Raw genomic sequence first — 288,358 nt, forward strand, 5'->3', positions numbered from 1 at the left:
ATAGTAAGCAGTTTCTCAGAAAGCTTCTTTCCAGTTTTCATCTGAGGATATTTCCTTTTTCACCATAGCCCTCAAAGGCCTTCCAAATATCACTTTGCAAATTCCACAAGAACATTCCTAGCGAACGAGTCTTCTGGGGAAAGCTGTAACTCTGTGGGGTGAATTAACAGAACACTGAGCAGTTTCTAAGAAAGCTTCCTTCCAGTTTTCACCTGAGGATATTTCCTTTTTCACCATAACCCTTCATCGGCTTCCAAATATCGCTTGGCAAATTCCACAAGAACAGTCTTAGCGAAAGGCTTCTTGAAGGAAAAGCTGTAACTCTGTGAGAGGATTTCACAGAACACAAAGGAGTTTCTAAGAAAGCTTCTTTCTCTTTGTTATCGGAGGATATTTCCTTTGGCCCTATAGTCTTCAAAGGGATTCGAAATATCAGTTCTCAGAATCCACAGAAAAAGGCTAGCAAACAGATGCACGAAATACAGCTGTAACTATGTGAGTTTAAGTCACACATCACAAAGCAGTTTCTCAGAAAGCTTCTTTCCAGTTTTTCTCTGAGGATGCTTTCTTATTCACCATAGCTTTCTAGGGGCTTTCAAATATCACTTTGAAAATTCCACAAGAACTGACTTAGCGAACGACCTCTTGAGGGGAAAGCTGTAAGTCTTTGAGATGAATTAACAGAGCACTAAGCAGTTTCTCCGAAAGCTTCCTTCCAGTTTTCATCTCAGGATAGTTCCGCTTTCACCATAGCCCTCCATGGGCTTCCAAATATCACTTTGCAAATTCCACAAGAATAGTCTTAGCGAAAGGCTTCTTGAGGGGAAAGCTGTAACTCTGTGAGATGATTTCACAGAACACAAAGGAGTTTCTCAGAAAGCTTCTTTCTCTTTGTTATCGTAGGATATTTCCTTTGGCCCTATAGTCTTCAAAGGGATCCGAAATATCCGTTCTCAGAGTCCACAGAAATCAGGATACCAAACATATCCACGAAATACAGTTTTAACTCTTTTAGTGGAAGTCACACTTCACAAAGCAATTTCTCAGACAGCTTCTTTCCAGTTTTTCTCTGAGGATATTTTCTTTTTCACCATACCCCTTCATGGGCTTCGAAATATCACTTCACAAATTCCACAAGAACAGGCTTAGCGAATGGCTTCTTGAGGGAAAAGCTGTAACTCTGTGAGATGAATTAAGAGAACACTAAGCAGTTTCTCAGAAAGCTTCTTTCCAGTTTTCATCTGTGGATATTTCCTTTTTCACCATTGCCCTCCATGGGTTTCCAAATATCACCTTGCAAATTCCACAAGAACAGTCTTAGCGAAAGGCTTCTTGAGGGGAAAGCTGTAACTCTGTGAGATGATATCACAGAACACAAAAGAGTTTCTCAGAAAGCTTCTTTCTCTTTGTTATCAGAGGATAATTCCTTTGGCCCTATAGTCTTCAAAGGGATCCGAAATATCCGTTCTTAGATTCCACAGAAATAAGGCTAGGAAACAGATCCACGAAATACAGCTGTAACTCTGTGAGTGGAAATGACACATCACCGAGCAGTTTCTCAGAAAGCTTCTTTCCAGTTTTTCTCTGAGGATATTTTCTTTTTCACTATAGCCCTCTATGGGCTTCCAAATATCACTTTGCAAATTCCACAAGAACACGCTTAGCGAACGGCTTCTTGAGGTGAAAGCTGTATCTCTGTGAGATGAATTAACAGAACACTAAGCAGTTTCTCAGAAAGCTTCTTTCCAGTTTTCATCTGAGTATATTTACTTTCTCACCATAGAAATCCATGGGTTTCCAAATATCACTTAGCAAATTCCAAAAGAACAGTCTTAGTGAAAGGCTTCTTGAGGGGAAAGCTGTAACTCTGTGTGATGATTTCCCAGAACACAAAGAGGATTGTCAGAAAGCTTCTTTCTCTTTGTTATCGGAGGATATTTCCTTTGGCCCTATAGTCTTCATAGGGATCTGAAATATCATTTCTCACATTCCACAGAAATAAGGCTAGCAAACAGCTCCACGAAATAGAGCGGTAACTCTGTGAGTAGAAGTCACACATCAAAAAGCTGTATCTCAGAAAGCTTCTTTCCATTTTTTCTATGAAGATATTTTCTTTTTCACCGTAGCCCTCTATGGGCTTCCAAATATCACTTTGCAAATACCACAAGAAGAGGTTTAGCGAACGGCTTCTTGAGGGGAAAGCTGTAACTCTGTGAGATGATTTAAGAGAACCCTAAGCAATTTCTCAGAAAGCTTCTTTCCAGTTTTCATCTGAGGATATTTCCTTTTTCACCATAGCCCTCCATGGGCTTTCAAATATCACTTTGCAAATTCCACAAGAACAGTCTTAGCGAAAGGCTTCTTGAGGAGAAACCTGTAACTCTGTGAAATGATTTGACAGAACACAAAGAAATTTCTCAGAAAGCTTCTTTCTCTTTGTTATCAGAGCATATTTCCTTTGGCCCTATAGTCTTCAAAGGGATCCGAAATATCAGTTCTCAGATTCCACAGAAATAGGCCTGGCAAACAGCTCTACGAAATACAGCTGTAACTCTGTGAGTGGAAGTCACACATCATAAAGCAGTTTCTCAGAAATCTTCTTACCAGTTTTTCTCTGAGGTATTCTTTTTCACCATAGCCCTCTATGGGCTTCCAAATATCACTTTGCAAATTCCACATGAACTGTCTTAGCGAAAGGCTTCTTGAGGGGAAAGCTGTAACTCAGTGAGATGAATTAGCAAAACACAAAGCAGTTTCTCAGAAAGCTTCTTTCCAGTTTTCATCTGAGGAGATTTCCTTTTTCACCATAGCCCTCCATGGTCTTCGAAATATCACAATACAAATTCCACATAACAGTCTTAGCGAAAGGCTTCTTGAGGGAAAAGCTGTAACTCTGTGAGGTGATTTCACAGAACACAAACGAGTTTATCAGAAAGCTTCTTTCCCTTTGTTATCGGAGGATATTTCCTTTGGCCCTATACTGTTCAAAGGGATCCGAAATATCCGTTCTCAGATTCCACAGAAATAAGGCTAGGAAACAAATCCACGAAATACAGCTGTAACTCTGTGAGTGGAAGTCACATATCACAAAGTAGTTTCTCAGAAAGCTTCTTTCCAGTTTTTCTCTGAGGATATTTTCTTTTTCACCATAGCCCTCTAAGAGCTTCCAAATATAACTTTGCAAATTCCACAAGAAAAGGCTTAGCGAACGGCTACTTGAGGGGAAAGCTGTAACTCTGTGAGATGATTTCACAGACCACAAAGGAGTTTTTCAGAAAGCTTTTTTCTCTTTGTTATCGGAGGATATTTCCTTTGGCCCTATACTCTTCAAAGGGATCCGAAATATCCGTTCTCAGATTCCACAGAAATAAGGCTAGCAAACAGATCGACGAAATACAGCTGTAACTCTGTGACTGGTGTCACACATCACCAATCAGTTTCTCAGAAGGCTTTTTTCCAGTTTTTCTCTGAGGATATTTTCTTTTTCACCATAGCCCTCTAAGACCTTCCAAATATCACTTTGCAAATTCCACAAGAACAGGCTTAGCGAACGGTTTCTTGAGGGGAAAGCTGAAACTCTGTGAGATGAATTAACAGAACACTAAGCAGTGTCTCAGAAATCTTCTTTGAAGTTTTCATCTGAGGATATTTCCTTTTTCACCATAGCCCTACATGGGCTTCCAAATATCACTTTGCAAATTCCACAAGAACAGTCTTAGCGAAAGTCTTCTTGAGGGGAAAGCTGTAACTCTGTGAGATGATTTCAAAGAACACAAAGGAGTGTCTCAGAAAGCTTCTTTCCCTTTGTTATCAGAGAATATTTCCTTTGGCCTTATAGTGCTCAAAGAGATCCTAAATATCCGTACTCAGATTCCACAGAAATAAGGCTAGCAAACAGCTCCACGAAATACAGCTGTAAATCTGTGAGTGGAAGTCACACATCACAAAGCAGTTTCTCAGAAAGCTTCTTTCCAGTTTTTCCCTGAGGATATTTTCTTTGTCACCATAGCCCTCTATTGGCTTCCAAATATCACTTTGCAAATTCCACAAGAATGGGCTTAGCGAACGGCTTCTTGAGGGGAAAGCTGTAACTCTGTGAGAGGAATTAACTGAACACTAAGCAGTTTCTCAGAAAGCTTCTTTCCAGTTTTCATCTGAGGATATTTCCTTTTTCACCATAGCCCTCCTGGCGCTTCCAAATATCACTTTGCAGATTCCACAAGAACTGTCTTAGCGAAAGGCTTCTTGAGGGGAAAGCTCTAACACTGTGAGATGATTTCACAGAATACAAAGAAGTTTCTCAGGAAGCTTCTTTCTCTTTGTTATCGGAGGATATTTCCTTTGGCCCTATAGTCTTCAAAGGGATCCGAAATATCCGTTCTCAGATTCCACAGAAATAAGGCTAGCAAACAGACCCACCAAATACAGCTGTAACTCTGTGAGTGGAAGTCACACATCACAAAGCAGTTTCTCAGAAAGCTTCTTTCTAGTTTTTCTCTGAAGATATTTTCTTTTTCACCATAGCCCTCTAAGTGCTTCCAAATATCACTTTGCCAATTCCTCAACAACAGTCTTAGCTAACGGCTTCTTGAGGGGAAAGCTGTAACTCTGTGAGATGAATTAACGGAACAAAGTAGTTTCTCAGAAAACTTCTTTCTGGTTTTCATCTGAGGATATTTCCTTTTTAACCATAGACCTCTATGGGCTTCCAAAAATCACTTTGCAAATTCCACAACAACAGGCTTAGCGAACGGCTTTTTGAGGGGAATGCTGTAACTCGGTGAGATGATTTCACAGAACACAAAGAAGTTTCTCAGAAAGCTTCTTTCTCTTTGTTATCGGAGGATATTTCCTTTGGCCCTAAAGTCTTCAAAGGTTTCCGAAATATCCGTTCTTAGATTCCACAGATATAAGGCTAACAAACAGATGCACGAAATACAACTGTAACTCTGTGAGTGGAAGTGACACATCACAAAGCAGTTTCTGAGAAAGCTTCTTTCCAGTTTTTCTATGAGGATATTTTCTCTTTCACCATAGCCCACTAGGGGTTCCAAATATCTCTTTGCAAATTCCACAAGAACAGGCTTAGCGAACGGCTTCTTGAGGATATAGCTATAACTCTGTGAGATGAATTAACTGAACACTAAGTAGTTTCTCAGAAAGCATCTTTCAAGTTTTCATCTGAGGATATTTCCTTTTTCACCATAGCCCTCCTTGGGCTTCCAAATACCACTTTGCAAATTTAACAAGAACAGTCTTAGCAAAAGGCTTCTGGAGGGGAAAGCTGTAACTCTGTGAGATGAGTACACTAAACACAAAGAAGTTTCTCAGAAAGCTTCTTTCTCTTTTTTATCAGAGGAGATTTCCTTTGGCCCTATAGTCTTCCAAAGGGATCCGAAATATCCGTTCTCAGATTCCAAAGAAATAAGGTGAGCAAACAGATCCACGAAATACAGCTGTAACTCTGTGAGTGGAAGTCACACATCACAAAGCAGTTTCTCTGAAATCTTCTTTTCAGTTTTTCTCTGAGGATATTTTCTTTATCACTATAGCCCTCTAGGGGTTCCAAATATCACTCTGCAAATACCAGAAGAACAGGCTTAGCGAACGGCTTCTTGAGGGGAAAGCTGTAACTCAGTGAGATGAATTAACAGAATACTAAGCAGTTTCTCAGAGAGCTTTCTTCCAGTTTTCATCTGAGGATATTTTCTTTTTCACCGTAGCCCTCCAGTGGCTTCCAAATATCACTTTATAAATTCCACAAGAACAGTCTTAGCGAAAGGCTTATTGAGATGAAAACTGAAACCCTGTGAGATGAATTAACGGAACACTAAGCAGTTTCTCAGAAAGCTTCTTTCCAGATTTCATCTGAGGATATTTCCTTTTTCACCATAGCCCTCCATGGGCTTCCAAATATCACTTTGCAAATTCCACAAGAACAGTCTTAGCGAAAGGCTTCTTGAGGGGAAAGCTGTAACACTGTGAGATGATTTCACAGAACACAAATTAGTATCTCAGAAAGCTTCCTTCTCTTTTTTAACGGAGGATATTACCTTTACCCTATAGTCTTCAAAGGCATCCGAAATATCCGTTCTCAGATTCCACAGAAATAAGGCTAGCAAACAGATCCACGAAATACAGATGTAACTGTGTGCGTGGAAGTCACACATCACAAAGCACTTTCTCAGAAAGCTTCTTTCCAGTTTTACTCTGAGTATATTTTCTTTTTCACCATAGCCCTCTACGGGCTTCCAAATATGACTTTGCAAATTCCAGAAGAACAGGCTTAGCGAACGGCTTCTTGAGGGGTAAGCTGTAACTCTATGAGATGAATTAACAGAACACTAAGCAGTTTCTCAGAAAGCTTCTTTCCAGATTTCATCTGAGGATATTTCCTTTTTCACCGTAGCCCACTATGGGCATCGAAATATCACTTTGCGAATTACACAAGAACAGGCTTAGGGAAAGGCTTCTTGAGGGGAAAGCTGTAACTCTGTGAGATGATTTCACAGAACACAGAGAAGTTTCTCAGAAAGCTTCTTTCTCTTTGTTATCAGAGAATATTTCCTTTGGCCCTGTAGTCTTCAAAGGGATCCGAAATATCAGTTCTCAGATTCCACAGAAATACGGCTAGCAAGCAGATCCACGAAATACAGATGTAACTCTGTGATTGGAAGTCACACATCACAAAGCGGTTTCTCAGAAAGCTTCTTTCCAGTTTTTCTCTGGTGATATTTTCTTTTTCACCATAGCCCTCTAAGGGCTTCCAAATATCACTTTGCAAATTCCACAAGAACAGGCTTAGCGATCAGCTTCTTGAGGGGAAAGCTGTAAGTCTGTGAGATGAATTAACAGAACACTAAGCAGTTTCTCTGAAAGCTTCTTTCCAGTTTTCTTCTGATAATATTTCCTTTTTGACCATAGCCCTCCATGGGCTTCCAAATATCACTTTGCCAATTCCACAAGAACAGTCTTAGCGAAAGGCTTCTTGAGGGGAAAGCTGCAACTCTGTGAGATGATTTCACAGAACACAAAGGAGTTTCTCAGAAGGCTTCTTTCTCTTTGTTATGGCAGGATATTTCCTTTGGCCCTATAGTCTTCAAAGGGATCCGAAATATCCGTTCTCAGATTCCACAGAAATAAGGCTAGCAAACAGATCCACGAAATACAATTGTAACTCTGCGAGTGGAAGTCACACATCACAAAGCAGTTTCTCAGAAAGCTTCTTTCCATTTTTTCTCTGAGGATATTTTCTTTTTCACTACAGCCCTCTATGGACTTTCAAATATCACTTTGCAAATTCTAGAAGAACAGGCTTAGAGAACGGCTTCTTGAGGGGAAAGCTGTAACTCTGTGAGATGAATTAACACAACACTAAGCAGTTTCTCAGAAAGCTTCTTTCCAGTTTTCACCTGAGGATATTTCCTTTTTCACTGTAGCCTTCCATGGGCTTCCTAATATCACTTTACAAATTTCACAACAACAGTCTTAGCGAAAGGCTTCTTGAGGGGAAAGCTGTAACTCTGTGAGATGATTTCACAGAACCCAAAGGAGTTTCTCAGAAAGCTTCTTTCTCTTTGTTATCGGAGGATATTTCCTTTGGCCCTATAGTCTTCAAAGGGATCCGAAATGTCCGTTCTCAGATTCCGCAGAAATCAGGCTAGCAAACAGATCCACGAAATACAGCTCTATCTCTGTGAGTGGAAGTTCCACATAGCAAAGCAGTTTCTCAGAAAGCTTCTTTCCAGTTTTTCTCTGAGGACATTTTCTTTTTCACCATAGCCCTCTATGGGCTTCCAAATATCACTTTGCAAATTCCACAAGGACAGTCTTAGTTGATGGCTTCTTGTCGGGAAAGGTGTAACTCTGTGGGATGATTTCACAGAACACAAAGAAGTTGTGTAGGACCGTAGTCCTAAATGGTCTTACAAACATCACTTTAGAAATTCCACAAGAACAGTCTTAGTTGAAGGCTTCTTGAGGGGAAAGGTGTAACTCTGTGAGATGATTTCACAGAACACAAAGAAGTTGCTCAGAAAGTTTCTTTCTCATTTTTAATGGAGGATATTTCCTTTGGCCCTATAGTCTTCAAAGGGATCCGAAATATCAGTTCTTAGATTCCACAGAAATAAGGCCAGCAAACAGCTCCATGATACACAGCTGTAACTCTGTGAGTGGAAGTCACACATCACAAAGCAGTTTCTCAGAAAGCTTCTTTCCAGGTTTTCTCTGAGGATATTTTATTTTTCACCGTAGCCCTCTAGGGGTTCCAAATATCACTTTGTAAATTCCACAAGAACAGGCTTAGCGAACGGCTTCTGGAGTGGAAAGAAGTAACTCTGTGAGATGAATTAACAGAACACTAAGCAGTTTCTCAGAAAGCTTCTTTCCAGTTTTCATCTGAGGATATTTCGTTTTTCACCATAGCCCTCCATGGGCTTCCAAATATCACTTTGCAAATTCCACAAGAACAGTCTTAGCGAAAGGCTTCTTGTGGGGAAACATGTAACTCTGTGAGGTGATTACACAGAACACAAAGAAGCTTCTCGGAAAGATTCTTTCTCTTTGTTATCGCAGGTAATTTCCTTTGGCCCTATAGTCTTCAAGGGGATCCGAAATATCAGTTCTCAGATTCCACAGAAATAAAGCTAACACACAGCTCCAGGAAATACAGCTGTACCCCTGTGAGTGAAAGTCACACATCACAAAGCAGTTTCTCAGTAAGATTCTTTCTAGTTTTTCTGTGAGGGTATTTTCATTTTCACCATTGCCCTCTATGGGCTTCCAAATATCACTTTGCAAATTCCATAGGAACAGGCTTAGCGAATGGCTTATTAAGGGGAAAGCTGCAATTCTGTGAGACGATTTAACAGGACACTAAGCAGTTTCTCAGAAAGCTTCTTTCCAGTTTTCATCTGAGGATATTTCCTTTTTCACCATAGCCCTCCATGGGATTCCAAATATCACTTTGCAAATTCCACAAGAACAGGCTTAGGGAACGACTTCAGGAGGAGAAAGCTGTAACTCTGTGAGATGAATTAACAGAGCACTAAGGAGTTTCTCAGAAAGCTTCTTTCCAATTTTCATCTGAGGATATTTCCTTTTTCACCATATCCCTCCAATGTCTTCCAAATATCACTTTGCAAATTCCACAAGAACAGTCTTAGTGAAAGGCTTTTTGAGGGGAAAGCTGTAACTCTGTGAGCTGATTTCACAGAACACGAAGAAGTTGCTCAGAAAGCTTCTTTCTCTTTTTTATCCTAGAATATTTCCTTTGGCCCTATAGTATTCAAAGAGATCCGAAATATCAGTTCTCAGATTCCACAGAAATAAGGCTGGGAAACAGCTCCACGAAATACAGCTGTAACTCTGTGAGTGGAAGTAATACATCACAAAGCAGTTTCTCAGAAATCTTCTTTCCATTTTTTCTCTGAGGATATTTTCTTTTTCACCATAGCCCTCTATGTTCTTCCAAATATCACTTTGCAAATTCCACAAGAACAGGCTTAGCGAACAGCTTCTTGACGAGAAAGCTGTAACTCTGTGAGGTGAATTAACAGAACACTAAGCAGTTTCTCAGAAAGCTTCTTTCCAGTTTTTCTCTGAGGATATTTTCTTTTTCACCATAGCCCTCCATGGGCTTCCAAATATCACTTTGCAAATTCCACAAGAACAGGCTGAGCGAACGGCTTTTTGAGGTGAAAACTGTAACTCTATGAGACGAATTAACAGAACACTAAGAAGTTTCTCAGAAAGCTTCTCTCCAGGTTTCATCTGAGGATATTTCCTTTTCCACCATAGCCCTCCTTGGGCTTTCAAATATCACTTTGCAAATTCCACAAGAACAGTCTTAGCGAAGGCTTCTTGAGGAGAAAGCTGTAAGTCTGTGAGATGATTTCACAGAACACAAAGAAGTTGCTCAGAAAGCTTCTTTCTCTTTGTTATCGGAGGATATTTCCTTTGGCCCTGTAGCCTTCAAAGGGATCCGAAATATCAGTTCTCAGATTCCACAAAAATAAGGCTAGCAGACACCTCCACGAAATACAGCTGTGACTCTGTGAGTGGAAGTAACACTTCACAAAGCAGTTTCTTAGAAAGCTTCTTTCCAGTTTTCATCTGTGGATATTTTCTTTTTCACCATAGCCCTCCATGGGCTTCCAAATATCACTTTGCAAATTCCACAAGAACAGTCTTTACGAAAGACTTCTTGAGGGGATAGCTGTAAGTCTGTGAGATGATTTCACAGAACACAAAGAAGTTTCTCAGAAAGCTTCTTTCTCTTTGTTATCCGAGGATATTTCCTTTGGCCCTATAGTCTTCTTAGGTATCCGAAATATCAGTTCTCAGATTCCACAGAAATAAGGCTAGCAAACAGCTCCATGAAATACAGCTGTAACTCTGTGAGTGGAAGTCACACATCACAAAGCAGTTTCTCAGACAGCTTCTTTCCGCTTTTTCTCTCAGGATATTTTCTTTTTCACCGTAGCCCTCTATGGGTTTCCAAATATCACTTTGCAAATTCCACAAGAACAGGCTTAGCGAACGACTTCTGGATGGGAAAGCTGTAACTCTGTGAGATGAATTAACAGAACACTAAGCAGCTTCTCACAAAACTTCTTTCCAGTTTTCATCTCTGGATATTTCCTTTTTCACCATAGTCCTCCATGGGCTTCCTTGCAAATTCCACAAGAACAATCTTGGCGAAAGGCTTGTGCTCCTATGAGAATCTAATGCCTTCATTCTTCTGACAGGAGGTGAAGTTCAGGCAATAATGCTCTCCTGTTTCTCACCCCCTCCGTGTGGCCCAGTTCCTAGCATGCCATGGACCAGACCGGTAGAGGTCTGCAGCCCCGGAGGATTGGGGACCCCTGCCCTAGAAAATGCTCAAGACAATCCATCTTGGTGGATCAAAATAAATAATATAACTTTTAATTATGTTTATTTATCACACCTTTTATAATCTTTTGTTTATTGTGTATGCTTTACAATATACACAATATAGTATTACAGTAGCAAATGCGTACAAATATATAAATACACATGTATTGCTTCTGCTGAGTAATCTTCCTTGATCTCTGCCTTTTTTTCTCAGCCTCATTCCTGAATCTTCTAACTTGAGTTTGGCACCAGCTCATCGCCTCTAGTGCTAGATATCTACCCAGGAAAGCTGATTTGCATGGGCTACATTAATGAGCTCTCATGTCTTCTGGCTTTTGGTTGATTATAAATGAAGATGTGTAAGCTAAAAGGTCTGAAGACTACTGTTCTGTGCTCTTTCAAGACGCAATAGAGTGTAGTTATTAGGAACATAGATTCTGGAACCAGGCTTCCTGCGTTCAACTCTCAGCCCCCGCCATGCTTTCGCTGAGAGACCATGGGCAACTTAACCTCTCTCTGCATGCCAGTTTTCTCTTCCGTAATATGGGAATTTAAAGAGTTCATACATAGAGTGCTTAGAGCAACATCTGGCATGTAATAAGAGATATTAATCTAAGCCATTATCATTATAGTACATGGTCCTTCAAAGTAGTCATTCAGGACATTATCTCTTCATACAACTACTGTCACAGATACCTCAAAATTCTTCTTTTGAAACTCTATCCTGGCCGGGCGTGGTGGCTCAAGCCTGTAATCCCAGCACTTTGGGAGGCCGAGACGGGAGGATCACGAGGTCAGGAGATCGAGACCATCCTGGCTAACACGGTGAAAACCCGTCTCTACTAAAAATACAAAAAAAATTAGCCGGGCGAGGTGGCGGGTGCCTGTAGTCCCAGCTACTCGGGAGGCTGAGGCAGGAGAATGGCGTGATCCCAGGAGGCGGAGCTTGCAGCGAGCTGAGAGATCCGGCCACTGCACTCCAGCCTGGGCAATAGAGCGAGACTCCATCTCAAAAAAAAAAAAAAGAGAAACTCTATCCTGAGGAAGGAAAGTGCAAAATTTCTTCTCTGGCGTAATGAAATGTGCAGTAGACTGTACCTGCCATCTGTTTCTTGTTCATGAATAAAACTCCCTGGCTTTGGACCTGTGAGTCCTCAAATCATACATCCTAGAACTGCACTAAAAAAGTTTAGAAATCAAAGAGGTAATTAGAATCTGTTTTGTAAATATATATGTTTATGGGATTTCCCAGTGGAGTTTGTAGAGACACACCTGTTTATCTGATTCCACATAGAGAAATAAACAGCGACGGCAGCTGCACTGTAATGCAACTCAAAATTGCAAGCTTTGGACGTTTTGTTGAATGCTGTTGAGAAAGAAACAAATACAGCTAGGAAGCATAATCCATCAAACGTCTTCCTTGTTCATATAAGCCTCTATTCCTAGTTGACATACAATGCTCCAGAAATGAATAACAACTTGAATTAATAGAGGAAACTGCCAACACTTGGGCATGTTGTCAGACGTGTCATGGCTTCTGTGTATCAACATGATTTCCTAAGGAGCAGAGGAATTTTTGGCCGTGTATGAAGGGGACATCAAAAGCGTGCATGACCGTTAAGATATGTAAAATTATACCTGCCTTCTCCAACACGAGGGAGGTGGCTCCACAGGCTGAAACCATCTGACTGCGGGGATTGTGGCAGAGGTGTTTACTACTTACTGAATGTCCACGTTTCCCAGCCTCTCTGCAGTGCACAGAGGCACGTGACACTAAATCCAGCCAATGGGTTGTGAGAAGGAGAAACATGTTACTTGTGGCCTGAAACATTTTTCAGTTTATTTCTCAGTTTATTTCAGTTTATTTCTCTTTTTTTTTTTTTTTTTTTTTTTTTTTTGAGACAGTTTTCTTCTTGTTGCCCAGGCTGGAGTGCAGTGGCGCCATCTCGGCTCACTGCAACCTCCGCCTCCCGAGTTCAAGTGATTCTCCTGCCTCAGCCTCCCGAGTAGCTGGGATTACAGGCACCCGCCACCACGCCCAGCTAATTTTTTGTACTTTTAGTAGAGACAGGGTTTCACCATGTTGGCCAGGCTGGTCTTGAACTCCTGACCTCAGGCGATCCACCCACCTCAGCCTCCCAAAGTTCTGGGACTACAGGCATGAGCCACCGTGCACAGCCTTAAACATTTCATTTCTAACTTCCTCTCTCTCTTGCCCTGCTACAGCAACCAAAGAGGTCATGAGTTGTATATGGTGTTGCTACAAGGTAGTTGAACTTCCATATGTAGCCTGAGCCCCTGCTTGAGCAGCTAGAGCAGATCCTCCAATTGACTCACATTGGAAATGTAGCATTAGTGAGAAAGAAACTTCTTTGTGTCAAGCCACTGAGATTTGGGTGTTGTTTGAGCTGCAGCATAGCATGGGTTATGCTGACGAATACAGTGAGCTGCCTTTGCCTTATTAATAGCTAACACTGTTGAGTGCTCCATCATTCCAGGCACCAAGCTACAAGTTTTGCATGCATTACCTAATATTTCACAACCACCTTCTGAGATAGACGATAGCATTATGTTATATTTTATATATATAATATATGTGTGTATATATATATATATATATAAAATCTAGGGCTACAGCATAGCTATATATATATCATATATATATATATATATATATATCAGTAGTCCACAACCTTTTTGACACCAGAGACCAGTTTTGTGGAAGACAAGTTTTCCACTGACCGGGGATGGGGGGTGAGGGGAGGGGTGGGGATGGTTTTGGGATGATTAAAGCACATTACATTCATTGTGCACTTTATTTCTATTATTATTACATTGTAATATATAATGAAATATACAAATGTATGTTGGCATACATTATGTTATATACAAATATACAACATAGTGTAGAATCAGTGGGAGCCCTGAGCTTGTTTTCCTGCAACTAGAGGGTTCCCATCTAGGGGTGATAAGAAACAATGACAGATCATCAGGCGTTAGATTCTCATAAGGAGCACACAACCTAGATCCCTCCCATGTGCAGTTCACAATAGGGTTCACACTGCTATGAGAAACTAATGCCACCACTGATCTGACAAGGGGGTGGAGCTTGGGTGGTGGGGAGTGGCTGTATATACAGATGAAGTTTCACTTGCTCTGCAGCCCTGTTCCTAACAGGCCATGAACCAGTGCCAATTCATGGCCTGGGGTTGCAATATATATTATATAGCTCTGGATCATATATATCAATAGTATAGATGGCCAGGCACAGTGGCTCACGCCTGTAATCCCAGCAGTTTGGAAGGCTGAGGTGGGCAGATTGCTTGAGCTCAGAAGTTTAAGACCAGCCTGGGCAATGTGGCAAAACCCCATGGTGGGGGCAAGCGCTAGTGCAGGGGCTCAAGAGTCCCTTTACAGAGTTTTCTGGGGTTTTATTACCCTCTAGAGGTTTCCCATTGGTTACTTGGTGCCATTCCCAAGTAACCATTGGTACATTTCCCATTGGTTACTATGTAAATGAAGTAGTGGCCTTGCAACCAATCAGAGGCTGAAGTGTAGTTACAAAGGTTACACCCTATTCAAGCATCTGATTGGTTGTGGAAAGCAACCAATCAGAGGCTAAAGTGAAGTTACAGCGTTATACTCCTATGCAAATGTCTGATTGGTTGCAAAAAGCAACTAATCAGAGATACTTTCAACTTTCCGTCTACCACGCAGAAAAAGGGGGTCGTGGTTGAAAAGGGAGTAGCCTCTGGTTCTTTTGTTACTTAGGTGTGGAAAGTTGGGGTTTTCCTTTTGATTTAGTTTTAGGAAGTCAGCATGAATTGGCCTTAGGTTTCCTGACTCCCAACGCTATTCTACTGCCTCAATTCTACAGTCACTTTCCAGTGTTGCAAGTATCTCAAGCCTGCTTTCACTATATAGACCCAGTCATTCCTCGAATATGTGCTTTCTTCTGGGACTTCTGCTCACCAATTACCTGCTCAGCACCTCCCATTTAATGTTTTAGTGTGCTCAAGGATGAACTCATTATGCTCTTCTTGCCCCATTTACCTAACTCCAATGTCACCAGCTCTTTCTTCAGTGTTCCCCATCTCAGTAAATGGTGCCCCCCTCCTGCTATTTGCTTATGTTGGAAACCTTGGAGTAGGGCTGCATCAATATCTTCTGGGATGCTTAGCACCAAAATGTGCCTTACTGTATTTTGAAATAAAAAAAAAAGACTGCGTATCATAAAGTAAATCTTTAAAAATTCCAATTTTCCCATAGTAACAATTATGATGCTCTAAAAATGAATATCAAATCCTTTTCAAAATAATTTAGGGTCCCATCTTTGCTGTTGTTCTAGAACTGTTTGGTAGTCCAGCACTGTCTAGGAGTCAATAGTCAGAAACCATTTCCTGTTGACTCTACAACCTAAAATATTTTCAAATCTTTCTACTCCTCTCTGGCACCAATGAACTGTACTCCCAGTCATCCTGACCACATATCTGAAATTCTGCAATAGCCTCTGAACCCTTCTCACTGCTCTAGTTTATTCTCTACATAGCATCCAGACCAGGCAGAATGATTTCAGGGACACACATAACTGATCCTGTTCTGTTGTTCTACTGCCTAAAACTTCTCAGTGGCTTCACAGTGCCTTTAATATAAAATCTCAGATCTTTAATAGGCCCAAGACCTTGCCACCTTGCTAGGAACCAGCCTCGCCTCTTGGTGTTCCTTTAAAGAGTGAAGCTCCTTACAAACCTCTATACACAATTTACTCTCTGCCAAGAGCTCTCTCCCCCTCCTGGCTTCTCTTTCCCCAGTTCTTAGATTTAATGTTCTTTCTTCAGATAAGCCTTTCTTAACCTTCTACACCAGGTCAATGCTTCTTGTTAAACACCTCCTTCGTAACCTCCAGATTGCTTTGTAAGTAAAGGATTATTTGTGTAACTAATAGTTTAATGTCCCCTCTTCATGTTAATGCAAACTTTCTGAGAAAGAGTTGGTAACACACACGAGTAATTCAGGGATCTCTGAATCCAGTTGTGTCTGATTCTAGAGCTCATGTCCACAACTACCAAGTGTACATAAATCTGCTCATCCTGGAAGATGGCTTTTTGCTTCTTTATTTCATGATAGCCAAATGTTGATGCACGGGAAGCCCTGCATCATATAACATCGCTAAGCAAATTCTACAGCAATGATATTGTGCTGCTGGTGAACCCCTTTGTGCATGTTCTGTGAGTAGTGGACCACATACACCTCAGCTTTTACTTTCTGTTGACTACAGGCTGGACTAGCTGCGCTAGACTCCAGATCTCTTATTGTATAATCTCCACATGCTTAAACAGGGGTGACATTAACCACTTTACAGGGTTGTAATAGTACTCATTTGGTCAATAAATACGTAATGAGCATTCAATATAGGCCAGACCTTGGTTTAGATGCTGGGGATGCCTTTAGCAGAGTGCTTATCTCCTTTAATGTTTCAGCTGGTCACTATTACTAGTAGTGTCATAATTATGTGTCGATGTTTGCTTATGTCACGGGGTATGAGATTTGTGACGTTTGCCACTCATGGCAGGGTCCCTGCGGCGCCTGGACCTCCAGCGGCACGAGGGCGTTGACTCCAGGGCATCACTGCGCGGCGTGGCCGCCTCTCTGCTCCAGGCCGCCAGAGGGCGCGTAGTCTCTACCGCCCCTCCGCTGTGCCTGAGTCTACCCGTTACTAGCCACCCGGCCTCCGTTCCCTTCCCCAGCGGCGCCTGCCCCGCCTTGCATTCCCAAGCTCCGCCCCCGTTGCCCCTAGCGGCTGTTTGTTGACTTCCGGGAGCGCGGTTGTAGTTGATCCACGGAGTTTCGCCATGCGGAACTGGGGGGCTTTTGCGGCCCGCGTCGGGGCGGAGTAGCTGCCTTAGCCCCGACCAAACCGTCCTCTACAGCCTCCTGGCCCAGGCGCAGGCTGCCCGTACCGCCCTTAGCATGAAGGAGCCCGAAGAGCTGTTGCCCGGTGAGTCGCGCCCGCGCCGGTGGCGGAAGGCCGGGAGGGAGGGTCCGCGGGCGGGCGGGCCCCGCCTCCGGATCGGCCCTGTGAGGGGACAGGCCCGAGGCTTGGCGGCCGGACTGGGGCGGGATCGCTGGTTGCGCTCCCACTAATGACTGAGGGCAGAGGACCGCACGGGAAGAACAGGATGGAGGAGAACGGGAAAGAGGGTGCCTGACTTTCTTATGTTTTTAAAATAAGCTTTTGATGAGATTCTTGAAGGCGGGACACCTTTTTTTTTTTTTTTTTTTTTTTTTGAGACGGAGTTTCCCTCTTGTTGCCAGGCTGGAGTGCAATGGCGCTATCTCGGCTCACCGCAACCTCCACCTCCCGGGTTCAAGCGATTCTTCTGCCTCAGCCTCCGAGTAGCTGGGATTACAGGCATACGCCACCACGCCTGGCTAATTTTGTATTTTTAGTAGAGACGGGGTTTCTGTATGTTGGTCAGGCTGGTCTCGAACTCCTGACCTCAGGTGATCAGCCCGCCTCAGCCTTCCAAAGTGCTGGGATTACAGGTGTGAGCCACCGCGCCCGGCCAGGCAGGGACACTTTTTACCTATCTGTAAACTCCCCAAAGTGCAGACTCCAGACTTGTGCACTTTGGAGGTCCTGAGCTCCCGGTTATGTATTGAATGCGGTAAAGAGTGAGTGATCAGGGTTGTGGGGTAAAAGGGGATACAGGAAATAAATTGGAAAAGAGGAAGAAGAGGGACCCTTTAGCGAGTGTTTTTTAGCCTTTTTTTCTGAGCTCTATAGTTAGAAATACTTTTGACATTGTGACCCAATACCCCATACATACCGTGTAACAGAAATAGATGTCTCGTGATGCAGTCCTTGTTCTAACCACTTAGATTCCGCACACAGCTTTTTGATAATGCATTCTTTTAAAATGCTGATCGTGATCCACTGAATTGATTTTCTGACCCACTAATAGGTCACGACCATGTTGAAAAAACACTGGGTTTGAGCAGAATTATACCCTCACTGAAATATGTATGTTTTCTTCCATGCTCCTGGCCGGAACTTAGATTCCTGTCCTGCAGTTCACAATTTAGTGAGACATACAGGAAGGTGAACAAAATGACCATACAAATTGACAGTAGATGTTACAGGGCCAGAGCAGAGCCACCAAACCTTGGCTTGGGATGAGGGTATCAGGGAAGCCAGGGGAGCCAGGACAAAACAGTTAAAATGTTAAAATAATTCATTCTGGGGAAACTCAGAGTCTGTTCTAGATCCTAGTCGAACTGAGATGCCTCACAATGGTTCTCAAAAAGTTGTCCACAGTGGCTAGTCTCTTGCATATTAATATTTATTATTAATACTTATATTCGCCATGTTTTCCTTTCTGGTACAAATTAGTTTATGTGTGATCACCCCCCTTGGGATTTCCCCAGAAGCTGGACCTGGCCTACTATTTGGTATATGTGTGTGTTTAAATGGTTTTTGGGAACTGCTAATTAGTCTCTCTTCAAAATGATCCTGTGCCACAACAGTTTGTGAATACTACTCAAATCAGGTAATGACTTGATGTAAGAATGTTAAATCTCAACATCCCCGTGTACTCCTCTCCCAATCTCCTAGGACCGTGGCATTTTGTGATGTTGTTTTGGGGGGAAAGATAAACCATCCTTTCCCATGTACTGTTTCTGGAAAGAGAAAAAGACATCTCTATGACTGACTGTAGTGCATGAGTAAGATGAGAATTAGAAACTTCCTGAGTAGCTGTGTTGAGAGGATCTTTTCATTTTATACTGGATCCCTAAACATTCTGAATTCTCAGAAATCAGGAAAAGCTGAAGTGCTCCTTTGCTGACGACTTGGGTAACCTGTCTTTTATATTAACAATGTCGAAAGTTATATTTGACTACCTACTCACCATTATGATGAATTCCTAAACAAAACATTGAACAGTTACGAATATACATGTGTGTAAGGGGGACCCTTTCTGTGTGAAAAGTAGAACACACAATGGCTACTTTGTGCTAGGCAGTATGGGTAGTGCAGACAGTTTATACCCTCTGTAACCTTAGAAAATAGTTGGAAAAAAACAACATTTGGGGTAACAAATGGTGAACTCTGTGTTTCAACACAGAAAAGCAGTGACTTTTTTTTTTTTTTTTTTTTTTTTTGGAGACGGAGTCTCACTCTATCGCCCAGGCTGGACTGCAATGACGCTATCTTGGCTCACTGCAACCTCCACCCCTGGGGTTCGTGCAATTGTCCTGCCTCAGCCCCCGAAGTAGCTGGGATTACAGCTGGGATTACAGGTGCCCACCACCATACCCAGCTAATTTTTGCATTTTTAGTCAAGACGGGGTTTCACCACGTTGGCCAGGCTGGTCTCAAACTGCTGACCTCGAGTGATCCACCCGCCTAGGCCTCCCAAAGTGCTGGGATTACAGGCGTGAGCCACTACACCTGGCCAACATTTTTAAAGTATAGCTTTTTATTGCTTTGTGAGGACCTCATCTTACATATTATGCTACCTACCAAGCTCTCTAATCAAACTGTTACACAAATCTTGCTGAGATTTGTAATTTTGCTGATTTGTGTAACAGTTTAATTAGAGAGATTGCTAGGTAGCACAATTATTTGCCATATAAATTCTACAAATCACATAGTTCAGAGAAGCCAGTGATCATTTCCAACTCTTATGGTGGAGGAAGAGTTTACAGAGGCAGCTATGAGCTACCACTTTGAGGATGCTGGGCCCTGAGCTAAGTTCTTTATTCATGTCATCTCATTTAATCCTTACAACAACCTTTGAATACCTAGTTGCCTTTAAAGCCTGTTTTTTTTTTTTTTTTTTTTTTCCTAGCTGCTTTCCCTTGGTTCAAATGAAAGAGATAGTGGTGGAGTAATTTGTTTCTCTCTGTGCTGTCTCTGGTTTTATGGGTATTCATTGGGATTACCAACAGAGAAAGTAAGAGTTCACCATTTTGTCCAGTTGTCGTGGTTCACGCCTGTAATCCCAGCACTTTGGGAGGCCGAGGCAGGAACCCAGGAGTTTGAGACCTGAGCCTAAGCCCAGGAGTTTGAGACCAGCCTGGGCAACATGCTAAAACCCCGTCTGTGCAAAAATTACAAAATTTAGCTGGACATGGTGGCACACGCCTATAGTCCTAGCTACTCTGGAGGCTGAGGTGGGAGGATTGCTTGGGCCCAGGAGGTCGAGGCGGCAGTTAGCCGTGATTGGGCCACTGCGCTTCAACCTGGGTGACAGAGTGAGACCCTGTCTCAACAAAAATAAAAAGATTTCACCATTTGGGCTAACGTCGTTTCCCTTGCATAAGAACGCTGGAGGTTCCTTGGAAAAACTGGACCAGAGAAAATCCAAATTGACTGATAGAGACTCTCCCCATAGATATCCTGATGAAGTTAATGAGGAAGCTAAGTACTGTCCTTTTTTTGTGTTTCGAGAAAAGCTCTCAGTCAGAGGCCAGACCATGAGCTGTTAACCAGAGCAAGACTAGCACAAATTGTACCATTTCATTCCAGGGAATAGACATCTACTTGGTGACAGCAGAACTATTAGTAATAGATGACTGCCTTCCTTGTGATAGTGTATTTCTTACTTTGTGCCAGTATATGAGTAATACATGTTCAATCTAGTAGATTTCAGAGGTAAAACTATAATGGAGTCTGAGGAATAAGAAAGACTGAATTAAGGTGGAAGAAGGAAGGCTTAAACATTGCCAGAGTGGGGGCAAAGCTGTCATGAAACAAGAGGTTTGTATGGATAAATTACTGAAAAGGTATTTAAATAACAGGCAACATAGTAAAAGTTATAAAATAGAGACCATCTTATATTTGCAGATTCGGGTGCTGTGTTTACATTTGGGAAAAGTAAATTTGCTGAAAATAATCCCAGTAAATTCTGGTTTAAAAATGATGTCCCTGTACATCTTTCATGTGGAGATGAACATACTGCTATTGTTACCAGTTAGTATTACAATCCTGAATGAGGACAGTAATACTTAGAAAATTCTAAATATAATGTTATAGATACGCTGCTGTGTTTTAAACATGTTGAAAATATATCATAAGTGTTGTTTTTTACTTTGCCAGAGAATTCTTCACAAAATAAGTCATCAGGAGTGTCTTTTAAATTTTAAGTTTCTTTAGTATATTTAAGTATGATTTTCTATACACACAACTTTCTTGAAAGGAATCTATTTCAATATAATTAAAAAACGGTTACTGTATAATTTTAGAAACTCTTTCCCACCTAATAGAATCTGGTTATACATAGATGAACAAGGTAACTTGTTTCAACACAGAAAAGCAGTGACATTTAAAAAGTACAGCTTTTTATTGCTTTGTGATGACTCATTTTACATTGTGTGAAAAATGCTTCAGTTGATTATTTCTTTTTCCATCCCACCAGGAAATAATAAACTTTACGTGTTTGGTAGTAACAACTGGGGTCAGTTAGGATTAGGATCAAAGTCAGCCATCAGCAAGCCAACATGTGTCAAATGTTTGAGATCTTTTTACCTTTTCACAAACTGTATAAAGTGTTTTTATGTTGACTGTGTAGTTCTTTAATGTCATAAATAATAAAGCCTTTAGTTGTTTATTTTCTGACATTTGCTTGAATATTATTAGCATTTAACTTATCTTTTATATGATATTCAAAACTGCTTTTGTATGTTAGGGTCTAAAAATCAGATTGATTTTAAGTCCAGGCACCACAAAGGAAGTAATGATTTTACAGTATTGCATTTGAACATCCCCCCCTCCTTTTTTTTTTTTTTTTTTTTGCTTGTTTGTAAAACTACTTACATATTACTGTTATTGTATATACAGAGAACAAACGTATGTTAGAATTTTGAGCTTTTCTCATTTAATAGAGTTGTGGACATTATGCTTCTATTTAGTTGCTGGTTTTATAAAACATACTTATCCGCTTTATATAGTCACTAGGTGAAGTAAACAAAACATCGAGACTAGGGATTGATTAGTACTAGTGTAAAAGAACAACAGGACAAAATATTTGAAATCAGGAGTGTTCCAGAAAATGTTAGATATATAATACCCTTACAAAGCTTTCTGGATGTTATATGCAAAACCTCTGTTTGGGTATAACCTGTGAACATCAGCTAAACTTGAAAGGATGATGGAGATTCCTTGAGATGTAGTAAGAGCAGTATTTTTTATCTTCCTGGCTAAATTTTAATTTTAGCTCAAAATATCAGTGTAGCTTGTCATATTCATGCTGTTTATGGGAATTGTTATGGAACTTTTAAAGTATTCCATGTGTTCAAAAAGTATTTATTGAGTACAGTCTAAGCACTTGGGGATATTCACAGTGACCATAACCCTTACTCTCAAATATCTTATCTAATAGAGAAGCTAACAGAATTGTTTAGACTATGGGATCCTTGAGACCAGGAATTCTATCTTAGTCATCTTTTTGCAGCCCCTATGCCAAGCACTTAGGAGATGTTCTTTAAATGTTTTTTGAATATGTAGATAAATGAATGAACAACTTTGATTCATAGGTGTATACCTATCAATATTGGTCTTTCAGTTTTTCATTGAATGTGGTAGAAGGTGAGCTTGATAACGGTGATGGCAGGTTAGGTTAGGGATCAGATTGGTGAGGAGGAAGCATAATAGAATACAGTGAGTCTCAGCACATATTAACTACCTGTGAAGTTGTTTTTTTTTTTTTTTTTTTTTTTTTTTTTTTTTTTGAGACAGGGTCTCGCTCTGTTGCCCAAGCTGGAGGGCAGTGGCGTGATCTCTGATTACTGCAGCCTCAACCTCCTGGGCTCCAGCCATCCTCCCACCTCAGCACCCCCTCTCCGAATAGCTGAAACTACAGGCATGCACCACCACACCCAGCTAATTTTTGTGTTTTTTTTGTAGAGATGGGGTTTCACAGTGTTGCTCAGGCTGGTCTGGAACTCCTGAGCTCAAGCCATCCGCCCGTCTCAGCTTCCCAAAGTGCTGGGATAATAGGTGTGAGCCCCCGCACCTGGCCTACCTGTGGAGTTTAAAAATATACATATATAGATGTCTAGCCCCTACTTTAGACCCACTGACTCAGATTCCCTAGGGATGGGGCTAAGATATCTATATTGTATTTAAGCTCCACTGGTTATGATGGTACACAACCAGTTCTGAAAACCTCTGGTTTGCTATTTAAGAACATTGACTTTGGAATCAGACAAGCCTGCTATTAAATCTCGGTTCTATCACTTTGTTACCATTTGTCCTGGACTACTGTTCATTTTCATTGCTGTAAAATAATTGTCCCATTTTTAAATATTTTTAGCTCTAAAACCTGAAAAGGTGAAATTAGCTGCCTGTGGAAGGAACCACACCCTGGTGTCAACAGGTATAGTGCTCAACCTGTATGATTTCCTGCCTGACTTTGAGAACTGAGGTCTCATTCCAGTAACGTGGTTTTGTAAAATTAATAGAGATTATGCTTTGGCAACAGTAAAATTAGGGTTTTTGAAAATGTCAATGGCTAGTACACATTTGCCTTTGCAAATATACACATAAATGTCAAATGGCTGAAGAAAAAGCTTCTTTTCTTGGATTATATCATGGGACAGCATCTCCTAACCTGTGTGTCCACCTTAGGGGCTGGTTATTCCTGTTCTTGCTCTTCTAGAACTCTTCCTTACTAAGGTTGAGTGGAAGGCACCCGGAAGGCTGTTGATGTGAGCGAGCACAATTCCCATCAAAACCCATACCAGCTTTTGTGTGTGTATGTGTGTTTGTAGAAATTAACAAAGTGCTTCTAAAATTTATATGGAAAACAATTGACATAGAAGAGCCAAAACAATTTTGAAAAATAACAAAATTAGAGGACTGGCACTACCTGATTTCAAGACTCACTGTAAAGCTGCCGTAATCAAGACGGTGTGGTATTGGCAAAAAGATAGACAAAGATTAATGGAACAGAATAGAGTCTGCAAGTAGACCCGTATATATATGCCCACTTGATTTTTGGCAGAGATGCGAAATTCAATAGAGAAAGAGTAGTATCTTCAGCAAATGCTGCGGTAACAACTAGACCTCCAGGACCTGACCACTGAGCAGTTCTTCCTACCACCTTCCCTCTGCCCCTGCCCCGTGCCCCCAACCACTTATTCTGTCTTCAGGATGTTTTCACTGTGTCAGCTGCTCTCCACCTCTCCATACCTTTCCCTTTCTGAAGTGTCTTTTCTCTTTCTCTTAGGCTTTTCGGATTATCTTTTGAGATCCCATTAAGTGTTAGTTCGTCCATGGAACATTTTGTAACTGTTCAACTTTGTGTTCATTTATTTGTTTGAATTATTTCAATCTCACCAACTCTGGTTTGCTCCATGTGTGTTAAATTGTGCACTCCAATTTCTTGTGACCTTGTATGTATTTTCCATTTGAAAGCTAATCTTGTTTCCCCAATTAGGTTTCCTCTTTTCTTAAAAACAAAAAATAAAAATAACAATAACTTTAAAATTTTTACTAACTCAGGCTGATTCTGCCCTCATTTCACCCTATAATTTAGCAAGGCTTTAACTTCGTGTATATGTTTATGACGTAGCTAACTAATTATGTGTTAAAAATCTTCATTAATTTACAGCTTACTGGAAATGTGTATAATCTAGGCATGATGTACTTTTTATTTAATTAACAGAGTAATTAACAAACATTTTTACGTACTTTAAATGAGCCAAATGCTGTTCTAAGAATTTTACAAATCTCAGCTAATTCAGTCTTCATAACAACTCTTATGAAGTAGGTACTATTATTATTCCCATTTTATAGATGACGAAAATGAGGCACACAGAGGTTATGGCTTGCCCAAGGTCCCACAGCTTTGGTAAGTGGTAAGCCAGAATTTGCACCCAAGCAGTCTGGCTCTGGAGTCTTTCCTCCTAAACAGAGTGCTATAGTGACTTCTTATTTAGCTAGGAAGTTAAAATGAATACAACATAGAATTATCATGTTTCTAATTAGATTCTTCTTGGATTTGCCTCGTTTTACTTATTTATACTATATCTTAGCTTTAATGGGTACAGAAGTTAAAATTAATGGACACATCCCTTTTAAAATAGATTTGCATTTTAAACTAGTTTGGAAGTTACTTTCCTTGTTTTTACTCTGAATTAATAAAGTACTATATTAGCAAGAAATACGTTCCATTCATTCTGTTCATTTCAGTTGCTAGTTACATTCTAGATTGATTTCTAACATCTCACAAAAATATGTGACCTTGCTTGTTTTGCTGTATTTTGACGATGAAATGAAGTTGTCTCCCAAATAATAGGATAATGATAGCTTTCAACTTTCTTCACTGTTAAAAGAGGAAATCGCTGCTATGCACTGACCTGTCTCATAAAAAGGGGGACTTTATAGTCTGTTGATGTTTTCTTTTCCATGTGCAGAAGGAGGCAATGTATATGCAACTGGTGGAAATGATGAAGGACAGTTGGGGCTGGGTGACACTGAAGAAAGAAACACTTTTCGTGTAATTAGCTTTTTTACATCCGAGCATAAGATTAAACAGCTCTCTGCTGGATCTAATACTTCAGCTGCCCTAACTGGTGAGGCTTCTTTTTCAGTCTGGGACACATTCCTTTCCTGTAGATCAATATATGCCAACTCAGTAAACTGAAGGGAGCATTGCTGTTTAGTTTTCTTTCATTGACTATCTATGTGTTTTCAGAAAACATTTAAAATATAACTTTAAATCTTGACATACTGCAATTTTATGCTTATTTATGCTTATTTTATGCTTATTTGTGCTTATTTAAATATACATTTAAAAAGTAATTGGCAAATAAGCTCTAAGCTATGCTCTCCATCTACTCCTTTAGATATTCTTAAATATTATTTTCATTGTGTGCTCTTACAGTTCTACTTACAGTTTTAGCTGAAGTTGCTATCAGAAACATCCACGGAAATCTATTGCAGCATATGGTGTTAAAATGTGATTTGTAACAGTCATTGTACCTCTCTGCCCTCCCTACCAAAAGCCCATATGAGACATTTCTTTAAAATTTGGAGCCAAGATCAGCTTGATCTCACTGAAGTTGCTGGTTAGCTGCTTTGTTTCAAGCAGGAGACTATGTAGCATCCGGTGTTACTCTATCAGGAAAGTCAGAGTTGTATCTGAAGCTCTATCCTTTGGATTTTGTCAGCCCTTAAGTTAGCATTTTGACATCCTTTCAGTTGTTATTTTCATTTATTTGTTTTGCATTACTAAACCACTTCAAAATTTAAATTATTTAAAATATATAAATAAATCTTGAGAATTCCTTTCTAAAATATTTTTCCTAGATTTTTTCTGACATCAAAACCCTTATCAGAAATTATATAAGTTACCTATTTTTGAGATGTTTTACATGATATTATATCTTCATCCTCTAAGGCTAGCTTCTGTGTTTTCAGGTTTAAATTGTAAGGAAAAAAATATGTAGTGGAATACATTTCTTCTCTTCTTTTTTCCAAAACATCATTTCCACAGCGCTCTCAAGAGCAAGGTCTTCCAGGCTTTTTTGACCTGCAGGTGTCTAATGTGACCTGTGCTGTCTTTCAGTTCAGTTGCAGGTAGACTGCTTGGAAGGAGGAGAACATTTCTGTTTAGAGACATTAGAATGGGAAAGGGTGATTGTAGGAAAGGGCATTCTGTCTTTGCTATTGAGATAAAAATATGGCCAGGACTAAAGTGATTTACAATCAGGCTGTTCTGTGTTCTTTATCATTATAGAAGTATTTCACAATATAAATTGAACTCTTAAGTAGCTAACTGGTGTAAATGTCTTAGTAGTACTTTATTGTTAAGATACATAATTTTTATGAACTATAAAATAAATGGTCTTTTGGAAGTAGAATAGCTTCAGAGCCTGACTACCTTTTAAAACCTTTTCTCACCCTTGTATTTTTCTTTGTAGAGGATGGAAGACTTTTTATGTGGGGTGACAATTCCGAAGGGCAAATTGGTTTAAAAAATGTAACTAATGTCTGTGTCCCTCATCAAGTGACCATTGGAAAACCTGTCTCCTGGATCTCTTGTGGATATTACCATTCAGCTTTTGTAACAAGTAAGACACATTTTGAAGTCATCATGTTATCTCCCACTTCTGTGTTATTATTAAATTAATAATGAAATGATGTAACATATTCTCTGGTTCTATAGAAATAATGCCATGGTTGTTCATGTAATGAAATTGTTTTGGTCTGTTTTAGGTCACAGTATTTCCCCATTTATATAATAAGAGTTCATAATTTCAAACTGTGTCTGACATGATCACTTTTTAGGTGAATATAGAGAGCTCAGCGTGGGATATGGTTTCCTTTGGGAGGACTTTCTCAGCATTCCCAACTTCTCCCTTTCCTGGACCTACTGGCAACCTTTTCTATCTTAGTTAAAATATTTGAAGTGTTGGGCTCTAGCTGTTATAGTCTATATCTACCCTAGTAATAACAGAGGAAGTGTGATTATGACTTTGCATCTAATTGATGGGATTTTTTAATAGTAAAAATACCTAGAGGAAATAGTTTATGGACCCTCTTAGACAAATCTTTAAAGATTTATTTTATGCATTTACTCTTTATTTCATGTACCACAGACTCGGGGTTAGAAAGTGGTAATTCACCCATCTCAGTGCCCCCCAAAGTTACCAATGAATTGGCAGCAGCATGATACCAAGAGAGAGTAAACCTGACTTTGTCAGTATTTTTCACCACTGCATCCCTGGTGTCTTGAACAAACTGATAATCAATAAATATTATTGAATGAAGGAGAAAGTGAATGAATGATGAATTGATTGCATTCCTTGGGGCAACACTACCTACCAACTTATTGGCAACTTTTGGCTCCTGGGGTTGGTATAGTCTGTACTTGCTTTGTTCATGAAACAAAAAACAGGAAACAAAAACACAAATGGGAAAAAAAGGCAGCCAAATGATAAAAATACCAAGCAAAAGCATTGTTTTGTATTTGGACTTTAAGAAAAGTGCCAGAATGAATTGTGTGAATGAACTCTGCATTAGCCATTAGGTGAACAAGTGGAATAGTTCATCTTAACCAACAGGCATTATATTGAGCTTTTTTTTTTTTTTTTTTTTTTTTGGTGTGTTTTTATGCTTTTTTAAAAAATTAAAACCCAGCTTTATTGAGATATAATTCACATACCCTACAATTCACCCATTTAAGGTAGATGATGGAATGTTTTTTAGCATATTCACAAGTTTGTACATAAAATGAACTTTTATACCGAGCATTTTGCTGAGATTCATTTACATCAGCTGATATGAACTGTCAGTAATTTTCACACTAGCCATTATTTTATGACTTTAATCACTTAAAGCAACTTTTTACAAATTTTGGAAATAACTCATGTATAAGGGGTTTTACTTAATATGTATTTCATGATAGATGAAAGTGTTACATAGAAAAGCATTTTTTTTTCTCTTTGTTGAATTTGTAGATCAGAAAAAGCAGATTCTTTATTTTTAATTTTTAGTATTAGTGGGTACATTATATATATATATGTAGTGGGTACATTTTATGTATATATATATGGAATACCTGAGATTTTTTATACAGGCATGTGATGGGTAATAATCACGTCGTGGAGAATGGGGTATCCATCCCCTCAAGCATTTACCCTTTGTGTTACAAACAATCCAATGATACTCTCTTAGTTATTTTAAGATGTACAATTATTTTGATTGTAATCATCCTGTTGTGCTGTCAAATACTAGATATTATTATTTCTAATTTTTGGACCCATTAACCTACCCTCCTACACACACCCCACTCCCCTTTCTAGCCTTTGGTAACAATCCTTCTACTCTTTATTTCCATGAGTTTGTTTTGATTTTTACATCCCACAAATAAGTGAGAACATGCAGTATATGTCTTTCTGTGCCTGTTTTATTTCATTTAACATAATGACTTCCAGTTCCATCCATGTCATTGCAAATGACTGGATCTCATTCTTTTTCATGGCTGAATAGTACTCTATGGGGATAAGTACCACATTTTTTCTTTTTTTTGAGACAGAGTCTTGCTCTTTTGCCCAGGTTGGAGTACAGTAGCACAATCTCAGCTCACTGTATCCTCCGCCTCCCGGGTTCAAGTGATTCTCCTGCCTCAGCCTCCTAAGTAGCTCGTATTACAGGCGCCAACCATCATGCCCAGCTAATTTTTTTGTATTTTTAGTAGCAACAGGGTTTCACCATGTTGGTCAGTCTGGTCTTGAACTCCTGACCTCAGATGATCCGCCCACCTTGGCCTCCCAAAGTGCTGGGATTACAGGTCTGAGCCACCGCGTCCAGCTCCACGTTTTCTTTATTCAGTCATCTGTTGATGAACACTTAGGTTGCTTCCAAATCTTGGCTATTGTGAACAGTGCTGCAACAAACATGGGAGTGCAGATATCTCTTTGATATACCAGTTTCTGTTCTTTGGGTATATACCCAGCAGTGGGATTGCTGGATCATATGGTAGCTCTGTTTTTAGTTTTTTGAGGAACCTCCAAACAGAATAGTTTATTTCCTAATAAAAATGCAGAACATATTACTAAGATAGTTATGTTTAAGACTTCCTACAGATTTTTCACCTACTAGTATGTTTAAATGCTCATGTTCGTATTTTAAATTCATGTTCTCAATTCAAGTTCATATTATAAATTATATAAAATATTCAATTTTTAGATGTTATAGGTAAAATCTATGGAGTTTTCAGGTATTATCCCTGATTTCTGTGTCTTTTCATCTGATATGTTAATGGTTGGGTCTGAGCATTTCAACCAATGATTCACTGATTTAGGTGTAGTACAATAGGGGATATAAGCAAATGAGTTGGGGTCATGGGAACTGGGGGCAGGAATTTGTGGAGCAATCTTCAGAGACTGGAGAATAGAGACTTGGCAGTGTGCTTAAGATCAGAATCCTGGGGAAGGTAGCTATCAGAGCCAGGTAGGTAGTTTGAAGAATCCAGATTTTATAAAAATTAATAGACCTAAGTGAAGTAGATATAATTGATATGAAATGACCTATTTGTTCTTCATGATAAATGTTATTTTATTTTTTATATATAAATAAGGAAAAGACCTTGAAATTAAATAAAACATTTTATATGGATTAAAAGCACTCACCTTCCCCTTTAAGGAAGGTCCTACTGATAAGCTACAGGAAAATATCTTCTTACCCTTTATAGCAAGCTCGTCCAACCCGCAGCCCAGGATGGCTTTGAATGTGGCCCAACACAAATCGTAACCCTTCTTAAAACATGAGATTTATGCACAGACCTTTTCTTTTTTTAGCTCATCAGCTATCGTTAGTGTTAGTGTATTTAATGTGTGGCCGAAGACAATTCTTCCAGTGTGGTCCAGGGAAGCCAAAAGATTGGACACCCCTGCTTTATAGGTAAAACATTTTACTTTAAAAAGTTGACACTGTGAGAAACCTCAGCAACTTACTATGTAAAAGTCATTTTAAATGCTATTTCTTACAATACCAAGTTGATTAAAATGTAGTACCTGCCCTTCTGGAGTTTACAGTCAAACCATAGGATGTATAGTTTTCCATGTACAAAGCATTTTCAAGTACAAATAGATTTCATTTAATCTCCCAACCACTCTGAGAGAGAGGTGGTGGTATCTCTGATTCCGTATATGCAGGCAGGATTCAAACACAGTTTTATTCAAGGTGATGCTGCAATTGAGTTGCAGAATCAGAATTTGAACTCCAGTCTTCCAGCTCTAAAAGCCAGAACAACTTCTACTGACATGCAGTTTCTCTCCATGTACAAGAGGAAGAGGAGGATGTGGTAGCAGCTACTAATGACCAGGCACTGATTGTGTTCTAAGTGCCTTTGAATGCATTAATTCAGTTATTCCTATGAAACAACCCTATCACATAGGCACTTTTATCCCCATGTTACAGGCCTAGCGATTGAACAACTTGCTCAGTATGATTGAGTAAGTGGCAGAATCCAGATGCAAACAAGGCAGTCTGACTCGGTAGCACATACTTTTCACTACTGTGCTAGACCAATAACTGCAATATACAGCAGACCATGATTGGTAACATAAGACATTTGATAGCAGAGTCTTACATGAGATCAAGAAAGAAAAAATATTATTTCTTGTTAAGGACATCAGGACATATTTCAGAGAAAGGGTGGTATTTGAGATTAACCATGAAAGATGGAAGCAACTCTGAGAGAGACAGAGATGAGGGAAGAACAATCCAGGCAGAGACAAAAACATGTGCAGAGATAAAGAGACAGAAAAGTAAATCATGTATTTGGAGATTATTGCATAGTTGAGTTTGTTTAGAGGTTAGGGATCATGGATCCTAATGTGAACCCCTAAAATGATATGCTAAAATTGGTAGGTGCATTTTTTTTTTTTTTTTTTGAGCCAGGTCTCAGTCTGTTGCCCAGGCTGGAGTGCAGTGGCATAATCACGGCTCACTGTAGCCTAGACCTTCTGGGCTCGAGTGATCCTCCCACCTCATTCCCCTGAGTAGCTGGGACAAAGATGGATGACACCACACCCGGCTAATTTTTGTATTCTTTGTAGAGACATGGGTTTCACCATGTTGCCCAGGCTGGTCTCAAACTCTTAGACTCAAGCCATCTGCCAGCCTCGGCCTCCCAAAGTGCTGGGATTACAGGTGTGAGCCATCACACCCCGCTGGGATGTGTACTTTTTTTTATAGAGCTGTCATCAAATTCTCAAGGGAGGATGTGACTCAAAAGAGAGTCACCAGCTTGGGAGTAGATAGAAATATGACTGGTTAGTAGTCCGGGGACCTAATATGGAAGGTCTCTTGTAACAGTCTGCAGTTTATACTTGATACATGTATTTTTTTTTTTATTTGGAAGTGTCACAATTAGAGCCTTGTTTTTGGAAGATATATCTGATATTGTGTGGATATGTTAGACTAGAGGTAGGAAAGACATTTGAGAAACTTGATCCAGGTGAAAATTCATGTTAAGGTGTAAAGGGAATCAGGAATCTATAGACAGAAATGGAGAGAGACTCATCAGGACTTAGGAACCAGTTTCTATGGGAGGCAACAAGCATGGGAGAATGGAAGGGTGCTAACTTACTGGGCACCACTTTTGTGTCAGTGTTCGCTAAATACTTCATAGAAAACTGTGGTCCATAAAACTTCATTTTCTGTGCAGATCAATTCAGAAAATCAATATAGCTGTGTTTACAGTATTTGAGCAAGTTTCAAGTGGTGCATATCTTGTGCATTGGCTGTCCCACACCTTCCCGAAGTTCCGTGATTTTCTAGAAGGACTCACAGTTTTCAATAGCAGATTATACTTATGAATAAGATTTATTACAGCAAAGGATACAAAGCAAAAAGAAAAAGTGGGGAAAAGATAAGCATCTACAGTGGAGTCCAGAGAAGTCGTGCTTGGACTTCCTAGTACTTTCTCTTAGGAAACCACACAGGGCATGTTTTCTTTTTAGCAGTGAACTACAGGGACATGTGTGGAATGTCTCTGCCCAGGGAAACCCATTCTGGTGCTTCCAGGGGATTTAGCAGGCTGGTCATATAGGCACCACCTGCTAGCAACTGGCCACAGCAGCTGAAACTCAGGACCCTCAATAATGAAGCCAGGTGCGCATCATCAATGTTAATGTTTGTGCAAGCAGCCCTGAGAAACCTAATCTGGCATAGTTCATTGCTCTGGTATATATAACAAAGTCATTAATCATTCATATAAAGAACACTCCAGGGGCCACCTTCTCAGGGGTTGGGCAAGGATCAATCATGGTTCTCTCAGAGACTTACAAAGAAAAAGCAAGCAGATCTGCTCTGTTGTCTCTTTGCTGATACCAATGGTGATGTGTTCTATGTCATTCTTGAGATTGGACCATATACTTACACAAGATTTTTAAATTCTACTTTATAGAACTCAGTTAATTGCATAGAAATGAATAAGAAAGTTCTTGCTTTCAAGAAGTTCACAGTCATAATACAGTGTGATAAATGTAACAAAGAAGCAAATTAATAGTGTTAGTATGGACAGGGCAGTGATTAAGTGTCAGGAACTCTTTGGTAAGCGTCTTTGGAGGAAATGCCATCTAAATGGGTAAAATCTGCTATGTTAGGATTTACTTAACATATTTACTACACACATAAGTGAGTTTTCTAAACCAGTTTCATATAAAGCAATTATTTATTCATTTATTCCACAAATATTAAGTGCTTGTTCTAGACACTGCTAGGTTTTGGGGATACCGTAGGGAGCAAGACAAAATTCGTGTTTTTATGGGAGCTCTAAGTAAGTAGAAGACACAAGATATTCTTCACTTTTGTGAAAGCACTAAAATGATTTCTAGTTGTTTATTAGTAGTGGTAGTCATGAATTTTTCATGAAAATTACTGGATTAAAATAACAAGGGGAAAAGAAAATCTAGCTTTATTTCCTTATCATACAGTGAAAATATCTCAAGAAAGGTCAAATGTATTAAGTTATCCTTGTCAAAACATTTTTTTGAAGGTAAGATCAGCTTTTTGTTCATATGTATGTCATCACTAATCACTGTACTTTTCCTTCAATAGCAGATGGTGAGCTATATATGTTTGGAGAACCTGAGAATGGGAAGTTAGGTCTTCCTAATCAGCTCCTGAGCAATCACAGAACACCCCAGCTGGTGTCTGAAATTCCTGAGAAGGTGATCCAAGTAGCTTGTGGCGGAGAGCACACTGTGGTTCTCACAGGTATGGATGGAGTCCACTGTTCTGTTCCCTGCTTTCTGTGGAGACTAATGAAATTTTTTTAGTGTTCATTTTTTTTTATTGTGGTAAGAATACTTGCTATAAGAACTACCTTCTTAATAGATTTTTAAGTGTATAATACAGTATTTTTATATGTAGGCACCACTATTGTACAGCAGATGTCTGAAACTTATCTTGAATAACTGAAACTTCATGCCCACTTTACAGTAACTCGTCTTTCCCGCCTCCCCTCAGCTCCTGGCAACCACCATTCTGTTCTTAGCCTCTATGAGTTTGACTCTTAGACACCTCGTGTCAGGTGGCTTTGCATCTCTTTCCATTAAGATTCTCACTTTTGGGGCCTGGTGCAATGGCTGACACCTGTAATCCTAGCATCTTGGGAGGCCAAGGCAAGCAGATCTCTTCAGCCCAGGAGTTTGAGACCAGCCTGAGCAACATGGTGAAACCCCAACTTTACTAAAATTAGCCAGGTGTGGTCTCAGCTAGACCTTGTCTCCAAAAAAAAAAAAAAAAAAAAACCCAAAAAGATTCTCACCCTTTATTTCTACACTTAATATATATTTCTGGTCTATGAAATAATTTTTTTAAGTAGAAAAAAATGAATTCTGCTAATGTAATTTATATTTTCATGACCTTAACTTTTTTTTTTTTTTTTGAGACGGATTTCACTCTTGTCATCTAGGCTGAAGTGCAACGGCCCGATCTCAGCTCACTGCAGCCTCTGCTTCCTGAGTTCAAGCAATTCTCCCGCCTCAGCCTCCTGAGTAGCTGGGATTACAGGCGCCCACTACCATGCCCGGCTAATTTTTGTATTTTTAGTAGAGAGGGGGTTTTGCCATGTTGGCAAGACTGCCTCGAACTCCTAACCTCAGGTGATTCACCCGCCTCGGCCTCCCAAAGTGTTGGGATTACAGGCGTGAGCCACCACATCTGGCCTGACCTTAACATTTTTAATGGCAACATATTCCATTATTTTTAGCTCATTTTCAGGGACAAACAATTTTTCTTATATATATGTTTTCTATATTTATCTAAAATCGACATTTTTCCTGAAATGCCTTCTTTTGGAGAAGCTTTTTGTTCAAGCTATTTTCTACATGACATTGATAATTCTTTTTTTGTGATATTTACAGTGTATAACTTGGGAATTTCTTTGTAGTTGTATGTTCTGTTATAGTAATTTATTAAAAATAAATTTTTATTTATTTTTATTATGGTAAGGTTTTAAATTACAGATAATAAAATAAAGTTAGGACCTTAATAGTGATGTTACTTTTGGAATCTGAATTTCATATTTGTTATGACATGTCATTTCTCACAATTCTAATCACTGTATTGAAATATACTCACTACTTGCTAATATGTTTACTAAATTGATGCTTCCAAATTTTTTTTGACATTAGATTTATTTTAGATGAGTAATGTACATAATACAATTAGGTAGTGAATTATTATATTTTTTGCACAAAAATTAATAGTTTGTGAAGTCACCACTTAATCTTTAGTAACCCAAAGTTAGAAATGTTGCAGATAAATTTTGAATAATATCCAATTCTAAGATGATATGCCTAATGTTGCCGGGTAAGTGAAGAATATTTTATCTTTATATTTTTCTCTCTGATGTTACTTTTCCTCAACTTCCTGTTCCAGCCCCAGTCATGGTTATTAAGCTTTAGTTACTAGATGGAATCTTTTCTAAGTTAGAAAAAATTTTTTTTCAAAACTTATACTCTAAATTTGGAAATAATTCTGAGGTTTAAGATTTTTTTGGAATTCCTGTTGAAAAAGTGAATTTTTATATAATTTCAAAAATGTCCTAAAAATTAAACTTTGAAATTAATTTGTAAACATTATCTGAAAATTCATTCTATAGACAGAAATGCAACTTGATGTGTTACATATTTTCTCTAGTTTATGCAAAGATTATAGAAAGAATGAATAGGTCATTCAGGGTTATTTTAACAGATACAGATGCTGATTGTATAATAATAGTGTCTTCAGCCATTCATTATAAAATATTTTTCTATAAAGTGAGCAACAAGATAATCTATGATACTTTTAATGAAAGCTTAATTCTTACTTTTATATTCTTAATTTAAAATAAACACACTTAAGGATGATGTTTTCTTGTGGTTTTAAAGACATTTAGCTTTCTGTGGTCTTTGTTCTGAGCCTAAGTATAATCTTTCCAGAAACTGATTTCTCTCTCCAGATTTTTGCAAGCTTTGGGATCTCATACACCAGGAAAGTTTTTTAAATTATGAGATGCATCTATTTGACAGACCTGGAATAGTTACTGTTTGCCACTAAGATTTCCACTGCAGATGCAAGAAAGAAGTGTCCTTGCGTTTCCTGTCTGATTGTGGCAGCCAACATTGAATGGGGGAATACAGGAGAAAAACTTGGCAATACAGGGAAAAAAACATGAAGAGAGAATTTTTACAGTTCATAAAATAATTTTGTAAACAGTGAAGAGCTTGTGTTACAAACCAGAGAATAACCTAAAATTTGAGTTTAAAAAATTATGAGAACCAATAGATGGTTGTCAGCTTCTGATTCACATTTGCCTAAATATGGGCATTAAAAAAAATGACTGTTTGCACTATCATATCATAAAATAAGGAATATTTTCAAAATAGAAAGCTCTTAATTGTATAATAAAGGACACCTCCTTCAACTGTATAAATGTATCTGTAGGGAAATTTCACTACTTTGCCTGTTTTTCACATTTCTCCATGGACCTGTGCAAGCTTTATTATGAGCCAGCCCTGGTGAGGAACCTGATTCTGGAACACAGTATAGGCAGAATATTAAAAATATTTAGTCCTAGGTGATGAAGAAATGGACCTGAAGAGTATATTGATCATCAGTGTGACTAAATACTAAACTGGATTGCTAAGAGAGTTATGGAACATTTTGTAAGACCTTAAGGAAAGAATAGCTAATCACCTGTTCCAATTTCTTTCACCAAAGAAAAGCACTTGGATTAGATTATTCTATGAAGGGCCTTCCCAGCCTTGTTTTTCTATATGTCTATAACTCTTACCTTAAAATCTATTAGAGGATCATTCATTAAACTATTTTTAAAACAATTTAGTTCATATCTGATGAATTTATTTCAAATATAATATTTGCACATGACCACGATAGTTTAGAAAATAAAACTGGTTGTAGTGATAGGGTGATTATAGTTTCGCCTTGGGATCAGGGAAACCATGGACCACTGTGGAAAAAGTCTGAGGCTGGAACTTGGTACAGACTAAGTGAGGCAGAGTGATATTTGTAATTTTGTAAGTCATCCACAGCAGTTACCAACAGATAAGAAAGGCCAGTTGTAAGATGGGGTTCACAATGAAGTCTGGGTCCTGAGGCAAATGAGAATTTATCTTAACTTCTAAGATTATGTTTGGATAAACTTAAGTGTTCTACAGGTTAACAAATTATTCGTTCTGAAATCAAATATATTCTGTGAAATTACAGTAATATTGATCTGAAGCTAACTGATCAAATCTGTTTTCCTAATGTAATATTACTTATTAACATTAAATTATGTTGTTAAGTGTCACAAAGGTGATATGGCCAAAAATTCTATTGGTTGTTAAATAAAATGTCCTTAAATAAGAGCACCTTAGATCATTTTTATAAAATAGAAACTACTGTCATCACTAATATCCAAGCACCTGAATGGGAACCTACCAGGATACGGAACAAAACTTTTGTAACATGATTCAGACTGCCTAAACAGCCTCATTTCACAGGCTAATTGAAGTCAAACAGCCTAAGAAATGTAGAGTAATTGTTGGTTAGCTAGAGATAGATAGTTGTTTTAATTTACCCAGTATTCTACTGTTAAGCTGAACATTTAGAACTGGAAATATGCCATGTGATTATTAATTAAACTAAGATGGTTTTTTAATATTAAAATAAAGATCTGTTTTGCCATTGCCTCAATATGGCTTCATATCCTTAATACAGCATATTTTCTTTAAGGAGTAATATCTATTTGTCTTATTTATGAAGCAAACATTTTTATTAGAAAAAATTGTAAAACCACATGGCCATAGACAATTAGGTTTTCATTTGTAACCCCTATTGACAGAATGAGTTGATTAGATACTTTTTAGAAAAATGTTCTTTACAACAGAACGTCATATTATGTTTTCAAATCTGCCTGAATGTTTTCTCTTTTAATCCTGTCAGCAACTCTATTAGATAGGGATTATAACATCAGAGAATCTAAGTAACTCACCTGCTTGCCACAGCTAGTAATAATGAAGGTTTGGGTTCTGGCATGAATACCAAGCGCTTACCCTTCCTCCTGTAATAGGAGAAACTCAATGTACTAAACTCAGTGTACTAAGGAGAATTGACTAATGTAATCGACACTGCACGTCCTAATGCAGCAGCGAGGAGCATGTCTCTAAAAGGACCCTTTCATCACCACTCTTGTATCCTGTTTTTGTACTTTTTCATTTCTAGAAAACATATGACATAATATTTAATGAGTTACTGAAAGTCCTTTGGAATCACTTCAAAATATCAATATAGAGAAAAGCTTTTCCCCTCCTATTAGAGTTGCATTTCCTAGTAAAGAAGCTTTACGGCCGGGCGCGGTGGCTCAAGCCTGTAATCCCAGCACTTTGGGAGGCCGAGACGGGCGGATCACTAGGTCAGGAGATCGAGACCATCCTGGCGAACACGGTGAAACCCCGTCTCTACTAAAAAATACAAAAAACTAGCCGGGCGAGGCGGCGGGCGCCTGTAGTCCCAGCTACTCGGGAGGCTGAGGCAGGAGAATGGCGTAAACCCGGGGGGCGGAGCTTGCAGTGAGCTGAGATCCGGCCACTGCACTCCAGCCCGGGCGACAGAGCCAGACTCCGTCTCAAAAAAAAAAAAAAAAAAAAAAAAAGAAGCTTTACTTGTGAATAAATGTAGCATATGTACTATCAGTTTTAATTCTCAAGACAATTCTCTGAAATTGGGTTTTATAAAATAGATTATTAAACTACTTGAATTTTGTTTTATTTTATTTTTGAGATGGAGTCTTGCTCTGTTGCCCAGGCTGGAGTGCAGTGGCGTGATCTCGGGTCACTGCAACCTCCACCTCCAGGGTTCAAGCGATTCTCCTGCCTCAGCCTCCCTAGTAGCTGGGATTACAGGTGTACACCACCACGCCCGGCTAATTTTTGTATTTTTAGTAGAGACGGTTTCACCACATTGGCCAGACTCTTCTCCAACTCCTGACCTTAGGTGATGCGTAAACTACTTTTAAAAGGAAGAAGTTTTTCTGTAGGAGACACTCTTCACTTTTTATTTGACATAGTGAATTAGCTTAATGACAGTTGGTACTTTCTTTTTTATTTTTTGAGGTGGAATGTCACTCTATCACCCAGGCTGGAGTGCAGTGGTGCAATCTTGGCCCACTGCAACCTCTGCCTCCTGGGTTCAAGCGATTCTTCTGCCTCAGCCTCCCGATGTAGCTGGAATTACAGATGCGTGCCATCATGCCCAACTAATTTTTGTAATTTTAGTAGAGATGGGGTTTCACCATGATGGCCAGGCCAGTCTCAAGCCTGGCCTCAAGCAATCCACCCGCCTTGGCCTCCCAAGGTGCTGGGATTATAAGCGTGAGCCACTGCACCTACCTGGGTTGTTTATTTTTTATTCTTGAGTTTTAAGTGTTTTTTTATTTTTTGCATATTTGGATACCAGTCTCTTATCAGTTATGTGTTTTGCAATTATTTTCTCCCATTCTGTGCCTTTTCTTTTTATTCTTTTATCAGTGTCTTTTGCAGTACAGAAACATTTTTCTGTACTGACATATATGGCCAATCCACACTCAAGGGGAAGAGAATTATAATCCATCTCATATTGAGAGAAATATAAAGGAGTTTGTGGCTCTATTTTAACGTTTTGATTGATGTATAATTTCCATACAATAAACTGCACCTGTTTATAGTGTAAAAGTTGGCTAAGTTTTGACACATGTATACCCACGAAACCCTCACCATTATCATGATAACAAACATATTCATCAACCCCTAAAAAATACAAAACATTAAGTTTAAAGAAGCTCAGTGAGATGCAAGGGAAATCTGAAAACCAATAAAAGAAAGTCAGAAAATCAATTTAAGGTACAAATGAGAAAGGAAATAGCTATCTTAGAAAAGAAAATAAAAACCAGAAATTCTGAAGGAAAAAAAATTATTGGAGGAAACACAAAACACATTTAAAACGTTAAAAAATAGGCTATACCAAGGAAAAGAAAAAAAATTCTATGACTTGAAGATAGGTCTTTTAAAATAATCAAGACAAAATTTTGCAAAATGAATTTTTAAAATAAGTGAAACTCTGAGACATTTGGGACTACATAGGGCAAACCAATTTATGAATTGTATTATCAAGGTAAGGAGAATTCAAAAGGCCTAGAGAACCTAATTAATGAAATAATAGATAAAATCTTTCCACATTTAGCAAGATATTTAGACATTCAGATATGGAAGGCTCAGTGATCCCTAACAAATGCAGTGCAAAAAGGACTTCACCACAGCACATTAAAATCTGACTGTCTCAAATCGGTGTAAATGCAAAGATTCTAAAATCAGAAAGAAAAGTGCATCTATTCACCTATGAAGGAGACCCCATCGGACTAACAGTGGGTTTCTCAGGAGAAACCATAAAGGCCAGAAAACAGTGGGATGGCATTTTCAAAATGCTGAAAGGAAAAATAAAGTCAGCTAAGAATTCTACATTCAGCAAGGCTGAACTTCATAAATAAAGTATAAATCAATCTTTTCCAGACAAGCAAATCCTGAAGAAATTTGTCACCACTAGACTGGTCCTACAAAAAATGCTCAACTGATTCCTAAACATGGAAGTAAAAAGACAATATTTACAACCAGGAAAACACACGAAAGTATAAAACTCACTGATAAAGCAATCACACGAAGGAGGAAGAGAAACAAATCATAGGACTCTACTACAGAACTCCACCAAAAAACGACAGTCAAAGAAAATGAAAAATTCAAATAATTTATAAATTAACTAGAAAACAACAACATAACAGGAACAAAACCACAGATATCAATGTAAACCTTGATTGTAAATGGATTAAATATTCATTTAAAAATATATAGACTGGCTGAATACATTTAGAAACATTTTTGAGCTATATGCTGCTTCCAAGAAAGTCATGTTACCAGTAAAGGCGTGGAAAAAGATATTCCATGCAAATGAAAACTAAAAGCAAAAACGAGAAGCTACACTTATATCAGATAAATCATACCTTAAGTCAAAAACAGTTAAGAAAATGCAAAAGGATTATTATATATTAATAAAGGGGTCAATTCATTAAGAACATGTATATTACAAGTTTATATTTACAAAATGCTGGCTCACCCACATTTATAAAACCAATATTTAGTCATAAACAGAGAGATAGGGAGCAATACAATAATACTTGGGAAATTCAACACACCATTCAGAGCATTAGACAAATTATCTAGACAGAAAAGAAACAAACATTGGACTAAAATTGGACTTTAGACCAAATGACTTAACAGATATTTACAGAACATTCTACTCAACAACTGCAGAATATACATTCTTCTCATCAGTACATGGATTATTGTCCAAAATAGACCATATTTTAGGCCACAAAATAAGTCTCAACAAATTTTAAAATACCAAAATCAGATTAAGTATCTTCTCTGACCACAGTGGAGCAAAACTAGAAACCAATACCAAGAGAAATTCTGGAAACGATACAAATAAATGAAATTTAAACAACATGAATGACCATGAAGTCAACAAAGAAATTAAGATGAAAGTTATTTACAAAATGAATTCTAAACTTGGAAGCAAAAGGATAACCTTCATGAAAACACATAAAAGTAAAAAACCCATTGGTAAAGCAAATACACAAAAAAGGAAAAACAAGAACTCATGGTACCACTATAAAAAAACTAACAAAGAGCAATGACAAAGTCAGATAAATAGTAAGGAACAAAGAATATATAAAACAGTTAAGACAATAACAGAAACACTACCTTAGATATCAAAGACAACCTTGAATGTAAATGCATTGTATTATTCACTTAAGATAATAGACTGTGTGAATGAACTTAGAAAACATGGTCTGACTACAGGCTGCCTACAAGAAATGCACCTTACCTATTAAGACAAATATAGATGAGAAAATAAAAGCATGAAAAAACATATTTCATGCAACAAGAAACCAAAAGTAAGCAGAAGTGTCTATACTTATACCACACAAACCAGAATTTAAGTTAGAATATAAAAATTCTGAGTATATATATTCACCAAACACTGGAGTACCCAGATTCATAAAGCAAATATTTCTACATCTAAAGAGAGGAATACACTGCAATACAATAACTGTGGGAAACTTTAACACCCCACCTCAGAATGAAAAAGATTATTAAAACAGTAGATAAAAAAACAAACATTGGATTTAAACTGGAATTTAGGCCAAATGATTTTAATAGATATTTACAAAACATTTTATCCAACAAAGGTAGAATAAACATTCTTTTTATTAGCATATTCTCCATAACAGACTACAAATGTCAACATCTGAAAAACAATAGGCTGGCCCAGCACGGTGGCTCAAGCCTGAAATCCTAGCACTTTGGGAGGCTGAGGTGGGCAGATCATGAGGTCAGGAGATCGAGACTATCCTGGCTAACACGGTGAAACCACATCTCTACTAAAAGTACAAAAAATTAGCTGGGTGTGGTGGCCGGCACCTGTAGTCTCAGCTACTCAGGAGGATGAGGCAGGAGAACTGGTATGAACCCAGGTGGCGGAGCTTGCAGTGAGTTGAGATCACGCCACTGCACTCCAGCCTGGGCGACAGTGCAAGACTCTGTCTCAAAAAAATAAATAAATAAATAAATAAATAAATAAAAATAAAACACAATAGGCTATACATGACAACAAATTTAAAAAATATATATTGCAAATAACTCAAACCACCATAAAATACAAGTAAAAATCTACACCAAGAGGATCTTTGGAAATTATATCAATACATGAAAAATAAATAACATAATCCCAAATGACCACTAGATGAATTAATAGTTAAGATGGACATTTTTTTGAACTTTCAAAATGTATTTTAATCTCATTCCAAAAGGAAATAAAATTTCTAGATACAAATCATCTCATTCAAATCACTTTTTAACATACATTCTGCAACTTAAAATATTATAAGGAATCAATATTCCCATCTTTTATAATCTCAATATATTATATATTTAATATATAATAAATGTACAATACATACAGGTAGTCAGCAGGTTTACAAAGTAATTTAAGTCTGATCAGTATTGATAAATACTTTTAGACTATTAAAAGGAACTATTTAGGATCATAGAATAAAATAAAATATGGCAGGTCCAAGCCTAATGGCAAGATTACAAATGTTCATATGGCCAATCATTTTAAAAGAATTCTCTAGTTGGGTAGAATATGTTTTAAAACAATACTCTTCCTATTCTCAAACAGAAGTAGTTGTAGATATTAACCATATTCACCTCCATTAAATTTAAAATAACTGCAGTTTTCTTTACTGTAATATACAGTAGCTATCTCTTCCTTTCTGTTGGATTTTATCGTTTCAAGAGTAACTAATGCATTACCAACAGAAGAGACTTTAGCCTCTTTCCCTCCCCTAAAGCATGGCTCAGTTTGAAGATTGTTCTATAGACAGCCACTAAGACTACCAACAGTACCATAATACCGTTAAAAGTAATCAATAACTAGAGTCATTTGAGATGTTTCAAAGACTGCTAGAGGTTTCTGTCAACCAAGGTAATCAGAAATATTACCATTGTAGATAGCCCTCTCATACCAGTAAATACAGAGAGTTAAAATTCCAATGCCACACTGTAACAGTTAACAATCTATTTTGTAATTTTAAATATTATAACATTAATTCACCCTGAGAATACAAAGGAAACATTTAATACAAGATATTCTGATTTTTTTCCCATTGTACTTACTTTCTTCTGGTTTTCATCAGCCCTTTAAGGACACAAATATTTGAATTTAAAGTGTGATTTTGATATGTTTTTTTGTTAACTGAGACTCATGCCACAGTCAGATATTGGTGATAAAAAAGCCCAAAAAGGCTTGTAGAAAAGAGGCAAGCAGCAATCCACCAGGTCAGAAAAGACAGAAGTCCTCAAAAAAGAAGAACAGTAAAAATATTTTTAAGCTGCTCAGTGTCACTGTTATTTGTGTAACAGTAACCTTCATCTTCCCTTCAGCTGACGGTAATTCAGAGTAAACAAAATTGTAGAGCAGACTATTATCCACTGGTAAGGTAGAGATAGATTCTGGATAAATACCCCAGGAATGATTGCCTAGTGTTTCCAAAAGCAGAGTTATGTGAAATAGCATTACCAGAGGCACCACATACTGCAGTGCAATGGCACAAAGATGATAAAAGACTCAAGCCACCATTTTCTGTAGCTCAACTGTACTTATTCACCCTGCTTCTTTCTTCATCTGATCCACACATTTTTGGGCTAAATTTAAATAAGCTTGCAGGTGACTACACATCATGGCCAACCACAAAGCACACAGCAGGATTATTAACCAGAGTCGCAGAGTATCGAATGTGGCTTCTGGCATTAAAGGGATACTTTCTTCACCCAAGGTTGGGTTCATAATGTAGTCTTTGGTGACTGGTTTTACCCAGAGCAAAACCATAAATAAATGTGCCAAGAAGTTGATATGAAGTAATGTTTGTGTAATTTTTTCTGTTGTCAAATTCAGGGCATCCAGAAGCATTTGAGTCAGTCGTAATCCAGGAAATGTCCAGAAAGCCCCAATGAGTGAACAGAAAATAGCCAGGAAAAATTTGAAAGTAAGTTTTGAAACAGGACTCTGAGATTCTAAACCTTGCTTTTCAAGAAACTGCATCACACTATCTGAAAAATTTGTAAATCCTGTTTCAAGTCCAAATTCCAGATAATTTTCTCTTACAATCAACACTACCATTGCTTTGTCAAAGAAAAAAAATCCAAAGGTGACACAAATAGATTTTTCACCACCATATTCTACTTTAATATAGTGTGTAGTTAATGAAAATAGAACTTTGATTGCAAAAGACAAAACCAGCAGGCACCAGACTAAGCTGATATTCATTTCCTGTGTAGTCTTCATAAACTTGTAATAGACTTCAGTTACTAGATACACAACTGTAGCAGCCACTGTGAAATCCACCAGTCACTGCTATTCTGGAAAATAATGCAATGCTAAAGTATCCACTTCTGTATCTGACTTTGTTTCTAGATGAAGGTCAATATCCTGTGGATATTGTTAATGACTTACTTTCAATGTGACCATTATATTACCTACCTTTTCTGCTTTTCCCTTTTTGCTGATTCCCTGCAAGAATTCCATTGAGCAAGAGAATAGCGAGGTATAATCTTCTACATGACACTGGCCATCACCATGGTAACAACAACTGTATATCTATCACACACTATGAGTGAGAACATGCAGTGTTTGGTTTTCAAGATGGACATGTTTTTAACTATTGAAAGAAGTGAAAATGAAAACACGACATATCAAAATCTATACTATACAGCAAACACATTAAGAACAGGTAGGCAATAGCAATAAACATCTACACCAGAAAGCAGAAAGATTTCATATAAACAATCTAACAATGCACCTCAAGGAAGTGAAGAAGCAAGGACACAGCAAACCCAAAATTTGCAGGATGAAAGAAATAATAAAGATCGGAGAAAAACTAAAGAGAGACTAAGGAAAGAAATACAAAGGTCAATGAAGTGATATGTTATTCAAAAATATAACCAATATTGATAAACTGCTAGCTTGACTAACCAAGAAAAGAGATAAGAAACAAATCAGCAAAATAAAAGAACAGACATTACAATTGATATCACAGAAATACCAAAGATAATCAGAGAATATTATAAATGCTAACAAACAGGAAAACATAGAGGAAATGATTGAATTTCTATAAACACATAACCTATCCAGACTGAATCAGAAGTAGAAAAACTGAACTGATCAATGAATAATGAGACTGAGTCAGTAAAAAAAAAGTCTCCCAACAAAAAAAGAGACAAAATCAGGTGGAATAACTGCTGAATTCTTCCAAATGTATAAAAAAAGAATGAACACCAATCCTCCTCAAACTATTTCAAAAACACATAAGAGAAAGGAATGCTTCCAAACTTATTTTGTGAGGACACAATACCAAACAAGACAAGGATCCACCACCAACAACACAAAACTATGGGCCAATATCTGTAATAAACATAGATGCCACAATCTTTAATAAAATGTTAGCAAACCAAATGCTACAGCACATCAAAAGGTAATGCACCATGATCAAGCGAAATTTATACCAAAATTCAAGGATGCTTGCATACACATATCAATACACTGAATACATTGCCTCAGTAGAATGAAGGACAAAACCCATATAACTAGGTCAATAGATGTAGAAAAAGTAATTGATAAAATTTAACATGTGTTCATATTAAAAACTCTCAACAAACTAGACATAGAAAGATCATTCTGTAAAATAGTAAAGGTCATATGTGACAAACCCAAAGCTAACAATATACTAAACAGACAAAAGCTGAAAGCTTTTTCTCTAAGACACCGAACAAAACAAGAATGTTCACTTTCACAAATCTTATTGAACATGAAAGTCCTAATCAGTAATCTGGCAAGAGAAAACAAAAACAAAAACAGACATCCAAATTGACTTGCAAAAGGAAGTTAAATTGTCCACTTTGCAGATGACATAATTTTTTATATAGAAAAACCTAAAAAAGACTCCAATAAAAGACTGTAAGAACTCATAAACAAGGCCAGGTGCTGTGGTTCATGCCTGAATTCCTAGCACTTTGGGAGGCCAAGGCAGGTGACTCTCCTGAGGCCAGGAGTTCGAGAACAGCCTGGCCAACATGGTGAGACCCTGTATCTACTAAAAGTGAAAAAACTAGCCCGTGGTGGCATGCGCCCGTAGTCCCAGCTAGTCTGGAGACAGAGGCAGGAGAATCGCTTGAACCCAGAAGGCAGAGGTTGCAGTGAGCTGAGATCACGCCATTGCACTTCAGCCTGAGCGAAAGAGCAAGACTCCATCTAAAAAAAATAATTAACACACAAAAATCAGTAGTGTTTCAACACATTGACAATAAAATAGTCAAAAAATGAAGCTGGAAGGCAATCCTGTTTACAATAGCTATATAAATTACCAACGAGTAAATTTAACCAAGACATGAAAAATGTTTGCGAAGATAACTACAGAACACTAATGAAAGAAATTGAAGAGGACACAAACAAATTTAAAGAAATCTCATGCTCATGGATAGAAAAAATTACTATCATAAAATGATTACATTATCCAAAGAAATCTAGAGTCAATGCAATTGCTACCAAAATAACATCATTTTTATAGAAATAAAAAACCCAGAAATCTATCATTTGTATGAAACCTAGAAAGAACTACAATAGCCAAATTAATCCTGAGCAAAACCAATGGAAGAAAATGGAGAACCCAGCAATACACTTCTGTTTGTATAACCAATTGATTTTCAACAAAGGCAGCTAGAATGTACACTGGGGAAAGAATACCTTCTTCAATAAATGGTGTTGGGAAAATTGAATATCCATATGCAAAAGATTGAAACTGTATCTCTCACAATACACAAAAGTCAACCCAAGATGGATTAATGACTTAAACATAAGACCTAATAGTATAAAACTACAAGAAGAAAACATTATAAAAATCAGAACATTGGTCCGGGCAAAGATTTTTTGGTTAAGAACTCAAAACCACAGTCAACTAAAAGCAAAATAAAAAAAAATGAAACTATAATAAACGAAAAAGCTTCTGCACTGCAAAAGAAATAATCAAAACACCAAAGAGACAAACTGTTGCATAGAATATACTGAAAAGTGTTCAACTGACAACCAATATTTAGAATATATAAGAAACTCAAGCAACTCAAGAATAATAATAAAAGACTCATTTAAAAAGTGGTCAAAGGACATGAATGGATATATCTCAAGTGATGACACATTGATGAAAAATAGGTCCATGGATAAGGTCAACTGGGCGGAGCAAGATGGCCGAATAGGAGCAGCTCCAGTCTCCAACTCCCAGCGCCAGCGACACAGAAGACCGGTGATTTCTGCATTTTCAACTGAGGTACTGGGTTCATCTCACTGGGGAGTGCCGGACGATCGGAGCTGGTCAGCTGCTGCAGCCCGACCAGCAAGAGCTGAAGCAGGGCGAGGCATTGCCTCACCTGGGAAGCGCAAGGGGGAAGGGAGTCCCTTTTCCTAGCCAGGGGAACTGAGACACACAACACCTGGAAAATCGGGTAACTCCCACCCCAATACTGCGCTTTAGGAAACAGGCACACCAGGAGGTCATATCCCACACCTGGCCGGGAGGGTCCCACACCCACGGAGCCTCCCTCGTTGCTAGCGCAGCAGTCTGTGATCTACCGGCAAGGCAGCAGCGAGGCTGGGGGAGGGGCGCCCGCCATTGCTGAGGCTTAAGTAGGTAAACAAAGCTGCTGGGAAGCTCGAACTGGGTGGAGCTCACAGCAGCTCAAGGAAACCTGCCTGTCTCTGTAGACTCCACCTCTGGGGACAGGGCACAGTAAACTAAGACACACAGACACCTCTGCACAGACGCAAACGACTCTGTCTGACAGCTTTGAAGAGAGCAGTGGATCTCCCAACACGGAGGTTGAGATCTGAGAAGGGACAGACTCCCTGCTCAAGCGGGTCCCTGACCCCTGAGTAGCCTAACTGGGAGACATCCCCCACTAGGGGCAGTCTGACACCCCACACCTCACAGGGAGGAGTACACCCCTGAGAGGAAGCTTCCAAAGCAAGAATCAGACAGGTACGCTCACTGTTCAGAAATATTCTATCTTCTGCAGCCTCTGCTGCTGATACCCAGGCAAACAGGGTCTGGAGTGGACCTCAAGCAATCTCCAACAGACCTACAGCTGAGGGTCCTGACTGTTAGAAGGAAAACTATCAAACAGGAAGGACACCTACACCAAAACCCCATCAGTACATCACCATCATCAAAGACCAGAGGCAGATAAAACCACAAAGATGGGGAAAAAGCAGGGCAGAAAAGCTGGAAATTCAAAAAATAAGAGCGCATCTCCCCCGGCAAAGGAGCGCAGCTCATCGCCAGCAACGGATCAAAGCTGGACGGAGAATGACTTTGACGAGATGAGAGAAGAAGGCTTCAGTCCATCAAATTTCTCAGAGCTAAAGGAGGAGTTACGTACCCAGCGCAAAGAAACTAAAAATCTTGAAAAAAAAGTGGAAGAATTGATGGCTAGAGTAATTAATGCAGAGAAGGTCCTAAACGAAATGAAAGAGATGAAAACCATGACTCGAGAAATACGTGACAAATGCACAAGCTTCAGTAACCGACTCGATCAACTGGAAGAAAGAGTATCAGCGATTGAGGATCAAATGAATGAAATGAAGCGAGAAGAGAAACCAAAAGAAAAAAGAAGAAAAAGAAACGAACAAAGCCTGCAAGAAGTATGGGATTATGTAAAAAGACCAAATCTACGTCTGATTGGGGTGCCTGAAAGTGAGGGGGAAAATGGAACCAAGTTGGAAAACACTCTTCAGGATATCATCCAGGAGAACTTCCCCAACCTAGTAGGGCAGGCCAACATTCAAATCCAGGAAATACAGAGAACGCCACAAAGATACTCCTCGAGAAGAGCAACTCCAAGACACATAATTGCCAGATTCACCAAAGTTGAAATGAAGGAAAAAATCTTAAGGGCAGCCAGAGAGAAAGGTCGGGTTACCCACAAAGGGAAGCCCATCAGACTAACAGCAGATCTCTCAGCAGAAACTCTACAAGCCAGAAGAGAGTGGGGGCCAATATTCAACATTCTTAAAGAAAAGAATTTTAAACCCAGAATTTCATATCCAGCCAAACTAAGTTTCATAAGTGAAGGAGAAATAAAATCCTTTACAGATAAGCAAATGCTTAGAGATTTTGTCACCACTAGGCCTGCCTTACAAGAGATCCTGAAGGAAGCACTAAACATGGAAAGGAACAACCGGTACCAGCCATTGCAAAAACATGCCAAAATTTAAAGACCATTGAGGCTAGGAAGAAACTGCATCAACTAATGAGCAAAATAACCAGTTAATATCATAATGGCAGGACCAAGTTCACACATAACAATATTAACCTTAAATGTAAATGGACTAAATGCTCCAATTAAAAGACACAGACTGGCAAACTGGATAAAGAGTCAAGACCCATCAGTCTGCTGTATTCAGGAGACCCATCTCACACGCAGAGACATACATAGGCTCAAAATAAAGGGATGGAGGAAGATTTACCAAGCAAATGGAGAACAAAAAAAAGCAGGGGTTGCAATACTAGTCTCTGATAAAACAGACTTTAAACCATCAAAGATCAAAAGAGACAAAGAAGGCCATTACATAATGGTAAAGGGATCAATTCAACAGGAAGAGCTAACTATCCTAAATATATATGCACCCAATACAGGAGCACCCAGATTCATAAAGCAAGTCCTTAGAGACTTACAAAGAGACTTAGACTCCCATACAATAATAATGGGAGACTTCAACACTCCACTGTCAACATTAGACAGATCAACGAGACAGAAAGTTAACAAGGATATCCAGGAATTGAACTCATCTCTGCAGCAAGCAGACCTAATAGACATCTATAGAACTCTCCACCCCAAATCAACAGAATATACATTCTTCTCAGCACCACATCATACTTACTCCAAAATTGACCACGTAATTGGAAGTAAAGCACTCCTCAGCAAATGTACAAGAACAGAAATTATAACAAACTGTCTCTCAGACCACAGTGCAATCAAACTAGAACTCAGGACTAAGAAACTCAATCAAAACCGCTCAACTACATGGAAACTGAACAACCTGCTCCTGAATGACTACTGGGTACATAACGAAATGAAGGCAGAAATAAAGATGTTCTTTGAAACCAATGAGAACAAAGATACAACATACCAGAATCTCTGGGACACATTTAAAGCAGTGTGTAGAGGGAAATTTATAGCACTAAATGCCCACAAGAGAAAGCAGGAAAGATGTAAAATTGACACTCTAACATCGCAATTAAAAGAACTAGAGAAGCAAGAGCAAACACATTCGAAAGCTAGCAGAAGGCAAGAAATAACTAAGATCAGAGCAGAACTGAAGGAGATAGAGACACAAAAAACCCTCCAAAAAATCAATGAATCCAGGAGTTGGTTTTTTGAAAAGATCAACAAAATTGACAGACCACTAGCCAGACTAATAAAGAAGAAAAGAGAGAAGAATCAAATCGACGCAATTAAAAATGATCAAGGGGATATCACCACCGACCCCACAGAAATACAAACTACCATCAGAGAATACTATAAACACCTCTACGCAAATAAACTGGAAAATCTAGAAGAAATGGATAATTTCCTGGACACTTACACTCTTCCAAGACTAAACCAGGAAGAAGTTGAATCCCTGAATAGACCAATAGCAGGCTCTGAAATTGAGGCAACAATTAATAGCCTACCAACCAAAAAAAGTCCAGGACCAGATGGATTCACAGCTGAATTCTACCAGAGGTACAAAGAGGAGTTGGTACCATTCCTTCTGAAACTATTCCAATCAATAGAAAAAGAGGGAATCCTCCCTAACTCATTTTATGAGGCCAACATCATCCTGATACCAAAGCCTGGCAGAGACACAACAAAAAAAGAGAATTTTAGACCAATATCCCTGATGAACATCGATGCAAAAATCCTCAATAAAATACTGGCAAACCGGATTCAGCAACACATCAAAAAGCTTATCCACCATGATCAAGTGGGCTTCATCCCTGGGATGCAAGGCTGGTTCAACATTCGCAAATCAATAAACATAATCCAGCATATAAACAGAACCAAAGACAAGAACCACATGATTATCTCAATTGATGCAGAAAAGGCTTTTGACAAAATTCAACAGCCCTTCATGCTAAAAACGCTCAATAAATTCGGTATTGATGGAACGTACCTCAAAATAATAAGAGCTATTTATGACAAACCCACAGCCAATATCATACTGAACGGGCAAAAACTGGAAAAATTCCCTTTGAAAACTGGCACAAGACAGGGATGCCCTCTCTCACCACTCCTATTCAACATAGTGTTGGAAGTTCTGGCTAGGGCAATCAGGCAAGAGAAAGAAATCAAGGGTATTCAGTTAGGAAAAGAAGAAGTCAAATTGTCCCTGTTTGCAGATGACATGATTGTATATTTAGAAAACCCCATTGTCTCAGCCCAAAATCTCCTTAAGCTGATAAGCAACTTCAGCAAAGTCTCAGGATACAAAATTAATGTGCAAAAATCACAAGCATTCTTATACACCAGTAACAGACAAACAGAGAGCCAAATCAGGAATGAACTTCCATTCACAATTGCTTCAAAGAGAATCAAATACCTAGGAATCCAACTTACAAGGGATGTAAAGGACCTCTTCAAGGAGAACTACAAACCACTGCTCAGTGAAATCAAAGAGGACACAAACAAATGGAAGAACATACCATGCTCATGGATAGGAAGAATCAATATTGTGAAAATGGCCATACTGCCCAAGGTAATTTATAGATTCAATGCCATCCCCATCAAGCTACCAATGAGTTTCTTCACAGAATTGGAAAAAACTGCTTTAAAGTTCATATGGAACCAAAAAAGAGCCCGCATCTCCAAGACAATCCTAAGCCAAAAGAACAAAGCTGGAGGCATCACGCTACCTGACTTCAAACTATACTACAAGGCTACAGTAACCAAAACAGCATGGTACTGGTACCAAAACAGAGATATAGACCAATGGAACAGAACAGAGTCCTCAGAAATAATACCACACATCTACAGCCATTTGATCTTTGACAAACCTGAGAGAAACAAGAAATGGGGAAAGGATTCCCTATTTAATAAATGGTGCTGGGAAAATTGGCTAGCCATAAGTAGAAAGCTGAAACTGGATCCTTTCCTTACTCCTTATACGAAAATTAATTCAAGATGGATTAGAGACTTAAATGTTAGACCTAATACCATAAAAATCCTAGAGGAAAACCTAGGTAGTACCATTCAGGACATAGGCATGGGCAAAGATTTCATGTCTAAAACACCAAAAGCAACAGCAGCAAAAGCCAAAATTGACAAATGGGATCTCATTAAACTAAAGAGCTTCTGCACAGCAAAAGACACTACCATCAGAGTGAACAGGCAACCTACAGAATGGGAGAAAATTTTTGCAATCTACTCATCTGACAAAGGGCTAATATCCAGAACCTACAAAGAACTCAAACAAATTTACAAGAAAAAAACAAACAACCCCATCAAAAAGTGGGCAAAGGACATGAACAGACATTTCTCAAAAGAAGACATTCATACAGCCAACAGACACATGAAAAAATGCTCATCATCACTGGCCATCAGAGAAATGCAAATCAAAACCACCATGAGATACCATCTCACACCAGTTAGAATGGCAATCATTAAAAAGTCAGGAAACAACAGGTGCTGGAGAGGATGTGGAGAAATAGGAACACTTTTACACTGTTGGTGGGATTGTAAACTAGTTCAACCATTATGGAAAACAGTATGGCGATTCCTCAAGGATCTAGAACTAGATGTACCATATGACCCAGCCATCCCATTACTGGGTATATACCCAAAGGATTACAAATTATGCTGCTATAAAGACACATGCACACGTATGTTTATTGCAGCACTATTCACAATAGCAAAGACTTGGAATCAACCCAAATGTCCATCAGTGACAGATTGGATTAAGAAAATGTGGCACATATACACCATGGAATACTATGCAGCCATAAAAAAGGATGAGTTTGAGTCCTTTGTAGGGAATTGGATGCAGCTGGAATCCATCATTCTTAGCAAACTATCACAAGAACAGAAAACCAAACACCGCATGTTCTCACTCATAGGTGGGAACTGAACAATGAGATCACTCGGACTCAGGAAGGGGAACATCACACACCGGGGCCTATCATGGGGAGGGGGGAGGGGGGAGGGATTGCATTGGGAGTTATACCTGATGTAAATGACGAGTTGATGGGTGCAGCACAGCAACATGGCACAAGTATACATATGTAACAAACCTGCACGTTATGCACATGTACCCTACAACTTAAAGTATAATAATAATAAATAAATTAAAAAAAAAAAAAAAAAAAAAAACATAAGGTCAACTATTAAAGCCATCACAGATTCCAAAAAAAAAAAAAAAAAAAAAGAAAAATAGGTCCATGAAAAAATGCTGAACATTCTCTGGGAAATGCAAATCAGAAGCACAATGAGGCATCATCTTACCTCAGTTAGAATGGCTATGATTAAAAAGACAAAAAATAATAGACACTGTTGAGAATATGATAAAAATTAATGTTTATATGCTGTTGGTGAGAATGTAAATTAGTACAACCAGTATAGAAAACAGTATAGATATTTCTCCAAAAAGTAAAAATAGAAGTTCCAGATGATTCAGGACCCCACTATTGGGTATTTACTCAAAGGAAACTAAATCAGTATATCAAAGGGATCCATGCACTCACATGTGTATCACAGCATTATTCACAATCGAAAAGACACAAAATCAACCAATGTTTCTTCAATGAGCCAATGGATACAGAAGATGTAGTACTCACTCACACACACAATGGAATATCAGCTATAACAAAGAATACAATTAAGTCATTTGCAACTGGAGGTGACTACATTGAGTGAAATAAGCAAGGCACAGGATTCAAATACCACATGTCCTCAACTCATACATAAGAGCTAAAAACTTGGTCCCACGGAGATAGAGAATAGACTGATAGATACCAGAGGCTGGGAAGTGTGGAAGGCTGGGAGAGGAAAATAAACAGACTAGCAAATGGGAAAAACACACTGACATAGAAAAAAGTAAGTTTTAATGTCCAGTGGAAGGCTAGTGTGACTTGTGTTAACAATATATTTTATATTACAAAGTAGCTAAAAGAGAGGTATGGAAATGTTCTCATCACATAGAAATTATATATATTCAAAATGATATCCTATATACCTTGACTTGATCATTACACATTCTCTGCATGTAATAAATACTCACATGTATCCCATACATATGTAAAACATTATGTGTGAAAAGAAAAACAAAAAATACAAAGTTTAAATCTAAGCAACTTTAAAATAAATAGACAAAAATATCCCATAACAAACATTTTTATGTTGTTAATTTGCTTTAATGCCCCATTCCCTGTGGCAGCTAGTGAATAAACACAAGATTCCAACCTTTGTCATTGACTTTTTCTTTCTAGACTGTGGGATACATTTCCATATGATGGATGCATTCATTACTAAGAAAGAGCAAAAGAAAATTGAAGTTTCTTGAGACTCAGTCATCTCAATAGAATACAGGTGTTTCTAAGTCTCCTCAGGGTAGCATTAACTATTTTTTATGTAGCTCTATATCTACATGAGGGTGAAAAATTTTACTCATTATGTATTGCTTCTTTGGATATGTTCTATAAAATAACAAATACTCATTATTAAACATTTGAAATACATGGACAATCATCCAGAAATATTGTTGATATATTGGTATATTTCCATTCCTTTTATATTTATTTAAATATTTTTATTTTTACTTCAATGATTTTTGGGGTACAGGTGGTTTTTGGTTCATGGGTAAGTTTTTTAGTGGTGATTTCTTAGATTTTTGTGCACGCATCACCTGAGCAGTGTACACTGTACCCAATATGTTTTTTAAATTATCACCCCCTCCCAACCTTCTGTCTTGAGTTAAAATTAGTGATGTTTAGTATTTTTCGTATGTTTTTGACTGTGTAACATTTTTTGATAATTGTCTATTCATGAACTTTGCGTACTTTCTGATGGAATTATTCACTTTTTCTTGCTGATTTGAGTTCCTTGTAGATTCTAGATATTAGAATAATATAAGTCCCTTATGTTAATGTTATTCTTATGCATTTGCATTCTCATAGCTTAGCTCCCCCTTATAAGTGAAAACATACAATATTTGTTTTTTTATTATTGAGTTTCTTCACTTAGAATAATTTCCTCTAACTCCATTTAAGTTGCTGCAAAGGACATCATTTTGCTCCATTTTTAGGGGGAGTCATGTTTCATGGTGCATATATATCACATTTTCTTTATCTGCTCCTTGGACGATGGGCACTTAGGTTAATTCTGTATCTTTGTAACTGTGAATTGTGCTGCTATAAAATACTTGTTCATATGTCTTTTTCATAAAATGACTTATTTATTTAAGACTTTTATTTTAAAGGGGGTGTGGTGGTAGATATCCAGAGGTATGATTGCTAAATTGAACGGTAGTTCTACTTTTAGTTCTTTAAGGAATACCCATACTGCTTTTCATAGTGGTTGTCCTAACTTACGTTCTCACCAGCAGTGCAAAAGTGTTCCATTTTGATCACATCTATGCCAATATCTTTTTTTGTGACTTTTTAATTATAGTCATTTATGCAGGAGTAAGGGGGTATCTCACTGTAGTTCTAATTTTCATTTCTCTGATAATTAGTGATGTTCAGCATTTTTTCATGTTTGTTGGCTGTTTGTATATTTTCTTTAAAAATTTTTCTATTCATATCCTTTGCCCACATTTGATGGGATTCTTTGTTTTTTTCTGGCCAATTTGCCTGAGTTGCTTGTAGTTATTGGATATTAATTCTTTCTGATATGCATAGTTTGCATGCACATTTTTGTCTCTGTGGGTTGTCTGTTTACTCGGCTGATTGTTATTATTTGCTATGCAGAAGCTTTTTCGTTTGATTAGGTCACATTTATTGATTTATTTTTGTTTTATTTGCATATGAGATCTAAGCCATGAATTCTTTTTCTACGCCAGTGTCTGGAAGAGGTTTTCTGATGTTATCTTCTAGAATTTATATGGTTTCTAGTCTCAGATTTCAGAATTTGATCCATCAGAAGTTAATTTTTGTATAAGGTGAGAGCTGAAGATTTAGTTTCATTCTTCCATATGTGGCTTGACAGTTATTCAAGCACCATTTGATGAATAGGGTGTCATTTTATGTTCTTGTGTGCTTTGTCAAAGATCAGTTGGCTGTATTTGGTTTTATTTCAGGGTTTGTCTATTCTGTTCTGTTGGTCTGCATGCCTATTTTTATACGAGTACCATGCTGCTTTGGTAACTAGAGCCTTGTAGTATAATTTGAAGTCAGGTAATGTGATGACTCCAGATTTGTTGTTTTTGCTTAGTATGGCTTTGGCTCTGAAGGCTCTTTATGGGTTCCATATGAAATTTAGAAGAGTTTTTTTTTTTTCCAGTTCTGTGAATAAAAATGATGGTATTTTGATAAAAATTACATTGAATCTATAGATTGCTTTGGGCAGTATGGTCATTTTTCACAATAATTTTTAATATCTATTAGCCTATTTTCATATGCTGTAAACAAGTGTCCAAGACTGGAAATATATATATATTATTTATTTATATATTTTACATATTATATATGTTATATAAAAATATTTATATATATAATAAAATATAATGGAAAGAGATTTAATTGACTCACAGTTCCACAGGGCTTGGGAGAACTCACGAAACTTACAATTATGGTGGAAGGTAAAGGGGAAGCAAGCAAGGCACCTTCTTCACTTGGCAGCAGGAGGGAGATTGAACACAGGAGGAACTATCAAACTCTTATAAAACCATCAGATTTATAAGAATTTACTACCACAAAAATAGCATGGGGGAAATCACTCCCATGATCCAATTACCTCCACCTCGTCTCTTTCTTGACAAACGGGGATTATGGGAATTATAATTAAAAATGAGGTTAGTGTAAAGACACAAACTTAACCATGTCACAATCTATGAGCATGAAATATGTTTCCACTTGTTTGGGTCATCCATGATTTTTTTCAGCAGTGTTTTGTAATTTTCCTTGTAGAGAGCTCTTTCACTTTTTTTGTTAAATATATTTCTAAGTATTTTATTTATTTATTCATTTATTTATTTTTGCAGCTATTGTAAAACAGATTGAGTTCTTAATTTCTCAGCTTCATTGTTTTTGGTGTATAGCAGTGCTACTAATTTGTTTACATTGATTTTGTATCCTAAGACTTTACTAAATCTGTTTATAAAATCTGGAGGCTTTTTAGATGAGCCTTTTGAGTATTTTAAGTATACGATCATACCACCAGTGAACAGAAACAGTTTGATTCCTCTTTTCCAGGTTGGATGCCCTTTATGTATTTCTCTTGTTTGATTGCTCTGGCCAGGACTTCCACTACTATGTTGAATATAAGTGATAAAAGTGGGCATCCTTGTCTTGTTGCAGTTCTCAAGGGGAATGTTTTCAAATTTTCTTATTTAGTATGATGTTGGCAGTGGGTTTGTCATAAATGGCTTTTATTTGTTTGAAGTAAGTGCCTTCTATGCCTATTTTGTTGAGGAAATTTATCATAATATAATTCTGGATTTTATCAAATACTTTTTCTGCATTTTCAAGAAGATCATACTTTTAAAAAAATTCTGTTCATAAGACGTATCACATTTATTGACTTGCATATGTTAAACCGTCCCTGCATCCCTAGGATAAAACCTACTTTGTCATGATGTATTATCTTTTGGATGTACTGTTGAATTCAGTTAGCTGTATATTGTTGAGAAGTTTTGCATATATGTTCATCAGGGACATTGGTCTGTTGATTTCCGTTTTTGTTGTAGCCTTTGCTGGTTTTGCTATTAGTATGATACTGGCTGCATAGAATAGTTTAGGAAACATTTCCTCTTTATTTTTTGGAATAGTATTAGTAGAAATACTACCAATTCTTCTTTGAATGTCTAATTGAATTTAGCTGTGAATCCCTCTGGTTTTAGCCTTTCTGGTTGTTGGCAACTTTCTTTTTATTACCAGTTCCATCTTGCTGCTTGTTATTGGGTTCTTCATGGTTTCTATTTCTTACTGATTTAAGAGGGTTGTATGTTTTCACAGATCTGTCAATTTTCTCTAGATTTCCTAGTCTGTACATGTAAAAGTGCTCATAGTAGCCTTGAATAATTTTTTATAATTTTTGTGTTATTGATTGTAATATGTCCAGTTTTATTTCTAACTGAGCTTATTTAGATTTTCTCTTTTCTTTTCTTGACTAATCTTCAAATGGGGTCTCAATTTTATCTTTTCAAAAAAAATAGCTTTTTGTTTCATTTATCTTTTCCATTTTTTGTTTCAATGTCCTTCAGTTCTGCTCTTACTTTTGTTGTTTCTTACTTTCTGCTTTGTTTGGGTGTACTTTGTTCTTGTTTCTCTAGTTTCTTGAAGTGTGACCTTAGCTGTCTATTTGTGCTCTTTCAGACTTTTTGGTGTAGGCATTTAATGCTATAAACTTTTCTCTTAGCACAATTTTTGCAGTATCCCAGATGTTTGGATAATTTGTGTCATTATTATTGTTCATTTTAAATAATTGTTAAATTTCCATCTTGATTTAATTTTTAGCTCAAACATTAATCAAAAGAAGATTGTTGAATTTTCATTTATTTTTAGAGTTTTAAGGGTTCCTTTTGAAGGTAATTTCCAGTTTTATTTCACTGTGATCTGAGAAAATTCTTGATATGATTTTGATTTCTCTAAATTTCTTGAGACTTGTTTTTTTGTGGCCTATTATACGGTATATCTTGAAGAATTTTCCATGTGCTGAAGAGAAGAATGCATATTCTGCAGTTTGGGAGAAGAACGTTCTGTGAATGCCTGTTAGGTGTATTTGTTTTAGAGTGTAATTTAAATTCATAGCTTCTTTTTTACTTTATGTTTTGATGATTTGTGTAGTGCTGTCAGTAAAGTATTAAAGTTCCCCATTATTACTGTGTTGCTGTTTTTCTGAGTTCTCAGGTGTTAGTGTGTCCACAATTGGTGGGTTATTAGTCTCGCTGACTTCAAGAATGAAGCCACGGACCCTCGCAGTGAGTGTTAGAGTTCTTAAAGATGGTGTGTCTGGAGTTTGTTCCTTCAGATGTTCAGATGTGTCTGGAGTTTCTTCCGTCTGGTGGGTTCATGGTCTCACTGACTTCAGGAGTGAAGCTGCAGACCTTTGCGGTGAGTGTTACAGCTCTTAAAGGCAGCGCATCTGGAGTTATTCATTCCTTCCGGTGGGTTCGTGGTCTCCCTGGCTTCAGGAGTTAAGCTGCACACCTTCACAGTGAATGTTATAGCTCATAAAGGTGGTACGTCTGGAGTTGTTCATTCCTCCTGGTTGGTTCGTGATCTCACTGGCTTCAGAAGTGAAGCTGCAGACCTTCACCTTGAGTATGACAGCTCATAAAGAGGTCATGGACCTAAAGAGTGCGCAGCAGCAAGATTTATCGCAAAGAGCGAAAGAATAAAGCTTCCGCAGCATGGAAAGGAACCTGAGTGGGTTGCCCCTGTTAGCTAAGGTGGCCTGCTTTTATTCCCTTAACTGTCCCCACCCATATCCTGCTGATTGGTCCATTTTAGAGAGAGCTGATTGGTCCATTTTACAGAGTTGATTGGTTCGTTTTGACAGAGTGTTGATTTGTGCATTTACAATCCTTTAGCTAGACACAGAATGCTGATTGGTGTGTTTATAATCCTTTAGCTAGACACAAAAGTTCTCCAAGTCCCCCACCAGATTAGCTAGACACAGAGTGCTGATTGGTGAGTTTTGAAACCTTTAGCTAGACAGAGAGTGCTGATTGGTGCATTTACAAAGCTTTAGCTAGACAGAAAAGTTCTCCAGATCCCCACTAGACCCAGAAGCCCAGCTGGCTTTACCTCTCAATGGTACTCACCACGGGACTGTGGCACCTAGCCCAGGAACTCTGGCAGCCCGGAGGGAGCTTGCCCCCAGTCAAGCCCAGCAGGCACTGGCTGGCCACACCAAATGCAGGGCACGCAGAGCCCCTACCCACCCAAAACCTGCGCCAGCCCACGAGTGCCACCTGCAGCCCTGACTCCTGCCAGTGCCTCTCCCTCCACAGCTCCTTGCAAGCAGAGGGAGCCAGCTGGCCTTGGCCAGCCCCAGAGAGGGCTCATAGTGCAGTGGCAGGCTGAAGGGTTCCTCAAGCATGGCCAGAGTGGACCCTGAGGCCAAGGAGGTACCAAGAGTGAGTGAGGGGCCAGGCGCGGTGGCTCAAGCCTGTAATCCCAGCACTTTGGGAGGCTGAGATGGGCGGATCACGAGGTCAGAAGATCAAGACCATCCCGGCTAACACAGTGAAACCCCGTGTCTACTAAAAAATACAAAAAAATAGCCGGGCAAGGTGGCAGGCGCCTGTAGTCCCAGCTACTCGGGAGGCTGAGGCAGGAGAATGGCGTAAACCCAGGAGGTGGAGCTTGCAGTGAGCTGAGATCCGGCCACTGCACTCCAGCCTGGGTGACAGAGAGAGACTGTCTCAAAAAAAAACCACAAACAAACAAACAAACAAAAAAGAGGGCTGCTAGCATGTTATCACTTCTCATTAATAAGAATTGTTTTATAAATCTGGGAGCTCCAGTGTTAGATGCCTATAAATTTGGGATTGTAATATTTTCTTGTTGGACTAATCCTTTATCATTATATAGTATTCTTCTTTGTCTTTTTTTAAGACAAAAAAGGAAACTGACCTTCCTGTTGGATTAATCCTTTTATCATTATATAGTATCCTTCTTTGCCTTTTTTTAAATATTAAAAAGGATACAGACTGTACAGCAACAAAGCTTTGTAGCTTTAAGGTTTGTTTTGTTTGATATAAGAATAGCTACTCCTGCTTGCTTTTAGTTTTCATTTTTGTGCAATATCATTTTCCACCTTTTTACCTTAAGTTTCATGAGTCCTTATGTGTTAGGTGACTCTCTTGAAGACAGCGAATATGTGGTTGGTGGATTTTTATACATTCTGTCATTCTATATTCTTTTACTTGGAGCATTTAGGCCATTTACATTCAATGTTAATGTTAAGATGTGAGGTACTATTCAATTAATCCTGTTGTTACTTAGACACTTTATATTTTTCATTGTGTTATTGTTTTATAGGCCCTGATAGTTTTATGCTTTAAGGAGGTTCTATTTTGCTGTATAGCAAGCTTTTGTTTTAAAATTTAGAACTCCCTTTAGCATTTATTGTAGTGCTGGTTTGGAAGTGGCAAATTCCCCCAGCACTTGTTTGTCTGAAAAAAGTCAATGTGAAGGAGAGAATTTTAAGAGCTGTGAGACAGACTATCAGGTAACCTATTAAAAAAAAAAAAAAAAAAAAAAAAACAACAACAACAACAAAAAACCTGTCAGACGAACAGCTAATTTCTCAGCAAAAACCTTACAAACCAGAGGGATTGGGATCCTCCTGCTTTTAGCTTGGAACCTTATAAAAGCCAGCCAAGAATTTTGTGTCTATCAAAACTGAGCTTCATAAATGAAAAAGTGATAAAGTATTTTTCAAGCATTTTAGTGCATAGTCTGTGGTTTTGTTTTTGTTTTCTTCTATATAATTGCCTATATACCAAATACAGAATTTTCAGTTCTTTTTATTTTTAACACACACATTTTTCTATTCCATTATAAAATTCTTTTAAATATTTTAACATCATTTAATTGACTACATCAGTAAAATTTTGCATAATTTACTTTATTTTACAGTATCCTATAAATTATGTGTGCCTTTTATGTCCAGATAAAATAATAGATGTAATAATAATACAGAAAATACTAAATAGATGTCATTCTTGCCTTTATGAAACTTAAAGTGAAGGAAATAGAGATTATAAAATCATACACATATTAATGTTATCATGAAAAGTTGCTGAGACCAGCTCAGGGAGACCCTAACCCAGCAGAGCTAGAGGAATTCCTCTTTCAGTTTTAGAGTCATTTGAAGTTCAGCATTCTTTTCTTTTAAAATCTTAATGTCCTTAAAGTATTTATTTTCCTTCTCCTGGTGTTGGTGTTTTAGTTTGGCTATTTCCAGTTTTAGCATGGCAATTTCCTTTTTCAACATGCGATTTTCATGTAGGAGATAATTTTCATTTTCATGAGTGTGAGAAACCTAAATAAAACAAAATAAACTTTTAGCTAGCAGTCAAAATGGCATAACATAGTTCCTCTGAAACTAAAGAATAACTTGTACATTTATACAATGAAAGAGTTTTTATAAGTAGGTATCAGTTGAAGAACCATTGAATCAAAACTTCAAATGCTATAGAGCATAAATTCCCCAAAGTTCAAACATTTATTTGAAGACAATGAATTCATGAAAGTACAAAATAAATGACTAGAGAATTTTTAAGAGCCTCAGAATTGAAAAAAAAAAAAATGTTCCCTGAATTACAACAAACTCAACAGCATAAAATTAAAGATTAATCAATTTGACTGCCTACAAAAACTGGGTTTACACTCTGATGTCTAACTTATACAAGATCCCATACTAAGAGCCTTAATGCTGCATATATTTAGACAGATAAAATTTCCCAAAGTTCCTTCAGTTCCTTTTTCCTGAGAATATTCTCTAGATATTCTATTTTTTAAAAATATATAGTTAATTTTAAGAATTATATTTATGAATTTTTGATAAATTGAGACATTGTAACAAGCACTTTTAGTTATCACAATTCTGAAAGGAAAAGATTAAAAATATAAACAAGTTGTAGGATTTTCTCCCAGTCTTATGAGTCTACATCCAGGACCTCTCCACCAAATCTCAGTTAATTCTACTGGGTAAATATGTAAATATAAAAGAAGTCTTCAATTTCAAAAACAAAAGAAAGATGATAAAATCTAGAGAGCCCTACATAGAAAACCATGAGCTTGTTTACTATGACAATAACTTTTGCTTCCTCTTCATAATGTTTGAGTCAGTATTAAATGTTAACTATGTTGCTAGGAAAAAACTACGTACTAATAAATTATCACTAAGTATATGGTAGGGATAATCATTGTTTTCAAAAGCTCTTTGTACTGAAATAAGATACTACATGGATGTCATAATTTATAACAAATAACCGTAGCTACAAAAGTGATAATTTTAAGATAACATTTTTGTCTGATTTAGACCTGAATAATTCATACTAAATCAGAGGGAGATAAAGTTAGAAATATAAAATTTTTATCAGAGATTGATTTACCTGACTCAAATTACTTCTTACACTCTTCACTTCCATATCTTGTATTCTGAGAGCGTGTTCAAGTTCTTGTTTCACTTCTAACTCTTTCCTAAGTTGCTCTTCGATTCTTCCTAATTCTTTCCTAAGTTTTTCATTTAATATATTGGCGTTTCTTCTCTTCTCTTCTTCTTGGTTTAAAGTCAATCTGCCATTAAACATACTTATCTTAAAATTCATTTTGTTAGAAAATAGAATTCACTGTGAGATACATTTATTACTACATTGGTTTATTATTCCAATAAAATTCCTATATTCTTGAATTTTTTTTTCTTTCTAGTTCTCAGGTATTTATTACTCGAACCTCTTCCAAATGACACACATACTTGAAAAATAGTGAGGAAAGAACATCTTATAGTTAGAAAGTTTCTCATACTATTAACGACTGTTTCTGTAACTAGCAATGACTGTTATGGAAAAGAATACTAGAAGCTATCCAGCAAATTCATAAGTTGAAAATTACTTTTTAAAAATCTTACACAGTCAAAATTACTCCTCAATGAGGACAGATCATTTAGAGTTAACTGATTAAAGTGACTGATTAAAGTTAACTGGTTAGTTTTTATGAACAATTTACTGATTTATTAGACATAAATAGTCATACTTACAAAATATGGCAAGTATCCCTAAAAATAATTTTAATATTAAAATCTCAGATTATGTTAAATAGTCTAATATCTGTTATCCCATATATCTTTTGCTTCTTTTTTGAGTAATGCTTTAAATGTATCTTGTTGATTATTATATATTTTATCAACAAATTTTAAATCTCTTTTATCACAAGACAGAATATAATACTTAAAGAATAAAAAACAAAATGCATTTAACATAGAACTCTGAATTAATTTTATTTATGTAGGAGAGCAAGAGATGTTGAATAAACTAATAAATTATTCTGTATTTTCTGTACATTCCATGCACATTAAACGTGTATAATTAAAAGAAATTGATTTTGGGGGAGAAAAGAATGGCCATTTCACACTCTGTTTGTTGAGCTGTAAATGAATATAAATTTTCTTGAGAATAATTTAGAAGCAACGAACAAATAACTTCTTAAAAACTTCTTATAATTTAGCCAAATATTTTTATATTGAAGAATTTATTCCAAGTCAATAATTAGAAAGGTAGAAAAATATTTGCATGCAGTTATGCCTTGCATCACTTATAATACAGAAATTTAAAAATCAAAAAAATTAATTTGTTAAGTAAGTTAAGTAAGGATTTCCAAATAATGGCCTTCTATATAGCCATTAAAATTGTGATTTAAATAAATATGCATTTAATTATCAGCAGAAATATTCACATTTAAGAACTTGTATTATTTAAAAGAATTTGACACTCTACAAGACAGAGATTTTTTTCTCCAGTTAAACCTCAGAAGGTAAGTCAGCTATTACAAAAAGTATCCTACATAATTTTAGTATAAATAGTTGAAATATTCATTTAAAACTAGGATGTCATACCTCACACTGCAGAGCTCTTGTTTCAATTTAACTATTTGATTTTCTAACTGTGAGTTTATTTCTTTTGTTTCTGATAGTTCGTTTTTTAGTACACAAAACTTATTTTTCATTCGTTCAATTTCTGCTGTAAGTTTTTCACAGTGATCTTTTTTAAGTTCCCTTGCTCTTTTACAAGAAGGAACTGCATCCAAGCTTTTTGATAGGCTAGTTGAATCTGTCTCAAGGAGGAGATAGAAATAAAATATATTAGTACTTTTGGGATATAAAGGGCTGCATATTTTAACAATCACTTATACACTGAACTACTGGGGGAAACTCACCCCTGATAATTCACATGGGTTCTTTTCTAAGTGTCAGTTGGTCTGAGAAATAAAGGGAAAGAGTACAAAGAGAGAAATTTTAAAGCTGGGTGTCTGGGGGAGGCATCACATGTCAGCAGGTTCCGTGATGCTCCCTGAGCCGTAAAACCAGCAAGTTTTATTAGCGATTTTCAAAAGGGGAGGGAGTGTACAAATAGGGTGTGGGTTACAAAGATCACATGCTTCACAAGGTAATAAAATATCACAAAGCAAATGGAGGCAGAGTGAGATCACAGGACAGGCTGAAATTAAAATTGCTAATGAAGTTTCGGGTACACATTATCATTGATAATATCTTATCAGGAGACAGCATTTGAGAGGAGACAATTGGTCTGACCAAAATTTATTAGGTGGGAATTCCCTTGTCCTAATAAGCCTGGGAGCGCTATGGGAGACCAGGACTTATTTCATCCCTTTGTCTATGACCATAAAAGACAGCCGCCCACAAAGTGGCCATTTTAGAGGCCTCCCCTCAGGGACGCATTCTCTTTCTCAGGGATGTTCCTTGCTGAGAAAAAGAATTCAGTGATAGGTCTCCTATTTGCTTTTGAAAGAAGAGAAATATGGCTCTCTTCTGCCCAGCTCTCCAGCAGTCAGAGTTTAAGGTTATCTTCCTTGTTCCCTGAACATTGCTGTTATCCTGTTCTTTTTTCAAGGTGCCCAGATTTCATATTGTTCAAACACACATGCTCTGCAAACAATTTGTGCAGTTAATGCAATCATCACAGGGTCCTGAGGTGACATATATCCTCCTCAGCTTATGAAGATGATGGGATTAAGAGATCAAAGTAAAGACAGGCATAGGAAATCACAAGGGTATTGATTGAGGAAGTGATAAGTGTCCATGAAATCTTCACAATTTATGTTCAGAGACTGCAGTAAAGACAGGCATAAGAAATTATAAAAGTATTAATTTGGGGAACTAATAAATGTCCATGAAATCTTCACAATTTATGTTCTTCTGCCTTGGCTTCAGCTGGTCCCTCTGTTTGGGGTCCCTGACTTCCTGCAACACCGAACAAATATATATTGATTGGCTACCATGTGGAAGGCATTATACTAAGCTCTGCAGATTAAACAGAAAAAAAAAAAAAAAAAAAAAAAAAAAAAACAACCTCTGCTCTTGTTTTGCTTAAAATATACTGAAAAGCAAAGCCCCAGAAAAGTGGCAATTATAAATTCAGATAGATACTTTAAGAAAACAGATTGCTAAGAATAAGATATATACTAGGCCCATGGAAAATTCCCCTGAGGAATGTACGGTTACACTGTGGAAAGAAGATTGAAAAGGAAGCTGCTGAGCAAAGGGGGAAGAAAAGCATTTTATCCAGTGTGTGGCATGTGCTGAAGCTCTAGAGTAGTGTGCCTCCAGCCAAGAGAGCACAACGGGTATTGATTTTTCTTCTTAGCTGAAATAACTAAAAATAAAACACACGAAATCCATTAAACATTTTTTTGTAGACACTGAACATTAGGCAAAGAAGACGAAAATCCCTGAAAAACAGAAAAAAAAATGGGAAACAAACCTTATGAATGTTTCAGCTTCCTGCCTTGACAGAGATTCCAAGACATGACACAGGAAAAAAAAACTGAAGTGGAACCTACCAGACTCTCTTGGTTACAGTGATGAAGCTTAGAGTCTGGTAAAACCAAAGCAGAGAGACATTACAGAACAAAGCACTAAGGAGGAGAGAGATATAGAAGCAACAGCAAGAAACCCCTGGAAACCCCCTCCCAGTATTTAGCAAAATAATAAAGATTGCATGTGAGCCAGAAAACTACCTAAGACCAAGCTGTCATTCTCAGCAAACTCTCACAAGAACAGAAAACCAAACACCGCATGTTCTCACTCATTGGTGGGAACTGAACAATGAGATCACTTGGACTCAGGAAGGGGAACATCATACACCGGGGCCTATCATGGGGAGTGGGGACAGGGGAGGGATTGCATTGGGAGTTATACCTGATGTAAATGATGAGTTGATGGGTGCTGACGAGTTGATGAGTGCAGCACACCAACATGGCACAAGTACACATATGTAACAAACCTGCACGTTATGCACATGTACCCTAGAACTTAAAGTATGATAATAACAAAAAAAATTTTTTTAATAAAATTTAAAAAAAGACCAAGCTGGGTCGGAGCGGGGGACTTATAAATTTAGAGAAAATCACACCTGGTGCTCACATAGTGGCAAGAAGAGTATCTATTTTTATAGATTTATCTGGAAGACTCAGACTTCACAGGAAAATGAATAGTCAGAAAGGCCTTTCCTCAGGTGTGGGGAGTTAGCTCATACTACAAAAAGCAAAAATGAAAAGCATCAAGTTGTTTATAAGTAACTCAACTCTATTTTACAATAAAAATCAATAAGATAAGTAGAGCAATAGAAGATACTTTCAAAAACTAAAATGCACTTGTATAGATACAAGTTACAATGCCAGAGATGAAAGCTACACTGAGTAGATATGAGCATAGATTGATTTGCCATCACGAAACAAAAGATTCACAAATTTCAGACACTAGAGAACTACAAGCAAACTCCCAGCAGGTAATATGTAAGTCCCCAAACAGAGAGGAGGAGAAACAGAATAAAACATTTGAGGAAAAATTGGTTAAACATATTCTAAACTTAATGAAAGCTACAATCCCACAGATCCAGCCTGGAATCTGGCTGGAAGTGAAGAAATGAAAATATACAATTGTAATTTCTTATACCATCTATGATATGATATAATATTACTTGAAGGTGGGTTGTGATGAGGTAAATCCATACACTACAAATCCTAAAAAACCACTAAGACAGCAAAGCAAAGTTATACCTAATAACCAAATAAACTTATACCACAAAAAGATATGACTAAATCATAAAGAAATATAAAACTAGACCAATAACTAAAAAAGTTATATCTATATATATATATACATATAAAACTAAATCATAAAAATTACTAAACTAGTCTGAAAGAAGCAGATAAAGAACAAAAGCAAAACAAAGAAGATCTGGGACTAATAGAAATCAAACAGCATGATGACAGACAACTTTTATCATATCAATAATTACATAATAAATTAAACTAGTCTAAAAACCACTGTTCAAAGGCAGATTGTTAGAATGGATATAAAAGTAAGATCTATCTGTATAATGCCTATAATAAATAAACTTTAAATATAAAGACAAAAATTGGTTAAAGATGAAACAAGATATACCATACTACCACTTGACAAAAGAAGGTTGAGGAAGAGTGGTTGTATTAATACCAAAGTACATTTCATAGCAAAACTATTACCAGCAATAAACAAACTCATTTTATAGTGACAAAGGGTTGACTTAATCAAGAAAACATAACAGTCCTAAATATTTCTGTACATAATAACATAAATGCTTCAAAATACATGATACAAAAATAGAACTGCAAAAGAAATGGACAAATGCCCAAGTATAGTCTAAAATTTCTGAACCCCTTACTCAAGTGGTAGAATAAGGAGGCAGAAAATCAGTAAGAATATGATAGACAACACCATTCTTTTGAAGTACTCAAAGACTATATTCTAGATCATATCTTAATAAAAGGATCAAGAAGGTTTTAAGTCATACAAAACACATTACCTGACCCCAAAGCAATCAAATTAAAAATCAATAATAAAAATGTACCTGGAACAACTCAACCATTGCAAATTAAGTAACATACATCCAAATAACCCTGGGTCGGTTCAAAAAATAATAAAAAGGAAAATTAGAAAGTATTTTGAACTAACTTCAAATGAAAACGCAACACATTAGATATTGCAAAATGCATCTACAACAGCACTTAAATAAAAATTTTCGGTACGAATGTCTATATTAGAAGACTCTCAAATAAATAATTTTGACTTTTACCTTAAGAAACTAAAAAAAGAAGAAGAAGAAGAAAGTAAACTCAGTGGAAGCAGAGGACAGGAAATGATAAGTATCTGTATTGGTTTGAAGGTTTTTCTCCTTGCAATTTTCATACGCTAAAATCAAATCATAGAGATAGGAGTTTTTGGATGTAATTAGGTCACGAGGGCCAACCCTTCATAAATGGATTTAAGCTCTGATAGAAATAACCCCAGCAAGCCTCTTTCGCCTTTCTGCCATGTGAGGACACAGGGGAAAAGAATGTATCGATGAATCATGAAGTGGTACCTCTTCAGGCATCAAATCTGATGAGACCTTGATCTTGAAGTGTGCAGCTTCCAAAATTGTGAGAATTCAATTTATGTTGCTGATAAGCTCCCAACTATAGATTTTTAAAATAATAGGCAAAGAGAACTAAAACATCAGAGATGGAACTAATAAAACACAAAAATGATAGAAAACTTGAACAATACCAAACACTTTGAGAGGATCAATAAAAGCAAAAGTCTACCTAGCCAAACTAGCTCTTGAAAAGAAAAAGCTACAAATTACCAACTTTGAAAATGAGTTAATGTGACATTATTTCAGATTCTACAGATACTTGAAAATACAAGGTAATAATATAAAATTTATGTGAATAAACATGGCAACTTAGAAAAGATTGAAAAATTCATTGAAATGTGAAAATTACCATCTGATATTTGACAAAACTGAAAAAAAGCAATGGGGAAAGAATTCCCTATTTAATAAATGGTGTTGAGAAAGCTGGTTGGTCATATGCAGAAAACTGAAACTCGACCCCTTCCTTACACCTTATACAAAAATTAACTCAAGACACATTAAAGACTAAAACATAAGATCTAAAACCATAAAAAGCCTAGAAGACAACCTAGGCAATACAATTCAGGACATAGGCATGGGCAAAGACTTGATGACTAAAACACTAAAAGCAATGGCAACAAAAGCCAACATTGACAAAAGGGACTAAATTAACCTAAAGAACTTTGGCACAGCAAAAGAAACTAGCATCAAAATGAACAAGCAACCTACAGAATGGGAGAAAATTTTTGCAATCTATCCATCTGACACAGGGCTAATATCCAGAATCTACAAGAACTTGAACAAATTTATGAGAAAAAAAGAAACAACCCCATCAAAAAGTGTGCAAAGGATATGAACAGATACTTCTCAAAAGAAGACATTCATGCAGCCAAGAGACACATGAAAAAATGCTCATTATCACTGGTCATCATAAAAATGCAAATCAAAACCACAATGAGATGCCATCTCATGCCAGTTGAATGGTGATCATTAAAAAGTCAGGAAACAACAGATGCTGGAGAGGATATGGAGAAATAGGAACACTTTTACACTGTTGGTGGGAGTGAAAATTAGTTCAACCATTGTGGAAGACAGTGTGGCGATTCCTCAAGGATCTAGGACTAGAAATACCATTTGACCCAGCAATCCCATTACTGGTTATATATACAAAGGATTATAAATCATTCTACTATAAAGACAAATACACACGTATGTTTATTGGGGCACTATTCACAATAGCAAAGACTTGGAACCAACCCAAATGTCCATCAATGATAGACTGGATAAAGAAAATATGGCACATATAGACCACAAAACACTATGCAGCCATAAAACAGAATATGAATTCATGTCCTTTGCAGGGACATGTATGAAGCTGGAAACCATCATTCTCAGCAAACTAACACAAGAGCAGAAAACCAAACAGCACTTATTCTCACTCATAAGTGGGAGTTGAACAATGAGAACATATGGACACAGAGAGGGGAACATCACACACCAGGGCCTGTTGGGGGGTGAGGGGCTAGGGGAGGGGTAGCATTAGGAGAAATACCTAATGTAGATAATGGTTTGATGAGTACAGCAAACTACCATGGAATGTGTATACATATGTAACAAACCTGCACATTCTGCACAGGTAACCTAGAACTTAAAGTATAATATAAGAAAATCTTTTTAACTAGGAATGACAGGATACTGATTCTGGCAAAGGTTCAGAGAAAATATTTATGGAAAAGATCAAACTCTCTTTTGCCAAAATATAAATGATGTCAACAACAGGAAAATAAAATCTAGGCAGTAGTCAAAAAAATACAATATCTGAAGAAAAAATAGATAGCCTGCATTGCCCGAAATATATAAAAGATTAAGCTATAGTTAAAAATCTTCCTAGAGTGAAAAGTCCAGGCCAAGATTCCTACACTGGTGAGTTCTACCAAATATTTTGGACAAAAAAAAGAGATATAATTTTAAACAAACTCTACCCCTAAACTTAAAAATTATGATATAGTTTGGATGTGTGTCCCCACCAAAACCTCCCATTGAAATGTAATCCCCAATGTTGGAAGTAAAGCTTCGTGAGAGGTGAATGCATCATGAGGAAAGACTTCTCACAATTTAGTACCATGCCTTTAGTGCTGTACTCATAATAGTGATTCTCATGAAAATTGGTCATTTAAATGTGCATGGCACCTCCCACCTCTCTCTCTTGCTCCTGTTCCAGCCATATGATGTGCAAGTTCTTCTTCAGGTTCCATCATAATTGTAAGCTTCCACAGGCCTCCCCAGAAGCAGAGCCCCATGTTATGCTTCCTGTACAACCTGTAGAACTGTGAGCCAATGAAACCTATTTCCTCATAAATTACCCAATCTCATGTATTTATCTATAGCAATGCACAAATAGCTTAATACAGAGTACATTTCAATTCAGTGTATAATGCTAGCATTACTCTAAATCAAAACCAGATGATATTGTTACAAACAAGAGAACTGCCTTATGAACATGCATGCAAAAATTCAACCAATTTGTGAAGTAACAATGATAACCTTAGAAAGATGAGTGTATAAACTGTGCTATAGTCATACAATGGAATATTACTACGGACTAAATAGAGATGAACTATCAAGTATGAAAAGACTTAAATGCATATTTCCACAAATGACATTATCCAGAAACCAAAATTATGGATAGAGTAAAAAGATTAGTGGTTGCCAAAGGGTTGAGGAGCGAAGTTGTGTGTTGATACCCTGTGTTTTTTCAGCTTTCCGAACTTTTGGCTCATCTTTCTAATCTGAAAACAGAGCCACTTCTTCTATTTAAGTTTACTTTCACTTGCTTGAGACATGTTGTCACCCTGGAGGGTGTGACTTTAACATATACTGAGGAATGCAATTTGTTTCTGAGTGCTGCCAGGGGAGTCAGCCTCTGTATGATTCTTTTGGTTATATGTAAACTTAGTATGGTGGTTTTCCCAAATGCTAGTTCTCATGGCAGCATACTGGGCATGTGAGAAAGCCCTTGATTTGCTGCAGAAATGAGAAAGTGGAGGTCTCAAGAAGCCTATATCATTTTCCTATCCGCACTTGAGTCAGCAAATTTTGTAATGGGGTGTGCAGTGCAACCTCCCAGCCAACAAATGGTGACCGCAGGTTAGAATATACTGTGGCAGAAGCGCGTAAGAATATGCTTTGTCATTGTCTTACTGGTAAGAACTCTTTGTTCCCTCAGGTTATCGACAGGTCTGTGTAATGCCCAGTGCCCTGAATTCTGTACTCAGCTCCAGAAAGAAAGATGAAGCTGAACAAAAGTACACTGACAAGCTGGACTGGACTGACAAAACTAGCCTGAAGTTTGGATACCCTAATGAGGACCACAAGCACCAGTCAAGACAAGGGTCTCAGGAAAAGCTCTTAGTGAATTGCAAAGAGGCTCCCAGAGGAAAGAGAAAATGCAGCATCAGTTCTATGTCCTGAGTGGTCATGAATGGCTCTGCTTCCTTATCAAAACCCTGACGTAAGACTTAAAAAAAGCTTGTATGATTTTTTTTCTTCAAAAAAGCAGTCTCCTGTATTCCTCTCCCCGCAAAAAGCACGCTATATCTGATAGTTGCCATTTACCCAGATAAATTTTGTTAAATATCAACCCTCATTTTCTTTCAGGAATTAATATTTTACTGTTACTTTCTTTGATTGACTCAGCAAGCTTTATGACTAGTTCATTTTCCAGGATAAATTATTCATCAATAAGATTCTTCAAAGATATGTATACTTTTATATCAATGAAATTTATGTCTAGTCATTTAAAGTTTAAAGATTAATGAAACTATTGTGTCAATGAATGATACAGACATGGACTTTAAAACATTTTATTGAATATATTTTTTAAAAAATTATAATGATATAGTCTCTTTCTAATGCGCCAATGTATTAAGAAAGTACTTGGGAAATTTTGGATAAATATATCAGAAATTTATATAAAAATAATAGTCATAAGTGACCTAATTTTTCACAAGTTTAAAAAAAGTCTAGGTTCAAACTATATCAAAAATGTGCAGTCCCAGGTGACAAAAAGTAAATTTGTAACTATTTTCTTTATAAACAAAAACATTGAGTTTAAAATTTTTATGTGAAAAAGAAAAAAGAGCAAAAAACACACAAGGAAAATTTTACAAACCATTTCATCATCTAGAGCTCATTTATCACATGGCATCTATGAATCTCACACATGGCTAACATATACTGGTTATAAATTATGAGAGCTTCTGAACTACAAGATACACTTCAGAATCACTTATATCATTAAATTATAAACATTCATCATACTCTTTAATTTATCTTATAATTGAGAAGGTACACAGTTACAATACGAGTTTAGCTGAATGTAAAATTGATGTCTCATTAACGAAAGTGTAATGAGTTCATGAGCATGGATGTATATTAGGGAATAATAGTAAATAAAAATATTCATTTTTTTCCATACACATGTGGTGTAATTTTATGCCTACATTTTTGCAACCTGTCATTTATCCATCTGAATGTTTTTTCATCCCTTCATATAAGACGGCATATAAAACTCATAAAGAAAATAATGTATAAAAAACTTTCAGTATTGAAATATTTATTCAAAAACTTGATTGCTAAATATTAATTAGTTATAACCATTTTTATTTTGAAATCAGAATAATATTTATTTAAAAATCAGTTTTAGTATTCAAGTAATAAATTTAGTTTTTGTTTCTAAAATTAGACTGATTTACCATGTTAGTCTCTAACAAATTTTTATTTTTTTATTTTTATTTTTTTGAGATGGAGTCTCACTCTGTCACCCAGAGTGGAATGCAGTGGAGTGACCTCGGTTCACTGCAACCTCCGCCCCCTGGGTTCAAGCGATTCTCCTGCCTTAGCTTCTTTAGTAGCTGGGATTACAGGCGTGTGCTACCACACCCAGCTTTTTTTTTTTTTTTTTTTGTATTTTTAGTAGAGACGGGGTTTCACCATGTTGGCCAGGCTGGTCTCGAACTGCTGACCCCAAGTGATCGGCCCACCTCAGCTTCCCAAAGTGCTGGGATTACAGGCATGAGCCACCAGGCCCAGTCATCTAACAGATTATTCTGGAGCAGCAATTTTACTAAAAAAGTCAATGGATTCATATTCAAATTTATCTCACTTAAATAAATAATATCAACAAAACATGTCTCTATGAATCCTGAAAGTAATAGAAAAGAGTAATGAGTCACTGTGGTAGACGCCAAATCTAGTAATCCCTGCTTCTTCCAATACTGTCCAGAGCACACATAATCTAACCTTCTGGAGTGCAGACATTCCAAATGCATCTGAAATGAGTTCACTCAAGTTTCCTTCTCAGAAACTTCAAAATTACCTACTTAGCTTCTCCTCCCCTCCCCCTTCATGCCTCACAATTGCTATTTTTTAGCAAAAATAATCTCCAGATCTGTAGTTTTGATTCTTTCCCTTCAACACTTTTAAAAATAAATTTTCCTACCACTTTCTTTCTCTTGTTCGGAAGTAATATTGGGCATCTATAAATTCTGTTGTTGTTTTTTAACCTCTTTCTTCGCTTCTGATTAAAAACATACTGAGAAACAAAATCAAAATAATGCTTGCTCTTGACTCTGTTATGTCTTGACATTCTATCCAATTGCTCTTCTTCCAAATTACTTCAATGAAAACTCTATAACTTTGCTACTCAGTGCATGGTCCAAGAACCACCAGCATCAGCATCACCTGAGAATTTATTAAAATTGCACAACCTCAAGTCTATTGAATCAGAATGTGCATTGTTAACAAGATCTGTAGCTCATTTATTAAAGTGTGAAAACTTCTGGACCATACTGAAAAAATATATACATGTGTGGCTGCCCATATATGCTTATATTCACCAATAATAGATGAAACATAGCTTCGCACAGTCAGGTAATTCCATCCCTAGTGTCTTCCACAAGCGAGTAAGTAAAGATGGAAATTTTTTTATTATTATACTTTAAGTTCTAGGGTACATGTGCACAACATGCAGATGTGTTACATATGTATACATGTGCCATGTTGGTGTGGTGCACCCATTAACTCATCATTTACATTATGTATTTTTATTAGTGCTATCCCTCCCCGCTCCCTCCACCCCATGACAGGCCCTGGTGTGTGATGTTCCCCACCCTGTATCCAAGTGTTCTTATATTTCAATTCCCACTTATGGGTGAGAACATGCAGTGTTTGGTTTTCTGTCCTTGTGATAGTTTGCTCATAATGATGGTTTCCAGCTTCATCCATGTCCCTACAAAGGACATGAACTCATCCTTTTTATATGGTTGCATAGTATTCTATGATGTATATGTGCCACATTTTCTTAATTCAGTCTATCATTGATGGACATTTGGGTTGGTTCCAAGTCTTTGCTATTGTGAATAGTGCCTCAATAAACATACATGTGCATGTGTCTTTATAGTAGTATGATTTATAATCCTTTGGCTATATAACCAGTAATGGGATTGCTGGGTCAAATGGTATTTCTAGTCCTAGATCCTTGAGAAATCACCACACTGTTTTCCACAATGGTTGAACTAATTGACACTCCCACCAACAGTGTAAAAGTGTTCCTGTTTCTCCATATCCTCTCCAGCACCTGTTGTTTCCTGACTTTTTAATGATTACCATTCTAACTGGTATGAGAAGGTATCTCACTGTGATTTTGATTTGCATTTCTCTGATGGCCAGTGATAATGAGCATTTTTCATGTGTCTGTTGGCTGCATAAATGTCTTCTTTTGAGAACTGTCTGTTCACATCTTTTGTCCACTTTTTGATGGGGTTGTCTGATTTTTTTTGTAAACTTGTTAAAGTTATTTGTAGATTCCAGATAGTAGCCCTTTGTCAGATGGGTAGATTGCAAAAATTTTCTCCCATTCTGTAGGTTTCCTGTTCACTCTGATGGAAGCTTCTTTTGCTGTGCAGAAGCTCTTTAATTAGATCACATTTGTCCATTTTGGCTTTTGTTGCCATTGCTTTTGGTGTTTTAGTCATGAAGTCTTTGCCCACACCTCTGTCCTGAATGGTATTGCCTAGGTTTTCTTCTGGGGTTTTTATAGTTTTAGGTCTAACATTTAAGTCTTTAATCCATCTCAAAATAATTTTTGTATAAGGTGTAAGGAAGGGATGCAGTTTCAGCTTTCTACATATAGCTAGCCAGTTTTCCCAGAACAATGTATTAAACAGGGAATCCTTCCCCATTTCTTGTTTTTGTCTGGTTCATCAAAAATCAGATGGTTGTAGATTTGTGGTGTTATTTCTGAGAGCTCTGTTCCTTTCCCTTGGTCTATATCTCTGTTTTGGTACCAAGACCATGCTGTTTTGGTTACTATAGCATTGAAGTATAGTTTGAAGTCAGGTAGTGTGATGCCTCCAGCTTTGCTCTTTTGGCTTAGGATTGTCTTGGCAATGAGGGCTCTTTTTTGGTTCCATATGAACTTTAAAGTAGTTTTTTCCAATTCTGTGAAGAAAGTCATTGGTAGCTTGATGGGGATGGCATAGAATCTAAAATTTTCCTTGGGCAGTATGGTCATTTTCATGATATTGATTCTTCCTATCCATGAGCATGGAATGTTGTTCCATTTGTTTGTGTCCCCTTTTTTCTGTTGAGCAGTGGTTTGTAGTTCTCCTTGAAGAGGTCCTTCACATCCCTTGTAAGTTGGATTCCTAGGCATTTTATTCTCTTTGAAGCAATTGTGAATGGGAGTTCACTCATGATTTGGCTCTCTGTTTGTCTGTTATCGGTGTATAGGAATTCTTGTGATTTTTGCACATTAATTGTATGTCCTAAGACTTTGCTGAAGTTGCTTATATCAGCTTAAGGAGATTTGGGGCTGAGATGATAGAGTTTTCTAAATACACAATCATGTCATCTGCAAACAGGGACAATCTGACTTCCTCTTTTTCTAATTGAATACCCTTAGTTTCTTTCTCCCGTCTGATTGCCCTGGCCAGAACTTCTAACACTATGTTGAATAGGAGTGGTGAGAGAGGGCATCTCTGTGTTGTGCCAGTTTTCAAAGGGAAAGCTTCAAGTTTTTGCCCATTCAGTATGATATTGGCTATGAGTTTGTCATAAATAGCTCTTACTATTTTGAGATACGTCCCATCAGTACCTAGTTTATTTATTGAGAGATTTTAGTATGAAGTGCTGTTGAATTTTGTCAAAGGCCTTTTCTGCATCTATTGATATAATCATGTGGTTTTTGTCTTTGGTTCTGTTTATGTGATGCATTATGTTTATGCATTATGTTTATTGAAACAGCCTTGCATCTCAGGGATGAAGCCAACTTGATCATGGTGGATAAGCTTTTTGATATGCTGCTGGATTCAGTTTGCCAGTATTTGATTGAGGATTTTTGCATTGATGTTCATCAGGGATATTGGTCTAAAATTCTCTTTTTTGTTGTCTCTCTGCCAGACTTTGGTATCAGGATGATACTGGCTTCATAAAATGAGTAAGGGAGGATTCTCTCTTTTTCTATGATTGGAAGAGTTTCAGAAGGAATGGTTCCAGCTCTTCTTTGTACCTCTGGTAGAATTCGGCTGTGAATTCGTCTGGTCCTGGACTTTTTTTTGGTTGGTAGGCTATTAATTATTGCCTCAATTTCAGAGCCTGTTATTGGTCTATTCAGGGATTCAACTTCTTCCTGGTTTAGTCTAGGGAGGGTGTGTGTGTCCAGGAATTTATCCATTTCTTCTAGATTTTCTAGTTTATTTGTGTAGAGGTGTTTATAGTGTTGTGTGATAGTAGTTTGTATTTCTGTGGGATCGGAGGTGATATCCCCTTTATCATTTTTTATTGTGTCTATTTGATTCTTCTCTCTTTTCTTCTTTATTAGTCTTGCTAGCCATCTATTTTTTTGATCTTTTCAAAAAACTAGCTCCTGGATTCATTGATTTTTGAAGGGTTTTTTGTATCTCTATCTCCTTCAGTTCTACTCTGTTCTTAGTTATTTCTTACCTTCTGCTACCTTTTGAATTTGTTTGCTCTTGCTTCTCTAGTTCATTAAATTGTGATGTTAGGGTGTCAATTTTAGGTCTTTCCTGCTTTCTCTTATGGGCATTTAGTGCTATAAATTTCCCTCTACACATTGCTTAAATGTGGCCCAGAGATTCTGATATGTTGTGTCTTTGTTCTCATTGGTTTCAAACAACATCTTTATTTCTGCCTTCATTTTGTTATGTACCCAGTAGTCACTCAGGGGCAGGTTGTTCAGTTTCCACGTAGTTGTGTGATTTTGAGTGAGTTTCTTAATCCTGAGTTCTAATTTGATTGCACTGTGATCTGAGAGACAGTTTGTTGTGATTTCTGTTCTTTTATATTTGCTGAGGAGTGCTTTACTTCCAACTATATGGTCAATTTTGGAATAAGTGTGATGTGGTACTGAGAAGAATGTATATTCTGCTGATTTGGGGTGGAGAGTTCTGTAGATGTCTATTGGGTCTGCTTGGTGCAGAGCCGAGTTCAAGTCCTGGATATCCTTTTTAACCTTCTGTCTCGTTGATCTGTCTAATATTGACACCGGGGTGTTAAAGTCTCCCATCATTATTTTGTGGGAGTCTAAGTCTCTTTGTAGGTCTCTATTGACTTGCCTTATGAATCTGGGTGCTCCTGTATTGGGTGCATATATATTTAGGATAGTTAGGTCTTCTTGTTGAATTGATCCCTTTACCATTATGTAATGGCCTTCTTTGTCTCTTTTGATCTTTGTTGGTTTCAAGTCTGTTGTGTCAGAGACTAGGATTGCAATCCCTGCTTTCTTTTTGTTTTCCATTTGCTTGGTAGATCTTTCTGCATCCCTTTATTTTGAGCCTATGTGTGTCTCTGCACATGAGATGTGTCTCCTGAATACATCACACTGATGGGTCTTGACTCTTTATCAATTTGCCAGTCTGTGTCTTTTAATTGGAGCATTTAAGGTTAATATGGTTATGTGTGAATTTGATCCTGTCATTATGATGTTAGCTGGTTATTTTGCTTGTTAGTTGATGCAGTTTCTTCCTAGCATCGAGGGTCTTTGTAATTTGGCATGTTTTTGCAGTGGCTGGTACCTGTTTTTCATTTCCATGTTTAGTGTGTCCTTCAGGAGCTCTTGTAAGGCAGGACTGGTGGTGACAAAACCTCTCAGCATTTGTTTGTTTGTAAAGGATTTTATTTCTCCTTCACTTATGAAGCTTAGTTTAGCTGGATATGAAATTTCAGGTTGAAAATTCTTTTCTTTAAGAATGTTGAATATTGGCCCCCACTCTCTTCTGGCTTGTAGAGTTTCTTCTGAGAGCTCTGCTGTTAGTCTAATGGGCTTCCCTTTGTGGGTAACCCGACCTTTCTCTCTAGCTACCTTTAACATTTTTTCCTTCTTTGCAACCTTGGTGGATCTGACAATTATGTGTCTTGGGGTTGCTCTTCTCGAGGAGTATCTTTGTGGTGTTCTCTGCATTTCCTGAATTTGAATGTTGGCCTGTCTTTCTAGGTTGGGGAAGTTCTCCTCGATAATATCCTGCAGAGTGTTTTCCAACTTGGTTCCATTCTCCCTGTCAATTTCAGGTACACCAATCAAACGTTGATTTGGTCTTTTCACATAGTCCCATATTTCTTGAGGCTTTGTTTGTTTCTTTTTACTCTTTTTTCTTTAAACTTCTCTTCTCACTTCATTTCATTCATTTGATCTTCAATCATGGATACCCTTTCTTCTACTTGATCGAATCAGCTACTGAAGCTTGTGCATGTATCACGTACTTCTTGTGCCATGGTTTTTAGCTTGGGTGGAACATTTTTGCTGTAATTCTTTTACTAGTTTTTGTACTGAAAGCTTGCTATATATTCTTCCCACCTTTCTAACCATACTCTTCCTCTATCTAAAGAGTTATTTTATCTTATGAACCTCCATTGTATACACCTGCTTCTTTTCCCCTCATTTCTTCCCTGTACTTTCTGTCTTCCTCATTCTTTATTCCCTCTTTTACATCTTTCCTCTTATTTCCTGAGATACCTCAGGTTTTAGAATATCTGGAATTTAAAGTAATAATTCAGTTCCTTTTTCGGCACTCTCTATATACTCTGTTGCTGACACCTGACAAGATATGTAACTTATTACCATTTTAATTCGCTTTTTTTATACTACGCATTTAGTGTGTAATGTTCTGAGGCTATTACAGTATAACAGTCCTCAAATTTTTAGATAAACATACTGTCAAATGACTTCTAAATAAAAAGTGATTCTTACCCTTTAGTTTTCCATTTATATTCTTGACTTCTTCTTGATATGTAGCCTCAGGTAAACACGTGTAATTCTGTGCAGCACTTTCCGAAACACTCTGTTTGAAGTTCTATCAATAATGAATTGCAATTTTAAAATAATAATAATAATAATGAGTGACATCAAGATTTCCTAACATATTTCAAAACATACTCAGTTTCCTACTTTAAAGGCAATTTGATTTAAGAATAGAAACCTATTGAAAACCAAAACATTTATATAAAGGACTTCACATATGCTCTCCAAATCAAGCTTATTTTCATTTTCATTTAGCTATTGAAACAGTTACTAAGCATGAAAACCCAAAAATAAAAACATATCCACAGAAAAAGTATTTACTCGTGTGCACATTTCAACAAGAAATTACATTCAAAATATCTATCTCTACTTTGTAGTCCTCAAGAAAAAAGAGAGGGCATTTAAAACAAAAGACAATCACCTGCTTCTTGCTATATAACATTGACAACATTAAACATTTAAAATATTCATAATTATAAATTTTTACGGTTAAAATAAGACTTTAAGGAAAGAAAACCTTCAGAGTATGAGATAGAATATTGTAAAAGCTTCTTTATTTAGGTAGACAAGAATTTGAAATAATCAAAAATTTTTGAGAAAATTTTTGATAACAGAAGAAATGTATGAATAAATTTAAAAGAAGAAAAACATTCTATTAAGTTTAAATGAAAAGAAACCAATATCATATAAAATATGCAACTCAATCTCAATTAAAACATAATTTCAGAAAACTATAGCAAGTCCTTCATAAAAACATAAGAACATTTATTCATAAAGCATTTATTATGTGCCAGGAACACATTTGCAAACTTTTTTACACCTTACAATAATGAAAATGATGATGATAATGTTTACCCCACTTTCTGCTTCCTAGTCTTTCCAGAATGTTAAGAGAAAAATTATAAAGAAATGTGATCTGCTTTTTTTCTGCTCCAAATGTCTTTCACCTAGACATTCTTTTTTTTGTTGTTGTTTTTTGTTTTGTTTTGTTTTGTTTTGTTTGGAGATTTCTCCTTTTTTTTTTTTCTTTTTTTATTATACTTTAAGTTCTAGGGTACATGTGCACAATGTGCAGGTTTGTTACATATGTATACCTGTGCCATGTTGGTGTGCTGTACCCATCAACTCGTCAGCACCCATCAACTCGTCATTTACATCAGGTACAACTCCCAATGCCATCCCTCCCCCCATTCCCTACCCCCTACCCATAATAGGCCCCAGTGTGTGAGGTTCCCCTTCCAGAGTCCAAGTAATCTGATTGTTCAATTCCCACCTATGAGTGAGAACATGAGGTGTTTGGTTTTCTGTTCTTGCAATTGTTTGCTGAGAATGATGATTTCCAGCTGCATCCATGTCCCTACAAAGGACATGAACTCATCCTTTTATATGGCTGCGTAGTATTCCATGGTGTATATGTGCCACATTTTCTTAATCCAGTCTGTCTTTGATGGACATTTGGGTTGATTCCAAGTCTTTGCTATTGTGAACAGTGACGCAATAAACATATGCGTTCATGTGTCTTTATAGCAGCATGATTTATAATCCTTTGGGTATATACATGTCATCCTACCTCTCATGCTTGTTATGGGAGCTTGACTGACAGTCTCAAAGAAATCTCTGACTACAGAATTTGACTGCCACCCCCATTCCCATTCTAAGTGTAAACTTCTTCAATTTTATCTAACCTAACACTATCTGTCTTTATATAGAGATCACTTATATTTACTTATAAGTGTTGTTAACTTGCTTTTCTATTCCTACCACTTTAACATAAGTCCTCATCCTGTGTATTCAGGTCTCACTGCTTAGCACACTTATGCTATTCAGGAAGCACATTATTAATAGTCAAAGCATTTAAAATCTCATCAGAGAGGTCTAATTTGCTAAATTCTTAGCAAGTTTAGAAAATAGTATTAGTAGCCTGCTGATACTTAACATACCCATACACTAAACTAGAAATGCACATGTCTGTTGTATTCCCCCATTATTTTTTTGACAATACTGCCTTCATGTTTAGAAAAAGTACCCTTGATATTTATTAAGCCACTGAATACCACTGTCATCATTATCTTACATTTGTATACACATTTTTCAGTTTGCAAAATATTTTCACTTTTATTACAACATTGCTCAATTAAACATATCTAAGAGGTAGATATTAGCACTAATTCAATGAACAAGGCCACTGACATTTGAATACATTAAATAATTTTCTCCAAGGTTACATAACTAGTAAGTAACAGAACCAGAATACTGACTGGTTTTTTGACTTCCATTCATGATTGTTACTGCTATAAAGCAGCTACTTATAACAACTTGCGGGGCCCTTTCCACCTCTTTGCACAGCTGTGATCTCAGAATACAGATATTTATGTGGTTGAAAGCATGGCTGCCACAAAATAACTCAAATAGTTCTATTTGTGAAAATAATGTTCACTCTTTAAAACACTACTCAACCAAATTGTTTTTACTGTAGTTTCTCAGGTTTCCTATTTTTCTTGCTTTTCCTTTGCCCAAAATATTCCTTAAGATCTGCACTGTGCAATCCAAATATAGCAATACTTTCAAGCACCAGGCATTAACCTTTCAAGTTCCAAGATACACAAAACTATTTTACCTTTTTCCTCTGAATCCAGATATACCAGAGAATCATAAATTTGCTCACAGGTGGACCGCTGAACTGAAATTCTTCAGTTTTTAGACAATTGTAGATTCAGAACCCAAATAAATTCCTAGAATTCTAAGATGTATTTTCACACTATACTACACTACCTTCTTAAACTTAATCCTGAAAATACGTGAAATTGCACTGTGAAGCAGTAATCTACTTAGCAAATAATAACTGCTTAGTATTTTCTGAAAAATATCAGAAATTACTGAAGGGCAATATGCAGAGGTAAAACAATAAAGTCAAAGTCTCTACGTTCAAGTTTCAACATCACTCAATATTTATATTTAAATAATAATAAAAACAAAATTACACAATACCTTAGAACTCCAACGTGATTCTGCATATGTTTCTTTTCCTGATTTTAATGTCAACATATTATCTATAAAATATTAATCACAGATATATTAATGAGAATATTTACTATGATATATTTTAAAAGAGTATACAAATCTATTTTTTTCGTGAATCTGTGGTGTTTCTTATTCAACCTGTACATACTTTTTTCAGATTATTCCCACAACTTTTATGGTCAACCTAACAGAATTGCAAACTAAAATATTCTATTCATTAGAATAGAAAAAAATAGAAATTTGGCTAACTTGTATAAATTATTTCTTCAAAAAGGCAGTAATGTGTTCTTCTTCCCAGAAACACAGTATGTCCTATGCTGGAAATTTAATAACTTTAATTATATGTTATCTTTTTTTCTATTTTTTAGCATTACTTAGTTTGATTGACTCAGCAATCTGTTATTCAAATGAAATTATCAATAAATAAGACTCGTGAGAAATATAAATTTTTTTATGTTAACAAACTTTATGTCTAACAATTTTAAGTTTCAACATGTATGACAGTATATTTTGTGTATGTGTAATAAATAAGCTTAAAAAGCTTTTATTGCATATACATTAAATTTTAAAACTCCTTTAGTTATTTTGAGACAATCTTTCCTTAATTCAATATCTTCAGAATCAACTTGTGATGCCTTAGAGAATCATTAGAAATCTATATAAAAATAATTGCTTTAAGTAACCTAATTTTTCCCTAAAAAAGAATTAAATTAATGTCTACACTTTAGTAAACTACTGTTTCCACATTTAATAGAATTAAATCATGATCTACACAAGATCCAAAGAGTACTGAGAGTCATGAGACAGAATACACACACACACACACACACACACACACACACACACACATCCAGTTTTCTTTATAAACAAAATTTTCAAATTTGAACTATTTAAGACAGGTTGAAGAAAAAAGCAAACATGCCTAACAAAAACTTTAAGGATGATTTCATCATTACGGGTCAACTGATTATTTGACATTCATGAACTAAAAATCTGATTTTTAAAACTGGTCTTAAATTCTGATCAGAATATCCCTGGAGTTCAAGTTTCCTCCAGGGAATCCAAGAGGTCAAATCATACTTTTGCTGTTGACCATGATCATTTGCGTTTATTTAGAAGTGTATACTGGAATGTTTGAGAGACAAACTGTGTTGTAACACCATAGCTCTAATAATGTTTAACTCATAGTTCTAATTGCCATCGGAATATACATGATTATGCATGCTTATATCTTAAATACTATACTTTTAATTTTTAATATATTAAAAATAAAATATAAAGCCAACTTAAAAGGCTTATCAAAATCTGAATTTGTTTTTATTTTTATGTATTTTATCAGCATAAAACCGTTTAATTAATTGTGGTACAGTCATATAATAGACTATGAAAATCACGGAGCCATAAGACAGAAAACAAACATAAAACAGAAATAATGTTCCGTTTTCTTTGTAAACAAATTTTTCAAATATTAACTATTTAACATAGTTCAAAGAAAAAAGCAAACACGCACAACTGAAGCTTTAAATATCATTTTAATATTAAGGGTACATTTATAATTTGACATGCATGAACTATATATATTTGGTTTTCAAATGTGCTTTTAAGTTGTGAGATGAGCATCCCTAAAGTTCAAATTTCACGTAGAGAATCCAAAAGTCAAATCATACTTTTGTTATTGACTATTTTCAATCTCATTTTTAGAAGTGCATACTGCACTGTTTCAGGGAAATAATGTGTTACAACAGCATAGCTTTAATGGTTCATAGGTCACACTTTTCATTTTTATTAAAGTAGATGATTGTGCATGGTTATACTTGAAATTCTTTAGTTTTAATTTCTAATATATCAAAAATCAGTAGATAAAACCAACTTAAATAAGACTGAAATTTGCATTTGCTTTTATTTTTTGCGTAAACAAACTTTAGTTGTGGTGCAGTTATATAACGGAATTTATATAAAGAATGCAATAAAAACAAAACCAGAGCTAGTTCTGTCTATTATGGATGGATCTTACAATATAATGCTGATAAAATAAAGAATGTTACAGAAAATTACACACAATGTACAATTATTTACATATTAGAAGTTAAAAACAAATTCTACGTATTATCTATGACTGTGCACATATGTTGTATAATGTTTATGTATAGGAATAATTTTTTAAAAACTAGTTTAGACAATTGTTTACCTCTAAACAATGAAAAGACACTAAAGCCAAATGCTTCAGAATCACAGTTTTACAAATATAATTATAAAGAAATGATTACTTCTCCCATTTTTAAAAACTAGGGATACCACACACAAACACACATACACATGCACACAGGCACAAACATGCACACCACACACACACACACACACACGCACAGAGTAAGCTAAATCAGAATAACTGATTTCCTTAGGATGCTTCAAATGACTACATCCACATGAGGTAACCAATGTTAAAACACAATTGGCATGTCAAAAAGTGAAGCTTTCTCTGCAGTAAAGGGTAGAATTTGAATCAAGTTTTGAACAGGAAAAATATTAGAGTTTAAAAATTCGTCTTCTTGAATCTTTAAGTCATACAGACATTCCCAATACAAAACATTACAGTATCAGAACATAAAAATAGAAACACCTGAAATTAAAGTTAATTTTTAAAAAAACTAATTAAAATTCATGTTCTTGTAAATAATCAGTTTTTCAAACGTGGATACCACTATGGACATTATTAACTCAAATATTTCCATAATATTTGAAAAATAAACATTGAGGAGATGAGACTATTAATATGTCAACTATTGAAATATTCCTTTTAATATAGTTGAACTGTAAAATTACCTGCTCTCAATGTTTGTTTATTTCTCCATTCTAAAGCTTTATTTGGAACAGAGTTTTGCATTTCAACAGCAGGCTAAATGGGTTTAGAAGAAAAATGATTAATAACGAATGTATACTTCACAAAATACATAGTTAATAAATAATTCAAGATAAAATTATAAAACTCAATACCTCAAAGTCAGAAGGCTTTTCAGTAGACTCTAAAGCAAAAGAGATTTGTTATCAGTCATAGGTAAATATAACAAAACCAACCACAAATGAACCCAGTGATAGTATCTAACTGAGTCCTCTTGCTCAGCTTTGAGAATGATTCCTTTAGGTTTAGGAGATTTTCTTTTGTTTGTTTCTTTAGGACACTCACATGACAGAAATACACTGAAGAAACTAGGAATCTACAGTTAAATCAAACATGCACTTAAGATTTCAAAAGTGAGAATGTGTTTTGCATGCAAAATGTGTTGATATTAATATGTATATGCTGAGTGATGAAAGCATAAATGATCTTTGATCAGAGGAGCAAATCATGACCCTGAAAAAATAAATGTCAAAGCTGAACATAGAATCCTACACCATATGTTTAATGAAATACATTAGAATAATTTGTATCATTACATTCATCATGTTCTTTAATTTGTCCTACAATTGAGACGGTACACCGTTATGATGAGAGTTCAGCTGAATGCAGAACTGACATCTCATCACTGAACGTGTTACAAATTGATCAGCTTGGATATTTACTTAGGGGATAATACTGAATAAAATATTCATTGTTTTCCATATCCATGTGGTGTAATCATATGCCTACATTTCTGTATCCTCTAGTTTATCCTCAGAAATTTTCTTGATTCACTCATGTAAAAAATATATACAAAATTCATTTAAAAGTTTGTGTAATGAGCTTTCAATATTGGCATGTTTATTTGAAAATTTATGGCAACATACTTATTACATACAAATAATATTTTATATTTTTAAATCAGGAAAATACTTATTTAAAAAAATTTTAGAATTCAGGAAGTAAATTCAGTATTTTTTTGTTTCTAAAAAATAGTCTGCTTTATTAAGTGTCTAATGGATTTTTATAGAACAACAATTTTACCAAAACAATTTGCTTCATTAAAAATAAAGCCAGTGCTCTTAGATTCAAATATTTCTCATTTGAATAGCTAATATCAACAAAATATATACCTTTTATGCTGATAGTAATAGAGAAAACTAAAAAGTCACCATAGTTTACTCCAATTCTAGTAATCCTCCGCTTCCGGTAGTCTCTGGAGTACCCAAAATCTAATCTTCTGGAGTGCAAATATTGTAAATGCATCTGAAGTGAATTCACTCAAATTTCCTATTCAGAAACTCCAAAGTTGCCTGGCTATCTTCTTTCTTGCCCCATTTCCTGCCTCACAATCCCTCTTCCTTAGCCAAAATAATGTCCACATCTGTGTTCTTCATTTTTCCCATTCAACATCTTTTAAAATCAATTTTCCCAACACTTTCTTTCTCTTTGATTAGGAATAGTATCTGACACCTGTAATTATTATTTCTTTACCTCTTTTTCCCCTCTGACCAGAAACAGATGCAGAAATAAAAGCAATATAATGCTTTCCCTTGACCCTGTTATGTCTTGATCTTCTATCCAATTGCCCTTCTTCCAGATTTTTCCAAAGGAAAGGCTATTCTCTTGCTACTTAAGAGTGAGGTCCAAGGACCACCAGCAACGGCATCACCTGAGAACTTATTTAAAATGCCAGAATCCCAAGTCTGCTGAATTACAATGTGCACTGTTAAAAAGGTATTCAGCTGATTTTATAAAGTGTGAAAACTTCTGGTCTATACTGAGTGTATATGACAAATTATATACACGCATGGCTGTGCCAATATGCTTATATTCACCTATTGCAGATAAAACACAACTTTCTATGGTCAGTTGCTTCCATCCCTAATGCCTTCCCACCAGTGAGAAAGACAGGAGTGACAACATGTTTGCTGTAATTCCCTGGCAACTTTTGGTAATGGAAGGTCACTTTTTATTCTTCCCAGCTTTCTAATCATGCTCTATCTCTCTCTAAAGAATTATTTTATTTTACCATTCTCCATTATATAAACCTGCTTCTTGTTCCCTCATGTACTCCCTGTCTTCCTTGGTCTTCATTCCCTCTTTTACTCCTTTCTTCAGGTATATTGAATTTAAACTAATAATTCAGCTCTTTTTTTGGCACTCTCAATATAATCTGTTGCCAACACCTGAGAAGACATGTAACTTTCACTCCTTTTGTCCTTCCATGCTACACATTTAAAAAATAATTTTCTTTGACTGTCAGAGTATATCAGTCCTCATGCTTTTAGACAAATAATTGGTCAAATGATGTTTTAAATAAAAAATGGTTCTTACCTTCTATTTTGCCATTTATTGTCTTTATTTCTTTTTGATATGTAGCCTCAGTTAAACACACATAATTCTGTGTATCACTCACAGAGATAATCTGTTAAAGATAATATTAATAAATAATTTCTTTTTTTTTTACTATTTTTTTGTTTTGTTTTTTCTGAGACAAAGCCTCACAGGGTTGCCCAGTGGTATGATCTAGGCTCACTGCAACTTCCGGCTCCCAAGACCAAGTGATTCTTCTGCCTCACCGTCACGAATAGCTGGGATGACAGGCATTAGCCACCACACCTGGCTAAATTTTTGTATTTTTAATAGACACAGGATTTCACCATGTTGGCTAGGCTGGTCTCAAACACCTGACTTTAAGTGATCCACCCACCTTGCCCTACCAAAATACTGGGATTACAGGTGTGAGACACCATAGCCTGCCTCAATAAATAATTTCAATTTAAAAATAATAATAACAAGCATCATATTTTTCATTTAAAATCTTTTTTAAAACAGAATTTTTTACTCTAAAGGTAATTAGATTTAAGGCTGTTCACATATTGAAAACCAAAACATTCAAGAGAAAACCTCAAATACGCTCTGTAAATCATGCTTATCTTTTATCTTCATGTGACTACTGACTGGGTTACTGAGCAAAGAAAATGAATCATATTCCCCCAAAAATTCAATCGTGTGCATATTTCAAAAGGAATTAAATTCAAAGTATCTGCCTTACACTGTAGTCCTTGCAAAAAATAACAGGGCATTTCAAACAAAATACAACACAATTAAACATTTGACATATGCATAATTACAGATTTTTTGTTAAAAATTATGCACGGCATGAAGAGAATTTTCAGAGTATGTCATGCAGAGTAGGAATAGAATTCTGTAAAAGCTGTTTCACTCAGGAAAACAAAGACTTAAGATAATAAGAACAAATTTTACAAGTTTTTTGCTGATAAAGAACTGCGTGAATAAAAGATTCATAAGGAAAACATATTTTTGTTATTTTTAAATGAAAGCAAACAATCATTAGATAAAGTGTGCAATTCATTCTTAAGACATAACTTCAAAAAAGTAGAGCAAGCCTTCATAAAAAGAGAAAAATAAAAGCATGTATTCATGAAACATCTAACATGTGCCAGACACGTATTTGCAGATTTTTCTTCACCTTAGAATAATGAGGATGATGACGATGGTGGTGGTTACCCCACTTTCTACTTCCTAGTCGTTCTAGGTTGTTAAGAACAAAATGATGAACAAATATGTTCCACTGTTCTCTCTGTTCAGAATGTTTTGCTCCTAAACTTTCATATGGCCTACTCTTCATCTTTGAGATGGAGATTAAATGGCAGTCTCAGACAGATCTACTCTGACCATAGAATTCCACTCCCATACCCGTGCTAATTATAAAGTTCTTCAATTTTCTCTAACCAAACATTCTCTATTTTGTTTTTAAGAAAAATTTATAATGACTCATAAGTGTTTTTTTGTTGTTGTTTTTGGGTTTTTTTGTTTTGTTTTGTTTTATTTTTGAGATGGAGTCTTTCAAGTCCCAGGCATTATCGTTTTAAGTTCCAAGTTGAGCAAGACTAAGGCTACACTTTAAACTCTTTGTCTCTGAATCCAATTAGAGCCTTTGTACATCTAGATATACACAGAATTATGTATTTGCCCATAAATGAACAGAGAAATTATTTAGTTTTTAGACAAACTCAACTTCAGAACTCAAATAGATTCCTAGTGCCTTCTAAGTCTTATTTTCTTTTGCACTATTCTACATTGGCTTCATAATTAATCCTGCAAATTAGCAGAATTGCACTATGCAGCTATTATCTACTTGGCACATGATTATAAAGTATGTTCTGATAAATGTCAGAAAATAAATGCTTTTTCTCTCTTTTTTTTTTTTTTTTTTTTGCTTTTCTTTGAGATGGATTCTCACTCTGTCACCCAGGCTGGAGTGCAGTGGCGCGATCTTGGCTCACTTCAAGCTCCACCTGCTGAGTTCACACCATTCTCCTGCCTCAGCCTCCCGAGTAGCTGAGACTACAGGCATGCACCACCAAACCCGGCTAATTTTTTTATGTTTTTAGTAGAGACAGTTTCACCATGTTAGCCAGGATGGTCTCAATCTCCTGACCTCATGATCACCCACCTTACGGACACATGCAGAGGTGAGAGTATAAAGTCAAATCATCTTTTTATGTTTTTTTTTTTGTTTTTTATTTTTATTATTATACTTTGAGTTCTAGGGTACATGTGCGTAACGTGCAGGTTTGTTACATATGTATACTTGTGCCATGTTGGTGTGCTGCACCCATCAACTCATCAACACCCATCAACTCGTCATTTACATCAGGTATAACTCCCAGTGCAATCCCTCCCCCCTCCCCCCTCCCCATGATAGGTCCTGTTGTGTGATGTTCTTTTTATGTTTTAAGATTACTCATTACTTAAGTTTTAAAATTGCAACAACAACAACAATACACATACCTCAGAATCTGAAGATTCTGTATCTTCTTTTTGTCTTGATTCTGATGTGGGTATCTTATCTACAAAATGTTATTCACAGACACATATATGAGAACATTTATTACTGTAAATTGTAATACCATATACAAATCTATTGCCATTTGTGAGTATTTCAAAAACAAAACTAACAGCAAAAATAGAATTTCAGAATTGAAGCAGGTTCAGTAAAAAGAATTGATAGCATGAAGAAAGATATCAGAAAATATTTTTTTAAATAGCCATTGTATTTCGGTCTATAAAATTGTTTTGTAAATAATAGCACTTAAGCATAGAAAGATTTTCAGAGATATTCACTAATGTACCACTTCTATTATTTTGGTATAAAAATAAAATTGTCATTACTTGTTTGATCTTCTGGAGCTTGTTCAATAATGTCAATATCATTCTCGTGTTGTCCAGTTACTGTCTTTGTTGCTTCCTCCTATTACAAACAATAAACAAAAGCAACAACAACAACAAAAAACTTCAGGAAAAAAATGTGTTTATTCACTCACACAATTTATCAGTAAGACAAAAGAGAACAACAAGAAAAAACATACACTGTATCTATCAAATCATAGGCACTATCCTGGGAGAAGCAGAAAATGTACATGGAAGACAAGTTCTGGCCTATATTCAAGAAATGGTAGAGATATGTGAAAACAAAAAAAGAACAGAAAAGTATAATTCACCAGTTCTACAATTTAAGTCAATAAAATGCATAAGAGTACGAAGGAGAGAACAATGAGTTTTACCTGAAAAGCAGAGAAAATGCCGCCATAATGGGGCCATATTTGGAAGGACAGGCAAAGTGCAGAGTCAGGATACAAAGACTCTAGGTACAACAGCATGTGCAAAATAATAAGGCATGAAACAACGTGGCAACTGAGGGATGCCAAAGTGATGTGGTAAAACTGGAACACAGTCAGAGCAAATGAGTTGAAGAGACAAAAAATGGGACCAAACCATGTAAGATATGTGTCACGCTAGAATGTGAACTTAACCCTTCAGGTAATGGGTATCCGCTCAATATGCAGATGAGTTACATCATTACAAATATATTTTAGAAAGGTGACCCTTCCAGTGATGTAAAGATAGTTGAACATGGGGAGACGGGGCAAAACTAGAAAGGAGTACTTCAAAATTATAGGTAGATGGTTAATTATGGTAATAAGATATGAAAAATTATAAGAAGGTAGATAATACAAATTTTGGTGTGTGACTGGCTTGGTGACCTGGAGGAGGGTTGAAGTGCAGGATGTGGGGGACAGTTGAAATGCAGGTTGAAGTGTTTGAGCAGTTCATGGCTACTTCCTAGATGTTATTTACTAGGATGGGGAAACCAGATGACTGAGTAGATTACAAAGAGTCAGAAAAGAGGCAGGAAAAGAATAAAAAAAAAAGATGCTTTCAGTTTGAGACCTCTAAGATTTGAGGCATCTAAGGGGCTTGGAAGAAAGATCTGGATAAATACATTTGGAGTATGAGTAGATGACCTACATGAGGAAAATTACATAGTGATAAGAAAATTAATATTTATAAGATAGACTAAATGGGTAGAATTAAGCAACACAAATCTATGCAGACTGTTGAAATTTTGAAAATGAAATTAAAGGAGAGAGAAAAACGTGGGATTAAGTTTCTAAGTTATATATTTCCAAATTTGTTCCAAGAATATAATTTTATTGATATAGGTAAATATTTCTGAAATATTATTGCAATAGGCATCTTTGAATTGAATGAAAACATTTAAATCTACAACAACAAGATTCTGTAAAACCACTTTTATAAAAACCTTGAAATTTTTAATTGTGCAAGAGAAATGCTTACCTATAGAATTATGAGGCATTTTTAAGTACTACTATAAAGTGAGATAGAAATGTGAAACCCCACTTTAAAATTCACATGCTTTTCTTATGTTCCTGTAAACAATATAATACTAACTCGAATTGCCTATTTACACCATATAGGATGACAGTTTAAAATTGGAGAAAAGATCTCACATAAAGAAAATTAAGCAATAATTATTCGAGTTGAAGATTTAATAGTTTATATATATATCTATGACTGTCAAGCAGGATTCAGTATTCACAGGTGAAGAAAGAAACTAAAAACTTGAAGTCAACAGGATTCCTGAGTTTTAGAAACAAACAAACATGGGCCGGGCGCGGTGGCTCAAGCCTGTAATCCCAGCACTTTGGGAGGCCGAGACGGGCGGATCACGAGGTCAGGAGATCAAGACCATCCTGGCTAACACGGTGAAACCCCGTCTCTACTAAAAAATACAAAAAAAAAAAAAACTAGCCGGGCAAGGTGGCGGGCGCCTGTAGTCCCAGCTACACGGGAGGCTGAGGCAAGAGAATGGCGTGAACCCGGGAGGCGGAGCTTGCAGTGAGCTGAGATCCGGCCACTGCACTCCAGCCCGGGCGACAGAGCGAGACTCCGTCTCACAAAAAAAAAAAAAAAAAAAAAAAGAAACAAACAAATATATGTGCAAGGTTTAATAATTATGAAGACTAAAGTTAATAAGGCTTCCTGGAAATAATATAAAATATCTCCACTGTAAGAGATATATTTAAAAGTAAAAAGTGGGGGAGGCAGAGCAAGATGGCTGAATTGGAAGAGCTCCAGTCTCTAGCTCCCAGTGCCAGCAACACAGAAGACAGGTGATTTCTGCATTTTCAACTGAGGTACTTGGTTCATCTTACTAGGGACTGCCAGACAATCGGTGCTGGTCAGCTGCTGCAGCCCGACCAGCAAGAGCTGAAGCAGGGCAAGGCATTGCCTCACCTGGGAAGTGCAAGGGGGAAGGGAATCCATTTTCCTAGCCAGGGGAACTGAGACACACAACACCTGGAAAATCGGGTAACTACCACCCCAATACTGCGCTTTACCAAGGGTCTTAGAAAACGGGCACACCAGGAGACTATATCCCACTCCTGGTCGAGAGGTCCCATGCCCACGGAGCCTCCCTCATTGCGAGCACAGCAGTCTGCAATCTAACTGCAAGGCAGCAGCCAGGCTGGGGGAGGGGCGTCCGCCATTGCTGAGGCTTAAGTAGGTAAACAAAGCCTCTGGGAAATTCGAACTGGGTGGAGCTCACAGCAGCTCAAAGAAGCCTGCCTGTCTCTGTAGACTCCACCTCTGGGGACAGGACACAGCTAAACAACAACAACAACAAAAGCAGCAGAAACCTCTGCAGACGCAAACGACTCTGTCTGACAGCTTTCAAGAGAGCAGTGGATCTCCCAACGTGGAGGTTGAGATCTGAGAATGGACAGACTGCCTGCTCAAGTGGGTCCCTGACCCCTGAGTAGTCTAACTGGGAGACATGCCCACTAGGGGCAGACCAACACCCCACACCTCACAGGGTGGAGTACACCCCTGAGAGGAAGCTTCCAAAGCAAGAATCAGACAGGTACACTCACTGTTCAGCAATATTCTATCTTCTGCAACCTCTGCTGCTGATACCCAGGCAAACAGGGTCTGGATTGGATCTCAAGCAATCTCCAACAGACCTACAGCTGAGAGTCCTGACTGTTAGAAGGAAAACTAAGAAACAGGAAGGACACCCACACCAAAACCCCATCAGTACGTCACCATCATCAAAGACCAGAGGCAGATGAAACCACAAAGATGGGGAAAAAGCAGGGCAGAAAAGCTGGAAATTCAAAAAATAAGAGCACATCTCCCCCAGCAAAGGAACGCAGCTCATCACCAGCAATGGATCAAAGCTGGATGGAGAATGACTTTGATGAGATGAGAGAAGAAGGCTCCAGCCCATCAAACTTCTCAGAGCTAAAGGAGGAATTACGTACCCAGCGCAAAGAAACTAAAAATCTTGAAAAAAGAGTGGAAGAATTGATAACTAGAATAATTAATGCAGAGAAGGCCATAAATGAACTGACAGAGATGAAAACCATGACACGAGAAATACGTGACAAATGCACAAGCTTCAGTAACCGACTCGATCAACTGGAAGAAAGAGTATCAGCAATTGAGGATCAAATGAATGAAATGAAGCGAGAAGAGAAATCTAAAGAAAAAGAAGAAAAATAAATGAACAAAGCCTGCAAGAAGTATGGGATTATGTAAAAAGACCAAATCTACATCTGATTGGGGTTCCTGAAAGTGAGGGGGAAAATGGAACCAAGTTGGAAAACACTCTTCAGCATATCATCCAGGAGAACTTCCCCAACCTAGCAGGGCAGGCGAACATTCAAATTCAGGAAATACAGAGAACGCCACAAAGATACTCCTCGAGAAAAGCAACTCCAAGACACATAATTGCCAGATTCACCAAAGTCGAAATGAAGGAAAAAATCTTAAGGGCAGCCAGAGAGAAAGGTTGGGTTACCCACAAAGGGAAGCCCATCAGACTTACAGCAGATCTCTCGGCAGAAACTCTCCAAGCCAGAAGAGAGTGGGGGCCAATATTCAACATTCTTAAGAAAAGAATTTTAAACCCACAATTGCATATCCAGCCAAACTAAGTTTCATGAGTGAAGGAGAAATAAAATCCTTTACAGATAAGCAAATACTTAGAGATTTTGTCACCACCAGGCCTGCCTTACAAGAGACCCTGAAGGAAGCACTAAACATGGAAAGGAACAACCGGTACTAGCCATTGCAAAAACATGTCAAAATTTAAAGACCATCGAGGCTAGGAAGAAACTGCATCAACTAACGAGCAAAATAACCAGTTAATATCATAATGGCAGGATAAAGTTCACACATAACAATATTAACCTTAAATATAAATGGACTAAATACTCCAATTAAAAGACAGACTGGCAAACTGGATAGAGAGGCAAGACCCATCAGTTTGCTGTATTCAGGAGACCCATCTCACAGGCAGAGACATATATAGGCTCAAAATAAAGGGATGGAGGAAGATCTACCAAGCAAATGGAGAACAAAAAAAAAAAGCAGGGTTTGCAATACTAGTCTCTGATAAAACAGACTTTAAACCATCAATGATCAAAAGAGACAAAGGCCATTACATAATGGTAAAGGGATCAATTCAACAGGAAGAGCTAACACTCCTAAATATATATGCACCCAATACAGGAGCACCCAGATTCATAAAGCAAGTCCTTAGAGACTTACAAAGAGACTTAGACTCCCATACAATAATAATGGGAGACTTCAACACCCTACTGTCAACATTAGACAGATCAATGAGACAGAAAGTTAACAAGGATATCCAGGAATTGAACTCATCTCTGCAGCAAGCAGACCTAATACACATCTACAGAACTCTCCACCCCAAATCAACAGAATATATATTCTTCTCAGCACCACATCACACTTATTCCAAAATAGACCACATAATTGGAAGTAAAGCACTCCTCAGCAAATGTACAATAACAGAAATTATAACAAACTGTCTCTCAAACCACAGTGCAATCAAACCACAACTCAGGACTAAGAAACTCAATCAAAACCACTCAACTACATGGAAACTGAATAACCTGCTCCTGAAGACTACTGGGTACATAACAAAATGAAGGCAGAAATAAAGATGTTCTTTGAAACCAATGAGAACAAAGATACAACATACCAGAATGTCTGGGACACATTTAAAGCAGTTTGTAGAGGGAAATTTATAGCACTAAATGCCCACAAGAGAAAGCAGGAAAGATCTAAAATTGACACTCTAACATCACAATTAAAAGAACTAGAGAGGCAAGAGCAAACACATTCAAAAGCTAGCAGGAGGCAAGAAATAACTAAGATTAGAGCAGAACTGAAGGAGATGGAGACAAAAAAAAAACCTCCAAAAAACAATGAATCCAGGAGTTGGTTTTTTGAAAAGATCAACAAAATTGATAGACCACTAGCAAGACTAATAAAGAAGAAAAGAGAGAAGAATCAAATAGATGCAATAAAATATGATAAAGGGGATATCACCACTGACCCCACAGAAATACAAACTACCATCAGAGAATACTATAAACACCTCTATGCAAATAAACTGGAAAATCTAGAAGAAATGGATAATTTCCTGGACACTTACACTCTCCCAAGACTAAATCAGGAAGAAGCTGAATCCCTGAATAGACCAATAGCAGGCTCTAAAATTGAGGCAATAATTAATAGCCTACCAACCAAAAAAAGTCCAGGACCAGATGGATTCACAGCTGAATTCTATCAGAGGTACAAGGAGGAGCTGGTACCATTCCTTCTGAAACTATTCCAATCAATAGAAAAAGAGGGAATCCACCCTAACTCATTTTATGAGGCCCACATCATCCTGATACCAAAGCCTGGCAGAGACACAACAAAAAAAGAGAATTTTAGACCAATATCCCTGATGAACATCGATGCAAAAATCCTCAATAAAATACTGGCAAACCAGATGCAGCTGCACATCAAAAAGTTTATCCACCATGATCAAGTGGGCTTCATCCCTGCGATGCAAGGCTGGTTCAACATACACAAATCAATAAACGTAATCCAGCATATAAACAGAACCAAAGACAAAAACCACATGATTGTCTCAGTAGATGCAGAAAAGGCCTTTGACAAAATTCAACAGCCCTTCTTACTAAAAACGCTCCATAAGTTCGGAAGTGATGGAACGTATCTCAAAATAATAAGAGCTATTTATGACAAACCCACAGTCAATATCATACTGAATGGGCAAAAACTGGAAAAATTCCCTTTGAAAACTGGCACAAGACAGGGATGCCTTCTCTCACCACTCCTATTCAACATAGTGTTGGAAGTTCTGGCTAGGGAAATCAGGCAAGAGAAAGAAATCAAGGGTATTCAGTTAAGAAAAGAAGAAGTCAAATTGTCCCTGTTTGAAGATGACATGATTGTATATTTAGAAAACCCCATTGTCTCAACCCAAAATCTCCTTAAACTGATAAGCAACTTCAGCAAAGTCGCAGGATAAAAAATTAATGTGCAAAAATCACAAGCATTCTTATATACCAGTAACAGACAGCCAAATCATGAATGAACTTCCATTCACAATTGCTTCAAAGAGAATAAAATACCTAGGAATCCCACTTACAAGGGATGTAAAGGACCTCTTCAAGGAGAACTACAAACCACTGCTCAGTGAAATAAAAGAGGACACAAACAAATGGAAGAACATACCATGCTCATGGATAGGAAGAATCAATATCGTGGAAATGGCCATAGTGCCCAAGGTAATTTATAGATTCAATGCCATTCCCATCAAGTTACCAATGAGTTTCTTCACAGAATTGGAAAAAACCACTTTAAACTTCATATGGAACCAAAAAAGAGCCCGTATTGCCAATACAATCCTAAGTCAAAAGAACAAAGCTGGAGGCATCACGCTACCTGACTTCAAACTATACTACAAGGCTACAGTAACCAAAACAGCATGGTACTGGTACCAAAACAGACATATAGACCAATGGAACAGAACAGAGTCCTCAGAAATAATACCACACATCTACAGCCATCTGATCTTTGATAAACCTGGGAAAAACAAGAAATGGGGAAAGGATTCCCTACTTAATAAATGGTGCTGGGAAAATTGGCTAGCCATAAGTGGAAAGCTGAAACTGGATCCTTTCCTTACTCCTTATACGAAAATTAATTCAAGATGGATAAGAGACTTAAATGTTAGATCTAATACCATAAAAACCCTAGAAGAAAACCTAGGTAATACCATTCAGGTCTTAGGCATGGGCAAGGACTTCATGTCTAAAACACCAACAGCAACGGCAGCAAAAGCCAAAATTGACAAATAGGATCTCATTAAAGTAAAGAGCTTCTGCACAGCAAAAGAAACTACCATCAGAGTGAACAGGCATCCTACAGAATGGGAGAAAATTTTTGCAATCTACTCACCTGACAAAGGGCTAATATCTAGAACCTACAAAGAACTCAAACAAATTTACAAGAAAAAAACAAACAACCCCATCAAAAAGTGGGCAAAGGATATGAACAGATATTTCTCAAAACAAGACATTCATACAGCCAACAGACACATGAAAAAATGCTCATCATCACTGGCCATCAGAGAAATGCAAATCAAAACCACAATGAGATACCATCTCACACCAGTTAGAATGGCAATCATTACAAAGTCAGGAAACAGCAGGTGCTGGAGAGGATGTGGAGAAATAGGAACACTTTTACACTATTGGTGGGATTGTAAACTAGTTCAATCATTATGGAAAACAGTATGGCGATTCCTCAAGGATCTAGAACTAGAAGTACCATATGACCCAGCCATCCCATTACTGGGTATATACCCAAAGGATTATAAATCATGCTGCTATAAAGACACATGCACACGTATGTTTATTGCGGCACTATTCACAACAGCAAAGACTTGGAATCAACCCAAACGTCCATCAGTGACAGGCTGGATTAAGAAAATGTGGCACATACACACCATGGAATACTATGCAGCCAGAAAACAGGATGAGTTTGTGTCCTTTGTAGGGACATGGGTGCAGCTGAAAACCATCATTCTCAGCAAACTATCGCAAGAACAAAAAACCAAACACCGCATGTTCTCACTCATAGGTGGGAACTGAACAATGAGATCACTTGGACTCGGGAAGGGGAACATCACACACCGGGGCCTATCATGGGGAGGGGGCAGGGGAAGGGATTGCATTGGGAGTTATACCTGATGTAAATGACGAGTTGATGGGTGCTGACGAGTTGATGGGTGCAGCACACCAACATGGCACAAGTATACATATGTAACAAACCTGCACGTTATGCACATGTACCCTAGAACTTAAAGTATAATAATAATAAAAAATAAAAAAAAATAAAAGTAAATTATTCTTCCAATGATAAGTTTGTTTACTCTGTTATCAATCTTCCTTTGCATATTCTATAATAATAGGTACTTTAAAAAATTCACCAATGTTGATTACATTCATTTGATGTGTGTATATAGTACCATCACATACAGATATTATGAGCAAAAATCTCAGAATATTTCTAGAGATTACTAATTTCTCCATTTATTTATTTCAGAGTACTGAAGCTTAAAAGAGATTTTTCTCTTTTAAGAGACACAGAAGAAAAATCTTGTTCATATGATCAGAAAATTTAATTTTAATAACAAGTTTAAATAAAATGCTTATTTATTTATACTCTATTTTCAAAAATATTCTAAACAGCTGCCAAGGTTATATCAAAGAGTGAGATAAATTAGTTAAATAACTTAAGAATATGTCAAATATTAAGTTAGAAATCTGAAATCAGAAACCAAAGAATCAAAATTAGTAATTCACAATAAAGCTGACAAGGTCTAAAACAGATTTTCCTTTGCATTCTATATTAATATGAGTATGGCTACATTAAATATAAAACATAAAGTTACTAAAAGAAGTGAGAATTAAATTTTCATGCCTTGTTTATAAATTTTTTGTTGACACACTATAAATGTACACGTTTTAGGGGTACATATTATCACTTAATACATTCACATAATCAAATCAGAATAATTGAGATATTAATTGCCTTAAGTATGTATCTTTCCTTTATGTTAGATTCATTCAAATTATTCTCTACTAGGTATTTTAAAAAGTACAACAAATTGCTCTTACCTATACTTGTCCTTATGTTTTCTTCCAGTTTTTTTATTAAAATCAGCTATAAGTCACTCAAAAACACCTGAGCTATAATTTATTAGCTGGCTATGTTTTCTTAATTTTTATTTTAAATAATTTATATCATATCTTTTATTATAGAGAGTTCCTGCTCTCATTGAAACCAATATTTTTGCTGTGTATTTATAAAAATCTGTCTCATCTTGACTCTCTCATGTAGTCTCTATGATTATCTTACCCTTCTTCAAAGACTTATTTCCTATCATCCCCTTCACCTAATTTATTATTATATAAATATGGTGGTATCCATTAGATAATTTTTTTAACCAAAATAATCTAGGACAAAAATTTACCCTTACATAGTTTATAGTATTACAGAAATAATTAAAATTTAAAAATTACATGTTATATTTTGAAATATCTCTTCACAATTTACAGTTGTATTAGTTACCTCTTGCGTGGAAAAATGTGAAACTTTAGTTTTTAATAGTACCTTGTTTAACTGGGTTTGCTTTAAAATGGTATAGGTTGTTTCTATTCTGTGTGGCAAAAAGCTAAGTATAAATAACTGTATAAATTCTGCTTCTTCCAAGAAACAGAGAGAAACAGAATAAGTCATGGGGGGGCAATGATTGATTAATGAAAATCATATGTAGCAACTAAATAGAAACTTGTAATAAATAACAATTGAGACAGAGATGCCCTCAAAAGCAGATACTGAAAAAACGTGTTCTGTGAGAAAAAAGTCTGGGGTAAATCATTTTTAAAAAGGTGACGGAGGAGGGAGAAACAAACAAGAGACATGATCAGTCAATCAAGTATGAGCTTCAGTCGTGAAAGAAAAGGAGAAACAACTACCCTAAGACATGTGACGAAATACATAAAATACAGACTTTTGTTAATAATATATTCCCATAATGCTGATCAGTATTTACACTATAATTAGTTATTTTGTTAATATCTGGGTAATCAAGATTTTAATTTTATTATTATATAATAAGACACTCAATTAGTTAAACATGGTCTTCAATCAATACCTAAAAGCCAGAACAGTCTTACTACAGAGAGAGAAAAAATTTAAAAAGGAATGTTTCATAAACTTTTCACCTGAAGAAATTATTGGTAATAAGAATTTCAGAGTAATGTATTCCTTGAAAACATATGTTTAATAGAACATGAGTTTTGGCTGGGCTTTGTGGCTCAGGCCTGTAATCCCAGCACTTTAGGAGGCCGAGGAGGGCAGATCATGAGGTCAAGGGATCGAGACCATCCTGGCCAACATGGTGAAACCCTGCCTCTACTAAAAATACTAAATTAGCTGGGCGTGGTGCCACACACCTGTAGTCCCAGCTTATGTAGGAGGTTGAGGCAGGAGAATTGGTTGAACCAAGAAGGCAGAGGCTACAGTCAACCAAGATCATGCCACTGCACTCCAGCCTGGGTGACAGAGTGAGACTCCGTCTCAAAAACAAAAAAACAACATGAGTTGAGACTAAAATATATTACAATATTTTTAATCTAAATTCTACATGGAGGATACTAGAAAATACAGTGTAACCTTCTTTCCTGTTACTACATATCTCTGATTTACTGTCTTCTTATTTAAGACATATTTCCTTAAGATAATGCATGTGAATTTATGCATTCTAAATATTAAAAGAAAATATAAATTTAAGCCACATTTAGAAATTCATTAGATTTAATTATAAGATACATTATGCATATTATCTCACTCGTAACATTCTATTACATAAAATAATCAATTGTCTGCTTATTATTCACATTGCAAACCTCTTAAAATGCTTTTTATAGGCAAGACTGTATTGTGGGTACACAAGGATGCACGCAAGTATGTTTTCTAACTTGCGGTATCTCATAGTGATGGAAGAGCTTCAAAAAGATTATTTAAATAACTAAAGAACTTCAAAAAGATTATTTAAATAACTAAATATAAAATCTTCTGAAATTTAAAATTTTCAAATGTGATCAAAGATCTTTGAACAATATGTTTAAAAACTGCAATTTAAAAATTCTGAAATTAAAATCTTACCATATGCTTATTAAGAGTCTCTGCTTCCAGAACTGGTTGTTTACTTAGGGTAAAACCTGCGTTCTTCATTTAGATGAAGAGTTTAAAGTATACTTTTAATTAAATAACTTAGAAAACACACTGGCATCCCTTAGTAATACAGATTCTGAGAAAGAGAATTTACATTTCTAAATTTCTACTAATATTTATTTATTATTTATTTATTTATTTATTTATTGAGATGGAGTCTCGCTCTGTCACCCAGGCTGGAGTGCAGTGGCGCAATCTTGGCTCACTGAAAGCTCCACCTCCCAGGTTCATGGCATTCTCCTGCTTCAGCCTCCTGAGTAGCTGGGACTATAGGCGGCCGCCACCATGCCCAGCTAATTTTGTTTTGTATTTTTTAGTAGAGACGGGGTTTCACAGTGTTAGCCAGGATGGCCTCGATCTCCTGACCTCGTGCTCCACCCGCCTTGGCCTCCCTAAGTGCTGGGATTACAGGCATAAGCTACCGCGCCTGGCCTCTACTATTATTTTTTAAATTTGAGTTAAGGTCTCGCTATGTTGCCCACACGGGTTTCAAACTCTTGGGCTCAAGAAATCCTCCTGCATCAGCCTCCTTGGTAGCTGGAACTACAGGCATGCACCACCATGCCCAAATAAATTTTCACAACTTCTAATATTATTTTGGTGTATTTAAAGAACCAAGAAGAGAAACTGAGACAAAGCTCTCTCCTAAAAATTACGTGATATCAAAATAGTAAGTGCAAAAATCCTATATGTTATGTGGCACAGTTTTGGAACTGAACAGTATCAGAGAAATTCCTTGATTACTATAATAAGTAACTTGATCCATTAAAGATAAATTTAAGCATGAGTTTTTTTTAAGTTACAATAGGATAATTTTAAAACTCGCAGTAAGTACACTTATCCAAATAAAAATTTACCAGATTTTATATATTCTCTACTGTGGAAAAGTTTTTTCTAATATAGTGCTCCTGTCACTATATATTCTCCAGCCCTTTCTTTTTATGGCCCTCACACCCTCAAAGTATTTACCAAACATTTGTTATTTACTAACGTAAAAAAAAAAAAAAAAAAAAAAAAAAAAAAAAAAAAACTTTAAATCAACTATTCATATTTCTATAAAATATTTTTATCTGACCAACTGTATATTGCCAACATGAAATAATGATACTTACAGCACTGCAAAACATGAAAAGTAAATACTATACAGAACTAGATTCCAACTGAGAAAATCAACTTCACAAAAGACCATTTTACCTTGGTAGCAAGACTAAAGTCTTCCTCAAGTTTTGTAGGCTGTGAATTTTCAGTAGTCGGTTTGCCAAAAGGACTTTAGAGAAAAAAGATACAACATAAAGGAGCAAATTCATATATTTAAAAAGGAAATCTGCTAGTTCATATCTTGGTGCTCACTCCAAAAAAATGAGAAGAAAAAAACAAAATCTGGGGAAAGATCAGTCCTCGGTATATTAAATCATGTTTCTTGGTATAATTAAAATATGCCCTCTGTTTTTAAAAAATATTTTTGTTCACTATTTTTGACTCTACCTCCCGAACCTATAACATCCAAAGAACACTCACTCTTAGTTCCATAAAAAATAGTGACAGCCAATATAATTGGCATACCCTGAGAATAACTCGTCCTCACAAACTGTCCTCAGTGATGAACTGAAAATGTATTTAATGGCTGACATAACTTTTGATATCTAAATTGGAACGAACTTGATAACCTAAAATGAGGAAGAAAGATACAGTTCCCTTGTCCCTTATCCACTCTCTACCTCTGATTTAAAGACTAATCTGTGTCACAGGAAAATGACATTCTTTGTTTCTCAGCATAAAAACCACTTAAGAAGACCCTGTTGCTTCCCTTCACCCTAAAACACTACAGAGGGTGCCCTGAAATATTTGAAATGTTGAAAAGCTGAACCTACAAATGTCAAATCACAAATGTATATTTCTTATTGGGAATATTTTTCTCAACAAAAATTGAAACTTTAAAAATAATAAAATCTAACTACTTATTTTATACTTGTCCTTCCCTGTTCAGGGCTACATCAACTAGCAAAACCTTAAAAATCTTTGTACTTATTCCCAAGGAGAGAGACTGCTAGAAAAACTGAGTCCTGATAATTGGATTTCTCTAAGTACCGTATATACACAGAGAGAAAGATCTGGAAGTGGGAGCAACTATATATAGTGAAAGTGTCTCACTTCCACATCTTTCTTCTGCAGGGCTTCATGGCAGTCTCCAACCTTTAAATATTCTATTTAAAGATTACTATCTGTGCTTTGATGAGCTGAATATTTAAAGGTTGGAGACCGCCATGAAGCCCTGCAGAAGAAAGATGTGGAAGTGAAAGACACTTTCACTATATATAGTGGCACCCACTTCCAGATCTTTCTTTCTGTGTATACATTGAAAGATAAATTCAATGACCAGCCAAGAAGTTCTGTATTTACCTATTTCTGGAAAACAACTAAATGGAGTCTCAGTCAGTCATTCACCTCCACATAAGCATGTTACCAGAAACCCAACTGAAGCTCCATGACTTATTTGATAGCCAATCTTACCCCTGCTTTACATGTACATGGTTACAACATCAGAGGCTTGGAAAAAGAGGAAAAGGGAAGGGGACACCTGCCTTGGGCCACAGATCTATGTAATTCAGAAACCTTCAATCTCCTAGCACTCAAGGGGCTCTAAGCCTCTCCCGTGAGATTTGGGGTGAAAGAACAGAACAGCACATTTCTATCTGATTTTAGAGACTTTTCCCAGTGGCTCACTTTTTTTAAAAATCTTTCCATAGAAACTTTGAAGCTTGTCCATTCTTCCAATTAAACGAGCAAAAAAGCAGTGACCTATTCAGGACTTCTTTTGCACCATATTTAATATGCCTTTTTAGATAACTCCCAATGTCTACTGTGTTTGTTCTAATTTATCTTCATCAAACTTGTCATAAGATCCAACATCCTGATCTCTTTGGTAAAACCCTTACTCTTACCAATCCTGGGATTATTTCTCTTCAGACTTGGCCTTTCCCTGCTAATTCCCTTGTTACCTACTTCCACTGGGTTCTCCAGCTAATTCCATTCTTATCCTTTTCAATTTGTTTAATTAGACCCATTTCCTCTTCCTTTCTATTATTCAAACACTCACTTACATGGTGATATAAAAACAAGAGTAATGGGCTTTGAAATGAGTTTAAATATTACTTGTTACCTCCTATATTTAAATAGGTCACTTTGAGTTTCAGACTCTCCATCTGAACAACCATTTTTCCAGGATATTAAATACAGGTTGAAATATGAAAGTATTTTGATTAGTCTCCAAGAGTCCTTAAAATCCTAAAATTCCATGTACTTTTAATTTTACCTATAGAAAAATGGGGCTGGTAGAAAGCAATAAAATAATAGAAGAAAAGAACACCAAGGAAAGCAGAGAAGAAAGTAATTAGGAAAAGATCATAGAAAAGTCATGGAAGAAGAAAAAAAGACTCTAGCAAAAAAAAAGAAGAGTGCATGCCACTAGGCAGGGTACTGCTTTGAAGAAAAGCTAAGCTGGGAAGTCAGTAAACTGAGAAATCTATAAGAAATAGCCTCTAAATATGATTAACATATCTCTATGTAGATATTCTCCAATAAGAGTAAAATAATTCATCTATAGGATTTACCTGCTCTTGCTTATGAAACAAAAACCTATGTCTTGTCACCACAGCTAAGTCAGATCTGCTCTAAAAACTTTGATGATAAATCAAGGTACTGGTTACCACTCTAACTGTTAAACATGTTAGAACAAAGTCTTGGATTAACCAGTGTTCTAAGGGCAATCTCTAAAATGAGTTAACGTATAACAAAATGTGACTTTGTGAATTGATCCCATCTGGACCTATACCTTGATCTTAGTGATACATAGGTCTCCATCAATCTATGCCAAGAAGGAAGAGAAGGGATTTGGGAGCAAGGTAGGCTGACGGCAAACTTAAAGGTCAGCTACTTTTTAGCTATGAAATCATAGGCTAATTAATCAACCTCTCTGAACCACATTTGCCTCATTAATACAAAGTAGGTGACAGTAGCACAGATGTTTTCCAAAGCTGTGTGATGACTATGTGCGATGATAAATATTAAGCACATAATACGTTGTCTAGCCCAGAGTAGAATACTCGACAGATAGTGGTCTCTTTTCTCTGTATTTTCTGACTTAACATATATATTTTAAAAAACAGCAAAGTCTTACCTGAATATAGACTCTACAGAACTCACATCCACTATTAAAGAAAAAAGTAAATACATTAAATCAACAAAGATAAATAAAAGATACAGAATATTAAAAACATAAGAGGGCATGATGGCACATGCCTATAAATCCAGCTACTTTGAAGGTGAGGCAGGAGGATCATCTGAGGAGCTCAGGAGTCTGAAAGCAGCCTGGGAGACATCGCGAGACTTCAACTTAGTTTAAAAGAATCATGCACACTTTCATGCATAATTCAGGTCTTGGTTTAAAAAGCATAATACTCCAATGCTTTGTTACAAAGACTCAGATGATTTGTTATAAAGCATTTATTTGGGACCATACATCGAGACTATAGTGAAATTATTATTAAGTATACTATTATGAAATTAATGCATTAAGAATGTTTATTTCCCCTCTTTTATAGATCTCAAATGCAAGGAAAACCGAATTATCACAATTTGATATCTGCAAGTGAACTACAGTGTACAAAGAGTCATAATCCAAACAGAACCCTTTAAGACTCACAGAAAACTGTATTAGCAGAATTAGTATAAGCAGACAGTATCAACCTTAGAAAGTATAATTTCTTGATAAATGAACTTGGAGCAGTTAGAACAGAGTATACAGTAGTCTCTCTTTATCTGCTCTATGTGTAGAAAGACACACAACGTGATTTCCCTCTGTTCTCACACCACCATCATTAAAACAGAAGACATCTGTGACCAAATGTTGGAGGATTTTCTCCACCAATAAATAAGCAACCAATTCTGTACCAGAAACCAGCTGGTTGTCCCCTATTTAATTCCAACGCTGTCTATCTAGAAATAGTCTCAGATCCCATAGTCTGAGGGCTCAGTCTCACAAGACTGCCCTCCCACACCAGTTGCAAATCTGGATCTCTGAAACATCTAACCATCTGGTTTCATGTTGGGGCCCTCACAACTTCATCTTTGGGTTGGAATAACATGCTAGAGTGCCCCAAATCCTAAAAGAAACATACTTACCAGTTTATTATAAAGGGTATTATAAAGGAGACACATGAAGAGATGCATACGGCAAGTTATAGGGGAAGGAGCATGGAGCTTCCATACCCTCCCAGGGCACATCTGCCTCCAAACACTTCCATACATTCAGCTTTCTGGAAGGTTTCTGATCCCAGTCCTTCTGGGTTCTTAAACAGCTTTACTACATAGGCATGAATGAAAAAATCTGTGGCCATTGGTAATCGATATAACCTTCAACTCCTCTCACCTCTAGGAGGTTGAGGGGTGGAGCTGAAAGTCCCAACACCCTAATCATGCCTTGTTCTTTTTTGTGACCAGCTCCTATCCTGAAGCTACCTAGGGACTGCCAGCCATCACTCAATTATTAGCATACAAAGACATCACTTTGGAGATTCTAAACATTTTATGAGTTGTATGCCACAAAACAGTGTTGAAGACCAAACATATATTTCAAAATATAATATCCATGGTTTTGATTTCTATAATTTCAGTTACTCATGGTCAACCATAGTCCAAAAATATTAAATGGGGAATTCCAGAAATATATAAATTATAAGTTCTAAATAAGGTGTCATTCTAAGGAGTATGATGAAATATTAAGACATGCTGTTCCATCTCACCCAGGTCATGAATCATCCCTTTGTATAAGCTAACTGCCCATTAGTCATCAAAATGGTCTGTCATCAAAATCCCAACCATCAACATTATCATGGCTCAATGATCCAGGGTCACGTGAAGCAGATGATCCTCCTTCTGATGTGTAGTCAGATAGCGAGAAATAATTAGTAGCCTAACACCACATGACAGCTCCTACCTCATTCACCTGACTTCATCTCATCACACAGGCATTATATCATCTCACAATCATCACACGAATAAGAAGGCTGAGTACAATACAAGACACTTTGAGAGACCACATTCACCTAACTTTGAATACAATATGTTGTTATTGTTTTATTATGACTTATTGTTAATCTCTCACTGTGCCTAATTTATGAATTAAACTTTATCATAAATATGCACATACTAAAAAAAACATGGATGTATAGGGTTCCATACTATCCACAGTTTCAGACATTCAGTGGGTGTCTTAGAAAATACTCCCCATGGATAAGGGTGAATTACTGTACGTGTGTATGTCTGTGTGTGTGTGTGTGTGTGTGTGTGTGAGAGAGAGAGAGAGAGAGAGAGAGAGAGAGAGAGAGAGAGAGAGAGAGAGAGAGAATACAGATCTCCACTCTCCACAAGAAGCACATAAAAAAGACAGCACTTTTCCTCATATAAGACCCTTAGGTTTTGACAATTCTGGAAAAATGCTGGCATGCATACTCCCCAGTCTAGACAATTTTCCAGACCCTGGGTATGTTGACTGCTTCAGTTGCAAAGCGTTAGGTAGGATCTTGGGAGATTTCTTCTTGGACACCAGAAATATTAACCACATCAACAGTGTACCTAACAACTCTAAAATAATTCTTTTGAACAGATTATCACTGCAGAACTTGTAAGTTAACTCCAATTGACTTTTCAGTAATCGCACTGCTTGAAATTCTCACATTTAAAAGAAATTTGCAACATCATTTTCTCTCACTCCTCTCCTACTTTTCATTAGCCATTGTTCGGTCTCCTTTACGAAGTCCTTTGACTCTGTGAAATGTTGATATTTCCAGGGTTTTGTCAATGGCTTTCCTCTTATTCTACATCTTCTGCATCATGGATATACTCATTGAGATCTATGGCTTTGTCTAAAAATTATAATAAAATTATTCTAAGCCTGTGTCTCCAACCAGAGTTCTATCTCCAGGTAGAAATACCTATAATAATCCAATTACCTACTGAAAATATCCCACATAAATGTTTCATTGAACTCAATATGTGAAGAAAATTGTTGTACTGCCCCATGATTGTTTGCACTTTTCTGTTGACCTGACAATTTCTGACTCCTTCCCCATGAGCATTCCCCACGTGGAAACTTATGAATGACCTGAGATTTTTTCTCTCCCCTAGCTTTTTAAACTCAATAATCAGTAAATCATATTAACTGTACCTCTTTTCTGCATTTGCTTTATCTTCCCATTCCCACTGGAAATACAAACTTATTTATTTTATATTTATATTTCCTAGTTAGACATGGCCCCTTAACTGATGGCTTTCACAGGGAAAAAGAAACCCTACCTGTAGGGGATCGGACAAAGTGGTTAGAAAAATTATAAAGATAGTTATAGGAAATAGACACGAACCTTCTTGGAAGGCCGGTGGGGTTGCATAGCTTCAGTAAATGATTTGGCTGAAAGTAGCCTAATCCTCTTTACTTTGAGTTGATAGCAATAGAGCAAACATCTAGGGAATGTGGCAGAGTTTATCCAAATAGCTTGTTTACTCACGTGGTCCTAAGACCAAACTTTGATCATCCGAGGGTGCGTGATTGCTCTGTACTGGGGGTCAGCAATGTTAATTACACTCTAGTGGTGTTTACTCGAGATCTTTGTCATTTACTCTGTACTAAATAATGCGAACTCTGCCACCTCATCGAGGCCAACAATGCAGACTCACGCAGCAGAGCCCCTGAGTCGCACTGACAGGCAAAATATCTATTTCAGTGTACGTCTCTCATCCCTTGCTAGGTCAGGTTCCACAGGATGGAACCCGCAGGTGGTGCCCCGCAAGATGAATGCTGCAAAAGGATCACGACGGACCACTCAAAAATGAAGGTGAAAAGGACTGCACAGTAAGTGAGTCAGTAAGTCATTGGTGCCCACTCGGGATTTCCAAGTTCGGGGAGAATTGTTCAGGCTAGGGTTTCATCATGGGACAACAATTATCAGCAGAAACAGTATATAAAAGTATTGAAAAAGCTGCTTAAAGTTAGTGGAGCCTCGGTATCGCAGGCTCAATTAAGGGACCTAATGCAAACTGTTGTATTCCATAACCCATGGTTATGGGATTCCAAATTCAGCTCACCAAATGGTTTTTAGACAAAGTTTTATTGGAGTACAATCATGCCTATTTCCTCACACACTATCTATGACTGCTTTCATGCTACAATGGCAGAGTTGGAAAGCTGTGATAGAGACCACATCACCTAACATATTTCCTGTTTGGCCCTTTACAGGAGAAGTTTGCAAATCTCTGGTTTGTACCATGACCAGAATGCCCTAATACTTTAATCTAATCTTGGGACTCCGCTGCTCAAACAATTCCAATGAATCCCTGCAGAAAACATTGCTGGCTTCCTACACATAACCATTATTTATTCTTTCTTGCTGCAGAAACACAAGTTAATTTATATATTTATTATCCCATTACTCCCATCTCATCTACAAAACAAGAAATGATTCTAAGCTAATCACACTAATCACATTTGCTTTTCTAGTGACTGGTACAAATGAGTATTTGTACTTGGGATGTTGATTCAGGAGAAATACTTGAGTCTGGGAGGCAGAGGTGGTAGTGAGCTGAGATGACGCCATTGTACTCCAGCAGGAGCGAAAGAGTGAAACTCTGTCTCCAAAAAGATAAATATTTAAAATGTATTCCTGTATGTTAAATATTTTCACTTTAATTTTTAACATTAATTGAAGCAGTAAATACTCCCACTTCAATAAAAGCTCTCTGATACAAGCTGTCATTTAATGTTGACTTTTAGTGGCTATGAAAGACAGCCTAATTAAATGCTTTTAGAGTTAAAATGACAAACTATGAGGCCTTAAATCAAAGTGGAGCTAATTGTATTAAGTACAACTAAAACACATGATAAGTAAACAAAAAAGGAATTTCCAATATAATATGTACAGTACAGTAAGATAAGAAAACAAATTCTACATATAGTCTATAACTGCACACATATGTTGAGAATTTTTGTTTTTTTGTTTGCTTTTTGAGATGGAGTCTCACTCTGTCTCTTAGGCTAAAGTGGCACAACCTCAGCTCACTGTAACTTCTGCCTCCAAGGTTCAAGAGATTCTCCTGCCTCAGCCTTCAGAGTAGCTCAGATTACAGGCACCCACCCCCACAACTGGCTATTTTTTGTTATTGTTAGTAGAGATGGGGATTCACTATGTTGACCAGGCTGGTCTGGGACTCCTGACCTTAAGTTACTTGCCTGCCTTGGTCTCCCAAAATGCTAGGATTACAGGCATGTGCCACCGTGCACAGCCTGTTGTGAAATGTTTTAAACATGCATGGAAATGACAACAAAAACTAATTCAGGCTGTTTTGTACCTCTAGGCAATTAATCACAGTAGCATAAAAAGACACCAAGGCCAAATGCTTTGGAGTCACTCTTCTAAAACACTGTGTAGCAAAGAGTCATCAAGGAATGATTGCTTGACTTACTTTTTAATATTATAAGTCACACTCACACACACATTCAGTCAGCTAATTAAAAAGAAAAAAAAAACTGATTTTCTTTAGATTCTCAGAGTAACAACACTCACAACTGTCATGTCAGCAAGTGAAATTTTCCTCTAGGTAAATATCAGAATTCCAATCAGTATTTGAACCACTGCAAATATTTGACAGTCTCAAATTTCACCTGCCTTAAAACCAACCACATACAGAAATTGCAAGTTGGAAACTTTATACTATCAGGACATTAAAGTAGAACCACATGAAGTAAAGCGGATTTTTTTTTTTAATCTCTAAATCTTATGCTTGTAAATGGCATTTTTTCAAACATAAATACTAACATTGGCATTATTTGTATCAAATTTTCCCATCAAATTTTGAAAAGAAAACAACATTGGGAATATAAGGCTCTCAGCATTTCAAATATTTTAATATTCTTCTTTCCAGAGTAAAATTAAAATTACAAAATTTACCTGCTTTGAATGTTTGTATATGCTTCATTTCTAAGGCTTTATTTGGAATAGAAACTTTCATTCCACAAGTAGGCTAAATGGGTTTGGAAACAAAATAATTAATATATAATGTATACTTCATAAAATACATAGTTAATACTCAAGATAAAAATATAAAAGGTATTACCTTCAGAAGATCATCTTTATGAGGAGACTCTAAAAGAAAAGGGACGTATATAATTGATTATGTGCAAGCCTGTCAAAGCCTACCAAACATTCATACAGTGTGAATATGAAGATGAATCCTCATGCTTGGATTGAAAAGAGATTACACTAGGTTTCAGGGTCTTTTGGGTGATTGTATTTGTTAACATGCCTACTTGACAGAAATATACCTAAGAAAATTTCAAAAATAGATTTCACCAAACATGCTGTGAAGATTTCAACAGTGAAAATATATTTAAAGTGACAATAACTAAAGCACAAAAATCCTAATAGAAGTAAGAGTAAGCTGCTGTATAAGGAAAGAAGTTGTATTCAATAAGATGACCAAGTCATGCCCCCACCACCCCCCAACAAAAATAAATACCCAAGATAATGGTAGAATGCAATATTTTATTGTTAAGGAAACACATCAGAATCACTTATGTCAATATACTACATGTAGCTATTATGTTCTTCAATTTGTCCTGTAATTTAGGAATTGCAAAGCTGTGATGAGAGTTCAAAGGTACAATTTACTTATCATTACAGAGAATGTTCTAAATTTATCAGCATATCTATGTATAGAATAAAAGTTAATAAACATATTCATTTCTGTACCTCTGTGAAATACAAGTATTTTTACATTGATGGGGTTCTCTAGCTTAGCTCTCTTAAAATTTCCTGATCCACTTATACAAAAAGGTTCAAGCACGCCCATCAACAAACCAATATAGGCCAGGTGCAGTGGCTCATGCCTGTAACTCCAGCACTTTGGAAGGGTGAGGAGGGCGGATCTCTTGAGGCCAGGAGTTCCAAACCAGCCTGGATAAAATAGCGAAACGCAGTCTCCACTAAAAATACAAAAATCAGCCAGGTATGGTGGCACATGCCTGTATTCCCAGCTACATGGGAGTCTGAGGTACAAGAATCACTTGAACCCAGGAGGCGGAGGTTGCACTGAGCCAAGATCATGACACTGCACACCAGTCTGGATGACAGAGCAAGATACTGTCTCAATAAAAGAAAAAAAAGAAATCTAATATGAAAGTATCAAAAACTAGAAGTAAATTTCCAGAGGCTTTTTACATATCATTAACCTGTGTATTTCAATGTTAGAATAATGGTTATTGAAAATAACAGTTTTAGTGTTCAAGGAATGTGTGTTACAATTGTTTTGTTTCTAAAACTAATTCTATCTGTTCTACCATGTGAGTTGTTAAACTACTGTTATGAAAAAATTCTTATAGAAAAAAGCTTCAAGAAAAAGTAGACATCTCTTTGATATAGAAATATATCTAATTTCATCAAATAATATGAATAAAACATGTTTAATCTCTCATTTTTCCCTACTTTTTTTCAGTATGACACACTTTAGTACATTTAGAAATACCAACTACATATGTGGTTTTCTTTGAGAGATAATTGATCAATAATTAAGACACTCAGGGATATAAACTCTCTAAAACACATAAAATTTATGTCTACCCATTTGAACGCTAAATATGCATGACCATATTGCATGTATGTGTTTTAGAAAAAAAGTGCTTAAAATTGTATTCAATACACTTTAAATAAAAACCTGCTTTAATTACAATGAGAAGGTCCTTCTCGATGCATTAATATCTTTAAAATTTACTTCTGAAGCAGTGAAGAAAACTTAGAAATTCATATATAAGAAATGATACCATTAATTCATCTGCTTGTTTGAGGTAAAAATTTGATAAATGTACATCCTCACTAAGTGCAAAGAAAGCAGAGTGTCATGAGACAGGAAATGAATATGTAACCAAAATATTTTCCCTTATAAAGACAATAGCTGGCTTTAAACTTTCTAACACAAGATAAAAAAGCAAAACACGAAGAGATGAAACATTAAGGGCTATCTCATCATCAAGGAACCATTTATCACTTGGCACTTAAGAATCCTATGTATGGTTGAAAACTGGTTTTAAATCGTGATCTGATTATCCCTGAAGTTCAAAATCCATGCAGAGGAACCAGGTAGGGAAATACTACCTTAGTTATTTTTTTGTTACTTTTATTTTTATAAAGGAGTACATTGGAGTTTTTTAGAGTCAGGACAGGTCACATGGCATAGCTCTAAAGATTAGTGAGCCACATTTGTAATGGCTATTGAAATGTATGGCTGTACATACTTGTATTTTGAGTACTTCACTTTTAATTTCTAATATAGCATGAAGTAGGACATACACTTTAACCAAGGCTTGTTAACACCTGTAATTATATTTACGTTGCTTTTTAGTCACCATGAAGAGAGTCTAATTAAGTGGTGCAAAGTAAAAATGCACACTATGAATTTTTTTTCTTTTTTTTTAGATGGAGTCTTGCCCTGTGGCCCAGGCTGGAGTGCAGTACTGCAGTCTGGGCTCACTGCAAGCCATGCCTCCTGGGTTCACGCCATTCTTCTGCCTCAGCCTCCCGAATAGTTGGGACTACAGGTGCCCACCACCACGCCTGGCTAATTTTTTGTATTTTTACTAGAGATGGGGTTTCACCATGTTAGCCAGGATGGTCTCGATCTCCTGACCTCGTGATCCGCCCACCTCAGCCTCCCAATGTGCTGGGATTACAGGGTCAGCCAACGCGCACAGCCTGAAATCTTAAAATAAATGAAAAATGAGCTAATCGCTGAACAAAAAAATAAAAAGTTGCTATAGAATGACAAGAACATTGTACAACCATTTATATATGATTTTTGCAAAAAGTGTTAATACCAATATGTATATGCTCAGTGATGAGGAGAGAAGTGATCTTGAATCAGAGGAGCAAATCATGACACTGAGAAAATAAATGCAAAGGCTGAACGTTGAATGCTACACAAGGTGTCTTTAATGCAATACATTATAATAATTTATATCACCGGGCGCGGTGGCTCAAGCCTGTAATCCCAGCACTTTGGGAGGGCGAGGTGGGAGGATCACGAGGTCAGGAGATCGAGACCATCCTGGCTAACCCGGTGAAACCCCGTCTCTACTAAAAAATACAAAAAACTACCTGGGCAAGGTGGCAGGCGCCTGTAGTCCCAGCTACTCGGGAGGCTGAGGCAGGAGAATGGTGTAAACCCGGGAGGCGGAGCTTGCAGTGAGCCTAGATCCAGCCACTGCACTCCAGCCTGGGCGACAGAGCAAGACTCCGTCTCAAAAATAATAATAATAATAGTAATAGTAATAGTAATAGTAATTTATATCATTACATTACAAACATTCATCATGTTCTTTAATATGCCCTGTCATTGAGAAAGTACAGTTTGAATGAGAGTTCAGCTGAATGTAGAATTAACATCTCATCAGTGAAAATGTTATGAATTAATCAGCTTAGATATATACTTAGGGCATAATACTAAATATAAATATTCATTGATTTTCATACCCATATGGTATAATAGTATGCCAACATTTTTGTAATTTCTAGCTTAGCCATCTCAGTATTTCTTGATCCACTCATGGAGGAAAATGCACAAACCTCATCAAGAATAGCAAATTTAATAAGCTTTCAATATTGATATATTTGTTTTTAATTTATTTGCAACAGACTTTTTAAATATTAATAACATTTTCTATGTAAAAATCAGCATAATACCTATGAATAACAATAACTTAAGTATTCAAGTCATAAATTAAGAATTTTATGGTTTCTTAAATTAGTCTGGTTTGGTGTATCATGTTATTCTCTAATGAATTTTTATAAAATGGTAATTTTACCAACACAATTTGCTTCCTTAAAAATAAAGCCAAGCCAAGGTTCTTACATTCAAGCATCTCTTATTCAAATTGCAAATATCAACAAAATATATACATATATATATTTGATGCCTCATATTAATAAAGAAAATTAATGAGACACTGAGGTTTAGTCCAATTCTACTAACCCTCATGATTCCAGTCGTCTCCGGCGCACCAATACTCTAACATTCTGCAGTAAAAATATTCTAAATGCTTCTGAAGTGAGTTCACTCAATTTTCCTTCATAGAAAATCCAAAATAATCTAGCTGGCTTCTCTCTTGTCCCCTGCTTCCTGTCTCACAATCTCTCCTCTTTAGTAAAAATAATCTCTAGACCTGTGCTCTTGATTCTTCCCATTCAACACCTGTTAAACTTCTTTTCCCCACTCTTTCCTTTCTCTTTGTTTAGTGGTAATATCTTCCTTCTATAATTTCTATTGTGTTGCCCCTTCCTTCTTCACCTCTGGCTCAAAACATACTCAAAAATAAGATCAACATAATCCTTTCCCCTGACCCTTTTCCATTGCAACCTTCTACTCAATTGCTCCTCTTCCACATTTTTCCCAAGAATGGCCTCTCCTCTTGCTACTCAGAGCAAGGTCCAAGGACCACCAGCATCAGCATCGCCTGAGAACTTACTAAAAATGCAGAATCCCAAGTTGGCTGAATCACAGTGTGAATTGTTAACCAGGTTTCCAGCTGATTTTCTATGAAAACTTCTGGTATATACGGATTGTATATGACAAATTATATACATATGTGGCTGTGCACATAGGCTTACTCTCACCTACTGCAAATAGAACACAGTTCTCCATGGTCAAGTGCTTCCAGCCCTAATGGCTTCCCACCAGTGAGAAATACAGGAAGAATCAGAATACCTTTGCTGTAATTCTCTGGTAAATTTTGGTACTAGAAGGTCACTTTTTATTCTTCCCAAATTTCTAACCATACCCAATCTCTTTGTAAAGAATTATTTCATTTTATCATCCTCCATTATATAAACATGCTTCCTGTTCCTTCATGTACTCTCTGTACACTCTGTCTCTCTCAGTCTTCATTTCCTCTTTTACTACTTTCTTCTTTCTTATTTTCTTATTTTCCTCAGGTCTTGGAATATCTTGAATTCAAACTAGTAATTCAGCTCCGTTTCAGCGCTCTCAATATAGTCTGTTGCCAACACTTGATAAGACGTATAACTTACCACCATTTCACTTCTCTTTTTCTCCGCACTTTGCATTTAGAAGATAATTCTCTTTGGCTATTAGAGGATATTCTTCCTCATCAGTTTAGAGAAATATTTGGTCAAATGGCTTTTAAGTAAAAAATGGTTCTTACCTTCTAATTTTTCACGTATCGTATGGAATTCTTTTTGAGGTGTAGCCTTGGGTAAACACACATCCTTCTGTGAAACAGTCTCACGGTCACTCTGTTAAAAGTAATATCAATAAATAATTTCAATGGAAAAATCCTAATAATGAAGAGTATCAAAATTTTCTAATTCAAATCTTTTTTAAAACCACAGTTTCCTGCTTCACAAGCAATTCAATTTTAGAGCAGATATGTATAAACAACCAAAACATTTTGATAGAAAACCTCACGTAATACGGTCTACATCAAGCTTATCTTTATGTTCATGTGGCCATTAACTTGGTTACTGAGCAGGAAAAACACATCACATTCACGAAAAAAATCACTCATGCATATTTCAAAAATTATCTCTTAAAAATACCTAACTTATCAACAATATGTTTTCGACAAAATTTATGCTGACAGAAAGTGCTTGAATAGAATGTAAATGCAGTAAGAAAAATAATTATGTCATGTCTAAATCAAAGCAAACAATATTAAAGTCTTTTTGTCTCATGACAAAGCAGATAAAATCTACCTGTCTATTCACTTGCACCCTTTGCTGTTACCACTAGGCAGCAGCTGCTTGTTTGTAAGAGGTCAGATCCTTTCTATGTCTTTCCATAGTTGTGACCTTAAAATACATCACTATTATTTGACACTCAACCTGAGGCAGCTTGACTGCCACAGAGGACCTCAAGGAGTTCTATTTGTGAAAATAATTATATTTTTAAAAGAATACTCAACCAATACTCTTGTTATTATAGTCCCACAAGGTTTCCTATTCCTCAGACTTTTCTTTCTCCTGAAATGTTCCCTCAGCTCTATACTGAACAATAAAGATACATCAATACGTTCAAGTCTCAGCCATTAACTTTTCTGGCCCCAACTTTTACAATACTGCTGTTTTAACTGTCTCTCTATGAAGCCAGTTAGAACTTCTGTACATCTAAATATGCCACAGAATCATATATTTGCCCATAACTGGACTCAGTGTCATTCTTTTGTTTTTAGACAAACGTACTTCAGATCCCATGTGAACTTCTAGTGACTTCTAAGCCTTATTTTTTACACTATACCACACTGGCTTCTTAAATTAATCCTACAAATAAGCAGAATTTCACTATGAAGCAGTAATCTACCTAGCACATAGATTCTCTATTCAGTGTACTCTGAAAAATATCAAAAACAATTTGGGGTGGACATACGCAGAGGTGAAAAAATAAAGCCTAAGCCTCTGATTTTGTGTTTTCATATCATGCAGTACTAATATTAAAACAAAAACTTTAATAATACATAGTACCTCTAAATCCCAAGAATTTTCTTCTTTGTCCTTTTGTTTGGATTCTGATGGGATCATCTGATCTATAAAAGGTTAATCACACATACATTCATGAGAACACTTCTCTACTATAAATTTTAAAAACATATACAAATCTACTTTCATTTGTGAGTCTGTGATATTTCCTCTGTAGCCCATATATTCTTTTTTTTTTTTTTTTTTTTTGAGACAGAGTCTCGCTCAGTCACCTAGGCTGGAATGCAGTGGTGTGATCTCAGCTCAATGCAATTCAAGCAATTCTCCTACCTCAGCCTCGCAAGTAGCTGGGACTATAGGCAAGGGGCCACATCGCCCCGCTAATTTTTCATATTTAGTAGAGACAGGTTTCACCATGTTAGTCGGGCTGGTCTCAAACTCCTGAGCTCAAGCAATCCATCTACCTTGGCCTCCCAAAGTACTAGGATTACAGGAGTGAGCCACTGCGCCTGGACACTATCAAACTTTTTAAAGCTTTAATTCTTCACCTTGGATATAAAATGTCTGACACATGCTGAATACAGTAACAACATGACATAATAAGTAATAATTATAAGCTCCCAAAGGGGTTCTGGCACAGAGTAAGCACTAAATAAAGTAATAAATAATAAAAAGATGATAATAACAAGAAAAATGCTTAGTACCTTAGTAAAGTAGTAAATAATAAAAAATGACAATGATAATAACAAGGAAGATGCTTAGTGCCATAAAGATACCTGACAGTTGTTAAGTGGACAAGTGGATAAATGAATAAAAAATATTTTTTAGAAAATTCTGTTGGAAAAATGCAGAAATTCAATAGGGACACCTGTACTGTATTATGAGAACCTCAAAGACCCAAACAATGTGTATTCTACCTTTGTCTCTTGCAACTTGCAAAACCTAACTTATAGAGGACCTTTGATAAATATATAATAAATAAGTGCTCATATAGTTCATATTATACAATGCATTATGTCACATTTAGGTATCACAGTAGCATTTTTGTTCTTATGAAAAATTTGTGTAACTTTATTATAATTTGTTGAGCCTAGAGTTAAGCTATTTGAATATTTATAATGATAATATTTTGACTATTAGAAAAACAGTCTCTTGTTGTAACAAATTACTATTAACACACTAATTATCCAGCAGATAGAACAACATATCTTGTTCTAATGAAGTAAATATATCTTATTTGGTTTCAACTTAGGGGGAATGAAGTTGATAATAGTGAGACCTTGTTGGTACAAGACTATGTAACATAACCTGCGCTTCTCAACAAAAAAATTGCTTTTCTGACTTCTACATTCAGTAAGTATCTTTGAAAAATAATCTCCTATTGGTACTGAGGCACTCTGGCTAAGTTTTGTGATTCTTGTTGGCATTTGTTTATGGTGCCAGAAAAGTATTACTAAATTTCAAGTTCTAAAGATAGTTACTTTTTTAGTGACACAAGTCACTATGTCCCACAGTTGATCCTTGAATAAGGGTTTCACTGTAGCAGCCCACTAATAGACAGATTTTTCTTTTCCATTGCCACTGCAAGATAGCAAGACAAATCTCTCCTCTGCCTCCTCCTTATCAGATTACTAACATGAAGGCAAATAAGAATGAAGACCTTTATGTATAATAATTCACTTCCACTCAATAGTGAATATATTTTTTCTTTCTTATAAAAGTTTCTTTCTTCCAGCTTACATATAAAATAGAAACTATGAGTTAATTGACTGTTTATGCTTTCAGTGAGGCTCCAGATCAACAGTGGACTACTAGTAAAGTTTTGGAGGAGTAAAAAGAAACAGATTTTCATATGAAGCAGATTTTCAGCTACATGGGGGATCAGCACCCTAACTCTCATTGCTCAAGACTCAACTGTAATTAATTCTCACTTACTAAATCCAAACTATGTATTGTAAAAATTAAATAGAGCCCAGAAGTTCAATACCAGCCTGGGCAACATAAGGAGATCCTGTCTCTACAATTAATTAATTAATTAATTAATTTAAAAAACCGTGTTTCTTCATCGGTTATTGTGGGAGTTCAGTCAGGCTGGTGAAAAACATTTTAATATGAAGTTATAGGACATAGACACAAATCTTCTTGGAAGGCCAGAGGGTTTTGTAAAAGTCTCAAGATAAGGTTATGGCTGAAAGCAGCCTAATTCTTACCTTGAGTAAATAGCTTAAAGTGGGTACAAAGGAAAGTAAAGTAGTTTATGTAAATAGCTTATTTACTTATGTGGTCTTAAGACTAACTTTTGATCACCCATGGGCAGGATGGCTCTCCTGGGGTGGGGGGTGACCAGATTAATTACCCACAGGTGTGTTGACTCAAAGCCTTTGTCATTAAAACTTTGCTAATAAATGCCCACAGGGCCAGCTAGCCAGAACTGTGGCTGCTGACTCTTTACAGCACCTTCCTTGGTGTCTGTAATCAGTTCAGAACCCTTGCTGCTCTTTCACTGAATATGGGTGTCTGGGTATGTGTCTCAATCATCTGTAGGACAGACCGCCGCAGGTTATAATATTCAAATGTTACAGCTTTCTGTTATTAATTCCTACTTTTCATTATTAGATGTTCAATTCTTTGTGGCTTGTAATTCAGGGCATGTAAGCTACTTTATAATTTGTAATAAAATTTGTTTATAAATATATGAATTCGTTAATATATGAAGCAGATTTTCAGCTGCTTAAATTGGCTAACCTAAGCATCCCCTATTACTGAGCTCATCAATCACAACAAGGGTTATACATTTTATAACAAGCCTAAGTTGTTAGGACAATTGAGGAAACATACAATATACAAATTTAAAAATTGCATTACTTATGTATAGAAAAGTATTATATAGGATTTTAGGGACCATAATTAAACAAATATTTTTTCAGATAATATTTTTTTGAGATTATAAACTACCTACAATGAAATTATTAACTAATTCTGAATTATAAACTAAAAATTAAAGCTACATATATATATACACACACACACATATGTACATATGTAAACACATGCTATTTACACATTGCTTTTTGAATTGCCTTTTTGTGATCAACACTTCCATAATCTTATGGTAGCACCACCAAGAGTAGTTTACTATCAGAAGTCTTACCTGGACCGGCATTTTTAGATAATTTTCGTATATATTCCAAAAGTTGTTGATGAATGCTAGGTATTAAAATGTAATAAATAAAATTACTATTTTAACACTGATATTATAAAAAACATTTACCAAATGTATTAAGTTCTTAAGAGTATTTCAGACAATATCAGAGCTAATATCAGAACATTACTTATTCCATAGACTTTAAGTTTGTTAGCTCTACGAACTTATTAAGTTTCTAATTAAAGAAGAATTAAAGTAAGATGAAATAGTCATGAATTGAGGGCAGTATAACTCAGTAAATTAACTACAGTTAGCTTGGCTTAATGGAAAATGTTCCTAACTCAGAAAAAGTTCTAGCATGTTACCAATAGGTACTTTTTGTTGAACAAGCTGCTTCTCTTAGGCTCAATGTCTTCTAAAAATGAGGATTTTAGAGCCTCATTTCACTAGGTTATTATAAAGATTTAACGAGATAACATTTTTTAAATGCTCAAAGAAATAGTGAAGCAATGAAATAACTTGTTCTTGAACCTTGTTGCTGAAACTATTTTAAAATTCCCAATAAAACCCAATGTGTTGGCCTGGTGTAGTGGCTCATGCCTGTGATGCAAGCACTTTGGGATACTGAGACAGGAGGATTGCTTGAGCCCAGAAGTTCAAGACCAGCCTGGGCAACAAGGGAAGACCGTGTCTCTACAAAAAATAAATTTAATTTTTTTAAAAAAGTGTTTCTTCATAGGTTATAATGTTCAAATGTTGCAGTTTTCTGTTATTAATTCCTACTTTTGGTTATTAGATGTTCTAGTCTCTGTGGCTTGTAATTCAAGGCATCTAAGCTATTTTATAATTTGTAATGAAATTTATTTATAAATGTATTAATTCATCAAATTGGATAACCTGATTATCCTCTATTACTGAGCTCATCAGTCACACCAAGGGCAGAAAACTAATAGATGTCAGCATCTGGCTCGGACTACTACGACCCTTTATCTACCTCCTTAAACCTGAACTAACAAATCTTTGTTAAAATGAGGCTTAGTCACTATGTTCATTTCCAGCTGCTGTGGAAGACAAAACCCTACCACTATTTTTTGTAAGTTCCACAAAGAAGATGCAAGTTTTTATTTTCTCATTTCTGAGATGCCTACTTACAACATATTTGCACAGAAGATCCTATGTGTTGCTCACCACATCTCATTTCATACATCACCTTACATAAATATTTTTTGTATGAAAATCACAACTGCAATACTTGGTGTCACGCATTTTGCTTTGACTCACACCGTTTCCTTGGAGCTAGTTAGAAAGTAGTCAAACGTCCTTTTTGGGGACTGCAAGAAATATGCAACACTTCACAGATTTGTGTGCCATCCTTGTGCAGGGACCATGCTGATCTTCTCAACATTGTTTCAATTTTAGTATATGTACCACTGAAGCCAGAACAGATCCCAACTTTTACACATGAAGACTGATCAATGATGGATGAGGCTTAGCTCTGTTAAATCTAACTAACTTACTTGAGATAGAGTGAAGTCTATTGAATGGCTTCATGGTAATGCAGAATTTGAAAATATTTTAAAAACTCGAGATAGAGATGCAAGTAGCATGGGAGATTTTTGCTTTTAGGAAAAAAGAATCACTTGAGGGGACAACTACAAGTTGGAACCGACTACAAATTTGGAAAGATGACATAGGATCTTACAGAATAAGATGAGGCCTTCCACTACCTATAAAATGGTGCCTCACGGGATATAAATTGCCAGGGATATAGATCTGGTAACAAAATAAAAATGGATCTCTAATTTATTCCTGTAACATTATTTCAACCTGTCTTACAGTTTTAAACTATCACAACTAATATTTGCTAGAGAAAATAGAAAAAAGTCATTCAAAGGATAACTTACCATGAAGGTCTAGGCCAAGTCCAGGCTAAGATGTGGGTTTCACATCAGGTTTTGAGTGGGAGGAGAAGGGTCAATTTGCTCACTATGTGGGTGGCTAAAGTTAAAAGTCCTAGCTGCCAGAGCAGGGTGCTGGTACTTTGGAAATAATGGCTGAGAATATGTATGTGAACTTTAAAAAACTAATGACTTTGAAGTCTACATATGGATCACCATAAAGGCTGAGGGATCTATGTCAGTAAGGTCACAAAGGTCAATCATTACCAGACTGCAGGAGCAGTTTCAATGGCAATGGTGCAGCAACAGAATCAATGGAAACAACAAAATTCCTACTTTTATACATGAAGACTGGTCAATGATGGATGAGGCTGAACTCTGTTAAATCTAACCAACTTACTTGAGATATGGCGATTTCCGCCTCCAATCTTTTTGACTTATACAAAAAGAATGTCTTCCTTGGACTTAGGGAACCCTTTGGATTTTTTTTAAAAAATTCAAGTATTTAGATATGGAAGACAGCCCCTAGGGGACACTATCAGGTTTTCTGCTAAAGTGGACGTTTCAAGACCCAAATAACTAATTAGAAAAATCAACTAGACAACATTAGGGATAAAGTTGTTGAAAGTCCTTAAATAAAGAATCTTGGACACGATACTCCTAACTAGTCTAGCTTTTTGCCTAGTTTCTGGCTGATGAAGTGAACTAACTCACATTCAAAAACTACCTGAAACAAACTATAAAATCTCACCTAGCCTCTAAATGTAAACACTTACTGATCAAATCCACAAGCAATAGCATAACGTACTGCAGTCATTCCACACGTATCTTCAGCAAACACGTCAACATTTCGCAGAAGCAGCATGCCGACTATCTCTGATGATCCATGACATACAGCGAGCATGAGAGCTGTGCTAAAATAACAAAGAGATCACTTCATTATTATGAGCAGAACCAATTTAATATGTGCCTGTCAGTGTAGAATTAACCATTTACATGTACTAACAAACATAAATATCTTGAGTGCTCAAATGTTTATCCTTGTAAATCACCACGAAGGCTTAAAGGAAGGAGCAAAAAGACTCATGTCCCAATGGGATATGGCATAGTAGAATTGACTAATATAAAGTCCCTTGAGGGGCAAGAAATTATGCTCTGTTCACTAATCTAACAGAGGCAAAGATTTAAGTGAAGAATTATCTATTCCTTCCTTAGTCTGATGTAATAGTTTATACTTCAAAATCAGCTAGAAGTCAGACCAGTGACAGCAATCTGAAGACTTAAAATAATATTAGGAATAATGATATTAGTAGTAGTCATGGTAAGTTTAGTTAATGATGCTGATAAGAATGTATGAGATCCTGAATTAAATGCTGTTGATATTCATAATGTTATTTCAATGCAATCATCCTTAAAGGACATATTATTATTCTCTTTTTCATATAGAAAATCATACTTGGTATTAAGTAATGCTTGCAAGGTCACACCTATCAAGTGAGGAAGCTAGAAATTAAACTCAGTCTTGTATGAATCAAAAGCCTCTTTTCTCTTTATTACTCACCTATGGCTTATCTTAATTAACTAAAATGTTAATCCAATTAAAGATGTATTTCTTCCCTCTACCCATACAAATTAAAAATAAAAATACATTATGAATAAAAAAGGAAAAATAATAATAAATTCACAGTATCTGGTGATAGCAATTAATAGTCACATAGGGATAACCTAAAATTAATATTCTTCAAATGAAACAACTTAAAGCAAACAGTTATCCTAAAGACAAAATGGTTTTAAACTCCTATTTCTATTTAATTTTGCTTTTTTTTCCTTTGGGACAGAATCTCGCTCTGTTACCCAGGCTGGAGTGTGGTGGCACTATCTCAGCTCATTGCAACTTCTGCCTCCAGGTTCAAGCGATTCTCCTGCCTCAGCCCCCCGAGTAGCTGGGACTACAGGCATGTGCCACCATGCCCAGCTAATTTTTGTATTTTTAGTAGAAACGGGGTTACACCATGTTGGCTAGGCTGTTCTCAAACTCCTGGCCTCAAGTGATCCAACCACCTTGGCCTCTCAAAGTGGTGGAATAACAGGCGACAGTTACCATGCCCAGGAAATATTGCATTTTTTAAAAAGTGTATAAAAAACAGAAGTCAGAAAAATACTATAAAAGTGTTAATCATTCAATATTGAATTATAAAGTAAACTTAAAAAGTTCATACTTCTTAAAACTAATAGAGAACCACTGTAGCTAACAGAAGATAATGCAACCAAAAACATCAGATTACACATAGGAATCAGTCAATATAATAAGAGAAGATAAATCCTACTATATACTGTTCTTTATGTTGACCAGTCAAAATAATTGCTTTTCTTCTGATAATTTGTGTTGATATTTTCACTATAATTTAATAATTTTAAGTAAATGTTATTTTAAATTGTTATTACTCTAGAACAAGTGTTATTACTCTAGAACACTGCACAAGTGTTTTTTAATAAAAAAAGAAATACTATACCATTTAAACCTATTGACTGCATTCGCATTTGCATTTTTTGTCAGTAAAAATTCCACAATTTGCTCACTTCTTTTCGTTATGGCCAGTAAAAGTGGTGTGAGGCTAGCCTGTAAAATAGCAAAACAATTTAAAATTCAGGAAATTACATATTTCTCAGCTGAACTGAAAACCTTATATAAAATCCTATGAACTTAAACACATAAAATAGAAAGTAAGTCAATAGCAGTCCCTTCTTTGTCCCTTTTCTGTGCTTTCCCATGCACTGCACCTTCCCTTGTAAATATTCAGCCTCTGCATCACCATGTTAACTCTGGTTATCTCCAAAATCATTATATTATAATGATTTTATGGTTTCCCATATAAACCAAGAGCTTCTTGAGGGCAAGGGCTGTATCTTTTATCTCTATATCCTTAAACCCTAAGACATAGTAGTAAATACTTTGTTTTTGACTAAATTAGTAATCTAAATTGTTACTTCTAAAGCAGTGTTTCTTAAACTATATTCCAAAGAATAATTACCTTACCAGAAGCACTATACCTCAACAGATTCTACCATTATGTATTTTCAAGAAATATTATAAAACTGTGAATTAAATGTCCATTATTCAATAAATGACTTGAGCTTTGACTATTCCTTATTTGACAATATATTTCTGTGGTAGACATTAACATTTGACAAATTATAATTTCAGGGATACAGATCTGAAAGTTTCCCAAGAAAAATGGAGGTTTCCTTTGGGTAATACCAACTCGCTTGATTCTCTTCTATCAATAATCCCAAGATCCCAGATGCCGATGTCAAGCACACCTGTTCTACATGGGTCACTAAGGAAGTGACTCTAAATTAAAAGAGATTGGCTTCAAATGAACTTTGATTGCTTATTATTAAATGGTCCATGGGGTTTCTCCTATTACAAGAAAATAGAATTTTATCTCAGCTATTAAAAATTCAGTATGAAAGTTTATTCTCAATTATAATGATAATCCTAAGATTCTAATGCATATCTACTTCTTAAAATGCAACAATCCATTTTTATTCTGGTTTCTATGTAGTTGCTACTTAATTTTTAGCAAAATATCAAAAATATGAATAAAATGACTTATTAATGAAAGTTCTAACTCATCTATATGGATTAGCATAATACAAGCCACTAAATCACTTGAATTTTAAGGGACAATTCTGAGGAGAAGGATGTAATATTTTCTGCAACAGGCATAACCTATTCAAATATAACCATGATTAATCTAAAAAGGCTTAAAGGCATTTTAATAGAAGATAATTATTTGTGGTTTATATACAGAAAAATCATTGTTTAAAAAGTCTTCTAAATTCTAGAAGTCAACCCCATTATTAATGAATTAATGTAAAATATAAACTATACAAACTATATATTATAAACACCTATCAACTGTCTTGAATACCTTGAAATCTTTACCAAAATATACTATGAAAGAGGAATTGATAACTGAAATATTTGCAGAGGCAAAAGAGATAAGTCAAGTAAGTGATGTAACTAGGTGGGCACAGAAGCAAACTGGAAACATATGCTTTATGTAAAGCTAGAACGTCTTCATAGTATGCCAAACAGTCATATGGGCTCAAGAGACACCAGATTCAATCCTTTAAGAGGAAACCCAGATTTCTGCATATTTCCTAAATTTTACATGTTGACTCAATTTATGCAGGCAAATTTTGCTTTCCTCTAGTTTTACACTAACTGGAAAGAAAAAAAACACTTGTGTGGGAAAGAATATTTGAAAAACTTTTACCTTTAACAAATTCAAATATTTACCATCAATGCACAGAAAAGCCATACTCTCTAATAGTTCTTGTAAAAACATAAATATTTGAAGTAAAATCTTAGACAATTAACTTCTTTCAAGCTATTTTCATTCAAGGAATGTTTGAGCTTCCAAATATAAAAAACCGTACACATGTTAATGTTAAAACAAATGGATTTCAAATATTTTGAAAATAACATTGGTTAATGTCTACCTTGTTTTGCGTTTCGACGACTGCACCGTGGGACAGCAGTTTTGCCACCACTGACAAATTCTTATTATAAACAGCATAATGGAGAGCTGTGTTGCCATACACATCTATAATATTTAGACCGGCACCAGAGTCTACCAGAATATTTGCACAATCCTCCCTCTGGCATTGTAGAGCCTGTCAGTATTAAAACAAGAATTATTATAAACTAAATAATTTATAATATAAATTATAAAGAATATAAATTATAAAGTATAGGAAATCAAAATAAATATTCCACAGGTTTCAAAACTAGTTGTATTTCAATGAGATAAATTCATTTTTATTCTATGTATTTAAACTAAATCTATCTCCTGCTGAAAAAAACTGGCTACTGTTTACCTTCATCAGAGGTGTCCTGTTTTCACCATCAAGGATGTCAAGCTGGCACTTTCTGTCTACCAGAAATGTTACTACTTCCGCATGGCCGTTGACACAGGCCCAGTGTAGAGCAGTCCTATGAGAGTGAGAGGGCTTGTTGGCAAAGTGTAGTCCACTGTCTCAAAACATACAATTATTTATGTAATTGTAAACATTAAATGCCATGCTCTTTTTCTGCCTTCAAAACAAATATTTAATATTCTCCTGAAGAAAGTACAGCATTCATTTGCTCTCACTACTCACTGCATTAATGAAAGAGTGGTCCATCTAAATAGAAAGAGCTTGGTCTTTGGATTCAGTTCAACTTGGGCTTGAATATTACTTTAAGGTCTTTCACTTTCTAGCTGTCACTTAAACTTTCTGCACCTCAATTTTCTCATCAATGAAATGAAGATGAATACAGCAGTTATCTCACAGGTTATCACTATGATGCCTCAATGAGAATCTATGCAAAGTATTTTGGAGAGTTCCTAGCACATGTAACAGCTCGGTAATTGTTAGATACTATAATTATTACTACTGCTTAACAAAGACAATATTTTAAGTAAAATGGTGCAATTATGCCTACTTTGTGGTGTGTTTTAAAGGTTAGAGATAACATTGTGTTTTAATGATTCTAAGATGCTCAATTTCTCATATTTTAACATTTCTGATTGAAATGCCACTTATAATTCATTATTTATTACCACTATGTTTGGCAGAAATTTAAACAATCTTTTACTGGTGCATAAAATAAGGAGGCATCACACAATTCACAGTGCCTTCCAAGAAGTGGAATATAGTATATACAACAGGACAAGGGCAGTCCTAGTCACAGGATTAACACTGAAAAAAATTTTAGCCTTTTAGAGTACTAAGCAAAAGGAGAGTTGAAATAAAAACAACAAATTATTAAAACACAGTACTTCTTTAATATTTTAAAAGCTTCAAGCCAAAGGAAACTTGGGATTCAAATAAATAGGTATGGCTCATCTAATTCTGTATTTAGATTTATAGAATGTATGTAAATTCTATTTAGATTTATAGAATACATGTAAATTAGGTATTTCCAATGATTAATATTGCTATTTAAAGCTATTATAAATTTCCAAAATTACTAGTTTCTCACTTCAGAAGTGTTTTTGTTTGAAAGATGAGAGGAAAAGCTTCAATTGAGATTCAATCCTAATACTCCAATTTTAAATCTCTCACTTTGCTCAGGCTGAGCAAGTAAGTGTGAAATTTTTAAGGATGAAAGGGTCTTGAGAGTTAGAATGTATCTTCTACATAATAGGCATTCAGCTTACATGCGATAAATGGATGAAAAGAATGGATCAATACAGTTGGGAAGTTCAGTATCTTAAAAAACTGCTATAAATAAAGCACTTATATTTGCTCTTTTATTTTTCTAATAACACTACACTAAAGCGATTAATCTATAGTTATTGACATGTAATAAATCTATATAATAAAAATGTGTCTAATAAAATATGTAAATCAATAAGCACAGATAAAATGATTCTCTTCTGAAGATGCTAAAAGTTCACAGAACATACTAATCCACAAAAAATAAAAATTAAAATATAGAAAGCAAGAAACTATTTTATCTCTGTAAAATTCATATTGCTGCTCCTCCCAAAAATTATTTTATTAATAATAAACTTTTACTAATAGCATTGTCCATGCTCAATGCAGAAATCAAAGATAATAAAAAGGAAAAACATTTTATATAAAAACAAATGTCCTTAACAAATTTTATATTTTGTACATAATTTCAGATAACACAAGACCATAGTCTGTGTATGTATAATCAAACTGAACTTTACTTTACCCTCACTTAGTATACCAAAATACATTTTCAAATGTCAACATATTTCTGAATATATTTCTACCTTGAGTGATCACATATTAGCCCATGCTGTAAACTCACTGAAATGTACTTATAAAAGCCATTAAATGGATTTTTAATACATTGATATTTCAAGCAGTGCTCAGAAAAGAAATTGTGTGTATGTTTCATTATTTTCTAAAAATATTTTTGTGTAATAGAATTGACCACTAATGGGCATATACAATTTTTTAAATATGGTACTTACCATCAAATTGTCTATTTGAAAAGTCATCTGCAACTTAAACTTTAAGGAGTACTATATCATTGCTTTTTATCCACACAAACTTTGTGGATAGAGAACAGTATTTGACTCCTTTTTTAACTTAAATGCCTTCCCTAACCAGGAACACTAAATTTGTTTCCTTTGTGCATAGGTCACTTGCAGATCTTAAAAAAGGACTTTGCCCAATTTTAAATTACAGGCCAAGTACTTTTTTTAGATCTGCAATTTAGATCTCTAATTTAAATTGCCCAATTTTAAATTAGAGGGATTTTTGTTGATTTGAGTGAATTCTCTATAAAATGAAGAGTTTTAAATCTAATATATATATATACACACACACACATATAGTAAATATTTTTACAAGTATGCTGCCTTTTATTTTTTCTCATATGCAGGGTGGTTTAATTTTTGTTTTACTAAATTGCCTTCAGAATGCTTGCTTCTGACAATCTTAGAAAAGTTTTGTCAACATAAAAATATATCTGTGTAAATAGGCATATATGTTTTCTTCTGTTATTTTTATCATTTTGTACATTAAAAACTTTTAATCTATATTCCATCAGGAACTTATTTTCTGGCATAAAAATCTAATTTTCTCCAAAAAGCAGGCATTTTACTTAGGAAACGAATTCTTTTCCTACTAGTATAAAGTGTGACCATTACCAAGTTCTAAATTCTTACATATGTTTGGGTGTTTCTGGATTTTCTATTCTGTCACAATTAATTTACCTGTCTTTTCAGCTGTTAGTAAACAATTTGTGATTTTTTTTTATTTTTTTTATTTTTTATTTATTATTATTTTTTTTTTTAGAGAGAGAGAGATTCTCTGTCACCTAGGCTGAATTGCAGTGGTGGGATCTCCGTTCACTGCAATCTTCACCTATTGGGTTCAAGCGACTCCTGTGCCTCAACCTCCCCAGTAACTGGGATTACAGGCACCCGACATCACGCCTGGCTAACTTTTGTGATTTTGTAAGAGATGGTGTTTCACCTTATTGGCCAGGCTGTTCTTGAACTCCTGACCTCAGGTGATCCACTCGCCTCAGATGCCCAAAGTGCTGGGATTACAGGCGTAAGCCACCGCGCCCGGCCCATCTTGCGCAAGTTAATAGCGCATTTTGGTATCTAGAAGGGCAAGACTTTTCTACTCCATTACAAAATATGTAAAATGTCATCACAATAGTAAAAGCCTGTGTAATTCAAAAAATGTTAAAACGTTGATAACTTTATTTGGTTTATGTAAAATTGTAAAGAACTCGCATCTTAAGAAAAATCAGTCTTCTTAAATTCAAGAACATAAACCATCTTCCCACCTCAAAGTTTCCTTCTAAGGTCCCTCAGCAAAGAACATATTTACATAGACATTCATTGATATCAAAATGGATATTGGACTTTATCCAAAGAATGTTTAGCCAAGAAGTACATATATTATGGGAATTATTTCATTATGCACCATTTCATAATGTAGCTAACATTATCTTTTAAAGCTTGTACATTAAAAGTAAAATCCTGTATGTACTTAATTTTGTGAGTTAAATCATTAAAATTCTCTACACAGTGCTCTGTGAGAGGAAGTAGGAGTGAAGGAGAAAGCAGCTAAAGTTTGGGGTTGATTTTAAGGTGGCCTGGGCCTTCTGCCCAGCAGGGCGCCCCCGTCCCAGGCCTGGGGGCCTGCCCTGGAAGAAGGCCTAGACCCTGGGGCCCATGGTGGCCGCCCTGCCGTCAGCCATTCCTCCACCTGCTCCCTTCCTCCCCAGGCCCCCCAGCCCCCGACTCTGAAGGGGAAATCCTCCTGCAGCCACCATCTCCTTCTGCAACCCCGGCTCAAGCAGGGCCTGGTACCTCTTCCTGGCGTCTTTTACATTAAGGTTGATGGTCTTCTTCTTCACGGTCATCTTCTGCAGCTTTGAGACTTGGCCCCGGGAGGCAGCTTTATGGATCTTTCTAAGATCCCCGTACTGGATGATGTAGGAGTCGTTGTTGGTGTACACTAGCTGGCTGAAGGGGCTCGGGCGCTCCTGGCCCGTGGGCAAGTCATTGCCACCACCAACTGGAGAGAGCCACTGCATGGCTGCGGCAACCTGCTAGAGAGAGCCCGCGCCTCCGGATCGCCCTCCCCCAAACCCCTCCGTTGGCCCTAGCTTCCCGCTAGCCCTTCCCCAGCCACCACCCGCCCCCTCCCACCCAGATCGTCCTTGCCCTTCTTCAGTCCACGCAGTGCCTTGACACCCGTAAAAAGTTCTGTTTTCGCCAAGCTCTTGCACACTCAGGCCTCTCTCAGCAGAAACGCGCAGAGCAGAGCCGTTAGCCATCAGGGCATGCGCAGCTCAGCAGGCTGAGGAGACACGCGCCCTGGCCACGTTCCCCAGGCACCGCGTGCAGGTGGCAACTGCCGCTCAGGCACTTCCGTGTTGGCGGGCCTCCCTGGAACGGAACATGGGGGGCGCCATGCCACACGGCCCGCTTGACATAGCCACTCCCGGCCCCTCCTCAACCTGCGATCCAGGAGCTGGACCCTGGCACTGGGCACGGTGCAGCCTCTGGGGTGGCACTGAGGGTCAGTTCCCGCCCTCCTGCAGTCAGAGACCCACCCCCTGATTTAGGCGCCCCAGAGGCTTCTGGCCCAAGGATTCGCGCTGCTGGTGTCGCTGACAGTGTCAGGGTTGCAGCCCCTGCTGCTGCGTGCCATGTTCAGGTAGGAGCTGTACCTGAGTCCATGGTGGAGGCTAATTTTGTATTTTTTTTTTAGTAAAGACGGGGTTTCTCCATGTTGGTCAGGCGGGTCTGGAACTCCTAGGCTCAGGCGATCTGCCGAGGATCACACAGTCCTGATCCCAGGACAGATTGCCTGAGCCTAGGAGTTCCAGAACTGTCTGACTAACATGGAGAAATCTCATCTCTACTAAAAAAAAAATACAAAATTAGCCGGGCATGGTGGCACATTCCTGTAATCCCAGCTACTAGGGAGGCTGAAGCAGGAAAATAGCTTGGACCCAGAAGGCGGAGGTTGCAGTGAGCCACCCGTGGAACATGGGCGGCGCCATACCACAGAAGCCCGCCTGACATAGCCACTCCCGGCCCCTCCTCGACCTGCGATCCAGGAGCTGGACCCTGGCGCTGGGCACGGTGCAACCTCTGGGGTGGCACTGAGCGACTGTTCCACCCTTCTGCAGCGGGGGACCCACCCCCTGACTTAGGCCCCCTGGAGGTTTCTGGCTCAAGGCTCTGCCCTGCTGGTGACGATGACAGAGACAGGGGACGAGTCACCACACCAGGCCGATGTATTCCTTTCTGATGAATAAATTGACTGGGTGCCAATTTATCATCAGAAAATATGGATTACTTCACTAAACCATCTCCCAAACCTCTCCTCTCGGTGCTCTGCCTTGGTTGCTTTTTCTTTTTTTTTTTTTTTTTTTTTTTTTTTTTTTGAGACAGAGTCTCGCTCTGTTGCCTGGACTGGAGCGCAGGGACGCAATCTCGACTAACTGCAACCTCTGCCTCCCAGGTTCAAGCAATTCTACTGCCTCAGCCTCCCAAGTAGCTGGGATTACAGGTGTGTGCCACCACGCCCAACTAATTTTTGTATTTTTTAGTAGAGACAGGGTTTCATCATGTTGGTCAGGCTGGTCTTGATCCTGATCTCATGATCCACCTGCCTCGGCCTCTCAAAGTGCTGGGACTACATGACAAGCATAAGCCACCGTGCCCCACTGTAATTTTTTTTTTTTTTTTTTTTTGGAGGCAGAGTTTCGCTCTGTCACCCAGGTTGGAGTGCAGCGGCGCATTCTCGGCTCCCTGCAAGCTCCGCGTCCTGGGTTCACGCCATTCTCCTGCCTCAGCCTCCAGAGTAGCTGGGACTACAGGTGCCTACCAGCACGACTGGCTAATTTTTTTTGTATTTTTAGTAGAGACAGGGTTTCACCGTGTTAGCCAGGATAGTCTCGATCTCCTGACGTGATCCGCCCGCCTCAGCCTCCCAAAGTGCTGGGATTACAGGCTTGAGCCACCGTGTCTGGCCAATTTCTTTTTTCTTTTCTTTTCTTTATTTTATTTTATTTTTTTTTCTTGAGATGAGTTTCTCTTTTGTCACCCAGGCTACAAGGCAATGGTGTGATGGGCTCACTGAAACCTCCGCCTCCCAGGTTCAAGCAATTCTCCTGCCTCAGCCTCCTGAGTAGCTGGGATTACAGGCATGTGCCACCATGCCGGCTAATTTTGTATATACATATGTATATTTTTTTAGTAGACACAGGGTTTCTCCATGTTGGTCGGGCTGGTGTCAAACTCCCAACCTCAGGTGATTCACCTGCCTCGGCCTCTGAAAATGCTGGGATTACAGGCATGAGTCACCACTGCCTGGCCAGTTACTTTGCAATTTAAGTAACATAAATGCTGGCTGGGCACGGTGACTCTGGCCTGTACTCCCAGCACTTAGAGAGGCCCAGCCCAGTGGATCACCTAAGGTCAAGGTCGAGACCAGCTTGGCCAACATGGAGTGAAACCCTATCTCTACTAATCATACAAAAATTAGCTTCTACTAAACATACGAAAATTAGCTTGCGGCCTGGCACGGTGGCTCAGGTCTGTAATCCCAGCACTTTGGGAGGCCGAGGCGGGCAGATCACCTGAAGTCAGGAGTTGGAGACCAGCCTGGCCAACATGGCAAAACCCTGTCTGTACCAAAAATATCCGGGCGTGATGCTGCCTACCTGCAATCTCAGCTACTAGGGAGGCTGAGGCAGGGAGACTCACTTGAACCTGGGAGGCAGGGGTTGCAGTGAGTGGAGATCAAGCCATTGCACTCCAGACTGGGCAACAGAGAGAGACTCCTTCTCAAAAACAAAGTCTAACTAAAAATAAAAATAAAAAATAAAAAGTCTAACAAATTGTAGAGACTACATTTCATTAACTTGCAGTGTTTCCTTTGTTAGTTTACACTAAAATTTAATTATTTATTCCAGAATAGGCTAGAAAGGTATAATGCGCTCTCTTTTCCATTGGAGATGAAAAATAGGAATGATTATTCTTGGCTCTTCAGGAGTCCTTGAAGGTCCTTGGATCTTCACAAAGGAACTCACAATTTCTGTTCTTCTGACTTTTATCCCTAGTGAAATTGATTCTTCCCCATTAAGCATCAGTAAAATGACCAAAATAACGATAACGTGAAGAAGGGTTAATAACTAAAAACATATTCAAATATACATGGCCAACACTAAGACCTTGATCAACAAAAGGACAAAGAAAATGAATGCACTTTTAACACATACATGTATACATGGGACTATGTTCTTTTCACTAGTAGCGATTAAAGAAATGCTAATATAAAAAAGAGTAAATGAACCATCCTACACTATTAAAAGGGCATAAGAAAGGAATATCGATGGTCCAGTTAATAATACTACCAAAAAGGCATACTAATATTTTTCTGGGGGCATTGTAAATTAGCATAGTGCTTTTTGGAGGAAATCTGCCAATATGTTTTTAAAAATAAAAGGATTTAATTCTCTTTGATCTACTGGCTTATGCTTTGGAATTTATTCTAAGGAAATTGTTCAAATGAACAAAAATATACATAAATGAAATTATTGGTTCCATCATTATTTTCAATAGGGAGAAATTAGAAATTACTTAAATTCATCATAGAAATGTGGATAAATGATAGACTATCAACTTAGAAACAAATTGTCTTCTTGGCCAGGTGCGGTGGCTCGTGCCTGTAATCCCATCACTCTGGGAAGCGGAGGCGGTGGATCACTTGAGGTCAGTAGTTCTAGACCAGCCTGGCCAACATGATGAAACCCGGTCTCTACTAAAAATACAAAAATTATCTGGGCGTGGTGCATGTGCTTGTAGTCCCAGCTACTTAGTAGGCTGAGGCAGGAGAATTGCTTGAACCTGGGAGCTGGAGGTTGCACTGAGCCAGGATTGTGCCACTGCACTCTAGCCTGGAGGACAAAGCGAGAACCCATCTCAAAAAAAAAAAAAAAGAAAGAAAGAAACATATTGTATTCTCTCTTAGAAAGGGTAGATGAATGGAAAAGTATTAATAATGAAAATAACCAAAAATTGGACTTATAAACTATGGAATTATAACTATTAGTATTTGAAAATATATGCAGATCTACAATTCTTCATATGGAATTACAAAATTCAACATTTATGAATACCTAAACATAAGTTTGATAAAATCTGATCTATGCTGATGTAGGGGTATTTATAGTCTTATTTTTTTAGACGGAGTTTTTGCTCTGTTGCCCAGGCTGGAGTGCAATGGCACAATCTCGGCTCAGTGCAACCTCCACCTCGTGGGTTCAAGCAATTCTCTTGCCTCAGCCTCCCGTGTAGCTGGGATTAAGGCACCTGCCACCACACTCAGCTAATTGTTAATAGAGACAAAGTTTCACCATGTTGGCCAGGCAGGTCTCAAATTCCTGACCTCAGGTGATCCACCCACCTCAACCTCCCAAAGTGCTAGGATTACAGGTGTGAGCCACTGCACCCAGCCAGGGGTAGTCTTTACTGATCCCAGTTCATGTGATTATTCATATGATTTGCCACTAGGGATATTCCATAATATGCAGTATATTTATCACATTACCTTTCTAAAATCTAAATATTTTTGAATTGTGATTTCAAAGAAATCTGACTTTGAAATCTTAGTTTGAAATCTGATCCTAACGATTTCAGATAAGCTATTGGAAAATATTACAAATGACAAAAATTGTGCATTAAGATTAAATTGTTGATTAATTTAAGTCACCTTGCAGCCGAGTGTGGTGGTTCATACCTGTAATCCCAGCACTTTGGGAGGCTGAGGCAGGTGGATCACGAGGTCAAGAGATCAAGACCATCCTGGCCAACATGGTGAAACCCCATGTGTACTAAAAACACAAATATTAGCTGGGCGTGGTGACACACGCCTGTAAGGAGGCTGAGGCAGGAGAATCGCTTGAACCCAGGAGGCAGAAGTTGCAGCGAGCCAAGATCACACCACTGCACTCCAGCCTGGTGACAGCAACACTCCATCTCAAAATAAATAAATAAATAAATAAATAAATAAATAAATAAATAAATAACTTCGTATATCATAAGGATTTAATTTTAAAAAAAACTTTTTTGTAAAATATATGTATATTAGTATTATTAGTTCTTATAATTTCATCAATGTGAGGCATGAATAAAATTTGTTAAGTTAAAACTTTCATTATACATTCATTCATTCATTCATTTATTTTCAGACAGAGTTTCGCTCTATCATCCAGGCTGGAGCACAGTGGCATGATCTCGGCTCACTGAAATCTCTGCCTCCCAGGCTCAAGCGATTCTCGTGTCTCAGCCTTCCAAGTAGCTGGGACTATAGGCATGCGCCACCATGCCCGGCTAATTATTAAAAGTCCTATAAGAACATTAGAGTTCTGGGATTATTTTTTGTTTATTTAAGAGACAGGGTCTCACTGTATCACCCAGGCTGGGGTGCAGTGATGTGATCATAGCTCACTGTAGCCTTGAACTCCTGGGAAAAGCAATTCTCTCACCTCAACAACCCCAGTGGCTAGGACTAAGGTGCTTGCCACAACGCCCAGCTAGTTTTTAAATTTTCTGTAGAGATAGGTCTCACTATGTTACCCAGTCTGGTTTCAAACTCCTGGGCTCAAGGGATCCTCCCAACTTGGCTTCCCAAAGTGCTAGGATTACAGGTGTGAGCCACCATGCCAGGATAAGAACATGAGATTTCTCTTACCATCTGTTTATATCTAAGTGGAATAGTATAGTATTATGTGTCAGTGTTGAATTATTTTAAAGTATTATGCACTGAAACATGCTAATAATCTGGGTCAGTTTCTATCTTGACCTAGGCTTAAACATATTAGCTAACAAGAGGGACCCAAAATATTGATTACACACCATCTCCTAATTTATTTTTTTGAGACAGAGTTTTGATCTGTCACCAAGGTTGGAATGAAGTAGCATGATCTCGGCTCACTGCAACCTCCGCTTCCCCTGTTCAAGTGATTCTATGCCTCAGCCTCCTGAGTAGCTGGGATTACAGGCATCCACCACAAGGACCAGCTAATTTTTATATTTTTAGTAGAGAGAGAGTTTCACCATGTTGGCCAGGCTGGTCTCGAACTCCTGACCTCAAGTGATCCGCCCACTTTGGCCTCCCAAAGAGCTGTCATTACAGGCATAAGCCAATGCGCCCAGCCACCATCTCCTTTCATTAAAAATTTGTGAGCTGAAAATAATTCAAAGACAGTTATTTTCATATAGAGTCATTTAATCATACAGGGATTAATATTAATGACTAATATTAATACTTATTTTATCTAAAATTATGTCTAACTGATTTTTCTAAATTCTCTGACTTGCTAATAATGTTAAACATTAGGTTTAATACATATAATTAGGTCTGTGTGGATGCACTATGTAAATAAAATTGTTTTTAACATTTTGTAAGGTCTGCTGCTTTACAAGTCTTATTATCTTTGTTCCATTTTGATACCAAAATTTTAACTGTGATAATTAGGCTGGAGACACCAAATCGAGGTATGTTTATATAATCACTCTCAAGGATCTCAAGGGTCACTTTCTGGTTGCATTATGAAAATTGTAAAAGGATTCAAGTATACATCCCTGATAATAGTCCTTGATAAATCATATAAATCTATATGATAGATACAGTTTAAGATTTAGATCTAGATAAATTCAGCAACTCTGTAATTTATCAAAGGGTTTTGGTTAAAATTGAAGACATTCCTCAATATAGAATTAGTTCTAAAAAATTTGTTGCAATGAAGAATGTTAACAACTTACCTTTGTGTTTTCTCTGAATACTGAGCAATTCAAGATAGACATAGAAGTAAAGCATAATGAAATAAACATGTGAGCTTTGTAGTTCATGGTGTTGTTGGCGCGGTGCTTAGCAACAGGGATTTTCCTACACTACACTCCATTACAGGGCACCCTTACCTACTCGGTCACACATGGAACAGCAACTTTATTGCTAAATTTACAGCACAGCAGAGGCAGAACAGAATTCAATTTCACTTCAGGCTGGGACATCCTAAAGAGAAAAAACACGGAATGGGTGATATGAGCTACCCTAGTTTATTCCTTTCTTCTAGTATCTCCAATCACCTCCACTTGAGGAACTACTGAACAAGAGCACAGGAGCAGTGCTCTAAATGACATTAGATGTCCTTCAATATCTTTGTCAGTCTAAATTCAAAGGAAATATTTTAACTCAAGTAAAAAGACTAGAAAAGAAAGCTAACCCATATGGGGATGCAGAATTTTTTGTTTTTGTTGTTTTAAAATCTCTTGTTTTTGGCCACAGGCACTGTGAGCTAGAAGAAAATATTTAGAAGGATGAGAAATCCTTCTGTATTGAATAAGGGAATTACTCCCAGATGGCAGTGGTGTAAATCTACTATGAAAATAACTACACACACACACACACACACACACACAAACACACGTATGTATGTATGTATGTATGTATATGTGTATATATATATGTGTGTGTATAAAAACATATGTATAAACATATAAATAAATAAATATAAAGATATATAAAAATATGTTTATAGAAAATGTCTGGAATCTTTTCAGAGTCTAGAGTCCTTCTTGATGGCCTTAATTTATAAAAATAGCCTCAAATTATTTTATTTAATTAAAAACTGTAAGAGATTCACATTTTCTCCTCATAAGGTCCAATCAAGTATTTTTCTTTTGAATGAAGAAAAAAATAATACATTGTCTGTAAAAAAGTAACGCTTTGATTTAGTGGTTAGCAGTGAACAGTTGATATGGTTTGGATGTTTTATCCCCTCCAAATCTCATATTAAAATGTGACCTGTATTGTTGGATGTGGGGCCTTGTGGGAGGTATTAGGTCACAGGAGCAAATCCCTCATGAATGGCTTGATTCTCTCCCTTGGGTAATGAGTGGTAAAGAGTTTACAGGAGATCTAGTTGTTTAAAAGAATGTGGCACCTTCCCTTTCTCTCTTGCTCCCTCTCTTGCCCAATGACATGCTGGCTCCCCTTCAAATTCTGCCATGACTGGAATCTTACTGAGGCCTTCACCACAAGCAGTTGCTGGCACTATGCATTGTGTACAATCTGCAGAACCAATGGCCAAATAAATCTATTTTCTCTATAAATGACCCAGTATTAGGTATTTCTTTTACAACAAAACAAACACATAACACACTGGTGAAAATCAACTTAAATACTTAAATACAGGTAATAACATAAATTTAAAATGCAAACTAAGAGTTGTAAAATTTATATTTCCCCTTCAAAAATTAGCATTCTAAATTCTCTCCTTACAGTTTGTTTTACTTTATACACTTTCAACTTCCTATGCTCAAGTTTTCAGAAGACATTGAATAACATCACATCATTAAAGAGAAGAAAAGGAAAAATTGACTGCGAAAATTAAGCATACAATGTATTGAATTAATAGAGATTTGTTGAACAATTTTTGTTAATAGAGTTTATATTTTTAAGTATAAATATTTTTCCGCATATCTTTAAACAAAGTTTTTTTTAAAAAAATCCTATATTTTAAAAATATAGGATATTTACAGCAAATGGTCCCACGGATCCCAATTATTAAACAAAACACAAACATAAATTGATTTCAGTATATCAAATATGCCTTAATAATTATTTTAGGTAGCTATAAAAAGTAGAGTTACAAGATTGAGAGGCATTTCGACTTCTGGGAAGACTTTAAAAACATGAAGCTACATTTCCCAACACCATCAAAGATTTACGTTTAAGAGATTTGTCTTCATTTTGTTTTAATTAGAGCAAACAATTTGCCCATGGGCATCAAAACTTAGAATGAGTTTGACATCACAACACAGTTTATATTCTCTGAGGAAAAATGAAAGGAAACTAAAGAATTTTATTTTTCAGACATCAAATCACTAAACAGTCCAATTTTCTTTGGGTTCTCAGTGGTACATTTGTGTCTTCAGAGTTTACAAAACCACACTTTTGGCCGGGCACTGTGGCCCCACGCCTGTAATATCAGCACTTTGGAAGGCCGAGGCAGGCAGATCACCAGACCAGGAGATGACGACCATCCTGGCTAACATGGTGAAACCCTGTCTCTACTAAAGATACAAGAAAAACAATTCACTGGGCGCAGTAGCGGGTCCCTGTACTCCCAACTACTCGGGAGGCTGCGGCAGGAGAATGGCTTGAACCCGGGAGGTGGAGCTTGCAGTGAGCCAAGATCATGCCACAACACTCCAGCCTGGGCAATTTTTCTTAAAATCTGGAGGTCTAAAACTTTGCTAAAATAAACGTTTAGCAAGAAGCAAGTTCACATGCGTTGGTTGCTGAAATAAACTGCTAAAGGGAATGCACTAAAATGTCGAACACAATTATACAAAGTAAATACTCATCGAACATGCCAGATGTTTCCTAAATTTAAATTGTTAAATGGACATCGTGGAAGAATCATTTTAGTTTTAAATTCTATAATAAGCAAAATAACTTTCTTATACAGAAACATTTGTTCCTTTGTGTATAAACCAAATCAAATATCATATATAAGTTACACATAAGATATGAATCATGTATAATGCAACTTATCAAACATTTTAGATGAACATGTCAGTTTTTATATTATCAACATAGAACTGTTTTAAGATAAAGAAATCATTTCTTCATTTTTCATCTCAATTTATAAGAGATGACATAAGTTACATGACTCAGCGAATCTACACTGAAAGCACTGGATAGGTGAAATAATTCACTGGATAAGTGAATTGCAATTTTTGCTCAAATATGGAAAAAATCTGACTGATTATAATCAAAATCATCAACTGTCAGTTACTTTTTCTGCAAGCTCTTTACTTAATATAAAATCTAGACATTAAGAAACTAATTTATTCTCTTAAATGCTATAAACATTTTGTTGCATTTCATTATTTCTTTAGTTGTCAATTTTGATAGTGTTTGACTAGAAGTCGAGAATAGGAAATCCACTAACCTTGGGTGGGCCAGTTACTTACTTTCTCATTGCCTTGGTTTTCTTTCTTGAAAAGTGAAGAATTGTTTTCTTCATAATTATCTCATAATTGTTTTCTGAAAACGTAAAACACTGGTAACATTTCCTGGCATTGAGTAAATTACTAGTTTTTAGTATTAGTATCGATTCACATTTTTCCTACTTAAAATTAGATAATGACTCTTCATTTTCTATATGATTTTATAGCATACAAATTTAGATACAAATCAAGACATACTTGAGTATCTAGTAGATGCTCAGTAGTATACATTGAATAAAATAATGCATTATTCCTCACAATCTTCATAAGACAAGTAACTATCATCTTTTCCAAATGGACATGAAAGTTGCATGACAGAAAGATTCCATAACTAGATTTGTTGCCCAGCTTACCTGTAGTAGATCTAGGACTTCAAGACAGGCAGGTTCTTAACTTCTACACTCGATTAACCTATATGGCCTGCCTTTGTTCATGCTTTGCCATGTTTATCTAGTTCTCTGGTTCTTTCACTAGATTTTAGTTTCTTGAAGGCAAGTTTACCTCTATAGAACCTACCTCAGTGACTTACCAGGTACTGGGGAAGTAAATATTCAATGTTTGCTAAATTAAATAGCAAGTTACAACTGGGAGAATCTGACAAAGTAGAAAGATTTTGAAGCTAGTTAGACATAAGTCAAAATCATACTTTGGATATTTGTTATATTCTGCTCAAAATATTACTTAACCTCTCTGAGCCTTCCCTTCCTCTTCTACACCGTGGGACTGATATTACCTCCTATGAAGATTATGCACAATAGATAGGATTCATGTATTATGTTTATTTTCATGTCAAGTAATTCGAATACATTTTGTTCCATTTGCCCTGGGTTCTAAGTCAAAGGCTGGGAAACTTTTTCTGTGAAATGCCAGATAGCAGGCCAGGCGCAGTGGCTCACGCCTGTAATCCCAGCACTTTGGGAGACCAAGCCAGGTGCATCACGAGGTCAGGAGATTGAGACCAACCTGGCCAACATGGTGAAACTCCTTTTCTACTAAAAATACAAAAATTAGCCGGGCATGGTGGCTGGTGCCTGTAATCCCAGCTATTCTGGAGGCTGAGGCAGGAGAACTGCTTGAATCCGGGAGGCGGAGGTTGCAGTGAGCCGAGATCACACCACTACACTCCAGCCTTGGTAACAAAGCAAGACTCCATCTAGAGGGAAGAAAAAAAAACCCCAGATAGCAAATATTTTAGCCTTTACAGACTATACAATTTCTGTTGCAGTGATTCAGCCCTGCTGTTGTGGTATGAAAGTAGCTATAAACAACACATAAATAAGTGGATATGGCTGTGTTCCAACAGACCTTCTCAAAAATGCTGCATGCCTGATTTTGCCTGGGGGCCATAGTTTCCAAACCCCTGTTCTAAAGCGTGACATCTGGGGTCACTAGCTAAAAGAAATTCTCATCTAAAACTACTGGATTAAACATTTTAAGATTGTTTATCATGTATTTATCTCTGGACACTGATTTCTTGTGTTGTAATTATAAATACTAATTATAGAAACAGGACAATTGCAATTATCTTTGCAAAGAGTTTTACGTACTCAAAGTATGCATCCAATTCAGCCTCACACGTCAGGTGCTTAGCAGCACTTTAAAGATGTTGACCACTATGAGCAGAATGGTTCATATTGAGTCCTTTTCAAATAGCCTCATGAGGGCAAGATGTTGACTTCTGGAGCTGAACCAGCCTAACTTGCCTTTCTTGTTCTTGTTTCTGTGCGCTGCTACCTCACGTGACTTGTCTATGTCCCGAATTTAAATCTTGTTTCCAATACTCCTATAATCCTCTCTTTACCTGAGTTGGTATTGTTCATCTCAATATCTTGTTACTGACCTTGGCTTGACTGTTTCTCTAGTCATTGAGTCCTAGATACCCCAAGGCGTTTTTCATAAATAGCTACCCCCTGTCCAGCATATTTTGTCACTTAGCAAGCTTGACAGCACTACTCCTGGGCTGTGAATTCCTTTTAGATCCTTATTCATTTTAGGGTTAACTGAACTCCTTTGCCTTGTGTATAAGGCTCTGTGGGACTTGGCTCTAGTCATATTCTCAAAACTCCAAAATATAGTCAGGCCCCTTTCACATGCCTTGTTGTTTCACACTTCTGTGCCTGCTGTTCTCTCTGTGACACACTTTCCTTGTTTGGGTATTTGGCAAACTTCTACTAATCCTTTAAACTCAGGGATGGCTGAATCTTGATTCTTCCCCATAAAGGTTCCCCTTTCCAACTAATATCACCTCTGTACTCTTATCCCTAATCTCAGCAGCAATCAGCCCCAGGAAACCAAACCAAAAGCTCTGCAGCAATTGACCCAGAACAGATAGGATTTATTCAATGACTACAGCTTCCCTTATTTTTGTTTCCACCTCAGGACCAACCAGAAAAAGCCAATATGCTCCCCAAACCAATTACAGGGGACGCCCTGCTTCTAGTTAGCACAACTGCAGCTTCTTCATGCCAACCACCTCAAATCAAAGCATACTTGAACCCTTCTCTTCTGTTCACTATGATGTTTTCCACTGCCCTGCCTACCTATGAGTTTCTAGCTAACACAGTGATGATGGCTGATTCCCTTACTTTAGAAAGCTCTGATAAAATAAGTGACTAAACAAGCTCTGCCTCATCTCATGTAGGTGAGTTCTTTTATTCCCACAATCCCTAGCACCAAGCATCATTAATATGTTAAATCTGCCCACACTGATGGGAAGAACATCAGGATAGGCAGTCAGACTAAGTCTAGAAGTGTTCTGTGGTGAAGCCCTTCTCTAAAACTTTCAGTACACTTAACCTAGGGACCAGTCAGATCACAGGTCCGACAGGATGTCTCATGAGCTAAATGGGAGCAGTGGACCAATGGAAATGTATATGTAGAAAAGCAAAGAATAAGAGATATAGAGAAGAGAGCTGCAAAGTTACTAGGAAAGTCTTAAACATCCCTCTACTTTTGCTATTATCACTGGCCTTCTGATCTGCAAGGATGAATCAACTTATATAAACGGCCTAGAGTGGGACAGATGTTTTAATGTTTTTTAAATCAAAGAATAAAACCTCAAACATGAAAAGAATATGCATATTTGCAAATACTCTCATCTGGCTTTTTTCCTTTATTGTACAATACAAGGCAAATTCACTTTAAGTTCTCTGTAATATATTTTATAAGACAATACCAAGGAAGCTTAATCTATTTTACACATAGAAAAGACTGATCATGATATGAGGAATAGGTGTGCCTCCAGGAGCATTAGATCCAGCCATCAGTGCACACCAGTACACCTCTGATACCTGAAATTAATCTCAGCAGTGGGAAAGCTTAGTCATGCAGGCTGTGCTTCCTGCTGAAAGTAAAACCATCAAACTCAACACACATGAAGGAGGTTGCCTTTGAATCTTAAGGACCATTATCATTATCTGCCATAACTATGCCATAAGAATATTGCCTCTCTCATTTATTGCACTGAAAAACCTTAACACTTTTCCTCATTTCTATTGTATAATTAAATATCAAATGTATTTATTTTGGCAGTGTATCATATTAGGGAATGTGCTATGGAGCTGGAAAACATGAGTTAAAATCCTCATTCTAACCCTCAGATAAAGGACACGGTTTATCAAACCTTTAGTTTCCTAATCTGTATAATGGGTATGTGAACATCAGTATCTTGAGGAATATTGTGAAAATAATATTAGATAATGTGTGAAAAATATTTAGTGTAGTATAAGATAAATAGGATTATTTTATTACTATATACTCTATGCATATGACTATACATATATGAGCATGTATATATTTACTAGGTATACATGATATATATTTTAACATTTAGATTGGGCTCCTTCAAATTAATAGTTATGCTGTAAGATATTCGAGTATCTACATACCATATACAACATATCAGATGTAGTAAATTAAACTATGAATGTGTGTATGGCAATATATTTTAAAAACGTGATACCATTAAGCGATAAGGATGTTTGGCAGACAATTGGGCTCACTCACTACCAAAGTAACCACTCTGCACACCAGCTTCACAGCACAGACAATTCACACTTCTATCTACTTCAGGGAAATAAAACCTATTACTGTTCTCCATGCTTTTTTATGTCACTATCGAATGCTCAAATATGTAATTATTGGGTCCATGGACAGTAATGACTCATGATTTTATATTGCACGCATCCTTGCCTCCTTCCTTTTCCTGAGGTTCTGACAGCTTGACTACAGTGTCTTTAATGCTTCCTCTCAGAACTAATTCAAATTTCACCTCTGCCACAAATATGTTTCTTTATTCACTCTTTCTTCTGTGTTACCATGGCACCTGCTTGTCCCTAAGAAGGAGGATAAAACATCGACTTACGTTTTGTTCATTATTCTCTCACCAGGTGGATTGTGAGTTCTCTGAGGACAAGAGATGATGCTTTCTGTGGCTTTGTAGCACAGTGACAGCAAGTCACTTTATTCATTTATTCAGCACATTTGTTTGGTAGAAGTTCATTAAGTATCTACAACACGATATGCTATTAATGTGGGTTTCGCCAGCAAATAAGACAAGGCCTCTGCATATTTCCAGTTGAGCCAGGAAGATAAGCATTGGATAGGTAACTGCAGGCATGATGAGGAGTAGGGAAAAAGCAGTCTGAAGCTGAAGGGAAGGCAGGGTTGATGTTGCTAGGTGATGTTGGGAAGAGGTGTTCCAATCAGGAGGAATAGCATCTAGGCAGAATTAGTACTGTTGGAGCCAAGGGCTGAGCAAAGTATAATCGGGCTGGAGTTTGGGAAACCAGGGGGTCAGTGGTACAGAGTAGATCTGAAGAGAGAATGTAGCCAGATTTCTCTTGGACTTGTAGATTATTTTGCACAGTTTTAAGTGTTAGAAGAAGGCACTGAATGGTTTCAAACAAAGGAGTCACATGATCAGATTTGTAGTTTAAAAAGACATTTAGGTGTTGTATAGATTGGATCTGGGGATAAAGGGTTTCTTGAGAGACAAGTCAGAAAACCAGTTAAAACATCCAAGTAACATGTGATGGTGGCTCAGATCAGGATTGTGTCATAAGCAATAGACAGGAAGAGGCAGCTTCAAAATATATTTAATGAGTCAAATGAACAGATTGTTGTCTTCATTTGCTATGGGAGGTTGTAAGGGGTGGAAAGGAGTCAACAATAAAACTTGGCTTTGAATTTGAGCAACTCTATCCTGACCCAAAATTAATCTTTAAGTCTAGGCCAGATTCTGGCATTCCTATGATTACAGCTCTCCAAAGGCTCTCCTTGTTCTGAGGGAAAAGTCCAGTTCCTTTGCATAGAAGGTAGACCACAATCAGAACTCAGCCTCAATGTAGAATTTTGTCCCTTTTATTTCACCAGTGCCAAATTCTGTGAAGCTTCCCAAACATGCTACATGGTTTATGCCTTCGGTATCTGTCCATAATTTTCCCTTTCCCAAACTTACACTTTTTCATATAAACTCCTGAAAATTCCAAAATTCCTTCAAAACTCTTATTGGGTAACATTGCTTAAAGCTTCTGTTAGCTTATTCCTTTCTATTGTTTTATCTTTTTTTATTTTATATAAGTTTATTTTATACTTATTACATTTCATTAGAATATTGTGGTTGTTGCTGTTTTTGCTTATGTATTTTTAGCACAGATATTTTAATCTTTTGACTTCAGCGGATTTGAAAGGTTGCTTTATTCTTTCCAGGCCTAGATGAAATTAAATCTTAGGGTATAGAAAACTGAAACTAGAAAATTTTATACTTTTCCTTTTGGAGAGCCAAAGTTGCAAAACACACACACACACACACACACACACACACACACACACACACACACACACACAGAGATTTTCTTTCAAAATTCAAAGGTATTTTTCTAGCCTGAAGTAATCAACCTAGAAACAGAAAAAATAGAAAGAAAAAAATAAGAAAATCCTATATTAAGTTCAAGTCACTATGCTAGATCTCATTACTCAAATTATCTCATTTTATCTTTAGAATGATCCTGTGAGGCTAGTTACACTAGTTCTGTGCAATACTCAATCTCTACCTTTTAGAAACCCTAGGGATAAATTTAAGAACCTTTGCAGTGTTGCTCACAAGAAACTGAAAGACATGGTTCATTATTTTCCCCAGTGCAGACCCCAAATGACTTCTTCCTTGTTTGATATTCTACATTATAGGGAATGACATCATTAAGCTGGCACTCGGTTTATGCTGGGTAAAGGGGGAACCATGTCAGAGATAAATTAGATTGTTGTTCTGTCACAATAAAGATCTCATCTTTCACTGTAAAGGCTCCAAATTATTTCCGAAGCATCAGGGAAATGCACACAATGACAATAAACAAAAGGACAGCAAGAAAAATTCTTGGGATTCTCAGAGCCAGTTCTCAATGACCCTCTGCTCGCACAATGACGAATGTTCAAGACTTCCTAGAGTATTTATTATTTATCCATAATGTTTTGCTTTTTTTTTTTTTTGATGTTTTGGACTTGGGAATTATGACTTATTTGTCACTTCTGGAGAAAGACCTACCTTTCAGGCACCCATTTTCTTCATTTACATTATTAAATATAACAATACCAATTGGAAAGTATGATTGAGAACCTTAAATAAGTTTAGGAATATAAAACTCCAGCATAATGCATGACACAATCAATTATTTTTATTTATTTATTTAATGTTGGATTATTTCGAGTCTGAATTTTAAAAAGACTCTTGATATGCATACACAAAACTAAGTAAAAAAAAGGTATGCTAATTTTCACTACACTTTGGATAGAATTGGCTGCTAAACTGCAGCATTAACCTTTCACAGGATGTGCTAGATTTACAGAGAAAGACCTTCAGCAGCAGAGGCCATATCAGCAATAAATGACTTCTTGACCATGAACAAGCTAACTCAGTTTAGCTCAAATCCTAATAAAAAGTGTTTTTCCTTTTTTTTCCCTCAAGCAAATTTTTATGGAAAATTAGTAGCTGGAGAATATGACCTACAAAATCAGGTTTGTTATAAATGCTTTATAGTGAAATGTTCCTTATTCGAAGAAAATAAAAATGCCAAGGAAAAATATATATGACATTTATAACCCTTTCACTTCAAAATGCATGAGAATTCTATATGGAAACATAACAAGAACATGCTAATTCACCCTCTAAAGAACAAAGGAAAACCTGAATAAAAGGACAATGGCCTCAGGCTTAGTGATAAGAAAAGTTAACAGTGACCTGAATGTCAATTTGTTGGCCTATTTGTTCTTCGAAGTTTTTATTTTTTTCTTTGCAGTTGGTTAGAAACTGAATAATAGCTATGCCGATGACTATCAAATTTATAATTTAAATCAAACAACTTTCCTTGAATTTTAGATTCATTTCTGTCTCTTTCAAAAACTCCACTTGGGCATCACATAGCATTGTCAAAAGTTTAATCCAGCACTTTTCCCCAAAAACCTCTGTTATCTTATTTCATTTAAAGTTACCACGAAGCCATATGCTTAGTGACGCTTGATTTTCTTCACTCAATCATCCACATTCAAACCCACTTGATTCTTCTTCCTGAATATGCTCGAGTGGACCCACTTTCCTGCAACACCGTGACTACTAGTCTTCCAACACACCGCCTCTCACCTTGTCTACTGAAATAGTCTCTCACCTGCTCTCCTTGACTTCCCCTCAATTCACCCCATTCCATTTGTCACACTTGAGCCAAGGCTCTTTCTAGAGTGTAAATGCAAATCTGTCCATAACTTCTCACTGTTTAAGTTCCTTCCAAATGTTCAAAGGAGAAATTTCAAACTCTTCTACATGGATACATAATCTTGCCCCTGCCAGTCTTTCAACCTCAGTTACTCTTTCCATCAACCTTTTTACTTTTACCATCATTGCCATTTCCTTTAACTGCCATATTAGCTCTCACATTTCAGCCTTTCCATTCACTATTCCTTCTATCTGAAGTACCATTTATAGCTTCTCTACCACTATTCAATAGTCACATTTCAACTTAGAGATTACTTTGTGAGGGAAAATTTCTCTAGTGCCACCCATGGTCAAGTGAATTAAATGCCCTTTTTGTGTACTTCCATAGAAACCAAACATTTCTCATAACATTTACAATTTTTTTAGGTTTAATTGTACATCTTCATTAGAGTGCAAATTTTCTGAGGGCAAGAACATCTGATGACATAGTCACCTCAAGGCCTATGATAGTATTCAGCACACAAAACATGCTCAATGTGTTAAATGTATACATGTATGTACAGTCTGAAATTTAATCTCCTTCGGCACTGAGAAAATTGAAACAGTCAGAAGAGAATTGCCACCCATCCCAACACTATCTGTAAGGATCTACATTAATCTTTGCCTCTCTACTTGGACTCGCCTCAATTAAGCACTAGGACACTCACTCAAGGACTTTGCTCCACATTCTCTTTCTCATTTACTATTTGTTTTCACTAACAGATCATTCCCAAGAGTACATAAATATATTATTTCTTCTCAAAACAAACAAACACGAGCCTTCTTCCTTTTCTTACACTTTCTGTTCTATTTACTGGCACATTTCTTACCCATTTATAATTCTTTGAAGGACCTGTCTGTATTTACTCTAATTCATCTCCCTCTTATTTTATATCAAACAGACCCCATTCGGCACATTTCATCATTCTCTCTTCCTTCAGAGATTTTCATTTCTAGTTTTACTTACTCCTCCTACCCTATGTTAGTCCTCCTTCTCAGTTCCGTTTGCTGATTTTACTGCATCAAACTGAACTCTAAGGGCTGGTATGCCGTACGCCTAAGTCCTGACATCTGTCCACAAAATTTTAGAATGCTATATATGTCAACAATTTCCAAAATTGCATTTCTAGCCAAAAAGCCTTTTTCTTCTGAAATCCAGACTTGTGTAGCCAGTGCTGACTCATTATTTCCAGTGGAATGCTTAAAACTCATGTCGATCTGCATGTACCAGAATTTCCTGTGCTTTACGAAAATGTATTATACACATGCTCTCTTCTATCTCAAGTAATGACAACTCTATCCATCCAGGTGCTGAGGTTAAAATCTTTGGAGTCATTCTTAAGGTCTCTCCATCTCCACAGACAAAAGATGCTTTTGGCTCTATCTTTAAAATATATATAGACTCTTACCACTTCTCACTGCTTCTACTGCTAGCAACTCTGACCAAGGCATCCTCACCTCTCACCTGGGTTACTGCATTAGATTCCTAACTGGTCTTCCTGCGGGTATATTTGTCCTACTACAATCTATTCTCCACACAGCAACTGCTTGATACTTTAAAATGTTAAGCTAGATTACCTCACTCCTCTTACCAAAATAAAAGTTAAAGTTTTTACTACAACCTTCAAGGCCATGGTATCTGGTCCCTAATTACCTCTGACCTCATCACCTATTATTTGTCCTCCTCGCTCATTCTGTTTTAGGAACACTGGCCTCATTCTTCTTGCTTGCTCATGATAGGCACATCCTTGCCTCAGAGTCATCACACAGGCTGTTCCATATTCTTGGAACACTCTTCTGCCAGATTGCTATACATTTTCTACTTTCACCTCAAGTTCTTATTCAAATGTCATCTCTTTAAGGAATCTCCACAGTTTTCCATAGTGCTTGTACTAGTTTACATTTCCACCAACAGTATAAAAGTGTTCCCTTTTTACCACATCCACACCAACATCTATTTTTTTTTTATTTTTTTGATTATGGCCATTCTTGCAGGAGTAAGGTGGTATTTCATTGTGGTTTTGATTTTCATTTCCCTGATAATTAGTGATGTTGAGCATTTTTCCATGCTTGTTGGCCATTTCTTCTTTTGAGAATTGTCTATTTATGTCTTTAGCCCACTTTTTGATGGGATTGTTCGCTTTGTTCTTGCTGATTTGAGTTCTTTGTAAATTCTGCATATTAGTCCTTTGTTGGATGTATAGATTCTGAAGATTTTTCCCCACTCTGTGGGTTGTCTGTTAACTCTGCTGATGGTTTATTTTGCTCTGCAGAAGCTTTTTAGTTTAATTAAGTCCCATCTATTTATCTTTGTTTTTGTTGCATTTGTCTTTTGGTTCTTGGTTATAAAGCCTTTTGCCTACACCAGTGTCTACGAGGGTTTTTCCAACGTTATCTTCTAGAATTTTTATTGTTTCAGGTCTTTAAGTCTTCCATCTTAAGTTGATTTTTGTGTAAGGTGAGAGATGAGGATCCAGTTTCATTCTTCTACATGTGGCTTGCTAATTATCCCAGGACCATTTGTTGAATAGGGTGTCCTTTCCCCACTTTGTTTCTGTTTGCTTTATTGAAGATCAGTTGGCTACATTTGATCCAGCAGTCCCAATACTAGTTATCTACTTCGAGGAAAATAAGTCATTATATGAACAAAACACTTGCACACGCATGTTTACAGCAGCACAATTTGCAATTGCAAAAGTATGGAACCAGCTCAAATACCCATCCATCAGAGAGGGGATAAAGAAAATCTGGGGCTGGGTGCGGTGGCTCACGCCTGTAATCCCAGCACTTTCAGAGGTTGAGGCGGGTGGATCATGACATCAGGAGATCAAGACCATCCTGGCTAACATGGTGAAACCCCATCTCTACTAAAAATATGAAAAAATTAGCCGGGTGTGGTGGTGGGCACCTGTAGTCCCAGCTGCTCAGGAGGCTGAGGCAGGAGAATGGTGTGAACCCGGGAGGCCGAGCTTGCAGTGAGCTGAGATCACGCCACTGCACTCCAGCCTGGACGACAGAACGAGACTCTGTCTCAAAAAAAAAAAAAAAAAGAAAGAAAGAAAGAAAAGAAAACCTGGTATATATACATATACTCCATGGAATACTACTCGGTCATAAAAAGGAATGAAATAATGCCACTCACAATAATGGATGGAATTGGAGACTATTATTCTAAGTGAAATAACTCAGGAATGGAAAACCAAATATCATCTATTTTTACTCATAAATGGGAGCTAAGCTATGAGGATACAGAATCACAAGAATAATACAATGGACTTTAGGGACTAGGGGGAAAGCATGGGAGCAGAGTGAGGGATAAAAGATTATGCATTGGGTAAAGTGTATACTGCTTGGGAGATAGGTGCAGCAAAATGTCACAAATCACCACTAAATAATTTATTTATGTGACCAAATACCACATGTTCCCCAAAAACCTATTGAAATAAAAAATAAAAAAGAGTGAGTGAGTTTCAAGAGGAGGAAAAACATTGAAAATATAGAATTAAAAAGTGGTTAGACTGACATTTAGAAAATTGTCATATGTAGCTGTATATCTACCTATGAGCTGGCATTTATATTATTATTCCAGGTTTCTAGAAGTAAGTGCAATTTTAGAGTTTTGTGATGCTAAATAAACTGAAACATGCCATATATTTTGATATATTGTCCTTGAGAGCAGGCCGAGTAGTATTGAGTGCAATTTTACATTATGATATGACGTGGTTTGGCTGTGTCTCCACCCAAATCTCAACTTGAATTGTATCTCCCAGAATTCCCACGTGTAGTGTGAGGGATCCAGAGGGAGGTCATTGAATCATGAGGGCTGGTCTTTCCCATATTATTCTTGTTATAGTGAATAAGTGTTATGAGATCTGATGGGTTTATCAGGGGTTTCTGCTTTTGCTTCTTCCTCATTTTCTCTTGCCACTGCCATGTAAGAAGTGCCTTTTGCCTCTCACCATGATTCTGAGGCCTCCCCAGCCATGTGGAACTGTAAGTGTAATTAAACCTCTTTTTCTTCTCAATCTCGAATATGTCTTTATCAGTAGTGTGAATTTGGACTAATACATAGTATGATAGCAGTCAGTCTGCCAAACAGAGAAAAAATACATTATTTTTAATGTACATATATGTATACTTTTTTCAAAATCCAGTTGTATCATCCAATTAAATTATGATTTAAAGGTACCTGACAATTAATGGAGAAAAAAATTAAAACACAATATTATAGTATTTTATATTATTTTAAATATCAAAATGTGTAGTACTTAGGCATAAACTTGAAAAAAGTGAAACATCTGAAAACTACAAAATATTGTTGGGATAACAAATAAATGGAATAAATGGAATTCACAAGTCATAAATCTCAATATTGTTAAGATTTCTACTCTTCCCACATTGATCTATAACAGCCCCAATCAAATCATAGCTGGATTTCTTCTTTTAGAAACTGACAAACTAACATTCTGAAATTTACATAGATGTGCAGAGGACCTACAATGGCAGGTTGCTTTGAAAGGCAACAAATTTGGGGAACAGCACCTGGTCTCAAGACTTACAGTTATAGTAATTAAGACAATGTAGTACTAATATAGTTACATACATGTATATCAGCTAAGTTTTAATAAAGTTCTGAGACAATTCATGTACATAAGGATAACATTTTGAACAAATGCTCATGAAACAATGAGGTAGCCCAGTATGTGTTTGTATGTATGTGTGTTACTCAATACTTCACACCTTAGAGGTATGAGTGTGCACTATAAAGAGAAACTGGAGAGCTTTGGGCATGTTGGATATGTTCACTATCTCCTTCATGGTGATTGTTTAATGGGCACATGTACATGTTAAATTCATCTCATTTACACTTTATATATTGATGGTATGTTTGATATTCATTAAACATAAAGCTGTAAAAATATCAAAAAATAAAAAGCAAATATCATCTCAATAAAGCTTACCCTGACTAGCAACTAGCCATTTTAAAATTTCACTCCTTTTCTAAATTCATTTCCTGTACTCAGTTTTATTTTTTGTAATCTCCATGGCATGTATTATCTTCTAAAGTAATATGCAGTTGGTACTCTAATGTCTTCTCCTCCCATTAGAATGTAAACTTTTTAAAGGAAGTTGTTTTGGTTGTGTTTTTCACTGCTGTATTCCCTGTTTCACCTAGAATGATTCCTTGCATATGCTGTATGCTCAATATACATATGTAGAATAGATAATCAGGCCTTTCACATAAATATCCTCTTTCTTTTTACTTTATTGAATTCAGAGCAAGGTCACTAAAGGGCAATGATTTCATTTGCTTTTTATGAACCTGGGACATGCCTTGTGCTTTTCATATAAATGAAAGAAACAGATTGATGTAAGTTAAAACATAAACAACACTTAGCTCTGATTGGGTCAAGGCACACTCCTTTGTTACATGGGAAAAATGAGCCTGCACCTTGAACAAATTTACCGTCATAGCTGATTATAAAAGTAATTCTTCCTGCTTATCCCGTGCTTTGTAAATCTGAAGTGTACAAAGAAAAGAAACCATAATTCCGCAATCCAGAAATACTATTAATGTGGATATATTTACCTGTAGTCTTTTTCCCAAATACACACACAAGTGTAAATGTCTAAATGTATCATCACATAGTATGTATGATTTTTAATTATTTCTATTTTTAGTCAACACAACATATACATTAAATTTTTATACAAATTACAAAAACACATAGCACAGGGGCCCTGGGCCCAGTCTACTATTTCCTCCAGGGCTCTGGGCCTGTGTGAGCAGGGACTGCCTTGAGGATCATTGACATGGCCTAGAGATATTCTCCCCATGGTTTTGGGGATTAACTTTAGGGTCCTTGCTACTTAGGCAAATTTCTGTAGCCAGCTTGAATTCTTCCTCAGAAAATGGGTTTTTCTTTTCTAATGCATAGTCAGGCTGCACATTTTCCAAACTTTTATGCTCTGATTCCCTTATAAAACTGAATGCCTTTACCAGTACCCAAGTCACCTCTTGAATGCTTTGGTAAATAGAAATTTCTTCTGCCAGATACCGTAAATCATCTCTTTCAGGTTCAAAGTTCCATAAATCCCTAGACCAAAGGCAAAATGCCACCAGTCTCTTTGCTAAAATATAATAAGACTCACCTCTGCTCCAGTTCCCAAGAAGTTCCTCATCTCCATCTGAGACCACCTCAGCCTGGACCTTATTGTCCATATCACTGTCAGCATTTTGGGCAAAACCATTCAACAAATCACTAGGAAGTTCCAAACTGTCCAACATTTTCCTGTTTCAAGGACCTTGAACAGAGGGACCGGCTGAAGCCATGGCAGAAAAACAAACATCGTGAAGATTTCATGGGCATTTATTAGTTCCCCAAATTAATACTCTTATAATTTTTATAATACTTTTACAATTTCTTACACCTGTCTTTACTGCAATCTCTGAACATAAACTGTGAAGATTTCATAGACATTATCACTTCCCCAATCAATACTCTTGTGATTTCCTATGCCTATCTTTACTTTAATATATTAATCCTGTCATCTTCATAAGCTAAGGATGAATGTCACCTCAGGACCCTGTGATGATTGAGTTAACTGCACAAATTGTTTAAACAATATGAAATCTGGGCACCTTGAAAAAAAGAACAGGATAACAGCGATGTTCAGGAACAAAGGAGATAGACATTAGGTCTGGCTGCCTGAGAGCTGGGAGGAACAGAGCCATATTTCTTTTCTTTCAAAAGCAAATAATAAAAACTTGCTGGTTTTGCAGCTTGTGGGTCATCACAGAATCTGCTGACATGTGATGTCTCCCCCGGACACCCAGCTTTAACATTTGTCTCTTTTGTACTCTTTCCCTTTATTTCTCAGACCAGCTGACACTTAAGGAAATAGAAAAGAACCTACATGAAATAACATTGAATTATCGGGGGCTGGTTTCCCCCAATATCTGGCACGCCAACATGTTTTTTTTCCTTTTCCCAGATGCATGTGCACTTTTTCCCAAGTTCATTTCTTTCTCCCAACTGGACCCTCAATTAACCAAAGATCAGCCTATTCCTGAGGTTGTTACAGTGTTCACTGATGGCTCCAGTAATGGCAATGCTGGTTATGTAAGTTCTACAGACAAGCTTATTTCTACCTCTTATACCTCTGAGGCAGAGTTAATTGCTGTGATTACTGCCTTACAAGATTTCTCCAAACCTTTAAATAGTGCCTCTGATTCTGCTTATGTTGTACATGCCACTAAAAATATAGAAACTGCTACTATCAAACATGGTGATAATTCTGAATTGGTTTCTTTATTTTCAAGGTTACAATGCCAACGTAGACACCCTTTGTATATTACACATATTAGATCTCATACCACTTTACCAGGACCCATGTCTGCCGTTAACCATAAAGTCGACTGTTTGGTCTTTTTTGCAACCCAAGAAGCTCAGGAGTTCCATAATCTCACTCATGTTAATGCTGCTGGATTAAAAGATAAATTTGCTCTTACCTAAAAACAAGCTAAGTTTATTGTTCACAGCTGCCCTCAGTGTCAGGTCTTCACATTTCCAAATCAAGAATCTGGCATTAATCCCAGAGGCCTAACTCCTAATGCTTTATGGCAAATAGATGTGACTCATGTTAGCTCCTTTGGCAGACTGTCATATGTGCATGATTCTGTGGATACCTTCTCAGGTTTTATCGGGGCTACTTGCCAAACAGGGGAAGGCATGGCCCATGTTAAAGAACATCTGTATTCTTCCTTTGCAGTTATGAGGCTTCCATATCAAATTAAGACAAACAATGTCCCTAGATGTGTTAGTAAGGATTTTGATTTATTTATGCAACAGTAAGGAATTTCCCATATTACTAGAATCCCTTACAATCCTCAAGGACAGGCTGTGGTAAAACAGGCCAATCGCACTTTAAAAACCCAAATATCCAAATAGTCTGAACAACAAAAATGTAATTTAACTACGCCCCACTCCCAATCACATTTGGCATTGTTTACTTTAAATTTTTTTAATGTTCTTAAAGATAATAATCTAACTGCAGCCAAATGCCATTATATAAGCAAAAAATTTCCCCTAAACAAAGGGAAGCCAGTGTTATAGAAAAACTCCCAAACTAATACTTAAGAACCTGGCACAATTATAACGTGGAGGAGAGGATATGCTTGTCTTTCCCCTGGAGATCATCAATTCCCTGTCTAGATACGCACCAGGAGACTCAAGCTTCAGGTGAATACTGGCAATGAAAACCACAAAGAAAAGACATCCATGTCAGAGACCACCCTTAGATGTGGTGTGATCTGTGCCAATTCCTCAGAAGCTGGCACACCAAATCACAATAGGTCTGATTCAATCCTCCCTGATGGCAATGCAGACCCATCTAACTAATCCCACTTCTCCTGATTACCTTTCTTTTTCTCCTCACAAACCTAAAAATCTCACCATTTCTATTAGCCTGAAAATAACATCCCTCTGTTCTCTCCCTCCTTCAGCACTCAATCTCACTTACAATAGATTTTATTTAATGATTCTCCTCTTTAAACAATATGAAATCTGAGCACCTTGAAAAAAGAACAGGATAACAGCGATGTTCAGGGAACAAAGGAGATAACCATTAGGTCTGGCTTCCTGGGAGCCAGGCAGAACAGAGCCAAATTTCTCTTCTTTCAAAAGCAAATAGGAGAAATATCACTGAATTCTTTTTGTCAGCAAGGAACATCCCTGAGAATGTGTCATATGTGCATGATTCCTAAGGAGAAGGATCATGCATTCCTGAGAAGGGGAATGCATTCCTAAGGGGAGGCCTCTGAAATGACCGCTTTAGGAACGTCTGTCTTTTACAGTTGCAGATAAGAGATGAAAGAAGCCCCAGTCTCCTGTAGTGCTCCCAGGCCTATTAGGATGAGGAGAATCTCGCCAAATAAATTTTAGTCAGACTGGTTGTCTGCTTTCAAACCCTGTCTCCTGATAAGATGTTATCAATGACAATGCATGCCTGAAACTTCATTAGCAATTTTAATTTAGCCTCGGTCCTGTGATCTCGCCCCCTGCCTCTATTGGCCTGGTAATATTTTATTACCTTGTGAAGCACGTGATTTCTGTGACCCACACCCTATTCATACACTCTCTCCCCTGTTAAAAGTCACTAATAAAAACTTGCTGGTTTTGCAGCTTGGGGGGCATCACGGAACCTGCCGACATGTGACGTCTTCCCCGGACACCCAGCTTTAACATTTGTCTCTTTTGTACTCTTTCCCTTTATTTCTCAGATCAGTTGACGCTTAAGGAAATAGAAAAGAACCTACATGAAATAACATTGAATTATCAGGGTCTGGTTTCCCCCCATACCCTTTAAAGCAGACAAAATGAAGCTGTATACATTTTGGTAGACCCTGAATATAATTACATAAACAAATCCTTCACTTCATTTTCTACTGGACTCTACTGATTATCAGATCTCAATCTCCAAATTTTGTCTATATATGTCGTTGATTATATCCATTGCCTATGACCCTGTGTGTATATAATTTATGGTTTAAACAGTACATACATGCTGGTAATATTCCCAACTAAAAAATGGATTGTTTAGGACCTGGTCAACTCCTTCTCCTGAGGTAATGTAGCTTAAATATTACTTCATTGGTTCTTATGGCACACAAAGGACATTTAACAAATCTATTTTTTTCCTTAAACGATGTAAATGTATTTATTATTTTACTTCATCAAAACAACTACATATATGAATCCAACATCACCATATCTCATCATGATAAAAAATATGCTGGGGCCTTTCTAGAAACTACAGTTGTGATTACATTACCAGAGCACCCTCCTCTGTATGTAATGACAGATAGCAGGTGTTGATGCAAACAGTGTGCACTGGAGAGCTTTTTAGTAGGATGGAGTTAGGCATCTATCTCTCACCTCACATCCTATCTCTACCATTTACTATATGTTGTACAAAAGATTTAGCCTCTCCCAGATTTAATTTCCTTTTTTACAAAATGAAGATTATGATACTTATAGTATTTTTATGAGTAAATTATAGATTTAAACATATTCAACAACAGAGGCACAACAAATATTAGCTACCATTTCCGACTTTTCACCTATACCTGAAACCTTATTAAAAGAGTTAGCACATATCTCCTGGTACAAAAACAACAGTGCAGATCAAACTTGAGTATATGAGGGTATCAGGACTATGGAACTTCACAGGATAACAATTCGTGCTTTTTGTGATTAGTAATGATGGACTTCATGCAAGAAGTGAAAGAGCCAGTGCTGACCAGATATCCTGATCCAGGATCCTTGTGATACACATGAAGTGGCCATGGATCTAATTCCTACAGTCCCACTGCTTAAGGTCATCAATAGGGTGACAACCCTGTCCAATTTGCCTGATAATCCCAGTGGACATGTGCTCTCCCAGTGCGTTTATTCATAGAAACACTTGTAACCCTCAAGACTGTCCTGATTATTTCAAGAAAGTAGAAAAAGAAAAGCAAGTAGACCCAACATACACAGAAGGAAGGAAATAGTAAAAATAAAATTGAGAATAGGAATACAACTTAAAAACGACAAAACCAAAGAATTTTCTTTAAAAATATCAGTGATATTGATAAACCTCTAGCAAGAGAAACAAAAGACACAAATCACTAATAGCAGGAATAAACTGGATATACACTACAGATTCTGCAGCCACTATGAACAAATTAATGCTCATAAATTCAACAACTCAGAATAAATTGACCAATTCCATGAAACATAATAAAAATTCAATCAAGATGAAATACATATCCTGTTCTATAATGGTACTATAACCATTGAATAAATGGGTAATTAAAAAGGTCCCCAAAAAGAAATCTCCAGGCCCAAATGCAATCACTCACAAATTTTACCAAATATAAAAAGAAGAATTAAGACCAATTTTAATCAGTTGTTTTTAGAACTAGAGGAGGAAGAAACAGTTCCTGTTATCTTGACACCAAAACTAGAAAAAGTTGGAAAAAAAGAAAGCTACAAAACAAAATCTTCAGTGGCTCATGCCTGTAATCCCAGAACTTTGGGAGGCCGAGGTAGGAAGATCATGAGATCAGGAGTTCAAGACCAGCCTGACCAACATGGTAAAACCCCGTCTCTACTAAAAATACAAAAATTAGCTGGGTGTGGTGGTGCATGCCTGTAGTCCCAGCTACTTAAGAGGCTAAGGCAAGAGAATCTCTAAAATTTGGGAGGTGGAGGTTGCAGTGAGCTGCAATCACACCACTGCACTCTAGCCTGGGTGACAGAGCAAGACTTCATCTCAAAAAAAAAAAAAAAAAAAAAAAAAAAAAAGCAATTTATAGATCCAATGCTATCCCCATCAAGCTACCACTGACTTTCTTCAAACAATTAGAAAAAAACTACTTTAAATTTTATATTGAACCAAAAAGGAGCCCGCATAACCAAGACAACTCTAAGCAAAAAGAACAAAGCTGGAGGCATCACATTACCTGACTTCAAACTATACTACAAGGCTACAGTAACCAAAACAGCATGGTACTGGTACCAAAACAGAGATATAGACCAAAGGAACAGAACAGAGGCCTCAGAAATAACACCATACATCTACAACCATCTGATCTTTGACAAACCTGACAAAAACAAGAAATGGGGAAAGGAGTTTCTGTAAAATAAACGGTGCTGGGAAAACTGGCTAGCCATATGCAGAAAGCTGAAACTGGATCCCTTCCTTAAACTTTATACAAAAATTAATTCAAGACGGATTAAAGACTTAAATGTTAGACCTAAAACCATAAAAACCCTAGAAGAAAACCTAGGCAATACCATTCAAGACATAGGCATGGGCAAGGACATCATGACTAAAACACCAAAAGCAATGGTAACAAAAGCCAAAATTAACAAATGGCATCTAATTAAACTGAAGAGCTTCTGCACAGCAAAAGAAACTACCATCAGAGTAAACAGGCAACCTACAGAATGGGAGAAAATTTTTGTAATCTACCCATCTGACAAAGGACTAATATCCAGAATCGACAAAGAACTTAAATTTACAATAAAAAATCAAACGCCCCATCAAAAAGTGGGCAAAGGATATGAACAGACACTTTTCACAAGAAGACATTTATGCAGCCAACAGACACATGAAAAAACGCTCATCATCAGTGGTCATCAGAGAAATGTATATGAAAACCACAATGAGATACCATCTCACACCAGTTAGAATGGCAATCATTAAAAGGTCAGGAAACAACAGGTGTTGGATAGGATGTGGAGAAATAGGAACATTTTTACACTGTTGGTGGGACTGTAAACTAGTTCAACCATTGTGGAGGACAGTGTGGCGATTCCTCAAGGATCTAGAACTAGAAATACCATTTGACCCAGCGATCCCATTACTGGGTATATACCCAAAGGATTATAAATCATGCTACTATAAAGACACATGCACACGTATGTTTATTGCGGCACTATTCACAATAGCAAAGACTTGGAATCAACCCAACTGTCCATCAGTAATAGACTGGATTAAGAAAATGTGGCACATATACATCATGGAATACTATGCAACCATATAAAAAGGATGAGTTCATGTCCTTTGTAGGGACATGAATGAAGCTGGAAACCATCACTCTGAACAAACTATCACAAGGACAGAAAACCAAACACCACATGTTCTCACTCAGAGGTGGGAATTGAACAATGAGAACACTTGGACACAAGGCAGGGAACATCACACACCAGGGCCTGTCATGGGGTGGAGGGATGGGGGAGGGATAGCATTAGGAGAAATACCTGATGCAAATGATGAGTTAATGGGTGCAGCAAACCAACACAGCACATATATACATATGTAACAAACCTGCACGTTATGCACATGTACCCGATAACTTAAAGTATAATAAAAAAAAAAAATCTTATATGAATATAGAAAGCAAAATTCCAACATAATATTAGCCAATCAAGTTCAGCAATGTAGAAAAATGATTATATACCATGACCAAAAGAGATTTATTTCATTGGTTCTTCATCTTATGGCTGCACAGAAGACATTTAGAAATACCTCATGTTATCCTAAAACAATTTAAATGTATTTATTATTATAGTTTGCAAGGCTTGTCCCACATTAAAAAAACAATGAATGGAATTCATTGTATCAATGGACTAAAAAAACAAACAAAAAAAATCTTCTCATTATGTCAGTTAACACCAAAAAAAGCATTTGGCAAAATCCAACACCCATTTATTATAAAAACTGTCAGCATACTGGGAATAGAGAACTTCCTAAACTTGATTTTTTAAAAATTCACAAGATATCTATAAGCTAATAGGATACTTAATATTGAAAGACAATGTTTTTCCTTTGAGATGAGGAACAACGCAAACCTATTCACTCTCACTACTATTATTCTAAATAGTGCTGAAAATTGTAGGCAATACAATAGGCAAGAAAAATAAATAAGGATTTGAAAAAAATAAAACTGTTCTTGTTTGCAGATGACATGATTATTTACATAGTAAAACCCCAGGGATATACAAAAATACTCCAATAATGAGTACAGCGAGGTTCCAGGATCTTGCAAGACCAATACAAAAAAACTAACATGATTTCTATATACAAAGATTGAACATGTAGAAACTGAAATTAAAAACACATTGCCATTTACAAGCACATAAAAAATTAAATACTTAGATTTTAATCTAACTAAACATGTATAGGATCTGTATGCTGAAAATTCTTACATGCTGACAGAAATCAGAAAAGAAATGCATTGTGTTTGTGAATAGGAAAACTCAGCATAGTAAAGATATCAATTCTCCTCAAATTATTTATAGTTACAATATGGCTCTTATCAAGATATCAATATGTTTTCTTGTAGACATAGGTAACTTATCATAAAAATCACATGGAAAGGCACAGGCCCCTCAATAGCTAAAAGCATCTTGAAAAAGAAGAATGAAGAAAGAGAAATAATTCTACCTGGTATTCAGACCTACTGTATAGCTACAGTTATTAAGACAATGTGGTTAAGAAGGAGGGGTAAATACATAGGTCAATATAGTAGAATAGAGAACCCAGAAATAGACCCACCCACCGAAATATGCATAGTTGTATTTTGACAAAACTGTATAAGCACTTCAGTGAAGAAAGGACAGCCTTTTAAACAAATGGTGCTAAAGGAGTTAAATTATAGAAATGGGGAACAATTAGGGGGTGACAGGAATCAGGAACAGAGAGATGGAGTCGGGGTGGGTGAGAATGACTATAAAAGGCAACATGAGGGGTCTTTGTAATGACAGAACTGCCTCATAAGTGTTATTAATGCCAACTCCATGGTTATGATATTGTACTACAATGTTACAAGATGTTGCTGATGGGGGAAATAGGTAAGGGATGTGGATTATCACTCTGTATGATTTCTTCCAACTTCATGTGAATCTAAATATATCTCAAAATAAAAATTTTAGTTAAACAAATGTCTTCATGTGACTGATATACAGAACTGTCTAGCTTTCCTCAGGAGAAAATCTAGGAATATCAGAATCTTTATTTATTTATTTATTTATTTATTTATTTATTTATTTATTTATTTATTTTGAGATGGAGTCTCACTCTGTCACCAGACTGAAGTGCAGTGGCACGATCTCAGCTCACTGCAACCTCTGCCTCCTGGGTTCAAGCGGTTCTCCTGCCTCAGCCTCACCAAAAGCTGGGACTACAAGTGTGTGCCAACACACCTGGCTAATTTTTGTATTTTTAGTAGAGACGGGGTTTCTCCACATTGGCCAGGATGGTCTTGATCTGCTGACCTTGTGATCCTCCTGCTTTGGCCTCCCAAAGTGCTGGGATTACAGGCATGAGCCACCGCACCTAGCCCAGCATCTGTATTTTTTATAAAAATCAATGTAAAAATATATGGCTAATAATGATAGCTAAAGTTTATTGAGTATCTACTATGTACTGATCACTTTTCTTGGTACATTGCCTGTGTTATTTTCTCTTTACAAGTCTGTGAAGTAAGCATCATGAATATCTTTACCTAATATGAGAGAATGTTAAAACATAATGAGGTGGCTGGGCACAGTGGCTCACACCTATAATCCCAGCACTTTGGGAGGCCGAGGTGGGCGGATCACTTGAGGTCAGGAGTTTGAAACCAGCCTGGCCAACATAGCGAAACCCCATCTCTACTAAATTAAAAAAAAAAAAAAAAGGACAATAATTAGCAGGGCATGGTGCCACATGCCTGTAGTCCCAGGTACTTGGGAAGCTGAGGCAGGAGAATCGCTTGAGCCTGGGAGAAGGGGGCTACATGAGCTGCTGAGATCACACCACTACACTCCAGCCTGAGGGACAGAATGGGACTCCATCCAAAAACAAACAAACAAACAAAAATGAGGCTTGGTACTTTGTTCAAGGTCATATGGGTATTATTAAGGTTAAACCCAGGAAGGCTCATAACAGTGTCTATGCTCCTAACACTTTCTGTACTGCCTCCCAGTACAGAAAGCAATATGCTATATTGACCATGGTTCACCTTGTGGAAAACTGATTTTCAATCAACATTATGGCCCTCCTCATGAAGTTCCAAGATAAAACAACAACAACAACAACAACAAAACAGCTCACTTGATCATTAGTTGGCTAGCTAACCATGTATACAGACCTAATAGAATATCTGAATAACAATTAAGATCTTAATGCTATAAAAGGTAAAGAATAAACAAACAAATTAACATTTGGCTTCAGGATTCTCATTTCTGCCTCGGAAAACTACCAGTTGTAAATGTTTGGTTTATCTTTTTCTTAATAGTATGACAGAATAGTTGCATCTTATGTTGATCAGTGCACTAATAACAGAAAACTAAAGCAGCTATAGAGTTTTCGAGACTGTGACAGGTACCTTGTCAACATCTAGCATAGGGACTCATTATTTCTCATTTAATATATAAGTATATGAATTTATGAATGAATTAATAATTGCATGAAGCATATAATATGTTCCAACTATTGTATAAGCACTGATATAAAAATGAATGAGATGTAGTTTCTGGTAAAACAGATATGTACACGGTTAATTGAGATAAAATGTGAAGTGTAGAAAGATTTCTTTAAAAAGTGTGTTAGTACAGTCACATAGGAAAGCAGATTTGGAACATCCAGGGTTTGTAGTGGATGACAGTGGTAGAAGAAAATCTAAATGAAGATTTTTGAACGCATAACAATTTCCCAGAAAGGCAATAAAATAATCTTTAATTAATTTATTCATTCATAACATTCAGCAAATTTAGTGAATATCATGAACCAACTATTACTTTTAGTTATTTTTTTCCCTATCAACTTCAGTGCACTTAGAATGGGAATAAGCATGACACTGACACCAAATAAATCACCGGTTGATTGATTCATGTGATATAAGAGCCATGGAATGGACCAAGTCTGCAATCACAGCTTGTACACTCTGTGCAGCCTTTGATCCTAACCTCAGTCAAAGATTATTCTCCATTCTTTTCTTTAGTGCTTACGATAATATATTGACCCATGGATATTATAATTTTTACAGTGACTTATTATTAAAGAGTGCACCAATACTTCAGGCAAGCAGGAGTGCTGAAGAATTATCTACTCATCTTCTATTCACCTAGCTTACAGACAGTGCATCATAAAAAAGCGTATAAACTTCTATTTGTTCTACTCAGGGTTCATACCTAAACCGTGTATGTGCTTCATGGATGATTTTTTTTTTTCCAGAAAGAGTCCTGATCATATCCAAAATTTGACCTAATATATTGTCTTTAGTGTCATGCCACAATATAATGAGTAATTCCACTGCATTATACCCAGAGAAACTCGTTTCCCTTCTAGAAATAGTTTTGTTCTGACTTGTTATTGGTCTGATTTGCCATGGGATGTATTATTTTCTTATCAGACACTTTAGTAATTATTAAGATGTGTTGCTTATGAAAATACTTTTTTAGAATTATCAATTGCTTTTAAATGCACAATTTGATGTAGTAACTTACAGAGTAGATTCAACATCCTCATACAAAACAAACAAACGAAACAAACGAAAACACCCAAAGCAATAGACGATGCCTTTCAAAAGGACACATGGGGTATTAGATTCCCAGATTCATCGCTTTCTTATATTCTTGTGAAGAAAGTGAAGCAAAGCCAAGGATCCAGCTGCATTTTTTAACTGACATTATTCCAAGAAATCCTGAAGAAAATGAAAGTTAAATTTTACAATACAAACTGATGGTAAGATGGGGTGGAGACGCTGGTATTTCATCCTTTTGCATCTTGTCAATTCACTCACCTACTACACATAGATATAGAAATCATCCATTTCCTTCATTTCCCCTTCTAGTTCATCAGAAGGCTGCATCTTCATTTGAAAAGCACTTTGCAGTTCTTAAAGGATAATTATGCAAGTGCTGGATGATGTTTCATTCCAACAACAACAACAAAATTGAATTTCGGATGGCCTTTAGCATTCCACAAAACAGCCTCTAAGGAGCTCTTGGAATTATGGTATCTAAGTCTAAAGATGAAAAAGAAATTCAAATTGATAATTTAGAAGTGAAACATGCTTGCTAGGCTTTTTCTCTCCTGACTTAGAATGTTGTTTCCAAAAGGTTTAGTATTTTGCAGTCATGTGATACGCAGTCATTCAAAAAACATGGTACTAGAAGACTGGGTGGATTCAAACAAGAACAACATAAATATCCTCATGAAACCAACAGTCTGGTATATGTGAAAACAGGGAGGAAATTTTTTGAGTTCTTAGTATATAGCTGTGGCTTTGGCCTATGTTTGCACACATCTTATTCAACCTTTACAGCAACCCTGTTATATAGCTTACATTACCTTCTTTTTAGATAATAGGTTTTCATCTGGTTCATCAAATTTGTTACCGATGTAGATGTAAGACAACCTCACTACCACTGACCTGGTCAAAGCCACCATCACCTCTGCTCCTGTCCATTCAAATAGCTTCCTAATTGGTCTCCACATTTATTTTTGCCCCTTTCCAACCTGTTTTCCACTAAAAAGCCAGGGTAAAGCCTTTGAAAATGTAAATGAGACCCTAGGACTTCCCTGCATGAAATGCTTCATTGGTTTCTCTCTTCTTTTAGAGCAAATTTCTAACTCATCAATGGCTTACAGTGTAGCACTAAATGACAGGATCCTTACCTACTTCAACCTCATCTCTTCCTTTACCTCCCACCTCACCTTCCCACTCAACATACACATTTTTGCTCCTTATGCTGTGCTCATGCTGGGCTCCTTTCAGTTCCTCACAAAAACTGAACTCATTCCAGTCATTCTAACTTCAGGACCTTTGTACTCTCCCCCGTCCCAGCCCCCTCCCTACCAAACCCAGCCTGTCATATTCACCATTATGTAGTGCTTGGTCTCAAGCGTCCCTCCTTAGGCCTTTTCTGATCATCCTATCTCAATTAGAGCCCTTTCGGTATGCTTCCATATACCAAAACCAAAAAATCATAACATGATTTTTTTCATGGTATGTTTCACAATTTAAAAGATGTATTTGTATGATTAAGTCTACTAGACTATAAACTTCTGATAGTAAAGTGCAGGTTGCTGGGAACACTGTTACATTCAAAGTACCTAGCAGTACTTTGCCCATGGTAGACACTCAGAACTTTACTGTTTACCTAATGAATTCACTAACTTAAAGGGCTCTTTAGATTAGCTGCCACACTGGAAGAACCTCCAGAACCTCAATAACTAATAGTACCATCACAGTCAATGTTAACCAAACCTTTATATTTCTGATACTGTACTTAGTTACACATTTCTCCCAACACTTAGGAGAACTCAATGAGGAATGCATTATCATCCATCTTCATTGATGAAACAGAGTCATAATGTTTAATTAAAATATCTAATCACACCTAATTAGTTAGCAGTTGAAATGGATTCAATATAAATAAGTTTTGCTTTTAAATCAGGACTTTTCCATGTCCAGTGATGGTGGCTTTGTGCTATTCAACTATGTCAGTTCTCCTTTGGTTCTGCTTATCTTTCTCAGTGTGTCCTGGGAGGCTGATCTCTATGGGTTATATTCCCAGTTTCCGTTGATCCTCTTTCTCCTATTGTTCCATCGAGTTCAGCCAATAACCGGATTCAGCAGCACATCAAAAAGCTTATCCACCATGATCAAGTGGACTTCATCCCTAGGATGCAAGGCTGGTTCAACATTCGCAAATCAATAAACACAATCCAGCATATAAACAGAACCAAAGACAAGAACCACATGATTATCTCAATAGATGCAGAAAAGGCTTTTGACAAAATTCAACAGCCCTTCATGATAAAAACGCTCAATAAATTGGATATTGATGGAACTTACCTCAAAATAATAAGAGCTATTTATGACAAACCCACAGCCAATATCATACTGAATGGGCAAAAACTGGAAAAATTCCCTTTCAAAACTGGCACAAGACAAGGATGCCCTCTCTCACCACTCCTATTCAACATAGTGTTGGAAGTTCTGGCTAGGGCCATCAGGCAAGAGAAAGAAATCAAGGGTATTCAGTTAGGAAAAGAAGAAGTCAAATTGTCCCTGTTTGCAGATGACATGATTGTATATTTAGAAAACCCCATTGTCTCAGCCCAAAATCTCCTTAAGCTGATAAGCAACTTCAGCAAAGTCTCAGGATACAAAATTAATGTGCAAAAATCACAAGCATTCTTATACACCAGTAACAGACAAACAGAGAGCCAAATCAGGAATGAACTTCCATTCACAATTGCTTCAAAGAGAATAAAATACCTAGGAATCCAACTTACAAGGGATGTAAAGGACCTCTTCAAGGAGAACTACAAACCACTGCTCAGTGAAATAAAAGAGGACACAAACAAATGGAAGAACATTCCATGCTCATGGATAGGAAGAATCAATGTCGTGAAAATGGCCATACTGACCAAGGTTATTTATAGATTCAATGCCATACCCATCAAGCTACCAATGAGTTTCTTCACAGAATTGGAAAAAACTGCTTTAAAGTTCATATGGAACCAAAAAAGAGGCTGCATCTCCAAGACAATCGTAAGTCAAAAGAACAAAGCTGGAGGCATCACGCTACCTGACTTCAAACTATACTACAAGGCTAAAGTAACCAAAACAGCATGGTACTGGTACCAAAACAGAGATATAGACCAATGGAACAGAACAGAGTCCTCAGAAATAATACTACACATCCACAGCCATCTGATCTTTGACAAACCTCAGAGAAACAAGAAATGGGGAAAGGATTCCCTATTTAATAAATGGTGTTGGGAAAATTGGCTAGCCATAAGTAGAAAGCTGAAACTGGATCCTTTCCTTACTCCTTATACGAAAATTAATTCAAGATGGATTGGAGACTTAAATGTTAGACCTAAAACCATAAAAACCCCAGAAGAAAACCTAGGTAGTACCATTCAGGACATAGGCATGGGCAAAGACTTCATGTCTAAAACACCAAAAGCAACGGCAGCAAAAGCCAAAATTGACAAATGGGATCTCATTAAACTAAAGAGCTTCTGCACAGCAAAAGAAACTACCATCAGAGTGAACAGGCAACCTACAGAATGGGAGAAAATTTTTGCAATCTACTCATCTGACAAAGGGCTAATATGCAGAACCTACAAAGAACTCAAACAAATTTACAAGAAAAAAAAAACAACCCCATCAAAAAGTGGGCAAAGGATATGAACAGACGTTTCTCAAAAGAAGACATTCATACAGCCAACAGACACATGAAAAAATGTTCATCATCACTGGCCATCAGAGAAATGCAAATCAAAACCACAATGAGATACCATCTCACACCAGTTAGAATGGCAATCATTAAAAAGTCAGGAAACAACAGGTGCTGGAGAGGATGTGGAGAAATAGGAACACTTTTACACTGTTGGTGGGATTGTAAACTAGTTCAACCATTATGGAAAACAGTATGGCGATTCCTCAAGGATCTAGAACTAGAAGTACCATATGACCCAGCCATCCCATTACTGGGTATATACCCAAAGGATTATAAATCATGCTGCTATAAAGACACATGCACATGTATGTTTATTGCGGCACTATTCACAATAGCAAAGACTTGGAATCAACCCAAATATCCATCAGTGGCAGACTGGATTAAGAAGATGTGGCACATATACACCATGGAATACTATGCAGCCATAAAACAGGATGAGTTTGTGTCCTTTGTAGGGACATGGATGCAGCTGGAAACCATCATTCTTAGCAAACTATCACGAGAACAGAAAACCAAACACCGCATGTTCTCACTCATAGGTGGGAACTGAACAATGAGATCACTTGGACTTGGGAAGGGGAACATCACACACTGGGGCCTATCATGGGATGGGGGGTGGGGGGTGTGTACACGAGGGGCGGGGAGATGGAGGAAGGGAGAGAGAGAGACGTGAGAGGGATTTATTAGGAAAATTGACTCACATGATTACGGAGGCTGACAAGTTCCACAAAGGGTCGTCTGAACTGGAGAATCTGGAAAGCTGATGATGTGGCACAGTTCAAGTCCCAAGGCCTTACAAATAAATAAGCTGATGGCATAACTTTCATTTCAAGGCCAAAAGCCTAAGAACCTGGGGTGGTCGGGGTTGCGGGGGCGAGCTCTGGTGCAAATCCCAGAGTTCAAAAGCTGGAGAACCTAGCTTTCTGACACCCAAGGGCAGGAGAAGAACATTCTGGCTCCAAAAGAGAGAGAAAAGGAATTTGCCCTTCCTCTACCTTTTTGTTCCCTCCAGGTCCCCAGCTGATTAAAGGGTGCCTGCCTGCATTGAGGGTGGAGATTCTCCAGTCAGTTCGCCGACTCACAGGCCAATCTTTTCTGAGAAATACTCTCACAGATACACCTGGGCAGCCCAAGCATTAAAATCAAAAGCAAAACCACCTGGGTTTCCCTTTTAGCAGAAAAGGAATGGGCTGCGTGTCGTCGGAAGGGCTGATAATAACTAATGCTCTACTATTGCATTCAGCTATTGCAATGTCCCTGAATGCAGTCAAGCTGAGGCCTCAAGTCAGCCATCACAAGTCTGAGGATGGCAATGGCTTCCCATGACTGCTCTCCTGGAGCTGCTGCTTTGCCCACCCTGGCGCCCTTAACTCTGAGCACCTGTCTCAAAATAGCCTCTTTATTGAACCATTGAACTCTCTTCCACTAAACCCTCTGGATGGGCCATTCATTTCTACCTGAGACCATATAATTCCTAGTTAGTAGAAAACTTTTGTCTATTATTTCATGAAAATTGAAAGGAAAAAAATAAGTGTTCCAGAATTTCCACTCAGACTTTTATCTCCCTGACAATAATGACAATGAAGATAATATTTAATGAGCTTTTATACTTTTATGTGTAGCAAGGCTTGTGACAAGTGCTATTTTTCCATTATTTAATTAAATCTTCACAACCATTCCATAGCACAGGTAGTATTATCCCAACTTTACATATGAGGCGATAGGCACAGAGAGGTTATGTCATTTACTTGAAGTCAAAAGTAGCAAGTGGTGAAGCCAAGATTTGAGCCTGGCCAGCTGAATCCAAATCTGATCCTCTTTCCCAATGCCATAATTACAATGACTTTATAAAAATAGCTCTGAGAGGCCAGCCGCGGTGGCTCACACCTGTAATCCCAGCACATTGGGAGGCCTAGACGGGCAGATCACCTGAGGTCGATAGTTCAAGGCCAGCCTGACCAACATGGAGAAACCCCGTCTCCAACAAAATACAAAATTAGCTGGGCGTGGTGGCACGTGCCTGTAATCCCAGCTACTGGGAAGACTGAGGCAGGAGAATAGCTTGAACCCGGGAGGCAGCGGTTGTGGTGAGCCGAGATTGCACCGTTGCACTCCAGCCTGGGCAACAAGAGCGAAACTCCATCTCAAAAAAAAAAAGAAAAAAAAATAGCTCTCGGTAGAAGAAAGTGAGTCAAGAACCCCAGCATAACTTTGTAGCAAAAAAAGCCATTCATCACAATCTCATTTCTTTGCAGGTTCACGTCATCTCTCAAAATTCCCTGAAGATATAGATTTCTATTACATAACATGTATTTCCTAGTTTTAATACTGAAATGTTTCCACTTAAATATTTGAGTAAAACTGAAAATTCAAGAAAATTTTACCAAGTTCTTCTTATAACGTATTGTGCTCCCTGACATAATGCCCCTCATATTCAAAAAGCCTAGATGGATGTGGAACAATTTCAGATACAGTTCTTTTAGTAGGTTTCAATACTAGAACCCTGGTCACGGCATATGTTTGTTTTGTTGTTTATTTGTTTGGATTGTAACAAATACTGCCTTTCATTTAATGTGAGGATATGTTAAATATGCATCACATGATCTAATTTTATGTGGAGATGTGAAATATTTGACACCTTAGGTCTTTTGCAAAAAACAATTTCCAAATTCCATGGGGGATATAATCACTTTTAAATCTTATTGGTCAACTAGATTTAGTAACACAATCATTACCTAATTTGATCTCCATAAAAGCCTATGAGATATGACCTTCATTTAAGAGTGGAGGCCTGACTTAGTCACATTGCTGTTTAGGGAAAATCAAAATTGGAGCCCAGGCCTCTTGAATGCTAGCCTGACTTCCTAGCATCTTGCTCTGGCTGCTGGCATGAAATAGGCATGAATCACTTGGAGATAAATTCCAATGCCTAAAGATTCCTGACAAGAGAGGAATGAGCTCCCATTGAATGAATGTGACGTTTGCTGAACCCCAAACATTTGAAACCAAGCAGGTGCTTTTCGGTTGAGTCTTGGGCCACCAGACCTACAAGACCTTTCTGGGTGGATTGCAGTGCCTCTAAGGCAGCCACTGTTGAAGAGTGTTATCCATTTGCCCAGACAATACATTTGGGAAAGTTTACTTTTCTTTGCTTCCTTTTAAATCTGCCATTGTAAGCAATTAATCATATGCGGCGTCTTTTAGTTCCCAGGAGAGATTTCCAGTGCTTTTGCTACATTTCAAATCCCTTCAACTAAACCCATTTCCAAACCAAATGACTCATTTTATTATTATTTAATTTAGGACATTTAAAAATTGTCTTATTTATTTGCAGATAACATTTTAAGTGGCTTATTGTAAAAGCACAAGGGAAAGAGGCCAAAGATATTTCACATAATAAAATAATACTGTGCATTTCTCACATAGTAAGTCTTCAAAACTGTTGAATGAACAAACAAACGAACAAATGAATGAATGAATGCTATGACTCTGACTGACTTTACCAGCCTCTGACCTCCTCTTTGGCACAATCAACATGACTGCCACCCTTTAATTCTAGTCTAACCCTGTGTGATTTCAAGATCTCTCTCCCATCCCTTTCTCCCAGCTCATTCTTACAAAAGATAAATTAGTTTACAATGATCTATACATAGCTAGTAGTGTCTAATATCTTATATTTCAGAAAACGCTGTAGGTCAAAGAAACAAATTTGTAATGGTATTCCTGAAGGCATCACAAAGACGTGTTTTTACTGAAGTCAATCACATGATGCGGTGTAACACCCATCTGCTTAAAAAATTAAAGTTGGCCAGGTGTGGTGGCTTATGCCTGTAATCCCAGCACTTTGGGAGACAGAGGCGGACAGATCACAATGTCAGGAGATTGAGACCATCCTGGCCAACAGGGTGAAACCTCATCTCTACTAAAATACAAAAAATTAGCTGAATGTGGTGGCGGGCACTTGTAGCCCCAGCTACTTGGGAGGCTGAGGCAGGAGAATCGCTTTAACCCGGAGGCAGAGGATGCAGTGACCCAAGATCATGCCACTGCACTCCAGCCTGGCAATAGAGCAAGACTCTGTCTCCAAAAAAACAAACAAAAAAATTAAAGTCAATGCCCTTCCGTTTAGCACCTGTAATATGCAACATATGTTACAGAAGATGTTATAAACCTTTTTTTTTTTTTTTTTTTTTTGAGGCAGGGTCTTACTCTGCCACCCACGCTGGAGTGCATTAGTGTGACTTGGGCATCCCAAAGTGCTAGGATTACAGGTGTGAGCCACTGTGCCCGGACTATAATCCTTATTATTATCCTTGTTATTGCAACAAAACCTCACAACAAGGTAGAAAGGTAGATACTGTTACCCCCACTAAAATATGAGAGAAGAGAAACTCAGATGATGTAACTCGCCCAAGGTCTCATAGCTCCTGAATGACACAGTTAGGATTTGAACTCCATGAATCTAATCAAAGCCTATGCTCCTTTCCTTCCACTTATCCATTCATTCACCCAACAAACTTTTTTTTTTTTTTTTTTAATAGGGTCTTGCTGTTTCACCTAGGCTGGAGTACAGTGATGCCATCATGGCCCACTAGAGCCTGGAAGTGTGCCATCTCCCAGGAACCTGGAACTCCTGGCCTCAAGTGAACCTCCTGCTTCAGCCTCCCAAGTAGCTTGGAGTACAGGCATGAGCCACTGTGCCCAGACAACAAACATTTTATTTTATTTTTGAGACAGAGTCTTGCTCTGTCACCCAGGCTGGAGTACAGTGGTGCAATCTTGACTCACTGCAACCTTCACCTCCCAGGTTCAAGTGATTCTCCTGCCCCTGCCTCCTGCGTAGCTGGGATTACAGGTGCCCACCATCATGCCTGGCTAATTTTTGTAATTTTACTAGAGACGAGGTTTCACCATGTTGGCCAGGCTGGTCTCAAACTCCTGACCTAAGTGATCCACCTGCTCTGGCCTCCCAAAGTGCTGAAATTACAGGCATGAGCCACCGCACCTGGCCCCAAAAACCTTACCTTCTAAACCAGGGGTCCCCAGCCACCAGGCTGTGGCCCAGTACCAGTCTGTGGCCTGTTAGGAACTGGGCCACAAAACAGGAGGTGAGCAGCTGGCAACCAAGCAAAGGTGCATTTGTATTTACAGATGCCCCCCTATCACTCGCATTGCTGCCTGAGCTCCACCTCCCATTCAATCAGCAGTAACATTAGATTCTCACTAGAACACAAGCCCTATTGTGAACTGCGCAAGACAGGGATCTAGATTGCATGCTCCTTATGAGGATCTAATGCCTGATGATCCATCACTGTCCCCCATCACCCCCAGGCGGGACCATCTAGTTGCAGGAAAACAAGCTCAGGGCTTGTAGAATTATCAGTAGATATTACAATGTAATAATAATGGAAATAAAGTGTATGATAAATGTAATGCGCCTGAATCATCCCAAAACCATCCCCCCTGCCCCTGGTCCATGGAAAAACTGTCTTCCACAAAACTGGTCCCTGCTGCCACAAAGGTTGAAGACTGCTGTTCTAACCTCAAGAACTTCCAAAGACTGTGTTCTAAAGAGGGGTTGGCTTCAAGGTTTGAGGCATCTGCAGCTTAGCAGAAGGCAGGACTGTGCCTGTAACAGTATTTATTTTATGTCACAACCAACTGAGAAGCTGGTTTCCCGTGTCTTACCCTAAGCAGGGAGTGTCAGCCACAATTGAATATGAATATTTTTTATCTCCTTTTTCTCACAAGTATAATTAGCTCTCTGGAAGTCTGTGAAGTCAGGTCTCATCTTGGCAACAGGATCTGTTCCACTGCTGATTCTGGGGATGCATTTAGAAGTGGTCATGAGGATAGAGATGGTGATCATCAGAATAAGCCAAGCAAGCCATCACCACCACCATCACTGCCACAAAATACTGACACACTGCAAGCCTGACACCCACAGTGCTCACAAAGACCATAATTACAGGGGACAAAGCCACCCCTAAATCCACAGCCAATTCTCAACAGGTGCACTGTGATTCAGGCACACCACCTGAGAAAATATGAAAATACCTTCAGTTAGTATAGAACCACTGTCCCACCCCCACAGGCCCAGCCCCACCACTAATCTCTGGGGTCTCTCCCAAGATCTCTCCCCCATCCCCCTGAAGGACTGACTGACCAGGATCCATCTAGCTAATGATTGATTCTTTTTTTTTTTTTTTTAAGACAGAGTGTTGCTCTGTCACCTAGGCTGGAGTACAGTTACACAATCTCAGCTCATTGCAACCCCCGCCTCCCAGGTTCAAGCGATTCCCCTGCCTCAGTCTTCTGAGTAGCCAGGATTACAGGTATGTGCTACCAGGCCTGGTTAGTTTTTTTTTTTTTTTTTTTTTTTTGTATTTTTAGTAGAGATGGGGTTTCACTATGTTGGCCAGGCTGGTCTCAAACTCCTGGCCTCAAGTGATCCACCCCCCCTTGGCCTCCCAAAGTGCTGGGATTACAGGCATGAGCCACCACACCCAGCCCAACAACTGATTCTTATTGTCTTCTGCTGGGGTAAAGCTGAGTGTTGGGGAGAAGCTGAGGCAGGGCTTGCTTGTCTGACATAATGTAAAAGAGTCTTGGAACATGTCCAGGGGCCAGGGTCTAAAACCCCTTGTGGCCTTTGGAATACCAAGCTCTGTGCCAAAGGGTGGAAGGCTGCCCCGCCACACCACAATCTAAGCCCAGGGCATAAAACTCCTCGTGGCTTGGATGGAATCCAGGGCTCAGGGTATACAACCTGGTCTCTGGAATGTGTCTAGACTTGCTGGCTCCTTGCTTCTAGCACTCCCAGGTTCATAAAGTGATTGTATCTTAAACTAGAAGAACATGTTTCCCATTATCTTAAGTAGCAGAACACGTTCCATATGCTTCAAAGGAAATGCTAAACCATCACAGCTACAGCTCTCGCGCTTGATGCACTGCTTCCTTTCAATCCCCACATCCTCACCACCTGCCTCCTTGATCACCAATAAATAGCGTGGGCTCCCAGAGCTCAGGGCCTTCGCAGCCTCCACACTAGCGTTGGCCCCCAGTACCACTTTATGCATTCTTGTCTCGTTTCTTTGACTCTACCGGACTTCATAGTCCCCATGGCCTGGTATTGGATGTGGCCACCCCAACAGCCTTCTTTATATTCTTCCATATTTTTCAAATTATCAACGAGGATGACATGTTGCTGCTCTCATTTCAAGTTTTTCTTAAGGCACCAATCGCTTAAGAACTGAAAATGAAAACAATATAACAACACTGAAATAGAGCCAGAGAAAATAGACTATAAAACTTTGGGGTTTGCGTTGATAACTTTCAGATTCAAGGTCAACGTATGACCCAACTTCTACAGGAAGCCTGCCCGAAAGATAAAAACTAGGTTTCAAGAGATGAATGTGACACTGATGCTGAGGAGAAGGAAACATTTTTTTTGTTTTTGAGGTGGAGTCTCACTCTGTCACCCAGACTGGAGTGCAGTGGCGCAATCTCTGCTCACTGCAACCTCCAGATCCCAGGTTCCAGAGATTCTCCCACCTCAGACTCCCAAGTAGCTGGGATTACAAGTGTGCGCCACCACGCCTGGCTAATTTTTTGTATTTTTAGTAGAGACGGGGTTTCACCATGTTGGCCAGGCTGGTCTGGAACTCCTGACTTCAAGTGATAGGCCCGCTTCAGCCTCCCAAAGTGCTAGGATTACAGGCATGAGCCACTGGGCCCAGCCGAGAAGGAAACATTTTTAAAGCTATAATCTTCATAACATCATAATTCCTCCTGTATATATTAATGTTAGGCTTTTACTATAATAAATGCCAAGCATCACACATTCCTTATTTCATTTGGGACTTATAAAAAGTCTATAATGTAAGCAGGTGTCATTATCCCCATTTGACCAACAAGGTCATCACAATTCAGAGAGGATAAGCTGGGTACAGCGGCTCACACTTGTAATCTCAGCACTTTGGGAGGCTGAGGTGGGCGGATCATTTGAGATTAGGAATTCAAGAACAGCCTGGCCAACATGGTGAAAACCCATCTCTACTGAAAATACAAAATTAGCCAGGCATAGTGGTGTATACCTGTAATCCCAGCTACTCAGGAGCCTGAGGCAGAAGAATCACTTGAACCTGAAAGGCGGAGGTTGCAGAGAGTCAGGATCGCATCACTGAAATCCTGCCTGGGTGACAGAGTGAGACTCCGTCTCAAAAAAAAAAAAAAAAAAAAAAAAAAGAGAGGATGCAACCAAGATGCCACAGTTCTTAAATGGCAGAGCTAGGGCTCAAACCCAGACCTCCTGACCTTCACTTCGTTCAATGGTATGCCACAGGCACCTCCCAGCAACTCCTAAGAGCCTACCTAAGTCCGAAATTTTGCAAGTAGGTTGTTAAACCATGGGAAGCTTGGAATCGGACCAGGTGGGAGTATTTACACCACATAAATCAGCAAGTGCTACAAATCAGAACTTCCCTCCCACCAAGGCCAGTTTATCAGCACGCAACTGACTCCAATGGCCTCCTTCCCATACTGTAACACATGCACGCACAGAGAGTGAAGTTTTGCTTTTTTAAGTATCAGTCAGTACTTCTCTATCCCATCAACTCCAGCTTGTTAGCAGCCTGATAAAATGAAAATGACAGTCTGGTACGGTGGCTCATTCCTGTAATCCCAGCACTTTAGGAGGCCAAGGTGGGTCGATCACCTTAGGTTAGGGGTTCAAGACCAGCCTGGCTAACACGGTGAAACCCCTTCTCTACTAAAAATACAAAAAATTAGCCAGGTGTGATGGCGGGCACCTGTAATCCCAGCTTGGGGGGCCAAGGCAGGAGAATTGCTTGAACCCAGAAGGTGGAGGTTGCAGTGGGCCGAGATAGCACCAATGCTCTCCAGCCTGGGTGACAGAGCCAGGCTCCATCTCAAAAAAAAAAGAAAAAGAACTGAAATCAGGAGATGCCTTAACTTTCCACGTGCCCCTTAGTAACCTCTTCACCTGAGTCATTTAACCTCCCTGACCCTACATGTCCTTCTCTGTTAAATGAGGTCAGTAATTGCTGCTCACTCACTAAGAGTCAGAAGGAATCATGGATGCAAAAACCACATTGCAAACTGCAAAACACCAAGCAGCTGTGGAAAACTGTTTGGCGCGTCCTCCAAAAATGAAACATGGAATGACCATCTGATCCAACAATTCCACTTCTGGCCATAAACCCGAAAGAACTGGAGGCAGGGGCTCAGACATTTGTGCACCAATGTTCACAGCAGTACAATTCACAACAACCAAGAGGTGGAAGCAACCTGTGTCCATTAACACATGAATGAATAAACAAAAATCAGCCAGGTGTGGTGGCTAACACCTGTGACCCCAGCTACTGGGGAGACTGAGGCAGGGGAATCACTTGAACCAGGGAGGTGGAGGCTCCAGTGAGCCAAAATCGTGCCACTGCACTCCAGCCTGGGCAACAGAGGGAAACTCTGCCTCAAAACTCCAAAAACAAACAAACGAATAACTTAGGGAAAAAATTGTGCTGTGCTGTACTGAACATATACAGCCTTTTTTGTCACTATTCTCTAAAGAATACAGTATAACAACTATTTACATAACATTCACATTATATTAGGTATTACAAGTAATCTAGAGATGATTTAAAGGACATGAGAAAGGAGGCTGAGGAGGGCAGATCACCAGAGGTCAGGAGTTCGAGACCAGCCTGGCCAACATGGTGAAACCTCATACGTACTAAAAATACAAAAATTAGTCAGGCATTGTGCTGGGCACCTGTAATCTCAGCTATTCTGGAGTCTAAGGCAGGAGAATTGCTAGAATCTGGGAGGGGGAAGTTGCAGGGAGCTGAGATTATACCACTACACTCCAGCCTAGGCAACACAGCGAGACTCCATCTCAAAAACAAAACAAAACAAAACAAAAAAAGTACATAGGAAAATGTGCAAAATGTATATGCAAACACTACACCATTTTATATCAGAAACTAGAGCATCCTAAAATTTTGTTATCTGTGGCAGGGGATTCTGGAACCAATCCCCTGAAGATACCAAGGGATGACTGTATCACATGATTCTACTTAAATGTGGTATGTAAAGTAGCCAAATTCATTGAGACAGATAGCAGAATGGTGTGTATCAGAGGGTCAGGGAGGAGGGAATGGGGAGTTAGTGTTTCATGGGTACAGGTTCAGTGTGGAAAGATGAAAGAGTTCTGGAGATGGATCGTGGTGATGTTTGGACAATGCTATAAATGTACTTAACATCACAGAACTGCACACTTAAACATGGTTACGATGGCCAGTTTTAGGCTATGTGTTTGTTTATTTATTTATTTTTTTTTTTGAGATGAGTCTCACTCTATCATCCAGGCTGGAGTGCAGGGACATGATCTCGGCTCACTGCAACCTCCACCTCCCAGGTTCAAGCAATTCTCTTTCCTCAGCCTCCTAACTAGCTGGGATTACAAGCACCTGCCACCACACACGGCTATTTTTTGCATTTTTAGTAGAGATGGGGGTTTCACCATCTTGGCCAGGCTGGTCTTGAACTCCTGACCTCTTGATCCACCTGCCTCTGCCTCCCAAAGTGCTGGGATTATAGGCATGAGCCACCACACCCAGTCTATGCTATGTATTTTTAACCACAATTTTTAAAAAGAAGTCAAATAGGCCAGACACAATGGCTCATGTCTGTAATCCCAGCACTTTGGGATGCTGAGGCAGGCGGGATCATTTGAGATCAGGAGTTTGAGACCAGCCTGGCCAACATGATGAAACAACCCTTGTCTCTACTAAAAATACAAAAATTAGCTGGTCATAGTGGTGGGAGCCTGTAATCCCAGCTAGTTGGGAGGCTGAGGCAGGAGAATCACTTGAACCCAGGAGGCGGAGGTTGCAGTGAGCAGAGATAGTGCCACTGCACTCCAGCCTGGGTGACACAGCAAGACTCCACCTCAAAAAAACAAACAAACAAACAAACAAAAAAAACAGTCAAATATTAAGTCTTGTTACTATATCAAATAATATTTCCATTTGTCAAAGAAGATGAAACGGTCACAGAAAGCCAACATTGTTTGTCCATCACAACTAGGACCACAAACTCCACTTTCACTGACTATGCTAACACACACCAAAAAAATCCAAGGAGCATAATTTTTATACGTTATTGCCAAATACAGGCTGTCTCCAACTTATATGCAAAGTGTGTCCCAAGAGATCACTAAAAACTTGTTGTTATTGTTGTTGTTTGAGGCATATTTTCTGACAGAAGTGGAATTTTTCATGGTGACCTGAATCCTATTCTGACCTTAAGAAGCCCTTGCAGGCCAGGCACAGTGCTCATGCCTGTAATTCCAGCACTTTGGGAGGCCAAGGTGGGTGGATCATGAGGTCAGGAGTTTGAGACCAGTCTGGCCAACATGAAACCCCGTGTCTACTAAAAATACAAAAATTATGCAGGGCGCAGTGGCTTACGCCTATAATCCCAGCACTTTGGGAGGCTGAGGCAGGTGGATCATGAGATCAGGAGTTCAAGGCCAGCCTGGCCAAGATGGTGAAACACCATCTGTACCAAAAATACAAAAATTAGCCAGGTGTGGTGGCGGGCACCTTTAATCCTAGCTACTCGGGAGGCTGAGGCAGGAGAATCGCTTGAACCCGGGAGGCAGAGGTTGCAGTGAGCCGAGATCACACCACTGCACTGCAGCCTGGGCAATAGAGTGAGACTCCATCTCAAAAACAGAATGAAAGAAGCCCTGGCGTCCATGGCAGAGCTGTGATGGTATGTGCAGTCCTGACCTGGCCCTGGAGGAGGAAGGAAGGATTGGAGAGGCAGCCTCCCTTTCCAGAGCCCAGGACAGTTTAGGGCCCAATTTTACAATAGTTGATGTAGGTTGGTTGGCTTGCAGGTCCTTTGCCCCAAAGCCCCAATGCATCATTTCCATCTTGCCTCACTCAGCCCTCAACTCCCCAGTTTGTGGCACTCAACTCTCCAGTGTGCAAACCATGTCAGCCTCCCAGGAATGAAATTACTTCTTCTCCCTTCTGCTTCCCATTCAAATGCTAATTAAGTATTGAGAAAAAGTTATTTCCTAAAAGTCATTTACATAGTAAATAACTGGCAGCCTCTCAACCTGTTTCGACGTATTTATACATCTTCTCAAGTCATTAGCTTCTTTGGGAATAGGCTCTATCCAGAATTCCCATTTCCAAATCTCATTTCACTCATCAATAAGGACACTGAAGTTTGCTTTCTTTTCTTTTTTTTTTTTTTTTTTTTTGAGATGGAGTCTTACTCTGTCACTGAGGCTGGAGTGCAGTAGTGCAGTGGCTGCAAATATCCAAGGAAAGTCAACCTCAGCTGCTGGAGGCAACTACAGCTTGATGACAGTTACTGTATATTCAGTCCCAGTTATGTGCCAGGTACCTCACATATGTCACTGAATCCTTACAACAATCCCACGAGGCAGCAACTCTTATCTCCCTCTGAAACTCAGAGAGATTAAGTAATCTATCCAGAGGCACTGAGCTATGAATGCCTGCACCAGAATGATGTTTTGATTATGTTACATTTCCTCCTCTACCTGGCCTCAGCAAATACACCCTATAAAAGGCTTGCCCTCAAGGTTCAGTGTTAACCAGGAGACAGAATCCCCCATTTCTTTTTTCTTTCTCTCTCTCTCTTTTTTTTTTTTTTTTTTTTTTTTTAAGACAGTCTCACTCTGTCACCCAGGCTGGAGTGCAGTGGCACAGTCTCAGCTTACTGCAACCTCCGCCTCCTGGGTTCAAGTGTTTCTCGTCCCTCAGCCTCCTGAGTAGCTGGGATTACAGACATGCACCACCATGCCAGCTGATTTTTGTGTTTTTAGTGGAGAGAGTGTTTTAACATGTTGGCCAGGCTGGTCTTGAACCCCTGACCTCAGGTGATCCACCCACCTCAGCCTCCCAAAGTCTTTCTACGGTTATAGGTGTGAGTCAGTGCACCTGGTCCCCCATTTCTTTTTCTTTTCTTTCTTTTTGGGGACACGGTCTCTCTCTGTCACCCAGGCTGGAGTGTAGTGGCACCATCATAGCTCACTGCAGCCTCAACCTCCCAGCCTTAAGCGATCCTCCTGCCTCGTCCTCCCAAAGTGCTGGGATGACAAGTGTGAGCCAGTACTCCAGGCTGGAATCTCCCCATTTCTAAGTCCTGCTGAAAGATCTGGAAAAACAGCACGAGACACAGAGAACAGATAGCTGAAGATATAAAATGAAGTTGGTTTGTGGTGGAATGAACTTTACCTTTGGCATGCATTTTGAGGTTGCCTTTTATCTAACTGGAGCCTGAATACTCAATACACTGCATAATAAGCCAAAAAAAAGAAAACAAAAGAGGGAAGGAAGGAAGGAAGGAAGGAAGGAAGGAAGGAAGGAAGGAAGGAAGGAAGGAAGGAAGGAAGGAAGGAAGGAAGGAAGGAAGGAGGGAGGGAGGGAGGGAGGGAGGGAGGGAGGGAGGGAGGGAGGGAGGAAGGAAGGAAGGAAGGAAGGAAGGGAGGGAAATCAAGTGAGTGCTAATCAAAACCTAGCCCAAAGAAAAAGAGATCTCCCTCACCACAGAAAGTCAAAGGGGCATAGCCAACATGAACCGAGATCATGCTGGAATCTTTCCCAGAGTCTATGTGTCCTCCTGGACTAAATAAGCATGGAATTGGCCATCTTGCATCAGGAAAATAATTTAGGTCTGCTGACTTGGGCACCAGGTTTCATGGTGGCTGCCTATAAGCAGATCCTTCATTAATTACAGAAACATAATGGTCAAGCACAGTGGCTCATGCCTGTAATCCCACCACTTTGGGAGGCCAAGGTTGGCAGATCACTTGGTGTCAGGAGTTCAAGACCAGCCCGGGCAACATGTTGAAACACCATCTCTACAAAAAATACTAATTTAATTAGCCAGGCATGGTCACATGCACCTGTAGTCTCACCTACTCAGAAGGCTGAGGCAGGAGAATCGCTTGAACCTGGGAGGTGGAGGTTGCAGTGAGCCGAGATCTCACCACTGTACTCCAGGTTGGGTGACAGAGTGAGACTCCGTCTCAAAAAAAAAAAAAAAAAAAACAGAAACAAATCTCCAGTGGGCAAGTTGACCAGTAATGTGACAACTCTCTGCTGAACCTAAGCCCTCCCAGAGGAGACAGGAGGAGAACCAGGAGGAGAGAAATTGAAGGGGATTTAAGGAGATTTATACGGGGAAAGGAAAGATTAAAGAGATTTACAGAGACCCAGCCAAATAAAGTCTCAACACACATAAAGTCTCAGTCTCCCCTGAGAACACACAAATGTCCACCTGGCACCAGCCAAACATAATTACTGTGCATTCAGTTGCCAAGTTTGAACTAGAAATTTGCACTTGAGACACAATCATCATTAGCTTCTCTGGGAATAGGCTCTATCCAAAACTCCCATTTCCAAATCTCATTTTACTCATCAATAAAGACACTGAAATTTGTTTTCTATATATATTTTTTTTTTTTTGAGATGGAGTCTCACTCTGTCATTCAGACTGGAGTGCAGTGGCACGATCTCAGCTCACTGCAATCTCCACCTCCCGTGTTCAAGTGATTCTCTTACCTCAGCCTCCCAAGTAGCTAGGACTACAGGCACATGCCACCATGCCAGGTTAATTTTTGTGTTTTTAGTAGAGATGGGATTTCACCATGTTGGCCAGGCTAGTCTCGAACTCCTGATCTCAAATGATCAGCCCACTTCAGCCTCCCGAAGTGCTGGGATTACAGGCGTGAGCCATGGCGCCCAGCCTGTTATCTTTTTTCAATCAAGAAAAACTTTTGCCAGGCACGGTGGCTCACACCTGTAAACCCAGCATTTTTGGGAGGCCAAGGCGGGTGGATCGCCTGAGCTCAGGAGTTCGAGACCAGCCTGGCCAACATGGTGAAACCCGTCCCTACAAAAATACAATAATTAGCCGGGTGTGGTGATGTGTGCCTGTAGTCTCAGCTACTTGGGAGGCTGAGGCAGGAGAATCGCTTGAACCTGGGAGATGGAGGCTGCAGTGAGCTGAAATCAAGCCACTACACTCCAGCCTGGGTTACAGAGTGAGACTCTGTCTCCAAATAAAAAAAAAAGAAAAACTTTTAGGCCAGACACGGTGGCTTGCACCTATAATCTCAGCACTTAGGAAGCCTAAGGCAGGCGGGATCGCTTGAGCCCAAGAGTTGGAGACCAGTCTGGGCAACACAGTGTGACCTCACCTCTACAAAAAATAAAAGTAGTCGGACGTGGTGGTATGGACCTGTAGTTGCAGCTACTCAGGAGGCTGAGATGGGAGGATCACTTGAGCCCACGAATTCAAGGCTGCAGTGAGTTATGATCAGACCACTATTCTCCAGTCTGTGTGACAGAGCAAGACCTTGTTTCAAAAAAAAAAAATCTTTTTATTAAAAAAAAGAATAAAACACCCCGTCAAAGAAAAGGAGTAGTAAGAGTTCTTGTGTTTATTATATTTCCCACTGAAAGGGTTTGGGCTTTAAATTCCCAAGTCAAGTTGGACAGTTAGAGGTTAAAGGCCCACCTGTGAAAGTGATCTAGCTCTTTCTATTGATAATTCTAAAGGCAGAAAACAGCACTTTCAGAGAATTAAACAGCTCTTTCCAATGCTAACATTTCCAGCCTATCATAGGTGTTTCCCACTGTGACAGAAGAGAAGGTACCTGAAATTCCCTCCCAGAATTTCACCTTCAAATTCAGAAATCCCTCCCCAGGGGAGCCCAGAAGCCCAAGGCTATGAGCTTGCCTTGTAAACTGTTTCCAGAGCCTTTCAGCACATGGGCAGCCCCACTGTGCAGACAGAGCAGGTGCTCCAAAAATTCTTGGGAAAACAAGAAAAACACCAAATGAACCGTTCTTCCAACCCTAACTCCTTGGAGAATCTCACACCCCACATCCAGTCCACCAGCAATTCCTACCAGCTCCACCTTTAAAACACAAACAGAATCAGGCTGGCCATGGTGGCTCACGCTTGTAATCCCAGCCCTTTAAGAGACTGAGGCGGGCAGATCATGACATCAGGAGATTGAGACCATCCTGGCCAACACAGTAAAACTCCATCTCCACTGTATCGGGAGAACCCACCCCTGATAATTCAACATGGGTCCTTTTCTATTTTTCCTAAGTGTTGGCTGGTCTGAGAAATAAAGGGAAAGAGTACAAAAGAGAGAAATTTTAAAGCTGTGTCCAGGGGAGACATCACATGTCAGCAGGGTCCGTGATGCCCCTGAGCCATAAAACCAGCAAGATTTTACTAGCAATTTTCTAAAGGGAAGGAGTGTATGAATAGGGTGTGGGTCACAGAGATCACACGCTTCAAGTGCAACAAAAGATCACAAGGCAGAAAGTCAGGGTGAGATCACAAGGTCAGGGCGAAACTAGAATCACTAATGAACTTCCATGTCCCTTTGTGTACACACTGTCATTGATAAACACTTTAACAGGGTTTAAGAGCAGAGAACTGGACTGACTAGAATTTGCCAGGCTGGAATTTCCTAATCCTAGCAAGCCTGGGGGTGCTGCAGGAGACTAGGGCGTGTTTCATCCCTATCTACATCTGCATAAAGGCAGACACTTCTAGGGTGGCCATTTTAGAGGCCCCACCCTGGGAATGCATTCTTTTCCCAGGGCTGTTAATTAATATTCCTTACTGGGGAAAGAATTCAGCGATATTTCTCCTACCCGTTTTTGGTAATAAGAGAAATATGGCTCTATCCTGCTCGGCCCACAGACAGCCAAACTTTAAAGTTATCACCCTTGTTCCCTGAAAATCGCTGTTATCCTGTTCATAAGGTGGCCAGATTTCATATTCTTCAAACACACATGCTCTACAAACAATTTGTGTAGTTAACGCAATCATCACAGGGTCCTGAGGCGACATACATCCTCAGCTTACGGAGATGATGGGATTAAGAGATTAAAGTAAAGACAAGCATAGGAAATCACAAGAGTATTGATTGGGAAAGGGATAAATGTCCATGAAATCTTCACAATTTATGTTCAGAGACTTCAGTAAAGACAGGCGTAAGAAATTATGAAAGTATTAATTTGGGGAACTAATAAATGTCCATGAAATCTTCACAATTTATGTTCTTCTGCCATGGCTTCAGCCCATCCCTCCATTTGAGGTCCCTGACTTCCCACAACACATTAAGAATACAAAAACTAGTTGGGTGTGGTGGCACACACCTGTAATCCCAGCTACTTGAGAGGCTGAGGCAGGAGAATCTCCTGAACCTGGGAGGCAGAGATTGCAGTGGGCCAAGATCACACCACTGCACTCCAGCATGGTGACAGAGCAGGACTCCGTCTCAAGAAAAATAAAACACACCCAGAATCCAACCACTTCTCACCACCTCCATGGCTGCTTCCCAATTCTAAACATCATTACCTCTCAGGTGGGTCACTGAAGGAGCCTAACTGGTCTCCCCTCTTCTGCCCTTGAACCCTAACCATCTGTTCCAAACACAGCCCCCCAGGGATCATGAAAAGCACAAATCAGATCAACTTACTCCTCTGCTTAAAACCCTCCAGGTTCCCCATTTCTCTTAGAGTGAAAGCCAAAGTCTTCACTGCAGCCTATCAGGCCCCTGTCAACCTGCCCTCCCAACACCCCTTGCCCTCACTCTCCCCACATCTCTCTATCACCTTAGCTCCCCTTATTCTTCCCCCTTGACTGCATGGCCTCCTGGAAGTTATTGGGCCTCAAAAATGCCAGGCATGGCCAGGCATGATGGCTCACACCTATAATCCCAGCATTTTGGGAAGCTGAGGTGGGAGGATTGCTTGAGCTCAGTTCAAGACCAGCCTGGGCAAAAAGGCAAGATCTCATCTCTACAAAAATAAAAAAAATCAGCCAGGTGTGGTGATACATGACTGCAGTACCAGCGACTCAGGAGACTGAATGGGGAGGATCACTGGAACCCAGGTCAAGGCTGCAGTGAGCTATGATCATGCCACTGCACTCTGGCCTGGTGGCCTGGTGACAGATTGAGACCCTGTCTCAAAAAAAAAAAAAAAAAAAAAAAAAAATTCCAGGCAGGCTTCTGCATCAGGTACTTGCCCTTGCTGTTGCCTTTGACTAGAAGAGTCTATGTTCAGACAGCCCCAAGATGGCTCTTTCTAGATCTGCATTCAAGCATCACCTCAAGCTGCCATTGCCCCACCCCACACATCCCCTTTGGCTCTAGGTTCCTGCCTAACCTGCAGCTTCTAACGTACTGTTCCTTTCTGTTCTTTGTCCCTTGTATTTTCTGTGGCTCCAGGACAGCAGGCATTCTCATTTCTTCACTGCCGTTGCCTCGGTGCCTAGAATATAGCAGGTGTTCAACTGATATTTTTAAATGTATGAGAGGCTGAATTTTTATCACACTTCAAAACGAGAGGACTGGGGAATCCAAACATCTAAGGAAGACTGTAGTGGGGATACCCTTGGGGAGAAGTCTAGGGGCTTCCCACCTCTCATTTTCTCTCGGCAACATTCTTCCAAATGCTTCTCAGACTGTCAAATTCTGAGTAACTCCAGAAAAACGACTATGAAATCCACCAGCCAAGTATGCAAACCACCTTGAATCTCTGTGCGTCCTCCCCCCCACCACACACACACACACACACACACGCACACATGCACACACACGTGCACGCACACGCACAGGCACACACGCACACACACACGTATGCGCGCACACACACACACACACGCACACACACACACACACGCACACACACACGTACACACAAACATCAAAAAAGGATAGTTGAGTCTGTTTTCCATCTGGACTTTCAGACAAACCAATCATCTGTGTCCTTCATAGTTGTATTGATTGGGCAATTTCAGAATAAGTAGTGTAGTATGAGATAAGTGGGAAAAGACGGTTCAGGCAGGAGAATTGCTTGAGCCCAGGAGTTTGAGGCTGCAGTGAGCTATGATTGCTCCACTGCACTCCAGCCTGGGTGATGGAATAAGGGTCTGCCTCAAAAAAAAAATCCTCCAAACAGAAATGAGCTGTGCCTAGTCACACAAGGAAAGCCCCTAGGGAATAAAAGCAAGTGCCCTCCTTACACAGGGAGCTACGAAATCTTGGGGTTGCAAGGGTACTTGAAAATTATCTCGGCTGATCGCAGCGGCTCACGCCTGTAATCCTAGCACTTTAGGAGGCTGATGCGGGTGGATCACAAGGCCAAGAGATTGATTGAGACCATCCTAGCCAACATGGTGAAACCCCGTCTCTAGTAAAAATACAAAAATTAATGGCACGTGACTGTAGTCCCAGCTACTTGGGAGGCTGAGGCAGGAGAATTGCTTGAACCCGGGAAGCGGAGGTTGCAGTGAGCCGAGATCGTGCCATTGCACTCCAGCCTGCAGATAGAATGAGACTCTATCTCAAAAAAAACCAAACAAATGAAAAAAGACAATTATCTCATCTGCCTGTCCGCCACTCCCCCAACCAGCCTTGATGTTTATAGATGAAGAAACTGAGACAGGGAGAAGGTAATGTAGGTCAATGTCCAAGCAGCCCACAGGCCACAAAAACCCTCAGGGCTGAGCCAGACCTGGAACCCAGTCTCAAATCTTCCACAATGCCTTGTCCAGCCATCTACAGGCAGGAACGACTTCAATTTCAAATGTTCAGTCTATATGAAAAACACCTATTCATACCCCACTGAGATGGAGATACATTTTCTAGGACATGCCACATTCATGTACTCCAGGGGAAATGAAGTTTGTTGGGTGACTCATTCTGTAATGGGCCAAGTACTCAGGCCTTTCTATTCACAAGTATTTCACAGTATGAAAACTGCAGAAGTGACTTCTATGAGTCTGGGGTACTTCCTAGACACCACACGAAAGCTTTCCTCCCATCCATATACTTCTCCTCCAAATAGTACTTTGGGGATTTTTTTTTTTTTTTTTTTTTTTTTGCTTCAGAAGTCACTGAAGGATAGCTACAATAGAGATGGCCTGAACAGTCTTGGCAAATACACCAACAGAAATATGTACTCCTCCTAATTTGCCATTATATAACATTTATTTGCTCTCACAGCATGCCAAGGGTCTGAAAACATGTTGATTAATAAACAATAATTAAGTCTCACCACCTTTTTCAGAGATGGTTATGTTCTGGGATTCCCTTTTGTAGGAGGCTGGACTGAAATGCACAGGTTGAAAGCTTTCTACCTGAGACCTGACTCAGAGGTGCATCAGACAACCCAGGCCAAACCACAAAGCTCAGTCCTTTCTCTTGTCCTGCATTTTGCTTCCTCAATCTCATTTTCCACCCACCTGGGCCAACCTTCACTCCCATTTGGCCCCCACTCTCCAGCAAGGTCCCTCTAACCACACACACTAAACATCCTGACCCCTTAGCTTCCAACAGTAAATGCTCAGTTCCATGAGGTGAGATACCTGGATAAGACAGTCGATACCAGATTACAAAGTCTGGCAAAGTGAGTGTTCCTCCAGCCTTTGCAATTCTTTATTTTAAACACATGTGAACACTGTGAGCTAACAGCCCTGCTTCTTGCAAGGCTTTCTTACCTTCGTATCTTAAAGACATATGGTGAAAGTGGGGCAAACAAAGTGATTGCAACTGCAGCATACTTTGGAAATGAATGGCAGTGGTCAATTGTTGATGCCTTTCATTTGTGTTAGATTTCATTCAAAACAAGAGAAGAGTCTAGACTCAAAATCCACACTGAAGGGACCAGAAGTCACCTCCACATTAAGACTTAGGCCAAGGTCACTGGTTGTGGCCCAGGGTACAGCAGGCATCTTGAACTGGGGACCGCTTCTAAAAAGTTCACAGAGGCAAAATGATGGCAATCCAAAAGCTCTGAAATGCTTCCAAATTTTGATAACATTATGCTATCATTATTGCCATCATTATGTTTTCTTACTTATTTATTTATTTACGTATTTTTTGAGACTGAGCCTCGCTCTGTCACCCAGGCTGGAGTGCAGTGGTGCAATCTCAGTTCACTGAAACCTCCTCCTCCCAGGTTCAAGTGATTTTCCTGCCTCAGCCTCCCGAGTGGCTGGAATTATAGTCATGCACCACCACACCCGGCTAATTTTTGTATTGTTAGTAGGGACCAGGTTTCACCATGCTGGCCGGGCTGGTCTCGAACTCCTGACTTCAAGTGATCCACTGGCCTTGGCTTCCGAAGGTGCTGGGATTACAGGTGTGAGCCACCACGCCCGGCCCATTATGTTTTCCTTTTATTATTATTATACTTTATGTTCTAGGGTACCTGTGCACAACATGCAGGTTTGTTACATATGTATACATGTGCCATGTTGGTGTGCTGCACCCATTAACTTGTCATTTACATTAGGTATATCTCCTAATACTATCCCTCCCGGTGTGTGATGATAACCTTCCTGTGTCCAACTGATCTCATTGTTCAGTTCCCACCTATGAGTGAGAACATGTGGTGTTTGGTTTTCTGTTCTTGTGATAGTTTGCTGAGAATGATGGTTTCCAGCTGCATCCATGTCCCTACAAAGGACACAAACTCATCCTTTTTCAAGGCTGCATAGTATTCCATGGTGTATATGTGCCACATTTTCTTAATCCAGTCTGTCACTGATGGACATCTGGGTTGATTCCAAGTCTTTGCTATTGTGAATAGTGCCGCAATAAACATACGTGTGCATGTGTCTTCATAGCAGCATCATTTATAATCCTTTGGGTATATACCCAGTAATGGGATGGCTGCGCAAATGGTATTTCTAGTTTTAGATCCTTGAGGAATTGCCACACTGTTTTCCACAATGGTTGAACTAGTTTACAGTCCCACCAACAGTGTAAAAGTGTTCCTATTTCTCCACATCCTCTCCAGCACCTGTTGTTTCCTGACTTTTTAATGATTGCCATTCTAACTGGTGTGAGATGGTATCTCATTGTGGTTTTGATTTGCATTTCTCTGATGGCAAGTAATGATGAGCATTTTTTCATGTGTCTGTTGGCTGCATAAATGTCTTCTTTTAAGAAGTGTCTGTTCATATCCTTTGCCTACTTTTTGATGGGGTTGTTTTTTTTCTTTACATTAATATTGAAGTTAGTTTTCCAAATACTAAAGTTAAGTCAAATTATTTACTAAGTATTTGCCGTTACAAAATCTACAAAGTATGTCAACCCTGTATGAATAATCAAAAGTTGCTCTGCCTATCTGTGAATATCAGCTCTGCCACTTAATAGCTTGCTAAGGTTTGGCAGCTCACATATCTCTGCCTCCTTAGTTTTCTCATCAGCAATTTGGGTATAATGGTAAATACCTACCTCATAAGGTTACTCTGAGATTTAAATCAGTTAATACACATAATGCATGTAGAATAACACCTGGTCCTGGGGATACATTTCAGAATACCACCTATGATTACCATGATTATTATGTTGAGTAAAAACAACTTGATCGTCGCAATGTTTCTCTTTCACTCTTCTAGGTCCTCTGCCAGCACTACAGTGGGAAGTTCCTTTGCAAAGAATTCCATCCCAGGCAGAAGGTAATGCTTTGGGACCCTAAGAGAGACCCATTCCCAAAGCTCACAGGGAACATGGCTGGAGTCCAAGAGACTGTTCTGCCAGAGGGAAAATCCCCATTTTTCCCCAAGGTGGAAACCACATGCAGTCATCTCCAAACACCGTGCTCCAGCAGGAGCCACAGCTCCCCAAGCCTCAGCAGCCCCGCCACTGCAGAGGTGCAGCTGCAGGAGTCAGTTAGGGTACAGTGTATCAGTAACCCAGAAGCTTCAGGCAGGAAGCCAGTGTGGGATCTCAGGTGGGAACAAGCCATAGACAAAGGCACTCACACCAGGTGGGTCCCCACGCTCTCCCTTCCCCTCATCAGTGGCCACAGCGCAGGTCCTGCATGACAGGCAAAGGCCATGCTTTCTTGTTTCTCAGTAACTTGAGCATCTCAGAATCACAACCCCAAACCCGAATAAACCTCAGTGGCAATTTTCAAAAGTTTTGACCCAAACTAACCCCTTACCTGGCTGCACTGAGAGGCAACCCCAAACCCCTCTTTATTAAAAAGCTACCCCTTTTTCTGTTTTCATTCCAACAAAGACAGCAAATAGGTGTCCTCCCTGAAAGGCAGCAGCCATAGCAGGGAGACCCCACTTTAGTCCTCAGTGTGCGCCTTCCCAGGAATCGAGAGGCAGGGCTGAGAACACCACCTTCATAACTTCTCTCGGGGGACCCCCTGCAGATCTGCATGAGGCGTGAGGGTAATTACGGGGAAATGACTGAACAGCAGCAGACCCTGAGCCTGGACATGAAAACAACCTGGGTAATGTGGTGCTGGAAAAACAGACCAAGCACAGAAACAAGCACACAGAAAAAAGGAAGGAAAGAAAGAGCACCCAACAACGCACTGATTAATCCCATGAAATACCTCCTCTTTTTTTCCCAGCCTAATCAACACCTCCATGAACCCCTGCAAAATGTGTATTTCAGACTGCTCACCTGTGCGTGAATACACATACACTGACAGATACTAATGCACAACAAATACTGGTCGTATGAGGGAAGAAAATAACGAACTTCAGATCATTCGGCAGGTCCTGATTCTCTTTCACTATGAGCCTCCCCACCTATTCTGAGCCTCTCCAAAACAAAGCAAACAAGACCCAACTCCTGGGCAGAAAGGGAACAGCAGCCAAGCTGAGCAGCACATCCTTGGAGAATTCCTGTAATTGACTTCGGATTATTTCTGCTCTCTTGAGACTCAGCCATCAGCATGGGACTCAATGCAGCCCGGGAGAGAGCCGCCGGCTCAGTGACGCACCCAGACCCTCCCTTGGAGACGCGCTCCCTGGCGCCTGCTGCGGAACCCCCGTGAAATGCACAGACCCTCCTGTGAAGCTCTGCCCACGTGTGACCGTGAGCACTGCGAAGCCCTCCCCTTCCATCCTACCGTGGCCACCCAAAGTCTTGCCTACATCTCGTACATGCAGATGTCAATTCCGTAGGAATACATGATGTAAGCACACAAACGGGAATGACTAGAGGCTGATCTTCTCTTGACCAAGTCTCCCCAACGCGGTGAGCCCAGGCACAGGACGAGTAAACCCACACAGCCGGTAAACAGCCATCCCCAACATGCTCAGCCCACAGCCACACTTGGGGAAAAGGGAGCGGAGAGGGCTGCGGTGTCAAGGGAAGTGGGAAGTCGCCCGCCCTTGTGGGCTGCTCCCTGACAGCCCGGCGCTGCCCCCTCCCCCTCCCAGGAACGGCGCCCACCCGGGGGTCGCAGGCCCACGTGTTGGGCGCGCCCAGGGAACTCCGTAGCGCCGAGAATGGGACACTGAGGACGCGGCAACGTGCCGGGTTCCTGCCGCGATGGTGGTGGCAGCAGCGGCGGCGGCAGCCTGAGCCGCTCCTGCAGCCCCCGCTGCCGCCACATCCACCCTCGCCTCCCGGGTCGCCACTTACGTTCCGAGGGTCTCCTTGAACTCCAAGGTCATCTTGATGTCTTCAGCCTGCTTTTTCTAGGAGGAGCTGCTCTCACCATTCTCCCGGGCCGTGGCCGACTAACACCGCGCGGAGGGGCGGCCTGGGGTGCACTGCGGAGGGGGAGCCGCCTCGGGCTGCGGCGCAGCTTCCTCCTCTTCAGTTTCCTCTTGGGCTCTCGCCGCCGCCACCGTGGTCTCTCCCAGGCTCTTATTTCTGCTGTTCTCGGGGACAGACTTCCTGCCGGCGCCTGCCAGCCTCACTTTCTACTACTTTCTTGCCTCCCTCCCGCTCCCTCCCTGCCGCCCGCTGCGCTCCCTCCAGCTCGCTCCTCCTCTTCTTCCTCCCCATCCCACGGGCTCCCCGCCCTCCCCTTGCGCCGGCATCTCCCCGCCTCCCACGTGCAGCCTTCGGGGATGTCCAGCTCCCCTCCCAGGAGCGCCGGGCCGCTGCCGTCACCTCCCCTGGAGCCCCGGAGAGGGCAGGTGCGAGCCCTGGGCAGGTGCAGGGCGCCAAGAGGCCCAGCCCCTCAGAGAGCTGAAAGCAGAGCCAAGTCTGGGGGCACCAGGGCTTTCCTGTCTCCGGCTGGAGCGGGCTACCCTGCTTGGCGTGGAAGCTCCGGGCGGGCGGGGGTGCGTGACGGCAGGATGCAGGGCACCCAGGGCGGGGAGCCTTCCCAAGCTGTGGCCAGTGACAGCGCTGGCTGGGGTGGGGGCCATTTGCTATGGCAAAGGGCGGCTGCAGCTGGGATGGAGGCTGCGGATAGGAGCTCATTCGCATTGCACCAAATCGGTTTCACGTCAGTTTCAGGACCGACCGCGAGGAGCAAGGCTGGGAGCCTCCAGGCTGGCATGAGCAGGACGCGCCAGCAGCTGCCTCCTGGGCCGTTTGGGAGCAAAACTCCTGCGGGTGTTTGGAGGCCGCGCGGGTGCCCCGGCGCCGGGCTGGAGCTGCCGGTGGGCCTGGCCAGCCTGGCTACCCTGGCTCACGCTTGGCCTCTTCTGGCATCTCCCTCTCTCCTCCCAGAGAGTCAGTGGAAAGTGATCCTCTGCCCCTCAGCCCGCTCGGAGGGGCCCACAGGCGGCTGGCTTAGTAGGGTGTCCGAGTGGCAGGGCAGCACCTGCTTTCCTATGGGCTGCCAAAAGTAACCCAGAGAATTCCCTCGGACTCCCATCTCCCAGCTGTACGTTGGCCTACCCGCCCCACTCCTCGTGTCCACCTGTCAGAGGGCAGTCCATGTACTCCAGTTCCTGGTCCCCAACCTGCAGGGGCTACCTCTTGATCAGAAAATTTTAGTTTTCTTGGTATCAATGCTTCCTCTCCCTCCGGGCCCCTCTACAGAGTTGGGTAAACAGACCTGTCTCTTGACTGGGGACACCTGTTCCAATTTCCCAGGACCGTTCCAATTTCACTGTAAAAGAACAAAACAAAACAAAACAAAACAAAATCTGCTCCCTGAATAGGAAACTTCATGTAGAACCTTCTGCCTAGGTCTGACTCTGGTCGGAGTGGAAGTGGGCCAGTTGCTTTCCTTCGGCCCCTTTCCTGACCCCAAAGAGGTCAGAAGACACACTGGCATCCCCTTTCCTAGGGCCTCCACGCTGGTTTCCATCTTTCAAAGACGGTTAGCTTAAGGTTCTCCAAACTGAGAAGAGCAAATAGAGGATTCACTTGCTGGTTAGATATAGAATAAATCCACGAACCCAATTTCCAAGAGGGATGGGTGAGAAGAATTATTAAGGAAACTCTCTTATAGTTGGGGCACATTACCAAAGTCCAAGGCAAACAACATCCCCTTCAATAAGAAATATATTTGAGAAGTGGGTGCGCCCAAGATGGCTGAATAAGAACATCTCCAGCCTCCAGCTCACAGCCTGAGCTACACAGATGGGTGATTTCTGCATTTTCAACTGAGGTGCAGATGACACCTCACACCTTACACGGCGGGGTACACCCCTTTGACGAAGCTTCCAGAGCAACAATCAGACAGCAACACTTGCTGTTCAGCAATATTCTATCTTCTGCAGCCTCCACTGCTGATACCCAAGCAAACAGGGTCTGGAGTGGACCTCAAAGTAAACTCCAACAGACCTACAGCTGAGGGTCCTGACTGTTAGAAGGAAAACTAACAAACAGAAACGACACCCACACCAAAACCGCATCAGTACGTCACCATCATCAAAGACCGAAAGCAGATGAAACCACAAAGATGGGGAAAAAGCAGTGCAGAAAAGCTGGAAATTCAAAAAATCAGAGCGCATCTCCCTCTCCAAAGGAATGCAGCTCATTGCCAGCAATGAAACAAAGCTGGATGGAGAATGACTTTGATGAGTTGAGAGAAGAAGGCTTCAGTTGATCAAACTTCTCAGAGCTAAAGGAGGAAGTACGTAAGCAGTGCAAAGAAACTAAAAACCTTGAAAAAAGAATGGATGAATGGATAACTAGAATAATCAATGCAGAGAAGACTATAAAAGAACTGACAGAGATGAAAACCATAACACGAGAACTACGTGACAAATGCACAAGCTTCAGTAACTGACTCGATCAACTGGAAGAAAGATGTATCAGCGACTGAAGATCAAATGAATGAAATGAAGTGAGAAGAGAAGTGTAGAGAAAAAAGAGTAAAAAGGAATGAACAAAGCCTCCAAGAAATATGGGGTTACATGAAAAGATGAAATCTGCCTCTGATTGGTGTGCCTGAAAGTGATGGGGAAAATGGAAACAAGTTGGAAAACACTCTGCAGGATAAAATCCAGGAGAACTTCCCTAACCTAGTAAGGCAGGCCAACATTCAAATTCAGGAAGTACAGAGAATGCCACAAAGATACTCCTTGAGAAGAGCAACTCCAAGACACATCATTGTCAGATTCACCAAAGTTGAAATGAAGGAAGAAATGTTAAGGACAGCCAGAGAGAAAGGTCAGGTTACACACAAAGGGAAGCCCATCAGACTAACAGCAGATCTCTAGGTAGAAACGCTTCAAGCCAGAAGAGAGTGGGGGCCAATATTCAACATTCTTAAAGAAAAGAATTTTCACCCCAGAATTTCATATCCAACAAAACTAAGTTTCATAAGTGAAGGAGAAATAAAATCCTTACAGACAAGCAAATGCTTAGAGATTTTGTCACCACCAGGCCTGCCCTACAAGAGATCCTGAAGGAAGCACTAAACCTGGAAAGGAACAACAGGTACCAGCCATTGCAAAACCATGTCAAAATGTAAAGTCTATCGATGCCAGGAAGAAACTGCATCAACTAGCAAGCAAAATAACCAGCTAATATCATAATGGCAGGATCAAGTTCACACATAACAATATTAACCTTAAATGTAAATGGACTAAATGGTCCAATTAAGAGACACAGACTGGCAAATTGGATAAAGAGTCAAGACCCATTAGTTTGCTGTATTCAGGAGACACATCTCATATGTAGACACACATAGGCTCAAAAAAAGGAATGGAGGAAGATCTACCAAGCAAATGGAAAACAAAAAAAAATCAGGGATTGCAATCCTAGTATCTGATAAAACAGACTTTAAACCAACAAAGATCGAAAGACACAAAGAAGGCCATTACATAATGGTAAAGGGATTAATTCATCAGGAAGAGCTAACTATCTAAAATATGTATGCACCCAATACAGGAGCACCCAGATTCATAAAGCAAGTCCTTAGAGACTTACAAAGAGACTTAAACTCCCACACAATAATAATGGGAGACTTCAACACCCCACTGTCAACATTAGACAGATCAACGACACATAAAGTTAACTAGGATATCCAGGAATTGAACTCAACTCTGCAGCAAGCAGACCTAATAGACATCTACAGAACTCTCCACCCCAAAGCAACTCAATATACATTCTTCTCAGCACCACATCGCACTTATTCTAAAATTGACCACATAGTTGGAAGTAAAGCACTCCTCAGCAAATGTACAAGAACAGAAATTATAACAAACTGTCTCTCAGACCACAGTGCAATCAAACTAGAACTCAGGACTAAGAAACTCAATCAAAACCGCTCAACTACATGGAAACTGAACAACCTACTCCTGAATGACTACTGGGTACATAACAAAATGAAGGCAGAAATAAAGATGTTCTTTGAAACCAATGAGAACAAAGATACAACATACCAGAATCTCTGGGATACATTTAAAGCAGTGTGTAGAGGGAAATTTATAGCACTAAATGCCCACAAGAGAAAGCAGGAAAGATCTAAAATTGACACTCTAACATCACAATTAAAAGAACTAGAGAAGCAAGAGCAAACACATTCAAAAGCTAGCAGAAAGCAAGAAATAACTAAGATCAGAGCAGAACTGAAGGAGACAGAGACACAAAAAACCCTCCAAAAAATCAATGAATCCAGTAGCTGGTATTTTGAAAAGATCAACAAAATTGATAGACCACTAGCATGACTAATAAAGAAGAGAAAAGAATCAATTAGACACAATAAAAAATGATAAAGGGGATATCACCACTGACCCCACAGAAACACAAACTACCATCAGAGAATACTATAAACACCTCTATGCAAATAAACTAGGAAACCTAGAAGAAATGGATAATTTCCTGGACACTTACACTCTCCCAAAACTAAACCAGGAAGAAGTTGAATCACTGAAGAGACCATTAGCAGGCTCTGAAATTGAGGCAATAATTAATAGCCTACCAACCAAAAACAGTCCAGGACCAGATGGATTCACAGCCAAATTCTACCAGAGGTACAAGGAGGAGCTGGTACTATTCCTTCTGAAACTATTCCAATCAATAGAAAAAGAGGGAATCCTCCCTAACTCATTTTATGAGGCCAACATCATCCTGATACCAAAACCTGACAGAGATACAACAAAAAAAGAGAATTTTAGACCAATATCCCTGATGAACATTGATGCAAAAATCCTCAGTAAAATACTGACAAACTGAATCCAGCAGTACATTAAAAAGTTTATCCACCATGAACAAGTGGGCTTCATCCCTGGGATGCAAGGCTGGTTCAACATACACAAATCAATAAACGTAATCCAGCATATAAACAGAACCAAAGACAAAAGCCACATAATTATCTCAATAGATGCAGAAAAGGCCTTTCACAAAATTCAACAGCCCTTCCTGCTAAAAACTCTCAGTAAATTCGGTACTGATGGTATGTATCTCAAAATAATAAGAGCTATTTATGACAAACCCACAGCCAATATCATACTGAATGGGCAAAAACTGGAAGCATTCCCATTGAAAACTGGCACAAGACAGGGATGCCCTCTCTCACCACTCCTATTCAACATAGTGTTGGAAGTTCTGGCTAGGACAATCAGGCAAGAGAAAGAAATCAGTTAGGAAAAGAAGAAGTCAAATTGTCCCTGTTTGCAGATGACATGAGTGTATATTTAGAAAACCCCATTGTCTCAGCCCAAAATCTCCTTAAACTGATTAGCAACTTCAGCAATGTCTCAGGATACAACATCAATGTGCAAAAATCACAAGCATTCTTATACACCAGTAACAGACAAACAGAGAGCCAAATCATGAATGAACTTCCATTCACAATTGCTTCAAAGAGAATGAAATACCTAGGAATCCAACTTACAAGGGATGTAAAGGACCTCTTCAAGGAGAACTACAAACCACTGCTCAGTGAAATAAAAGAGGACACAAACAAATGGAAGAACATACCATGCACATGGATAGGAATAATCAATATTGTGAAAATGGCCATCCTGCCCAAGGTAATTTATAGATTCAATGCCATTCCCATTAAGCTACCATTGACTTTCTTCACAGAATTGGAAAAAACTGCTTTAAAGTTCATATGGAACCAAGAAAGACCCCACATTGCCAAGACAATCATAAGCCAAAAGAACAAAGCTGGAGGCATCACGCTACCTGATTTCAAACTATACTACAAGGCTACAGTAACCAAAACAGCATGGTACTGGTACCAAAACAGAGATATAGACCAATGGAACAGAACAGAGTCCTCAGAAATAATACCACACATCTACAGCCATCTGATCTTTGACAAACCTGAGAAAAACAAGAAATGGGGAAAGGATTCCCTATTTAATAAATGGTGCTGGGAAAATTGGCTAGTCGTAAGTAGAAAGCTGAAATTGGATCCATTCATACTCCTTATATGAAAATTAATTCAAGATGGATTGGAGACTTAAATGTTAGACCTAAAGCCATAAAAACCCCAGAAGAAAACCTAGGTAATACCATTCAGGACATAGGCATGGGCAAAGTCTTCATGTCTAAAACACCAAAAGCAATGGCAACAGCAGCCAAAATTGACAAATGGGATCTAATTAAACTCAAGAGCTTCTGCACAGCAAAAGAAACTACCATCAGAGTGAACAAGCAACCTAAAGAATGGAAGAAAATTTTTGCAATCTACTCATCTGACAAAGGGCTAATATACAGAACCTATAAAGAACTCAAACAAATTTACAAGAAAAAAACAAACAACCCCATCAAAAAGTGGGCAAAGGATATGAACAGACATTTCTCAAAAGAAGACATTCATACAGTCAACAGACACATGAAAAAATGCTCATCATCACTGGCCATCAGAGAAATGCAAATCAAAACCACAATGAGATACCATCTCACACCAGTCAGAATGGCAATCATTAAAAAGTCAGGAAACAACAGGTGCTGGAGAGGATGTGGAGAAATAGGAAACTTTTACACTGTTGGTGGGATTGTAAAGTAGTTCAACCATTGTGGAAAACAGTATGGCGATTCCTCAAGGATCTAGGACTAGAAGTACCATATGACCCAGTCATCCCATTACTGGGTGTATACCCAAAGGATTATAAATCATGCTGCTATGAAGACACATGCACATGTATGTTTATTGCGGCACTATTCACAATAGCAAAGACTTGGAGTCAACCCAAATGTCCATCAGTGACACACTAGATTAAGAAAATGTGGCTCATATATACCATGGAATACCATGTAACCATAAAAAAGGATGAGTTTGTGACCTTTGTAGGGACATGGATGCAGCTGGAAACCATCATTCTCAGCAAACTATTGCAAGAACAGAAAACCAAACACCGCATGTTCTCACTCATAGGTGGGAACAGAACAATGAGATGATTTGGACTGGGGAAGGGGAACATCACATGCCGGGGCCTATTATGGGGAGGGGGGAGGGGGGAGGGATTGCATTGGGAGTTATACCTGATGTAAATGACGAGTTGATGGGTGCAGCACACCAACATGGCACAAGTATACATATGTAAGAAACCTGCACATTATGCACATGTACCCTAGAACTTAAAGAATAATAATAATAATAATGATGATGATGATGATGGAAAAAAAATGTCCATACTACCCAAAGCAATCTACAGACACAACACAATTCTTATCAAATTACCAATGCCATTTTCACAAAATTTTTACAAAAGCAATCTTAAAATTTATCTGGAATCAAAAAAGAGCCTGAATACCCAAAGCAATATTAAGCAAAAAGAACAAAGCCAGAGACATCATATTACCTGACTTCAAAATATACTACAAAGCTATATTAAACAAAGCAGCATGACACTAGTAAAACCAATGAACACCTATATCACTGGAACAGAATGGACAGCCCAGAAATATATCCACACATCAGCAACCAACTGGTCTTTTCAACAGTCAAAAAATATACAATAGGGAAACGACACCGTATTCAATAAATGGTGCTGGGAGAACTGGCTAGCCATATGCAGAAAAATAAAACTGGACCCATACCTCTCACCATATAAAAAAATTAACACAACATTGATGAAACTTAAATATAAGACCTCAAAAAACAAAAATCCTAGAAGATAACCTAGAAAAATGTCTTCTGGACATTGGCATAGGAAATGAACTTAAGACTAAGACTTCTAAAGCAAATCCAACAAAAATAAAAATTGGCAATTGGAATTCTGCACAGCAAGAGAAACAGTCAACAGAGTAAACACATAACCTGCAGAATGGGGGAAAATATTTACAAACTATGCATCCAAGAAAGGACTAATATCTGGAATCTTTAAGGAACTTAAATCAACAGAATAACATAAATAACTCCAAGAAAGTGGTCAAAGGACAAAGGTCAAATAAACACTTCTTAAAAAGAAGACATACAAGCAGCCTACAAATATAAAAAATGCTCAACATCGCTAATCAACAGAGAAATGTAAATTAAAACAACATTGAGATACCATCTCACACCAGTTAGAATGACTATTATTAAAAAGTAAAAAAATGCCAACCAAGCAAAAACAAAAAAACAAAAACAAATATTGGCAGGGATGTGGTCTAGCCAAAGGTGGTGGGGGGGAGCGGAATACATATATATATATTCTAGCAAAAAGTCACCTGAACTTGTATCTTTATTTCAACACTATTAGCAAAAGCAAATACATGAAATAAATCTAGGTTCTTATTACAGTAGATTGGACAAAGAAGATGTGCATATACATCATGGAAGACTATGCAGCCATGTAAAAGAATGAAGTTATATTATTTGCAGCACCATGGTTGCAGTTGGAGGCCATTATTCTGAGTGAATTAATGCAGAAGCAGAAAATCAAGTACCAAATTTTATCACTTATAAGTAGGAGCTAAACAATAAATACACACAGACATAACAATGGAAACAATAGACACTGGGGACTCTGAAAGGTCAAATGGAAAGACAAATTTACCATTATGTTGAAAAACTAGCTCTTAGGTACTATGTTCACTATTTGGGTGATGAGGTTAATAGAAGCCCAAATCTCAACATGTTACCTTGCCTCTTCCCCTTCATTTATCATTCCTTGAAATGGAAAATAAATGTATTTCGTTTTCACAATTCATGACAGGCTTCTGAAAGTCAGAACAACCTTAACATCTGTTGACATGCTTGTATTTTAAAGAGCTTTACAGGCATATATTTTATATAATATAGTAATCCCATGTTTGAAGTGTAAATTTTCTAGCTTTTTAGTATGTTTATATCACGGGGGGGGGGGAGGGGGGAGGGATTGCATTGGGAGTTATACCTGATGTAAATGACGAGTTGATGGGTGCTGATGAGTTGATGGGTGCAGCACACCAACATGGCACAAGTATACATATGTAACAAACCTGCACGTTATGCACATGTACCCTAGAACTTAAAGTATAATAAAAAAAATTATGCAATCAGTTACAAAATAACTTTAAAATATTTCCACTTTTGAAAGAAAAGTGCACTCTATTTTCATTCTCTTTCCATTAGCATGACAGATTTAGACAAAAATTAGTAAATTTTACATCTCTATACATAAGCCTATTATAAAGATTTATAATAAATGGAATAATAAATGATGTCATTTGGGTCTTTTTTTAACTTAGCTTAATATTTTTGTTACATTCCTTTTGAAGCATGCATTATTATGTAACTCTATCAAGTGGTAATGTTTGCATAGATAATTTATTATTTTTTCTTTTACAACTTGATAGATATTAGGTTGTATCTACTTGTACATTTTATAAATCTTGCTGCTCTGAGAATTCACATAAAAATCTTTTTATGGGTGTAGAAATTTCCTTTTACATACATACATGAGAATAAAATTTATGTTTTGTATGTTGATTATGTTCAAAATTTTGAGGAATAGCCAATTATATTTTTGTTTCAAAATGATTGCAATATTTACATTCCCAGTTCTAATGTATATGGGTTCCACATTCTCTGCATGTTTTCAACACTTATTGTCTCTCAGTTATAACCATTCTAGTGGCTGTTCACTACTATTTTATTGTAATTTGATTTGTATTTCTCTCATGGCTGATACTGAACATGTTTTTACATAAAATTTGGCAATGTGTATATTTTCTTTGGAAAAATAAATTTATGTAATATGTATTTGTCCATTTAAATTAATTGCTTCATTATTGACTTGTAACAATTGTTTATAAGTTCTGGATATTATGGCCTAAACTGATATATTTAAAATTTGTTCTCTTATTAAACATCTTGTCTTTTCGTATTCTTCATGTAAATGTTTAAAAAATAAAACATTTTCGACAAGATACAATCCATTTTTTTTTTCCTTTTGATTATGCTTTTGGTGTTCTATTTTTCAAAGTTCTTACCTAAACCAAGATCACAAAAATATCTTTTTCCTATTGAAATTTCTTGGTATCTTTGACAAAATAAGTTTGCCATATTAATGTATTTACTAATGGACTGACAATTTTATTCTACTGGTCTACTTAGATTTATCTTCATAATAGCACTATACTGTTTATCTACTGTAACACTGTAGTAGGAATTGATATTTTTAATATAAGCCATTGGATTATTTTTCAAATTTGTTGTGTATATTTGGTTTTCTTTGTACATTCATATTTTATAAAAAGCTTGTCAATTTCTATTTTAAAACAGAATTGGGAATTTGCATTGAATCTAAATTTTTGGTTATTTTAATCTAAATACTAAATATTGTTATTCTTAAACATTGGATAGCTCTCAATTTATTCAGTTTCTTCAATTTATTATTTAAAATATTTTCATGTTATAATTTAAAATATTTTAATGTAAATATGTTTGTCTTGTAGTTGTGATGTTAACTTGATTAAGTTTTTAGTGAATTTATTACATATTTTTATGTAGAAGAGTATGTATTGTGTAATAAAAGATCGTGCTTTTTTTCTAATCTGGATAATTTTGCTTATTTTTCTAGTTTAATTTTAGGGAATAATACCTCTAGTACAATGTTGATTAAAATGGTTTAAATTATTCTCTTGTTTCAAAACTTATAACTAATGCTCTAATTATTTCACTATTATTTATGTTAGCAGTAGGTTTTAATAGACGGCTTTAAGCAGGACTCAGATGTCTCTTTCTTTCAGTAGTTACCTGTGAATCTTATTACAAATGGATATTGGATTTCTCATCTTGTCTTTTTCTATGTGTGTTAAATAATTTCCCCTTCACTAAAGTATATTATGCAATACTTTGGTGAATTTTTGAATATTTTGCCAACATTGCATTTGTGAAAATATCCTTCTTTGTCATAATGTATAATCTTTTTTATACATTGTTGGATTCAATTTGTATTTTTGACAACCTATGTGTCTATATTCATACAAAATATTGGCTCATGGTTTTCTTTTATGCGTGATTCTTTTGTATGCTTTTTTATTGTGCTAATACTAACTAATAGATGAATTGGGAAATGTTACCTTTTCTTATATTGCTCTGAGTTTTTGTATATAATTTGTATTAATTCTTCATTAAAAGTTGATGTAATTTATAATTTAAGCAATTTGTCACTGAGTTTTTTTATGCAAAAACATTTTAATATTCTCAACATATAATTATTTATAAATTTTGTTTTTTCATATATGTCTATTTATATATTCTATTTTTTAGTTAACTTTTATAGTTTGTACCTATCAAAATGTGTATTTCTATTTTGTAGTATTCATAAAAATATATTTTCTAGGCAGTTGGCATCAAAAACTCTGGAGTATCCAGAGGCAGTGGCTAATGCCTGTAATCCCAGCACTTTCAGAGACAGAGGTATCACCTGAGGTCAGGAGTTCCAGACCAGCCTGGCCAACATGGTGAAACCCAGTCTCTACTAAAAACAAATACAGAAAATTAGCCAGGCATGATGGAGAATGCCTGTAATTCCAGCTACTAAGGAGGTTGAGGCAGGATAATCATGTGAGCCCAGGAGGGGCAGGTTGCTGTGAGCCGAGATTGCAGCACTGCACTCCAGCCTGCGCAACAAGAGCAAAATTCCATCTCAAAGAAAACAAACAGATAGATAGACAAACAAACACTCTGGAGTAATAATATAGAATAAGGCTGTAGCCCAATTAATGAATGACTTAAAATTTTCTGTGTTATAGGATGGAGAATATGACTATAACTGTGCTGTTTAAAACTTTTATTTACTGTTTGACAAAAATAAGTTACTGTATCTAAAGAAAATTATTGAAACTGCCATTTCACTTCAGAATTTACAAAGGCAGAATATGCCTACCTCTTATTTTTTAGCAACTTTTAGGTAGGCCAAAAATAAACTTTAATAAAAATACAAAATAATATTATATTTGAAGAATTGTTTGATAAAAGACAATTTTGTGAAACAGAGTTGCCATCACTTAGTATATACAATATTTTAGGTGTCATTCTAAGGTATTATTTATATGCTTAATACCTTAGAATTTAAACTTAATAGCCCAAAGATTCCTTGAGAAAAAAAAAGTTTGCACTTTCTTTTTTATATTAGTTTATATTAAAATTTTCATTAAAAAATCAACTGTCTTGGCATACAACAAATGAATATAGATAAATAATGTTAAATAACTTTATTAGAAAGCTTAATTAAGGTATATCATTAAATGGTTAGCCTTTTTGACCAATAAAGAGAGAATGTACATTATTATCAAATATCAGACAAAGTATATTAAATGGAAAAACTTAAGGTCTAAAATACATCATTTAATTCACAATGGCAGAAATTCAGCAGGTCATAGATTTTGGCCACTGAAAATGACAATAGAAACCATTAAATAAAGTGTAAGCAACAAATAATATTTAGCCACATGGACATTTCATTAAGATCTTCTTACTTCTGGATTAAGTGAAAAATTAAAATTTTTTTTATGGATTCAGGAAAAGTCTAATAAGGAAACACTGTGATTGCAGTCAAAAAGTTTAATATGAAATAATAATTCTACCAATATTAGCTTAATGCTATAGAAAAAAGAGTAATTTCTGGCCACCTATAGGTATTATTCTCTGTAGTAGAGTATTATTATTTCAGCAATGTGTCTAACATAAAATTAGATTTTTAATATAAAAATATGCTCCATAAATTATTTTTATCTTATGATATATTGGGGAATGGGGGTGTGTTCCACTTGGGATTTCTCAAGAGATGCTGATGTGCCACAAAAAAATACATGTGAAATGTTTTCATGAGTAGTAATGAATTGACATTTGTGCTTTTTGGGAAAATATATATTTTTAAACGTCTTAAGGCAGGCAGCTACGATTTTCAGAAAAGCACAAGAATAACTAAAAATATGTGACATCTGTAGAGCAGGGTTTGAAAAAATAATTTCTTATGAGCAGAAACCAAAAGCATGCAGAAGTAATTACACTTATGTAACATAAGACAGACTTTAATTCAAAACCAGTAAAAGAAGACAAAGAAGGACATTATGCAATGATAAAGGAATGAATTCAGCAAGAGAATTTAACCATTTTAAATATATGGGCACTCAACACCAGACCATTCAAATATATAAAGTAAATACTATTAGATCTAAAGAGAGAGATAGACTTCAATACATAATAATTGAAAACTTCAATACTACCCTTTCATCATTAGACATACCATTTAGACAGAATATTAAGTAACATTACATTTAAACTGCAAATTAGACCAAGTGGATCTAACAGACATTTATAGAACTCTTCATCCGACAATGACAGAAGCAAATTTTTCTCATGAGTACACTAAACATTCTCCAAGACAGAGCATATGTCAGGACACAAAACCAGTCTCAATAAATTTTTAATAGTCAAAACCATATCAAATATGTTTTCAGGCACAAGGAAATAAAATGAGACTTCAATAACATGAGAAACTTTGGAAACTGTACAAATACATGGAAATTAAACAACATGCTCTGGAATGACCATTGGGTCAAGATAAAAATTAAGAAATATATATATATATATATATATTTTTTTTTTTTTTTTTTTTTTTTTTTTTGAGACGGAGTCTCGCTCTGCCGCCCAGGCTGGAGTGCAGTGGCCGGATCTCAGCTCACTGCAAGCTCCGCCTCCCGGGTTCACGCCATTCTCCTGCCTCAGCCTCCCGAGTAGTTGGGACTACAGGCGCCCGCCACCGCGCCCGGCTAGTTTTTTGTATTTTTTAGTAGAGACGGGGTTTCACCGTGTTAGCCAGGATGGTCTCGATCTCCTGACCTCGTGATCCGCCCGTCTCGGCCTCCCAAAGTGCTGGGATTACAGGCTTGAGCCACCGCGCCCGGCCGAAAGATATTTTTAAAAATTGTTGAAACAAAAATCAAAACACGATGTACCAAAACTAATGGAATACTGCAAAAAACCAATGGTAAGAAAGAAGTTTATAGCATCAAACTATATCAAAAAAGTACAAAGCATTCTAATAAAGAATGTAATGTTTTAAATGAACCAAACCCAAAATCGATGGAAGGAAAAAAATAATAAAGATTAGAGCAGAACTAAACAAAATACAAACTAAACACACAATACAATCAACTTCACATAAATTGGATTTTCAAAAAGATAAGAAAAATTAACAACTTGCTAGGCTACCAATAAAAAGAGAAAATCCAAATAAATAAAATCTGAAATAAAAAAGCCATTACAACTGATATCACAGAAATACAAAAGATTATCAGAGATATTATGAACAACTATACACTAACAAACTAGAAAAACCTAGAGGAAATGAATAAATTCCTGGACAAATGCAGCCTACCAAGATTGAAATCAAGAAAAAATAGAACACCTGAGTAGATCAATAATGAATAATGAGATTGAATCAGTAATAAAAAGTCTCCCAACAAAGAAGAGTCCAGGCCTGGATGGCTTCACTGCCAAATTCTACCAAACTTTCAAAGAAAGTTAACACCAGTTCTCCTCAAACCATATCAAAACATTAAAGTTAAAAGGAAGAAATTCTCTCTAACTCATATTAGGCCAGCATTACCTTGATATCAAAATCAGACAAGAACACAAGACTGAAAGGAACTACAGGCCAATATTCCTGATATACATAGACATAAAAATTATCAAAAAATACTAGAAAATGAAATTCAATAACACATCAAAAAATAATACAGTATGATCAAGTGGGATCTATCTCTGGGATGCAATGATGGTTCAACATATATAAATCAATGAACATTTGACATGACATCAACAAAATGAAGGGCAAAAATTTTATAATTATTTCAAACAATCAGAAAAGTCATTTGATAAAATTCGACAGGTCTTCACAACAAAAAAACTCAGCCAACTAGACATATCATAGAAGAAACATACCTGAACATAATAAAGATCATACAATCAAAGTCACAGCTAATACTATGCTGAATGGTGTAAAGCTCACAGACTTTCCTCTAAGCATGGGAACAAGACAAAGACACCTGTTTTCACTACTCCTATTTATTTTAGTACTGGAAGTTCTGGCCAGAGCTATCAGGTAAGAGAAAGATATAAAATTCATTCATGAAAACAAACTCGAATTGTCTTTTTTTTTTTTTTTTTTTTGGTAGATGTCATGATGTTATATCTAGAAAAACTTAAAAATTCAACAAAAAAACTATAATTTCCATACAGTTTTAGATAAAATACCAACAAATAAAAATCCATAACATTTCCATACACTAATAACGAACTAAGTGAAAAAGAAATCAAGAAGGCAATTTCATCTACAATAGCTACAAAAATAAAATATTTAGTGAATACACTTAATAAGGTGAAATACATCTAAAAAAATACAATAAAACTTTGATGAAAGAAAATGTAGAGGACACAAACAAATGGAAAGACATCTCATCTTCATGGAATGAAAAAGTTAATACCATCAAAATGACCATACTTACCCAAAGCCAGCTACAGATTCAATGCAATCTCTATGAAAATACTAACGCTGTTTTCACAAACATAGACAAAACAATCTTAAAATCTGTATGGAACATCAACAAAAAACCTCTTCAAATTATATCCCCATTGTGTGTTTATTGCAGCACTATTCACAATAGCAACGATATAACATTAACCAGTTTCCATCAATGAATAATTGGACAAATGCAATGTGGTAAACATGTGTGTGTATATATTTATGAACAGTGTTGGGCCATATAAATAACATGGATGGAAGCAGAGGTCATTAAGTTATGTGAAATAAGCCAGACATAGAAAGAAAATCTTTGCATGCATTCTCTCATACGTGGAAGCTAAAAAGATGATCCTTATAGACACAGAGAGTAGAATATTATACGCCTGAGGCCCGGCACAGTGTGTGGGTGAGAAAGGGAATGAAAAGAGGGTGGTAAATGAATACAAACCCACAGGTGGAAAAGAATAAAATCTAGTGTTTAGTTGCACTGTAGGTTGGCCATAGTTAATTATAATGTATTTTATATTTCCTTGCTAGAACAGATAACTTGAAATGTTCCTGACATATAGAATGGATAAATGCTCAAAGTGATGGATACCACAATACCCTGACTTGATCAGTACACATTCTATACATGTAGCAACATATCGCATGTGCTTTATAAATATGTAAAACATTATGTAAATCAATTTTAAATCTACTTTTAGCAATTTCAAAATATATAGTGCATTATTATTTATTAAACTCATTTTTTTTGTACTAGATCAATCTTTTGCCTCCTGTGTAACTGAAACTTGGGTACTTTTTGATCAATACCTTCCCTTTCTCCATCTACCTTCTTCCCTAGTCTCTCACACATTTTCACTCACATTAGGTGACATTTAAATTACAAAACTAATGGTTTTGGTATACAGCAAGAAAATAAACATAATTAGTGTTAAATAAATTTATTAGAAAGTTTGACTAATTAGGCATAGAAATAAATGGGAAGCGCTTTTGGCAGGAAAACAAAAGATAACCATTATTTTCAATTACCAGACCCAAGGATTTGAAATGGAAAGGTTTAGGCCTAAAATATGTTATTGAATTTATGACAACAGAAATTCAGATCATATTTTCTGATCATTGTAAGTAACAGAAATTATTGGCTAATATGTAGCCAACAAATAATATCTAGCTATATTCAAATTTTATTAAGGTTTTAAAAATTAACTTCTGGGTTAAAAGGAAGATTCAAACTGAGACTGCATTTATGGATTGAAGGAAATGTTAATGAGGAAGAATATGATGAGAGCCAAAAACCTAAATTCAAATAAGTAATTTTGCTAATGTAAGATCATTTGCCAAAATGTAAGATCAGTTTTCTAATATTTAAAAAATTACACACTACCAATTTTTGTTACCTCATAGTATACTGGAGGAGAGCTGTCTTTTAAATGAGGTAACTAGGGTGTTACCAAGATGGTCGAATAGGAACAGCTCCAGCCTCCAGTTCCCAGTGTGAGCAACACAGAAGATGGGTGATTTCTGCATTTCCAACTGAGGTACTGGGTTCATCTCACTGGGGCATGTCATGCAATTGGTGCAGGACAGTGGGTGCAGTCCAAAAAGCGAGAGCCAAAGCAGAGCAAGGCATTGCCTCACCCGGGAACTGCAAGGGGGAAGGGAATTCCCTTTCCTAGCCAAGGGAAACTGTGACACACAACACCTGGAAAATGGGGTCATTCCTACACTAATACTGCACTTTACCAAGGGTCTTAGCAAACAGCACACCAAGAGATTATATTTAATGCCTGACTTGGAGGTCCCACACCCACAAAGCTTCCCTCATTGCTAGCACAACAGTCTGAGATCTAACTGCAAGGTGGCAGAGAGGCTGGGGGAGGGGCACCCACAATTGCCGAGGCTTAAGTAGGTAAACAAAGCAGTCGGGAAGCTCGAACTGGGTGGAGCCCACCCCAATTCAAGGAGGCCTGCCAGTCTCTGTAGACTCCACCTCTAGGGATAAGACACAGCCAAGCAAAAGGCAGCAGAAACCTCTGCAGATGTAAATGTCCCTGTCTGACAGCTTTGAAGAGAGTAGTGGTTCTCCCAGCACAGAGTTTGAGAGCTCAGAACAGACAGACTGCCTGCTCAAGTGGGTCTCTGACGCCCGAGTAGTCTAACTGGGAGACATCCCCCACCAGGGGCAGACTGACACCTCAAACATCCCATGGCCAGGTACACCACTGAGACAAAGCTTCTAGAGGAACAACCAGACAGCAACATTTGCTGTTCAGCAGTAATCACTCTTCTGCAGCCAATGCTGCTGATATTCAGGCAAACAGGGTCTGGAGTGGATCTCCAGCAAACTCCAACAGACCTGCAGCTGAGGGTCCTGACTGTTAGAAGGAAAACTAACAAACAGAAAGGACATACCAAAACCCCATCTGAACGTCACCATCATCAAAGACCAAAGGTAGATAAAACCACAAAGATGGGGAAAAAGTAGTGCAGAAAAGCTGATAATTCTAAAAATCAGAGCACCTCTCCCCCTTCAAAGGAATGCAGCTCCTCGCCAGCAACAGAACAAAGCTGGACAGAGAACGACTTTGACGAGTTGAGAGAAGAAGCCTTCAGACAATCAAACTTCTCCAAACTAAAGGAGGAAGTATGAACTCAGCGCAAAAAACTTAAAACCTTGGGAAAAGACTTGACAAATGGCTAACTAGAATAACCAATGTAGAGAAGTCCTAACACGACCTGATAGAGATGAAAACCATGACACGAGAACTATGTGACAAATGCACAACTTCAGTAACCTACTCTATCAACTGGAAGAGAGGGTATATCAGTGACTGAAGATCAAATGAATGAAATGAAGCGAGAAGAGAAGTTTAGGAAAAAAAAAAGTAAAAAGAAACGAACAAAGCCTCCAAGAAATATGGGACTATGTGAAAAGACCAAATCTACGTCTGATTGCTGTACTTGAAAATGACAGGGAGAATGGAACCATGTTGCAAAACACTCTGCAGGATATTGTCCAGGAGAACTTCCCCAACCTAGCAAGGAAAGCCAAAATTCAAATTCAGGAAATACAGGGAATGACAAAAAGATAATCCTCGAGAAGAGCAACTCCAAGACACATCATTGTCAGATTCACCAAAGTTGAAATGGAGGAAAAAATGTTAAGGGCAGCCAGAGAGAAAAGTCGGGTTACCCACAAAGGGAAACCCATCAGACTAATAGCGGATCTCTCGGAAGAAACTCTACAAGCCAGAAAAGAGTGGGGGCCAATATTCAACATTCTTAAAGAAAAGAATTTTCAACCCAGAATTTCATATCCAGTCAAACTAAGTTTCATAAGTAAAGGAGAAATAAAATCCTTTACAGATAAGCAAATGCTGAGAGATTTTGTCACCACCAGGCCTACCTTACAAGAGCTCCTGAAGGAAGCACTAAAAATGGAAAGGAACAACCGGTACCAGCCACTGCAAAAACATGCCAAAATGTAAATACCATCAATACCAGGAAGAAACTGCATCAACTAATGAGCAAAATAACCAGCTAACATCATAATGACAGGATCAAATTCACACATAACAATATTAACCTTAAATGTAAATGGACTAAATGATCCAATTAAAAGACACAAACTGGCAAATTGGATAAAGAGTCAAGACTCATCAGTTTGCTGTATTCAGGAGACCCATCTCACATGCAGAGACACACATAGGCTCAAAATAAAGGGATGGAGGAAGATCTACCAAGCAAATGGAAAACAAAATAAAAGGTAGGGGTTGCACTCCTAGTCTCTGATAAAACACACTTTAAACCAACAAAGATCAAAAGAGACAAAGAAAGCCATTACATAATGATAAAGGGATTGATTCAACAAAAAGAGTTAACTATCCTAAATACATATGCACCCAATACAGGAGCACCCAGATTCATAAAGCAAGTCCTTAGAGACTTACAAAGAGACTTAGACTCCCATACAATAATAATGGGAGACTTTAATACCCCACTGTCAACATTAGACAGATCAACAAGACAGAAAGTTAACAAGGATATCCAGGAATTGAACTCTGCACCAAGAGGACCTAATAGACATCTACAGAACTCTCCACCACAAATCAACAGAATATACATTCTTCTCAGCACCACATCACACTTATTCCAAAATAGACCACATAATTGGAAGTAAAGCACTCCTCAGCAAATGTACAAGAACAGAAATTATAACAAACTGTCTCTCAGACCACAGTGCAATAAAACTAAAATCCAGGATTAAGAAACTCAATCAAAACAGCTCAACTAAACGGAAACTGAACAACCTGCTCCGGAATGACTACTGGGTACATAATGAAAAGAAGGCAGAAATAAAGATGTTCTTTGAAACCAATGAGAACAAAGATACGACATACCAGAATCTCTGGGACACATTTAAAGTAGTGTGTAGAGGGAAATTTATAGCATTAAATGCCCACAAGAGAAAGCAGGAATGATCCTAAATTGACACCCTAACATCACAATTAAAAGAACTAGAGAAGCAAGAGCAAACACATTCAAAAGTTAGCAGAGGGCAAGAAATAACTAAGATCAGAGCAGAACTGAAGGAGATAGAGACACAAAAAGACATTTGAAAAAATTGACAAATCCAGTAGCTGGTTTTTTGAAAAGATCAACAAAATTGATAGACCACTAGCAAGACTAACAAAGAAGAAAAGAGAGAAGAATCAAATAGACACAATAAAAAATGATAAAGGGGATATCACCACTGACCCCACAGAAATACAAACTACCATCAGAGAATACTATAAACACCTCTACGCAAATAAACTAGAAAACCTAGAAGAAATTGGTAAATTCCTGGACACATACACTCTCCCAAGACTAAACCAGGAAGAAGGTGAATCCCTGAATAGACCAATAACAGGTTCTGAAATTGAGGCAATAATTAATAGTCTACCAACCAAAAAAAGTCCAGGACCAGAAGGATTCACAGTCGAATTCTACCAGAGGTACAAGGAGGAACTGGTACCATTCCTTCCAAAATTATTTGCATCGATAGAAAAAGAAGGATTCCTCCCTAACTCATTTTATGAGGCCAACATCATCCTGATACCAAAGCCTGGCAGAGACACAACAAAAAAAGAAAATTTTACACCAATATCCCTGATGAGCATCAATGCAAAAATCCTCAATAAAATACTGGCAAACCAAATCCAGCAGCACATCAAAAAGCTTATCCACCATGATCACGTGGGCTTCATCACTGGGATGCAAGGCTGGTTCAACATACACAAACCAATAAATGTAATCCAGCATATAAACAGGACCAAAGACAAAAACCACATGATTATCTCAATAGATGCAGAAAAGGCCTTTGACAAAATTCAACAAAGCTTCATGCCAAAAACTCTCAATAAATTCGGTATTGATGGAACGTATCTCAAAATAATAAGAGCCATTTAGGACAAACCCACAGCCAATATGATACTGAATGGGTAAAAACTGGAAAAATTCCCTTTGAAAACTGGCACAAGACACGGATGCCCTCTTTCACCACTCCTATTCAACATAGTGTTGGAAGTTCTGGCCAGGGCAATTGGGCAAGAGAAAGAAATAAAGGGTATTCAATCAGGAAATGAGGAAGTCAAATTGTCCCTGTTTGCAGATGACATGAGTGTATATTTAGAAAACCCCATCATCTCAGCCCAAAATCTCCTTAAGCTGATAAGCAACTTCAGCAAAGTCTCAGGATACAAAATCAATGCGCAAAAATCACAAGCATTCCTATACACCAATAACAGACAGAGAGCCAAATCATGAGTGAACTCCCATTCACAACTGCTTCAAAAGAGAATGAAATACCTAGGAATCCAACTTACAAGGGATGTCAAAGACCTCTTAAAGGAGAACTACAAACCACTGCTCAATGAAATGAAAGAGGACACAAACAAAAGGAAGAACATTCCCTGCTCATCAATAGGAAGAATCAATATTGTGAAAAGGGCCATACTACCCAAGGTAATTTATAGATTCAATGCCATCCCCATTAAGCTACCAATGAGTTTCTTCACAGAATTGGAAAAAAACTACTTTAAAGCTAATATGGAATCAAAACAGAGCCCACATTGCCAAGACAATCCTAAGCCAAAAGAACAAAGCTGGAGGCATCATATTACCTACCTGACTTCAAACAATACTACAAGGCTACAGTAACCAAAACAGCATGGTACTGGTACCACAACAGAGATATAGACCAACGGCACAGAACAGAGCCCTCAGAAATAATACCACACATCTACAGCCATCTGATCTTTGACAAACCTGACAAAAACAAGAAATGGAGAAAGGATTCCCTATCTAATAAATGGTGCTGAGAAAACTGGCTAGCTGTAAGGAGAAAGCTAAAACTGGATCCCTTCCCTACACCTTATACAAAAATTAATTCAACATGGATTAAAGACTGAAATGTTAGACCTAAAACCATAAAAACCCTAGAAGAAATTCTAGGCAATACCATTCAGGACATAGGCATGGGCAAGGACTTCATGTCTAAAACACCAAAAGCAATGTCAACAAAAGCCAAAATTGACAAATGGGATCTAATTAAACTCAAGAGCTTCTGCACAGCAAAAGATACTACCATCAGAGTGAACAAGCAACCTACAGAATGGGAGAAAATTTTTGCAATCTACTCATCTGACAAAGGGCTAATATCCAGAATCTACAAAGAACTCAAACAAATTTACAAGAAAAAAACAAACAACCCCATCAAAAAGCGGGCAAAGGATATGAACAGACACTTCTCAAAAGAAGACATCTATGCAGTCAACAGACACCTGAAAAATTGTTCACCATCACTGGCCATCAGAGAAATGCAAATTGAAACCACAATGAGATACCATCTCACACCAGTCAGAATGGCAATCATTAAAAAGTCAGGAAACAACAGGTGCTGGAGAGGATGTGGAGAAATAGGAATAATTTCACACTGTTGGTGGGACTGTAAACTAGTTCAACCATTGTGGAAGACAGAGTGGCGATTCCTCAAGGATCTAGAACTAGGAATAACATTTGACCCAGTGATCCCATTACTGGATATATATAAAGGATTATAAATCATGCTACTATAAATACACATGCACATATATGTTTATTGTGGCACTATTCACAATAGCAAAGTCTTGGAACCAACCCAAATGTCCATCAATGACATACTGGATTAAGAAAATGTGGCATATATACACCATGGAATACTATGCAGCCATAAAAAGGATGAGTTCATGTCCTTTGTAAGGACATGGATGCAGCTGGAAACCATCACTCTCAGCAAACTATCGCAAGAACAGAAAACCAAATACCACATGTTCTCACTCAAAGGTGGGAACTGAACAATGAGAACACTTGGACACAGGAAGGGGAACATCACACACTGGGATCTGTTGTGGGGTGTGGGGATGGGTGGGGATAGCATTAGGAGATATACCTAATGTAAATGACGAGTTAATGGGTGCAGCATACCAACATTGTACATGTATACATATGTAACAAACCTGTACTTTGTGCACAGGTACCCTAGAACATAAAGTATAATAAAAATAAATAAATGAACTAAGTAAGGTTTTGTTACGAGATGCTGTCATCTACAACAGAATATATATATGGTTTTCCTCATGTGTACACTATTGATATTTGTGCTTTTTGAGAAAATACAATACACATTAAAAACATTAATTCAGAAAGCTAAAATTCTTAGAAAGTCATAAGAATTCTTAAAATGCTGAATAGAGTTGAAGGGAAAATATTATAATCTCTCAGGTATATAACTAAAATAAAGAAACAATCCAGAAACAACTCATCATGCTAAGGAGCAAGTGCTGCTCTTAGATATGGGTGACTATTATGATGCCAAATCCATGCAGGTTGTCCGACTTCCCCATAATGCATATGGAAAAAAAAAGTCTTAAACTTATGGCAGATCTCAAATCTGAGAATCAAATTATAACTTACCTTGCACACAGAGAAAAAAAGTTACTAGAATGAGTGTCAGAGGAAATTCAATACATTAAAAAAAAGTAAAAAATAACATGGAAAGAACAAGAAGTTACAAGCTTAAAACATTATATTCAGCCAAATGGAGGATAATTACAAATAAAACAAATCAATTTAATACTCAACATATAAGTTAAAAATTAAAGTATTATCTAAGCTGATGAGATTAGTGAACAGAAATTAGTGAACGTAATTATTACAGTCCAATAGAGTAAAAGGAGAAAAGGTAATAGAAAACACAAATATAATTATACATACATGAAGAGTAGAAGTAGAAGAATGAGAAACAAAACAAATATAATTGTTTCTGTAAAATATATTTTAAAATGAATAGCAATAGTTGGCTGGTCGAGGTGGCTCACGGCTGTAATTCCAGTACCCTGAGAGGCTTAGGTGGGTGGATCACGAGGTTGGGAGATAGAGACCATCCTGGCTAACACGGTGAAATCCCATCTCTACTAAAAATACAAAAAATTAGCTAGGCGTGGTGGCGGGCGCCTGTAGTCCCAGCTGCTGGGGAGGCTGAGGAAGGAGAATGGCATGAACCTGGGAGGTGGAGCTCATAGTGAGTGGAGATTGCGTCATTGCACACAGCCTTGGCAACAGAGGGAGACTCTGTCTCAAAAAAAAAATATATAGCAATAGTCAAACAATTGGTAATTTATAAGTTTCTACAATTGAAAACATGAATCCTTGAATTCAGAAATTGTGAGTTCACAAAAGAAAAAAATAAATAATACATAAAAGAAATCATAATCTGTATAACACCAAAAATGAGGAAAACACTAAAAATTGGCAAGAGGAAAATACATAACTTTCAAAGATGAGAGAAAAATTCCACAGCTTTTGTAGAGCCAGAAACAGAGAATGAATACTAATACAGGTGAGTAAAATATTAAAGCAAGAATTAGATACTTAGCTAAAATACCTTAGTCAAAAAAAAAAGTCTAAGTTAAAATATTTTCAAAAGAAAACACTAAGTTTTTTGGTTACAAATAAGAGCTTCTTAAGAGTACACTTCAAGAAGAAAGAAATGCTTTTTGTGTATACAGTTAAAAATTAAAGAGTATAAAAATTAAAGAGTAAGAGACTTGATTTGGGAATATCAAAACCTGGTGGACTTTGAACTAAGGAAACCAAATAATTCTTGGTAGCCTGAAATTCAAAAGCATTTAGATATGAAATTACAATTTTACACGTTGTACTTAAGTCAGATGAAAATCCTGTGCTACTTCAATAATTTAACTGATGAAGGAAAAATCTCTGTTTTCAGAGGATTATTTTTCTGTTATGATCTTATTAAAAATGATGTCTCTTTGAATTTATTTTTGCAGAACATTGATTATTCCTTTATCAATTGATTTGTACAAAAGGACAAATTGATCTGTACCAAAGAACAAACGTAAGCCTAAAGATGGACCGTGAGCCTTTGGATATCTGGGATAACTGAGTTAAAAACCTACCACATGGTTAAGGAAGATAAAATAATGATGTCCACTGAGCCCGTGATCACAAAGCAACTCACCAGCAGCAGGATGGTATGGGTGGCCCTTTTCTCCGGGGAGGGACTAGAGCAGAGGCTGGGGCTGTGAAGGTGCTGAGATCACCTCTGATGGTTAAACAAGAGTATCACCATGCACACAATTGTGAGCAACATAATTTCTACAAAGTAAACATTCAGGGAAAATGCCAGAATAAAAATCAGTCCCTTGATTATAGAGATTATCTGGGAAAATGAGCAATATTTACTTGTCAGTATTTATTTGTCAGTTGCCTGGTCTGTGTCACTTGAAGTAAGCTACTGTATACATGATCGTGTTACTTCTGGAAAATAAATTGAGGAACCCAAAAAAGAAGAAAACATGGATAATGTAATTTATGGATTTATGCTTAACTCTTGACAACCAGGAGGTGCTAGGATTGATGGTGATGGCCTGGAGAGTGCTCAGGAGGCAGGAGGTGCAGATGGAGAGGCCCCCTTGTCACTCTGCTCAGGTGGAATTACACTTTACATCTGAAGTCATTCCAAAAATGAAGTGACTCAAAAACATCTAGAGAAAACAAATCCATTACTATGAGAAGCATCACTAGGTGAATAAAGGCCAAGTGGCAGGTGATCAGGTCATGGGGACTTAGGCTTGTTATTCAGAAAGAATGTGAAGATGTGGAGGAAAAAAACAAACAAACAAGACAGTGTTGGTGGACTCCAATGCCAGCTTGGAAATAAAAGGGATCTTTTAATGATAACATAAGTGGAAAGTGGGTTCTTCCAAATGGCAAAGAGAAAATCTATTTTGTATATCTGGGAAAGAAAGACTTCATATCATCAGTGTTTATTATTTAGTAGTCAATATCATCACAAATCATCTTCATTTTTTACATTATCCTCCTACCCTTGATAAACCTAGACTATCTCATATGACTTCTTGATCATTCAGCCTCTACATTATTTTCTACACCAAATTGTGTATGTAATAATTTAATAATTATTATTACATCATACATGTATTAATATTTGTCTCACCAAGCCATCCATAATTATGACCTTATAAAATGTACACTATCTATACTCTAATTGTACCTGGGTCTCCCCTTTTAGACATTATACTTTTGTTTTATATTCTCTCACTTTATATTGATGCTGTTAACATATAAAATTATCCAATTATATGTGTATAGTTTATGTGAACTTGGTAGAATTTTAAGCTAATATGGAGAAAATTACCAAAGCAAACAGTTGAAAAAATCTTTCTAAGATGCCATCATTGCCGGGCGCGGTGGCTCACGCCTGTAATCCCAGCACTTTGGGAGGCCGAGGCGGGTGGATCACAAGGTCAGGAGATCGAGACCATGGTGAAACCCCGTCTCTACTAAAAATACAAAAAATTTAGCCGGGCGCGGTTGTGGGCGCCTGTAGTCCCCGCTACTCGGGAGGCTGAGGCAGGAGAATGGCGTGAACCCGGGAGGCGGAGCTTGCAGTGAGCCGAGATCGCGCCACTGCACTCCAGCCTGGGCGACAGAGCGAGACTCCGTCTCAAAAAAAAAAAAAAAAAAAAAAAAAAGATGCCATCATTTTGACACGTTCCATTCTCTGTATCTCTTTCACATTTCTGGACCCTAATTACTACACTGCACTCACCATTATAATTCATAATATCCCCGTTTTTCATCAGAAGACTAGCAATCTTGATCTGATGTGTAACTTTGTATGCCCATTGCCATGAAATATATTCCTAGTATCTGAGAAGTAGAACGTAAACATCTTTGGAGGGCATTGTTGTGCTTACCAAAACCCTCTTAGCTATACCACCTAAAAATGGCCCTGGGTCTTTCTCAGTTTAGTTTCCATCTAAGAGATTCTTTATGTAAATTCATTTCAACACATCCGCGTATTTCTGATGTCCATCACTGACTTTCCAAGAGAGTAAACACTACTTGCAATAACTTTATGAAAACTATAAAGTTGCGACAAAATGATCATATCATGTTTTTTTTTTGAGATCCCTCTTAATACAGGAATCCCCTCTTATGCCTTGAACAATATTTTGGTCTCCAATTTAAAATATAATTTTCCTCAAGCTGTCTCAGGAAATACACAACATCAGAACACCTTGCATGATTTCACTGAACAATTTTGCAGCTACTAATGTTACTTGCCAGGATTGTAGGCACCATTGTGCTATCAAATCTATTTAATCCAGTGACTCAAACAATTTAGCCTTACATCACAAAAAAATGAAAAAGTACCATAATTACTCAGCCTCTTTTGAGATAAAAGTGGGCCCAATTATATGTCAAGATCAATTATGACTATACTGTAGAACATTGCTCTACAACCTCCTGATATCTATGAGTTTATAAGAAACACATTTTATAGTTAAAATTGTTATCTTTGTCCAAGAGCATAAGTTAGTAAAGAAACACATTCATCTTACTGCCAGAACCGATAACTGAGAGTACTTTAGCATCTGTCTGCACCCTCAGAACAATTTTGCTCAGCTGTCACGATGGAACCAGGAAAAGCGTTAGGGTACTATTGACCTAAGAGCCTAATGGCATATTTTGAGGATTATACTTCCAGTAACATAATACTTGGACATGCGCTAATAATATTGGCAACTATTTGTAAACTATATGTTTATATAATTTTATTAATACAATACACACATTATAAGCCACACACCAAAAGAGATAAAATAATTAGATAAAATAACATGAGAATTTGAATATTTTCTTCTTTTGCCTAGAATATATTCAGCTCACCCCATGTGTTTTATGGCCCTCTTTCTGCTAATAACAATAACACACTAAAAAATACTTGCTCTGAGTCATCAGATGGAGTCTTCCTTCAACAAGGCTCTTCAGGTCATTGGTACTGAGGCAGGACAAGAAAACAGCATGATATAATGGATTAGAATTGATAACTAACCCAAATGTCCATTAATAATAGATGGGATAAAGACAATGTGGCACATATACACCATGGAATACTATGCAGCCATTAAAAAGGATGAGTTCATGTCCTTTGCAGGGACGTGAATGAAGCTGGAGAGTATCAGTCTCAGGAAAATATCACAAGGACAGAAAATCAAACACCACATGTTCTCACTCATAAGTGGGAGTTGAACAATGAGAACACATGGACACAGGGAGGGGAAACATTACACACTGGGGCCTATTGGGGGGTGAGGGCTGGGGGAGGAATAGCGTTAGGAGAAATAAGTAAGTGAATGATGAGCTGATGGATGCAGCAAACCAACGTGGCACATGTATACCTATGTAACAAACCTGCACATTGTGCACATGTACCCTAGAACTTAAATTATAATAATAATAGGCCTGGTGAGGTGGCTCACACCTGTAATCCCAGCACTTTGGGAGGCTGAGGCGGCAGATCATGAGGTCAGGAAATCGAGACCATCCTGGCTAACACGGTGAAACCCCATCTCTACTAAAAATACAAAAAATAAGCCAGGCGTGGTGGCAGAAGCCTGTAGTCCCAGCTGCTGGAGAGGCTAAAGGACTTTATCCAAAATGACAAAGAACTCTTAAAATTCAACAATAAGAAAGTAAACACTGTGATTTAAAAATGGGCAAAACACTTGGACAGGTACCACACCAAAGGAGATATAGAGATGGCAAGTGAGCAATTGAGAAGATGCTCCACAGCATATCCCATTAAGGAATTGTAAATTAAAACAACAGTGAGATGCCATAACACACCTATTAGAATCACCAAAATTCTAAACACTGGCAACACCAGGTGCCGGGGAGGATGTAGAATAACAGGAACTCTCATTCACTGCTGGTGGGAATGAAAATGGTACAGCTATTTTGAAAGATGATTTGCAGTTTCTTATAAAACTACACGCTCTTTCCATATGATGCAGTAATCTCTTCAGCATGTACTTGAATGAGCTGAAAACTTATGTCCATACAAAAACTTGCACATTGATGATTACAGCAGCTTTTTAAAAGAGTTACCAAATCTTAGAAGCAACTGAGATATCCTTCAGGAGGTAAGGGGATAAACACATTGTGGTACATCCAGATGATAGAATGTTATTCAGTGATGCAAAGAAATTATCCATAAAGAGGAAACCTAAATGCATAATACCAAGTGAAGGAAGCCAATCTGATAAGGCTGCACACTGTATGATTCCAAGTATGACAACCTGGAAAAGGCAAAACTATGGAAGCAGTAAAAGAGTCAGTGATTGCCAGGGTTTAGTGAGGAAGGCGGCATGAATAGTCAGACCACAGGGGAGTTTTAGGGCGGTGGAACTGTTCTGTATGATTTTGTAATAGTAGGTACATATCGCTGCCCATTTATCAGAATCCATAGCATGTACAACACCAAGAGTGAACCCTAGTGTAAACCATGTGTAAACCATGGACTCTGGGTGATGATGATGTGTCAGTGTAGGTTCATCAGTTGTAACAAATGCACCACTCTGGTGGGGGATGTTGATAATGGAGGTTGGGCATGTTGGGAGAGGGGTAGAGGCTAGATGAGAATTCTCTGTACTTTCTTCTCAGTGTTGCTATGGGACTAAAACTACTTTAAAAAAAAAATAAAATCCATATAGACAGGTCATGGTGGCTCACACCTGTAATCCCAGAACTTTGGGAGACCGAGGTGGGTGGATCTCTTGAGGCCAGGAGTTTGAGAACAGACAGGCAAAATTGGGAGACTCCGTCTCTACAAAAACAAAAATCTAACTAGGCGTGGCAGGGTGCATGTGTAGTGCTAGCTATTCAGGAGGCTGAGGCGAGACGCCAGGAGGTTGAGACTGCAGTGAGCTATGATTGTGCCACTACAATCCAGCCTGGGCAACAGAGTGAGATCCTATTAAAAAGAAAGGAAGAAAAGGAGAGAAAGGAGGGAAGGAGGAGAATGAGGGAGGGAAGGAAGACAGGCAAGCAGGCAGGCAGGATCTGTATATAAAGAAGTAAATCAGATAACTTTTACTGGAAATCTAACAGAACAAATGTCTACCCAGATGTATATGTAAATGATCATAGCCACTTCATTCATCATAGCCCAAAATTAGGGGGAAAATTGATCTTTTGTCCTGAGACCAGTTTGGTCAGGGAGACCCTAAACCCAGCGGCACTAGAGGAATTAAAGACACACACACAGAAATACAGAGGTCTGAAGTGGGAAGTCAGGGGTCCCTCAGCCTTCAGAGCTCAGAGCCCCAAACAGAGACTTACCCATATATTTATTAACAGCAAGCCAGTCATTATCATTGTTTCTATAGATATTTGATTAACTAAAAGTATCCCTTATGGGAAATGAAGGGATGGGCCGAAATAAAGGGTTGGGTCTGGCTAGTTATCTGCAGCAGGAACATGCCCTTATGGCACAGATTGTTCATGTTGTTGTTTGTAGTTTAAGAGCAACTTTAAGCGGTTTTCCGCCCTAGGTGGGCCAGGTGTTCCTTGCCCTCATTCCGGTAAACCCACAACTTTCCAGCATGGGCATCTTGGCCATCATGAACATATCACAGTGCTGCAGAGATTTTGTTTATGGACAGTTTTTGGGCCAGTTATATAATAATAGGCCTGGTGCAGTGGCTCACGCCTGTAATCCCAGCAGTTTAGGAGGCTGAGGCGGGTGGATCATGAGGTCAGGAGATTGAGACCATCCCAGCTAACATGGTGAAACCCCATCTCTACTTAAAAAATGCAAAAAAAAAAAATTAGCCAGGTGTGGTGGTGGGCTCCTGTAGTCCCAGCTACTCAGGAGGCTGAGGCAGGAGAATGGTGTGAACCTGGGAGCCGAGATTGTGCCACTGTACTCCAGCCTGAGAGACAGAGTGAGACTCCGTCTCAAAAAAAAAAAATATTTTGTTAAGGAATTATTGTGTTCCTTTAAGGATGTCATATTTCCTTGCTTGCTTATGTTTCTTGTGTCTGTACATTGATTTCTATGCATCTGATGTAAAAGTCACTTTTTATTTTTGAATTTACTTTCTTTGAGCATGAGGATTTTTTTCCTGAAGATGTGAGTACAATGTTGGTTGGGTAGGGTTTATTGGCTTTGCATTCAATTGTGAAGTCTCTGTGTGATTTCTTTGGCTGTAAAATATCATTAGTGGTATCTATGGTTTCCTCAGTGCATTACAGTGTGGTTATTTCTAGGGGCTACAGTGAAGTTGTGCTGGCTACACTGAAATGCTGTATGGGCCCATCTCTAGGTTTCAGTGCTAGTGTTGGTGAACTAAGCTTATCTATCCTTTTGACCTAGAGTGACATATGCTGGCACCTGTGTTGGTGACTCCAGGCAGGCCACCAGCAGGGTAACTTACTCAGATGCCAGTTGTAATTGTAGCATACTGGGAGGGCGAATGGACTCTCAAACTTCTGGACAGTCGTGGTGGCATGTGCAATGGAAAAAGCAGTAGTGGTGAAATGCTCTTCCAAGTCTCAAGTGCTCTTCTGAGTCCCAGCTGTGTTGGCAATGGTTGTAATGGGCTGTGTATGCCAGCATCTAGGCCAGTTGGTGGCACTTGCAGGTAAAAGCCAGCTGTGATGGAAGCAGTGTGTTGTTTATGCCCAACTTCACTGACCCCAAAAGACACACTTTGTTGTCCCAGGTGGTGGATTGGGTTGGGGAACCTCCTTACAACCCTGGATCCTGCACTTTGTGCTAAGGAAGGGGTGATACTGGATGGAGCTGAATTGCACTCAGACTTCCCCAGTGATGAGTGCCTGCACAGAGGTAATTGGTAGGAGTGAGGCAATCCTCAGGGGGCTGGTGAAATGCTTGGGTGAGGGGCAACTGTCACTGCCCTGAGGTCCTGCCACAGGGAGGGTGGTGGTGGTCTCAGCATCCACAACTTTGACTGGTGGTTGGGCAAATTTATTCCTCTCATGCCCAGCCCCACTGGGGCTTGCTCCCTCCTCCCACCTGTCACAAACACCCTGGCTATTCTGTCAGACCTGAGAAATTTATGCTGTTCTTTAGTACAACCCTGGGTCATAGGAACCCCTCCACAGCTCAAGATGAAGTCACTGTGACAACTGTCATCCTGCTCAAGTCCTGGGGATAATGCCCACTTTCAGTGCTGTTGGCTGCTGTCCATGTCATGCTTGCTTCTCAGTCTTGGTTGTGCTAGCCCACTCCCTGCTCATGCCCCAGTTCCGTGCGCAGTAGCTTGAGTTTCCTTAATGACTAGGAATGACAAGAACCCTGATGACTAGGACCATGAACACTCTGTTAGGAGCTAGGATTAAAAAGGTCATCTTGCTATAGCTTCTTAGGCTACAGGAAGTGTGTGGAACCAAGGGCATGTTCCCTCCCTTGAGTGGTTTCTTCTCTCAGTCACCTGACTGTTCCTTTTGCTAGATTCAGGGATTGGGAGGGTCAAAGTGCTCTCTCATGATCTAGATTTTATGATTCCCTAGTGAGAAAATGGACCAGAGAAATGCTGTTGCTTACTTTCTCCTGTATTATAGAGTCACTCCTGTTTTCCAGCCAGTCTTGGCCACACAGGCTGCCTGTTTTTCTTTTCCTTTCTAGTTTTTGTCATTTCCTGTCACTTTTCTGTTGATCTCTTGTGTTCTCTCTTGGACAATGTACAGAATATATGATTGTCTATATACTATTATGGTACTAAATGGATGCAGCTGGTTTGAAATGCTCCTAGTCAGCCATCTTAAAAAAAATTGTACCGATGTTAAATCATGCAACCTTTCTGAACTCATTTATTAGTTCTAGTGGGTTTTTCAAAATTTCTTAGAAATTTTTATTTGTATGATAACATCATATGTAAAGTTTCCAATCCCCAGGTGGAGTCCATTCTTGTCTTTTTTCTAAAATAACTTTCCCAAACCTAGGTTTTAACCATTACATGTGACATTAGCTGCACATTTTATAGATGCCTTTTAGCAGGTCTAGGAAGTTTTCTTGTATTTCTGGACTGCTTTGGATTTTACTTTAAATAGATGTTGGTTTTGTTAAATGTTCTTGTGTGTATCAAATTTGTTTTATTTTTATCCTGTGTTACACTGACTAATTTTTGGATGTTTAGCCTAATTTGCATTTTTGAGATAACTCCTTTTGGTGATGGTTAAACTATTAAAATTATCGAATCAACAGTGATAGTATTTACATAGAGGTAGGTTTTTTTGTTTGTTTGTTTTGTTTTGTTTTTTTTGAGACGGAGTCTCGCTCTGCAGCCCAGGCTGGAGTGCCGTGGCCAGATCTCAGCTCACTGCAAGCTCCGCCTCCTGGGGTTACGCCATTCTCTTACCTCAGCCTCCCGAGTAGCTGGGACTACAAGCGCCTGTCACCTCACCCGGCTAGTTTTTTTTTTTTGTACTTTTTAGTAGAGACGGGGTTTCACCGTGTTCGCCAGGATGGTCTCTATCTCCTGACCTCGTGATCCGCCCGTCTCGGCCTCCCAAAGTGCTGGGATTACAGGTTTGAGCCACTGCGCCTGGCCGAGGTAGGTTTTCCTTACACATTTTTTTTTAATACTTTTCATATCTGTGGGATGAGTGTGATATTTTTTATTTTATAGTATAAACACAGTGGTGGTGTAGGTCCCAGATCTCCTGGGAAGGAGGAAGAAACCTTAATCTTCTCTACCTAAGTGGGTAAGTCATTCTCTGTGTCTCTAGTCATAGTTGTTTCCGGAGCTCTGGGCATGGGAGAATACATAGTGATCTCTGGACAGGAAACGGCTGGCCCTCAACTGAAGCCATCATCACTGAAGGTGAAAAATCTTAAGGTTAACAGTAGAAACCACATGGTTGTCAGGTTTTCAGGAAAACAAAGAGGAGATTAAATGTGTGGGTGACATGGGAGCGGTGAGTTAGTATGGGTTGGGAAAGGCAGACACAACTTTATTTCCCTGAGCAGTTTCCATTGTAATCAAATGGAAAATTTTTAAAAGTGATTTGAAAAGATCAAGGAATTATAAACTAAACAAGCATATTTGGAAAGGAGCCAAAGATAAATTGAAAAAAAATGAATACGTTTAATACACAGTATTTGGGTTAAATATCAAGTTAGACTCACATGATAAAAAGATTAGTAAACTAAAATATTGAGCAGAATGAATATCACCAAATAAAGACAAAGTATAAAAATACAAATATAATTATAGGAAGAATATGAAGAATATGAGAAGGAAAATACATTTAAATTATCCAATAGAATATATAAAACTATAGAATATATAAATAGAATGTATAAACATTTCCAGCAACAATAAATGAGAGCTCTTGTTACTCTACATCCTTGTTAGGGTTAGTATAGTCAGTGTTTTAGATTTTAGCCATTCTAATATGGGTGTAGCAGTATGTCATTGTTATTTTAAATTTCTATTTCCTAATGACACATGATGCTGAACATCTTTACATATGCTTATTTGCCATACTTTTATGCTCTTTAGTGAAGCCTTACAACTTTTACATTTGTATTTGTTTGAATCCTTTGCCATTTTATAATTGGGTTATTTATTTTTTTATTCTTGAGTTTTAAGTGTTTTTTATTGTTTATTTTTTGAGACAGATTCTCGCTCTGCCGCCCAGGCTGGATTGCAGTGGCGCAATCTTGGCTCACCGCAAGCTTCCTCTCCCGGGTTCACGCCATGTCCTGCCTCAGCCTCCCGAGTAGCTGGGACTACATGCACCCGCCACCACGCCACCTGGCTAATTTTTTTTTTTTTTTGTATTTTTAGTAGAGACAAGGTTTCACCGGGTTAGCCATTTTTAGTAGAGACAGGGTTTCACCGTGTTAGTTAGGAGATAGTCTCCATCTCCTGACCTTGTGATCCACCTGCCTCGGCCTCACAAGATGCTGGGATTACAGGTGTGAGCCACTGCACCTGGCCGGGTTGTTTATTTTTTATTCTTGAGTTTTAAGTGTTTTTTATTTTTCGCATATTTGGATACCAGTCTCTTATCAGTTATGTGTTTTGCAATTATTTTCTCCCATTCTGTGCCTTTTCTTTTTACTCTTTTATCAGTATCTTTTGCAGTACAGAAATATTATTCTGTACTGACATATATGGCCAATCCACACTCAAGGGGAAGAGAATTATAATCCATCTCATATTGAGAGAAATATAAAGGAGTTTGTGGCTCTATTTTAACGTTTTGATTGATGTATAATTTCCATACAATAAACTGCACCTGTTTATAGTGTAAAATTTGGCTAAGTTTTGACACATGTATACCCATGAAACCCTCACCATTATCATGATAACAAACGTATTCATCAACCCCTAAAAAATACAAAACATTAAGTTTAAAGAAGCTCAGTGAGATGCAAGGGAAATCTGAAAACCAATAAAAGAAAGTCAGAAAATCAATTTAAGGTACAAATGAGAAAGGAAATAGCTATCTTAGAAAAGAAAATAAAAACCAGAAATTCGGAAGGAAAAAAAAAATTATTGGAGGAAACACAAAACACATATAAAACGTTAAAAAATAGGCTATACCAAGGAAAAGAAAAAAAATTCTATGACTTGAAGATAGGTCTTTTAAAATAATCAAGACAAAATTTTGCAAAATGAATTTTTAAAATAAGTGAAACTCTTTGAGACATTTGGGACTACATAGGGCAAACCAATTTATGAATTGTATTATCAAGGTTAAGAGAATTCAAAAGGCCTAGAGAACCTACTTAATGAAATAATAGATAAAATCTTTCCACATTTAGCAAGAGATTTAGACATTCTGATATGGAAGGCTCAGTGATCCCTAACAAATGCAGTGCAAAAAGGACTTCACCACAGCACATTAAAATCTGACTGTCTCAAATCGGTGCAAATGCAAAGATTCTAAAATCAGAAATAAAAGTGCATCTATTCACCTATGAAGGAGACCCCATCAGACTAACAGTGGGTTTCTCAGGAGAAACCATAAAGGCCAGAAAACAGTGGGATGGCATTTTCAAAATGCTGAAAGAAAAAATAAAGTCAGCTAAGAATTCTACATTCAGCAGGGCTGAACTTCATAAATAAAGTATAAATCAATCTTTTCCAGACAAGCAAATCCTAAAGAAATTTGTCACCACTAGACTGGCCCTACAAAAAATGCTCAACTGATTCCTAAACATGGAAGTAAAAAGACAATATTTACAACCAGGAAAACACATGAAAGTATAAAAAACTCACTGGTAAAGCAATCACACGAAGGAGGAAGAGAAACAAATCATAGGACTCTACTACAGAACTCCACCAAACAACGACAGTCAAAGAAAATGAAAAATTCAAATAATTTATAAATTAACTAGAAAACAACAACATGACAGGAACAAAACCACAGATATCAATGTAAACCTTGATTGTAAATGGATTAAATATTCATTTAAAAATATATAGACTGGCTGAATACATTTAGAAACATTTTTGAGCTATATGCTGCTTCCAAGAAACTCATGTTACCTGTAAAGGTGTGGAAAAAGATATTCCACGCAAATGAAAACTAAAAGCAAAAACGAGAAGCTACACTTGTTTCAGATAAATCATACCTTAAGTTAAAAACAGTTAAGAAAATGCAAAAGGATTATTATATAATAATAAAGGGGTCAATTCATTAAGAACATGTATATTATAAATACATATTTACAAAATGCTGGATCACCCACATTTATAAAACCAATATTTAGTCATAAACAGAGAGATAGGGAGCAATACAATAATACTTGGGAAATTCAACACACCATTCAGAGCATTAGGCAAATTATCTAGACAGAAAAGAAACAAACATTGGACTAAAATTGGACTTTAGACCAAATGACTTAACAGATATTTACAGAACATTCTACTCAACAACTGCAGAATATACATTCTTCTCATCAGTGCATGGATTATTGTCCAAAATAGACCATATTTTAGGCCACAAAATAAGTCTCAACAAATTTTAAAATACCAAAATCAGATTAAGTATCTTCTCCGACCACAGTGGAGCAAAACTAGAAATCAATACCAACAGAAATTCTGGAAACGATACAAATAAATGAAATTTAAACAACATGAATGACCATGAAGTCAACAAAGAAATTAAGATGAAAATTATTTATAAAATGAATTCTAAACTTGGAAGCAAAAGGATAACCTTCATGAAAACACATAAAAGTAAAAAACCCATTGGTAAAGCAAATACACAAAAAAGGAAGAACAAGGACTCATGGTACCACTATAAAAAAACTAACAAAGAGCAATGACAAAGTCAGATAAATAGTAAGGAACAAAGAATATATAAAACAGTTAAGACAATAACAGAAACACTACCTTAGATATCAAAGACAACCTTGAATGTAAATGCATTGTATTATTCACTTAAGATAATAGACTGTGTGAATGAACTTAGAAAACATGGTCTGACTATAGGCTGCTTACAAGAAATGCACCTTACCTATTAAGACAAATATAGACAAGAAAATAAAAGCATGAAAAAAGATATTTCATGCAACAAGAAACCAAAAGTAAGCAGAAGTGTCTATACTTATACCACACAAACCAGAATTTAAGTTAGAATATAAAAACTCTGAGTATATATATTCACCAAACACTGGAGTACCCAGACTCATAAAGCAAATATTACTACATCTAAAGAGAGGAATAGACTGCAATACAATAACTGTGGGAAACTTTAACACCCCACCTCAGAATGAAAAAGATTATTAAAACAAAATCAAAAAACAAACATTGGATTTAAACTGGAATTTAGGCCAAATGATTTTGATAGATATTTACAAAACATTTTATCCAACAAAGGCAGAATAAACATTCTTTTTATTAGCATATTCTCCATAACAGACTACAAATATCAACATCTGAAAAACAATAGGCTGGCCCAGCACGGTGGCTCAAGCCTGTAATCAGAGCACTTTGCGAGGCTGAGGTGGGCAGATCATGAGGTCAGGAGATCGAGACTATCCTGGCTAACACGGTGAAACCACATCTCTACTAAAAGTACAAAAAATTAGCTGGGTGTGGTGGCCAGCACCTGTAGTCCCAGCTACTCAGGAGGATGAGGCAGGAGAACTGGTATGAACCCAGGTGGCGGAGCTTGCAGTGAGTTGAGATCACGCCACTGCACTCCAGCCAGGGCGACAGTGCAAGACTCCGTCTCAAAAAATAAATAAATAAATAAATAAAAATAAAACACAATAGGATATACATGACAACAAATTGAAAATATATGTATTGCAAATAACTCAAACCACCATAAAATACAAGTAAAAATCTACACCAAGAGGATCTTTGGAAATTATATCAATCAATACATGAAAATTAAATAACATAATCCCAAATGACCACTGGATCAATTAATAGTTAAGATGGACATTTTTTTGAACTTTCAAAATGTATTTTAATCTCATTCCAGAAGGGAATAAAATTTCTAGATACAAATCATCTCATTCAAATCACTTTTTAACATACATTCTGCAACTTAAAATATTATAAGAAATCAATATTCCCATCTTTTATAATCTCATTATATATTTAATATATAATAAATGTACAATACATACAGGTAGTCAGCAGGTTTACAAAGTAATTTCTTTAAAGTCTGCCCAGTATTGATAAATACTTTTAGACTATTAAAAGGAACTATTTAGGATCCTAGAATAAAATAAAATATGGCAGGTCCAAGCCTAATGGCAAGATTACAAATGTTCATATGGCCAATCATTTTAAAAGAACTCTCTAGTTGGGTAGAATATGTTTTAAAACAATACTCTTCCTATTCTCAAGCAGAAGTAGTTGTAGATATTAACCATATTCACCTCCATTAAATTTAAAATAACCATGCAGTTTTCTTTACTGTAATATACTGTAGCTTTCTCTTCCTTTCTGTTGTATTTTATCATTTCAGGAGTAACTAATGCATTACCAACAGAAGAGACTTTAGCCCCTTTCCCTCCCCTGAAGCATGGCTCAGTTTGAAGATTGTTCTATAGACAGCCACTATGACTACCAACAGTACCATAATATCGTTAAAAGCAATCAATAACTAGAGTCATTTGAGATGTTTCAAAGACTGCTGGAGGTTTCTGTCAACCAAGGTAATCAGAAATATTACCCTTGTAGATAGTCCTCTCATACCAGTAAATACAGAGAGTTAAAATTCCAATGCCATAGTGTAACAGTTAACAATCTATTTTGTAATTTTAAATATTATAACATTAATTCACCCTGAGAATACAAAGGAAACATTTAATACAAGATATTCTGATTTTTTTCCCATTGTATTTACTTTCTTCTGGTTTTCATCAGCCCTTTAAGGACACAAATATTTGAATTTAAAGTGTGATTCTGATATGTTTTTTTGTTAACTGAGATTCATGCCACAGTCAGATATTGGTGATAAAAAAGCCCAAAAAGGCTTGTAGAAAAGAGGCAAGCAGCAATCCACCAGGTCAGAAAAGACAGAAGTCCTCAAAAAAGAAGAAGAGTAAAAATATTTTTAAGCTGCTCAGTGTCACTGTTATTTGTGTAACAGTAACTTTCATCTTCCCTTCAGCTGAAGGTAATTCAGAGTAAACAATATTGTAGAGCAGACTATTATCCACTGGTAAGGTAGAGATAGATTCTGGATAAATACCCCAGGAATGATTGCCTAGTGTTTCCAAAAGCAGAGTTATGTGAAATAGCATTACCAGAGGCACCACATACTGCAGTGCAATGACACAAAGATAATAAAAGATTCAAGCCACCATTTTCTGTAGCTCAACTGTACTTATTCACCCTGCTTCTTTCTTCATCTGATCCACACATTTTTGGGTTAAATTTAAATAAGCTTGCAGGTGACTACACATCATGGCCAACCACAAAGCACACAGCAGGATTATTAACCAGAGTCGCAGAGTATCGAATGTGGCTTCTGGCATTAAAGGGATACTTTCTTCACCCAAGGTTGGGTTCATAATGTAGTCTTTGGTGACTGGTTTTACCCAGAGCAAAACCATAAATAAATGTGCCAAGAAGCTGATATGAAGTAATGTTTGTGTAATTTTTTCTGTTGTCAAATTCAGGGCATCCAGAAGCATTTGAGCCAGTCGTAATCCAGGAAATGTCAAGAAAGCCCCAAAGAGTGAACAGAAAATAGCCAGGAAAAATTTGAAAGTAAGTTTTGAAACAGGACTCTGAGATTCTAAACCTTGCTTTTCAAGAAACTGCTTCACACTATCTGAAAAATTTGTAAATCCTGTTTCAAGTCCAAATTCCAGATAATTTTCTGTTACAATCAACACTACCATTGCTTTGTCAAAGAAAAAAAATCCAAAGGTGACACAAATAGATTTTTTCACCACCATATTCTACTTTAATATAGTGTGTAGTTAATGAAAATAGAACTTTGATTGCAAAAGACAAAACAAGCAGGCACCAGACTAAGCTGATATTCATTTCCTGTGTAGGCTTCATAAACTTGTAATAGACTTCAGTTACTAGATACACAACTGTAGCAGCCACTGTGAAATCCCCGTCACTGGTGTTCTGGAAAATAATGCAATGCTAAAGTATCCACTTCTGTATCTGACTTTGTTTCTAGATGAAGGTCAATATCCTGTGGAATGGTTAATGACTTACTTTCAATGTGACCATTATATTTCCTACCTTTTTTGCTTTTCCCTTTTTGCTGATTCCTTGCAAGAATTCCACTGAGCAAGAGAATAGCAAGGCATAATCTTCTGCATGACACTGGCCATCACCATGGTAACAACAACTGTATATCTATCACACACTATGAGTGAGAACATGCAGTGTTTGGTTTTCAAGATGGATATGTTTTTAACTATTGAAAGAAGTGAAAATGAAAACACGACATATCAAAATCTATACTATACAGCAAACACATTAAGAACAGGTAGGCAATAGCAATAAACATCTACACCAGAAAGCAGAAAGATTTCATATAAACAATCTAACAATGCACCTCAAGGAAGTGAAAAAGCAAGGACACAGCAAACCCAAAATTTGCAGGATGAAAGAAATAATAAAGATCGGAGAAAAACTAAAGAGAGACTAAGGAAAGAAATACAAAGGTCAATGAAGTGATATGTTATTCAAAAATATAACCAATATTGATAAACTGCTAGCTTGACTAACCAAGAAAAGAGATAAGAAACAAATCAGCAAAATAAAAGAACAGACATTACAATTGATATCACAGAAATACCAAAGATAATTAGAGAATATTATAAATGCTAACAAACAGGAAAATATAGAGGAAGTGATTGAATTTCTATAAACACATAACCTATCCAGACTGAATCAGAAGTAGAAAAACTGAAGTGATCAATGAATAATGAGACTGAGTCAGTAAAAAAATGTCTCCCAACAAAAAAAGAGACAAAATCAGGTCGAATAACTGCTGAATTCTTCCAAATGTATAAAAAAAGAATGAATACCAATCCTCCTCAAACTATTTCAAAAACACATGAGAGAAAGGAATGCTTCCAAACTTATTTTGTGAGGACACAATACCAAAAAAGACAAGGATCCACCAACAACACAAAACTATGGGCCAATATCTGTAATAAACATAGATGCAACAATCTTTAATAAAATGTTAGCAAACCAAATGCTACAGCACATCAAAAGGTAATGCACCATGATCAAGTGAAATTTATACCAAAATTCAAGGATGCTTGCATACACATATCAATACACTGAATATATTGCCTCAGTAGAATGAAGGACAAAACCCATATAACTAGGTCAATAGATGTAGAAAAAGTAATTGATAAAATTTAACATGTGTTCATATTAAAAACTCTCAACAAACTAGACATAGAAAGATCATTCTGTAAAGTAGTAAAGGTCATATGTGACAAACCCAAAGCTAACAATATACTGAACAGACAAAAGCTGAAAGCTTTTTCTCTAAGACACCGAACAAAACAAGAATGTTCACTTTCACAAATCTTATTGAACATGAAAGTCCTAATCAGTAATCTGGCAAGAGAAAACAAAAACAAAAACAGACATCCAAATTGACTTGCAAAAGGAAGTTAAATTGTCCACTTTGCAGATGACATAATTTTTTATATAGAAAAACCTAAAAAAGACTGCAATAAAAGACTGTAAGAACTCATAAACAAGGCCAGGTGCTGTGGTTCATACCTGAATTCCTAGCACTTTGGGAGGCCAAGGCAGGTAACTCTCCTGAGGCCATGAGTTCAAGAACAGCCTGGCCAACATGGTGAGACCCTGTATCTACTAAAAGTGAAAAAACTAGCCCGTGGTGGCATGCGCCTGTAGTCCCAGCTAGTCTGGAGACTGAGGCAGGAGAATCACTTGAACCCAGAAGGCAGAGGTTGCAGTGAGCTGAGATCACACCATTGCACTCCAGCCTGGGCGAAAGAGCAAGACTCCATCTAAAAAAAATAATTAACACACAAAAATCAGTAGTGTTTCAACACATTGACAATAAAATAGTCAAAAAATGAAGCTAGAAGGCAATCCTGTTTACAATAGCTATATAAATTACCAATGAGTAAATTTAACCAAGACATGAAAAATGTTTGTGAAGATAACTACAGAACACTGATGAAAGAAATTGAAGAGCACACAAACAAATTTAGAGAAATCTCATGCTCATGGATAGAAAAAATTACTATCATTAAAATGACTACATTATCCAAAGAAATCTAGAGTCAATGCAATTGCTACCAAAATAACATCATTTTTATCGAAATAAAAAAACCCAAAATCTATCATTTGTATGAAACCTAGAAAGAACTACAATAGCCAAATTAATCCTGAGCAAAACCAATGGAAGAAAATAGAGAACCCAGCAATACACTTCTGTTTGTATAGCCAATTGATTTTCAACAAAGGTAGCTAGAATGTACACTGGGGAAAGAATACCTTCTTCAATAAATGGTGTTGGGAAAATTGAATATCCATATGCAAAAGATTGAAACTGTATCTCTCACAATACACAAAAGTCAACCCAAGATGGATTAATGACTTAAACATAAGACCTAAAAGTATAAAACTACAAGAAGAAAACGTTATAAAAATCAGAACATTGGTCCAGGCAAAGATTTTTTGGTTAAGACCTCAAAACCACAGTCAACTAAAAGCAAAATAAAAAAATTGAAACTATAATAAATGAAAAAGCTTCTGCACTGCAAAAGAAATAATCAAAACACCAAAGAGACAAACTGTTGCATAGAACATACTGAAAAGTGTTCAACTGACAACCAATATTTAGAATATATAAGAAACTCAAGCAACTCAAGAATAATATTAAAAAGACTCATTAAAAAAGTGGCCAAAGGACATGAATGGATATATCTCAAGTGATGACACATTAATGAAAAACAGGTCCATGAAAAAATGCTGAACATTCTCTGGGAAATGCAAATCAGAAGCACAATGAGGCATCATCTTACCTCAGTTAGAATGGCTATGATTAAAAAGGCAAAAAATAATAGACACTGTTGAAAATATGATAAAAATTAATGTTTATATGCTGTTGGTGGGAATGTAAATTAGTACAACCAGTATAGAAAACAGTATAGATATTTCTCCAAAAAGTAAAAATAGAACTTCCAGATGATTCAGGACCCCACTATTGGGTATTTACTCAAAGGAAACTAAATCAGTATATCAAAGGGATCCATGCACTCACATGTGTATCACAGCATTATTCACAATCGAAAAGACACAAAATCAACCAATGTTTCTTCAATGAGCCAATGGATACAGAAGATGTAGTACGTACTCACACACGCAATGGAATATCAGCTATAACAAAGAATACAATTAAGTCATTTGCAACTGGTGGTGACTACATTGAGTGAAATAAGCAAGGCACAGGATTCAAATACCACATGTCCTCAACTCATACATAAGAGCTAAAAACTTGGTCCCACGGAGATAGAGAATAGACTGATAGATACCAGAGGCTGGGAAGTGTGGAAGGGTGGGAGAGGAAAATGAACAGAGACTAGCAAATGGGAAAAACACACTGACATAGAAAAAAGTAAGTTTTAATGTCCAGTGGAAGACTAGTGTGACTTGTGTTAACAATATATTTTATATTACAAAGTAGCTAAAAGAGAGGTATGGAAATGTTCTCATCACATAGAAATTATATATATTCAAAATGATATCCTATATACCTTGACTTGATCATTACACATTCTCTGCATGTAATAAATACTCACATGTATCCCATACATATGTAAAACATTATGTGTCAATAAAAGAAAAACAAAAAATACAAAGTTTAAATCTAAGCAACTTTAAAATAAATAGACAAAAATATCCCATAACAAACATTTTTATGTTGTTAATTTGCTTTAATGCCCCATTCCCTGTGGCAGCTAGTGAATAAACACAAGATTCCCAACCTTTGTCATTGACTTTTTCTTTCTAGACCGTGGGATACATTTCCATATGATGGATGCATTCATTACTAAGAAAGAGCAAAAGAAAATTGAAGTTTCTTGAGACTCAGTCATCTCAATAGAATACAGGTGTTTCTAAGTCTCCTCAGGGTAGCATTAACTATTTTTTATGTAGCTCTATATCTACATGAGGATGAAAAATTTTACTCATTATGTATTGCTTCTTTGGATATGTTCTATAAAATAACAAATACTTATTATTAAACATTTGAAATACATGGAAAATCATCCAGAAATATTGTTGATATATTGGTATATTTCCATTCCTTTTATATTTATTTAAATATTTTTATTTTTACTTCACTGATCTTTGGGGTACAGGTGGTTTTTGGTTCATGGGTAAGTTTTTTAGTGGTGATTTCTTAGATTTTTTTGCACGCATCACCTGAGCAGTATACACTGTACCCAATATGTTTTTTAAATTATCACCCCCTCCCAACCTTCTGTCTTGAGTTAAAATTAGTGATGTTTAGTATTTTTTGTATGTTTTTGACTGTGTATCATTTTTTGATAATTGTCTATTCATGAACTTTGCATACTTTCTGATGGAATTATTCACTTTTTCTTGCTGATTTGAGTTCCTTGTAGATTCTAGATATTAGAATAATATAAGTCCCTTATGTTAATGTTATTCTTATGCATTTGCATTCTCATAGCTTAGCTCCCCCTGATAAGTGAAAACATACAATATTTGTTTTTTTATTATTGAGTTTCTTCACTTAGAATAATTTCCTCTAACTCCATTTAAGTTGCTGCAGGCCGGGCGCGGTGGCTCAAGCCTGTAATCCCAGCACTTTGGGAGGCCGAGACGGGCGGATCACGAGGTCAGGAGATCGAGACCATCCTGGCTAACACGGTGAAACCCCATCTCTACTTAAAAAAAATACAAAAGACTAGCCGGGCGAGGTGGCGGGCGCCTGTAGTCCCAGCTACTCGGGAGGCTGAGGCAGGAGAATGGCGTAAACCCAGGAGGCGGAGCTTGCAGTGAGCTGAGATCCGGCCACTGCACTCCAGCCTGGGCGACAGAGCGAGACTCCGTCTCAAGAAAAAAAAAAAAAAAAAAAAAAGTTGCTGCAAAGGACATCATTTTGCTCCATTTTTAGGGGGAGTCATATTTCATGGTGCATATATATCACATTTTCTTTATCCGCTCCTTGAATGATGGGCACTTAGGTTAATTCTGTATCTTTGTAATTGTGAATTGTGCTGCTATAAACATACTTGTTCATATTTCTTTTTCATATAACGACTTATTTTTTTAAGACTTATATTTTAAGGGGGGTGGGGTGGTAGATGCCCAGAGGTATGATTGCTAAATTGAATGGTAGTTCTACTTTTAGTTCTTTAAGGAATACCCATACTGCTTTCCATAGTGGTTGTACTAACTTACATTCTCACCAGCAGTGCAAAACTGTTCCATTTTTATCACATCTATGCCAATATCTTTTTTTTTTTTTACTTTTTAATTATAGCCATTTATGCAGGAGTAAGGGGGTATCTCACTGTAGTTCTAATTTGCATTTCTCTGATAATTAGTGATATTCAGCATTTTTTCATGTTTGTTGGCTGTTTGTATATTTTCTTTAAAAAATTTTCTATTCATGTCCTTTGCCCACATTTGATGGGATTATTTGTTTTTTTCTGGCCAATTTGCCTGAGTTGCTTGTAGTTATTGGATATTAATTCTTTCTGATATGCATAGTTTGCATGCAAATTTTTTGTCTCTGTGGGTTGTCTGTTTACTCGGCTGATTGTTATTATTTGCTATGCAGAAGCTTTTTCGTTTGATTAGGTCACATTTATTGATTTATTTTTGTTTTCTTTGCATATGAGATCTAAGCCATAAATTCTTTTTCTAAGCCAGTGTCTGGAAGAGGTTTTCTGATGTTATCTTCTAGAATTTATATGGTTTCTAGTCTCAGATTTCAGAATTTGATCCATCAGAAGTTAATTTTTGTATAAGGTGAGAGCTGAAGATTTAGTTTCATTCTTCTATATGTGGCTTGACAGTTATTCAAGCACCATTTGATGAATAGGGTGTCATTTTATGTTCTTGTGTGCTTTGTCAAAGATCAGTTGGCTGTATTTGGCTTTATTTCAGGGTTTGTCTATTCTGTTCTGTTGGTCTGCATGCCTATTTTTATACCAGTACCATGCTGCTTTGGTAACTAGAGCCTTGTAGTATAATTTGAAGTCAGGTAATGTGATGACTCCAGATTTGTTGTTTTTGCTTAGTATGGCTTTGGCTCTGAAGGCTCTTTATGGGTTCCACATGAAATTTAGAATAGTTTTTTTTTTTTCCAGTTCTGTGAATAAAAATGATGGTATTTTGATAAAAATTACATTGAATCTATAGATTGCTTTGGGCAGTATGGTCATTTTTCACAATAATTTTTAATATCCATTAGCCTATTTTCATACACTGTAAAGAAGTGCCCAAGATTGGAAATATATATATATATTATTTATTTATATATAATATTTACATATTATATATGTAATATAAAAATATTTATATATATAATAAAATATAATGGAAAGAGATTTAATTGACTCACAGTTCCACAGGGCTTGGGAGGACTCACAAAACTTACAATTATGGTGGAAGGTAAAGGGGAAGCAAGCAAGGCACCTTCTTCACTTGGCAGCAGGAGGGAGAATGAACACAGGAGGAACTATCAAACTCTTATAAAACCATCAGATTTATAAGAATTTACTACCACAAAAATAGAATGGGGGAAATCACCCCCATGATCCAATTACCTCCACCTAGTCTCTTTCTTGACAAACGGGGATTATGGGAATTATAATTAAAAATGAGGTTATTGTAAGGACACAAACTTAACCATGTCACAATCTATGAGCATGAAATATGTTTCCACTTGTTTGGGTCATCCATGATTTTTTTCAGCAGTGTTTTGTAATTTTCCTTGTAGAGAGCTCTTTCACTTTTTTGTTAAATATATTTCTAAGTATTTTATTTATTTATTCATTTATTTATTTTTGCAGCTATTGTAAAACAGATTGAGTTCTTAATTTGATTCTCAGCTTCATTGGTTTTGGTGTATAGCAGTGCTACTAATTTGTGTACATTGATTTTGTATCCTAAGACTTTACTAAATCTGTTTATAAAATCTGGAGGCTTTTTAGATGAGCCTTTTGAGTATTTTAAGTATACGATCATACCACCAGTGAACAGAAACAGCTTGATTCCTCTTTTCCAGGTTGTATACCCTTTATGTATTTCTCTTGTTTGATTGCTCTGGCCAGGACTTCCACTACTATGCTGAATACAAGTGATAAAAGTGGGCATCCTTGTCTTGTTGCAGTTCTCAAGGGGACTGTTTTCAAATTTTCTTATTTAGTATGATGTTGGCAGTGGGTTTGTCATAAATGGCTTTTATTTGTTTGAAGTAAGTGCCTTCTATGCCTATTTTGTTGAGGAAATTTATCATAATATAATTCTGGATTTTATCAAATACTTTTTCTGCATTTTCGAGAAGATCATACTTTTAAAAAAATTCTGTTCATAAGACGTATCACATTTATTGACTTGCATATGTTAAACCGTCCCTGCATCCCTAGGATAAAACCTACTTTGTCATGATGTATTATCTTTTGGATGTACTGTTGAATTCAGTTAGCTGTATATTGTTGAGAAGTTTTGCATATATGTTCATCAGGGACATTGGTCTGTAGATGTCCGTTTTTGTTGTAGCCTTTGCTGGTTTTACTATTAGTATGATACTGGCTGCATAGAATAGTTTAGGAAACATTTCCTCTTTCTTTATTTTTTGGAATAGTATTAGTAGAAATACTACCAATTCTTCTTTGAATGTCTAATTGAATTCAGCTGTGAATCCCTCTGGTTTTAGCCTTTCTGGTTGTTGGCAACTTTCTTTTTATTACCAATTCCAATTGCTGCTTGTTATTGGATTTTTCATGGTTTCTATTTCTTACTGATTTAAGAGGGTTGTATATTTTCAAAGATCTGTCAATTTTCTCCAGATTTCCTAGTCTGTACATGTAAAAGTGCTCATAGTAGCCTTAAATAATTTTTTATAATTTTTGTGTTATTGATTGTAATATGTCCAGTTTTATTTCTAACTGAGCTTATTTAGATTTTCTCTTTTCTTTTCTTGACTAGTCTTCAAATGGGCTCTCAATTTTGTTTATCTTTTCAAAAAAATAGCTTTTTGTTTCATTTATCTTTTCTATTTTTTGTTTCAATGTCCTTCAGTTCTGCTCTTATCTTTGTTGTTTCTTGCTTTCTGCTTTGTTTGGGTGTATTTTGTTCTTGTTTCTCTAGTTTCTTGAAGTGTGACCTTAGCTGTCTATTTGTGCTCTTTCAGACTTTTTGGTATAAGCATTTAATGCTATAAACTTTTCTCTTAGCACCATTTTTGCAGTATCCCAGATGTTTGGATAATTTGTGTCATTATTATTGTTCATTTTAAATAATTGTTAAATTTCCATCTTGATTTAATTTTTAACTCAAACATTAATCAAGAGAAGATTGTTGAATTTTCATTTATTTTTAGAGTTTTAAGGGTTCCTTTTGAAGATAATTTCCAGTTTTATTTCACTGTGATCTGAGAAAATTCTTGATACGATTTTGATTTCTCTAAATTTCTTGAGACTTGTTTTTTTGTGGCCTATTATATGGTATATCTTGAAGAATTTTCCATGTGCTGAAGAGAAGAATGCATATTCTGCAGTTTGGGAGAAGAACGTTCTGTGAATGCCTGTTAGGTGTATTTGTTCTAGAGTGTAATTTAAATTCATAGCTTCTTCTTTACTTTATGTCTTGATGATTTGTGTAGTGCTGTCAGTAAAGTATTGAAGTTCCCCATTATTACTGTGTTGCTGTTTTTCTGAGTTCTCAGGTGTTAGTGTGTCCGGAATTGGTGGGTTATTAGTCTCGCTCACTTCAAGAATGAAGCCACGGACCCTCGCAGTGAGTGTTAGAGTTCTTAAAAATGGTGTGTCTGGAGTTTGTTCCTTCAGATGTTCAGATGTGTCTGGAGTTTCTTCCGTCTGGTGGGTTCATGGTCTCACTGACTTCAGGAGTGAAGCTGCAGACCTTTGCGGTGAGTGTTACAGCTCTTAAAGGCAGCGCATCTGGAGTTATTCATTCCTTCTGGTGGGTTCGTGGTCTCCCTGGCTTCAGGAGTTAAGCTGCACACCTTCACAGTGAGTGTTATAGCTCATAAAGGCGGTGTGTCTGGAGTTGTTCATTCCTCCTGGTTGGTTCGTGATCTCACTGGCTTCAGAAGTGAAGCTGCAGACCTTCACCTTGAGTATTACAGCTCATAAAGGCGGCATGGACCTAAAGAGTGAGCAGCAGCAAGATTTATTGCAAAGAGCAAAAGAACAAAGCTTCCACAGCATGGAAAGGGACCTGAGCTGGTTGCCCCTGCTGGCTCAGGTGGCCTGCTTTTATTCCCTTAACTGTCCCCACCCATATTCTGCTGATTGGTCCATTTTAGAGAGAGCTGATTGGTCCATTTTAAAGAGCGCTGACTGATCCATTTTACAGAGAGTTGATTGGTTCGTTTTGATAGAGTGTTGATTTGTGCATTTACAATCTAGACACAGAATGTCTAGATTGACATCTTTAGCTAGACACAGAATGCTGATTGGTGTGTTTATAATCCTTTAGCTAGACACAAAAGTTCTCCAAGTCCCCCACCAGATTAGCTAGACACAGAGTGCTGATTGGTGAGTTTAGAAACCTTTAGCTAGACACAGAGTACTGATTGGTGAATTTAGAAACCTTTAGCTAGACACAGAGTGCTGATTGGTGCATTTACAAACCTTTAGCTAGACAGAAAAGTTCTCCAGGTCCCCACTAGACCCAGAAGCCCAGCTGGCTTTACCTCTCAATGGTACTCACCAGGGGACTGTGGCACTTAGCCCAGGAACTCTGGCAGCCCGGAGGGAGCTTGCCCCCAGTCAAGCCCAGCAGGCACCGGCCGGCCACACCGAATGCAGGGCATGCAGAGCCTCTACCCACCCAGAACCTGCACCAGCCCACGAGTGCCACGTGCAGCCCCTACTCCTGCCAGTGCCTCTCCTTCCACAGCTCCTTGCAAGCAGAGGGAGCCAGCTCGCCTTGGCCAGCCCCAGAGAGGGCTCATAGTGCAGTGGCAGGCTGAAGGGTTCCTCAAGCATGGCCAGAGTGGACCCCAAGGCCAAGGAGGTACCAAGAGTGAGTGAGGGGCCGGGCATGGTGGCTCAAGCCTGTAATCCCAGCACTTTGGGAGGCCGAGATGGGCGGATCACGAGGTCAGAAGATCAAGACCATCCTGGCTAACACAGTGAAACCCCGTCTCTACTAAAAATTACAAAAAAATAGCCAGGCGAGGTGGCAGGCGCCTGTAGTCCCAGCTACCCGGGAGGCTGAGGCAGGAGAATGGCGTAAACCCAGGAGGCGGAGCTTGCAGTGAGTTGAGATCCGGCCACCACACTCCAGCCTGGGCAACAGAGCGAGACTCCGTCTCAAAAAAAAAAAAAAAAAAAAAAAAAGAATGAGTGAGGGCTGCTAGCATGTTGTCACTTCTCATTAATAAGAATTGTTTTATAAATCTGGGAGCTCCAGTGTTAGATGCCTATAAATTTGGGATTGTAATATTTTCTTGTTGGACTAATCCTTTATCATTATATAGTATTCTTCTTTGTCTTTTTTTAAGACAAAAAAGGAAACTGACCTTCCTGTTGGATTAATCCTTTATCATTATATAGTATCCTTCTTTGTCTTTTTTTAAATATTAAAAAGGATACAGACTGTACAGCAACAAAGCTTTGTAGCTTTAAGGTTTGTTTTGTTTGATATAAGAATAGCTACTCCTGCTTGCTTTTAGTTTTCATTTTTGTGGAATATCATTTTCCACCTTTTTACCTTAAGTTTAATGAGTCCTTATGTGTTAGGTGACTCTCTTGAAGACAGCGAATATGTGGTTGGTGGATTTTTATACATTCTGTCATTCTATATTCTTTTACTTGGAGCATTTAGGCCATTTACATTCAATGTTAATGTTAAGATGTGAGGTATTCAATTAATCCTGTTGTTACTTAGACACTTTGTATTTTTCATTGTGTTATTGTTTTATAGGCCCTGTTAGTTTTATGCTTTAAGGAGGTTCTATTTTGCTGTATAGCAAGCTTTTGTTTTAAAATTTAGAACTCCCTTTAGCATTTCTTGTAGTGTTGGTTTGGAAGTGGCAAATTCCCCCAGCACTTGTTTGTCTGAAAAAAGTCAATGTGAAGGAGAGAATTTTAAGAGCTGTGAGACAGAGTATCAGGTAACCTATTAAAAAAAAAAAAAAAAAACCTGTCAGACTAACAGCTAATTTCTCAGCAAAAACCTTACAAACCAGAAGGATTGGGGTCCTCCTGCTTTTAGCTTGGAACCTTATAAAAGCCAGCCAAGAATTTTGAGTCTATCAAAACTAAGCTTCATAAATGAAAAAGTGATAAAGTATTTTTCAAGCATTTTAGTGCATAGTCTGTGGTTTTGTTTTCTTCTATATAGTTGCCTATATACCAAATACAGAATTTTCAGTTCTTTTTATTTTTAACACACACATTTTTCTATTCCATTATAAAATTCTTTTAAATATTTTAACGTCATTTAATTGACTACATCAGTAAAATTTTGCATAATTTACTTTATTTTACAGTATTATATAAATCACGTGTGCCTTTTATGTCCAGATAAAATAATAGATGTAATAATACTACAGAAAAAACTAAATAGATGTCATTCTTGCCTTTATGAAACTTAAAGTGAAGGAAATAGAGATTATAAAATCATACATATATTAATGTTATCATGAAAAGTTGCTGAGACCTGCTCGCGGAGACCCTAACCCAGCAGCGCTAGAGGAATTAAAGACACACAAACACAGAAATATAGAGGTGTGGAGTGGGAAATCGGGGGTCTCATAGCCTTCAGAGCTGAAAGCCTCAAACAGAGATTTACTCACATATTTATTAACAGTAAGCCAGTGATAAGCATTGTTTCTATAGATTATAGATTAACTAAAAGTATTCTTTATGGGAAACAAAGGGATGGGCCAAAATAAAGGGATGAGTTTGGCTAGCTATCTGCAGCAGGAGCATGTCCTTAAGGCACAGATCTCTCATGCTATTGTTTGTGGTTTAAGAATGCCTTTAAGCAGTTTTCTGCCCTGGGTGGGCCAGGTGTTCCTTGCTCTCATTCCAGTAAACCCACAACCTTCCAGCATGGGCATCATGGCCATCATGAACATGTCACAGTACTGCAGAGATTTTGTTTATGACCAGTTTTGGGACCAGTTTATGGCCAAATTTTGGGGGGTCTGTTCCCAACAAAAAGTTAAAATGTGCTTTGACAGAATTTTAAAAGATGACCACTGAGATTAACAGTTTAGAGCAGGTATCTCTGCAAAAGTGACGCATCAACTAATAAGAAATCCTTAGAAACAATTTCTGTTGTTTTTACTTACTCAGAATTCCTTTTAAATAGCATTATATTCTTTCCCAAATAGCATTATATTTTCTATCTGTGAATTGTGCCTCCCACATTTCATACCCTCTTGGCCCATGGCTGAACATGTGACCCATGCCAAGACAATAATAGTTTCTCTTGGGTGTTTAAACTTTAAACATGTACTCAAAAGGGCAGAAAATGGTCAGACCTATGTTAGTCCAATGGTAGTAAAATGAAGCCTATTAGTTAATTCTTGTTCATCTAACTCTTAAAACTAAGCTTATTTCTGTCCTTCCAGAATTACGAGACAGGCATTGCACTTAATTCTTTGCAACAAGCAAAAATAGGTAATATATTCCCCTTTTTGCTTAAATTGCACAGAATTTACTTCTGTGGCTTATGCAACAATCAACCCTAGCTGATACAGTCATTATGGTATAGTAAGAAAAGAAATAAGATACTCACAGATGAAGCTAGGAGTCAACTGGTGTAGGCTTTCAGGGCATAAAGGACTTTTAAATTTCATTCTAATGGAAAGCCATTTAAAAAATTTAAGCAGGAGACTGCATAATCAGAAGTATGCTTTCATAATAAAATAACTTCGATGTCTGGAGTAACACTCGAGTTTCATTGTCTCACAGCTATGGAAAACAAGGACATGGACACACAAAAAGTGAAGTTGAGAGCAGAAGTTTAACATGCAAAAGAAAGAGAATAGCTCTCTGTTGCAGACAGGTGTCTGGAAAAATTGACTGGTTGTCTGTTGTGAAATGCATGGAGTTTTATAGATAAGATGGTAAGGGGGTGGTGTCTGACTTATATAGGGTGTAAAAAACTGGTTAGACCAGGTGTGCCCTTTGCATAGAACAGAAATCTTTGGTAGCTCCCACCCTAATCTTTTATTATGCAGGTGGATTTCTCTGTCTAAGGTGTGTTAATCCTTGTTGAAAGTGAGCTAGGGGGTTGTATGCTAAGCCAACTAAGAGGTCTCTTTCCTTAAAATAAAATCATTTGTAAGAAAAGACCATCCATATAGCATTTCAAAAGGGTTCAGCCCTAACTTTGAAGGGTAAAGCCACAGTAAAGCCTTGGAAAGAATGACCCAAAGAAGGTGTGTTCCTTGGGACAGTTGTATTGCAGGGCTGTTACAGGGTTTGATGAGGCCCTGCATTTTCAGGTTATTATTAATGGCTTCTAGCCCTTTCCTAGCATCTGGCTTTAGGGAATATTGTCCTAACTATCGCCTAAAGCTCCCAAAAAACTGGGATCCATAAGGTGAATCTGGACTGGCCTAGTGCTTATAACTTGACCTATTCTTCCATGAATTGCCCACACTTCTGAATTAATATTAGTTTCCACCAGGGGGAAACAAAGAGTTTGTTCTGGGTCTATAAGAATGCTGACCCCATGTGAGTTAAAATATCTCTACTTAATAAAGGAGTGGGATTTTAGGCATGATTAAGAAGATATGTGTAAATAATAGATCTCCTAAACTACAACTAAACGGTTGAGAAAAATATCAGGTTAGAATCTTTCCTGAGATGAATATCATGGCTATGCTACAGAAAGGGGGGAGGCCTGGATTAGAGAGAAGTAAAAAAAATGGCTCCAGTGTCCAGAAAGAAATTCATCCTCCTTCCTTCAATTTCCAGAATCAACAGGGTTCCTGAGCAATAATGGCAGTTAGAACCACTAGAGCTGGGGGTCTGATCCCAGGGACTCATCAGTCCTGCTGGACCATTGGTGAAACCAGTTTTGGATATGGTGACCTCCATCTCTGGAGGCAGTTTTATTTCCAGTGGTCACTGCCATGTGCTGGACAGGGTCAAGGTGGCTGCTTCTTGCTCCCTGGGCAATCTTTCTTAAAGTGCCCTGACTTGCCACATTGGTAGCAACTAGCAGATGCACCTCAGGGATCCTGGATCTTGCAAGTGTGTAAAGCAGTTACTACAGCCCCTGTCCTTCTCTGTGTTTCCTCTCTTTCTCCTGGACATCCTCCTGGTTCCTACTATAAAATACCAAGGTGGCCATCCTCAAGAGATTTTCCAAGGTGGTATCTGGTCCTGTAGCCTCCTTCTGTAGTTTCCTTCTAAAATTAGGAACTTCCCGTGTAATAAACCTGTCTTTTAAAATTAGCTGTCCCTCAACTGTTTCAGGTGATATGGAGGTATGTTTTATTAGTGCTTCTCTCAGCCTTGCCATAAAGGTTGTGGGATTCTCATGTGGATTTTTGTCTGTCATGGACATTTTAGAGTAACTAAGAGGTTTGGCACTAATTCTTCACAGGCCTTCCAATATGCATAATAAAAAGTGTTTTCTTTTCCATTTATCTGTGAAGTCATTGGGGTTCTAATGAGGGTTGTCAGGAGTTATTTCCCCTCTTTTTATTGGGAATGGTGTTTTCCCTTTTTTTGTCCTTACCTATTTTCTCTTTTGCTTTTTGGCCTACTAGAAGAAACATATTGCTCATCTTTAATTCCTCTGATGCTGGCAGAGCTGCCTGTTTTTCAGCAGCATTTGAGCTTGGCTTAGGAGCAGCATAACGTCCCTCCACAAGAGGTCAAACACCTGAGATAAATTTTGGAAGGCTTCTATATAGCTATCAGGGTCATCAGAAAATTGGCCTAAGTTTCCCTTTATTTGCCTAAGGTCCTGAAATGAGAAGGGAACTTGAACGCTAGTGGCATCACCTTCATTGGGCATTTCCCATATGACTAAGAGCAAAGCTGGAGGAGTGGGAAGTTTTGGATATGGTGGAAGTGGAAGAGCCTATGGTGTGGTTAGAGGGGGACCTGAATAAGGGGAACAGAAGGGGCTAGGACACTAGATTGCTCCCTCAGATGGTTCTCCTAGAAGTTGCCTTTCTAGTTTTGGACAATTATTTCCTTTGTGCCTCCCTGATATGACTGCTAAAAGAGCTGGGTCAATTGTGCAATGTTTGCAAAGGTCTAGGTTGTCTCACAGGGCAAAGAAAACCTGTACGTAGAAAACCTTGACCCATTTGCTCTCTCGTCTACAGAAAAGATCTTATTTTTGGATAGTATTAAAATCAAGGCTTCCCTCCAAAGTCAGGTTAGTTCAAGCTAATAAGAAGGGCATACCTTTGTGCAAAAGAAAATTAGCCACTTTTTCTTCAAAGTCCTGGGGTCATAGGAGTCCCAATGCTTCATAATGCACTCCAGTGGAGTACAGGCTGAAGATAGTCTGTTACTCATCTAAAAAGAGAAGTGAGAAAAAGGTATCCCTTTAGTCTCCTTCCTTTCTTTTTCTTGTTTTGTTTTTCTTCTTCTTCTTCTTCTTTTTTTTTTTTTTTTGAGATGGCTCACCCAGGCTGGAGTGCAGTGGCGTGATCTCGACTCACTACAAGCTCTGCTTCTGAGGTTCACACCATTCTCCTGCCTCAGCCTCCCTAGTAGCTGGGACTATAGGCCCCCACCATCATGCCTGGCTAATTTTTTGTATTTTTAGTAGAGATGGGGTTTCACTGTGTTAGCCAGGATGGTCTGGATCTCCTGACCTCATGATCCGCCTGCCTTGGCCTCCCAAAGTGCTGGGATTACAGGTGTGAGTCACTGCACCTGACCTAGTGTCCTTCCTTTCTTTTGGAATGATCCAGGGTGAAGGAGGTACCAATGGGGTTATCCTTTCAACTGTTTCTTTCCTTGATTCCCTGAGCCCCAGCATCCATTAAAGTGGATGCAGACATCACCCTCAGACATGGATCCAGGGGAACTAAGCAATGGGATTAGTCACACTTGCCAATTCAACTTTAGTCCTCTGTTGGCTATTTCCCTTTGATTTTCTAGACTTCTGTGATCTCTGTGGCTTCCCAATAGATGGCTCTCAGGACAGACTATGTAACAGTTGTATGTGGGCAAGGCCCCTTAATGGAGCGAGAGTACTGGGTTGTGCTCTATATGCTGTTATTATACCCCAGATTAAAGTATATATTCTTAGGCAGTGGTTCTGGTTAGCATCCTTACTACATGAAATCCCCTTATTATTTAAGTATTGTTCTAACAGGAAGTAGAATAGGTGCCTTTAAGACATGTAGTGACCAAATGGCAGTTTTTCTGTTGAAGGGAAATTATTGACACAAAATTTGGTTTTGGGAGACATTTTCCTCCTCATTGTTGAGTTTTCCCATTCATGGATGGGGCATAAAGCTTGGTTTATAGTTGAGGGGTGCAAAAAGGGAATAGTATTGGGAAAATAGAGTGTTCCAGCAAAGGCCTGACAACGTATCTGTTGGAGAGGATTCCTATTCCACTGGGTGGCACTGTAGGTCTTGAAATACCGTGTACTTTCCAGACAAAGAATAGAGAAAAGGATGTTCACTGGGTAGGGGAGGGGAGACCCTCTGTTCCTAGAAAAATCACAAAAATGGCAATCCCTTAAGCTATATGCCCAGTTACTGTGGAATTGCTGATCTTGCCTGATATGATTATTTCCTTTAACTCTAAAAATTCTTGCAGCATTGCATACAAAGAGGGGACAGGAGACATGGTGGTCATGGAGAGGAAAGAAAAAAAATTGATGAAAAATCCTTGGAGATTGTGTTGCTGATGCCTAATGAGCAGTAAGAGGCTGGAAGAGTACATCCAGAAGCCTTTGGGTAACATTGGGGTGTAGCTTTGGCCAGGAACTGCCTCTGGATCTCCTCCAGTCCCGCAGGACGGCAAGGCTCTTTGTGAAAGTTAATCCATTCAAAACAGAACCAACATTCCCAGCATCCAGAGGGCACTGGGGGATTTGCTCAGCATTCCACAGCAAGCCTGTCACCTCACCTGCATCTTGAGAATGGTAGTGAGCACAACTGGCCATCTCTTAACTGGCCATCAGATACCCAGCCTCTTAACTGGCCATCAGATACCCAGTTTTAAGTTTGATTTTACAATTTAAAATTGAGGAGTGAAGACCTCAAAATAAAAGAGATTTGGGGTCCACTGCTATACTTACCCAACACCCATGGTTCCTTATCTTATGGCCATGTAAAACTAGGATGCAGACACACACAGAGTGAGAATGAGAGTGGAGGTCAAAAGAAAGAGAATAGCTGTCTGCTGCAAAGAGTTGTCCTGGAAAAATGGGTTGCCTGTCTATGGCAAAATACAGAGAGTTTTAAACATCAGCTGGTGAGGAGGCAGTGTCTGATTTGAATAGGACATAAAAAACTGGTTAGACCAGGTGTGCCATTTGCATAGAAGGTGAATCTCTGGTAGCCCCATTTTAATCTTTTATTATGCAGGCAGGTTATCTGCCTAAGCTGTGACATGTTGCCCATTTCTATGTTCCTATAAACATGGTAACAAAAGGGAAGATGGAAACTCCATGTTGACTATGTGTGGCCCCCAGGTAGCATTTTCTCTTGGCATAGTTGTCAGCATTGCCCCATGCAAGCTTCCAGTATGTTTATCTATGTCTGCAGCTCAATTTTTCAGGCTGCTCTTTGTTAGAAAAAAGAAATAATTTTCTGGGCTGCTTTTTATTAGAAGGGAAGCTCTGTCAATGACTCTTTATCCCTCATTATATGCTTAAATAATTTCTTTCTACATAGCTCCTGTATCAATAATATTATTTTGGGTCAGATACGGAGGCTCATGCCTATAATCCCAGCACTTTGGGAGGTTGTGGCAGGTGGATCACCTGAGGTCAGGAATTCAAGACCAGACTGGCCAACATGGTGAAACCCCATCTCTACTAAAAATACAGAATTAGCCAAGCATGGTGGTACATGCCTGTAATCACAGCCACTCAGGAGGCTGAGGCAGGAGAATCACTTGAACCCAGGAGGTGGAGGTTGTGGTGAGCCGAGATCACACCATTGCACTCCAGCCTGGGCAACAAGAGCAAAACTCCATCTCAAAAAAAAAAAAAAAAAAAAAAAAAAAAAAAGAAAAAAAAAAGAGTGAAACTTTACCTCAAAAAGAAAATCACTTTGACTGCAGGGTGGGCAATGCCTTGAAAGACAACAGAGGAGTAGAGTCAAGGAGATCACTTCAATAGCCATTGTCATATTGGAGAAAAAATATTTTAAGTATTAAAATCTTATAAAAATTGTGGAGTGAGAAAAGCAAACGCCCAAGGAATTATTATACAATTTAGGATACAACAAAGCTATGGGAAAACTAAAAATTGTCAGAATAGTAAGACCATGAAATACTATGCAGCTATGAAAAGAATGAAATTATGTCCTTTGCAGAAACAGGGATGGAACTGGAGACTGTTACACTTAAGATACCAATGCAGAAACTGAAAGCCAAATACCACATGTTCTAACATATACGTGGGAGCTAAACGTTAATACATAGACCCATAGAGGGGAACAACAAACACTTGAACGTATCAGAAGGTGGAAGGTGGGGTAGGATGAGAGAGAAGATCAGAAAAAAATAATGAATGGGTAATAGGCTTAATACCAGGGGAAAAAAATGATCTGTATAACAAACTACCATGACATTAATTTACCTATATAACAGACATGCACATGTAGTCCTGAAAAGATTAAAGTGAAGTAAAAGAAGAAAAAATAGGAAAGCCAAGCTAAGCACACTGTTACAAAAGCAAAAATATTAGAATATTCAAGCAAAAAGTGTTTCTAACAGGAATATCTCAATGAAAACGTTTTTGATGAAATGTGGCCTAAGATCAAGACAAAATATTTACTGACTTGGCAACGTGAAAGTCATTCCTGACATGAGTGGAGTTATAGTTGTAGAGGTCATAAAACTTGGTTTGAAAAATAAATCACTGAAAGAATTTCTGTTTCTGGTAAAAAGAAAAACTAGACAACCTAAAACCTATCCTAATTAAAATTACCTAAAATGAATACCTGAGTCCCTAAGAAACTAAGAAAAATCTTTAGAGGTCAGAAATAAAATGGATACCTTAAAACTTAAAGCTCAAAGAAGCTGCCTTAGAGAAGTTATCCTATCTCAATAATGTATGAACTTTGGTTTGAATGTTCCAAACACAAAGATTTCAGGCTTCTTATAAATGAAAGGTTGAAACTGATGAGACCCTGTTCATATGGCTGAGACTTTCAAAGGGGTACACATTCAGCAGAAGGGTAGAACGTTTAACAACAAAAACAAACAAACAAAAAAACACACATGCACAGAAATCACAAACCCAAAACCACGACATTGGGAGACAATAAAAAAGCTTGTCCAGTTTGCTCTATACTCTGGAGAGGAGGTACAGAGTGTGCTATAATAATGTAAACAGGTTTGCATTCAAATATATTTTGGGTTTGAATTTACACTATGTGCCTGGTTTGATTAGTCCCAAACATTAAATTAACATAAGGAGTCAGATGGTAGAGTAAACACAAAACCTCAACCCAGGCTGAAACAAATTTACAATCAGACATAAGGAAACATGAAGGGAACCAATCCCTATGATCACAAATTAACAGACACAAACATTTAGACTGCCCTCCGAGGGTCTTACAAAATAACAATGCAAATAAAGATTATAAGATAAGTATTTTCAATGATTAAGCACCTAAGAGGAGGAATTTTAAAATATGAGAAAGAAACAACACTCTATATAAAAGAGAGGAGCCCAGAATATCTTCTTGGGGTAGGCAGAATTCTCAAGAAACCCCCAGTTCCCTATCCCGAGGTAATTCAATAAAACACTGTAAGTGTATGTAAGTTCTGCTGTGAAGGGACTTTGCAGATGGAATTAAGGTTACTGGTCAGCTGACTTTAAAATAAGGATTTTATCCTGCGTTATCTGGGCAGACCCAATGTAATCACATGAGCCTTCAAAAGCAGAAGGAGAAGGTACAAAGCCAGTGGAAGATGTGGCAGAACAGAAAATAAGAGACATGCAGCAGAATGGGAAGTCAGAGAAATTCTAAGTATGAGAAGGATTCAACTCATTTTTGCTGGCTTGAAGATGTAGGGACAAATACAAAGTCCTTATAAAAGCCTCTAGGACATAAAGGTGTCCCCTGTCCTGCAGTTGACAGCCAGTAAGGAATGGTTACCTCAGTTCTATAAATGCAAGAAAGGCAATAGATTCTGCTAACAGCATAAACATGCATGGAAGAAGTTTCTTTCCAGAGTCTTCTGATAAGAGCCCAGCAGGCCAAACCTGATTTCAGCCTTATGTAATGTTTTCTTGTAGAATATTTTCAAGGAGTTTTAGAACTTGGGGCACTCTGAAATTCTCATTTTACTTAGAAATTACTTATGCTTGCTCAGCAATTGTGTATACCTGAGAACTCTTGAGATATAAGAAAGCCTGTGAATTGTTTCTAAATATGATAAACTCATTGTGCTTCCTAAGCTTAACAGTTATTACAACTGATATTCATTTTACAGTGTTTTAAGTGTTTCTTAGTTTTATTATGCAAAGGTTTCCTGCTCCCCAATTTTTGGAGCCTATAAATATTTTTTTCAGATCCCAAAGAATGTTGTAGGTCCTTAAAACTCTAGTAGGTTCTGAGCCATGTGCTTAAGCTTAAGCCAAGTGAAATATAGAACAATCCTGTGCATGCCTCACTCACATGTAGCAGTTGTATATACACTTGCAGTAAAATCAGCCCGGTATCCCCACATATTGACAATTTTAATTTTATTGAATACAGTGCTTTTTGTGTTGTTGACTGGTAATTTTTTTTTTTTTTTTTTTTTTTGGAGATAGGGTCTCACTCTGCCTCCCAGGCTGGAGTGCAATGGCATAATCTCGGCTCACTGCAACCTCCACCTCTCAGGTTCAAGTGATTCTCCTGTCTCAGCCTCCCTAGTATCTGGGATTACAGGCATGCACCACCACGCCCAGCTAAGACTGATAATTTTTTAGTGACTAGTGTAGGTGCTATAAAATGAATGCTTAATAAGTGTACTTAATGTAATCAAAAATCCACAACTTCAACTATATGTCATAATCTCCTTCCTAAAATATTTATTTGAAATTATATTTCTAAAGCCTCTCAAAATTTTTGGATTCTCTTTAACAAAAAAAAGCTTGATCTTTATTGTGTTAAAATGTGGTAGAAATAAAATATAAAACCCTACACAAAGTGGAAATCTCTATAAATATTTTACTTCTAGATATGTGTTTCATTAGAAGTTACTTACAGATTTCCTTCTAAGCATTTATAGAATGATATTCAAAATATTCTAGACATTCCATATCCTTAATACAGCAATGGCTTTTTAGTACTCTGAAAATTTTTCTCAAGGCCAGGAAAATTTTTCTTGGTGGTATAGAAATATTAACAGAGTACACTCTAAGACAGTCTTAACATATGTGATGAAACAAAAATTATGCACAGGCCTGGCTGTTATGTGCAGGAAGGGCAGGCAGGCTGATGTTCATAAGCAATTAGGAATGCAAGAAGCAATATTGTTCCAAAGTTCACACGATCCTTCTCAACCCCAGCAGAAATATTAGTTAATTAAAAACAACTCCCTCACCTAGATATGCTGAAGTGGGATTAACAAGATTTAAATGAATAATAACATGAATTATTTCACATGCAAACCTTCATGTGTGATACTCATCCTTGGATACAATAACTGAGTCTGAAATTCAAAGGCTTGGATTTAACTCCTCTGTGGAATACTTGTGGGAAAGAGAGTTTCTGGGGTGTCAGATGAGTTGGTCTTCCCTGTGTGAGACACCCATGGGGAGCCATGGGTGGCCTCTCAGGAGAAAAGTCGCCTTATTGCCTTCATGTCTTTATGCCCCGAGAGCATAACCACTCAGCGACATTCCACAGGTTGCTCAGGGAGGTAACACTCCCTTGAGGCAGTGGAGTACAATCGAACATCTTGGCTCCTCCTGAAACCCACTCCCACCCATTTCAGTCCCGATAAGTCAAAGATCTTAAGTAGTTTAGACACATGCCTTTGCTCAAGGAAATTCACAGAAACCGCCTCTGCTATGCATCTTATTGAGTTCTCCTTCACTAATTAATCCTTTTCCTCATCCCTTCCAACCCCTCCCATCTGCCCTAAGAACAAAGATCCTGTAAAGCAATAAATTGGGTGGAGCCCGAGAGCTTTGGGCAGTGAGCAAGCCTCTGATGCTACGGTCCCCTGGACCCGCCTTTTAAATGCTTATTCTGTCTCTTTCTAACTCCTTGGTCTCCGCCAAACTGGGGGTACCCACAGGGTGGTGTGGGGCTGGATGGTGTGCGGCTGGTTTCCCCACCAATATTGCTAAACCTACACTTTTCCACCTTAAGATAATAATGCTATGACATCAATTTTTTTGGCACATGGATAGTTTTGCTCACCTCTAAACCCAATAAAACCCCCATTCTTACCTAGAGACAGACCCAGTGACCCAGAAAGTCAGATTTCATGTGGCCACTGAAAGAGTACAACTTAAATTTGAGTATAACCAAAAATGCTTAAAACTGAGCATGTTGTGCTTCTATAGAAAACCAATATGCGAAAAAAAAAATGTATAAATAGAAAAACAGAGAAAGGGACCGGGAGAATTTGTTTTCTGTAGGTACTGGGATGAAGCTCCCTACCTCTTTCCACTGCTCTTCCACACCACTGCTTTTCCCAGGACAGGAAACTTGGTTTCCAGCTCTTGCACCTCCTCCAGCAATGTCTTTTTTGCAGATGTGCTTGGCCTTGTATTATGAGGAAAAAAAACAAAAGAACGTGGTGTAAGAATTTGACGCAGCTGAAAAGAGAGGTTACTCCCATCTTGGGCCATTCCCAAAAGCCCTTTGATAGAGGTTGAGGATTGAGCAGTGGTGTAGCATGTACAGTGAACATGCATGATGTATGCTCCATCTCCATAGGCTGGAGGCATCCTAAGTGCTGCAGATCAGATCTGGACAATAAATGTCAAGAGTTAACACCACCCCACAAAGAACTAGACATCTGTAGACCTGCTGAGGAGCCCAGTCATTCAAATACCGGATGGAGTTCACAGAGACTCAAGGTCTGCCTCTGAAGCTTTTCTTGGTAGGATTTGAAAACCCAGAAGATGCTTTAAATCCTCACCCTAGTGAACAGATGCTTGTTGCCTCATCCTTGGCCTGTCTGCAGTCAGAGAGCCCAGGAGTTAGCCCATTTTCTCCCCCCATTTTTGGTATGAAAACAGCCACTGGCACAGCAGCCACGGATTTAGGATGGTAGAGTGCATGGTCTGGATGCAAAACCTTTGCCCTGAAATGTGGCATTAACACAAATACAGACTGCAGATTTTTCATCTTCCTCTGGTGATGACTCACCATTAGTGTCCACATATATAGGCTTTGATGAAATACTACCTGTTATGAAATAGCCCTCAGCTAGGACAGCTCACTCTTCTGGAACTGTAGGAAGTGTTTCTAGATCTTTTTTTTCTGATTAAACTGATTAATATCTTACAATGTTCAAATATTTGGCTAATCTCAGGGTTTTCTAAAATTGAGACTGAATAAAACTAAAATTGAGCTACTATTAAAAAAAATCTAGAAGAAGAAAAGACATTTAATAAGATATGGGTTATACAGGAGGAAAAAACTGTAAATAGAATAGGCTCAGGAATTAGCAACATATGAGGGTAAAAATTTTTGCATTGGTTTAATTTCAACATAAACACATGTGAAAATCCTGCTGGGTATCAGAACTTAAAAGACAGAATGAGAACAAAAACTGAGCACATTTGTCTCAAAATAAAAAAGTGCCAGGAGAACATTCTGAAGACGTGGACCATTTCTGTGGAATCACATTCTACCACCACCCACCCTCCACCTTCAATAAAGGAAAGCATGCTACAATAATATGAGTCATCTCCCAATGCTTTGAGTTAATCCATCATAAAGTATTAGCACCAAGACATTGTATATGTGCCTGGCATGCTTTCCCCCAAAGTAAACAAGAGAAAGTCACACAGGCCTTAACACATTATACATTAATTCCATCGACAGTGTCCTGAGACTCAGGATAGATAAAATACTGCAGGTCAAAGCAGAGCTTGTGGAATTTTATTTTAAACAATAGATGAGAAAATGTCTTTTGTTGGAAAAAAGACAGCCAAAAAGGATGTTAAAATATATGCTGTTTATTATGAATTATTTGGGAACTCAAACTTTGCCTTTTATCTTATGAACTTCTGAAGCTAGACTGACAAGGCCACTGAATGTGTGCCTCACCTGCTGTGAGCCATCAGCTTGCACAGGTACCAGGAGAAATAGGAAGCCTGGGCACTTATAATCTACATCTTAGGCCAAGAACAAAGAGAATCTGATCCACTGTGGAAGCTGCTTGTTTCCTCTCATTCAAAACAAGTCCTCAGAGGGCAATGGTCTGAGCATCTCTATGCTCCCAGGCATTGTACATGGTCTCAGCGGATGAAATTGCATCCATATACGAGAGTTATTCAGCAATTTGTTAATATTTCCACTAGGCTAGCCCCTGTGAGCTAGCCTGGAAACTTTGCTGCTATTGGAGAATACTGCATTGCAATGCTGGGAATGACTTGACTTCTCTTTCTGCATGTAGCACTTGAGTAGAAGGGGTGCTGGTAATTTAAAACAGTGTTCTCAAGCACATTTTATCTCATAAGGCATGAATTAGGGAAAAAAAGGTTCTAAAATATTCCCTGTCTGAAATCTACAAGTGAGTGGCCTAAAATTAATATTCATAGATCATCGAGTGAGTTGTTAAGCATTAGCCACTGGCACATCACTTAAGTCTCACCAGGAGCCAGGATTTTGTGTGTTCTGCATCACAACTTTGACAAAGTAAGCCCCATTATCTGAAAATGGCTTACCCCCGAGTGGTCCAGGCTTCATCTAATCCAACATCAAGGGGACAGATGACCACAGAAGGGACAAAGTGGGGTTGTGGCTACTGACACATGAGTATGAGACTTGTGACTCTTCAGTCTGCCTAAGAGCATTTCCAGGTTCTTAGAGACTTTTCAAATAAATTGATTGATTTAGGATCTTACTTTCCATCTTTTTGTTTTGGAAATTTTTTTCCTGGACTCTTTTTGTATGCAAGGATAGCCAGTCAAAGTGTTTAATTCTAAACATGGATGAAAATGTAAATATAATGTACTTCAAAATAAATTAGTTTAGTTAGAAAGTTTAAAAAATCAAGGCCTATTTGTATATAGAAATAGCTCATTTTCTCTTATTTCCATTTAACTGCTTATCTGAGATTATAATAAGAAAATAAAGTCCAGGTGTGGTGGCTCATGCCCATAATGCCAGCACTTTGGGAAGCTGAGATGGGGACATCACCTAAGGTCAGGAGTTCAAGACCAGCCTGACCAACATGGTGAAACCCTATCTCTACTAAAAAATACAAAAAATAACCAGGTGTGGTGGTGCACGCCTGTAATCCCAGTTACTTGGGAGGCTGAGGCAGGAGAATCACTGGAACCTGGGAGGCAGAGGTTGCAGTGAGCCAAGATCGCACCACTGTACTCCAGCGTGGGTGAAAGAGAGAGACTGTCTCAAAAAACAAAACAAAAGAAACAAAAACAAAAACAAACAAAAAAAGAAAAGAAAGTCATTCTAGAATTGGGGACTGTATTGTTTGAACAAAGGCAAAGTACAAGACATACAGTTAGATAAATGAAAATGAGTTTCTCTGTATTCAGTGGCCTTGAGCTTATATTAGTTTTATAAAGCAATACTAACACATTTCTCCTAAATGAGAACTGGTACACAGCAGCTTACTTAAGAATGTTGTCATAGGCAAACATTTTCTGTGAATATAAACTAAGGGATTCTAAAACAGTTCTGGGTAATTTAAAATTCATACTTCTAAGACAAATATTCATTAGCTAGGTATCACATATACTCAATCAATTATTTTAATAAAAGATAGGTTTGGTTCCTCATGAAAATTTTGGTTAAAAGGACAATAGTGTAGGCATTTAATGGAGTTCCAAATCTGACTTAAATATTGTAAAAATAATGAGTCTGTATCCAGAAAGTTGACAGATTCCAAGAAAAAAGTGACTGAGTTGTCTCGTTCTGGTTCTCTTTACTTTCTCTTAACAGCCAGGTCCTGAAATTCAAGTGAAAAACTTGGGGGAAAAAAATGGAGAAGGTGCAGAAAGATGGAGCAACTCAGTTTCTTAAGCACTCACAGAAATATATTTGAAAAGGTAGGCCTGCTTTGCCCTGGAATTTAAAAGCTCTTTCCAAAGAGAGCGATGACCATGAAAATTTAAAACAAAACAAAACGTCCTTAAGATTGATCAAAGGTGGCTGGTCACAATTGCTCAGTCCTGTAATCCCAGCAGTTTGGGAGACCCAGGAGGGCAGATCACAAGGTCAGGAGTTTGAGACCAGTCTGGCCAACATAGTGAAACCCCGTCTCTACTAAAAGTACAAAAGATCAGCCAAGTGTGGTGGTGTATGCCTGTAATCCCAGTTACTCAGGAGACTGAGGCAGGAGAATTGCGTGAACCCGGGAGGCGGAGGTTGCAGTGAGCTGAGATCAGGCCATTGTACTCCAGCCCAAGGGACAGAGTTAAACTTCGTTTCAAAAAAAAAAAAAAAAAAAAAAAAAGAAAAGAAAAATTTGACCAAACTCAAGATGAAAGAACAGCAGCATCACCTTGGAAGCTCCCTAACATCAACATGTGTTGCTATCACAAAATAAGACCTTCAGCTGCTCCTCAGTTCCCTCTCACTACTGTAAACCTATTCTGGGAACTTCAAGGTACATCATAGCATATTGTGCCTCAGGAAATATTTGGCAACATATATCCAATGATGGGTGGTTGGGGACAATCAGGATTAATATTTTTGTTCAATGAATGGGAAGAAAAAACATGTTTTCTAAAGCTGCAAATTCAGAAAGATAAATCACATGAAGCACTATAGCCTTCTCAGAGGAAAACAATTCACAACATCCCTCTTCTCCTTGGAAGAAGCCTATGAATTTACTTGCCTCAACAAATATTTTTGGTTTGGAGTATAATATGAGACATAATATGGGCCTCATGATCAAAGAGAAAATGCCCAAATAAACTCACCAAATTCTTGTTTTTGAGGAGAGGGGTGAGTATAGTTTAAATATTAAATAGGTATTACAAATTGAGCATATTAAATAGATATTACAGATTGAGTATAGCTTAGATATCAAATAGAGATTACAAATTTGGGCAAATACTCCAGGTGGCCGCAAATATATACTATCTTTCATGCTCCCCTCAACAAAACAAGACAAAAATGCCTTTCAGAAAAGTGCCTCTAGACTTCAGCAGTGGTCTTTCTGGCTCAGCCCAGAAATGAGATGCTGTGGGCTCCTGGAAATAGCTGAGTTCTGGGGCTGTGATGCCAGGCAGTGGGCAGCAGCTTGTTCCTATGGGCAAGACTATGCTTTATTTATCTAAAACTAACTTATCTTTGCAAAACTGAACAAATTTAGCAAGGGATTATGTTGTGTCACGATAGGGCATATTAGCTGAAAGAGCAAATAACGGAACTAATATTTTCATACAGTATATCCATTAGATTAAGAAAACAGCTTTTCTGGCTATAATCCCTTTATTTCCAAAGGATTATGACTCTGTTATTTTCAGAACATGGTTTTACAAAAGAAAATGGAAGTAGTGGTAAATCAAAGCATTTAAGAAATTAAAATGATTTACTTTTCATGAACAGTGAAAAAAATGAATGGGGAAAAAAACAAGAAAATATGACTGTAATATTCTTTCTCCCCTCTCTCTTTGCATTAGATATCATTGGTTGTCAAGATAATGCCAAAATGAAGACCTTCCCAAAGACATCCTTGACTGTCAGGCAAGAAAATTTCTCAACGTGTGTGGGAGAAATGGTGAGATAAAAATGAAACCTGATGTCTTTTCCTGTAAGGTTTGAATTAAAGTCTCAATTGTTAACCTCAGGAACCCAAAATAATTGTGTTTGCCCAGAGTCTCAATTTTCTTTTTCTTTTTCTTTTTTTCTTTTTTTTAAGACGGCATCTGGCTCAGCTGCCCAGGCTGGAATGCAGTGGTTCAATCTCAGCTCACTGCAATGGCCATCTCCTGGGTTCAAGCAATTCTCCCATCTCAGCCTCCAGAGTAGCTGGGATTACAGGTACCCATCATCATGCCTGGCTATTTTTTGTATTTTAGTAGAGATGGGGTTTCACCATGTTGGCCAGGCTGGTCTTGAGCTCCTGACCTCAGGTGATCCACCCACCTTAGTGTCTCAAAGTGCTAGGATTACAGGTGTGAGCCACCACACCCAGCCCAGAGTCTCAGTTTTCAAGGAAGTTGCCACATATTTGCAGGAGAAATTGGGACCACCAAAAACAACAATCAGTATTATGTTTTTTAAGCAGCCCCTCTTTTTGCTCATGGATAAAACTAAAATTTACATGATCTTGGAAATTAGTCCCTACATTTATATTGTACACAAGACATTTTGGAAGTAATATATTTTAGAACATAAAAGAAAAAAATTGAGTAGTATTTTCTATTTTACCTACATAATAGTGCCATCTTTGTGATTGATTTTCTCATAGACCTGTGAGCTACCTCTCTAGAAGAATTTATTGTAGATATATCTATTTGAGGATGTTTGGAAAAATGAAGAATACTTCACTCTTCTAATTTGAAATGCCTTACCTATACACAGTTTTTCTCTTAAGCATGGGATATGAAGCCGGGCCATATTTGTGATCTTTGTGATCATATAGCAAGCACTCAGTTGAAGGTATAAACAGAGATAAATTTTGAGTCATACTTTATCAACTTGATGGAGTTTAGAAACTCTGCCTTATAAGGCAGCATCCCTACTGACTTCACAGGTTTTCTCAAAGCTCCTTTTTGTCTACATATTTTCCTATCATGACATATCCTTTCTTTTCTTTTTCTTTTTTTAAGATACAGAGTCTTGTTCTCTTGCCCAGACTGGAGTGCAGTGACATGATCACAGGTAGTGATACTGATATACCTGATACTACAGGTATACACCACCATGCCCAGTTAATTTTTAAATTTTTCTATGGCTGTCTATATTTTCATATCAAGATAAAGCACAAGTTTAGATTTACCATTTCTTTTTCAAAAATAATCTTTTACTAGGAGGTAGCAAGAGACCCATTTCTTCAGAATTCCAGTAGTGCTCATATTCTGGGTCAGGGATTGTGGGAAAGACAATTCCAGGGATAGATGAGCCCTGCACTCATCTCTTCAACTTATGCTTTCCATGCCACATCTTCAATCAAACAGGCAGTAAAAACCAGAAATAATCCCAACCAGAAGTGTGCGTAGTTCAGGATCACAATTGCTTTCAAGAAACAGAAGTGACACATGTTTGAGTATTCTCTCTTTCAAAAATGGTGCAATGCAATTTCATCAAGACATGTATTTCACTACACCAAAGCAACAAGTACTATTACATTTAATGAGAGGCAACCCATGCACTGGCAGGAGTTTCAAGGGGACAGAAGGGGCTTGCTCCTCTCTGGAGCCCTATCTCCTCTCACCTCCATCCTTCTAGTTTGACATGTGATCTTCTCTCTCCCTTTTATAAAGTGCTTCCAGGTCCTTTTTATTAGGATGCTGTCCCAAATCCTTCCTAAAGAGAGATTTTGGAGCTACCAACACTGCTTCACTGTGGAATAAACTTCTCTTATTAACATTCTTCATTCATCCATAATCATCTCCTTTTTTCCTCACTGCTCATCCATTTATGGAGCTAGTACCCATATCGTAGCTACTTGGTCAAGGCATGGTGATACTCCCCACTTAGGAGAGGAAGATGACTAGGTTATAGCTCTTGCCCTCAGAAAATTAAAAACCCTCAGAAAATTAAAAATTAAAAATCTACATTACACCATGGAATATGATATATATCATGAAAATATCCTACGGGGTTTCTGAGAGGACTTCTTAAAGATGAAAAAGTGAGGGATGTACCTGGAAAGATGAACACAATTTCAGCAGACAGAGACAGGTAGAAGGAGAGAGATTCCAAGTAGAAGGATAAAGGAGAGGGAAGAGCAGCAAAGAATGTAGCTTTCAGGAAGATTTTCTGGTTTCTGGCACTGGTCACAGATAGCTTGGGAGGAAACAGGCAGAGAGGGTTTTGGGGAAACAGAGCTGCAGGGCCAAGTTAGATGTTAGGTGAGTTGAAGAAAGAACTTAGGGCAAAAGCAGAGGGAGGGAGGGAGGTATTTACTCTGAACAGAGATGACAGGGTCAGGAGGACAGATTGGTTTGAGTAAGCAAAGGCCAGGAGCATGAAGCAAGCATGGAATTGGGAGGCTGGCCTAGAAGCATGGCTCACCTGGGAAAGGGACAAAAGTATGCCAAACTCTTTATGTTCACTAAATTTCTTTTCTGGAGTCCTTAACCATTTGATCTTACTGGACTAGAAGTTATACTAGAACTCACTGCAAAGTGGAGTGAGGCTTACAGAGGGAAAACAGCGGAGGGCCTAATGCAAGATTAACCTTTTCAGGGACCCCTGCAGGGACTGATAGGGCTAAGAATCGGGGAGGCCTGGAACAGCTCACTTTACAGTATAATGAGAACAGACTCACCTGGCTCAGGCCTGGCATCCAATCATCAGCCCACTCTGGTTTCCATTTTTTGCTCCAGCTGAATGGCCACATGTACTGCAGCCATTGTTGCTCCCTTTGCCCTTCAGGGTGTCCTTCCCTAGCACCTATCCCCAAAGCACCCCCACCCCCTCACTCTAATTCTGACCACTCAACTTGCCCATCAGGCCAAGCCTTCTCCTAATCACAGCCCTCCTACCTCTGAGTACCTTCACAGAGCCCTGTTCATTATGCTTGGCATTTTATGACAAGTAAACCAAAAAAGCTTTCAGGTTTGAAAAAAAAAAGAGCCAAAAGTCAGTCCTGGCAGGGGAGGATTTGTTCTTTGTCTTAAAAAAACCAAGAGTACCAGCTTTTGATGGAAAAATTTCAAACCTCAAACAGTGAGTACATTTTGCCCCATCAATTAAATCTCTCAGAATTCATCCTAAGGAAAAAAGAAAATGTGTAAAGATCAAGCACAAGAATATTCATGAAAGTGCTATACTATCACATAAACTAGAAATAGATGTCCCAGAAGAAGATCTATAAATATACTGTGGCAATTATATACAATGAACTTCTGTGCAGCAATTAAAGTAATATAGAATTATAATAGATGTCATATTCTACAACTACTGCATAATATGAGATCTATGACAACATCTCATAGACAACCTATGAAAGGGAAGGGAAGCACGATTGAGTCAAGCCTCAAAATTAAACTTGAAAAGTTATCCCCAGATGAGGTAGGTATACCCATAAGTTATATCATCTTACACATCTTTATTATGTTACAACTGTATTATGTGACACATCAATATATACCATAATTTTCATAGTCCTGTTTTGGTATTTCCTCACTTTAAGCAAACACATTCTGGAACTGCAAAAACAGTGGACATCCAAGACCTGATGGACTTAAGAGTACCTACCTTTATGTATACACTTTAATATATTCAAACCAAATTCATGGAACAGTATGTGGAAACAAGTTCTGGGTGGCAGGACTAGTGATCTGTATTGTCATATCTCTTTACCTGTCTCTATTTCCTGTTTCTTCTCCATAATAGTAAAATTCAACTTTTCCTCCCCAACCAAGGAAACTACAAGAAAGAAGTTGGATTTGCCTGCTCCTTCTGCCTCCTATTGTAATACTTCTGAGGTAAACAGAGTCTCTGGAGTCCAGCCAGGACCTTGGATTTTGCTCATGCTAGAAATGCACAGGGTGGTGCTTGGTCCATGGAAGGTGGACTTGTTCAAGCTGTAGTTCTGATGACACAAGTGGGATAACTAACAAGGTACATTTATTTTTAAAAGTACTGCTGATTTTACAACACTAAGGGATTACTTAAAATAGATCATGACTCGTAGGTATCCCATAAATATGTAAAATATCATGTATCAATAAAAATAGATTATTTCACTTAGAACTGTAGTTGCTGGAAAAAAAATGAACTTTGAACTCTCCTGTTGAAAATACCAAGCCCCTCTCAAATGAGCAGAGGTTAGATGGAGATCTGGAAGTATTGTTGTGTTGCTGGTCTTCAAAACTAAGATCTGTAAATATAGCACACATTGTAACTAATTTTAAAGGTGTGTCTCAGAAAGTTTCCTACTGCCCTGATTTTTACAGATGAATTGAGATCTGGAATCCTAAAATCATTCTAAGGCAATATCTTAGGTGTCATATGCCTAGGAACCCACTGCAGTAAATTACAGGAAAGTGAGGCTCAGGTTGGTGAAATTCTTGATACATTAGGACACAAGCTGGTGAGAGTTGAAGACAGAATTAGAGGCTTGTCTGATTGTAAGGCCATTGAGCTGTGCAGCAATGCCCTGGGGTTAAATTACAAAGAATATTAATGAAAGACACTCATGAACCTGGGGATCAGGATTAGAGAATGCATTAGCTTCAGCCATGCTATTACTCATACACACCACAGAGCGCCAGGACCAACTGTTTATAAATGTGTTGACAGACTACAACATTTTTTGTCTGTTTCTCTCTCTTTCTTTCTTTCTCTCCCTGTCTCTATTTTCTACTCCTTCCCTCCCTCCTTTCCTTCCTTCCTTCCTTCCTTCCTTCCTTCCTTCCTTCCTTCCTTCCTTCCTTCCTTCCTTCCTTCCCCCTTTCTTTCTTTCTTTCTTTCTTTCTTTCTTTCTTTCTTTCTTTCTTTCTTTCTTTCTTTCTTTCTTTCTTTCTTTCCTTCCTTCCTTCTTTCCTTCCTTCCTTCCTTCCTTCCTTCCTTCCTTCCTTCCTTCCTTCCTTCCTCCCTCCCTCCCTCCCTCCCTCTCTATCTTTCTTTCTCTCTCTCTCTCTCTTTTCTGGAGTAACCAACACGACATAAGATCTGTTTGTGTTCCCCCATTTTACAAACAAAAATTTAAGTCTGCAACTTGCCCCAGGAATCTGCAGCAGAGTGGATTTGTCAACACCCAAAGCTGCTGATCTGTCCCTGCATGCTGCTCCCTGCCCTAAGTGTGAGGAGGAGGAACTGCCCTCTTTTCACCTGCACCTCCCTGGGCAGAACAGAGCATCTCCATAATACTTTATGCAGAAGTATCCCTTCTATTTAACACTAGGCACCAACTTTAAATTTTAAATAAAGGAAAATGTGGACCACTTGCAAAGTTACAAAACAAAAAGAAACACAGGAGGTAAATGTTCGAATCCATTCTCTACTCTCAGCATTAACACAACAAAATAAAACAAAACCTGCAACGACAATCAGATTTGTAAAAATACTTGTATTCAGAATCCCTACTTTATCTTCTCAACAATTTGGCTTTCCAAAATCATTGGTTTTCATGAGTGTGCATGTCAAAAGTTAAATCCCATTCTCATGTTACTGTGAGCTGTTTTAGAAAGGGTGGGAATGAAAGTTCCAAACGCAGTTGCTAAAGGTGGCTGTGAAACGCTGACAGTTAGTAACTGTGCATCCTTCAAAGAGCTTGACTGAGCTGCAGGTGTGCTGAGTTCAACCATGACCTGCTGGGAATGCACATTCTCAGTGCAGGAGAAACGAAATTGGCTCTAACTCTGCAATGCAGCAGAAAAAATAAAATGGCTAGGCATGAAGAATTATGCCTGAAATTCCAGCAATTTGGGAGGCTGAGGCAAAAGGACGGTTTGAGACCACTCTTGGAAATAGAATGGTCTATTTGAGACCAGTCTAGGAAACATATAAGACTTCTCTCTCTACAAAAAATAAAATTAGCTGGTTATGGTGGTGTGTTGCGGGAAGTCAGGGACCCTGAATGGAGGGACCGGCTGAAGCCATGGAAGAAGAACATAAACTGTGAAGATTTCATGGACATTTGTCCCTTCCCCAATCAATACTCTTGTGATTTCCTATGCCTGTCTTTAATCTCTTAATCCTGTCATCTTCATAAGCTGAGGATGAATGTCACCTCAGGACCCTGTGATGATTGTGTTAACTGTACAAACTGTTTGTAGAGCATGTGTATTTAAACAATATGAAATCTGGGCACCTTAAGAACAGGATAACAGCGATTTTCAGGGAACAAGGGAGATAACTATAAAGTCTGACTGTCTGTGGGCCAGGCAGAACAGAGTCATGTCATGCACATCCGTGTGAAGAGACTACCAAACAGGCTTTGTGTGAGCAATAAAGCTTTTTAATCACCTGGGTGCAGGCAGGCTGAGTCCAAAAAGAGAGTCAGTGAAGTGAGATTGGGGTGGGGCCGTTTTATAGGATTTGGGTAGGTAAAGGAAATTATAGTCAAAGGGGTTTGTTCTCTGGCGGGCAGGGGTAGGGGGTCATAAAGTGCTTGGTGGGGGAGCTTTTGAGCCAGGATGAGCCAGGAAAAGGAATTTCACAAGGTAATGTCATCAGTTAAGGCAGGAACAGGCCATTTTCACTTCCTTTGTGATGGAATGTCATCAGTTAAGGCAGGAACCAGCCATCTGGATGTGTACATGCAAGTCACAGGGGATATGATGGCTTAACTTTGGCTCAGAGGCCTGACATTCCTGTTTCCTTGTATTAATATGAAAAATAAAACAAAAGAGTGTTGAAGTGTTGGGGCAGCAAAAAGTTTTTGGCGGTGGTATGGAGAGATAATGGGCGATGTTTCTCAGGGCTGCTTCAAGCGGGATTAGGGGTGGCATGGGAACCTAGAGTGGGAGAGATTAAGCTGAAGGAAGATTTTGTGGTAAGAGATGATATTGTGGGGTTGTTAGAAGGAGCATTTGTCATATAGAACGATTGGTGATGGCCTGGATGAGGTTTTGTACGAATTGAAAAACTAAATGGAAGACACAAGGTCTGAATAAGAGAAGAAAAAAAACAGGTATTAAAGGACTAAGAATTGGGAGGACCTAGGACATCTAATTAGAGAGAGTCTAAGGGGATTCAGTGTAATTACGTGCTTGGTTGGTGAGTTTTTAGGCTCTAAGTTTTTGGGGTGCAGTTCAAGTTGGGCTGGTGTCTGGAAAGAGACTGGGACCTAATAAAAAGGAGTGTCCACACAGGAGTTCAAATGGGCTATAACCTGTAGCATTCTGAGGACAGGCCTGAATTTTGAGAAGCGAAAGTAGTAAAAGTATTGTCTAGTCCTTTTTAAGTTGGTGGCTGAGCTTGGTGAGGTGTGTTTTTAAAAGACCATTAGTCTGTTCTACCTTTTCTGAAGATTGAGGATGGTAAAGGACATAAAGATTTCACTGAATAGCAAGAGCCTGAAAAATTGCTTGGGTGATATGATTAATAAAGGCTGGTCTGCTATCGGACTGTATGGAGGTGGGAAGGCCAAACCAAGCAATTAGGTCTGACAGAAGGGAAGACATGACTGCAGTGGCCTTAGACCCTGTGGGAAAGGGCTCTACCTATCCAGTGAAAGTGTCAATTAGACCAAGAGGTATTTTAGTTTCCTGACTGGAGGCATGTGAGTAAAGTCAATTTGCCCATCCTGGGTGGGGGCAAAACCTCGAGCTTGATGTGTAGAGAAGGGAGGGGGCATGAGAAATTCCTGAGGAGTAGTAAAATAGCAGATGGAACACTGAGAAGTGATTTCCTTGAGGATAGATTTCCACAATGGAAAGGAAATGAGAGGTTCTAAGAGATAGGCTAGCAGCTTGTAACCTACATGCAAGAGGTTATGAAATGATAACAGAATAGAATGGGCCTGTGAGGCTGAAAGGAGATATTTTCCTTGGTCTAAGAACCATTTGCTTTGTGTGGGAAGAGATTGATTGGTGGAAGTTTCAGTGGGGGAGTAGGTGGGAGTGACCGAGGTTAAGGAGGAAAACTGCCTTGAGGGATAGAAGTTGGAACTCTAGCTGCTTTTTTAGCTAGTTTATCAGCATAAGCATTGTCCTAAGCAATGGGATTAGATGCCTTTTGATGACTGCTTTTTTAGCTACCTTATCAGCATAAGCATTGTCTTGAGCGATGGTAGGGGGAAGAAAATAGATTTTGGAAGTTATGAGAACTGTAGAGAATGAGTTGAGCATAGTTTGTGATTTTTAGGGCCTCTGAAAGTATTAAGGCAGTGGCAGCCACTGCACACAGACATGAGGACTAGGCTAAAACAGTAAAGTCATGTTGTTTGGACAGAAAGGCTACAGGATGTGGTCCTGGCTCTTGTGTAAGAATTCTGACCTTACTAACTATGCCTAGGAGGAAAGGAGTTGTTATTTTGTAGAAGGGGTTGGGGTTTGGGAGATTAGCAGGGAGAGCACATGTGTTTTTATGAAAATTATGCCAAGATAAGTAACAGATGAGGACGAAATTTGAACTTGACTGATGTAATGGGGGCTGTCTGTGAAGCTTTGCAACAGCACAGCCTAGGTAATTTGTTGAGCCTGATGGGTGTCAGGGTCAGTCCAAGTGAAAGTGAAAAGAGGATGGGATGAAGGGTGCAAAAGAATAGTAAAGAAAGCATGCTTGAGATCTAGAACATAAGAATGGGCTGTGGAAGGAGGTATTGAGGATAGGAGAGTATATGGGTTTGGCACCACAGGGTGGATAGGCAAAACAATTTGGTTGATAAGGTGCAGATCCTGAACTAACTTGCAAGCCTTGTCTGGTTTTAGGACAGGTAAAATGGGGGAATTGTAAGAGGAGTTTACAGGCTTTAAAAGGCCATGCTCTAACAGGTGAGTGATAACAGGCTTCAATCCTTTTAAAGAGTGCTGTGGGACAGGATATTGGCATTGATCAGAGTAAGGGTGATTAAGTTTTAAAGAGATGGTAAGGGGTGCATGATTGGTCACCAAGGAGGGAGTAGAGGTATCCTATACTTGTGAGTTAAGGTGGGGAGATACATGGGGAGGATGCAAAGGAGACTTTGAACCGGGGGAAAAGGTGGCAATGAGGTGTGACTATAGCCTAGGAATAGTCAGGGAAGCAGATAATTTAGTTAAAATGTCTTGGCCTAATAAGGGAACTGGGCAGGTGGGGATAACTAAAAAGGAGTTCATTAAAGAATATTGTCAAAGTTGGCACAACAGTTGGGGAGTTTTAAGAAGTTTAGAAACATGGCCGTCAATACCCACAACAGTTATGGAGGCAAGGGAAACAGGGCTTTGAAAACAAGGTAATGTGGAGTGGGTAGCCTCTGTATTGACTAAGAAGGGGACAGACTTACCTTCCACTGTGAGAGTTACCTAGATGTCTGTGATGGTCCTGTAGGCTTCCGAGGCGATCAGGCAGTGTGTCTTCAGCTGCTAAGCTGAGAAGATCTGGGAAGGAGTCAGTCAGAGAGCCCTCGGCTAGAGTTCCAGGGGCTCTGGAAGTGGGTGCCAGGTGAGTTGAACAGTCTGATTTTCAGTGGGGTCTCGCAGAGATGGGACACAGCTTAGGAGGAATCCTGGGCTGCGGACATTCCTTGGCCTAGTGGCCAGATTTCCAGCACTTGTAGCAAGCTCCTGGGGGAGGAGGTTCTGGAGGAACCTCTGTCAGCTGTAGTTCAGGCGTTTGGAGTTCTTGTGTGCTGGAGATGTGGCTGGGGTTTCTCTCACAGTGGAGGCAAGGAATTGCAACTCAGAAATACATTGCTACTTGGCTGCCTCTACTTTATTATTGTATACCTTGAAGGTGAGGTTACTTAAGTCCGGTTGTGGGGTTTGAGGGATGGAATTTAATTTTTGGAGTTTTATTTAATGTTGGCAGCGGATTGGGTAATGAAATGTATATTGAGAATAAGATGGCCTTTTGACATTTTAGGGTCTAGGGCTGGAAAGTGTTTCAGGGTTGCTGCCAAATGAGCCATGAACTGGGCTGGGTTTTTCATATTTGATGAAAAAGAACCTAACTGCTAACTGATGTGGGAGAGGCCGGATAAAGAAAAAGGAGCATTAACCTTGACTATGTCTTTAGCTCCAGTCAAGACTCAGCAACGCTTGAGATTGGGACTGAGAGGACAGGTGGGAGGGAAAGAAGGACTTGGGATGAGTTGCATTGGAAACAAAGACTATAGAGGGAACTATGTGTAAAAGAATGCCTGGACATCAGGCATCTCAGACCGTTTGCCCATTTTACGACAAGAATTATTTAGATCTTGTTGGATGGCAAAAGGGAGGAGGAGGAGGAATGGAGGGTGGAAGGTTGCCTATAGTGAAGGAGGCAAGTCCAGAGAAAAGAGAGAATAGAGACATGGAGAGAAGGGGTTGGGGGTTCTGGCCTTCCAGAAAAGCAGGAAAGGGGTCAGGATGCAGAGATAAGGGGTTGTGGGGTTCTTGCCCTCCAGAAAAGTGGGAAAGTGGTCGGGACGCGGAGATAAGGGGTTGGGGAGTGGAGATAATGGGTTGGGGCACGGAGATAAGGGGGTCAGGGTACGGAGATAAGGGGTCAGGGGGTTCTTCCATCCCAGAAAAGCAGAGAAGGGGTAGAGACAGGGAGAGAAGGGGTCGGGGGTTCTTTCCCCGCCCCCAGAAAAGCAGTACTTACCACTAAGGGTGAAGGACCAAGGCAGGCATCCCTGTGTGGTCAGACACCTCTGAAACGTGGGTGAAAATCAGGCAGGTGTCCCCGCATGATTAAACACCAAGGGAACACTGTCTTCCCGAGTCCGTGACCTGCGCCGGAGCTTTGGGTTCACAGATAAAATGCATCTCCTTTGTCGCTACCAGAAAAGGAAAGGAACTGAAATTAAGAGAAGGGAAAGATTGAAGTGTGGTGCCAAGATTGAAAGGAGAATGAGGTTGAGGGATAGTGAGAGAGGTTGGAGGAGAGAGTAAAAAGAGGCTGCTTACTGGATTTAAAATTGGTGGAGATGCTCCTTGGGCTGGTTGGTCTGAGGACCGGAGGTCATAGGTAGATCTTTCTCATGGTGCAAAGAGCAGGAGGACAGGGGATTGATCTCCCAAGGGAAGTCCCCTGGCCCGAGTCATGGCACCAAAATCTCATGCGCATCCGTGTGAAGAGACCACCAAACAGGCTTTGTGTGAGTAATAAAGCTTTTTAATCACCTGGGTGCAGGCAGGCTGAGTCCAAAAAGAGTCAGCAAAGGGAGATGGGGCGGGGCCATTTTGTAGGATTTGGGTAGGTAAAGGAAAATTACAGTAAAAGGGGGTTGTTCTCTGGCGGGCAGGGGAAGGGGGTCACAAGGGGCTCAGTGTGGGAGCTTTTGAGCCAGAAAAAGGAATTTCACAAGGAAATATCATCAGTTAAGGCAGGAACAGGCCATTTTCACTTCTTTTGTGGTGGAATGTCATCAGTTAAGGCAGGAAAACCGGCCATCTGGATGTGTACATGCAGATCACAGGGGATGTGATGATTTAGCTTTGGCTCAGAGGCCTGACAAGCCATATTTCTCTTATTACCAAAAATGGGTAAGATAAATATTGCTGAATTCTTTCCCCAATAAGGAATATTAATAATTAACAGCCCTGGGAAAAGAATGCATTCACAGAGGAGGCCTCTGAATGGCCTCTCTGGGAGTGTCTGACTTTATGCAGATGTAGCTAGTCTCCTGCACTGCCCCCAGGCTTGCTAGGATTAGGAAATTCCAGCCTGGCAAATTATAGTCAGACTGGTTCTCTGCTCTTGAACCTTGTTTATCAATGACAATGCATGCACAGCTCGACATGGAAGTTCATTAGTGATTCTAGTTTTGCCCTGACCTTGTGATCTTGCCCTGACCTCCTGCCTTGTGATCTTTTGTTGCCCTTAAAGCATGTGATCTCTATGACCCACACAATATTTGTGCACTCCCTCCCCTTTGAAAATTGCTAATAAAAACTTGCTGGTTTCATGGCTCAGGGAGCATCACGGAACCTGCCAACATGTGATGTCTCCCCTGGACACCCAGCTTTAAAATTTCTCTCTTTTGTACTCTTTCCCTTTATTTCTCAGACCAGCTGACACTTAGGGAAATAGAAAAGGACCCACGTGAATATCGGAGGTGGGGTTCCCCCTGATAGTGGTGCACCTGTAAGTCCCAGCAATTGGAAGGCTGAGGAGGGAAGAGGAGGAACATTTGTGCCCAAGAGACTGAGGCTGCACTAAGCAATGATTGTGCCACTGCACTCCAGCCTGGATGACAGAGTGAAACCCCGTCTGGAAAAAAATAAATTACCATGGGCAGATAAAGTGCTTAGTAAGCCTACACTAATTTGCCACAAAAGGGAGGAAGCAAATTTGAAGCTGAATCTAGTTTTTCATTTCTCGAAATCATTCATGCCCGCTCTCTCCCTGCATGAAATGCCCATAACCTGGCTTCAGTTTTAAGCTTAAATTTACAGCAAACAGTGCAGGTATCTCAGTTCAATGCCTTGGAACCTCCTCTAAAGATGATTCTACTAGCACTCATTTCAGAAGTGAATGCAAAATAATTTTTACATAAACAGCCAAGTAATCCCAGGGTACCTGCATAACTATTATAACTCAAAAACTACCCTGCACACCTGAGCGTGATGTTTAAATACCAAGCCACTGGTATGTCTGGTACACCTGCACAAAGAAGACACAAACCCACAGCTTCTAGCACAAACATCTGCCAACTTAGCTTTCCTGTCACCTGCAACTGATGGGGGTGAGATTGTGTAAACTGTGAAAATATCATTCCTACAAATTTAGAGTCACTAAAAATAAAAAACATAACAAACACACTCTTGTTGACAGTAGGCCTTATCAATGTTGTCACTAAGGCACAAAGGAGTTTCATCAATGGACCTTGCTTTTTTGAAACCAAAAAAGTTAATGGCGGTTTATTGACAGAATGACAGAGCAAGGGTTTCTCAAAATCATCCTAATATGCTCTTAACGAGCAAATTTATCCTCCAGGAAAATGAGGCAATGCTTTCTGGGGGTTATAATTAAAACACACTAAAATGCACAAATCTTACACATTTAGTTTTTAGTGTTTTAGCAACTGTCTACACCTGTGTAACTACCACCCAAAACAAGATATAGGACATTTTTATTATTTCAGAAAGTCCTCCTGTGCCCTTTCCAGTTGATCTCCACACTCAATAGGCAACTACTACCCTGACTGCTGTCACCATAGCTAAGTGTTGACTGTTCTCAAACTCCACATAAATGGAATGACAAAGCATGAGTTACGTAGAATCTGGCTTCAACATTATGTATTTGAGATGAATTCAACTGTTACACGTACCCATAACACATTCATTTTATTTTTGGAATAGTATTCCATTGTATGAATATATCACAATTTCTTTATCCAATCTCTTATTTGTGGATGTTTGGATTATTTCCAGTTTAGACCTATTATTACGAATGAGGCTGCTATGGACAAGCTTCTAGAAGTCTTTTTTGTGGACATATGTTTCCAATTTTTTTTTTTTTTTTTTAATGTAAGCAACTGGAAGTGGGATTGCCCTGTTATTCGGGAAGATTATGTTTAGCTTTATAAGAAACAGCCAAAGAGTTCTCCAAAGTGGCTGTCAGGACAAAGTAAATGCACATGCATTCTAGTTGCTCCAGGTCCTTGCCAGCATTTGGTATGGCATCTTTCTGATATGAGCCATTCTAGAGCTCATGGGGAAATGGGGTTGTGCATGAGATGGGACTACTCTGATGAACTTTCCCAGCACCCATGAGCTACTTAAAACTGAACCTACATGAGAGGGGTTGCTCTCCACTGACTCGCAGGACAGCCCAAGGTTACAAGCTTCAGAAAAAAGGCTGATCTGGAGGCAGTGAGTTATCTCAACTGATTGTTCACAGCCAATTACAGATTCAACTCCTCCTTCTATTCTTTCCCTACATCTCAATACTGCACTTAACTAGTCTTTAAACACTTTTTTTTTTTTTTTACTTAAAAAAAAAAGAAGCTCCAGAAAGGAAACTTTGAAGCAAAATAAGTACTCCCTCTCCCTCCAGAACATAAAGAATGAGATGTGTTTTGAGTGGGTGGCAACATTTAAACTCTTGTTTATCCCCCAGGAGGTAAGAAGACATTTTCCAATTTTCTCAAGCAGGGTTTTATGAGGTAAAGTTCTGTGAGAGAAAGGCGGGGCCCTTAATTCTGTCAAATTATTAACTGATTTTTCTTCTACAGGTGGTGATTATTTGAATTTCCTATCTTTCTCTTTAGCACCCAATTTTAGAGACCAAATAGTTGGTCTAATCAACTAGTTATTTTGTGTTATCCAGGATGATCCCTGCATTCCACTCTCCAGTAACCTCCTGAAGCTTTTACCTCCATGTAAAAACAGGGCAGTTTCCACACCATTCTCCACAAGGTGTGATGTGAGAAATTAAGGCAGGGAAACAGCATATTTCTGCTGAAACATGCGACTCCATTCCAAGGTTAGACTAGAACAGGTTTAAAACTGGTACTGTGTGGTTTAAAGATAAGCAGCCTGTACTGTCTTTTTTTTCGAGAAACAACATAAATAAAACAACAATTACTGAACACAATGTGCAGTCTCTGTCTTCTGTGTTTTGGGGGCAATTGTCTAACAGGAGCCACAGGAAGAGCTTCAGAGGCACCCAGATGCCAAGCCTCAATTCCCACTGTGATTCTCCTCTGGCAGGGGTGAGACTGCAGCTTCCAGAAACTATGCTGGGGGCCTCTGTGTCTGTGGCATATTGTTTCTATTGTGTGTTTACAGGCAATTTTAACAATCACTATTTCTAGATTGCAACCCTCCTGAGGCACTGTGCTGACACAGCAAAGTTATTCCCCTTCCTGAAGAGAAAAATTAGAAGCCTGAACACCACAAAAGCCCTGATAATATGGAATATTATCATCAATGTCAGAGCACAGTATTTAGGACAGATACTGATAAAGACAGGACAGATGACCACCTCACCTTGTCACCATCTGAGCGAGGAGCCCTTAAAAGATGGGTTTCCTCCCCATGGTTATGTCCTGTTGGCCTCTCCAGGACTGGGTTGAGGTATAGCTAAAGCTCTTCTCTTGGCCCTGCAGAGCCAAGCCCCGGAATGGATAAATACCATTTCATTTCATTCATTCGCTGCTGCTTGTGGCACCTGAATACATGCCCTGTGGCATCATCTGTGAGTTACCCACACTTCCCACAGCAGATGCATAGGGAGGAGGTACTTTACTCACCCTTTCTCTGACAGAAAAGGATGAAGTCAAGGGCCTGGTGGAGGCACCACTAAGAAAGAGCATCTGAAAGGACCAAAGAGAGTGACCAGCAAATGTTTTTTGCAAGGCTGAGGAGCTGAGAGCTTCCATGAAAGGCTGGACCACACAGTGGTGAAAAGCATCATCTGGGTTACCTCATGCTGCCATAAAACACACCACAGACTTGGTGACTTAAACCACAGATATTTATCTTCTCACAATCCTGGAGGCTGGAAGTCTGCAATCAGGGTGACGGCATGGTCAGGTTCTGGTGAGGGCCCCTTTCCTTCTGACTCTGTGCTCTTTCTTGTGTGTGGAGAGAGAGAGAGCATGAGCAAGTCCTCTACTGTCCCTCTTAAAAGGGCACTAATCCCATAATAAGAACTCCACCCTCCAGACCTCAGCTAACCCTAGTTATCTACTCCAGGCCCCAATCTCAATACCATCACATTGATGGTTAGAGCTGTAACATTGGGATATGGTGTAAGACACAAACATTCAATCCAAAGCAATCATGTCCACACTGTTGGGACTCCAATCCCACTTTTGCCACTGAGTCATTATTTAACCACTATACCTCAGTTTTGTCCTCTTTAAAATGAGGAAAATATACCTTGTAGGGTGGGTTACTGTTGGACTTAAATGAATTACTAAATGTAAAAAACTTTACAAGATTCTTGGCACATGGTAAGTGCCACACATATTATCCATAACTAACTGATTTTTTAGACTATCGACTATAACCAAAATTCTTATTCAAACATCTTGGACCTAGCTAACAGTGACATGTGATGACTTCTGAATGAGTTTTGAGAATAAACTGAGTCCCAAAGAGTGCAACTTTCTCCCACTGTCAGAAGGCCTACACACTACTCTTCTCAGAAAGGTGGAAGAATTGAGCTGTGCTATGGAACTCTCAGATTACATCGGGAACAGGTTGCTGATCAGTGGCAGATAGCAAGTGTTAATAGCGATGTTAGTGCTGAGACAAAGCTGACATGTCTTCATCATGCTCCAACACAAGCATCATTCCTTTGTGTACAATGCCCATTGGCTATTTTCTATTTTAATTAATTGATGCAGGTAAACTTTATCTTACAATGTTGTGGCAAGTCTTGCTTCTTATCTTTACAGAACTTTACTCAGGACACACTCAGATATTGCTCTTTGATCATGAAGGATGTTCACCAGCAATTTAGTGCCCAAATAGACAAGAGAAAAGGGGTGATGATCACTCATGAAAAATGTTGTTCACATAACTGCACATCAAACTGCTGAACTGGGTGCCTGCCTGAGTCAGGGCCCCAGGAAGAAGCGGGTGATTCTTAGCCTAAATTGTGCTCCAGAGCTTCAACTGCTTCTGCAGGGATAGGGAGGGAATGAGGCCACCTCCATTACACAGAGTGGAACTGCCAAGGCCATTTGCTTATTTTATCCTTATCACTGAGAAAAGAAATTTCAGAGCTGGAAGTCCTGGAAGTCCTGGAGACCATCTTGGCACTCAGTCGTTTCTGTAGCCTCCCAGATGGCAGAATTCATAAGCTGGAGACATCTAGTTATTGTTGTTGCTGTTGATAGACTCCTCACCCCCCAACACGGACCTCACAGGTGCTAAAGACAAGTGGTTACCCACAGGTTTTAATGGCAGTGACCCTGTGAGGGACAGGGTCCCCAGCCTGTACTTTTCTACATGGAATTAACGAAAATGTAGAGAACAGAAGTCATGGAATGTGTATACACACGAACATATCCTGAATAAGAGCTATTTTATCTCACTGAAAAGTTCTTATCAACCACTTATTGGGGCATTCAGAACGTCCTTTGAAAGGCCAGTATGACCTGAAGATTCATGGATCCTAAATTAGAGTACTTCCGGTGGGTAGCTGCATAAAACCAAATGATCAACCTCCTGGATCTTCAATCTCACCTAAAGATTTGGAGAATATATCATTTTATATTAAAACCAATAACATTTTCAGAATACATTTGAATAATTTCTTTTTACCTAAAAATGAGTCTTTAAATAAGTATCATTTTTGGGATGCAATGCCGTAGGATACATATTGAGGTATCTTCTCTTTCTCTTACCCTGTTAGAGGCATTTCAGGACAAGTTTGAGGAGCATGGAATTAACAGTCATCAATGCATTGCTGGGTTTGAAAATGATTTATATCAATCAGTAGAGGACCTTCACTGGTGATGTCAGCAGGAGGTGAGGATGTTCAGGTAGACATGGAACACTTGAATCCCCAACCTTGAACAAAATTATGACTGTGCTCATAGCCAGGCTTCCCTTGCTCGTGGTCATTGCTGTGAATCAAGGTTGTTTTGCCTTCCATGCAGTGGATTTGCTGAGGTGCTTCTCAGTCTGTATCTCAGAATTGAGATGTATGAGAAAGATTCTTAGGAGGGGAGAGATATCCTCTTGGGGACACGACCATTAACTTCCTCGGCCTCACTGAGTAGCAGTGCATATGGACCAGGGGAGGAGAGTGGCAGGACTCACAGGGACAGTCTCAGCAGTGGAGCACAGTGGCAAAGAGTGAGGACTTAAGATTCAGATGAACCTTGCCTGGAACTATGCCTCTGTGCCTTAGACTGCAACACTTAAGAGGTTAGTTAACCTCTCTGTGCCTCACTTCCCCTCTCTGTAAAACCAAGAACCTGCCTCACAGGGCTGCCCTGCCTAGCATAGTTAGCTGTGCTCCTAATTCCACACGTTCCATTTCACCAGAAGCCCAAGAAGCCATGGAACGAACACTTCAAAACTAAGCATACGCTTCTTCCTTCCTCAAATTCTACTTCTCCACCCACAAATATCTGTACAGTGCCTTGCACTGATCTTAAAACAGCTCTGACTGTAAAATCACTTAGCTGGAGCCAATGAAGTAAGAGGCTAGAACACCGTACCAGGAATCTGACCCCTGCAGGCTGGCCACAATCCATCCCACAGGCAGCCTTCCCAGAGCAGAAAAATCCAGGGAGCCACTTTATGAGACATTTTTCTTGATATTTTCTTTAACTCTTACATCTGCAGCTGAAATTTAGCAGCAGCTTACAGCCCCCAAGATTCTTTCTCTTTCTCTCTCTCTCCCTCCCTCCCTCTTGCTGTCACTCTTTTTACTGCCTTTACACACCAAACTTCATTTTTTTTTTAATAGAATGATGTTTTGGGGAAGAAAAGATTTAATGAAGATATCATGGTAACACCAATGAAAATTGTAAAAAATGTCCAAATTTAAAAGTTAAAATCATGCTATCTACTTTTAACATTGATTTATTTCCTTTATAAAATGAATAATATTACAACCATTACAATCATGCCTTCCTTCCACCAGCAGTTTTTGAACACTTATTGCATATCAACCTCTTGTTTACTTCTCAGAGACACAAATATGAAGAAAGCACAGTCCCGAAAGCTTACTGATAGGCACAGGCTCTACACATATGACAGAATTAGACGTGTATCTGAGACTAGTATTTTATTTATATACACACACAATCCTCCTGGGTGCACAGGAGGATTCACCAGCACACTCTGCAATCACTCCAAATTTCCAACAAAAGTTTTCCAAATCATAAACACATTCAAATTTAGTCTAAAATCAACTCTCACTTTCTCCCCCTTTTCCCTAGTACTTCGTCTTTTCATCAATGACACACTGCCCTCAGGCATAAGTGAGAGGTGAGTCTTGGTTTCAGTTTCTACTTTCTTCTATCCATACCCCTTCCTGGGTACTCCAACATATATTATTTCAAAACCCTTGCAATAGAGATACTGATTATTCCCATTTCACAAATGAAGCAAATAAAGCTCAGGGGTTCAATCCAATGTCATACAGTAAAGGGCCCAGGCAAGATTTGAATCCAGGTCTCTCCAATGCTAGAGTCTGTGACTGTTTCATGGTATCATAGATATATATTTTTTAAATAAAATTTTTATGAGAGACAGAGTCTGGCTATATTGCTCAGACTGGAGGGAAGTGGCTATTCACATGTGTGAGCCCACTAGTGATCAGTGCAGGAGTTTTGATCTGATCTGTTTCTGACCTGAGCTTGTTCACCCCTTCTTAAGCACCCTGGTGGTCCCCTGTTCCCAGGAGATCACCATATTGATGTCAAGCTTAGCGCCAGTAACCTTTCAGTGTCACATTCTACAGCCCAGAACTCCTGGGCTCAAGCAAGCCATCCTCTTGCAGACCTATATGCTTAGTAGACAATGGCTTTAATTTCTACTTCATAATTTACTAATATTTTCTATATTATGATTTGCTATAATTTTAATAACTTTTATTTTCATCAATTACAAGCCTTACAATTTGTATAAAATAGCTTCAATTTTTAGCCCAGCAATCCTAGTCTGACTTTATCTCATACACATTTTACTACATTCCTGACTATTGTCTTTTTCTATTTTGCTTAAAATGTAACAGTTTAAAATGACAAATGAAATAATTGGACTGTTTTCAAGGAATGTTGCTATTCCTCCAGCACACTGCAGCTATGCTATGTGAGCAACCAGTCACGCATCATTAATAAACCAAAAGCTGCTGTATCTTGGAGCTCAGTTAATAAGCAACGCAGAGTTCATTCATAAATAGAAGATTGGGAATCTAAACAGTCCATCACATTTTACTGGATTTCATGGTTCCTCACTATTCCTTAGTAGGACAAGTCCTATTAAGTTTGATATGTACAAAGTCAAAAATAAAGTTGGTCTTCAAATCACACCAGAGGGGACAGCAGTTTACAAAATACAGAGGCATATACTTAATAATAGAGATACGTTTTGAGAAATGCAACCTTAGGGGATTTTATTATTGTGGGAACATCCGGGAGTGTACTTACACAAACCTAACCAGTTGCTTTGCCTCTTCCACCTGTTTCCCTTCAGCTCCTCTTTCCTCACTAGAGCAATGAAGCCACTCCACAGTCCACCTTTCAGCACTAATTATATCACCTCCTGGCTTCTCTTGTACCAAACACACAGTATTTTATCCCATCATGATCCAAACCTCATGAAGACACTCATGGGTGCTCTGCTGCTTCTTGGTATCACCTACATTAGCAACTGATATGGCTAGAATGGAGGCATGGTTTTCCCATATGCCCCCTCCTTTTTAAGTGATTTCTATCTTGGCCAACAGCTCTACTACCTCCCCAGCTTCTTGCTTAGGCAAAACTCTAGAAGATGCCTTTGATTCTTCTCTTTCCCTAACCTTTGAGAAATACAAATAAAATCTTAAGTCCCTTAGTCAACTGAAAAGACCCCTCTCTTGGCCAAGAGGATTCCAGAGAAACCTTAAAAACTGAATTATTGGCCAACAGATGGGAGGTCAAGCGTGTCTCAGAATGCCCCTTCCTTATCAGCCTTTAACCAAAACTCCTTCCTAAGGAGAAAGCAGAGACCAGCTCTGGAAAAAAAGAAATATATGACTCATTTCTTCATCATTTTTGGCCAATCATCTGAGGCTGCTACCAGACTCCTCTTCCTCTTCACTGCTTCCAAGTGACAGCTCACCAGTCACACAATGCATTTCTTTCTAAACAGTGACCACCATCTCTGGATGTGTTTTGGCTGACTCTCAAAGGATGAGTGAGGGTTTTGGTGTCCTTCACTTTACCTTTTGATGTCAGAGGGCTAAAAACTCCACCTCAGATCACACTAATGCTGCCATTTTTTAAAACATGCAATCAATGAAGAGGCATTAAGAGTTGTTCCTGAACAGGTTTCTCTTCTCATAAATATTTGTAACTCCCCCTATAGCTCATTAAATATGTATATTTGGCCACCCCACTCAGCATGCATTTCTGTATTGACTTCCATTCCCTCCAAGTGCTTCCTCTCAGCTATGCCTCCCAGCCAGCAGGACGGCCAACCCTCAGTCTGTAACCCTTCATGAGAAAGAAAGCTGTTTCCAAAATTTGAACCTCGTGATTCTTCAGTTGACAGCTTCTACTCCAGTCCCTCCACAGGTGCTATCATCCTATACAGAGCCATGTTCCTCCATCTGACTCCCAAATGCAAGTCTTCACCAGCCACCTGGCCTCCCTGCCTCCACTCCTTCCCCTGTACCATCTATTTCCCACCGAGTGTCAGAGTCAGCTTTTATAATGAACATCAGAGGATGTCATTTTCCTGCTGAAGCTCTCCATAGGCTCTCCATCCCATCTTCAGGAAAAGTCAAATTTCTTGCTCTGTCTTTTACAAAGACCCCCATAGTCTAGGTGCTGTGCACTCCTCTTCTCTCTTTTCTGCCACTCTCCCTACCACCTGCTCTTTCCTGCCTGCCTGGTTGGCTGTGGCCCTGTCCTAAGAACATACCATATTCTGTGTCCCTGGCTCAGCTTGGCCTCCCTTGGCATGGGTAGCACCAGCTCAGATCTCTGCTGAGATGGTGCCTCCTCTGGGAGGCTTCCATGAGCTCTGAGATCTGCAGGAAGTACCCAGTTCCTCACTATTGTAATTCTCAACATAACCATAATACATTTTCAGGGGAGTATACCAGACACATTTATGTGTTACCTGGCAAAACTCTAAATAAATCAAGCCCTATATCCTCAATTTGTCAGATATACATAGGCTCAGGGGGTTATATGTATTGTGGCATGTCACACCACAAGGAGCAGAAAGAACAGCTCCTCTAAGACAGAATTGCCAGGGCACACCAGCAGGCCGTCCTAAGCTGTCCTGGCTCTATGGAGCTCCAGCATTCGGACTGGGAACCAGTGCAGGCATGGAGCCATGCTTGTTAGTAATAAACATCTCTGGACTAATACTAAAACCATATTTTATTGATAAGTCCAATATGTTTTAAGAAAACAGTCCCAAACTCGGGTCTAATATTACCAGCCACTTAACACTATGCGCTTTGAATAATATTTTCTATCAGGAGTTCTAAAATCCTTCAGGTCTCATATTGATG

General features: G+C 38.1%; 2 protein-coding genes, 1 non-coding gene and 3 pseudogenes across 34 annotated transcripts; 1 reads left to right on the forward strand and 5 right to left on the reverse strand.

The window, feature by feature from the left end:
• The first annotated feature begins 16,673 nt into the window (after nucleotides 1-16,673).
• Nucleotides 16,674-61,279, forward strand: LOC114669927 (X-linked retinitis pigmentosa GTPase regulator). 32 transcript variants are annotated; one of them, XM_077945499.1, is made up of 8 exons: nucleotides 16,674-16,876; nucleotides 23,196-23,258; nucleotides 24,111-24,144; nucleotides 24,680-24,734; nucleotides 25,300-25,458; nucleotides 26,809-26,958; nucleotides 33,458-33,616; nucleotides 57,972-59,593. In XM_077945499.1, the coding sequence occupies exons 4-8, from the start codon at nucleotides 24,680-24,682 to the stop codon at nucleotides 58,115-58,117; spliced, it is 669 nt and encodes a 222-aa protein (XP_077801625.1). In that variant the 5' UTR covers nucleotides 16,674-16,876; nucleotides 23,196-23,258; nucleotides 24,111-24,144; the 3' UTR covers nucleotides 58,118-59,593. The 32 variants fall into 32 exon arrangements, with proteins under 32 accessions (XP_077801625.1, XP_077801628.1, XP_077801622.1 ...); XM_077945502.1 differs by having other exon boundaries at nucleotides 33,461-33,616; XM_077945496.1 differs by having other exon boundaries at nucleotides 26,809-26,955; nucleotides 33,452-33,616.
• On the reverse strand, nucleotides 43,746-44,917 carry LOC106996705 (transmembrane protein 161B pseudogene; annotated as a pseudogene).
• A 959-nt stretch (nucleotides 61,280-62,238) lies between the features above and the next one.
• LOC106996187 (ankyrin repeat domain-containing protein 30A-like) lies at nucleotides 62,239-134,304 on the reverse strand. The gene is made up of 22 exons (XM_077947954.1): nucleotides 134,078-134,304; nucleotides 130,104-130,218; nucleotides 129,726-129,899; nucleotides 127,730-127,836; nucleotides 125,993-126,130; nucleotides 123,325-123,380; nucleotides 120,219-120,280; nucleotides 118,904-118,994; nucleotides 113,809-113,837; nucleotides 113,643-113,715; nucleotides 107,822-107,852; nucleotides 104,839-104,911; nucleotides 92,326-92,404; nucleotides 91,945-92,003; nucleotides 89,461-89,551; nucleotides 87,240-87,268; nucleotides 87,069-87,141; nucleotides 84,213-84,274; nucleotides 81,174-81,276; nucleotides 65,347-65,560; nucleotides 63,848-64,031; nucleotides 62,239-62,772 (listed from the first exon to the last, which is right to left on the reverse strand). The coding sequence occupies exons 1-22, from the start codon at nucleotides 134,302-134,304 to the stop codon at nucleotides 62,566-62,568; spliced, it is 2,277 nt and encodes a 758-aa protein (XP_077804080.1). The 3' UTR covers nucleotides 62,239-62,565.
• Nucleotides 124,655-124,761, reverse strand: LOC114670282 (U6 spliceosomal RNA). Its single transcript, XR_003719750.2, has one exon. It is a non-coding gene; the product is annotated as a U6 spliceosomal RNA (small nuclear RNA).
• MACMULV1R-PS1025 (vomeronasal 1 receptor macMulV1R-ps1025 pseudogene) lies at nucleotides 222,465-223,306 on the reverse strand (annotated as a pseudogene).
• On the reverse strand, nucleotides 236,869-238,244 carry LOC144331390 (transmembrane protein 161B pseudogene; annotated as a pseudogene).
• Between the last annotated feature and the right edge of the window lie 50,114 nt (nucleotides 238,245-288,358).

The sequence above is a fragment of the Macaca mulatta genome, chromosome 9 (genome assembly GCF_049350105.2).
Source record: "Macaca mulatta isolate MMU2019108-1 chromosome 9, T2T-MMU8v2.0, whole genome shotgun sequence".
Lineage (NCBI taxonomy): Eukaryota > Metazoa > Chordata > Mammalia > Primates > Cercopithecidae > Macaca > Macaca mulatta.

Excerpts from the sequence above, each read along its gene's own strand:
- LOC106996187 (XM_077947954.1), bottom strand. The coding sequence starts at position 134,304 with ATGCAGTGGCTCTCTCCAGTTGGTGGTGGCAATGACTTGCCCACGGGC. Across the intron at positions 113,838-118,903 it reads GATACGTGAAAAATTAGAAG|AGTCTCCTCATAAAGATGAT; the intron begins GTAAGAACCATT and ends CTTTTCTTTTAG. Across the intron at positions 84,275-87,068 it reads TAAACAAACATTGAGAGCAG|ATAATATGTTGACATTAAAA; the intron begins GTAATTTTACAG and ends AATATTTTATAG.
- LOC114669927 (XM_077945491.1), top strand. The coding sequence starts at position 16,849 with ATGAAGGAGCCCGAAGAGCTGTTGCCCG. Across the intron at positions 23,259-25,299 it reads CCACACCCTGGTGTCAACAG|AAGGAGGCAATGTATATGCA; the intron begins GTATAGTGCTCA and ends TTCCATGTGCAG. Across the intron at positions 26,956-33,451 it reads TTACCATTCAGCTTTTGTAA|CAATAGCAGATGGTGAGCTA; the intron begins CAAGTAAGACAC and ends GTACTTTTCCTT.